At 36.7% G+C, this 239,593-nt stretch overlaps 1 protein-coding gene and 2 long non-coding RNA genes across 3 annotated transcripts, besides 12 other annotated features; all 3 read right to left on the bottom strand.

Annotated features, from left to right (window-relative positions):
- Positions 28,834 to 29,034: a silencer, noted in NCBI's record as "peak4974 fragment used in MPRA reporter construct". NCBI's record gives its function as "represses an SCP1 promoter by STARR-seq MPRAs in K562 erythroleukemia cells {active_cell/tissue: K562}" and the evidence as "EXISTENCE:reporter gene assay evidence [ECO:0000049][PMID:32103011]".
- PYDC2-AS1 (PYDC2 antisense RNA 1) lies at positions 55,024 to 219,856 on the bottom strand. Its single transcript, NR_120606.1, has 7 exons — positions 219,776 to 219,856; positions 99,269 to 99,329; positions 87,996 to 88,118; positions 85,626 to 85,702; positions 75,556 to 75,780; positions 71,906 to 72,066; positions 55,024 to 55,477 (listed from the first exon to the last, which is right to left on the bottom strand). It is a non-coding gene; the product is annotated as a PYDC2 antisense RNA 1 (long non-coding RNA).
- Positions 70,750 to 70,919: an enhancer, noted in NCBI's record as "experimental_67329 CRE fragment used in MPRA reporter constructs". NCBI's record gives its function as "activates a minimal promoter by MPRAs in K562 erythroleukemia cells, with activity observed for both the introgressed and non-introgressed 3:191292335 variant alleles {active_cell/tissue: K562}" and the evidence as "EXISTENCE:reporter gene assay evidence [ECO:0000049][PMID:34662402]".
- Positions 71,828 to 71,997: an enhancer, noted in NCBI's record as "experimental_67312 CRE fragment used in MPRA reporter constructs". NCBI's record gives its function as "activates a minimal promoter by MPRAs in K562 erythroleukemia cells, with activity observed for the non-introgressed 3:191291257 variant allele {active_cell/tissue: K562}" and the evidence as "EXISTENCE:reporter gene assay evidence [ECO:0000049][PMID:34662402]".
- Positions 73,254 to 73,423: an enhancer, noted in NCBI's record as "experimental_67266 CRE fragment used in MPRA reporter constructs". NCBI's record gives its function as "activates a minimal promoter by MPRAs in K562 erythroleukemia cells, with activity observed for the introgressed 3:191289831 variant allele {active_cell/tissue: K562}" and the evidence as "EXISTENCE:reporter gene assay evidence [ECO:0000049][PMID:34662402]".
- Positions 74,548 to 74,717: an enhancer, noted in NCBI's record as "experimental_67247 CRE fragment used in MPRA reporter constructs". NCBI's record gives its function as "activates a minimal promoter by MPRAs in K562 erythroleukemia cells, with activity observed for both the introgressed and non-introgressed 3:191288537 variant alleles {active_cell/tissue: K562}" and the evidence as "EXISTENCE:reporter gene assay evidence [ECO:0000049][PMID:34662402]".
- Positions 76,652 to 76,821: an enhancer, noted in NCBI's record as "experimental_67240 CRE fragment used in MPRA reporter constructs". NCBI's record gives its function as "activates a minimal promoter by MPRAs in K562 erythroleukemia cells, with activity observed for both the introgressed and non-introgressed 3:191286433 variant alleles {active_cell/tissue: K562}" and the evidence as "EXISTENCE:reporter gene assay evidence [ECO:0000049][PMID:34662402]".
- Positions 82,941 to 83,110: an enhancer, noted in NCBI's record as "experimental_67229 CRE fragment used in MPRA reporter constructs". NCBI's record gives its function as "activates a minimal promoter by MPRAs in K562 erythroleukemia cells, with activity observed for the introgressed 3:191280144 variant allele {active_cell/tissue: K562}" and the evidence as "EXISTENCE:reporter gene assay evidence [ECO:0000049][PMID:34662402]".
- Positions 137,177 to 137,346: an enhancer, noted in NCBI's record as "experimental_67118 CRE fragment used in MPRA reporter constructs". NCBI's record gives its function as "activates a minimal promoter by MPRAs in K562 erythroleukemia cells, with activity observed for both the introgressed and non-introgressed 3:191225908 or rs73193787 variant alleles {active_cell/tissue: K562}" and the evidence as "EXISTENCE:reporter gene assay evidence [ECO:0000049][PMID:34662402]".
- Position 137,261: a transcriptional cis regulatory region, noted in NCBI's record as "Neanderthal adaptively introgressed variant 3:191225908 (GRCh37/hg19 assembly coordinates) or rs73193787 in the experimental_67118 CRE". NCBI's record gives its function as "modulates activity of the experimental_67118 enhancer by MPRAs in K562 erythroleukemia cells {active_cell/tissue: K562}" and the evidence as "EXISTENCE:reporter gene assay evidence [ECO:0000049][PMID:34662402]".
- LOC124909472 (uncharacterized) lies at positions 137,604 to 140,554 on the bottom strand. Its single transcript, XR_007096215.1, has 2 exons — positions 139,963 to 140,554; positions 137,604 to 137,788 (listed from the first exon to the last, which is right to left on the bottom strand). It is a non-coding gene; the product is annotated as an uncharacterized LOC124909472 (long non-coding RNA).
- Positions 144,974 to 145,527: an enhancer, noted in NCBI's record as "H3K27ac-H3K4me1 hESC enhancer chr3:191217642-191218195 (GRCh37/hg19 assembly coordinates)". NCBI's record gives its function as "activates a minimal SCP1, AML or CMV promoter by ChIP-STARR-seq in naive H9 embryonic stem cells {active_cell/tissue: H9 hESC(naive)}" and the evidence as "EXISTENCE:reporter gene assay evidence [ECO:0000049][PMID:30033119]".
- Positions 145,528 to 146,082: an enhancer, noted in NCBI's record as "H3K27ac-H3K4me1 hESC enhancer chr3:191217087-191217641 (GRCh37/hg19 assembly coordinates)". NCBI's record gives its function as "activates a minimal SCP1, AML or CMV promoter by ChIP-STARR-seq in naive H9 embryonic stem cells {active_cell/tissue: H9 hESC(naive)}" and the evidence as "EXISTENCE:reporter gene assay evidence [ECO:0000049][PMID:30033119]".
- Positions 152,426 to 152,595: an enhancer, noted in NCBI's record as "experimental_67093 CRE fragment used in MPRA reporter constructs". NCBI's record gives its function as "activates a minimal promoter by MPRAs in K562 erythroleukemia cells, with activity observed for both the introgressed and non-introgressed 3:191210659 variant alleles {active_cell/tissue: K562}" and the evidence as "EXISTENCE:reporter gene assay evidence [ECO:0000049][PMID:34662402]".
- Positions 183,924 to 184,217, bottom strand: PYDC2 (pyrin domain containing 2). Its single transcript, NM_001083308.1, has one exon. The coding sequence runs from the start codon at positions 184,215 to 184,217 to the stop codon at positions 183,924 to 183,926; it is 294 nt and encodes a 97-aa protein (NP_001076777.1).
- Positions 219,857 to 239,593: the final 19,737 nt, after the last annotated feature.

The following is a 239,593-nucleotide window of genomic DNA, read 5'->3' as shown; positions in this document are numbered from 1 at the left end:
ACCATGCTCTTTTGGTTATTGTAGCCTTATAGTATAGTTTAGGGTGGGTTTGCTCTTGTTTTTCTAGTTCCTCTAGGTATGATGTTAGGTTTGAGATTTTTCTGACTTTTTGATATGGTCATTTAACACTATAAACATTCCTCTTAATACTGCTTTAGCCATGTCCCAGAGATTCTGGTATTTTGTATCTTTGTTTTCATAATTTTAAAATATTTCTGGATTCCTGCCTTAATTTCATTGTTTACCCAAATGTCATGCAGGATGAGATTGTTTAATTTACAAGTAATTGTATGGTTTTGAGAGATCATCTTGGTATTGATTTCTATTTTTATTGTACTGTATTTTGAGAATTGAGAATATAGTTGTTATGATTTCAAATTTTCTTAATTTGTTGAGAATTGCTTTAGAGCTTAGTGTGTAGTTAATTTTAGAGCATGTGCCATATGCAGATGAGAATATGTATTCTGATGTTATTGGGTGAAGTTTTCTGTAGATGTCTGTTAGGTCCATTTGGTCTGGTGTCAAGTTTAGTTCCTGGATATTTTGTTAGTAAGCTGCTTTGATGCTGTGTGCAATAACGTCTCCCACTATTACTGTGTGATTATGTAAGTGTCTTTGTAAGTCTCTAAGAACCTGTTTTATGAGTGTGGGTGCTGCAGTGTTGGGCATATCTACATTTAGAATTCTTAAGTCTTCTTGTTAAATTAAACCATTTATTATTATGTAATACCCTTCTTTGTTCTTTTCGGTCATTGTTGGTTTAACGCTTATTTTGTCTGAAATAAGAATAACAACTACTGCTCTTTTTTGTTTGCTCTTTGCTTAATAGATTTTTCTCCATCCCTTTACCTTGAGCCTATGGGTGTCCTTGCATGTGAGGTGGGTCTTTTGAAGGCAGCATACAATTGAGTCTTGTTTCTTTTACCAACTTGCCACTCTGTGTCTTTTAAGTATGGCATTTAGCCCATTTATATTCAAGGTTAACATTGATATTAGTGGATTTGATCCTGTCATTGTGTTGTTAGCTGGTTGTTATGTGGACCTGATTGTGTAATTGCTTTATAGTGTAAATGTTCTATGTACTTCAGTATGTTTTTGTGGTGGCCGGTTATGGTCATTCATTTCCATGTTTAGTACTCCCTTAAAGACATCTTGTAAGGAAGGTCTGGTGGTAATGAATTCCTTTTGCATATCTTTGTCTAAAAAGAATCTTATTTCTCCTTTGCTTTGGAAGCTTAGTTTGGCTGTATATAAAATTACTGGGGAGATTTTTTCTTTAAGGATGACGAATATAGGTCCACCATCTCTTCTGGCCTGTAGGGTTTTTCTGGAAGATCTGAAGTTAGCTTGTTGGGTTTCCCTTTGTGGGTGACCTACTCCTCTCTAGCTCCATTTAATATTTTTTTCTCTTGCATTGACCTTGAAGAATCTGAGACTATGGATGGTCATCTTGTATAGTGTCTTGCAGAGTTCTCTGAATTTCCTCAATTTTGAATGTCAACATCAACATCTCTAAAGAGGTTGAGAAAATTTTCAGGGACAATTGTGTGACTGAGTTAATTCAAATAACGGGTCTTTGAGCTCTGAGATGCTTTCTTCAGCTTGATCTATTCTGATATTAATACTTCCAATTATGTTATGGAATTCCTATAGTAAATTTTTAGCTCTATCAGATCAGTTCAGTTTTTTCTTAAAATGGCTATTTTGTCTTTCATCACTTGAACCATTTTACTGGATGCCTTAGACACTTTGGAATGGGTTTAACTTTCTCCTGAATCTCGATGATCTTCATTGTCATCCATACTCACTGAGAATCTGTCATTTCAGCCATTTCATTCTGGCTAAGAACCATTATTGGGCAGCTGTGTAGTCATTTGGAGGTAAGGAGAGGCTCTGGCTTTTAGAGTTGTTGGAGTTCTTGTGCTGGTTATTTCTTATGTGTGTGGGCTGATGTTCCTTTAAATGTGCTGTAATTTGAGTATCCTCAGCTGGCTTCATTTCTGGATGCTTTCAGAGGGCTAAGGCTTTGTGCAGGGTCTTTATTCATGACTGAAATGCTTGTCCTTGGTTTCACAGGTGGGTATATTAGTAAAGTATTTTGGGGGTTGACATTTGGGCTGTGATCCAGTAGACGGTGCTTAAGTGTAATGGCCAGTAGATAGGCTCATACTCAGCCATGTGGCTTCTCTGTATTTCTGATCATTTGCAGCCATGCTCCCTTTCAATGCTCTGAGTGTGTGGACTCCTCTCTCACTTGAGTGCTGGTTACAGATCTCAGCTTGGCACTCCTGAACTGGGCACTGTAGCCTAGGGGTGATCTCAGGCTTTCTGTTCCCTCTCTAACTTGAAGGACAGCAGAGCTGGGGACCTTGGCAGTGGCAATGGCAGAAGGCCTTTCATTTGTCTCTTGGGGCTCCACCCCAGAGAAAGGCAGAGCTTCTGCCATTTGGAACAACCAGCTGGGGATGGGGCAGCTACACTGTGAGCCCAAGCCAAGAGGTCCTGCCTCAGAAAAAAAGGGTTGGTGTGGGTGGAGGACCAGCAGGGAAGAAAGTCTGACCTCTTCTCTAGGGTGGCTATGCCATGTGGGAGGTGCAAGTAAAGCACTCGGGTTCTTTGTTCCTTCTTTAGGCTGGTGGCGGCAAGAGCAGTACTGCCCAGTACTGCTGCAGTGTCAGTGGCAAAGGGGCTATCATTTGCCTTTAAGAACTCCACCCCAGAGTGACAGAGAGCTGTTGCCAATGGGAATGTTCAACTAGGGGGAGAGTTGCTGTGCTCTGGGTCCAATGGGCATGGCGGCAAGGGCCTATCTGTTGAAGGGTAGAAGGTGGGGGCTCACAGGCAAGAGAGACTGCTCCTCTCTGTATGGTGGCCGTAGCATGCTGGAGGTGCCAGCAAAGTGATGAGGATCTTTATTCTTTTCCAAGCCCAATGGCCAGAAAGGGCGGTACCACCACATAGGCGATGGCAGAGAGTCTGTGGGTTGTCTCCGGAATTTCCTCCGCAAAGAAGCACAGAGCCGTCACTGACTGAAATGATCAGGCGGAGGCAGGGCAACTGTGCGGGGGACCCAGGTCAGGAGGCCTTGCCTAGCGAGGAAAGCAGAGTCAGGGACCCATGTGGATAACAATTTGGTTGCTTTTCTACAAGGCAGCTGTGGTGTGCCAGAGGCCCACAATAGTTCTTGGGGTCTCTGCTCCCTGCCTAGCCTGAGGACAGCAGGGGCATGGGCTGCAGAAGCGGCAAAAGCTGTGGGTCTGTCAGTCACCTCTGGGTGTTCCATCCTAGAGAAATGCAGAGCTGTGGCCCAAGCGCTCAGTCAGAGAAGGGGTGGCTGCACTGGGGTCCCAGGCTTGTGGGCTTTGCCTGATGGATTGTAGTGGGGGTGAGGCCAGTAGTCTGACCACTCCTCAGCACCATGGACGGGGCTTCTATTCTGGGGGCATGCAAGAGAGCCTGGCCTCCCTTGGTGAAGCTACAACAGCTAGTGCCAGTGTGCTCAGGAGTCCAAAGCCCTTGGGCTTCATGTGAGCCTGAGTGGTGGCTCTGGTCAGGCCCCAGGCAGCTCTCTGTGTTAGTTTGGAGGCCCCAGAGGGATGGATCAGGGGAGATCACCAGTTCTCAGAATTGCAAAGCTCTATGGCAAAAGTGTAGGACCCCAGGCACTCTTGTCCACTCACCATTTCCTTGTGGTGGGGAGCCTCCCTTGCTTTCATGCCAGTCCTGAGTGGGCAGCTGTCCTGTCTCACTCTTCTCTGCTCTCCATGGGTCATGGTGCTTCCTTGATGAATACCAACCAACGTGTCTTCCTGGATAATCCAGTTGAAGAGCTAGTGTTTACTGCCCACTGTATCTCCTCTCCATGAGAGTAGCATACACCAGCTGCTTCTAGTCAGCCATCTTGGCATCTCCCTCTCCTATATATTTATATAATATATATAATAATATTTACTGTGTCTAGTCCAAGTGTGGTGGTGTTTCCAACTGATTAGTCACAACAAGTTACAGATTTCTTTGTTCCTTCTCCACTCTCAATGCTTCACTTGATATTATATATATATATATGCACACACATATATATATTGTTCATCATATATAAAGTTCATCACATATAATGTTCATCATATATTATATATATATATAAAATGCTCATCAAGTGAAGCAGTGAGAGTGGAGAAGGAACAAAGAAATCTGTAACTGGTTGTGACTAATCAGTTGTAAACACGACTGCATTTGGAGGAGACACAGTAAATATTATTGAAATCAAATGTAAAACATTGTATTTTTAGCACTCTTTTATTTCAGCCATTAGTTGACTACAGCGTTCATTTCTCCTCTTCCCTCATTCAGTTTTAAACATTTGTTAAAATAATGTGGGATTTAAAATTCTTTGGTAAATTTTTTGTCTGTAAGCTGCACATGTGCACACCATTGTTATTAGCGATTACACCATCCCTATCTTGGTCTCTTAAATTTGCTTTGTTAGTTATTTGGAGTGCATTTTCTGGTTTGTTTAAGAAGGACATGCAATTGTCATTTTTTTCCGGTGAATACATTTTTCAGAGTCTTTCTGTTTCCTTAATTCAGAAAGAACTACTTGGCAGCATATGAAAAATCTAGGATGACAATAGTTTTCCTCAAAACTGATTATTTCTCCTAGATGTTATTAATATTGCTGAAAATCAGAGGATATACTTATACATTTCTAATTTCATTCTTTTAAAATTATCAATGTATATAGAATTTTTACGTATTGGCATAAATAGCTTTCCCATTGTTTAACCTTCAAGATATTACTATTTTTTGATCTGCATTGTCAGATCTTAGGTCAAAGAAACTACTCTTCTGCTATTGTTTTCAATTCGTTTATTTCAGACTTTCATTCAAAAATTACCAAAATCTGTGCATTAGTTTTCCAAAATAAAATTTCTACAATTGTGATCTTCTTTTTCATAATTTTAATATTACTTTTTCAGGATATTCTGAAATCCCCAAATTTGCCCTTCATGTTATTGATACATATGCCCTCAGAATAAATTTTGATTTTTTTTACCATGTCCAATACTAGCTTATTTCTTTTACTACATTTTACTTTCTTTTCAATCCCTTTCCTATGTCATCTATTTATCTTTTGTATAACATTGAGTTGCCCTTTTAGTTCAGACCATTTTTTATGTCTGTTTCTAATTCATGGAGTTATATATCCTAGTGCTATATTCTGAAAACCGCAATGAGATACCATCTTACGCCAGTTTGAATGGTGATTATTAAAGGGTCAAGAAACAACAGATGCTGGTGAAGCTGTGGAGAGATAGGAACACCTTTTTTGTTTGTTTGTTTGTTTTGAGAGGGAGTCTCCCTCTGTCGCCCAGGCTGGAGTGCAGTGGCGCAATCTCAGCTCACTGCAAGGTTCGCCTCCCGGGTTCACACCATTCTTCTGCCTCAGCCTCCCGAGTAGCTGGGACTACAGGCACCTGCCACCATGCCTGGCTAATTTTTTGTATTTTTAGTAGAGATGGGGTTTCACAGTGTGAACGAGGATGATCTGGAACTCCTGACCTCATGATCCACCCGCCACGGCCTCCCAAAGTGCTGGGATTACAGGTGTGAGCCACCATGCCCGGCCAGGAATGCTTTTACACTGTTGGTGGAAATGTAAATTAGCTCAACCCTTGTGGAAGACAGTGGGGCAATTCCTCAAAGACCTAGAACCAGAAATACCATTTGACCCAGCAATCCCATTACTGGGTATATACCCAAAGGAATGTAAATCATTCTATTATAAAGGTACATGCACACATATTGTAGCACTATTCACAATAGCAAAGACATGGAATCAACACAAATGTCCATCAGTGATAGACTGGTAGACTGGATAAAGAAAATATGGTACATATACACCTTGGAATACTACGCAGTCATAAAAAGGAATTAGATCATGTCCTTTGCAGGGACATGGATGTAGTTGGAAGCCATTATCCTCAGCAAACTATTGCAGGAACAGAAAAACAAACACTGCATCTTTTCACTCTTAAATGGGAGCTGAACAATGAGAACACATGGACACAAGGAGGGGATCAACACACACTGGGGCCTGTTGCGGGGACAGGGGAAGGGAGAGCATCAGTGAAAAATAACTAATTCATGCTGGGCTTACTACCTAGGTGATGGGTTGATAGGTGCAGCAAACCACTATGGCACACGTTTATCTATGCAACAAACCTGCATATTCTGCACATGTACCCCAGAACTAAAGTAAAATAAAATAAATTTTGTTCAGCTTATAAATTATTTTCAGAGGAATTCTGTAATTGTGAATCTTCATTTTTCTTGTTCTGTAGTTTTTAATTGGCCCCTTTAAAAAAATCTTTATGTATCCTCAGATAATATGGAATCTGTACAGATGTTCTATTTTTAAACAAATGGGGTAGTGGATTGCTTTTGTCTCATTCTCGATCTATTGATATGGCTGCTAAATGCAATTTACAGATCTCCAATGGAGAACAGATTAAAATGTACACCTCCAAGTTTCCATCAGCCTTCTATCCAGGTTATGTCTGCTCTTCGGTAGTACCATCTTCCTCTTGTCTTCACAGAATGACTTTCTAGTACTCTGGAACAGCCCTAATTCCTAGTGGCTATTCCTGCCAGGGCTCTTTCTGTTTCTGCCTTTCCCTATAGTGCTTGTTCAATACCCAATAAATATTCCACAAATATATAATTTAATTGTCTACTGTGTGCCAAGTATTCCGCTTGGTGCCAACATATAGTGGTGATCAAAATAAACACAGAGTACGTCATGTCCATAACCCCATAAAGAATATTGATCAAAGGGGGATGCAATCAAATAACTACATATAGAAACATAAACACAACTAATAAGGCTCTGATGAATGCCATGTAATCATTAATTCATTTAGTCAATGAATATTCACTAAATGCCTTCTTAAAGATAACCACTATTCCGGGTTTCGTGGCTAGATTACTGAAGAAACACAAATTTCCTGCTCCCATTATAAGTGTTTTCTTTTTAGACTAGCTGATTGTTAAGATAAAACATAAAAAGTTATCTGATCTACTTTAGTCCTTAGCAAAGCCTTCTCTAAGGATATGACTTTTGTACCTAGATGTGAAGAATCAAATCAGTCAAACCATCAATCTGTTAAAAGTGAGTAGGGTAAAAGGAAGAATATTCCAGGCAGGAAAACAACAAATGCAAAGGTCCTGAGGAAGGTTGGAGCAGAAAGCTATGTAGCAATATTTTTTTTATTCTGAGTTGAAATATCTATTAATTATTTTGTCTCAGATTAAATAATTAGTTTCCTATCAACCTTTGTTTTCTGTATTATAAAAAGTTATTTATAAATTTTTCAGTAAAAAATTGAGCAAAATCTATTAAGGTTCTTCTAGCCAGATGACATTTTAAGCCACAGATACTAAGCCCCTTTTGTAATAGCAATTTTAGTTTCTTCACACTGTTTCTTATCTCATGTGGTTCTCTCTTCTGCCTCTCAGCCAGCTGCCTTTTTATCTCAGTCTGTTTTCTCAAATTGTTGTTTTATCTCATCTTTGAACTCATTTCATAGATTCTATGTTTATTGAATTATATTGGCAGCAAAACCAGAAGCTGTGTTAAATTGATTTGTTTCCTAATGTAAATCTACAAATAAATGTTCTTCTTCTATCTCCCTTTAGTATTACATGTCTCATTCTTTCAGATTGCAGAATTTTTTCATAAATGCCTATCAGTTGTACCAGTTCAATCAATCTCTAACTATTTAGAAAAACAAATAATTCAACCTGGAATTGAATTATTGAGGACCAGAGAATCTGATTCTCTTGGAATCTGAGTTTTAGTCTAGCCCTAGATCCCATACCATGAGCTAAAGTAAAACAAGCAAACAAGGGGATCCACATACCCCTCTGTTGAAATGGATACACACACATACACACACACACATATACACACAAACACACACAGAAAAGATTTTATTTATGTATATCTGTCAAGTGGTTATAACAACTCTAGGCACTTAAAATTTCACTTCATTTGATGTTGCATGTATAAGCCACATCAAACCATTTTTAACAAAAACAAAACAACAAATAGTATGTATAAACGCAGATAACAAAGTATGTGCGCATAATGTATCTATATGGGAACAAGTTTCATTCTTGTCCATCTACCAAACCTAGAAAGATAATTTTCAAGTCATCCAAATACGATGATCAACTCTCAAAAAGTAGGTATTAAGATGAGTAATCTTATTTCCCAGGTACCTCAAATACCAAATCTTTTTTTTTTCTTTTCTTTTTTTTTTATTTGAGACGGAGTCCTGCTCTGTCGCCCAGGCTGGAGTGCAGTGGTGTGATCTCAGCTCACTGCAAGCTCTGCCTCCCGGGTTCACGCCATTCTCCTGCCTCAGCCTCCCGAGTAGCTGTGACTACAGGCGCCCACGACCACGCCGGGCTAATTTTTTTTTTTTTTGTATTTTTAGTAGAGACGGGGTTTCACCGTGTTAGCCAGGATGGTCTCAATCGCCTGACTTCATGATCCGCCCGCCTAGGCCTCCCAAAGTGCTGGGATTACAGGCGTGAGCCACAGCGCCCGGCCACCAAATCTTGAATACCAAAATATAACCTTTTAGTCACTGAAAAGTTAATTTCCCACATATATTTGGCTTCTCTCAATTTCAAATAATTGTGATTAATGTGAATCAATTTCCAAAAATTGATAGCTTTTGATGGAGCCCATAGACAAACTATCTGCACTTGTAAAATTAAAAGTAAAACTCTGGGCCATCATGACCTCAGAGAAGAATTGCTCCTGAGAGGAAAACCAGACTTGTTCTCCTTATCATTCTTTTAGCTATAATATCTCTAACCAGAGCCAGCTTAAGCATTGCTAAAATCTGCAGCGTTACTAAAATCTGCAGCTCCCGACACATTGACAACCCTTTAACTCCCAAATATCTTTCTCTTTAAAATCACCATGGTGCTCAAAATGCCACTTTTCAAAACTAATTGATTTTTCTCCCAAGAAATCTCCATTAAAAAAAAAAGAATAGATCTGGGAACTACGTTCCTACTTTAAACCAATCTCAGTTAATAACGGGAGCACATGCACTCAGTAATTCCAATGAGTAATAAGATGCTTAACTCAAAATAATCGTCACTTATCATAGAGTTTTAGGAATGGTGTAGTAATATTTTAATATATGTCTAAAAATGTTTGTTGAATGAATTTTAGGAGAAGCAGTACTTTGGTTCCAGGCCAAAGATATTCAGGCAGAAGGAACAGAATCAATAATTCTCACACATAAGCAGCTTTTGTTCAAGTAGATAAAATAGATGAATTTCTAAATAATCATATTAAGATAGTAAAAACTTATTTTAATAAGTTATATTCTGGTGGTTCCTACCTTTAGATATTGAATATTAATGTATAGGTGATAAACAAGCCCTGTTTTCAGTCATGGAAGAAGTAATATTAGGAAGGGATCTGATTTCTTATAATTGAATTATGTTCCCATGAAAGTTAAAAGTATACTATTTACAGATGCCTGTAAATTTTTATATTACATTTTTCACTGTCATATTCCATTCGATGTATCTTTTATGTCAATGACATTCCACTCTACAATGTAATAAAATTGCTATGAAAATATTAAGTAATCACATTTATCTATTTTATGACTAAATATACTATAAATTAGATTTCATTAAAATTCTCCCTTTTAGGTCCTTAAAAATATGAATATTTTGTTGCTATAAGAATGATTAATTTGGTTTGGGTGTTTATAAGAATATTCTTATGCACAAATAAAAGACTTCAGGTTTATATTCATTGCATTCTTTCCTTTAAACATTTACAAAAATATAAACTTGGCTTTACAAATCTTTTAATTAATAGAAGTCTAAATTTAAAACTGTATACTTTTCATTTTCATAATCGAAATATTGAGAACAAAAAAATGTGGTATCTTGTTCTATTTCACAAAGTTTGCATTAAAAAGGGAAAATATAAGAATGCAGCATCTTATTTTGTTTAACGAGCACATGATATGTTCAATGAACTCTGCTGATATTCTAAGTCACAAAACTGGGAGTAAGGGACTAAAAGAAAGATGAGGGGATTTCATCAGAGGAAAGAATCTCTCTTCATCACAGCTGTCAGCCTAGGTGATCTTTTGAATTCTATTTAGTAATTCCCTTCTGAAACACCATCACTCCAAATCACTTCAGTAATATTTCTCACCAAGCTGTTATGCCTTGACGAGATTCTCCTGCAGTGTGAAGGCATCTTGCTGCTACACTACCTGGGGCTGCCACTTCTTTGTCATACTTCAAAGCTGCAGTGAGGAGGGTTTGCTTGGATGGCTGCCCAGGAAACCAAATAGGAATTATGCTTTTTTCTCTCTGAATCACATTTCTGCTTGACCCTTAAAGTTGGGCTGTTTTGTGGGTGGGGGAAATACAAAGTCTAAATTTCTAATTACTTGCACAGATACATAAGAGATTTTAGTCTTTAGTACATCATCAATAAGATGTAAAAAGTAGCTTTCATATTAGATTCCATAGGCAATAACTACTGGATTACTGCTCAGTTTCCTGAAACTTAATAAGTAATCAATATGGCCAACACTTTCATCACTGCTTATCTGCCACTAACAACTATACAATATTAATATTTTCTCATTTTAATAAAATACTCATATTACTTGGTACTATTATCTTGATTGGGCTTGCTTACCACAATCAGCTTTGGAAAACCAAAACAATTAGCCGTAATCCAATAGAATAAACACAGAGGGACACTTTATTAGAGCATGTAGATGCATACAGTTAGGACAGAATGGCTAGTTAAACAAATGAACAAGCAAAACAATAAACTGCATACTGAAATGCTAAAATTGTACATTACTGATACATATTGCCCTTATGCTAAACATATGTACAACCACCATTACTGGTAGTTAAGAATGCATGCTTAATGTGTCTGTGTGTGTACATGTCAGTATTTCTATACTCCCTAACACTTAACTCTGCCTAGCATTACATCTTGCATGATCCAGTGTTTCAGCTCATTACTTTCGTAGGCAGAGGAAGACATGGAGCTTAAACATTTTCACAAAGATCATCATCAGATGAAATTTTTCAATTATGGCAAAATAACCTAAGGAAGAAAAATAGGACTGGGTTAACTTATTATTATTTTTATTAGCAGTGTGTAAGAAAAGCAGGGAAAATCTTTGTATGGGTTATTAATACACAAGGTACACCAATGGTGAACCTTTGATGGAACAAATAAATATTGTATTTTCAGTTTCATAATCACTTCAAATAGAAAATGCTTCTGGCTATAAAGGTCTGCTCAGCTCTGACAGCTCCAGTCCTTCTTAGTAGATATTACTTTCTCTATCATAAGACCTAGAACATTAGCTTCATAAAAAAGAGTAGTGTCCACCAGCCTGACTGGGGATTTATCCACGCTGCCTTGTTGCGCTCTACCTTGTTAGGAATCCGTTAGTCTTCCGTTAGAAACGAAAAGTCTGTGAAAGTTGACCCAGCTGTCTTAGCAGTAGAGGTACCAGAAATCTTTTGATGAATGTCACTCATTTAATGGATCCATAACCCTAAAATTTGGTGATTTTCTCCCATTAAATTTGAACTGGAACCAAGATCTCCCCAACTAATACTATTTCATTTATACCTTGCAGCACTGTCCAGAAAAATTTTTGAGTTGGGAATAGAGATCTAACACATTGTGATTCTGATAACCATAGATTTAAAATCTTAAATCCTGGGAGATTCTAAGAGTCAGGAGTGCTATGATATGGTGAAATGAACAGGGAAATAAGATCCAACCAAAAGTCTCAGCTTCTCCGCTTCTTTATGGCAGATCATTTTATCATTTTCTAAATTTGTTTCCCCACCTATATAATAGAAATAAAAATCTGTGTTTTACAATCCTCCAGGATTGTTGAAAGGAATAAATAAAGTAATCACATAAAGACATTTTGCACATCTATGAAACACTGTCTAAGTATGATGAACTGTTGCCTTGCAGGAAACACTACAAACTATTAGTGGCTGTTTTATTAGCAGATTTTTTTCTCTGCATAAAAATAAATCATCTTCATTTAAAAAAAAAAAAAAAAAAAAAAAAAGGAAGGGCCGGAGCGATGGCTTACGCCAGTAATCCCAGCACTTTGGGAGGCGGGCGGATCACGAGGTCAGGAGATCGAGACCATCCTGGCTAATATGGTGAAACCCTGTCTCCACCAAAAATACAAAAAATTAGCCGGGCGTGGTGGTGGGTGCCTGTAGTCCCAGCTACTTGGGAGGCTGAGGCAGGAGAATGGCGTGAACCCGGGAGGCGGAGCTTGCAGTGAGCTGAGATCGCGCCACGGGACTCCAGCCTGGGCGACAGAGTGAGAAAACAAAAGGAAAAAACTACCTATTGTAAATAAACTTGATTCACCACCATCCTTTCAAATTCATGATGCTCAAGGGTAATTGTAAAATGATAATACTCTGTTTATCTGCATTAATGTTCTTTTCATTCTGCTGTGCTACAGTGCCTGTTAATACGGTTGATGTATCAATTAACTTTCAGCCCAAGGCTTATTTTTTTGAAAATATTATTAAAAAGAAAAGATCCTTTTTCAAGCTTAATCATGAGGAAATGTCTAATGATTCAGTACAGCCATTATAAAGTGACAGCCATGTGAAGATCTGGACCATTAGAAGTAACAGCACAAAGAAAGTCCCCAAGGGCATATAATTTATGTCTTTAATTAAAATAAATTTCTAAAGAACTAGAAAAATAGTTCTCCTAACTATTTTTCATGAAAAAATCCTGATGTTTCTGTTATCTCATGAGATAAAATTTATTATCTATAAAATAACTAATATCTGTATTTTAATAGGATTTGTTTCCATGAATAATTTTTAAGTATCTCATCCTTTACTGAAATATAGACTATGGTATTCTGATATTCAATTTCTGAAGAAAATGAACACTTTCTTTTTTTTTTTTTTTTTTGAGACGGATTCTCGTTTTGTCCCCAGGCTGGAGTGCAATGGCGCAATATCAGCTAACTATAACCTCCACCTCCCAGTTCAAGTGATTCTCCTGCCTCAGCCTCCCAAGTAGCTGGGACTACAGGTGTGTGCCACAATGCCCAGCTAATTTTTTTTATTTTTTATTTTTTTAGTAGAGACAGGATTTCTTTGTGTTGACCAGGAGGGTCTCGATCTCCTGACCTCGTGATCTGCCTGCCTCGGCCTCCCAAAGTGCTGGGATTACAGGATCAAACCACCACACCTGGCCAAAAATGAAGACTTTCTAAGGAAAAAGGGGAATCAGGGAAAATGAGCCTTGTGAACAGTAGCAGAGCTGATTCTTATCCTGACATACCACCAGCTTGCTATGGGACCTTGAGAAGTACCTTATTTCTGGGTATTAATTGCCTCATTTGTAAAATGGGCATCTTAAAATGCATGATTCTAAGTTAAATGAGTTCTAAAGCGAGTTAAAGTTCTAAGTTCTACTTCAAGTCTTTTATGATTCTAAAGTATTTGTGGAAAAGTATGCAAAAAACAAAATTATTCTGCATATATTGTATGAAGTGCAGAAGAAACACTTTTTTCTTCCTCTTTTAGACAACTATCCTGTGGTTTCAGTGGTTTCTTTTCAACTGTCAGCATTTAAGTATGAAGATTAATAGTTGCATTATTTTTATGTGTAAGAGCTAATAGCCTCTTAATTGTTTTTAATGGAACATTTTAGAAGCGCTCTATGTTTTCTACATTGTAGTATATATTTCACCATAAGACCTCTGATTTAACACAGTGCAGCGCCAGCCAGAAAAAAAGAGATTACTTTTAAAATACTGAACTATTTAAATCAAGCAAATGTGTAATTATTTCACCATGTATTAGGTTGGTACAAACGTAGTTCCAAAAACTGCAAGTAGGTTTGCACCAGCCTAACAACTTTGACTCAACTGTGGATAACATTCAGACTGCAGTTGATAGACTTGTGTTCTTCCCAAAGGGACAGTTTCATACCAGGACTGGGTAAGACTTTTCTAAGTAGGTAGGCCAAAATACTGCTACCTTATTTTTAGTGAATAGCCTGTAATGTGGAAAGAAAGGCACTAAAATCTACTGAAAATTCAAGATGATCAGAGAAGATTGGCAAAAATGTCATTTATTTTATGCATTTCTAAACATAAGTAGCCTCTCTGAAAGAGCCACAGCATCAGTAAGGGCCAGAAAGCATAATAGAGAGAACTGGGAAAGCTTTAGTTAACCATAATGAGGATTGTGTTGGGAATAGAATAGAACTGAAAATTAGGTTGCCTCATTTCCATCCCTTTTTCATTTATGCAAAGAGTTGTATGGAAAATCACCTCCTTTATTAAAGTTGTTTTCTCAACTGGTAAGAAAAATATTGACTTCCTTCCTACATCTTATCCCATAGTCTTACCACCAGAATCTACTCTCCAGCAAGCATTTAGCATCTCAGGAAACAACACAACCATGTACAATTACCAGGCACGACAAGGCCCTATGTCCTGTGACCCTCTATCACCTCCTTGCTATCCACCTGCCTATGCCGTGCATTTGTTATTCCAACCTCAGCAACATCATTTCCATTTCTTGAACATCCCAATCCGACTCTAATCTCAAAGCTTTATCGCTTGTTCTTTTTGCTTAGAACACTCTTCCCTAGTAGAAAACATCACTGCCATCTTCTTCTTATTTTGGTTTTAATTCAAATATCCCTTTTTAAAATTTTATTTATTTATTTATTTGAGACGGAGTCTCGCTCTGCCGCCCAGGCTGGAGTGCAGTGGCGCGATCTCAGCTCACTGCAAGCTCCGCCTCCCGGGTTCTCGCCATTCTCCTGCCTCAGTCTCCCAAGTAGCTGGGACTACGAGCGCCCACCACCACGCACGGCTTACTTTTTGTATTTTTAGTAGAGACAGGGTTTCACCGTGTTAGCCAGGATGGTCTCGATCTCCTGACCTCGTGATCTGCCCTCCTCGGCCTCCCAAAGTGCTGGGATTACAGGCGTGAGCCACCGTGCCCGTTCTCAAATATCCCTTATTAAAGAAGCTTTTTTAGCCTAATTTAGCTACTTCTTCAGGATTAAAAATTACATGCAATTATTTATTTTAAAAATCTATCTAATATCCCTCTGCACTCAAAAAGTATAAACCCCACAGGAACCAGAACTTTCCCTATCTTGTTCACTACCGGATCTCAATATCAAAGAACACTGCCCAACACACAGTAGAAAATCAATAAATATTTTTGATTGACTAAGGAAGATGAGCTGAGTAACCTGTAAGGTTTTATCTGGATCTGATATTTTGTAAATGCTTGATATTTATGTAAAAAGGGGAAATCATGTAAATGGCAATGCTTTTTCTACACATATCCACTCCTTGAGGCGTCATTCAGGTCTCCAATTCTATAATTGTGAAAACTTGCAATTGTTCCTTGGTTGTCTTTTTTTTTTTTTTTTTTTTTTTAGACATAGTCTCGCTCTGTCGCCCAGGCTGGAGTGCAGTGGTGCAATCTCGGCTCACTGCAACCTCTGCCTCCTGGATTCAAACCGATTCTCCTGCCTCAGCCTCCCAAGTAGCTGGGACTACAGGCGCCTGCCACACGCCCGGCTAATTTTTTGTATTTTTAGTAGAGATGGGGTTTCACCATGTTAGCCGGGATGGTCTCGATCTCCTGACCTCGTGATCCGCCTGCCTCAGCCTCCCAAAATGCTGGGATTACAGGCATGAGCCACCGCGCCCGGCTGGTTGTCTTTTTTACTTTCATCATGCTTACTCCATTTTATTGCTGTTTTAATAATGAATCCAACAAATACTGTAGTAGAAATTGCAGGAATACCAAGAGGAAGAAAGACCATAAAAAGATAAAATGAGGATGGGAATCACTTCCTTTCTGAAGAAGGGAAGGACATCAGAAAAGAAAGTAGAATTCCAGACCACAATAAGGTAGCAGCCACTGGTGAAAGGACTTAAGAGAGTTGATATAATTCTATTAAGCCTACAATTGCTATGCCTTGGAAGACCAGAGGAAACTAAGTATGGCTGCTAGCTTTCACAAGGTAAAACTGAATCCAAAACAGTCCAGGGAAGCTAAAAGGCAGAAGTAAAATTGACTATTTGACTGGAATAGAGCTTCAGGATGCATTCTATCTCCCTCCAAGTCACATCTCAAAACATAGTGTGCTGAAGAAATATATAAATCCTAAGCCGTGATTCTAGTGCATCTCAGAATGTTATATGCCATACAGGAAAAATAAATAAAATGATTTAGGTGAACAGGTTCACAGCCAAAGTTTACCCTGGAGCATCACTCTCCATATGCAAACTACATAATTAAAATTGATGTTTGTGACTATCCTGTTCATCAAAGGATTATATCATTAAGTGAACACATTCAGAAGTTTAGAAAAAGGGGACAACACTGCCTGGCAACATCTCAGGGAACAGTTTCCTGGAAGGAATTATGAAATATGACAGCACTTAGTAAGCTACCTCGTTAAAGAAATCTTAAAGAGAATGCAAGTCACAAGGCTGCCAGCAGATCCACAGACAGATCATCAAACACTAATCATAGAGGGTTTTCCTGAGAAAAGAACAAAATAACAGTTTACTGAGGAGTGAAAAGAAATGTGGGTCACATCTTATCCTTTAGGCTTACGGTTCCATTTTAAGCTTGAGAGCTTTCATGTTCCCACTCACTGTCAAAATGTTCTATGCTTTGTATAGAAACATCTTTGTCATCCAGAAGCTTATATCTTTATAACCCATTAGAGGTCCAGAAACAATTACAATGCTGAATGCTTATATATTTCTCATATGAACTAGCAGTTTCTGAGAGGTAACTATGTACAGATACTCTTTTAAGTAATATACACATATTAACCTATTTAATTCTTTAAAAAAACTTCTATGTAGGAATATTATTTTTCCCACATTGTGGATGAGAACACTTAAGCTCAAAATGTGAATTACCTATTCTTTACAAAGCTCTCTAAGGCTTTCCGCTTAACTCTTTAACACTTGTCAGCGTTTCTAGCTCATTTTTATACAAGAATATGACAATATTTTCCCATAATCCTTACAATATTCCTATGAGGGAACCAAAGTGGGTTTGATGCAGGACAGGTAAGACCCAAGACTGGGGCTTAGTCTGGGAGAGTTCTTGGATTCACCCAGGAAAGAATTCAAGGGCAAGCAGTGGTGTTAGTCAGCAACTTTTATTGAAGTAGCAGTGCTCAGCAGCAGCAGAGGTATCGTTCCTTGTGGAGTAGGACTACCCCATAAGCAGTGTGCCCAAAGTAGCTCAGGGGCGGTTCTGCACTCATATTTATACCCACTTTTAATTACATACAAATTAAGGGGTGGATTATGCAAAACTTTTTAGAAAAAGGGTGGTAACTTCTGGGTTGTTGCCAGGGAAAGGGGCAGCAACTTCCAGATGTTGCCATGTCAATGGTAAACTGCTATGGCACTGACGGGTGTGTCTTATGGAAAGGTGCTTTCGCCTCTCTCCCGTTTCAGCTAGTCTTCAATGTGGTTCAGAGTCTGAGCCTCACCTCTGGAGTTGAGTCCCATCTCTTACCTTGGGTGTATTCCCATTTCACAGCTGAGAAAATAAATTCATAGACTGGAGAACAATATTTCTCCCTCCTCCCCCAGGCATAGTTACTGGTATAGCTAGAAATCATAAGTTTTAACTGAATAGTTTAAATTTTCTTTTTTCACTACATTCAGTTATAACATCTAGAAACCTGCTTTTCCTATTAAGAAAGTCAGCTAGGTCAATGTCATGGAATTCAGTGAGGAAAACTAATAGAGTGTGATTGTAAAATCCCAGAGAATTGCTGAACGATGCAGTCTGCAGTGCTTTCCCTTCCTGGCATGCATTATAGAAATAAATAAATCAGAGAGGCATCCTGTGTTTGCGGAGGGGAGAGAGAGAGAGGCAGAAGTGGTGATCCATTATGCATTGTTTCCCAGAGTGGGACACGGATGAGCCAGCAGTGCCAGAGCCGGAACGTAAATATTCATGAGGATGTGGGTGGCTACCCAGAATAGGTCGCACTCCAGGGAAAGCCATCCCACATCTTCTTGTCACAAGATGCGCTATGCAGTCACAGAGAATATAACACCCTCCGAAGGGGAAAACCCTGGGTCCTCTTAGAACAGTCTTTGGGAGCTTCTACTCAGGAATAGTAGCAAAGTCTGGGAGAGATGGTCTGATGGAATCTGCAAAGAAATTTCCTTTGCAGAAAGCTGGAGAGATGATGGAATTAGTGTTTCACACGGGCTTTATGCCTATGATGCTCATCATTTGCTTTGCCTCTAAATCTGCTACGGCTCTTGCAAAACAGCTTCAGTAATAGAGCCAATGTTCATGACAGTTTCTCAACCATAACAGTAGAAAATACATTCTGTGATTATTGTGATCTTATTATTTTAAAAAAGAAATTACGTCTCTAAAATAATGCACTTGGGTCCAAATAACAATATTTATGATTTCATGAGAAAAAAACATAATTATTTTATAGGAACTCAGAGAATTCCAATTTTCTCAAATAAGGTTGAGTGAGCTTAAATAAACACATATTCTAAGACATGCGAGTAAGGAAGAAGATTACAAAATAATCCTGTAATATACTATTAATAGCTGTCCAAAGGCATATTAAATGTCTTACATTTGTTTTTACATTTGCTGTGTACAACAAACAGTTTTAAAATCATTTAAATCTAAACGAAAGAAAGAGAAAGAGAAAAGGCCATAGAGAGAAAAAAAGAGAGGGAGAGAGAAATAGGCAGAGGGAAGGGAAGGGAGAGAAGAAAATACAATTTTTTTCACCAAACAATACTACTATTATTATGTGTAATGCATGCTGATATTTTCTATTCTATTCCATTTTGTTCTATTTGATTCTATTTCCTAAAATATGATTCATGACACCTTAAATTGACCACATGACCCACCATTCAGTACCTTTACATCTCAGTAAAGAGATGTGAAAAACTCTCTCATCTAAAATGATTAAATTGCTGAATCACATATTAAACATATGTGTATATTTCTTTATGTGATATATATTCCTGGAAAAGTAGCAAGTGCCAAAGTTTGCCTCCACTTTAAATACCTCTGTGTAACTATGGAGAATTGAGATTTTATTTATGCAACTTTTCGGTGTGTGGATATCAGGAAATAAAGCTATGTGCCAGAAAAGGGTATCATGTAATAGGAAATGCCCATTAGATAAGACCCCAAGAAGTTATAAGCAAAATATAGTGGTGACTGAGAACTAAGCAATGGAGCTCAGTAAAGCAAAGCCAGACATATTCATCAGTTACTAGAACAAAGAAATCTTCCTTGAAAAGTCAGAATCATAGACAATGCTCAATCAGTATTCCAGTCTGAATTTGGGTACTAACATAGATACATAAGCCTCTAAAAGATGATTTAAAGTGTTTTAGGTTTTTAATTGCTCTCTCCTCACAAGCAACCGGCAAATGCAACTGTAATTCTTAACTTCAATCTATGACTCAAATCATTTCCACAGAAAAAATTCCTAGGTAAATAAACAGCTCAAGAGTCAAGAATTACAAAATATAATACAAAGAAACAAGCCACTATAGGTGAAAACAGAAAAACAAACAAATAATACACAGTTGAAATAAACTCAAAAGATCCTAAAATACTGACTTTTTTTTCTCACATAACGTGGGAGACAGAATTAGCTAACTAAAAGTTATATCCAAAGAGATGGGATCCAGCATGCGGCCAGAGAGTAAAAAAATTGCATAGAAATCATGATAAATTAAGAGCTATGGAGGTTAGAGTAAGGGAATCTAATGAATATAATCAGAATTTCAGAAAAAAAGATGAATGAAAGAATGGGAAAGAGGCAAAGTTGAAAGAATTAATGGCTGATTATTTTCCACTGATGAAAAACACTGATAGATCCAAGAACCCCAAGAAAGATATATAAAATGAAACCCACACCTAAACACAGCAAAGTAAAATTATACATACATAAAAATATATACATACACATAATGGCAATAATTGGTTATATAATTGGTTGTATAAAATTATAGTTATATTGTTTAATTTTGAGGAAAAGCAGGCTAAAACCAAAATTCTTAGTAATGGCAGAATGTAAATTGGAAAAGGGTAATCGGACTTGCAGTTTCCTTGGGCATTTAATATTTACAAGGACTGGCTTTATATTTGCTAAATCTAATAGATACATGGAAAGGACTGAAATAATTTTTAAGATAATAAGCAGGAAGTGAAATTTCTAAAAATAGACAAGGATTCAAGCATTTCAAGCAAGAAAGAAGGTAGAAAAAGAATTAAAAGTAAGACATGTAAGAATAGTATGTGGAAATTTGGTATAAATTAATCCAGATATATGAGAATTATTATACATTTAAACCGGTTTGTGGTGGATTAACTATTGCTGCAAATTCTTTATTACTCTCCTTTTGAAAGGTAGCATTTATTTCCTTTCTTATTAAATCTGGGCTGGCTCTGAGGCTGCTTAATTAATAGAATACAGTGGAAATGACACTGGGAAATTTCCAAGCTTAGCCTTTAAGAGGACTGTCAGCTTTCACCTTCTCCTCCTTGGACTATTCACAATTGGAATGCTCCCAGGCATAGCCCAGCAACTGCATGGAGAGGCCCCATATAGGCACAGTGGTTGAGAGGCTCAAAAAACTCCTGCCTGACAATCATGTTACAAAGCCATTTTGGATATTACAGCCCAGTGGTGTCCCCAAGTGATCGTGTAAAATCAATGCCATGTGGAGCAGAAGAGCTGCCTAGCTGAGCCCAGTAAACCTAGGGAATCATAAAAGATGATAAAATGTTAACTCATTAGATTTCAGCATGATTTGTTTCACATCACAGATAATTGAAATAGGACCAAAATCTCCAATTATTATACCAAGATTATAACATTGAAGTAATAAAAGCAATTCCAAAAATAGACAATATTTTAAAAACAAGTTTAAAACTATACACTCTTCTTAACACTTATTTGTATAATTCATTCCACACAGCACCTCTATGGTGTAAAGGTGTTATTATCCTGTTTTACCAATGAGAAAAACAAGAACTGAAAACTTGTTTAACTTGTCCAAGATCACCTGGATCATAGTTTCAAAGCAACATTTGAAAGCCAGGGCCCATAATTCTAGATCCTGAGCTTAACTTCTATGTATGCTACATCTTTACACTTATTGAGCACTTAATATGTCTCAGCCTGTGTTCTCAATTATTTACAGTCTTTTTTAAGATGCATATTATGTTCATTTATTTATTTTTATATACTTTAAGTTCTGGGATACATGTGCAGAACATGCAGGCTTGTTACATAGGTATACACGTGCCATGGTGCTTTGCCACACCCATCAACCCATCATCTACATTAGGTATTTCTCCTAATGCTATCCTTCCTCTATCCCAAAACCCCCTGACAGGCCCCGGTGTGTGATGTTCCCCTCCATGTGTCCATGTGTTCTCATTGTTCAACTCCCACTTATAAGTGAGAAAATGCAGTGTTTGCTCTTCTGTTCCTGTGTTAGTTTGCTGAGAATTATGGTTTCCAGCTTCATCCATGTCCTTGCAAAGGACACAAATTCATCTTTTTTTATGGCTGCATAGTATTCCATGGTGTATATATGCCACATTTTCTTTATCCAGTCTATCATTGATGGGCATTTGGGTTGGTTCCAAGTCTTTGCTATTGTGAATAATGCCACAATAAACATACGTGTGCATGTGTCTTTATAGTAGAATGATTTATAATCCTTTGGGTGTATACCCAGTAATAAGATTGCTGGGTCAAATGGTATTTCTGGTTCCAGATCCTTGAGGAATCGCCATACTGTCTTCCACAATGGTTTAACTAATTTACACTCCTACCAACAGTGTAAAAGCATTCCTATTTCTCCACATCCTCTCCAGCATGTGTTGTTTCCTGACTTTGTAATGATCGCCATTCTAACTGGAGTGAAATGGTATCTCATTGTGGTTTTGATCTGCATTTCTCTAATGACCAGTGATAATGAGGTTTTTTTTTCATATGTTTGTTGGCTGCATGCAGAAAACTGAAACTGGACCCCTTCCTTACACCTTATACAAAAATTAACTCAAGATGGATTAAAGACTTAAATGTAAGACCTAAAACCATAAAAACCCTAGAAGAAAACCTAGGCAATACCGTTCAGGACATAGGCATGGGCAAGGACTTCATGACTAAAATAACAAAAGCAATGGCAACAAAACCCAAAATTGACAAATGAGCTCTAATTAAACTAAAGAGCTTCTGCACAGCAAAAGAAACTATCTTTCGAGTGAATAGGCAACCTACAGAATGGGAGAACATTTTTGTAATCTATCCACCTGACAAAGGGCTAATATCCAGAATCCACAAGGAACTTAAACAAATTTACAGGAAATAAACAAACAACCCCATCAAAGAGTGGGCAAAGGGTATGAAGAGACACTTCTCAAAAGAAGATATTTACACTCTTAGTCACACAACTGACCACCTTTTTTAAAACAATGAAAATTTAAACATAGAAAAATATATATTATGCCAATGCTACTCAAAAGCATGCTGGAGTAGCCTTAATAATGTCTACCAAAATAGACTGTAAAAACAATTACTAGAGATGAAGTAAATCATTTGAAATGATAAAAGTTTCAATAAATCAGGAAAATATAATAATTCTAAATTTATGCTCACCTAATAACACAGACTGTAAATATAACAGTAATTTAGAGGTTATACTGAGAAATTTTAAAACCCAACATTACAGTATTTTAACATTAGTTATTTCAATAATTTATACCTTAAACAGAGAGTAATTCAGTAAAGCAACAGATTGGAAGAGTACAATTAAAGAAATTAAATTTTGCATAATTCACATATCTAGAATATTACACTAAAATTAGAAATTATGCATTATTTTCATGCCTATATTAAATATAATAAAGATTGGTCAAATTTGGTGTTAGCTAGCAAATTCCAAGAAGTTGGTGGATTTCAGATAATCTTTTTTTTTTTTACCACAATGCAATTAAGACAGAAATCAATAGCATAAACATAACTAGAGAAAAACTGCATGCATTTATCCAGTCTTATTCATGAGCAGGGAAGCAAAATCCTTTATAAAAATGAGCAGACTGAACCCAACAATGTACTGAAAAGTTAATTCATTAAGACCAATCTAGATTAATCACAACAATAGAAAATTGATTACACATACTATGTCATTCTACTAGGTTAATGTAACCATTATATATATAAGCTTAAGAAAATGACAAATTCTCTTAATCATCTGTCTTCTGAGCTGTAAAATGGTGATAATGATCCCTGTTTTATCTCTTTCTAAGATGATAAAGATGAGCAAATGAAAATAGGTTTAATGGTTGTAAATTTGGTTTGTAAACTAAAACACACTAGTATTCATGTAAGTTATTTTACTATGTGCAAAAATTGTTACTAAGATTTCCTTTTTTCTTTTCAACCCCTGTTACATAGTTAATGAGCTATATAGAACAGCACTGTCTATATAAGGAGCTTAGTGTGTTCTTAAGATGAAATTGTTTTGAACGGTGCTACATTTACCCTTGTTGTCCATATCTCATTGTGTCTGAGTGTACATGTACAAGAGTTTATCTGGATTTTACACCTAAAACTTAAATATTTGTGTCAAAAGTTGCCACATTTAAAATATACTAAGAAATTCCCAACTCTTTCCTGAAGTGTTTGTACCTATATATATTCCCATTAGTAACCAGTGAGTGTTCTTGTCATACTACATCATCAAAATTGAAGATATCACCCAGCTTCTCAGTTGTTACTTTGATGGATTTGAAATGGTTTCTTATTGAGGTTTTACTTTGTATTTCCTTATTCACCAATAAGGTTAAGTATATTTCCTTTTTTAATTGGTCATTTATTTTCTGTTCTATGAAATGCCTCAATGTCTTCTTCCCATTTTATTTATAATCATTTATTATTAAAGAAAGGTGCACTCTCTGCACTCAAAAAGTATAAACCCCATAGGAACTAGAACAGCCGAGTTCTGGTTCCTATGGGTTTTATACTTTTTGAATGCAAAGAGACACTAGACAGATTTTTAAAATAAATAATTGCATGTAACTTTTAATCCTGAAGAAGTAGTTAAATTAGGCTAAAAAAGCTTTTTTAATAAGAAATATTTGAGGCCGGGCACGGTGGCTCACGCCTGTAATCCCAGCACTTCGGGAGACCGAGGCCGGCGGATCACGAGGTCAGGAGATTGAGACCATCCTGGCTAACACGGTGAAACCCCGTTTCTACTAAAAATACAAAAAAATTAGCCAGGCATGGTGGTGGGCGCCTGTAGTCCCAGTTACTTGGGAGCCTGAGGCAGGAGAATAGCGTGAACCCAGGAGCGGAGGTTGCAGTGAGCCCAGATCACACCACTGCACTCCAGCCTGGGCGACAGAGCGAGACTCCATCTCAAAAAAATAAAAAAAAAAGTAAATTAAAAAAAAGAAAGGTACAAAATAATAATTAAACAATATGCCTAAGATACGAAGAATGACAATACAATAGGCACCCCTATACTTTAAACAAATTGTCCCTGAATTTGCCATGTGTCCTGTATATCCTTCCTGATCCCATTCTCTTTCCTCACCCAGAAATGTAACCACAACACTAAATTGTGTCCTTTGGTTTTTGTTTTTAGCTTTTCACTCTTCTGTATTTTTTAAATTTTGTTTTACTATATATATGTGAATAATAAACTTTTCTCCCCATCTGCATGCTTAATAACACTCTTATTTTCTGTTAGCATTAGCTGGACTAGTCAGAATTACTCAGGAGAGTGATTAAACAGCATTAAATAAAATGCTGCTGTTACTTACCCTTCAGTCAATTACATAGATCTGCCGATGTGAGCAGCTGCTTAATTGCAAATCATTGCCAACAATTCAATCCCCAGCTCTTTTGACTTTCAATTTGGGGGTTATGTTTGAACTGAGTAGGTGTTTTATTCTTTCTCCCCTTTGTATTTAATGTGACGTTAACCTTCACATCTGTCTTTTGATTGGCATACACTCAGGACTTAGATACATCTGAACAATCAATATTGAAGGGCGTATATATTCTCTTCATGTTTTTCTAATACTAAGGTTGAATATATGTTCTCCAAAACAACACGCAATATTGGTTTATTAATTTCTATAATTTATGTACAAATTTTCATGAAATACATATTTTATTGTTTATAGAATGTTACTATTTAATAGGTATAAAGGCAGCGTATTTATTTGAAATTTTGCTTTTTATTATATTACTACCACAATCTATTACGTTTTCACTTAGTGGACATTTTAAAAATGTAGCTGGCCGGGCGCGGTGGCTCACGCCTGTAATCCCAGCACTTTGGGAAGCCGAGCCAGGGGGATCACTTGAGGTCAGGAGATCGAGACCAGCCTGGCCAATAAGGTGAAACCCTGTCTCTACTAAAAATACAAAAACTAGCCGAGCGTGGTGGCGGGCTCCTGTAATCCCAGCTACTTGGGAGGCTGAGGCAGGAGAATCGCTTGAACCTGGGAGGTAGAGATGGCAGTGAGCCAAGATCGTGCCATTGCACTCCAGCCGGGAGCAATTGAGACGGAGCAAGACTTCGTCTCAAAAAATAATAATAAAAATAAAAATAAATAAAAAAATAAATAAAAATGACAAAAAATAAATAAAAATAAAAATGTAGCTATAAATGTTTTTAAAAAGTGATACACAAGACCTTTACGGGCATGTGAGTCACTACAGAGCCTCATGCTTTTCATTGTTACTGAACAAATCTCTAAATTATGACTTTCATTATGAACTCTCATTTATACTCGTCAAAATTTGGTGATATTTTTGTGGATAAATTATTGGATATGTTCTTGTTTGTAATTTATTAGAGGTTTTATATATATATATATATATATATATATATATATATATATATATACACACACACACATACATCACAATCTATTCTACCTGTTTGTTAACTTTCTTTTCATATTTGAATTTTTATCCTATAATTGGAACAAATTTGGAACAATCAGAAAATAACTTTAATCTTTCCCCCTTCTACTAATCACATCCACTCTATGGGTTGTAGTATTTCCTCATCCTTTGGTTTCCTGTGATCATTCTATGACTGTACTTTCATTATTCTATGATAATCCTGGCTACACTGAGAAAAATTTTTGAATTTTCTAAAATTTTTTTCTAGTCACTTCTACACACAAAATAATCTAAATCATGGAATGCAAATGACTATTCTTTTTTTTTTTTTTTTTTTTTTCTGAGACGGAGTCTTGCTCTGCCGCCCGGGCTGGAGTGCAGTGGCGCGATCTCAGCTCACTGCAAGCTCCGCCTCCCGGGTTCACGCCATTCTCCTGCCTCAGTTTCCCGAGTATCTGGGACTACAGGCGCCCGCCACCACACCCGGCCAATTTTTTGTATTTTTAGTAGAGACGGGGTTTCACTGTGTTAGCCAGGATGGTCTCGATCTCCTGACCTCGTGATCCGCCCACCTCGGTCTCCCAAAGTGCTGGGATTACAGGCGTGAGCCACTGCGCCCGGCGCCAATGACCATTCTTGGAAGTTCTAGATCCACTGTGGCAGAGTAAGCTCCTTAAAAACACAGCTAACACATCTGGAAAAAATTACAAAATTGACCAATTGAGGATATGCAAAAATAAACAAAAACAGGTGTACTGTCGAATAACAAAATTTGAAGAAATGACTTGATGAGGAGGATTTCCTGTTTTGTTTCACGATGTTTTTGTTTGTTTGTTTTTAAGTGGAATCTCACTGTCACCCAGGCTGGGGTGTAATGGCGCCATCTCGGCTCACTGCAACCTCCGCCTCCCGGGTTTAAGCGATTCTCCTGCCTCAGCCTCCTGAGTAGCTGGGATTATAGGCGCCCGCTACCACGTCCAGCTAATTTTTGAATTTTTAATAGGGACGGGGTTTCACCATGTCGGCCAGGCTGGTCTCAAACTCCTGACCTCAGGTGATCCACCCACCTCAGCCTCCCAAAGTGCTGGGATTACAGGCATGATCCACTGCGCCCGGCCTCACGATGCCCTGAATTTCCAAATTCAGGGCAAAGCCTCATCTCATGGCTTTGCCCTGAATTTGAGGACCCTTCCCAGAACTGTGTAGGGGCACTGGAGGCTAAAACTCAGATAGAAACCTGACAACTTCCTAGCCAGAGGAAACAGAGAAAGGAGTTTTCCTGAGCCAGAGACTGGGAGGAGAATGCCAAAAGGAAGATTTTTTTTTTTTCACGACAATTTGATTTGTAATTGTGTTATTTTAAAGAGGAATTTCACATACTTTGAGATGTGGAAGCTTGAAATTTGAGTAACATACTTATTTTGAAGTTTCCTGTGTACGTCTGCTGGGACCTTATTTATTTCATTCATGCAATAGTTATGCTCAATTCTCAGCTTGAGATTTCTGTAACTATGTGCATACCACACATTTAGACTTCACTCTCACATATGTTAGAGGTTGTGTGCCACTGGTGATGATGATTCTTTTTCCATCCAAGGTTACCCCCCACTTTCTCTGTCTCTCTTTTCCTCTCTCCCCCTTCTCAAATATTTTGCTTTCCTCCATTCTCTCTTTCCCTGATTCCAAGCTTTATTTATTTTATGTGATAATTTAGTACCTACTTCTTTAATGCATGTGTTATCTCTCCTAGTGGGAAATAAATGATTTGTGTTTTTATTGTTGAGTTGTAATCATTCTTTATATATTCTGGATACAAGTTCCTTATTTGATATAGGATTTACAAATATCTTTGCCTTTTCTGTGGACTGTCTTTTCCTTTTTTTGATGGTATCGTCTGAAGCATAAATGTTTACAATTTGGTGTAGCTCAATTTATCTTGTTTTAAAAAAACTCATTTGCACTTTGGAGTCATTTCTAAGAAGTCATTACCTAATACAGGGTCACAAAAATTTACTCCTATGTTTTCTTCAAAGAATTTTAGCTTTTACATCTAGGTATATGATCCATTTTAAGTTCATTTTTGTATATTGTGTGAGATAAGGGTCTAACTTCATTCTTTCACAAATAGATGTCCTGTCGTCCCAGCACACTATTTGTTGAAAAGACTGTTTTCTCTCCCTATTGAACTGTCTTGGCACCCTTGTAAAAAAAGTGATTCTGCATGAATGTATGGCTCAATATTTCTGAACTTTGTTTCTGAACTTTAAATTATATTCCATTGGTCCATATATTTGTCTTTATGTCAGTACCACATAGTGTCAACTACTGTAGCTTTGTAGTAAGTTTTGAAACCAGAAAGCATAAATATCTACTTTTATTCTTCAATATTCAAGATTGTTTTGACTATTCTGGGTCCACTGCATTTCCTTATGAGATGAGAGGTTAGTGCCTTTTCAGGCCTTTCCTGAACAGATGAACAACTCTGCTCATTAATGTGGCCTTCTAGAGTCTAAAGAACATGGCATAGATTTTGAAAGGACCGCAAGGACATCTCTTTCCTCAGTTTTTTCTTTCAATGTTTTCAGTCAGCCCCTTGTTAGCCCGAGCTAGCAGCACCACCTCAGGCTGCTGCAATGTTAAAATCTTGCTACTGATTGTTTCTGAAAAATTGGCTGGAAATAGGGCTGCTCACTCAGAGTGAGTTCTGAACCAGGTCAAATAAGGAAAAGCTCTAGAATGAAGCTTTTCAGTGAGCTGCCTGAGAGGTCAAATAGCGACATTTCCTTCTCTGTGGGCGAGGCTTTTGGGAAGCTTCAAATCTGTTCTTCCACCTCCAGTGGCTGCTTGGCTGCTGGATTCACAGCCATGCTGTTTATTTTCAAGGCTGCTATGGAGCTGGGGAGAGGATATGGAATTAGGGCAAGTTAAAATGTCACAAAGCTCGATGTTATTACCGAGATCCAGCTGTTTTTCTAAATAACACTCTTTGGATTGTTTCAAGTCTTTGGTTAATTTTCAGAGTTCCGAAGAAGTTTATTTTGTTAGTGCTTTCATTGCTTTTATGGAGAAGCAGATTTCCTAAGGTCTTCATTCCATCATTTCAGAAAAGCTTCTATCCCTGGTAATAGAACTTAAAATCCTCATACCCAGGTAGCTGGGTCTATATTTAATCTCGATTCCTTATGGGCTCTTTCCCATAGAAATTAGCATTTCTACTTGCTAATCTTATACCTGTGCATTTGGACATTTTCTTTTTATTGTTATTATACTTTAAGTTCTGGGATACATGTGCAGAACATGCAGGTTTGTTACATAGGTATACACATGCCACAGTGTTTTGCTACACACAGCAACCCATCGTCTTCATCAGGTATTTCTCCTAATGCTATCTCTCCCCTAGGACCCCCAACACCCAACAGGCCCCAGTGTGTGATGTTCCCTCCCTGTGCCCATGTGTTTTCACTGTTCAACTTCCACTTTTGAGTGAGAAGATGCAGTGTTTGCGCTTCTGTTCCTGTGTTAGTTTGCTGAGAATTATGGTGTCCAGCTTCATGTCCCTGAAAAGGACAAGAACTCATCCTTTTTTATGGCTGCATAGTATTCCATGGTGCATATGTGCCACATTTTCTTTATCCAGTCTATCCTTGATGGGCATTTGGGTTGGTTCCAAGTCTTTGCTATTGTGAATAGTGCTGCAATAAACATTAAGTGTGCATGTGTCTTTACAGTAGAATGATTTATAATCCTTTGGGTGTATACCCAGTAATGGGCTTGCTGGGTCAAATGGTATTTCTGGTTCTAGATCCTTGAGGAATTGCCACACTGTCTTCCACAATGGTTGAACTAACTTACACTAACCAACAGTGTAAAAGCATTCTTATTTCTCCACATCCTCTACAGCATCTGTTGTTTCCTGACTTTTTAATGATCACCATTCTAACTGGCATGAGATGGTATCTCATTGTGGTTTTGATTTGCATTTCTCTAACGACCAGTGATGATGAGCTTTTGTTCATATGTTTGTTGGCCACATAAATGTCTTCTTTTCAGAAGTGTCTGTTCATATCATTTGCCCACTTTTTGATGGGATTGTTTGTTTTTTTCTTGTAAATTTGTTTAAGTTCCTTGTAGATTCTGGATATTAGCCCTTTGTCAGATGGGTAGATTGCAAAAATTTTCTCCCATTCTCTAGGTTGCGTGTTCACTCTGATGATAGTTTCCTTTGCTGTGCAGAAGCTCTTTAGTTTAATTAGATCCCATTTATTTTGGCTTTTGTTGTCATTGCTCTTGGTGGTTTAGTCATGAAGTCTTTGCCCATGCCTATGTCCTGAATGTATTGCCTAGGTTTTCTTCTAGGGTTTTTATGGTTTTAGGTCTTACGTTTAAGTCTTTAATCCATCTTGAGTTAATTTTTGTATAAGGTGTAACGAAGGGGTCCAGTTTCAGTTTTCTGCATATGGCTAGCCAGTTTTCCCAACACCATTTATTAAATAGGGAATTATCTCTCCATTGCTTGTTTTTGTCAGGTTTTTTAAAGATCAAATGGTTGTTGATGTGTGGTGTTATTTCTGAGGCCTTTGTTCTGTTCCATTGGTCTATATATCTGTTTTGGTATCAGTATCATGTTCTTTTGGTTATGCTCTTTTGGTTACTCTAGCCTTGTTTTATAGTTTGAAGTCAGGTAGTGTGCTGCCTCCAGCTTTGTTTTTTTTGCTTAGGATGAAGGGATCAACATAACAAGAAGAGCTAACTATCCTAAATACATATGCATCCAATACAGGAGCACCAGATTCATAAAGCAAGTCCTTAGAGACCTATAAAGAGACTTAGACTCCCACACAATAATAGTGGGAGACTTTAACACCCCACTGTCAATATTAGACAGATTAATGAGACAGAAAATTAACAAGGATATTCAAGACTTGAACTCAGCTCTGGACCTAGCAGACCTAATAGACATCCACAGAGCTCTACACCATAAATCAACAGAATATACATTCTTCTCAGCATCACATTGCACTTATTCTAAAATTGACCACATAATTGGAAGTAAAACACTCCTCAGCAAATGCAAAAGAACAGAAATCATAACAAACAGTCTCCCAGACTACAGTGCAATCAAACTAGAACTCAGGATTGAGAAACTCACTCACAACAGCACAACTACATGGAAACTGAACAACTTGCTCCTGAATGACTACTGGGTAAATAACGAAATGAAAGCAGAAGTAAATAAGTTCTTTGAAACCAATGAGAACAAAGACACAACATACCAGAATCTCTGGGACACAGCTAAAGCAGTGTTTAGATGGAAATTTACAGCACTAAATTCCCACAGGAGAAAGCAGGAAAGATCTAAAATCGACACCCTAACATCACAATTAAAAGAATTAGAGAAGCAAAAGCAAACAAATTCAAAAGTTAGCAGGAGATTTCCTTTTGTTTGTGTCAAGGTGAAAAATATTTTTTAATGTGTACATCTCTGTATTTGAGATGGAACTGGATACATTTTTACATAACATGTATCCACAATTTTAAATAAAATAGTGAAAACACTTTTTTAAGTGATGGTAAGAATTTGGTAAAGTGAGATGAGTTAAAGATCAAGAAAAAAATGTAATGTTTACAAAGTAATGGGAAGAGATGGGATCTGTAGTAAAGGTGATAGCATAACTCTTAATCACGTAAAAGGCCAACTCTTCTAAAATAGAGAGAAATAAGAATACAAATGGTAGAATACCAGAAAGTCAAATGTTGGTGGGAGGAGCAGTTAAGTAAATTTTTGTCTTATGTCATATTTTCTATGTGAATAAAAGGCAGACTTTTTTTTTCTCAGAAAAACGTTAAAAATGATAAAATATGTTCTTGGCAAAATGGATACGTGTTAAAAGAACAAATGTGGAAGATGGAGGGAGAGACCTAAGGATTCAGAGAATAATTTCTGTCATCTTTGGGAACTTGGTATAGTAGAGATCATAAATCGGTAGTAGCAATAATGTGCAGCACTGTGTGATTTAATATAACACTGGAGTTCCAGTAACTGCAGCTACAGCCCTGTGGAATCATTTTCATTTTCATAAATACATCATGTTCTTTCATTCCTTCATTCCTCGTTCAATACCACTCTGCAGTTCTTCATAATATAGGGCATCTTATCTCACTTATTCTCTCATGTGCATCTCTCCAAGGGAAACATGTGACTTATCTGATTAATGAATTGAATAAAGAGTCACGGCTTATGCATGGCACAACTTTGTTCTATCTATGTCTCAGATCACCTTTCATGCACATAACCCTACTCTGAGCAGGTACGCTCATGGGGAGACATCTTCCCTGACTTCTGTGGAAGAAACAGTTCTCTGACTGTGATGGGTTTGGATATATCAGTTCATTTAGTATAGCTTGATAGTTAAAAATTCCATTTTTATATCTGATGCAGGTTTTATTATCTAAAAAATCTATTCATTTGAATCTTTACATTATGAATAAAGTTGATTCATTTCTATTTATTTTATATGCTACTATCATCCTCAAATGCTAGAGACTTCTTTAATAGAAATTCTAACATCATTGATCATCTCTGTAGCTTGTCTGTTGTTGTAAGCTACATTTTAACCACCTGGAGTGCAACAAATATAATGGTCACTATTGAATACCTAGTACTTAACCAAGTGAGAAGACATAGTAGGTTCACTGTAATTGTTGATTGGAGAAGAGGGCAATTTCCTTATGACAAAAGAAAGAGAATGTAGACATTTTGGAGACAGACCTCCCACTTTGTAATTTTTTAAAAAATAGATTATCTGTAAGAAACTGCTGAACAAAGCAGTATACTTTGAAAACAAGCTTAAAGAAAAAAGACAAATACAGCACGAATAATAGATAGATATAATTTCTTTCCATGACTCTACAGAAAACATAAATGTCAGAGTCTGAAGAGCCCTTAAAAATTCCAGTTTTTTTTTTTTTTTTTTTTTTTTTTTTTTTTTTGAGACGGAGTCTTGCTCTGTCGCCCAGGCTGGAGTGCAATGGTGTTGCCTCGGCTCACTGCAACCTCTTCCTCCTGGGTTCAAGCGATTCTCCTCCTGCCTCAGCGTCCCGGGTAGCTGGGATTACAGGCACCCGCCACCATGCCTGGCTAATTTTTGTATTTTTAGTAGACATGGGGTTTCACCATGTTGGCCAGGATGGGTCTCAATCTCTTGACCTCGTGATCCGCCCGCCTTGGCCTCCCAAAGTGCTGAGATTACAGGCGTTAGCCACCACACCGGGCCTTCAGTTTTAAAAATAAGTAAGGAATAACTACATACTTCTATGCTGTGATCTCTAGGATATATTGAAAGTGAATAAACAAAGGTGGAGAAAATTTGTATAATACGCTAATGTTTATGTAAGAAGTCAGAAATATGAATATACATAAGCATAGGCTTTTAGTAACAATATATGTAATAAGTACTTAGAAGGTAAACATGTAATAATTAGCCTCCAATTATAACTTATAAAGGTGAAATTTTCCTTACCTTTTATAATAGATATATCCTTTGGGCATTTTTTTCAAGTTCATACCTTCCTTTAAAAAACACTTGAAAACATCACCTTTTCTGATCACTTTATTATCTGCAATGAATGTGTGATGTTCTCTTCAAAGAATGCAGGTGTTTGCATGTGAGATACGATACTTGTGTTACTAGGGTGACAGTCTGCTTCTTGGTAATGGAAAATGTAATTTTAGAGCAAAAAGATGTGCATATAGACCAGCTACAAAGTCTATTTGAAAAATAAAATGGCTTGTTCCAATATTGAATGAAACACAGGCAAACCAGGAAATGTGAACTCTCAGACTCACATTTTTTCAGCTAATCTCTACCTCTGAGGGAGCTTCTCCTACCTCCTTACCCATGTTCCTAATATTCTCTTGCATTTTCCTTCATTCCTCAATTAAGCTTCCTCCTTTATTTGCTTAAGGTGTGAATAATTGTTTGCAGCTTCTAAAGTGTAACACTTCCTTAAAAATAATTCACTTTTATTCTAAAAAGGTAAAAGAGAACTTCACCCCTTTCCATTCTAGGACTTTCCATGAGACACTGACGTGACAGTACTTAAATGCTCTTTCCTCAAGCCAGACACTTAATTCATTGGCCTCATGATATTATTACATGAATGTAACTATCTCAAAATCATTCATTCTGAGTTGGGATTATAAATTCTGAAATCCAGAAAATAATTCCCAGAGACACATAAAAATTAAGTCAAAAATTAAATCAACTGTCTTAGTATTTTATATTTATTATTAATGACTTATCTAACTAAGGGCAAACAGTACTCCCAAAATTCAGTTCTATCTCTTTAAAGTGAGATAGAACAATAAGATTCCATCTGAGAGCCAAATCAAGAACACAATCCCATTTAAAATAGCCACATACAAAAAATAAAATGCCTATAAATACATCGAATCAAGGAGGTGAAAGTTCTCTTCAAGGAAAACTACAGAACATTGTTGAAAGAAGTCATAGATGACACAAACAAATGGGAAAACATTCTAAGCTCATTGATTGGAAGAATGAATATTGTTAAAATGGTCATACTGCTCAATCTACAAGTTCAATGCTATTCCTATCAAACTACTGTCATTTTTCACAGAACTAGAAAAAAAAACTGTTCTAAAATTCATGTGGAACCAAAAAAGAGCCCAATTAGCCAAAGCAATCCTAAGCAAAAAGAAGAAAGCTGGGGGCATCACATTAACCAACTTCAAAATATACTACAATGCTACAGTAACTAAAACAGCATAGTACTGGCACAAACACAGTTACATAGACCAATGGAACAGGTTTGAGAGCTGAGAAATAAAGTAACACACCTACAGCCATCTGGTCTTCAACAAAGTTGACAAAAATAAGTAGTGCAGAAAGGATTCCCTATTCAATAAATGGTGCTGGGATAGCTGACTAGCTGTGTGCAGAAGAATTAAACTGTACTATTACATTTCACCATATAGAAAAACCAAATCAAGATGGATTGAAGATTTACATGTAAGGTCACAAACTATAACAATCTTAGAAGAAAACTAGGAAACACCATTGTCCTTTGCAGCAACATGGATGGACCTGGGTGTCATTATCCTAAGCAAACTAACACAGGAAAAGAAAATCAAATGCTTCTTGCTCTCTCTTATAAGTGGGAGCTAAATTTTGAGTGCACATGGACAAAAAGAAGGGAACAGTAGACACTGGGACCTACTTGAGAGTGGAGGGTGGGAGGAGGGTGAGGATCAAAAAACTGTATCAGGTACTATGTTTATTACCTGGGTAATGAAATAATCATGGCACCAAACCCCCATGACATGTATTTTAACTATATTACAAACCTGCACATGTAATACTGAAACTGGAATAAAAGTTAAAAAAAAGAAAGAAAAGAAAGCCAGATAAACTCACTGGCTTTACCACTAATGTTGGATATTCTGTATTTGACACATTTCATGTCCTATTGTAAATACATATTTTCTTTAGCATCATCATTGCAAAAGGAATCGGCATTCTCATTCCTGACTGTTGAGGAATGATTATGATATAATAAAGTTTGACTGTATAACTAGTGGGCATAAAACCATATTGTTTCTCCTGCTGAGCTCTTACAAACAGCCAATTTAATTGCATAAATCAAAATTGGCAAAAATTTAAAAATGTTAAAAGTGTTTATCAAATGACTGCTAAGTTACCTGTTTTGCTATCTGCCAGGAGGTCTAGATGAAAGATTTGATTTCTTGTCAAGGAAAAGTGCTATGCTTCCACTGATTATAAAGTCTTTTGTAGATAATAGACATTAATTTTTAAAATCAGATAAAGACATATGATTAGAAAATGTGATTTAAAAAAAACTATGAAGAAAAACTACAAGGAGCTTAGATAATGTATAACAGAGTTTCTACTCCAATGTAAAGATAAATTTGAGAAAATTTTCCCTGAGGAAAGTGTATGTGAAATGAGACCAGAAGCATATAAGAGTAAAGTAGATGAAGAGCAGAGCAAAGACACCAAACTTGTAAGTGGGAAGAATGGCATGCATGGAAAACGGGGGATGGTAAAGGACTTGGTGTCCACAGGAGTGAGAAGAGGGCTTATTGGCTGGAACTAGGGGTGGAGGCTAGGTCTTGCAAGGCCTTTAGGCAAGATGAGGAATTTGGATTATATTCCATTCTATGCCGACTGTAATTAGGAATAGATAGAAAAGGTGGGAAATGTTTCAGGCAAAGGGATTGGCCTGTACAAAGGTCCAGGGTCACCACAAAGCATGACCTGGATGTGAAACTGCACAGTGCACAAAATTGGAGGGACAGGAGTTAAATGGGAAAAGATGAAGCTAGGTGGTAAGAGAAAGCCGGATCATGTAGAGCTTTTAGTCCATGTTAAAGAGTCAGAGTTTTAACTCGTAGACAATGGAAAGACTAGAGAATTTCAGCATGATCTGTCATGTTAATGTCATCATATCTCATGCATTTTAGATGTTACCTGATGCAGTGTGCACTGCACATTACAGAAGGAAGAGAGCTGAGGTAAGTGGGCTGAACAAGTTAGTAAGATAATGCAGGAATCTAGGTACGTTTTTTAAAGACACAATATTTACTGAGCATTGTTACACGAAATATAGAAACACCGAAGGATTGCCTTTTAATGGGTACATAACATTCATTAAAATACTATATTTGAAATGAAACCAAAAGTTGGTTTTTTGAAAAGATAAACAAATTTAACAAAACTTTAGCTAGACTAAGAAAAAAAGAGAAGATTTAATGAAATTGTAATAGAAAGAATAGACACTACAATTGATATCACAGAAACACAAAGGTTTATAAGAGATTACTATCAAAAATTATAAGCCAACAGGTTGGACAACATAGAAGAAATGGATAAATTCTTAGAAATACATAACAAGACTATAAGATCACAAACTATAGGAATCCAGGAAGAAAATCTATGAAACACCATTGTTCTTAGCAACAACACTGATGGTACTGGAGGTCATTATCCTAAGCAAAGTAATGCAGGAACAGAAAACCAAATAGAAAATCTGTACCCCTCCCATCCTTTCCATGGGAGCCCCCTAAGTCCCTTGTATCATTCTTAGGTTTTCGAATTCTAAAGTAACCGAATTCAATTTCTGCGTTGAAATTTTGCTGCATTGAGTCATCAGAACTTTCTCAAACTAACATCACACCTTTTAAATTATTTGATCTTTTAAATATATTTTAAAATTAGGTAGGACAAATCACATTTTAATGCTTTTTATTCAAAAAAGACATTTTTGTAAAGAGTAAATTACCAAATACTAAAACAGAAAATAACTGGGAAAGAGATCAAGTGCATATTATGTAAATGAAAATTTGAGTGAGATGAGTGAGAGAACTTAAATTATCTAAGAAAGTGGATGTGATTACCACATTGTGTGACCTTATAATCAAATTTCTCCATCTCCTACCTCATTTTATTTATTTTTTAAATAATTACAACTTTTATTTTATATTCAGGGGGTACCTGTGCAGGTTTTCTACATGAGCATATTGTGTGATGCTGAGGTTTGGTATATAAATGATTCCATCACCCAGGTAGTGAGAATAGTATCCAATAGATAGTTTTTCAACCCTTGCTCCCCAATCCTTCACCCCTCTAGTAGTTCCCAGTGTCTATTGTTGTCATCTTTACGTCCATGAGTACCCAATGTTTAGCTTCCGCTTATGAGTGAGAACATGTGACATTTGTTTTTCTGTCCCTGTGTTAATTCGCTTAGGATAATGGCCTCCAGCTCCATCCGTATTGCTGCATAGGACAAGATTTTGTTCTCTTTTATGACTGCATAGTATTTTATGGTGTATATGTACCACATTTTCTTTATCCAGTCTGCTGCAGATGGGCATCTAGGCTGATTCCATGTCTTTGTTAGTGTGAACAGCACAGCAATAAACATGCACATGTATGCGTCTTTATGATAAAATGGTATCTATTCCTTTATATACCCGATAATGGGATTGTTGGGTCAAATGGTAGTTCTGTTTTAAGTTCTTTGAGAAATCACCAAATTGCTTTCCACAGTGGCTGGACTAATTTACATTCCCACCAGCAGTGTATAAGGGTTCCCTTTCCTGTGCAACCTCGCCAGCATCTGTTATTTTTTGACCTTTTAATAATAGCCATTCTCATTGGTGTGACATGATATCTCATAGTGGTTTTAATTTACATTTTTCTGATGATTAGTGATGTTGAGCATTTTTTATATGCTTGCTGGTCACATGTATGTCTTCTTTTGAAACGCGACTGTTCATGTCCTTTGCCCACTTTTTAATGGGGCTGTTAGATTTTGCTTGTTAATTTACTTAAGTTCCTTATAGGTTCTGGTTATTAGCCCTTTGACGGATGCATAGTTTGCAAATATTTTCCCCCGTTCTGTGGATTACCTGTTTACTCTGTTGATAGTTTCTTTTGCTGCACAGACGCTCATAAGTTTAATTAGATTTGACAATTTTCGCTTGTGTTGCCATTGTTTTTGGCTTCTTTGTCATGAAATCTTTACCAGGGCCTATGTCCAGAATGGTATTGCCTGGGTTTTCTTTGAGGGTTTTTATAGTTTGGGGATTTACATTTAGGTATTTAATCTATCTTGAGTTGATATTTGTATATGGTATAAATAGGGGTCCAGTTTCAGTCTTCTGCATGTGGCTAGCCAGTTATCCCAGCACCATTTATTGAATAGGGAATCCTTTTGCCTTTGCTTGTTTTTGTTAATTTTGTCAAAGATCAGGTGGTTGTCAAAGATCAGCTTTATTTCTGGGCTCTCTATTCTGTTCCATTGGACTATGTGTTTGTTTTCATACCAGTACCACGCTATTTTAATTACTGTAGACTTCTAGTATAGTTTCAGGTTGGGTAATGTGATGCCTCCAGCTTTGTTCTTTTTGCTTAGGATTGCTTTGACTAAGCAAAGATTAGCTTTGGCTAATAGGTCTCTTTTTTGGTTCCATATGAATTTTAGAATAATGTTTTTTATAATTCTGTGAAGAATGTCATTGGTAGTTTTTCAGTGAGCTGTATTAATAACTTGCAGTTAAGGAAATAATCACCTAATGAGAAAAAAGTTCCTGTACTTTTTATCTTCTTATCACAAAAATATACAGTAGGTCAATATGCCCCAAAATTTGCACACTTGTTTTAAACAGAAACTCAGTGACAGATTAAATGAGCAATACATTTCAGCACCTTGACTGGCTCAGTATTTAGCACATCATTGGAATTCAGTTCTCATCACTTATCTTGAATCATCTTCTCTCACACAATGTAAAATGACGAAGATTTAAATAAAATAGTCCCTCTTTTCATTGTAATTGGATATAAAGTGTTGTTGGTAAGGGATTTAAGAAAGAATAATAAAAAGCATTCAGTATTTGCTTCTTTGAAAAAGCAAAAATCATGTTCAGAAAGTGATGAAAATTAGAATTTTGGTCTCCAGAGCAACTGAATACAATTTTAGCAAACAATCTTTATATGGATATCAGTTTCTGCTGTACTTTAAGGGTGATCAAATCTGTGGTCTTTTTATTGCCTACATGTAATTGTTCTCTGCTCAAGGATGTGTTGGTATATGCACAGAGCCTTACGTTTCTTTTATACAAGTGCATGTTTTCCTTTGCAATATTTTAATGGAAGTTTTGCATATTTGAATGTGAAACAAACACATTCTCCATGTAAAATGCAAACAACTATTTCATTTTCAAGGAGAGAATGGCTCTCCCTAGTATCAGTGTTGCTGAAGAGTACATCTTTTTAATTTCATACAACACAATTTGCATATTGATGTAAATCTTATAAAATATTTTGACATTTTGTATCTTTTTGGATCTTCAAAACATCCTCAAGGATTGTTACACAGGGTATATATTTCTGTTTGACTGATGAAGAATCTGAAGCCCAGAGAGACCTGATTTGCAAAAGGTTGTTCTTACAGTATTGAACATAAGGTTGAGCTGTAGTCTTATTTTCTGCTCCTGCATGGAATCTAGCATGATATATATCTTGAATTGTATTACAAATTATAAGTATGTGCATATATATTTCAAATAGCACAGACTCTCTTCCCTAAAAAGTGTGGGTCTGAGTGTGCCATATTTCAAATAGAACAAACCCTCACTTTTAAAGAGTGTGGGTCTTGGCCGGGCATGCAGGCTCACGCCTGTAATCCCAGCACTTGGGGAGGCTGAGGGGGGTGGATCACCTGAGGTTAGGAGTTTGAGACCAGCCTGGCCAACATGGTGAAATCTCATCTCTACTAAAAATATAAAAATTAGCCAGGCATGCTGGCAGGAGCCTATAATCCCAGCTACTCAGGAGGCTGGGGCAGGAGAATTGTTTGAAACCTGGAGGCAGAGGTTGCAATGAGCAGACATCACACCATTGCTCTCCAGCCTGGGCAACAGAATGAGCCTCCATCTCAAAAAAAAAAAAACAATAAAAATAAAAATAAAAATAAGTCCAGACGTGGTGGCTCATGCCTGTAATCCCAGCACTTTGGGAGGCCAAGGCAGGCGGATCACCTGAGGTTGGGAGTTCAAGACCAGCCTGAGCAACATGGAGAAACCCCATCTCTCCTAAAAATACAAAAATTAGCCGGGCATGGTGGCACACGCCTGTAATCCCAGCTACCTGGGAGGCTGAGGCAGTAGAATCGCTTGAACCTGGGAGGTAGAGCTTGCAGTGAGCCAAGATTGCGCCATTGCACTCCAGTCTGGGCAACAGAGCAAGACTCTGTCTCAAAATAAATAAATAAATAAACAAATAAATAAAAATAAAAGAGTGTGGGGCTTTAAAAATCTTGCTTTCAATTGAATCTTGCTCTCTACTGAAATATAAGCAGGGAAATGGTGGTTTTGTGGTTAGAACACTTCTCTTCTTTATACCTTTTTAAAAAGCGAAATGTTTATTTCTCATTCCACTGACAGGTTTCATCTGTGCTTTACTCTAGTCTGTGGATGTGTTTTATCTCTGACCTTAGAGTTTTTGTATTCTGAGATCTATACAAAAAGTGCATCTCCCATGTGGGCCCTGTACATTCTTATGACCAAAGACTGAGGGGCAAGAGAGCAGGTAGGAACTTGAAATGCCTTTAAGAGCTTTGATTATCTGTGGAATACACCATGTTTACTAGTAATCTTAACCAAAGCATGTTACGAGGCTATACTTCATGTCAGTGTATGGTAGATGTAAATTCCTCCCATAGGCCAGGCACAGTGGCTCATGCCTGTAATCCCAGCACTTTGGGAGGCCAAGGCAGGCGGATCACCTGAGGTCAGGAGTTTGAGACAAGCTTGGCCAACATGGTGAAACCCCGTCTCTATTGAATATACAAAAATTAGCCAGGTGCAGTGGCAGGCACCTGTAATTCCAGCTACCTGGGAGGCTGAGGCAGGAGAATCACTTCAGCCTGGGAGGCGGAGGTTGCAGTGAGCCGAGATCTTGCCACTGCACTCCAGCCTGGGCGACAGAGCCAGATTCCGTTTCAAAAAAAAAAAAGTTCCTCCCATAGGTGCCATTAACAAGTAACACAGCGATTAATGAGCAAGTATAAACCTCTCACAGAGAAGGAGAAGTTAATAGTTGTGAAAAATAATGTGACCTACCAAAGACTTCTCTCTTGATCACAAGTATTTCCATCTCTCTTCTGTGCATAAAATATTCTATTTCTTTCCCCAATGAATATACTGCAAAATTTTACCAATACCCCAAATCCCATTACAGCTCCTCTTAATCAGAGACCTATGTGCTAAAAAGACAAATTTTGCATCCCCACACACACTAATATACAGACCGTTTTGACATGTGGAAAATGGGAAGCATCAAGAATAACTTGACTATAAAAGTTCTTAATTTCTTTTGGGCAAATATTAGGCAATTTCTTACCCTAAAGATTGGTAATGTGTATTGATGGAACCCAAGTTCCACTTCCCATAACAGGCTCCAATTCATTATTCTCTATGAATCTTTATTTAATCTTCTGAGTGTACCTTTCTTTTCCATTATCCTTTTCTGAATTTGAAGAGAGCAGTGCAGAACATGGCTTCCTTGGGAACTGAGAAGTTTCCTCAGCCTCCTTTACTCCTATAGATATTTGGGAAACCAATAATTGTTTCACATTCAAACAGTCACAATCTCTTTTAATTTAGGATACCCCTGCATGTGTATATTATATATTTTATATAAACTATAAAATATTTTTATGTAGGTATACATTGAAATACAATATGTAAGTGTGTAACAATATATATTTAATGCAGTCAACTACATTTGTTATTATCTTCCCCTACAATACTTTTTAAATTCTGCATTTCTCTATACTGAAGAGAGCACTTTTAATCTCTTCTTCTTGAGCCTTTGGGTCCAACTAAAAAGATTCACTGGGGTCAATGTTAATTCATGCAGACATTTTAACAAAATAAACCAGAGCCACATCCTTAATTCTGGTTTATGCCTTGAGACTGAGTGTGATTCTTTGTGTAGTTTCTCAGTTTTTTCTTTTACATATTGGACAGGAGGAGTTGCAGCTCTCAGCCCTGAAAGTTTGAGAATTTCTGGATTCTTTACTTTTCCTTATTGCCCTGCTTGCTTGTGGGTCAAGCACATACAGTGGTACTTGTCTTGTAGTACTTGCTTGATGTGACTAATAAACAAAAACTCAGAAAATGTTGCTTCTCAAAATCTATCCCTTAGATCTCACAAGTTTATTAGGTACATTGCTTGCCTTTCAGGTTCTTAAAACCTTTGGTATTTTAAGGTTTACACATTTAACCAAATGTTTACCAATGCATGATATCTAGTGCCATTTTTCCATTCTCCAATAAAATGTCATCACTGGCATGTTACACATTTCTAATGATATAGCTTAGGTATTTTGTTAGGGCAGCATCTATTTCTGATACTACTTTTTGCATAGCAATTAGTTTTGCTGTATAAAAAATAGCACTAAAACTTCAGTAGTTCACAGTAATTAACTTTCTTATTCATGTTACATGTAGGCTGACTCTGGTTGCTATGGTTTTATTTATTGCTGCTCCATATGAGTTTTCCTACTGGAAAATAGTCTTTAGGAGCAGCATCTATATAGAACGTACTCATTCTCATGTCAGAGAGGAAGAGGAAGAGGTATGATAGCATTTTTAAGCAGAAATGAATTTCTCAGTTCTATGATTTGGATATGTCTCCCAGAATGTTGGAAATGTACACATATGTTGGATACTTAATACCCTGTGTAACAGTGTTAAAAGGTGGAGTCTTTAAAAGATGATTAGGCTCTTCTCTCTTAAAGGGATTAATGCTGTTATTGCTGGAGGGAGTTTGTTATTGCAAATGTGGGCTTCTGATAAAAGGATATGTTTGGCCCCATTTCTTTCTGTCTTGCACACTTACTCTTCTTGTGATGCCTTCCTCCATTACATGACCTTCCATGTCATGCTCCTGCACTTTCCAGCCTCAAGAACTGTGAGAAATAATTTATTTTCTTTATAAATTACCCGGTCTGTGGTATTCTGTTATAACAGCAGAAAATAGAGTAAGACAGTTTCCAGGATAGGGTGCCAGGTTTGTTTTGTTGGCAATCTTGTTTTGCTGTAAAAGAAGTCCTTGTGGCATTACTCTGAGTGTTCTTCTGCTGAGAGAAGCTCTACAATAGTGCCTATGTGCTTTGTTTTGCTGATATTCATCAAATCTTAGATTTGTCGGAGTTAGTAGATCTGCAGAGATTAAGTAGGCAACATTATTATTATACAAATGAGTACATCAAAGGGTAAAGAGGTAAAGGGCTTTCAAAGAGTAAGAGTAATGCCATGAATTAGTATCTAAACAAGGGATAGAATTTGGCTCCTCTCACTATTAGTATAGAGTTTTGTCTCCTATTCCACCTTATGCTTCTTCAGAAGAAATATAAACTTATTTAGTGAAACTATTGTTTTTTTCTTCTCTTTCTTTTTTTTAATTTTATTTTATTATTATTACACTTTAAGTTTTAGGGTACATGTGCACAATGTGCAGGTTTGTTACATATGTATACATGTGCCATGTTGGTGTGCTGCACCCATTAACTCGTCATTTAGCATTAGGTATATCTCCTAATGCTGTCCCTCCCCACTCCCCCCACCCCACAACAGTCCACAGAGTGTGATGTTCCCCTTCCTGTGTCCATGTGTTCTCATCGTTCAATTCCCACCTATGAGTGAGAACATGCGGTGTTTGGTTTTTTGTCCTTGCAACAGTTTACTGAGAATGATGATTTCCAATTTCATCCATGTCCCTACAAAGGACAGGAACTCATCATTTTTTATGGCTGCATAGTATTCCATGGTGTATATGTGCCACATTTTCTTAATGCAGTCTATTGTTGTTGGACATTTGGGTTGGTTCCAAGTCTTTGCTATTGTGAATAGTGCCGCAATAAACATACGTGTGCATATGTCTTTATAGCAGCATGATTTATAATCCTTTGGGTATATACCCAGTAATGGGATGGCTGGGTCAAAAGGGAATTTCTAGTTCTAGATCCCTGAGGAATCACCACACTGACTTCCACAATGGTTGAACTAGTTTACAGTCCCACCAACAGTGTAAAAGTGTTCCTATTTCTCCACATCCTCTCGAAACTATTGCTTTTTATTGTTATTGCTGTTTGTGTTGTTAATACATAGAATGAGCAACTCCATCTCCTCTTCTTCAATCTCATGCTTACACATAAGTATCTGTCAGCTTAGCCTAAGTTACACAGCATGTCTGTGCCAGTTAATTTAGGCTATGTTATAATAACAAATGATCTCACAATCTCCGACTTAACACAACAAAGACTTATTTCTCGGTCATATTCACATGCATTGGAGAGTGTTTGTGGCTTCGCTCCATGTTGATTGTTCTTCCAAAATGAAGGATAAAAAGAAGATTCTATCTGAGACATAATTGCTTCATGGCAATAAGAAAGTAAGATGGTAGGGCCATGAAATAGCTGTAATTTGTTTTGCTGGGAGGTCACCCAGATAACTTCTGCCCATGTATTATTGCTGTATTAGTCCATTTTCACACTACCATACAGAACTACCTGAGACTGGGTAATTTATAAGGAAAAGAGGTTTAATTGGCTCACAGTTCTGCATGGCTGGGGAGGCCTCGGGAAACTTACAATCATGGTTGAAGGTGAAGGGGAAGCAAGGCATATCTTACATGGTGGCAGGAGAGAGCGAGCTATGAGGGAACTTCCCCATACCTTTAAACCATCAGCTCTCATGAGAACTCACTCACTATCACAAGAATAGCATGGGGGAAACTGCCCCCATCCAATCACCTTTCACCAGGTCCCTTCTCTGACATGTGGGGATTACAGCTGGCCATGAGATTTGAGTGGGGACGCAGAGCCAAACCACAATTGGCTAAGCCTGATGTCAGTGTAATGGATTCAGTAGTCCTTCTATAGGTAAGGATTCAGAGCAGAAGGGAGGGCAGCCAATATTTTCACTGTAGTACAATGTGCATGTACACACAATAGCTCAGAGGAAATGATGTGTCCATCTTCATTATTTCATCGGAACAATAGATTTAAAAGAATGTTTGATCAAAAAGGGCTGAAAATATGTAGAAAATGGAGTTTTTATTGGCTTTATCATGATATGTGTATGAGGATTTCTGCTTGAAGCATAGAGGAGTGAGCTCCTAATAAATTAATCTTCCCACAAATAAGAGCTATTGACTCTCAAAAAAGAACTACCTGAAGGCACTGGACACTGGAGATGGAAGCTGAGCAAGAATTTTTTGAAACGGAATTGAAACTTGGAGCCTGTAACCAGTGTGGGAATTGAAATTTGGAGTGTGTACGTTATTTTTTAACTGCTCTACACAGAAGGCAATCACAGCAGTGGTATTGGGCATGAGGTGGCTCTAGGTCTGATAGAAAATAATTCATCCTCTTCTTGGCAGAGGAATCAAGGAAGAGAGTTAAAATACAAAAATAGCTTCTGAAAAGGAAGAATCCAGAGAAGAAGAAACCTAACACCTAAAATGTTGATATCTGATGAATGCGTGAATAAGCAAGCTGAAAGCAATCAGGAGTTAAGATTTAAAGAACTAAACTGTACTCTGAGCCACTGCCATCACAGATATATAGTCTTTAATCTGAGTTTAAGTCATTTTTCTGCTAAACAAAAGCATCAACACTTTTTAAAGTGATATGAAAAAAGCCAGAGCCTAGATTTTTATTCATAATTACATTCATAATGTCCACAATTCAATCCGAAAACCGCTTCATATACAAAGATCCAGGAAACAATGACCCATTTTTAAGGGGAAAAATGACCAAATGTTGAAATTATCAGACACTAACTTTAAACAGAGTTATAACTATGCTCAATCAGGTAAAGAAAGATACACGTGGAAGGAATTAAAAAATTAGAAAATACCAGCATACTTGTAGAAAACATAAAAAGGCATAAAAGTAATTTTAAAATTGATAAAAACACAAAACCTGAAATACAAATTTCCTGTGTAGGCCAAATTTTTAAAATAAAGGTGTCAAAAGAATCTAAGTAAAACCAAATATAAATCAATAGAAATCATACAATTTGAAAAAGAGACAAAAAGTTTATGCAAAAATACAAACTGGGCCAGGCACGGTGGCTCATGCCTGTAATCCCAGCAGTATGGGAGGCCGAGGCGGGCAGATCACGAGGTCAGGAGTTCAAGACCGGCCTGGCCAACATGGTGAAAACCCATCTCTACTAAAAATACAAAAATTAGCTGGGCATGGTGGTATGTGCTTGTAATCCCAGCTATTTGGGAGGCTGAGGCAGGAGAATCGCTTGAACCCAGGAGGCGGAGGTTGCAGTGAGCCAAGACTGCACCACTGCACTCCAGCCTGGTGACAGAGGAGACTCCATCTCAAAAAAAAAAAAAAAAAAAAAAAAGGAAAAGTACAAACTGAGCCCCAGAGAACGGTGGAACATTTCAAAAGGTCTAACACCTTAATTAGGTAATTGGAGTCCTAGAAACAAAGGAAAAATTTGAGACAAAAAATATTTGAAGAAATGATGACCAAAACTTTCCAAATCTGGTGAAAGGCCTATATTTATAGATTACTAAAGGTCAGCAAACTCCAAATAGGACACAGTTGAAAGAAGCATCTACACAGGTATAGGTACCTCCTAGTAAAACGGCTGAAAGACAAAAGGAACAAGAAAATCTTAAAAACATCCAGAAATTAATACTTTACATATGGTAGAACAATCGTTCAAATGATGGTGGATATGACATCAGAAACCATTAAGGACAGATGACAGTAAAGCAACATATTTAAAATGCTGAAAGAAAAAGAAAATAATGGTTAACCTAGAATTTTATATTTAGTGAAAACAGAACAAAGTTAAAATAAAGACATTTTCAGACAAAGTAAAACTATGGGAAATACAAATAAAATTATTCAGGCTTGAAGAGGGAATTGATACAGAAAAATTCATATCTTAGGAATGAATAAAGTTTAAATGAATAAAGATAAAAGATACTGACTGTATGGTTAAATATAAACTAACAATTTTCTTATAACTTTTAAATATAGAGGATTAAAACAAATTTAATTGCATATTATATACTTTCAGCAAAGACACAGAAAATAAAATTTTAAGAATTTAATATACTTTTACCCCCCAAAAAAATTATGAAATGCTTACATAAAAACTTAACAAAATATTCACAGGACTTTTACACTATAAAATAGAGAATAAAAGAAATTAACAAAAACCTAAATAAATGGAGGAATATTACTCATTCATGCATTGGAACAATCAATATTATTAAAATGTAAATTCTCTTCAAAGTGACCTATGAATTCCATGCAATCTCAACAAAATGTCTAGAAAGTTCTCTTAGAGGAAGTGACAAGTTGATTTTAAAATGTACGTGGAAATAAAAATGATGTAGAATAGTAAAATCAATGTTACACAAAAGAAAACGTAGAAAAAATACACTACCAGACTTCAGAAATTACAATAACACTGTAGTAATCACAACAATATTATATGGGCATAAGCATAGATATGTATATTGCTAGAGCAGAATAGAGTATCCAGAAATAGACCCAAACATATATGATGAAAAGATTTTTGACAAAAATGCCAAGGCAATTCAATAGGGGAAAAAGTACTTTCCAAAACATGCCACTGGAAGAGGTGCAATGACTCACATCTGTAATTCTAGTGCTTTGAGAGGTCAAGGCAGGGGCATCGCCAGACTGCACAACATAAGAAGACCCCATCTCTACAAAAAATAAAAGAAATTAGCTGGGCATGGTGGCACACACCTGTAATACTAGGTATTCAGGAGGCTGAGGCAGGAGGATCTTCTGAGCTGAGCAATTTGAGGTTCTGGAGTTATGATCGCACCACTGCACTCCAACTTGGGTGACAGAGCAAGAATCTGTCTCTAAAATGAAATAAAAAAGGCACTGGAACAATGTGATATCAGTAAAAAAATAAAAATATCAATTTTAATTCACATAAAATTACTCTAAATGGATTATTCACTTAAATATAAAAGGTGAAACCATATAACTACTACTTAAAAACAAAGCTAAACTAATCTTGGAGACTTAGGGATACGCAAGCATTTCTTAAATCAAACACCTAAGGAAAAATCATAGGAGAAAATTTCACAATTGGGCTTTATAAAATTTTAACACTTTTGCTCTTCAAGAAACTATTAAGAAAATACAAAGAGAGAGAAAATACTCAGAACACACATATTTTATAAAGAACTGTGCCTAGAGTATATCAACAACTCTTATATCTTAAAAGTAAGAAGACAACCCAACTTTTTAATGTTCAAAATATTTGAATAGGCATTTACAAGAGAAAATATATGAATAGCCAATAAATACAGTAAAAAATACCCAACATCATTAGTCATCAGGGAACTGCAACTAAAACGCAATGAACTGCTACTAACCACCCATAAAATGGAAGAAAAATTAAAAAGACTTAATAAGGTATTATTAATCAATAAAGTACAAAGTAAATGTACACATTCAATGGGAAACTAATCAGCAATTCAAAGGAATAAACTACTGATACATACAACAATATACATGAATTTCAAAATATTTTGCTGAGATAAAGATGCTAGAGACAAAAGATGATCATATGATATTATTCTTATTATAAAACATGGAAACTAATCTATAGTAACAAAAATCTAGTAGATTTTTGCTTGCAGTTGAGGGTCAACGGAAGAACTGACTGCAAAGATACAGTAAGGATCTTTGAGAAATGATGAAAAATGTTACTTTTATATTGTGATGGTGGTTTTATGGGTGTATACAGCTGTCAAACTCATTGATTTTACATCTTAAATAAATGAAGTTTCTTGCATAGGCTTTTTTCTCAAGAAATTTGGTATATTTTCATATACCACTGATTTTTGCTTTGCTTTGCTACCATAAAATCTAACAGTAATATTGTTTGTTCTTGCCAATGATAGTCTAGCATACTGCAGATCAGCCATTCTTCTGAGACAACTATAAAACATGAAAATAATATTTAAAAGGATTTATGGGAAGGTATTCAACATCTTCTAAGGCCATCGTCTGACTTGGCAGGCCAAGATGTCAGAGAAAAATCTAGAGAGGTAAAAGCAATATTCAGTACACTGATGCTTTTTCTTGGTGAATTTGAAGATTCACAAGCTACATCTAAGAGGCTAAGAAGACAAGGAAAATTTCTGGCATCCTAATGGAAGCCACTGAAAACAATGCACACATGAACCCCCAAGTAGGTGGGTCTCTGGTGAATGCCCTTGGTTTGCCTGTGGTCCAGGACAATTTCCATGTATACATGCAGCAAAGATAACAGTATTGAGAAAGAAACAATAATTCTTCTTGGAGAGAAAATACATACGATATATAATAATGATGCTAAGCTTTGGAAATAAGTTGTATGTTTTTCACTGAAAGAGCGGAATGGGTCTTTTTAAGCAGAAATCTTTTAACATCTAGTCCTTCAAAAGGTTTCTGAGAGAGCTTTCTTTTCTCAGTAAACAGCAGGGGGAAAAGACAAGGGAAATTCAACGAGGTACAGAAGAGGTTCTATGCTTTTCTCAGAATACGTAATTAATGCTTTTGCTTCCTCAGTTTCTTTCCCATAGTCAATCTATATTCTTCCAAAAATAGAGTAAGTCCCAAAGACTGTCCTTCTCACTGTTTAATAGCTGTCAGGAAGAAATTTAAATACCAGGAGGATGAGAACCCCTCTTTTAGACCTCTGTCTCCAATATCGTTCTTCAAAATGAACTAATTTTCTGACAAATATTGTGCAAGAAAAATGTCATTAGCTGGCTTTAACCAACCTCTGTGCTGACCTTGGGGTCAAAAAAAAATCATGTTTTTATCGTTTTTGTGCTTATGCGAGACTGTGACCAGTTACTTCACCTCTGAACTTTTGATTCTGACAATGCCATCAGACTAGGATATCATGTCATTGAATTACATGCTTACAATGGCAGAAGAAACATTATAAATGGCAATCTATTTACTATATACCACACTGCCTTTAATAAAAGTAACATATATTCTGCCTACTCTTTGGATAGTCTCATGCCTCTTATTGGTGAGTAAGCCTATATAATTGTTGCCTGTATCACAATAATTTCTGTGAACCTTAAAACACTGCTAACATTTTCTTGTATTAAACATTAGGAACAGGTCCAGAGGGAACTGTGCCTCATTATTTTTCTTTGAACATTTCTTTCTTTCTTAAACTGCCTCATTAAATTAGTCATTTTCTTCCCTGGATGTAAAAGTAGCTGACACAAAAGGGCCACATTTATGGTATAGTGATGAGTTTTACAGAATCAATTTTTAATTTTAAAATGACTAAATTGGAAGGGAGATGAAGCATGCAATTAAAACAAATTAAAATTGATAATGATTATCTGTAGAAAAAATTGTGTCCTGGTTTTTTCCAGTATTCCATACCCCTTACAAAACTAATTCCATTCCCTTCAAATTTACTTGTTATAGGTAGATTTTTTTTGTTGTTTTTAATACTCTCCTGTAACAGAAAAGTTGAATTCCTTGGCAAAAATCGATTGTGTGATATGAATTTTGAGCCATAGGTTATGGTTTATTTTTAATTGCAAATTTCCAGAATTTTGTTAAATTTTTTTACAAGTAATTTCTAAGTGATAGTCACAAACACATGTGAACACACATATCCACACACAAGAATCCACAAACAACAAATGCATCTTGTAAGGTGTGGTGAAAATTTGTGATTGTTACTTTTTAATGTTTTCAACTCTATTCAGGTTGTAATTCAAATTTGCTCATACCAAAATCCTGAGCTAGTTTTAGTACTCTTTTTTCTCAGTTCTTATATTTAATCTAACATAATTGTTGACATTATCCTTAAAATCTATCCAATCTGACTATTGTTCATTATCCCAATTTCTGTCACTCTAGTCTAAGCCACTAGTATTATCTACTTTGATCCCTGTCATGCCTATCATTCCTGTCTCTGCTTTTATTATGCTAAATTGCATACCACACGCAAGAGCTAAAATGATCCATTTAAAACATAAATCATGTCATGTTGCTTTCCTACATAGACTTCAATGACATTTCACTGAACTTAGAATAAGGTGCAAACAATTATCATGGTCTATGAGGGACTATATAGTCAGACAACTACTCAAAACATTGCCTTTCTCTCCTTCCACTCTTCTCTCATTCATTTGACTTCATTAGTACTGGACATGTTGGTATTCCTTGGAAATAACAGTTCTGTCCTGGCTCGGGCCCTTTTGTGCTTGGTGTTTCCTCATCCTGGAGTATCCTTTGCCCACACCTTGGTCTGAATTGCTGCCTTTCTTCATTAAGGGTTCTGCCCAAATATCTCAACAGAGAGAGTGTCCCTTAATGATCCTATTTAAAGTGGCATGAGACAAGTAGAAAGTAGTCTATTTTGTTTAAAATGCTACAAAATGTTGAAACTTGGTATTTTGGGGAAAAATCGCTGAAGATTTTTGCATGGTACTTTTTCTCATCAGCTAGAAAAGTGGGAGAAAATAATGTATCTTCACAGAGTGCGGCAAAAATCTGAGGAAATATCTGCAGGATAATGGCTCCGTAACTACATAACACAGTAAAGATATACAATTCTGTTTTATTGGTGATGGTAAATAATTGGGGGCAATATTTTTCGGACAGTGCTGATATGGCAAAACCATATATGCAGCACCTATATTTGTATGATGCTTTGGATTGTAGGGTTTCACAAATATTTGCATAGTTTTCTTCAAAATCATCCTGTGACAGTAAAAAAATAGTACTACCTGTATTATCATCATTTGTATATGAGAAACTGAGGCCCAAAATAGTGAAATGGCTTGTATTCACAGCCTACAAGTGTTAGATTTTGTACCTTATGCCAACTTTTATAACTACAAATTTAGTATTTTTTCATAACACTATATAACAGAAGATCTAAATGCCAGAGAAAAATATATAAACCCAAATAGTCCATCTAATTAGATCCATGTTGATGAATTATCTATTAATTATCTATTAATTTTGATTAATTATCTATTACTGTGTTGATACAAATACTGAACCATTTCTGCTTATGCAAGAAAAGATACTTTTTCTATTGCTACAGTTATAAAAGCAAAAAAGAAATTACAAAATGGTTGGAGAGAGTTAACAGTAGTCTTTGAGTTCCTGAGTTTGTCACCACAAATGGAAAGCTTTCATAGACCTTAAAATTAACTTCCTCCATTGCCAAATGACCAGCTGCACAAGACAGTCTACAGATCTTCATTAATTGGATTAAACAAGCTTGCTATGTTTTTCTTTCTAGCAACATGAGCTATATGAAAATCTCTAAAGATAATGCCCTTCTTGACAAGATTTATTCCTGACGAGCTGTCAAAGCAGCATAAAGCCAAGGCTCCAGTGAATGAATATAAAGGAAGATTGCCACCCTATGTACAATATCCAAGAAGGAGATTTCTCCAGGTCATAGATCCTGGAACTGTATGTTTAAGAGTTTTTTAATCTATTAGAATTCTAGGTATGAGAGGCATTGTGTGGCTACTCAAACCTTATTTTACAATTACAGAGGGAGCACCACCCTTTAATTATGATGGCTCTAGACTATCACTTTCATGACCACTGCTTCAAACTTTAACGTGTTATCATCAGAGAAATCGGCACAGAACACAAAGTTTTCAGTTTAAAAATGTATGTCATTGTTTATTGTTTAAAATTTATTAATTGCTACTATTTTCAATGCTCTGTGTTAAATTCCACGGAAGACACAGAGATAATTATTGATTTTCTGCCCTATCATGATTATTGTCTAGAGGATGGATGAGCTGTTTATGCAGAGACCAGGGGATGAAGAAGAAAGTAATAATTTCTATAAAAGAATACTAAGTTTTGGAGTTTGGGAAAATGCTTATTCTTATCATGGAGTCTGGGTTTCAGAGCTGGGTAGTTAAATTATTTATTCTATTCTTCTCATTTTAGATACGAGGAAATCTAAGCCCTGCTTGGAAAAATAATTTTTTTAGTTCATATTGCTACTCAGTAACAGATTCAGGAGCAAAATAAGCTATCTGAGTTCCCAGTCTTCTGATATTTATAGGAATGGATGCACACTATAGTTAATAATAATAGTTAGCCTTGGAGCTCAGAATTGAACACCTGGATGTATTTTATACCAGGCAGCCAACGGGTTGCCACATTCACCATTTCGAATCCTGGCCAGCTTCTCACACCATATCCAACTATGACTTTTCCAGTGGGAGCTCTTCAGGGAAATGGGCCAGGGTTTTAAGAAAAGAAACAAACAAACAAACAAAAAAACAAAAAACAATTCTAGCCTTCAACAATCTGTACAACATCTAACTTTTAAATTGCTCAAAATTCTGACTCATCACAACTCTATCTACAGCCTTTAACACCAGTGCCTTCAATTACTGTCATTGACACAATATCCCGACTAGTCTTCATCCAGAACCCAGGTTCATACTGCCTTATTGGACAGTGACACCTTAATATCTAAATGACATATCTAAATGGAAATAAAACTATAATAAAATGGGAAATCTCTAAAGCTGAGGTCATTACCTCTGTTGTTTTGGTATATTTCTCGTGTTCTATGCTCTCTCTCTCCATGCGATTAAACCTGCAATATTTTAAAATAATTTGTCAATTGTGTTTCCCCATTCATAAGTCCTTTTCTATCCTTGTCTCCTGCTCTGTAAAAGCTTCCCTGGCTTTTCTTTTCTCTGTGCTCTACCACTTACTAGAGTTGACAAATTTCTTAAAATCCCTGGGTGTTAGCGTTTGCAATTGTAAAAGAAGGATGGTCATTTCAGTTACCTTAAAAAAGATTATTATGCTGGGATCATGGGGGTTATTGGATGACTTTCTGCTTATTTATTTTTTGTTATTTTCTACATTTTCTATAAAGAGAATTATTTACTTTAATAATAGCCAAATAAATGCACAAAATTCAAGCAAAAAAAATCATAAGAATTTTTTGTGCCACTTTTGTGTTTTTATTTGAAAATGATATTTTCCTGTTTTAAATTCAAACAGTAACAACTAGTTATACAATGAAAAGTCCCTCCATCTGTGGCAAAAACTGATAATTATTGAGCAAAATTTATTGCCTCTTACCCCTGGCCCGCAACCAAATTGCCACATTGTCAGACTCACTGGCACTTAGGTGTGACCACGTGATAGTTTCCTAGCCAACAAGTAAAAGTAGTAATGTGTAACCTCCAAACCTCCAAGCCTTCCCATAAAAATCTCCATCTGCAATCCTCCATGCTGTTTCTCCTTCTTCCAAATGAATTTTACTATCTATGAGAACTTTAGAAGCCAGTGGGAAAAAATATTACAAAGTTGGTCATCCTGGGTTGCTGAACAACTGTATGATATAAGACACCCTCACCCTCATCATTACAATTAATGCAGAATCTCAGTGAAGTGATATGTGAGCAAAAAAAAAAAAGACTTCTATTGCATTTGAGCCATTATGTAATTTGGACTGTATATGTTACAGCAGTAAGCCAATTTTAAATATATCTGACTTCCCAAATTAACCACTTATAACAATCAGAATAGACTAGGTTTATTTGGTGATAAACAAAACCCAAAATTCACAAAAGTTTAAAACAGTAAAAGTTTATTTCTTGTTTCTGCAAACTTCTTGATAGCCCTGGTGACTCTCAGGCAGTTGTCCTTGTATATGAGTCAGCCATCCAAGCTGCTTTTATCTCGTGGCTCTACATTTTCAACACAAGACCTTGTGCATTAACACTGCAAGGAAAGAGAGAGATGGCAGAATTTAAAAAGGGCTCTTCATTTTTGTCAGCTCAAAAGTCAGTCCCACTCATTTTATTTGCCAGATCTAGTTTCCTGGCTTCAGTTAACTGCAAGAAGTATGGAAACTATAATCTTCTGTATGTCCAAGGAGAGAAGAACTAGCTATTAGTGAACTCAGTCAAGTCCACTACACAACTGTTATCTATTTCTAGAGAAATGAGGGTCTACTATACAGACAGTGTTTGAACTTTTGCTTTTTCATTTAGCGTATTTTGCAGATTAATATACAAATTATTCCTTTCTAATGTCAGAATTTATTCAACATGTCCCTCATTGTCAGAAATTTGACTTATTTCCAGACATTTTCTATTGCAAACAGTATTGCTGTGAACATTATTTGAGTACATACTAGAATATATATGAGATAAATTCCTAAAAATAAAATTTCTAGGTCATATTTGCATTTCTAATTTTGATATATATTTTTATGATACATCTTATATATAATTTTATCCAACGAGTTTGCATGAATTTACATCGTTGCCAATGACTTAGGAAGTTGTTTCCTTTCAAGTTTGCAATGACAATATATTATCAAAATCATGTGAGGGTATTAGGTGTAATCTGCATAGTAGCCTATTACATACAGTCATGCATTATTTAACAATAGGGGTGTCTTCTGCAAAATGTGCCATTAGGTGATTTCCTCATTATGTGAGCATCACAGAGGGTACTCACACAAACGTAGATAGTATAGTCTACTACGCAACTAGGCTAGATGGCATGGCCTAGAGGCTACAAAACTGTATAGCACATTACTGTGCTGAATACTATAGGCAGCTGTTGCACAATGTAAGCATCTGTGTATCTAATCATAGAGAATGAACAGTAAAAATAGTGTTATAATCTTATTGGCCTGTATATGTCACCTGTCTTGACTGAAACATCATTATGTGGTACATGACTATATTTATATTTAACTGAGTAAACCTTACTGAACATTGATTTTGTTTCTAATATTCAAATTACATAAAATATTACACACAAGTATGTACCCACATTTTAATTATTTTATTAGATTTTCCTTTTAGAAGTGGAATTACTGTATCTACAAGTGTGAACTATTTTAATTTTCTTGACATTTTATCAAATTGCTTTACAAAAAGGTTTTACCAATTTACACTTCCTCCAGTGTTAAGTGAAGGCCCATCTCACTTCACCTCCACCAATGTTAGGTTTTATCATTTTTTAATCTTTGTAAACTTGTAAGCTGCATAAGGGAAATACTGGAAATTGGCAATGCCACCTCTGTAACAACTAACTTATGGGACATTAGCAAGGCAAATTCCATTATCATGAATATTCTAAGGGGTACTTTTTTTAGTGTTGCATCTTTTTACAATTTAGCATCTTTTGGGAGGTAGAGTCACTATTCCCCAGTGGCATGTGGTTCTTGTGAACATTTCAATCATGTTACCTTGCTACAGGAATTCCCTATTCCCCTGTTGCCAACAAATACCCTAAGATGTGCCAATTCAAGACCTTCCTTAATATTAATCTATAGAACCTGGAATAAATAAGCTGTTACCCCTTTAAGGGAAGGGGCAGTGTTGCTAAACTGAGAGGAAATAATACTGGAATGGCCAGGGGCCGTATCTTATTTAAAATATGAAGAATGAAACTAAGCACAGATAAGAAAAGAGAGATAATATTTTAGCAATTCTGAGTGCATAATTCCTGCCCTAGGTGCTTCGTTTTTCTGTATCTCTTGCTTTCAACTTTAAGCTACTATTTTCTTGCCAGCCAGTGAGCTTCTTTTGTATAAACTAATTTGAGCTGAGTTCTTGCCTTTTGCAACTGAAATAATTCCTACTAATACACACACTAAAGCAGTACCTTTACATACTTCTCTACTTTGCATTCTGATAACCAGAATCTTAGTCATCATAGACAATGTAAATCTTATGAAATTTCATAAAGAAAGCAGTATTAGATCCACAAGTGCCTCCCAAATATTCAAAGAAAGATATTTTTCAGGACTTGATATAATTTTAATATTACTGTATTGACTTGATTACAATGTATTATTATAAACTGGAGATCCTTTTCTTGATATATAATAGATGAGTCCAAATCCTATTAGCTTCCAACCCTGCTGAGTACCTGTTACAGAATTTTACTCTTTGGTGTCCCTTGAAATAGGAGTCAAAAGGCTATGTTGTGGAGTAAGCACTGGACTAAGAGGCAGGTGCTTGCATCTGGACATCTAGCGAGTCTTTAAAGCTGAGCTAATCTAGAGTAGCTAGTTTAACAACATTGAATAGATTGTTTTAGTTCCTAGTTTTACAACATTGAATAGATTGTTTTAGTTCAGTTTCCTCACTTATAATAACCTCATTTGAATGACTGCTAGAATCCCTCCTTGTTCTAACATTCTAATGAATATCAATTTAATAGTAAATTTAACTGAAAGTAGCAAGTCTGATCTTAATCCAGTCCAGTTTATGTTGAATAAATAAAACATTGCTTTCATTTATTCTCCTGTTTACATGAAAATGAACTAGACACTTTAGAAATCTTCTGCTTTTATTTCTTTTATATAGTCACAATGACTTAGGTGTTTCTGAATAGCCTAGATCAATTAAAGCATTATATATCATTTGACATTTCAAAATCATTAGTAAAAATGTTACATTTCTGGCTGATTGATTATTCTGTGATTATACCAGGTCTATAAAAAATGTTTCTAGTTGTATTAATAAATAATTATATTTGTAGGTTTATTATAAGAACTGTAGTTCTGAAACTCATGATTTTTCTGAATGGCAGTTAAATAGATATGGACATCTTTTTAGAAAATAATTAAATCAAAGTTTCCTTTGGGCATGCAGTTGCTTGGCCTTTATATGGATTTTTAAGTTAGCATGCTAAAACTGTGCGGTTCTCTTTCTTTTCTTTATTTTTTATCAAGTCAAGAACCCATGAAATGAAATGATGTTACAGTACAAACTACATTTAGCAAATAGAATGGAGAGTAACAGCTCCAATTTTCTACTGTTTTTTTTCTGCCACATTAACATAATTCCATTAAGAATATCTACAGAGAATTTCTGGTGTGCAAGACCATACATCAGATATTGCAGAAGATAAAAGAAATGAAACAGAAGTAACTCTATTCTAAGGTGAATGCCTTCTCCAGCAAAATGAATAAAATGCACACATACAAAAAATTTATCATCATTACATATTTATTGAGCATCTTTTGTCTCCAGGAAACTTACATTTTAATGAGAGACATACATAAAATAACTTTAAATAGTGCTATGAAGAAAGTAAAACATGACAATAAAATAGACAGTAACTGGGAAGTTACTTTACGTTAGATGATCAGAGAGCTTTTTGCAGCGGTAGAATATAAACTAAGACCTGGATAACAAGAAAAAGCCAATCAGAAAGATCTGAAGAAAGTATTTCAGGATAAGTGAATAGTTCAAGGCCTTAAGGCATTAATGTAACATATATAATATATTACTAATAAAGGAGGGTTATGCTGAGGCGCCCTAGGACAAGCGGCCATGAGAATTCACAGGCGTAAGAACATATGTAAAAGTAGATACAGAAGGTTTGTGAGAAACAAATTAAATGAGCCTCAAATTTGAGCAGGTTTCATTAAATGGACATGTCAAGGTCAAGGAAGAGAACCCAAGATACAAGAAAAAACATAAACTAGGAATTTCTAACACACAGTTATAGTCTTAGATTATGTAGTGAGGTTTAACATTTACCAAAACGAAAGAGTAGCATCAGGAGGCCTTTAGTGGACTTTTCCAAAAACATCACGAAAAAACAGATACTGGCTTCTTTTAGAATCTCAGAGCAAGTACTTCCCCATAATATCCAAGATATTAATACTTTAGGAAATAAATCTGATTTTAATTATTAAAACTTGAAATTACATATTTTATTCTCTTGTCCTGTGTGATTTTTTAAATATTCACTTACAAAAATCCTTCTCTCAGAATTTTCTAGGGAATAGTTGTGATTATTTGAGAATTATTCATGAAAGGATTTGTATAATTCAGAGCTAAAAGAAACTTTAAAGCTCACCTAACCCAAACTCTAAATTTACAGATGGAGAGATCCAGAGAAGTAAATCTTGACCATTAATAATTGAAGAGATATCAAGACTTGAACCTAATTCTGCATTGATTCCTAATCCAATACTTTTTTATTGTTTCCTTATTTTTAATTATGGGCATAATTACTTGCATAAACATATAACAGTAAAATTATATATATGGTGTAAAACATAATATGTGTCTGTGTACAATGTGTGTGTGCAGGATAATTAAATCAAGCTATTTAACATATATATTACCTCACATATTTAACATTGTTTATGGTGTGAAGGTTGTTGGTCAAAGGACACAAAATTAGTCAAAGGGTACAAAGTTTCAGTGATGCAAGACAAATAAGTCCTGGAGATTTACTGTACAATATAGTGCCTGTAGTTTATTTTACATTGTATACTTACCAATTTGCTAAAGGGTGTATCTTCTGTTATCCCTTCTGTGACAGAAATGTAACAATAAATAAAGAGGGCAGGAGGAAACATTGGGAGGTAATGGGTATGTTTATGGCATATATTGTGATGATTTCCTGGGTGTACACTTATCTCCAAAATCTTCAAGTCATATAGATTAAATGGGTATAACGTTTTTGTACAGTCAATCATATCTCAATAAAGTAATTTTTAAAATAGCTGAGAAAACTCAGGGAACTAAAACACAGTAAGATATGAAGTATACCAGATATAATTTGTTTAAATGAAAATTTTAAATATCACATATTTGGATGCCTTTAATATTTTACAACTACAGATGATCCAAGTTATTTTTCTTTAAATAATGTCCCAATCCTTCACTTGCATTCAGGTATGATTTCTAAAGAGGTCAAAAGAAAGGGTGGAATTTGTAAGATTTCTTGACAGAAGATATCAATCTATCTGAAATATCATACTCTCCTATCAATCACTCAGCATTTTTGAAAGTTAGCCTTCTTTTTATCTAAAACCACAATGTAAAAATTTGTTGATGCAACTTCTGAATATTTCATACCAAATCCCTAAGTATTGTTTAGGAATTAGAGAAGAAACTTTAAGACCCTTGTATTTATCTTTACTAGATTAAGGATGATTACAGGCCAGGTGCGGTGGCTCATACCTGTAATCCCAGCACTTTGGGAGGCTGAGGCAGGGGGATCACCTGAGGTCAGGAGTTTGAGACCAGCCTGCCCAACATGGCAAAACCCTGTCTCTACTAAAAATACAAAAAATTAGCCAGGTATGGTGGCACATGTCTGTAATCCCAGCTACTCAGGAGGCTGAGGCAGGAGAATCACTTGAACTCGGAAGGTGAAGGTTTCAGTCAGCCGAGATCACGCCATTGCACTCCAGCCTGGGCAACAAGAGTGAAACTCCATCTCACCAGCATGGCACATGTATACATATGTAACTAACCTGCACATTGTGCACATGTACCCTAAAACTTAAAGTATAATAATAATAAAATAAAGAAAAAGAAAAGAAAACACAATGGTTTTAATTAACTTTTAAATATAATAATATTTACATGAAAGAACAGCAGATGTATTCTCAAAAAAGCTTAACTGTTTTTTAAAAAATTCTCTCTTTAATGCTATTTGCATATGAAACTTGTACTCAGCTGCCTAATTTTTATCTTATTAAATGCAAAATAGATCTATAACATCCTACTAGACTAAAACTCAAATGGACACACCACATATACATACTTTTTAAAAACTCAATGTAAGTTGCCTTACAATTTGCAGTTTGTGTGTGAATCATCTCATTCATCACTTAACAATCAGTTACTTTTGGATAGAATGCCTAAGCCCAACAGTGACAATGACATCAGAATTCAATTTAATGAGAATGGTGGCTATTTCTGAGTGAAACGGAGAAAAGTGAGAACAAGAACAACATGACCAGTTCCTAAGAATGCATATAACTTCCAATTATGCAGGCTAATGGATTTTTAAAGATTGTCCTAGATCTTTCCTTTAATCCCATTGATTTGATTTTCCATATCTCTCTCCGTTCTCTGTCAGACTCATTTTTGTTGTGAGCACTGTCATACAGCACTCAAAGCCAAAAATGTTTTCTAGCGAGTTGGGCTAGGCTTGGGTTGGCACTGCTTGCTCAAATATAAAAAACAAATGAAAAGATGAGAGGTATATTAGTGAAGTGCAATAGCACCAAATGGGAAAAGGATACTCTTGTTGAATATGAAGGAGACACTTAAATTATCTAACATTCAATTGGCACAACTGTAAAATTAGAATATTAGATTTAACCTTTATCCTCTAATATTGTTTTGATCTTTTTTTTTTTTTTTTTTTTTTTTTGAGATGGAGTCTCGTTCTGTCGCCCAGGCTGGAGTGCAGTGGCGCGATCTCGGCTCACTGCAAGCTCCGCCTCCCGGGTTCACGCCATTCTCCTGCCTCAGCCTCCCAAGTAGCTGGGACTACAGGCACCCACCACCACGCCCGGCTAATTTTTTGTATTTTTAGTAGAGACGGGGTTTCACCCTGGTCTCGATCTCCTGACCTCGTGATCTGCCCCCCTCGGCCTCCCAAAGTGCTGGGATTACAAGCGTGAGCCACCGCGCCCGGCCTATTGTTTTGATCTTATTACTACTGTATAAACTTTTAGAATTAGATGATCTCTAAGTTAACTTTAGAGATCACCCAGAGTAGTCCATACATTATTTGAGTTGGATAAAAACCTTTGTGCATTTATTTCTATGCAGTGGCTCCTTAGAAGTTTCTGCCAAATCACGGGTGGATCACGAGGTCAGGAAATCGAGACCATCCTGGCTAACATGGTGAAACCTTGTCTCTACTAAAAAATACAAAAAATTAGCCGGGCGTGGTGGCGGGCGCCTGTAGCCCCAGCTACTTGGGAGGCTGAGGCAGGAGAATGGCGTGAACCCAGGAGGAAGAGGTTGCAGTGAGCCGAGATCGCACCACTGCACTCCAGCCTGGGCAACAGAGCGAGACTGTCTCAAAAAAAAAATAAAAAATAAAAGATCCAGATAGCTCAGGTGAGGTCTTGCGGGGAAAAGTCTCCTACAACTATTCTATTCAGGCCACAGATTTTCTCTTAACTTTGTTCTTAATCTTTTAGATAGATATAGGGCCTTGACATTCTGTAAGTTTCCCGGCTCTTGTTATTGGGAGAAAGATGTCCTTATAAATCTCTCCCAGATAAATGCGGAAGGTTAAGCTGTCAGAACTAGAAATTGTGTACTGCAAGTGATTTCTTGTATGACATTAGGTAAACTTCTTCACTTTTCTTGTTCTCATCTATTTTTTTTTTGGTTTTTTTATGTAGTGAATGGCAATTACACTTATGTTTTCTGTTCTTTCATAGAACATACGACTGGGACAACATGAGAGAAACAGCTTTGTGGGTTTCTACATACTACAATACTGTGATTATTAAAAAGGAAAATGCAATACAAACAGTAGAAAGAACAAGTAGAACCTAAATGGTCTTCAACAGGGGTGCTAAAAAATTTGACTGCAGTAATTGTACAGGGTTTAGCTGAGCGTAACGTGACTGATTATCAGCTTTAACACAAAACATTTTCAGGCTTTTCTTAGTTGATGTGACTGTATCAAGGTGAGCACCTCCAATGTCAGCTCACAAAAGTTTTCACTGGCTGGGTGCAGTCACTCACACCTGTAATCTCAGCACTTTGGGAGGCTGAGGCAGGCAGATGACCTGAGGTCAGGAGTTCGAGACAAGCCTGGCCAACATGGTGAAAACCTGTCTCTACTAAAAAAATTTAAAAATTAGTTGGGGGAGGTGACAGGCACCTGTAATCCCAGCTACTAGAGAGGCTGAGGCAGGAGAATCGCTTGAACCCGGGAGGCGGAGGTTGCAGTGAGCCGAGATTGCGCCATTGCACCCTAGCCTAGGTGACAAGAACGAGACTCTGCATCAAAACAAACAAACAAAAAATATAGTTTTCATTTAGCATACATAGTGATTGTTTCTGCCTCAGGAATCATCATGTTCCAGGAAAATAAATAAGCCAGGTCTAGATATATCCTAAGAAATTTTGATAAGAAATAAGTAGCATCCTTAGTTCTGCTATGAAGATATTATTAATCTTATACTATATTTAATGAATAAAGTTATATATGAAGCTTTTGTGCCCTAGCATTTGTAGCATTGGTTGTGTTAATAATCAGGATAATTATTAGTGATAATTCTCAAGATAATATGCCAGGAACATTTCTAATTTTTTTAGTTTACTTTGAAACTAAAGTTGAATAAAGGACAAAATGGCCATTGTCACTGTGAAGAAACTTAATAATGGTTTTCTCCATCTGTAAAACATACTAACTTGCATTTTATTGTACTAATTTCTTTAATAATTATATAAAAATTATATAATTTACATTTATATGATAGCACATAATATCTGACTTTGGTTGGTTAAAACAACCTATCCAAAGTCAGATATTACGTGCCATTGTATAAATGTTTTTATCTAACTGTTACTATTTGTGTTGGTTATCATTAAATACCACATACAGAGTATGCTCAACAACTTAAAAACTAAACATAGAAAAATACAAGGACTTCCATTATTTTGCAATATGGCAAACTAAATATTAATTGAATCACTTCCCATAACCATACAACTAATTTTGATGAATAAAATGCGAAAACAACAAAAATCCTATGTACAGAATAGGCGAGAATTCTGTGAGTATTGGAGCTTGCATTAACCTGGAGTCAACTGTCCATCACTGATAGCCAAAAGCCTCTATTATAATCAGTGAACTGCACTGGAGAGAGGAGGTCAGTGACTATGGTGCTAGCAGAATGGTAGCTCAGTTAAGAGAAATTCAGAGAAAAATAAGACTTCTGAACAATCATAAGTCAAAGTAGGTTAAAACCTGACTGGAGAGAGTTAGCAGAGATGTGTTCACCTGTCTCTGATTCCAAGCAGAGCTAATCAAAAAATAAAATGTCTACTATGAAAATTCTTTAAGTATTATTTTGTTTATAATTGACACACGGTAATTGTACATATTTATGTGGTACAGCTTGATGTTTCATTGCATGTATACATTGTATAATAAAGATATTTAGCATATCTGTCATTTTAATTTATCATTTCTTTGTGGTGATAATATTTAAAATCCTCTCTTCTAGTTACCTTGAAATATACAATACACTATTAGTTATACTCACTCTACTGTGTAATAGAACACCATAACTTATTCTTCCTGACTAACTGCAACTCTGTACACACTGAGCAACCGCTCCCTCTTCCCCCCAACCCTCTATCTCTGATAAACTCTATTCTAACACTTTGTTTTGTTTTGTTTTGTTTTTTGAGACAGAGTCTTGCTCAGTCACCCAAGCTGGAGTGCAATGGTGCGATCTCAACTCACTGCAACCTCCCTGTCCCGGGTTCAAGTGATTCTCCTGCCTTAGCCTCCCAAGTAGCTGGGATTTCAGGCATGCGACACCAGGCCCACCTAATTTTTGTATTCTTAGTAGAGACGGGGTGTCATCATGTTGGCCAGGCTGATCTCCAACTGCTGACCTCAGGTGATCCACCCGCTTCAGCCTCCCAAAGTGCTGGAATTGCAGGAGTGAGCCACTGTGCCTGGCCTCTACTGTCTACACTTCTATGACAGTAACATTTTTAGATTCCATATATGAGTAATTTCATGCAGTGTTTTTGTCTATCCGGGCCTGGGTTATTTCGTTTAACATAATGCCCTCCAGTTTCATTCATGTTGCTGCGAATTTCTTTGAGAATTCTTAACAGCAAGGTTGCATGTATGAGTTTGGGGACAGATTTACCATCACCTTTGGGATAAAAATCTCCAAGTTGAAAATTTCATTTAAAGTGGTTCCAGGTTGGTATTACCCTCAGACTCCTAGAAAAGGTTAAAAAAAATCCAGAAGAATGTGTATTTTCAAAACAAGTCTCAAAAGAATTCACATAAAATTCTAAGTTATATGATAAGCCTAAAATTAATATATATATAAATAAGAGGAAAATATTTAAACATGTCTCTCCATATGAATTAGCAGAAACATAATGAAATGTTAAACCCATAAAGTCTGCAAGTATTAGAATTTCAAACAAGAATATAATGTTGATATGTTGAATATTATTTTTTTAAAAAAATGCTTTGAAAAATAAGGCCAAGTAAATCTGAAAAATAATAAAATGTAAAATGCAGACATTAATAACAGGGTTTAGAAACTCAATGCACAAAAAATACAGTACAGTAGAAACATTAGAAGACGTATCCTCCATGAGTAAAATGGTGAATAGTAGTAAAGTAATTAAACCAACTGCAGAACAGAAACTACATGAAAAATAGGAGAGATTGTAAGATATATTGAATAAGGTAAGAAGATTTAACATAATCTATTTTTAGAGTACCTTATGCTTTAGGAGGCTTAGGAGGGAGAATTGCTTGAGGCCAGGAGTGTGAAACCAGCCTGAGAAATATAGAGAGACCCTGTGTCTGCAAAAATAAAAATTAAAAAATTAGCAACACATGGCACACACCTACATTTCCAGCTACTCAAGAAGCCGAGGCTGGAGGATCGCTTGAGCCCAGAAATTTGAGGTTGCAGTGGCTGTGACTGCATCACTGCACCATTCCAGCCTGGGTGACAGAGCAAGGCCCTGTCTTTGGAAAAGAAAAAAAAGGTGGAGGGAGTGGGGAGAAGAAGCAATAATTAAAAAACATAGCAGAGAGTTTGATGACTGACAGAAAAAAATCATGCCTCAAATTGGTTACATAAATAATTCAAAAAGTAGATATTTTTTAAAAATCCAAATTAGAATATAGTAAAATACCAAAGACAAAATTAAAAGCAGTCAGTGACAAAATGTAGACTAACTGTAAAAGGTCTATAATTAGATATTGGCAACACTAAAATTCAGAAGATAATGTGATTATATCATTACCGTGATTAGCTAAAAATATTTAAAAAGTAATCTTGGAAAATCTATACCCAGTGAAATTATCTTTCAGTAATGAGGATAAAATAAAAGTATTTTTAGGCACACACAAAGTAAAAACATATTCTATCAATAAACTCTAAAAGAACTTCTAGAGAAATTCTTTATTTTAAAAAAGTAATTCCAAAGGAAGGTCAAAGGTTCGAGAAAAAATACTGAATGAAGAAAATATTATATCAGTCAAACTTAAGGCAGAAATTAATTATATTAAACAACAGTAACAGTATGCAGTTTAAAAATTAATTAACATATATATAAATCATGACCAGAAAAGTAAAATAGTGTCAAGTGAGAGGAATTCTTATACGGATAAACTGAATATAATTCTTGTTGTTAGCTTTAGAATTTATTAAAATGTATATATTAATTTAAAAAATTATAGAAAAACTACTAAAATATAGATTTGATATAAACTCTAAACCAGTAGGTGGAAAAATTACAATGACTGAAAAAAAAGAGAAAGAAAAAATACCCTCACATGGACAGACAGAATTTATAAACAAATCATAATCAATGTAGGGCTAAAGTAAATATTGTATTAAAATAAAAATAAAAATTGTCAGACTGTATTTTAAGAATATATTTTTTAAAAGTATTTCTATACAGAAGAGAAAAAACACATGAGGCAAATTCAAGCAAAATAAATATATTGGATGTGTCTATATTAATATCAGATAAAAGGTACTTTAAATCAAACTACCAATAAACAGAGTAATCAGATATTGAGAAAAGATTCAATTCACCAGAAAGATCATAAAGTTGAATGAAACTAACAACAAAGTTTTGAAACTTATAAAAAAGAAAATTTATGGAATCCCAAGAAAACGAAAAATTTATCATCATGAGAGGTTTTAACATATCTCTGTCAGATATTAATGAAAAAATAAGAGATTAAATTAATAAGTGGAGGATTTGAAAAATTCAGTAGAATTTTCTGTGTCTTTTTTCCCCCACTCCCTCTAGAAATCCAGTTACGATGATTGTAACGGAATAAATGGAATGAACCTATCACCTGAAAACAATGGGAGACATTACCTATAGTGAATGAGGTAATTTAACGAATTTATGGAAGACAGAATGCGAAAGTGATAGGACAGATAGAATCACAGAAGTAACAGACTAAACTATACATAAGGGAAAATGTAATGGGAGAAAGGAGATCATTTTCCAGACAGAAACCCAGAGATGCCCAAGCATAAAAGTTCACAGGTACAGAGAAAGTCCAACAGAAAACAGGAAGTTAATTTAAAGACTCCCTAAAAAACCTGTCTCTGACTTAAAAAAAAATATTAAAAGTCTTTCATTATAGTTTTGCAACTATAAATGTTCTCCATTATTAATTTAGAAACAGTTAACCTAAAAAAGATATGCAGAAAAAGCATACTGTGAACAACATAGTTAATGATAATTTTTAAAAAGTATTTCATGAAAATAGAAAAAAAGAAAAGATACTGCTCATAAAATTATAGCTCATACAACTGTCTTTTACCCTTTTGCTAGCTAGATATGCTGAGGCATAAAATTACAAATCCACATTTCCTTGCAACTACTTATGTGAATGTAAAATGGAATCTGTAAATTCTTTTTTCTGTGTCTTTAAAGTACTACTGCAGCCGGTGGCATCTTCTTGATCAGTTGTGGTTTTAGAAATAGTACTCCTATGTGGAGGCAGTTTTGCCTTGTTCTGAGTGGCAGGCCTGAAGGCCTAACCTGCAACCTAGACCGGCAGTCCTTTTAGTGATTTTCTGACTTGCCATATCCTTTAATCAAATTCCTTCCTTCTTAAAGTACTTGTAGAATTTTCTGTTCACTATAGTTATTCTTGACTGATAAAGGTATCCACTATTACTGCTTCTCACTAACTTTTTTTATTTGAATATCTTAGCCAATACAATAAGATCAGAAAAAAGAAATAAAACATATGAGTAACAGAAAGGAAGTAAACTATTATTAGGTGCAAATAATATGATTGTGTATATCTATGTCCCTTAAATCAAGCTTGTTCATTGGGTGGTATAAAATCCTCATTCTCACTGAATGTTGTCAGTAAGGTCAATTACTGTAAAAGCAGGGCATATTAATGACCCCATTTTAGTGGTATACTTGCCTACCTGTCCTTGTAGTAGGATCACTGCAACTCAGCAGAAATATGATTTAGAGTGCTCAGAGTATTTTGATAAAAATACTTTGTTGCCAATATGGTGAAACCCTATCTCTGCTAAAAAATACAAGAATTAGCTGGGCATGGTGGCAGGCACCTGTAATCCCAGCTACTCGGGAGGCTGAGGCAGGAGAATCACTTGAACCTAGAAGGCAGAGGTTGCAGTGAGCTGAGATGGCGCCACTACACTCCAGCCTGGGCAACAGAGTGAGACTCCATCTTAAAAAACAAAACCTAATAAACAACAACAACAACAAAACAACACATTGTTTTTAATTGTCTAAACTTTTTTTTTTTTTTTTTTTTTGAGATGGAGTCTTGCTCAGTCGTGAAGCGATTCTCCTGCCTCAGCCTCCCGAGTAGCTGGGATTACAGGCACCCGCCGCCACGTCCAGCTAATTTTTGTATTTTTGGTAGAGATGGATTTTCATCATGTTGGCCAGGCTGGTCACGAACTCCTAACCTCAAGCGATCCACCCGCCTCAGCCTCCCAAAGTGCTGGGACTACAGACCTAAGACAATGCTACTGGAGGGTCTGAATATTTTTATAAAAATTAGTCTTGGTACACCATTTTGGATTTTTTTTTCTCTCAACATTTTGAAAATGTTATTCTATGTTTGGGTTTCCATTGTTGCTATTAAGAAGTCAGCTAGCAATCTATTATTTGTTAATAGCAATCTTTTTTTTCTCTCATCAGACTTTTAAGAACATTGCCTTTTTCGATTCCTCAGGGATCTAGAACTAGAAATACCATTTGACCCAGCCATCCCATTACTGGGTATATACCCAAAGGACTATAAATCATGCTACTGTAAAGACACATGCACACGTATGTTTATTGCGGCATTATTCACAATAGCAAAGACTTGGAACCAACCCAAATGTCCAACGATAGACTGGATTAAGAAAATGTGGCACATATACACCATGGAATACTATGCAGCCATAAAAAATGATGAGTTCATGTCCTTTGTAGGGACATGGATGAAACTGGAAATCATCATTCTCAGTAAACTATCGCAAGGACAAAAAACCAAACACCGCATATTCTCACTCATAGGTGGGAATTGAACAATGAGAACACATGGACACAGGAAGGGGAACATCACACTCTGGGGACTGTTGTGGGGTGGGGGGAGAGGGGAGGGATAGCATTAGGAGATATACCTAATGCAAAATGACGAGTTAATGGGTGCAGCACACCAGCATGGCACATGTATACATATGTAACTAACCTGCACATTGTGCACATGTACCCTAAAACTTAAAGTATAATAATAATAATAATAAAAGAACATTGCCTTTTTAATTATTTAGTTTTATTACAATGTGACGATAGGAATTATTTTTTATGTATCCTACTATGATTCATTTGGTTTCCTGAGTCAAATGATTGTGTTTTGTAAAAATTTATGGCAAATTTTTTAGGCATCATTTGTTCAAATATAGCTGTCTTCATTTCTTCAATTTTTAAAATTCAGGTAATTCAATTATGCTAGATTTTCTTATTCTCTTCTTTATGTTTCCTAATGTTTCATGCTTTCTATTTCTTTGTTTTTCTGTTATATAGTCTGATTAAGTTCTTGAATATATTTTCCAGTACATTCTTTCCTCAGTTGAATTAAAACTACTGATAATTCCACATATTGAATTATTTAAATTATTTTATTATTTTTCACTTTCAGAAATCTTATTTAGTATTTTTTCAAAGACATTTTGTCATTTTCATTGTCATATATTACTTCATGATTTCAAACTGCGTTAAATTTGATTTTATGTCTATCAATTATTGAAGATGTTTTCTCTTTCTATCCAATGTCAAGTTGAGACAGAAATTCCTCATATCTATTCTGGATATGAGATTTGTCCCTTGTCCTCTGTACTTCTTGAGGTCATTAAAATCTAAGCTCAGCTTTCTTTGGTTTGGCAAACACCCTCAGGTAACAACCTGCTTCAGTTCTCTGCTTATAACTCTGAGTTTCTACTTTCAATTATTTTTTGGCATCTAAAAATTTCTATCTTTCTTGCAAGATTGTCTGTGTTTTGAGAGGAATGGGTTTGTAAGAGTATTTTATCAGCAATTGCAATTGATTTCAACGAGTTTGTTCGGTTATCAAGTCTATCATACCATCTGAATCAATAATTGATTTTTTCTTGTTTATTACTTCTTTCCCCAAATGGAATGAGGTAGAAGGAAAGTCTGGTACTTGGCCTGTCTTAATCAGCATTATATCTTGTGCATATAAAACAGTTTCTGATATGTATTAATATTTATTGAGTAAATACAAATTATAAGTATTTCCAGTTCATTTATTTTAATATTTATTTACATTATATGATTTCAATAAAATATAGAAAATTATTAACAATTACTATAACCTCTAAGTGTATTTATAATACTTTTATGCATTTCCTCATTTTTCAACTGTGAGTATGCATTAGTCTTTAGTAAGAAGATATTTTTTAAGAATTAAATATGTCATATGATAAATATATTTTAAAATTGCTAACTACCCAAAGAAAAAAGTTACAGGTAATAAAACTACAAGTTAACAGTAGCTATCTATGGGTGGTAATGTATAGGTTGTTCGTTTTTTAAAATTTATTCCATCTTTAAAATGTTCTACAATTAAATTAAACAATTTTGTTCAATAAACAAAATGTTTAATTCCATAGACATTCTATATGGCCTAGAGGCAATTATTTTCTTTAAAATCCTATGTAAAATTTAAACATCTATTTTTAAACTAAAATATATTAATTGATTAATATATGTCTGACTAATGCTAAGTACCTTATATATATTGCATCCATTTTTACAAACCAATAAAATATTTTATGCATAATGAAATTAAATACAGTTAAGGAACTTTCCAGGGACATACATGTACGTAAAAAATTGTAATAGCAGATAAATGACAACTGCCAGGTAAGACATAGAGCTGAAACCCTTAGACAGTCTGTGACTTTTATGGAATGTCAAAGCCATGTCTTTAAATATCGCCCTAAACTTCCTCACCCCCTCTGAAGAAGTAGTGTTCCTATCTATAAAACATCAATGAAATTTCATTAAAGAAGCAGTACTCTGGCTGTATTAGTTTGCTAGGGCTGTTATAACAAAATAACACAGACTGGGCAGCATAAGCAACAGAAATTTATTTTCTTACAGTTCTGGAGATTAGAAGTCTGAGTCCAGGGTGTAAGAAGGGTTGGTTTCTTCTGAGGCCTGTCTCCTTGGCTTGTAGATGGCCACCTTCTTGCTGTATCCTCACATGGTATTTATTCGGCGATCATGCACCACGGCTGTCTCCCCATTTGTCACTCTCCTCTAATAAGGACATAAGTCATAGTGAATTAGGACCTACCGGAATCACCTCATTTTAACTTAGTTACATGTGTAAAGATCCTGTCTCCAAATACAGTCATATTTTGAGATACTGGGGGCTAGGACTTCAACATATAAATATTTAGAGTAAGATATTTCAGCCTAACACTGCCATACTGAAGTAAGTGGACAAAAATGTAGTTCTATGTTAATAATAGCACTCTATAATAACTTGAAGCTAAAAAAGACAAAATCCTTGCAAATCTGTAGAATACAGTCTTTGATTAATAGATATGGATATTTTTGGCTTGATTATGTTGGCATTTTCCCAATATATGGTTATAATTTGTTGTCATGAATATTTGTGGTAATTTAGTAGTTAAATTCAATAAGGAGCTATTGTGTTCCAGGTACCATGGGACATTTCTAATAAGAATCTTTGATGCAACACTAAAGAGGCTTACAATATTACTAGTGTGGGAAGAGGGACCAGAAAAGACGTATATTAAATATTGTAATAGCAGAGAAAGCATTCAATAAACGGCAGCTGTCAAGTAAATGATATAGGAGAGATACACAGCACATTGGATTTTAAAAAGAATTGATTTCATTTTAGGGGCAATATAATATTGGTGTGCTTATTATTTTAATTGTGTGGTGGTTTGGACCCTTTTTCTCTCTGATTTAAGCATATGAGGTAAACGTCAACATAACTTTTGGGAAGATGATGGTTTTGTTCAGACATTATTAAAATCTATTTGAAAACATTTAATGTTTTGGTGGTATCTGATCATGTGACAAAGAAGGAGATGCTTTATAAATTAATCTTATAGAACAGAGTAACATTTCCCTTAGTATCTCTTAAAAAAACTAAACAAGAAGGAAAATGATTTCAGTCACATAAATAATATATCAATTCAAAAAATTCAAGGGTAAGATATTATGGTTTTTAGAGATACAAAAAAGCAACAAAAGCTAGATAACTAAAGTAAGTGCAAGACACGATATAAAAATAGGAAGGATTATGAATTAGTATTTTAAACAAGGGAAATATTGTCTTTCAAAATTTGTCTCAAATGGTGTGCTTGACAATGTCTTAATCGCATAAATATCATACTAGTGCAACGCTAAAGCAATCGAAGATGCCAATAAATTCTAAATCTCAGGGAAATTTCTGAGAAGCTGCCAGTGGAACTCTCATAATACGTGTAATCTATTTCAGATTTAGTCGGTTGATAGAAATCAACTGATATAGAGAGGTCTATTTTATTATACCTATATGTCTGCTTTCCTACTTTATGTCCTCCTTTGATTAATGCTATTGTGATTTTTATGCTTTAGAACAAAACAGAAGAAATCGATGTTTTTTTTGTACTTTAAAAGCAGTGGTTCTTAAATTGAGTAAAAGTCCCCTTTAGGAATTTAACAAAAGCTTAGACTTTTAGAAATATTTATTCATTGACTTATTCCTTCAATACACATGTTGAATTCCTATTATGTGTTAGGTATTATTTGAAGCATTATGAATACAGCAACAAATTGAAAAGACAAGATATCTTATAGTAATAGGAACAAAGCCAGTCAAAAATAAAATAAAAAGGTTATTGCAGGTTATGATAATGTAATGAAAGAAATAAGCAAGTTAATCAGACATGGAGACTAATTGTAGGATAACTGTTGTAGCTAGTGTTTCAAGGAAGGCATCTCTGAGAATTTTATCTTTGAGCTGAAACCTGAAAGGTGAGGAGAACTCCAGGCAGAGGGAAGAACAGCTTCAAGCACCCGAGGGTGAGAAGGACTGGATATATTCAAGAAACAGAAAAGACAGCTGCAGTCACACCATAATGAGTAGAAGAAAAAGTACAAGTATGGAGCTTAAGTAGGGAGCACAGTGTTTCAAGTCTTGAAGACAGCAGTAAGTAACCTGGGGCTCAACTGAAGCTTAATGAGGTGCTTCTGACAGTGTATAGGCATAATCCTATTAATATTTCAAAAAGATAATTCTCTTTGTTGTGTGGAGGGTCAATAGAAGAAGCAAGAAGATCATTAAGTAAATGATTTTAACCCATCAGACATGGGAGGATTGTAGCTGGGGGTTAAGGTGGTGGCTATAAAAATAAATATAACTGGAAAGATTTAGAATGGCAGAGATAACCAGGGGATTTTCTGGATTAAATTTGGAAGATGAGACAAAGGAGTGATCAAGATAATGTCTAGTTTTTAGTCTGTAGCAAATATGTGATAGTGATGGTACTTCCATATATAAAGATAAAACAACCTGGTAGAAAAGAGAATCAGGAATTTCTATTTTGCATTTATTGAGACATATAGATACATAATAATATCTATGTACAAAAAACCCTCAATAAGTCTACAAAACAACTGCTAGAACTAATGAATGAGTCTAACAAGGTTACAGGATAAAGGGTTAATATTAAAAATGTTTTCTACTTGTATATGTTGGCAGTAAATAACTAGAAAACAGTATTTGCTCAAAATCCATTCATGATAGCACTAAAATTCATAAAATACTTAGATAAATACAATAGAATAAACAAAGATCTCACACTAAATATTATAAATATTCTTGTGAGAAATTGAAGGTCTAAATAAATGGGATGATATATTACATTCAAGGATTGAAAGTCTCAATATTGTTAAATGTCAATTACTCAAAAATTATCTATGCTTTCCATGCAGTTCCAATAAAAATCCCATAGGTTTTTTTTGGCAAACTCTACAAGCTGATTCTACAATTTATATGGAAGTTCAAATAACTTAGCATTACCTCGCTAAGCACTTTCTTTAAAAGAAGAACAAAGTTAGAATAATTACCATACTTGATTTCAAGACAAAATAAAGCTTACAGAAATCAAGACACTTTAGGAGTGGCAAAAGTTTAAAGACATAGAGGGATGAGACAAAGTCACAAGTTCAGAAATAGACCCACACATATTTAGTTAATTGATTTTTTTTACAAAGGCACTAAGACAATTCAATAATGAAAGAAAATACTTCTCAATAAATGTGGCTGGAACAATTAAATTTCTAAATGGAAGTAAGATAAGAGATTCGTATCTCATGCCATACACTGGAAATGGATTACAGACTTAGATGTAAATCCTAAAATTATAAAATTTCTAGAGAGGTTAAGAAACGTTTTCTTAGAACACGAATATTATTAACCACTATAAAAACATTAATAAATTGTTTAATCACAATTTGTTCTCCTTGGAAGCACGGTTAATAAAATCAAAAGGCAACCCACAGACTGCGAGATAATATTCACAACACATATGCCAGATGATATAAAGAACCCTTAAAATTCAAAAATGAAAACTGGAAACACTGTATAAGAGGTTCTGTCAATCGAAATATGGAAAGTAAAAGCAATAAAACATACAAAGTTAGGAAATAAGAAGTAAAACTCTCCCTTACGGAGACAAAATTTTGCATATGTAAAACATAAACCCAATAAGTTTACATACTCACCAACGCTTGATTTTTTTCGGTCTTCAATCCTTGCCATTCTGAAAATGTATAGCGCCATTCATTATGGCTTTAATTTGCATTTCACTGATGACTAATGGTGTTCAGAATCCTTTCAAGTGCTTAGCGGCCATTTGTATGTCTTCTTTTCTGATGTGTCTGTTCAAATCTTTTGCCCTCTAATATACTGCTAGTGAGAATTACAGACACTTGTAAAGGTGGGGGTCACTGTAGAAAGAGAAAGTGTTTGAAGCATCCAGTGTTTTTTTTTCACAAAACAAAAACAACAAAATTAAAACAGGTTAAGAAAAAAGAAATTCCTTTATATCCCAGCTCAAATATAATCTTTGTTTTCATTTCTTTGCTACTCATCTTTTTCACAAAATTAGAAAGTACATTCCCTGTTCTATCTTTTGAACACCTACTATGTGTCATCATCTTGCTAACCAACATAGTTAAAAGCAGTAGCCAAGACAGCAGGTCCTGGTTGTTTTGGGACTTAGAATCTGTATGTTTTCAAAATACATAGTTGATATTTCTATTAGAGCATATTTACGGTATTTTACGCTTAGCATTTTTCTGTCTTCCCCATGAGGTTGCTAGTTGATTACTGAAAGGTTATATGTTAACTTGTTTTATTCCACAACACCCAGCATAGTTCTTTGCACACACACTAGGTACAGGGAAAGAAGGAGGAAGGGAGGGAGGGAAGAGGAAAGAGGAAAATGATAATCCATTTCATTTACTCTTTTACTTATTTGAATACTTCTCAGAATCTGAGATAAACAATGTTTCTATAAGATTACGAAGCCAGCACAGTTTAAAGAAAAATAAATCTCCCAAAAAGCTAATGTTGGACATTGAGTTCATATTGAGGTATAATTATCCAGTTAATTTGACATTTATCTGGAAGACTGGCTACCGAGCTGAAAGCCAGTTTAGACAATATTAGCAGCTATTTCATGGAGATTTTCACAAGTGCTGGTTTGTGCCTGCATGTGTGAAATTCCTGCTGTGAAGTTGACTTCAGGACCAGATTTCAAGATCAATCTGTTCCATGTGCAACATCCCAGCTGGAGTACTGTCTTCTGAAGCCAATCTTTCAGCCAAGTGCTTAAGTGAAGGACTAGGTTGAAGAATCTAGGTTGAACGCCTGACTTAGTCACCTCTCAGCCTCCAAAACCGGAGCTAGCAACATGGACTGCGTGTGGATTCCATACCATGGTTACACACAAAACCCAACCCCTGAGTCTGCCTTGTGACCCCTTCTTAATATTCCCAGAAATATTCTCTTTCGAGGTGATAGAGTTTGCATATTTGTCCTCTCAAAATCTCATGTTGAAATTTGATCTCAGAATTAGAGGTGGGGCCAATGAGAGGTGTTTGAGTCATGGGGCACATCCCTTAAGAATGGCTTGGTGCCGAGATCATGAGTTCTTGTCTTATTGGTTCCCTCGAGATCTGATTGTTAAAAATAGCTTGGCACCTTTCTCCTCCTGCCTCTTTCTCACGCTCCATCTCTTATCACGTGACACGCAGGCTCCGCATTTTTTGGACCATGATTGGAAGCTTCCTGCAGTCCTCACCAGAAGCAGATGCTGGCACCATGTTTCTTGTACAGGCTGTGGAAGCATAAGCCAAATATACCTCTTTTATTTATAAATTACCAGCCTTAGGTATTCCTTTATGGTAAGGCAAAATGGACTAAGACATTTGGTGTTCTGGAATTAATAAGAGAGAGAGGATCTGCTTGCAGCACATTCCTGACCACTGATATTTGAGTGCTTTACAGTGTTGCCTCACAATTAAAGTCATAATTGAAACAGAAAGAACCAGGTAGCCACAGCTTCAGAAATCACAAAATACAGACAAAATACTACTACTAATAAAAATAACAACCATAATTTTTTCTACTTTATAATGTTCTAATCATATATATATAAATATAAATTCGTAAGATAAAAGTGCTGCTAGGAGAGCAGAGGAGCACTTAAGTCACAGTAGTGCAGCAATTCAGAGCTAGAACAATCCTTTTTTCCCGAGTTTAACTTCATTTTAAAGATGAAGAAAGGAGCTTGAATGAGATTACAAATTTTATTGTATTATATAAATCATTTAAAACACTACCTTTACTACAGAAACATTAACAGTGATTTCACCAGTAAAAGGGACAGGCTAAACTAGTTCTGCAAGAGAGGTTAACCTGGGTTATACTTTTTTTTTTCTCTAAAACCTTTGCCATTACTGTTTCCTCTGCCTGGAAATACATTTTTTTTTAGATACGTACCTAGCTTAATACCTCACCTCTTTTATGTTCCTGCTCAACAAATGTCACTTTGCTGGTAGGACTTCTCTAATCATCTATTCCAAAATTGCAACCCCTGTCACTTTCTATTCCTTTTCTCCATTTTACTCACTTGATAATGCTTATCACATCCTAATATCATACTTTGCATGTATTTCCTTACCTGTTTATTTCCTATTTCCTCCTCTAGTATGTAAGTGTCGATGGCAGGAACTTTGTCTTCCTGGTGCCTTCTAACAGTGCCTGGCATGGATTAAGCACTTAGTAATTGCATGGGGGATTGATGGATAGATGAGTTTTCTCAGGAGCTCATGAAAGTCAAGCTCCTTCTTGTACTCCATCACTATCTCCATATTGCCCCATGCAAACACACACACACACACACACACACACACACAGCACCTACACTAACACACATGCACATGCAACCACCACACATAACACAAGAATTTTTGTCTTTACCAAATTCAGCAAGCTCTAAGCCGCAAGATCTCCACTAGGTTCTGCTCATTTGGGTGCAGTATGTTAAGGAAGGAAAATGGGCTCACGATTTGGTCATAGCCTTCAAAGAACCTATTGTCTGGTTATAATGAATTGGAGAAAAGTTCATCCGACACATTGACTGTTTACGATGTTTGAGGACACAGAAATATAAACTATTATATTTTGCCTTATGGCACCTTGAGTGTCTGGAAAGCTTTCAGGAAAAGGGAAATGAGCAGCATCCCAACCAGTAGACAAAGATGTATAAAGGCATTCCACATAACAGAATCTGCAAAAAATGACATAAAGGGATGAGAATGCAAGGCATGTACAGAAACAATGTCCAACTTTCTAAAGGACTGAATACATTAGGGGCAAGTTCACTGAATGAACATGTTGGTTCCAGTTTGTGGCATGATTTGAATGCCATTGGTAAACTTTTGGAATTTATTCTCTTGGTGATGGGAAGCTATTTATGGTTTTGCTTGGGGGAGAAACATTAAACAGCGATCTTAAAATGTTTGTTTACTATCAGGCATCATGCTAAAATGTAATATGCATAACCTTGCTTAAACCTTGCAATAAGTCAGAGAATAAGATTGTAAAATTGAGGAAACAGATTTTCAAAAAAGATAAATAAGATGAAAAGGTAAAACAGCTTGAAAGTACAAGAAATAGTTTAAAAACAGCTTCATCCATGTCCCTACAAAGGACATGAACTCATCATTTTTTATGGCTGCATAGTATTCCATGCTGTATATGTGCCACATTTTCTTAATCCAGTCTATCATTGTTGGACATTTGGGTTGGTTCCAAATCTTTGCTATTGTGAATAGTGCCACAATAAACATACGTATCCTAATTTTGGGTTCCAGGTTTACTCCAGTCCACCTGCCTGATTAAATCTGCTATTTAAAACATTTCTTTGGAACCATTATTTATGAGATACTTTAGTGAAACAAAAAATCCAGTTATCGAGTTCATATAGGAATTTTCTGCAAAAAAAGAAAAAAAAACATGAAATAACGAGGGCCTGAACTAGAACACGGGATGGAAATAAAAGGACAGATGGGATAGGTTGTGTGAAGTTATTACAGAGACCACTGGACAACTGGGCATTTTCCCTCTGGGCTTGTTTAATTTTGAAGAAGAAAATAAATACTAAATTTCATTTTATTATTATTAATTTATATGGTCAACTAACTTAAGGGAAGAAAAATTAAAATAGCAGTAGAATATAAAACCAAGTGCCAATAAAGGCTTTTAAAAGAATGGATACTATCATATATTTTCTTCTTTCTTTTCTAAAAATAAACGAGAAATAAAAGCTTTCAATGTTTTTAGGTTTTTGAATCCACCCACTTACACCTGTTCAGAAACATCTGTTTTCCTATAAAATGGAAACCAGAAAAAATCAAAAGGCCAGCTAGTAATAATATATGGTGAAGAGAAAAAACTTCTTTCTTAGTTTATTTAGTTTTTTTGTGTGTTTGTTTTTGATTTTTAGGATATATCTTTAAAACTAAACTGCACATGATTGATTAGGTATCAATATGGGGATCTCCCCCATTATGCTTTGGATTCCTGGCACTCTCTTACTTGTTAATGTCGTTAGCACATCACTTATTTTCATATGGTTTTAGAGATACGTGGTTATTCTGGGTATTTCATGGTGTTAATTTACTAAGATTTGGATATATAGAGAATAAATTCCATTATCTTAGAATACAGCTAAAACTCATGGCATCTTTTATTTTGGAACTGCAATGACCCTAAGCACATCTAAATTAATTATAATCTAGCACAACAATGAATCTTAGCAAGGTACTGTCTGGCTAAGAAGATGATACATCTGACTTGAGAAATAAATAAGGAGACAAGCCATACTTAAAATAGGGAAGAGACTATCCCAGACAAAGTTAACAATAAGGGAGAAGATTCTGAAACTAAACCAAGCCTGGAATTTTCAATGGATAGAATAAAGTCCAGTGTGTCTGAAGCCAGAGAAGATGAGAGAAACAATGAAAGAGGAGCTGGAAACGACGGCAGAAACAAGATCAGGCTTGCTTTGGAGGTCATGAAGAAAATATTCCATTTACAATGGGAATTCATTGGAGTGTTTTAATTGAGAGTAACAGATCCAATTTACATTTTAAAAAGTTTACACTGATGTCTCTAGATGATGAAAGTAGGAGTTCAGGGATTGAAGCAAGGACATCAGTTAAACAACTTTAACAATTCCAGATAAGAAACAATTGAAATCTTGGGCCGGAGCATTGGAGATGATAGAAAGTGTTCATAGCTGGGATACAGAGTAGAAGAATAACAGATTTGGGTATAAATGAGCACGGAGTTTATGTCACTGAATTTACATTCAATTAGTCTACGTTGTGTAGAATTTATTTTTTAAATCGTGAAGAATAATCGGTGATATTTTTAACAATGATTAAATGAATGAAGCTAAAAACTGGAATTTCTCTATTTGGTACACATTGGTTTTTAGAACCAGGCTATTAAGCCATTTAATTTAATTTTTTGAGACAGGGTCTTACTCTGTCGCCCAGCCTGGAGTGCAGTGGCACAATCACGGCTCACTGCAGCCTTGATTTCCCAGGCTCAGGTGATTCTCCCACCTCAGCTGGGACTACAAATGTGTGCCACCACGCCCAGCTAATTTTTATATTATTTGTAGGGACAGAGTTTTGCCATGTTGCCCAGGCTGGAATAAAGCCATTTTAATTCATAAAAGGACACTGACAATATTCCATTTATACCAAACACAATTGTTTATTCACATGATTTATTTTTTATAAAACTTCTGAATATCTTACTGTGTCATTTATCTGCTCTTAAACTCATTGAATTATGTTATTTTAGCAGAGGTTTTATTTAAGGAACGTGTCACATACAAAAATTTCAAGAAAAATAGATAATTACGCAAAGAAATGTTTAAGAGTTAATTTTCGATGTACATGAGTTTAGGTTTTCCTGTACATTAGTAAAATGTAACTGAACCATTTGATAGTAAACATGGCCAATACTTCCAAGCCTAATTTCAACTAGAGAAATGCCTGTTTGGTTGGAATTGTGTGAACCGTTTACATTTTCTGCTGACGTATGTTCAAATTCAAGTGGTGTTTGTGTAATGAGATAGTCCACCTTAAGCACTAATAATGGTTTGCTACACGATCATCATCATAACAATGTTGTAATTTATCACACCTGCCATTGACGAACTCTTAAGAATTTCACAAACAGCCCCTCGTTAATCTACTCACTTAGCTCCTTTCCCCTTGAAAGCTTCTAAGCAATTTAAGAAATTATGCAGCAACTATGGGAAAGAGATTTTGGAACACTCAGTGAAAAAGACAGGACTGAAACAGGGTTTCAGGGTTGCAAAGATGTAAATTCCATGTGAAACAATCTGGAGAACTGACACAATTATATATATATATATATATATATATATATATATATATATAATCAATTTCTGTTTTTTTTTAAATGGGAAACACTCTAAAATATTTAGATCAAGTTCTTCATTTTAAAAATTGCGCTTCTCTGTCCAGTTTCTTACTCATCTGTTTTCCCTGGCAGTTTGGAGCTTACTGAAGACCTGGGGGTCTGTCACGCTAAAACAAATTACGTATTGCACCAGTACTACATAATTATAGCTAAAGATTCTTTCCCATGACACTAAATTTGATGCCATGTTCATGTACAATATACTTGGTATTCTAAAAAATTCTGAAATATTATTTATACTGTTTAATAATAAAGCATAAAGTATACTCTGAATATCTTAAACAGGTATATGTTCTTGATTGGCATAAAATGTTAGACTAGTTAGAATGTTAGTAATTGTTCTTTAATTTTATCATCTCTTTATAGATCTATTTATATCATTAGATTATTGATTTTATAAGCACTTACAGAAGACCCTCATTTGATAGCTGTTATATAATTTCCCCAAAATGCTAAACCTTAAGCAAATATATTTTATAGATAATAAATAACTTTGAAAAATATTCTGCTGACAAAATGAGTTAACATTCACCTGAATTTAAGGAATTGAAAAGTTTTAGAAAGATAATAAAGAGATAATTTATATTTACAAAGATTAATTCCCACGACAAGAAGATATTTCACTTTACAAAAACATTCACATTAGGATTTGTATAGACATCACTTTAGATATCCCTGTGTAAACTGTATATTTTATGTTAAAATATTATTTAAAGCTCATACGATGGAAAACTGTTTATACTGGGAAAATACTTAGGTTCTTAAAAGGTAATAGGTTTGGATGTAGTTGAGAAGCTGCAAAGTTTCATGAGAATGTAGTAGCAAGCAGACACACCCAATTAATTATGTAAATGTTAAATCAAGCATTCATCTATAGGTGAAATAGATCTAGTCAAGATAAAATTTCTTCTTAATTAGAAAATGGCAGTCATATTTGCAAGTGGCATATATAGATATAAATCTCCTTCTGAATAAATGGAATCAGGGCACCTAATTGGATTGAAAAATAATGTCACTTAAACCTGTCTCAGCTTAAGCACAAAACATGCCTTCCTTATTTTTAATGAAAATCAGAATTACCTGCAGAAGAAAGACTAAAAAATGACTCAAAACGTAGTAATTATTGGTTCTGGCTAGAGACCTGGGGATGTTTGATCCCAGTGAATTTTAATTGTAGAAGGAATATTACAACAAACACCTATGTAGACACTGTCTCTCTTGAAATTCAGCCACTTTATCATTTTGTTATCAAAAAATAATTTTTAAGTGATAAATAATAAATAGGTGGGGTTGAAGCCTCTCATGCTCATCTTGCATTCCATGACCCATCAGAAAAGATACTAAATATGCTTAATTTTGCATTTTTCAATACCATTCATGGTTGCATATATTTACGTCCTATATTTGCCTTTATTGAGTTGGAACATTATTATTTTGTATGATTTAGACTTTACATAAGTGCTACATCCTATACGTAGTTTTCTGCAACTTGCTTTTTGCCATGATCTTACATTCTTTAATATTTATCTTTGTTGATATGTGTAAATATAGTTGATTCATTTGAAGTACCCTGTAGTATATCGCATTATGGGTATATTATAATTTATTCATCTATTCACTTAATGAACATTCAGATTTTCTTCTATCATAATATAGCAATGTTCTCTTCTGTTTATGTCTTTTTAATCACATGCATGTTTCTCTGAAAATTGTTTTCACATCTTTAAATTTACTGGATATTATCAAATTGATCTAATTGTATTTACTATTATCTGCTCCATCAAAGAATAATCATTAGTGGTTTCATTCTAACTGTACATATTATTGCCAGGTGTTTAATTTTTGTATCATATTGTTGATGTATTATTTTATAAAATATAAATGATCCTATTTCCTAGGAAGCATGAGCATCTTTCAGTGTTACCTGACCATTTGTCTCCATTTTGTGCTGCTATAACAGAACACCACAGACTGGGTAATTTATAACAAACAAACAGAAATTTACTGGCTCATGTTTTTGGAGGCTGGAAAATCAAAGATCGAGGGGCTGGAATCTGGTGAGGGTCTTCTTGCTGCATCATCCCATGGCAGAAGAGCAAAGAAAGGGCAAGAATGAAAGAGAGAGAGAGAGAGAGAGAGACAAAAGGGTGCCAAATCTGTCTTTTTATGAAAAACCCAATACCAAGATAAGAATTCCATTCTCATGATAATGACAATCCATTCATAAGGGCAGAGCTGATATGGTTTGGCTGTGTCCCCACCCAAATCTCATCTTGAATTGTAATACCCATAATCCCCATGTGTTAAGGGAGGGACCCAGTGGGAGGTGATTGGATCATGGGGGCAGTTTTCCCCATGCTGTTCTCATGATGGTGAGTGAGTTCTCACTATCTTCTCTTGATGGTTTTATAAGTGTTTGAAAGTTCTTGATGGTTTTGTAAGTGTTTGACAGTTCCTCTTACACACACTCTTCTCTCTTTCCTAACAATGTTCCTGCTTCCCCTTCCTCCATGATTGTAAGTTTCCTGAGGCCTCCCCAGCCATGTGGAGCTGTGAGTCAATTAAACCTCTTTCCTTTATAAATTACCCAGTCTTGGGTATTTCTTTATAACAGTGTGAAAACAGACTAATACACAAAAGCCTTCATAGCCTTATCACCACTTAAATGTCCCATCTCCCAACAATGCTGCATTGGGGAATCAAGCTTCTAGCACATAAACTTTGGGGGACACATTCAAACCATAACACCACTTATTTATCCTCTGATATGAACCTTACCCATTTGCTTTGAGATTGTTTTTAAATCTTAAAGATGTTTTAGTTAAGGATATGAATAATCATATCACAAAGACAGATAATTAAATAGTCAAGTATCATGTCAAAAAATGTTCATTCTAAAGAATGATCCAGGATATAAAACCCATATTCTTGGTATTTGGTATGAGTATCTGTTTGGGTTTATTCCCAATTACATACATTATTGTTAAATTTTTATCTTTTACTTAATCTAAAGGAAATTATTTCCTGTTTACTGAGCAGAAGCATCATTTAATTTTCATAAAGCCCTAAAAGTTAAGAATAATTAATACCACATTTCATTGACTTAAACCTGGAAAAGTCCCTCAACTGGCTCAAATTCACCCAGCCAGAAATGAAAAATGTCAGGTTTGAAACTGAGGGGTATGGTTCTATGCTGTTATTTGTTTAACCACTCCACTATCCTTTCTCTCTAAATGAACTGTGGCAAAGGTTTTCTTCTTTTCTAATCCTAGTATCTCTTATTTCTTTATCTTTTCCTTTCAGACTTTTAAGAAGATGAAATGATGCTAACAGAAGCTCTGGTATTAAGAATATTAAGAAATTTTTATCTATTCCTACCTTTAAATGAAACACAATTAACATATCAGTTTTAGGAATAACATTTGTTTTTAAATTGATAGAGTAGCTCTATAGCATAGTGATTAAAGAGAGTAGGACTAGAGCTAAGATACCTAAAATGCTAATCCAAGTGATATGGTTTGGCTGTGTCCCCACCCAAATCTCACCTTGAATTGTAATAATCCCCACATGTCAAGGGCAGGACCAGGTGGAGATAACTGAATCATGGGGGCGGTTTTCCCCATAATGTTTTCCTGGTAGTGAATAAGTCTCACAAGATCTGATGGTTTTATCAATGGAAGTTCCCCTGGACAAGCTCTCTTGTCTGCCACAATAGGAGCAGATATGATAGGAAGAATCAGGCTATTACCCAGGCACTTACCCACCCTCCATCCATTGACAAGAATAAGGTTTTCATTTCCACATTGTGTGTTCTAACCTCGGTTTTATTAGCTCCCCCTGTAAAATAAAGGGGATGAAGTAGATAATTTATGGATCTTTCTAAAACAACATGTAGATTGCAATTGATAAATGAAAGAGGTAGAATAACAAGTCAGAAAAGAGTTTTCTAATCAAATACTGATTCTGAATCAACTGACTCCCCCTAAGAAAAAACAAATAATATTTGCTCTTCTACACTGTATACAACATAAATTTCAAAGTAAAATCTTGAAAAATAAAGCCTTAAAATTTTAGAGGAAAACATTTTGTATTACCTTAGTATAGCAAAATAAATTTAAAAACAGGGATTGGAAAGTACAAAACTTAAAGAAAAAGATAATCAGATTTGACTATCTTAAAATTAAATGTATGAAATACTAAAATATCAATATATAAACTTTAAAGTACAATTAAAATATATAAAATGTTAATACATAAATTTAGTAATAGCTATCCATAATATATATATAAATTATATAGATAAATACACAACAAAGTGAAAAAAATGTCAGTGATGAGCGGAATATACAAGTATCAGTAAGTTAAAGACAAAAAAATAAATGCAGAATAGGAGATTTTTGGTAGACTTTAAAAGACAACTAGAATTTTCCACATAAAAATTATTTTAGGCCAGGCACATTGGCTCATGCCTATAAATCCTAGCACTTTGGGAGGCTGAGGCAGGAGGATCTCTTGAGCACAGGAGTTTGAGACCAGCCTGGGCAACATGGTGAAACCCCATCTCTTAAAAAAAAAAAAAGAGCCAGGCATGGTGGTGCACGCCCATAGTCCTGGCTGCTTGGGAGGCTGAGGTGAGATGATCACCTGAGCCCAGAAGGTTGAGGCTGCAGTAAGCCATGATCATACCACTGCACTCTAGCCTGGGCAATGGAGTGAGACCTTGTCTCAAAATTATACGTATGTTCTTTAAAATTCAAAGATGATAAGCAGTTACTCTGTTTCATTTCCTTCTGGGGTAATAAAAACATATTAGAACTAGATAGAGGTGGTTGTTGGACAATATTGTGAGTGTACTAGATGCCACTGAACTGTTAACTTTAAAACAGTTAATTTTTTGTTATATAACTTTTACCTTAATAAAATCGAAGACATTAGATAAAAAGAATCTTGTTAATTTGATCACAGAACTTAAAATTAAGTTATGGTTCTCTTAAATTAAATTATATAAAAACAGAACAATTTGATATGTTTAAATATAGAATGCGGTTATTTTGATGTACTAAATATGGAATAAAAAGTTATGATTCTAAATTCCTGACACTATGAAGGACAAAAAAAGTTAGAACACATCCTCTTTGCCAGATGTCTAGCACAGTAAGCCAAGGTGTTGCTTGATAAAATATTTTGCACACTGCAGAAAATGTTTTTGACTTTCACTGAGACTTATCAAACTGGCTTATTCATTCTCTGATGGCTGCATGTTCAAGGTGCAAAAAATATTCCCATTTTCTCTTCTTTTAATTCTTTCTCTTTCCTTTTAACATCAATTTACCAATTAACAATTCCTAAGCCACAGATAACTACACAGATATTCCCATTATCTCATTTCCGCTTCCTCCAGAGGATTAGCTGACATAGGAGTAAATCTGAGATCAGATTGTTCAGGATGAACTTCATTTAGAGAATTGGTCTGGGAGTAGAAAAACACAATGGTTAGAACACGCTCTCAAGGTGCCAGACTCCCTGGCTTTAAGTCATAGCTGGTAATTGATGTGGATTCCCTACATCAACTATGTGACCTTGGAGAGGTGACTTAAATTCCATGCACGTCAGTTGCCTGACTTGTAAAATAAAAATGAGGATAGTAATAGTACCTACCTCCAAGCCTATTTTTTTTAAAAAAAGAGTTAACATAGAACATTTAGAACAGTTTCTGTCACATGGTAAGAGCACAGTAAATTTTAGCTATTGTTATGATCATCATTAGTAGCACAGCTTGAAAGCAAAGTTTGTTTCCCATTAGGGCATCAAATCCTGCTCCTATGGAGTCTAATGGTTTTTGAATTATGAATCAATGAGTATTCAAGAGAAGAAACTGCAGCACTAGGAGTCACACACCAACACTCACTCTTTGATTGACTGTAAATATTTGATGGTATACAATTGTGGGAGCTGATTAAAAACACATGTAAGGCTGCTGTCCTTGTGTCTGGTACTGAGGCTGAGTTCAGAAAGGGAAATGAAGCAACAATAATATGCTTGTTACATCCGGCGGTGGGGGTGGGGTGGTTATACAGGGGTCCTAGGCACTGTTGCAACTTGCTCACATTGTCACTGGTAGCTGACTTACCTTGTTAGTGTGAGGCAGTAGACAGGCCAACTGTTACTGAGGTTTCAACCAGATTCTTTTTTAGTTACTTTGATTTTTGTCACAAGTGCCATTTACCATTCGGATGAAGGACTCCAGCATTTCCTGCAGGATAACCAAATCATTCCAGTTGGAGGCTTGGACATATTGAAAGATCAATGTGAGTCTCAGTTCATCAGGGATCCAGACATTGATTATGGGTTTGTCCTCACTCTCACCGCTTTATACCCATCTTACATATCTGACTGCCTGTTGAGTCAGTAGACCTTTCAAAATTCATGCAGAACTCCTTTTGTTCCAAGTTTCTTCCAGTAACTTGGAACTCTTCAGTGAAGGGAATTCTTAGAAACGTAGCCCCAGATTTGCTATTGAGAGAATAGAAACCCATCACAGTCCACCCCTTTTTAAGCTAGCTTCCAATTACACGTCTTTTAGCCATACTGAACTTCTAAATAAAGACAGTAGCAAACCCACACTTTCACCTAACATAATGCAACTATCCCTCACAAAACCAAAAACATGCTAGCCCTCTCCCCAAAAGAGTATACAAATTTTCTTCAACTATTTTGGACTGATGTTCATTTCTCTTCTAGTTGAGTCACATTCCCCTTTTGATATTCTGAAATGTAAGTACTAAAATATGAAACTGACTGCTATTAATACACTGTATTGTAGACAGTAAGGAAATGGGAGAAGTGAGGATAAAAAATTGCTACTATATACACAAATCTATTCATATCAAAGTAAGGAAAGTTTTGCATGACCAATGCAGTGTTCATTTCTACAACTGGTCATATCAACTTAATTAGGATTTATAACTACCTTTTTCCACCAGTCATTCTATAACCCCTTTACCCTCAGCAAATACCTCAGCTGTTTATGGTTTCTTGCTGTGTAGGATGTCCCACATCATCATTCTTCAAGGATCTGGACCATTATCAGGTCTGCTTACTTCAGGCCATTGTAATTTTTTTTAATTGACTTTAATCTTGGGATATGTGAGTACTGGGAGGCATTCCATGGGATCTCCCTAGATTATTACAGAAACATTTTCCCCATGATTTTGTATTATATTTTCTATATGTATTATATTAAATACATACGTGTTTGTATTTACATATATATCAAATAGGGTATTTAGTATAGATGTTTGACCTAATGCCATTGTGTGAGCTGTTTATTTAGTCTCTGTGAAGCTGGTATATACAACCTGAATTCTACAGACCAGTAAGCATAAAAGGGAAGATGGGTATGAAGTTGGTAAAAGCTAAGACAAACTGGAACCCACAAACACAAGGTGGAACCCCTGAGGACAGAGAGGAACCCACATCAGTCTTTACCATCTCTAAGCCTCCAACTTTGATGCTGCAAGTGTTCTGCAAGACATGCTGATGCCTTTCAACAAGGAGCTAAAAATGTGCCTCCTTGGAAGTCAGATAAGTCAAATGAGGTTTCAGATGAGCTACATTAACTAAGAATTATGCATGGGAGGCAATTCTGGAAAACACACTTTTAGCCTACCTAAATTGGTACAATATGGTACCACAATATACTCCAATCCAGGCAAGAAAACAAACAAACAAACAAACACTCTGTATTAGAATGCAAGAGGTTTCTAATCTTCTAGAATTCATCCCCAGTGGTGCTTTTGTTTTGTTTCATTTTTTCAAAATCAGCGATTAAGTTCTTTTGTTAAAAATGAGAAACACTCTCCTAGAAGTTAATGTTCTACATTCTAGACTTGGTTTTGTAACTCAATAAGTTTGTGACATTCAGGAGTTTACTTTTCTAAACTAAGACTTTGCCTCCCCACCTATAATTGGAACAAATAACCCAGCCTCTTCTTATTCACTGATTTGTTGATATAAACAAATCAAATAATGGATGTTGAAATGTTCTGTAGCTTACAAAAAGTAATATACAAACTACGAATAGAATGATTAAATTTGTTTTTGCTTTTGTGAACAACAAAGACAAATGATGTCATCAACTACAGAGAATATAATTGATCTCAATTCCTTATGTGGCCTCAGCCCAGGTCCTTAATGACAGTTTTTTCAGCATTTCAACAAGCTGCCTGCTTTATGTGTGAGGCATTTTCTTTCCATGTGGCCAGCAGCAGGAAATGAAATCCATTACAGCCCCATGTAGGTGGTTAATTTCTCTGAATTGTCATTTAGCTAGATCTTCAGTATCTTCCTAATGATCTCCCTAGTGCAATGCAGTGCAAATCTTCCATGTTACTTGTCATCAAAGCAGCTGTTTTCAAAGATGCTATTTGCTTTTATTTTATGGATTAGTATCCTTTTTTACTTTAATGAAAAACACATTATTACACACAGGGCACTTGGCCAAGCACTGGAGATGAAGTTTGGGGAGGGGGTGATTTTTTTTTTTTTTGAGACGGAGTCTCACTCTGTCACCTAGGCTGGAGTGCAATGGCATGATCTCAGCACACTGTAACCTCTAACTCCCGGGTTCAAGCAATTCTCCTGCCTCAGCCTCCCAAGCAGCTGGGATTACAGGTGTGTGCCACCAGGTTCAGCTAATTTTTGTATTTTTTTTTTTTTTTTTTTAGTAGAGATGTGGTTTCGCCATGTTGGCCACGCTGGTCTCGAACTCCTGACCTCAAGTGATCCACCCACCTTGGCCTCCCAAAGTGCTGGGATTACAGGTGTGAGCCACTGCACCTGGCCACAAATCATTTTTCTACCTATAAAAAACTCCACCTACTCTAAAAGAAAGACCACAAATAAGATGAGAGAGAGAAATTTCTATTGGAGTCAAAAGAATGGGAGTTTGTTTCAATTGAGGGCAATTAGAATATATCTTAAAGGAAGATACACTGGAACCAGGCCTCAAAGAATATTCCAGATTTCCTTAAGTAGACAGGGGTATGTGCATTTCAGAGGTACGGCAGAGGGAAAAATAGAGAGAAAAGATTATGTCTGTAAGAAAAAGTTGTCATGAGCCTGGTGAGTATAAAGTTGAATAACATAAGAAAATGATTTGTGTATGTCCCAGATAGCAAAGGCCACCTAATCAGTTGGAACTTACCCCAGGAGCAAAAGTGAGCTATGTGAATGGGCTAGTGATACAATCAGAGAAGTGCTTAGAGGGTTGCTCTGTTTTTCTACCTATAAAATAAAATCTGGACTAAGAGACCAAAGTCTTGGAAAATACTTGGCTTATTTATGTATTAGTGCCTGTATGGGGAAAAGATTCCATGAGGATAGAGATTTGGTTGAAAAAAAGAAAGGATATGAAATGCAGGCAACAAAAAATAAAGACATTGTGTTGTATCAAATCTCTGTCACTTAAAATTATTACCTTCTCTCCTTTGAAGCAAGTCATTTTTTCTTCACACACAAAAATATACGGTGGCAGGATTATCTAACACAGCAACATATTTTGAAGTAATACTACTGGAAAAAATCTTATAGACAATCATGGGAGAATTAGGATTCTGCAAATTCCCTAATGACCCTTCTCCCCATCATTTCAGCTCTAAAAGATTTGGAGGATCACTTTGGGATACAGATGTAATAATTGAATGCTGCTGTGCTCAGGGAAAGGCTTCAGATTCTCCATGGGTGAGTTGGGCCATCAGCTCGCTGCTACAGTCAGCAGTAAACATGGCGGCATATTTGAAAGTGGAATAATTCACATTCCTTCCCTAAAACACAACATACGAAGACATACTCACTGATGTGCATCATCGACTTTTCTAACATCAGGTGAATGCAGCACAAGAGCTGGCCAAAGGCCAGCTGCCATTTTACCCCCATCACTTGCTTCTTCCATCACGTTTATCTTTTTAATTTTGCAAATATCCATGCTATATTAATTATATATGCTTCCATAATTTTGCACATGCCACGTTTTTCTCTTTGCCTCGAGTACTGTAATCCTTCCCTCATCCTGTCTGAACAAGTATTTTTCTTACTCAGAAATTCAAGAAAAAATATCACTTTATCTCTCTAACTTTAAATGTTTTGAGAAATATTTAATTATTCACTCTCTTATCTGTTAAAATTGTACCATGTGCATACCTCTAGTGTTACATTTAATCACACACTGAATTATCTCAGTTCATATATAGTATATCCCTCAGCATGTATATACTGTTCCATAGCCTGCATTTTATCCAATAACCTATATCTAGCCATATTTTATTGCTCTATCCTTGATTATCCTTCACCATAACTTTCTTACCTACTTCTAGCTTATATTATTTTATACTGTATGAGGTTTTATAGATTACCTAAGTCATATCTGGTGCAAGACGAGGTATATATAAATGCATAAATGTGTGAATAAACAAAGTAATAATCTCTCCTCTCCTACTGGCCTATTCAATCCTTGATGCATCCACTGCCTTTGGGTGACCTTCGATGTTTCTGAAGGTGGCAGAATAAATAGCATACAGCAAGGGCTCACTCGAGTTTGGTTAAGAAGCAAACTTTTTGAGAGCTACTTCTTAATACTTTTAAACAAGTGAATTAGCATTTCCATCATAACTGATACTTTTGCTGAAAGAAGATGTGCATGCTTTTAAGTGTGAATAAAATGTTATTCTTGTTATGTGGATTAGGAAGATTTTTTTCAAGTGTCTTTCTCAGTGGCATCTACAGATCAACTTTAGGCATTCTATATGACAAGTATATTATAGATCTACATGCTAAAGACAAAGGGTAAAAAACATTCAGAGTCATTTTATGTTAATGTAAACTGACCGCCTCCTGCTTTACTCACTTACCTACATCCTGCTGATCTCATGGCTTCACCTTTTTGACATTAAAAGAGAGGGGAAAAAAACTAAATTTCTTTACATTGAAATACATAGAACACTGACGTTAGATAAAGGGTGATTTTTTTTAACTGGCTGCTTGGCTTATCTAGGTTTTATTGTTAGCTTTTTATAACTGGTTCCTTGTGCAAATGTATTTGATGGACTAAACAGTATATACTTGTACAAATGTGCATGGGAACTTTAAGAATGGTGGTAGATTAGATATTCATCATAGTTCTCCTTGAAGAGGTCCTTCACGTCCCTTGTAAGTTGGATTCCTAAGTATTTTATTCTCTTTGAAGCAATTGTGAATGGGAGTTCACTCATGATTTGGCTCTCTGTTTGTCTGTTATTGGTGTATAAGAATGCTTGTGATTTTTGTACATTGATTTTGTATCCTGAGACTTTGCTGACGTTGCTTATCAGCTTAAGGAGATTTTGGGCTGAGACAATGGGGTTTTCTAGATATACAATCATGTCGTCTGCAAACAGGTACAATTTGACCTCTTCAGGGAGAACTACAAACCACTGCTCAATGAAATAAAAGACGATACAAACAAATGGAAGAACATTCCATGCTCATGGGTAGGAAGAATCAATATCGTGAAAATGGCCATACTGCCCAAGGTAATTTATAGATTCAATGCCATCCCCATCAAGCTACCAATGACTTTCTTCACAGAATTGGAAAAAACTACTTTAAAGTTCATATGGAACCAAAAAAGAGCCTGCATCGCCAAGTCAATCCTCAGCCAAAAGAACAAAGCCAGAGGCATCACGCCACCTGACTTCAAACTATACTACAAGGCTACAGTAACCAAAACAGCATGGTACTGGTACCAAAACAGAGATATAGATCAATGGAACAGAATAGAGCCCTCAGAAATAACGCCACATATCTACAACTATCTGATCTTTGACAAACCTGAGAAAAACAAGCAATGGGGAAAGGATTCCCTATTTAATAAATGGTGCTGGGAAAACTGGCTAGCCATATGTAGAAAGCTGAAACTGGATCCCTTCCTTACACCTTATACAAAAATTAATTCAAGATGGATTAAAGACTTAAACGTTAGACCTAAAACCATAAAAACCCTAGAAGAAAACCTAGGCATTACCATTGAGGACATAGGCATGGGCAAGGACTTCATGTCTAAAACACCAAAAGCAATGGCAACAAAAGACAAAATTGACAAATGGGATCTAATTAAACTAAAGAGCTTCTGCACAGCAAAATAAACTACCATCAGAGTGAACAGGCAACCTACAAAATGGGAGAAAATTTTCACAACCTACTCATCTGACAAAGGGCTAATATCCAGAATCTACAATGAACTCAAACAAATTTACAAGAAAAAAACAAACAACCCCATCAAAAAGTGGGCAAAGGATATGAACAGACACTTCTCGAAAGAAATCATTTATGCAGCCAACAGACACATGAAAAAATGCTCATCATCACTGGCCATCAGAGAAATGCAAATCAAAACCACAATGAGACACCATCTGACACCAGTTAGAATGGCAATCATTAAAAAGTCAGGAAACAACAGGTGCTGGAGAGGATGTGGAGAAATAGGAACACTTTTACACTGTTGGTGGGACTGTAAACTAGTTCAACCATTGTGGAAGTCAGTGTGGCGATTCCTCAGGGATCTAGAACTAGAAATACCATTTGACCCAGCCATCCCATTACTGGGTATATACCCAAAGGACTATAAATCATGCTGCTATAAAGACACATGCACACATATGTTTATTGTGGCACTATTCACAATAGCAAAGACTTGGAACCAACCCAAATGTCCAACAATGATAGACTGGATTAAGAAAATGTGGCACATATACAGCATGGAATACTATGCAGCCATAAAAAATGATGAGTTCATGTCCTTTGTAGGGACATGGATGAAATTGGAAATCATCATTCTCAGTAAACTATCTCAAGGACAAAAAACCAAACACTGCATGTTCTCACTCATAGATGGGAATTGAACAATGAGAACACATGGACACAGGAAGGGGAACATCACACTCTGGGGACTGTTGTGGGGTGGGGGGAGGGGGGAGGGATAGCATTAGGAGATATACCTAATGCAAAATGACGAGTTAATGGGTGCAGCACACCAGCATGGCACAGTTAATGGATGCAGCGCACCAGCATGGCATATGTTAACCTGCACATTGTGCACAAGTACCCTAAAACTTAAAGTATAATAATAATAATAAAAAGAAAAAAAAGATATTCATCATAATGGTTTAGTCACATTGTGCATAACTTTAAAATAAAATATTTTATAATAACAGTTAAAATAAAATAATTTTAATAGTCTAGTGAAGTTGGTAATCTACAAATGAACATGTAATAGATATGTAACAATATGATAAAAAATAAGTTAATGCAAGGGAATGGAGTGAGCTGTTGTGCTGCTGTAGATTTGTTAGTCAAGAAAAAGAGATCTCCCTGAAGAGGTAACACAGGAATAGGGGAACATCTGGGAGGCAGGCTTTCCTGGCAATGGGAAGGGCACTTTTAGAATGCTGGACCAAAGATTCTCTACAATCTATCTCAACTCAGTTGAATGGCAAAAATTGTCAAGAGTTGGTTGACAATATAGATAGCCTTCTCAACTTGTCAGAATCTCAATGTTCCTGAAAGAAATTCCTTTTTACTAGTTTGTTGTAGTTGTTATTGTTATTGTTTCTGTTAAATTAAAAGTCCCCAATGAGATATTTGTTGAGATCAGTAATTTTATATTGTTTCTACGAGATTTGAAAATAGTACATGCTTCTTTTTCGAAATCTTGTTTACTTAGTCAGTTGGCATCATTTTGAATGAGAACACAGATTAAAGTAAAAGTGTAAATAGAATGACATAACAAAGTATGAAAGAATCAAATGCAATAGGATGAAAAAGTTAGTGTTAGCCCCAAGCACTGATTACTGAAAGCTTTTAATGAGCAAATGTTTAAATGAGAAGTGAAACCAGTGAGTGAAAGTCAGACTATGAGCTATATATCAGAATCAAGCCCCTCTGCCTGCCTCCAGACTCTGGCAAGCCTCATCTGTAACAATTGATTCTAAAGGGGTCAGTGCTGAATAAGGATTTACTGTTTTTGATGATGACTGTGAGGTTAAAGTAATGGAGAAATTGAAAGTCGCTTGCTTAATGGAAAAATATGTAGAATTGCAACTTAAAAAAAAAACTGCCACCAAATTAGGACAAACTGGAATCAAAATCATTTCAGAGATTGATGACATGTCATTACAGGCTTGAAATATACATCCTATTCCTTTAAATTCATATTTTTATCAACCACTTAGGCCAGTGACATAATAAAATCTATTAACCTCAGTTATTTTGTCCTCTAAGTAACACTGGATAGTGCAAGAACAATTTTAAAATTGAATGGATTTCTTTCTGCATTATAAGATATGCTGTTTGACCTTTCATGTTTTTAACAGAAATGCTTAGTTATTCTAAAAGTGGTTTGATACACTATTATGTTGGCCATAAAATATTTCTTTCTGTAATGTCTCTTTTGTCCTTTATTTCATATTAGCATCTATTTTATTCTTTTAGTTCAATGCCTGAGATCATTTCGATGGAGAAAAACTTCTAGACCATTTGTAAATTGAAATATTACACCCAGGACAAATGCATTGATAAGAAAAACATTTAAAAGCTTGAAACATCTTTTTATTGATCTTTCCTAGGCTCCAGATACAGATATAAATAATAAGAGAGATAAGAAGGAAAAGATTTTGAGCCAGAGGGAAAACCTTGCTGAAGGCCCAGTGAGTACAGAGGACAGTGAGAAGAGAGTCCTGGCAGGCACAGCTCAGCTTCAAGGGAAGAGGAAGAGAGTGAGAAGGCGAGAGTGGGCAAGGGGCAGGCAGCAGGGGCTGCTGTCCTTTTGAACACTCTGAGCCTTCTGTATATGTCTTACCAACTTAATAATGTCATGGTCAAATAAATTGATATGGTTTGGCTGTGTCCCCGCCCAAATCATATCTGGAATTGTACCTCCCACAATTCCCACATGTTGTGGGAGAAACCTGGTGGGAGGTGATTGAATCATGGGGGTGGGTCTTTCCCATGCTATTCTTGTGATAGTGAATGAGTCTCATGAGATCTGATGTTTTTAAAAATGAGAGGTTTCCCTGCACAAGCTCTCTCTTTGCCTGCTGCCATCCATGTAAGATATGACTTGCTCCTCCTTGCTTTCCACCATGATTGTGAGGCCTCCTTAGCCATGTGGAACCGTAAGTCCATTAAACCTCTCTTTTTTTTTTTTCAAGTCTCAGGTATGTCTTTATCAGCAGCATGAAAACAGACTAATATAGAAAATTGGTACCAGCAGAGTGGGGTGCTGCTGAGAAGATACCCAAAAATGTGGAAATGACTTTGGAACTGGTTAACAGGCAGAGGGTGGAACAGTTTAGAGGGTTCAGAAGAAAACAGGAAAATGTGGGACAGTTTGGAACTCCTTAGAGACTTGTTGAATGGCTTTGACCAATATGCTGATAATGATATGAACAATAAGGTCCAGGTTGAGGTGGTCTCAGATGGAGATGAGGAACTTGTTGGGAACTGGAGCAAATGTGGCACTTGCTATGTTTTAGCAAAGTGACTGGTGGCATTTTGCCCCTGCCCTAGAGATTTGTGGAACTTTGAACTTGAGAGAGATGATTTAGGGTATCTGGTGGGAGAAATTTCTAATCCGCAAAGCATTCAAGACATGACTTGGATGCTGTTAAAAGCATTCAGTTTTAAAAGGGAAACAACATAAAAGTTTGGAAAATTTGCAGCCTCACAATATGGTAGAAAAGAAAACCCCATTTTCTGAGGAGAAATTCAAGCCACTTTTCTGGCTGCAGAAATTTCCATAAGTAACAAGGAGCTGAATGTTAAACTCCAAACAATGGGGAAAAGGTCTCCAGGGCATGTCAGAGGTTTTCATGGCAGCCCCTCCCACCACAGGCCTAGAGCCTTAGGAATTAAAAATGGTTTTGTGGGCCAGGCCCAGGGTCCCTGTTGTGTGTGCAGTCTAGGGACTTGATGCCCTGCATCCCAGCTGCTCCAGTTGTGACAAAAGGGGGCCAAAGTGCAGTTCAGGCTATGGCTTCAAAGAGCATAAGCCCCAAGCCTTGGCAGCTTCCACGTGGTGTCAAGCCTGCCAGTGCATAGAAGTCAAGAATTGAGGTTTGGCAAACTTCTCCTAGATTTCAGAGGATCTATAGAAATGCCTGGATGTCCAGGCAAGAGTTTGCTACAGGGGTGGGGCTCTCATGGAGAATCTCTGCTAGGCAGTGTGGAGTGGAAATGTGGGATCAGAGCCCCCCACACAGAGTCCCTACTGGGGCACTGTCTAGTGGAACTGTGAGAAGAGGGCCACCGTCTTCCAGACTCCAGAATGGTGGATCCACCAACAGCTTGCACTGTGCGCCTGGAAAAGCCGCAGACACTCAACACCATCTCATGAAAGTGGCTGGGAGGGAAGCTGTACCCTGCAAAGCTACAAGGGTGGAGCTGCCCAAGACCATGGGATCCCACCTCTTGCATCAGTGTGACCTGGATGTGACACATGAAGTCAAAGGAGATCATTCTAGAGCTTTAAGATTTGACTGTCCTGCTGGACTTCAGACTTGCATGGGGCCTGTAGCCCCTTTTTGTGGCCACTATCTCCCATTTGGAATGGCTGTATTTACCCAATGCCTGTACTGCCATTGTATCTAGGAATTAACTAACTTGCTTTTGATTTTATAGGCTCATAGGCAGAAGGGACTCGCCTTATATCAGATGAGACATTGAACTGTGGACTTTTGAGTTAATGCTGAAATGAGTTAAGACTTTGGGGGACTGTTGGGAAGGCAAGAATGGTTTTGAAATTTGAGGACATGAGATTTGGGAGGGGCCAGGGCCAGAATGACACGGTTTGGTTGTCCCCACCCATATCTCATCTTGAATTCTATCTCCCACAATTCCCACATGTCATGGGAGAAACCTAGTGGGAGGTGATTGAATCATGGAAGCGGGTCTTTCCCGTGCTATTCTTGTGATAGTGAATGAGTCTCATGAGATCTGATGTTTTTAAAAATGAGAGTTTTCCCTGCACAAGCTCTCTCTTTGCCTGCTGCCATCCATGTAAGATATGACTTGCTCCTCCTTGCCTTCCGCCATGATTGTGAGGCCATGGCAGAAGGCCATGTGGAACTGTAAGTCCATTAAACCTCTTTTTCTTCCTAGCCTTGGGTATGTCTTTATCAGTAGTGTGAAAACAGACTAATACATAAGTGGATAATGGAAAATATGGTATATGTAAGGTGTCATGTTACTCAGCCTCACAAAAGAAGGAGATTCGGCCATGTGCAACAACATGGATAGACCCTGAGGACATTATGCTACGTAAAATAAGCTAAACTTTAAAACTACAGTAAAATACTGTATGATCTTACCTACATGTGGAATCTGAAATAGTCAAACTCATAGAAGCAGAGACTGGAATAGTGATTGCCAGGGCCTGGGGGAAAGAGAAAAACGGGCAGGCGACAGTTAAAGGGTACAAAGTGTCACTTATGCAAGATACATTCTGAAGATCTATTCTACAGCATAATGCCTATAGCTAATGTTATGTTAATAATATGCTTACAAGTTTCTGAAAAGGTAGATTTTATGTTAAGTGTTCTTAACACACACACACAAACAAATAATAACAGAAAGGGTAACAAGGAACTCTGGGAGATTATGGATATATCTAAGGCCTCAGGATGGTGATGGTTTTATGCATGTACACATATCCCCAAGCTCACTGTGTTGTATACATTAAAGATGTACAGCTTTTTACCTGTCAATCATACCTCAATAAAGTGGGTAAATAAATTATTTTTATTAAAAAATAATGGTCATGGCATTATATTACCTTGAAATATAATTTTAAGTGTTTATTTTATGGGAAAATGAAGAATTTTGCTCTATCACCTCTGTACCTACAATAAAAGTTACTTCTGAAAGCAGGAGATCAAGTTATGGGCCTTGAAAGCTATCAAATGTTATAAGAAGGAGGGAAATCAGTTTCCAACTGGTTCAAGAAACAAATGACAAAGCCCTGAACTAAGGCAAAGATGAAGGAGAAGAAAAAAGTAAGACTGAAAAACCTTGGGTACATGTAGATAAAAGCTTTAGAAAAAGCATCAGAAACTGAAGGTTCTACTAGGAGCAGGAAGGTCACATGTATCATGAGGATGGCCTGGTGAACACATATCTCATCAAAACCTTCAGCTGATGGTTCCATTCAGAGACAGGGCAAAAGAAGTCAGAAGACTAAGCTTTATTTAAAAACTCCCGATTTGTATAATGTTGACATTTTTTAATTCAAATCCATTTAAAATATAAGGTAGCCAAGTTGAAATGGACCTGATGGTCACATCTGACTGTTTTTGACTTCTGAGTTAAAGCCATATGAAAACAACTGAATTGCAAAGCTCTGCATAACTGTGAACTGACGGCTAACATGAGCTGTGCAGGTTAACATAAAGATAACTCAGGAAAATTCTTGAAAAAATTCCAGTATTTGGACTGACTGGCAGATAAAATTGTGTCCAATTAATTGGGTACATTAGATTAAGTCAATTCATAACACTTACTTTGAAGGACTTTTTTATATGTGGAAAGATGTTCATAGTGGTTTTATACATATGAACACATAAATAAATTATATATCGTTATTTATGTGCAAATACAGCCAGCATTAAAGCTCATAATAGAACTAAATCATGTGTATATGTGTGTGTGTATGTGTGTGTATAGTGTATTTGTTATTAGGAGCATTGAATCAAAAGTCAGAATGCCTGTAATGGATTAACAATTACACATTTAACAGCTATGGAATCCAAGTTATTTCACTTTTTAAATCGTGGATGTACTCAATGAGGAGCAATAACCCCTATTACTGCCTAGCAGAATTACTGCAATAAGGATCAAGTTATATTACTGGTTAAAGTGTTTCATCAAATATCATAATGTTTTAAATAAGCCTCAACATTTAGAAAATTCACTCTTTTATTATTCAAATAATTTATTCTTGAAAAAAGTGGAAATATAAGACCTATAATAGCTGGCAAAACTAACCAGCCTTATAGCAACAAACCACGGCAGATAGGACATTGCTATACAACCTAACCTTACCAACTTGTCAATGTGAAAGTTAACCGGCTGTGTTTGTTCACAATATATATCAGTATCATTTGCTTAATGAAAGAAGTAAACTAAAAGAATTCACTGATACGGGCTTGGAACAGTTTCTTTTTAATGTGATTCCGAAAGAACATCCTGCAAATCAGCTATCCTTTATGTGGGATTCTTAAACATAAAATACAGCCTGCAGTGATGCAATATTACATAATTATCCTAGTTGAATAACCTCCTTCTAAAAGCACAGTAAGGAGAAACTCAGCATGAATTTATATGATACTCATTATTCAATGGTGTCAACTCTATGGTCAGCCATCTCCAGAATTTCTCTCTGTCATAACAGAGAGAGAGCTCCGTTAGCCTTGGGCATCATGGGAATTTGTCCCTCCACTTCTCACAGTTCATTGGATGGGACACCATAATAACACTTAAAATTTTATCCACGGCTGTATAACTAATCATTATTGATATAGGATCAGACCTCTGTATTTGCAATTTTCATGCTTTCACAACAACAAGGATTAAAATGGAATTACCAGTTGGGGAATGTCAAGAAAACTGGATATTTAATTCCGTTAAGACTATATCTTTAAACTGTCACGTGAGCTTGGATAATTTAACTCCTCACTTTAGTTTCCTTACCTATAAAATTAGAAAGTTAGACTAGGTGATCTCTAAGTCTCTAACAAATTATAATATCTTACTATTTATGTGGTTTATTAAATAATTCCATTTGGAATTGAAGAACAAAAGCTGACATCAAGTGTGTATCAGAGTTAGGTATATAGTAAACAATGAACAATTATTATTGTTCTACTTTGGCTCATTGTTTTCTTCCAAATATTCTCAAATGATCACTGCTTAAATAATTTTACACCATGTCTTAGGTAAGATGTCATTAAAAGTTTAAATGTACTCAGTCATTTTTCTTGATTGAGAAGGGGAAAAATAGTGCACATATTTTTGTCTTTCATTTAGTCCAGATAGGTTTGTGTATTCATTTCAGGAAAAAAAACAACCTTCAAAACCTGCAATGCATGTGTGAAAGTGTATCTCTTAGAACTACTTAAGGAAGTTTTCAGATGGCAAATATCCTTGCAATGCCCATGTAGAAATGGCTAACCTCTGTAGAACTGGCCTAAGAATATCAAAAACTGCAGAGTCAGGTAATAACTTGTGATGATCAACTGAAGTGATGTGATTTTTTATTTCATGTGGAACTTCTTCATAAACAATGTCTTAGAGGAAGGCATTGCTTAAAAATAACAAACACCCAGCCAGGCACGGTGGCTCACTCCTGTAATCCCAGCACTTTGGGAGGCTGAGGCAGGTGGATCACCTGAGGTCAGGAGTTCAAGACCAGCCTGGCCAAACCGGTGAAACGCCATCTCAACTAAAAATACAAAAAAATTAGCTGGACGTGGTGGCATGCGCCTGTAATCCCAGCCACTTCAGGAGACTGAGGCAGGAGAATCACTTGAACCGGGGAGGCGGAGGTTGCAGTGAGCCGAGATCACATCACTGCACTCCAGCCTGGGCAACAAGAGTGAAAAAACGTCTCAAACAAAACAAAACAAAACAAAAACACCTTATTTGTATATATTTCACCTTATATGTATATATTTAACCATGTATATATTTCCATAAGGAGGAGAATAGACAGCTTGTCAAACAACTTCATAATACATTATTATTCTATAAAACTAAAATTTATAGCCACGTTGTTCTACATCCTTCAAAAATAGTTAAGAAATTAAGTTTAAAATCCTACTTATGTGATGGTTAAGATTGTGTATCGGCTACAATTATTGATTGAATATATTTTACCTTTTTAAAAAAGTCTGGTGGTTGGAGGAGTATGAAATGTAAGACAGGTCCTGTCCCCTTCACGTGCCTGGGAAGACACAGCATTGCACATGCAAGTGTACTCACATATACATTTACACACACACACACACACACACACAGTCAGAGAACTACAAAGTGCTCAACTGTATGAAATGATCCATGCAGTAAGAAGTTAGAAAAGGAAAATACTGAAAGATAGTCACCAAGGAAATCTCCTAAAAAACTGGTAGGACTTGAACTAGAGCATGAAAGATGGCTAGGATTTGGAAAGGCAGAAAAGAGAGTGGAAGGAAATTCTCAGGAAATACAAGAAGGCTATGCCTTGACCACCTGGGGACCAGCCTTCACAAGGAGTTAGGCAGGAGAGGAACCATCAGAAAAATCGTTTCTAAAGTTTTAAAGATAAAATATAGTAATGCCATGAAAGATGAACTAACTCCGAAAAACAGGTAGGGGCCAGGAGAGCAGTTAGGAGGCTCTTAAAAAAATTGCACTGCAAAGTGAAGAGGGTCCAAAATGAGACTAGAGAAAATTGGCAAAACATAGCATTTAAGTGCAGAAGTGCTACATGGAGTAAAGTAGCAGTTTACGTACAAAGGTACATACCTATATTCCAAGGCATGTGCCTCATGACTGAGGGAAAAGAAGCATTATAAAGAGAAATAAAGTCTTCAGGAAAAAGAACCAAATTGGGATAGATGTTGAGATAGAAGAAATGAAGGAATTATAAGCTAAAAGTTTGAATCTTAATGTAGCAAATATAGAAATGGGGTATAGAATTAAATTTGGATATGATGAATGTATTTGGAAACTATCAATGTGGAACCATGAAAGTAGATATAGTCTATCTGAAAATAAATATAATGGTGGTTTGTAATACTTTTAAAGTTGCAGACATTTGGAGAATACAATGAAAATTATAAATTTTCTCCCAAAGTAAAATAAATGTTTATACTGACATTTACATAATTTTGTACATATTTTCAGAAAGTATGTGGGCCCCATTTACCTTATCTAAATCCCAGGATGGCAAGGCTTATTTTGAATAACCAAAAGCATGAGGAAATGACAGTTGAAAAAAAGATAATATCTACTATGTATTTGGTGTTTATTATATGTCAGAATTGTTTTAATATCTTACACATGCCATTTTTATATTTATTTTGATCTGCATAATAATCAATGAGGTAGGAATTCTTTTCTTCTTTTGCAGAAAAAATTCACAAATAGCAGAAAGAAAATAAGTGAATTGATTGTTCCTATATCTTGCCTTTAAACATGTTCGGCCTTGTTAGAAATTATTATGATATTCCTTAAAATGGTAAGAAAGATTTTATTCAAGACTATTGCAATAGAGAAGAGACTATTGAAACACAGCAAAGAGAAGACACTATTGAAACACAGCAAAGAGATTGAACTCAGCTCCAAATACAGTAAACACCACTGGAGATATAGAGCCAACAAGCATAATGAAAAGTCAAGGATAAAAAATTACTAAGAAAAACTTGATCAAATATCAAGGGCAGGGGGGGATTCTTGTTAAGGCAGGACAATGTAATCAAATATCTAGAGTGGGAGGATTCTTAATAACAAGACTCTGCTAAAACTGGGTACAGAAGGTCAACAGCGGGTCCCAAATATGAGGCATAGTCAAAAAGAGATGGCTCAGAGAAGCTTGACTAAAGTTTGGAGGGAGACTTTGTTACCCTCTTTACTTTGCATTCATCTATTAAAAATATTTATTGAGTTCTAATTATATGACAAGCACTGTGTTCAGTGTCCTGAGATCAATTATACAGGTCTGTCCCTGTACTTTTGGAGTTTGGATAATTGCTACTCCTTCTTTATGTTTCAGCTCAGAGATCCACTCCCTTGTAAAGACCTCCCTGAGTTCACTTCATCTTGAGCTACGTCTGCCATCATAGGCTTACCTCTATAGGCTGTAACTTCCTATTTACTTGTCTATGTAACCTTTTATACTACAAGTTCTATGAGATTATGGGCTATGACATCCTTGTTCACTCATCCCCAGTAAACTAGCACTAACACTGCCCAAGTAGTAACTCAGTAAATATTTGACAAAATTTCTAGAATAGAGATAATAAAAGAAGCCAACAAGTGATGCCAAATGCTAGTCAAGAAAGAAGCCAAGGATGCATCATTTCTTAGATACAAGGAATTTAGAAAAAGCCAAATGAGTAAGGAATTGAAAAGATGCTATCAAAAGGAGGACTCTAAGAGCCTTTTGAGCTACCCAAGATTTAATGTTCTCAGTGGGCCAAACAGCAAACAGTATGAGATTTCAGCTACAATTCATTAGAGCACAGAATATGGACTTGATCCTGTGGCAAATGACTCTTGACCCTGGAAGAAACTACAATACTTCTAGCTGATAGAAGCTCCCACAGGTCAGTTTAAGTCATGGTTTAGTACATTTCTTTCTGTGGACCTCATTTTTCCAATTAGCGAAATGTGGGCCTGGGGGTCGGGGGGCAAAGAGTGGGATGCCTCAATACACAGGGCAATACATATGAATGATAATTCTAAGAGGCTGTGACTCCATGGCCTACAAGTGTGTTTTTGAGACAGTAGATGGTTATCAAAGAAGTTCATTAAAGAGATGATGACATATGGGTCATGGTAAATAGGCCGTCTAATTAATGGTATATCATATTTCTCTTTGTTCAGTCAATTCCAGGCACAACTATTATTTCTTATTTTTAACTGAATATCAAATTATAAAAGAGCTTTGAATCAGACAGTAAGAATAGTTTTTTTTTTTTTTACTGAACAGCAGTGGACCCTGAAGATCAGAGTGGACTATGAAGATGAACTGCCTGGACTTCAGTCTGAGCTCTGTCATCTGTTAATTAAGTGGCTATAGGCAAGTACTTAAACTTTCTATACTCCAATTTCCTCATGAGATAAATGGGAATGACAATATCCTTCTCATGCAGTTTTTATAAATATCACAAACACATTCCTGTGAAGGGCGAGTGTTACCTGGGACATAATAAAATTTCCACAATTGCAGGCCGGGCGCAGTGGCTCACGCCTATAATTCCAGCACTTTGGGAGGCCAAGGCAGGTGGATCATGAGGTCAGGAGTTTGAGATCAGCCTGGCCGATATGATGAAACCTCATGTCTACTTAAAAAAATACAGAAATTAGCCAGGCATGGTGGCATGTGCCTGTAGTCCCAGCTACTCGGGAGGCTGAGGCAGGAGAATTGCTGGGACCTGGGGAAAAAAAAAAAAAAAAAGCTCCACAATTGGTTGACATTACTAAAGATGAAGAAAACCAAAATGGTTGCATAATAAGTGTCACACACAATGTCAGGCCTTTTTACATAAATTATATTGTCCGATTCCAGCTATTACAAAAATTATAGATCAGAAGTCTAACATTCAAGCCTTTTCTCATATCTCTACGTCTGAGTATATCAATGAATCAAGTCATCTGAATATGTGAGACTGTACTTGGTATCACCCCAATTCTGGGTATCATATGAATCTTATGATTAGTACTATGAGAAAAAGACCAGGTTAAAAACAAAAGAAATTCAGAAGTCTGTTCATCACGAATCTGTATGGTGTTTGCCATGTTTTGTTTTATCTCTAAATTCAATACCATGGGTGACTTTTTTATACCTAATTAACCTAGTTGAAATGACAACTCAGTACACAATCATATTATGAAGATCAAGAACATGCTTTTATTCCACTTAGTATCTCTGAGAGACCAGAATGATATCTCAATGTTAAACAGTTTTAATGTTTGCTATTAATAATTCTGATTCCCGATGGATTTCCTATTTAGTCTAAGTTCATAAACAACTAAAGACTTCTATTTCTAACCTATCTATTCAGCACAAATAGCACAAATTTAATCTTGTTAACCCATGTCTGCATAATGACTTTCACTTTTTACTAATAATGACACAATGATAATTTATACCCCTACAAATGAAACCATCTTGAGTGGTATAAAAAATAAAGTAAGGCTGGATCAGGATGGAAATCTTTTTCAACTTTTCTCCCATCTCTGGTTTCCTCCCAAATGATCATTTCATGTTAAGGATTGTTCATCAAATCTCAAACAAACAGAGTTCTAAGTACCAGTATCAAGCACCTGCACACTTGAGAGCAATGATTACAGGGGGAAAAAGAGGATTGAACACCATCAGTGTTATTTATCATCACTCCTAAGGTACTGAATATAATGTTGCTTTAATTGTTGACATTTGTATTGCACATTTAAGCTTACAACAAAATAATGATATATATTATGTCCTTACACAACCCTGTACATAGTTGCCATTTTTCCCCATTTGATATGCCATGAAACTGAGATGCACAAAAGTGTGTCAATAATAGAATGAGGGCCAAATCTTCTGAGTTCCCTCCCATCTCACCACTATCCCCGCTGCCGGATCATGTTCTCCTAATTCAAATACCACTTTCTTTTCACTAGTCTACAGTGATTTTATAGTTATTTTCTGGGTTTCTAGGGAGAATATCTGTAGCTGCATATTCACCATGCAGACCTGTAAGGGATTGCTGAACTCAAGTGCACTGACTTTCAACAAAATAACAGGATCCTCTCTTCACAAGTATTTATTTTTGAACACCATTTATTTCAGAAAAAAAATTTACTTTATTTCTTCACTTCTAAACCAAAGGCACTAAACAGCTGCCCTTGTTCGCACTGATACTGCAGGATTTGTATCCTGATGAGCTACATACAGGTTGTTAAATTTCAGTAATTTGACAATGGAATAGGATGTGCACCTGGCTCTCAAACAGCTTTAAAGGCTTAGACTTCCTCTGAAATGATCTCTTCAGCCAGGACAGAAGAATTTTTTTAAAAAATCTGAAATCGCTCCAGGTAAGTAATTCTAAACTCTGCTGCACATTAGAATCATCTGGGGAGTTTTTGAAACATGCCTGCACCCAGGTTCCTCCCCTAGAGAGTCTTATTTAATTGATCTGCCATGCTGTCTGAGCAGTTGTATTTTTAAAACTTCCCTGAGTGATTCTAATGTGCATTCAGGGTTGAGAAACACCAACTGAAGACATAACCCAGAGCAGTGCTCTCAGCACTGGCCATGCATTGGAATGTTGCGGGGAGAGGGGGGCAGCTTTTTAAAATACTGATACCAATACCCAATTAAATCAGAATCTAAATAGGCTCCAGGCGCTGGTGACTTTTAAAGCTCTGTGATTCTGACATGCAGTCAAGTTTGGAAATCATTTATCTAAAAATAATTACAATTTAGTATGTGGTCTACAAATGAGCAAAACCAATCAATCAAGCAAACAACAACAAAAAACAACTAGAATCTGAAAACTTGCTAGAATTGAAGAGTTTCAGACTCCACTCCAGAGGTACTGAGTCAGAATCTGCCTTTGACCAAGGATTCCAGGTACTGAGCATGCACAATAAAGTATGAGAAGCTCTGTTCTGGACTGCTTTTCTAAAGACCTGAGAACAGTATTAACTTCCATTTCTTCTTCTCATTTGATACTTCTCTCAAGTTCAGATGAGTATGTTCTACTGATTGGGACCATTGGGATAAATTGCTACCATGTGTTCCTAATTGCTACACAGCACAAACATGATTAATTATAGCTAATTACCACTAATTAGCTATCTACTAAGCTAACTGCTGAGCCTGGAATTCAAGACCCTTCAGAATCTAAACAGATTTCTTTCTTGCCTTTTCCCATTTATTCCCACCCTACACTCTACCCAAATATAGACTGCTCTGTTCCACATATGATCCACACCTTCTAGCCTCTTTACCTATATATCCATCTCTCCCTAAAATGCTTTCCTTCCGTGTTCAAGTGTATCAGCTAAAGTTCAGTTAATGCTATTGTACTGTGACGATTTCTAATTCAACCCCATATCCAGCTGGTAATAATTTGTCCTAGCACAGAATACTCAGAGCCTCCTATCTATACCTCTCCTGTGGCCCACTAAACAACCTTCTTCATGTTTTCTAGACTTATTTTATATCCTCGATCAGATGGTAAGTTATGTTAGAAGAGGATTCATGCTGATACAGTTTGGAGGTGTGTCCCCACCCAAATCTCATATTGAAATCTAATCCCCAGTGTTGGAGGTGGGGCTTCGTGGGAGGTGATTGGATCATGGGTGTGGATTTCCCATGAATGGTTTAGCACCATCCTCCTTGGAACTGTCCTCACGTGAATGAGTGAGTTCTCTTGACAGCTGGTCATTTAAAAGTGTGTAGCATCTCCCCTCTCTCTCTCTTGCTCCTGCTCTGGCCAGGTGACATGTCTGTCCCCCACTTCACCTTCGATGATGATTGTCAGTTTTCTGAGGCCTTCACAGAAGCTGAGCAGATGCCCCACCATGATTCCTGTACAGCCTGCAGATTGGTGAGCCAATTAAGCCTCTTTACTCTGTAAATTACCCAGTCTCAGGTATTTCTTAATAACAATGCAAGAATGGACTAATATACATGGGCAATTCACTTCTGTACTATTCACACAACCCTTCTCGGAGCTGTGTGTATAGGATGTAATTTTTTTTGTCTTTCTTCTCACAATTTCTTATGCTTAACCAGTTCAAGTCAGTATTCTTAGTATAGTCAGTATGTTTATACTGTCCGCTCTGAATAGATTTAGATCAGATTTTCACAAACAGTAGTCTTTGCAGAATGTGAATTATGAATCTCTAAAGAAGATATTGTATGGAGAAGTTTGGAAACTTTCTATGTCCAAGAAGCTTTTTTAATGAGCTTCTTACAGGTATCATTTTCTCTGCATGTCACACTTTAGGATATTTTTAATAATAGGGAGTGATAAGTCATCCAAGATAAATTTAGGACGATTCAGGCTTTCAATGGCTACCTAGATAAATCATCAACATTTCTTCCTTTTCAATGGGAACACAAGAATCCTATGCAAAAGAGACAGAACACCACAATGGTATTCTCAGGCTGGATAGGTGAAAATCTAGAACCAAACATCATCATAAAAAGAAAACAACAACAACAAAAAAAAAACACCGTGCTGTTATTGCTAAGGAAACTCCTGTTTTATAGGTTGACTAACTAGGGATCTTTAATATACTATCAGTTATGTCTGAGAAATAAGGAAGCACCTATTAAGTTTAAACTATTCTAGGAAAACTTGCATTCGTGATGGTCTTGGATGTAATGTATTCTATTATTCTTCCTTGAAAAATATGAAATAAAATGGGGTGAGCAAGTAGAAAAGTACTTTTATTGTCTCCTAAAGTCTTAGAAGCATTTATAATTTTGAGAAACAACAAAGAAATCCACAGAATCCACTGTAACAGATGGTTCTAATTAGCATGTTAGAATTCATTGAAAACTATGTCAAAGTTGATTGGCTATTTGTGAAAATATTTCTGACCAATTGTTCTTAAACTATTTCCATAAATATATTGGGACATTTTATATCACTTTATTAATATTGAGAGATCCAAAAGAATAAGACATGGTCATGTAGACACTATTTTCTTATTATATCCCAGCAATGTCAGTTTTCTGTCAAAGTCAATGATAAAGCATCCCTCTGTTTCCTACTGGATGACTTTAGAATGGAATGGAGGAGAAAAGTAATCTTTATAGCTAAAGACTTAAAAGAAGATGGCAGGTATATTTATTTCACGCATTTGTGACATGTATTTATCTCTGTTGACTCCATAATTCCAATCTCTATGACTACATCCTTCATTTTCTGCTTCCTACCAAAGGACAAAAATATATTTCTAGAGTATTTCTTATTGATGGTTCCAGAAATATATGAACTAGAATTTTAGGATCCTTGGTACAGAAAAGTTTCATGACTTACTTTATGTTTTTTCAAATGTTGTTTAAATATTGGTTACAGTGTTTGAACAATCTCACCTTTAACACAACTTTCCCCAGCCAGAAGTTTTATTTTTAAATTGTTTTAAATTTGCATAAATGTCTTTGCCAATTAAATTGTCAGATAATTTGACAACATTTTTGCTATCATTTAGACCCGTGATTTCTCAGTGTAGCTATATGCTGAAATTACCTGGACACTTATAAAAATAGTGATGCCTGGGGCCCACTTTCAGAGATGCATATGTCATTCATCTTGTATGTGGCCTGGGGATCAGCATTTTTTAAATATTTCTACATAATTCTAAGATGCAGACAAGGTTGGAAAACAAAAATTTTGACCAAACTTTTCAACGATGGGTTTTAATAACAGTTTTAAACTTAGATGTACTACTGGCATGAATCCTAGTCTGCACTTTTCCATTTTATTTCAGATTTTTCTTGTTGGAAACTCTCCAAGTTCATGAAATCCTTCTGAAAATGAGACTTTAAATCTGGACACAGATGACCTATTTAATGAGGCATTGATAAATAATAGTAAGTGACATGCAAAAGCCCCTTCCAGGAAGAGAAGGAAACAGAAATGCCCAGTTACCACCATCCAGAGATACTAGTCCCATTACCTCTCATAGCCATCTAAAATGTTGACCATTTGTTCCCATCCACTATGAATATAGCTACACTTTTCCTTCATTATTTTTAGACACTCCAACTCTTCTTATACTAAGATTGAATACACATTTTCTACTTTCTTGCTTTTTGTATTTCTATGGAAGTCATAAAAAAAGATTTTGGATAGCTAAGTGATAGCTATCTAAAGGCATGAATTTGCAAATCAAATTATAAAACCTGTTTAGAAGTCTAATGCATAAAAACTAATATATAAAAATGTAAATTAAGGCAAAAATCAATTAGCTCAATGTGACATTCATGTGGCTTCTCTTTCTGGACTCCATGTTCTCTCCAGGGAAACATTGACTATATTATATGCAATAAGGAAAATAGCCAAGGTGGATGGCCCCATAACACATAGTTACAGCTGCCAGAAAATAACTCTCAATTGTTGAAAAACAGCTCAAAAGGTGAAAAAAAAATTTATCTTGGATAGGCTCAATACCAAAAAGGGGACATAATTATGAACTATAGTATTTACTGGTACCTAGATATATTCTCCACTCACATGCTTAATTATTCCCTCTTTCAAACTGTAGAGATGCTCTTTTGAACTGTCCTCAGCCTACTTGTCATGCCCAAGCCCAAGGTCTTTTGGTGGGTAACAGTAGTTGCTAAAGAAGTTAGAGTTTGGTTAGCTCTCATCAACAACCTTGTTACCAAGTTATAAAGAGAGCAAATCTCAGACAAATTTGCCTACACAGTGACATTTATTAATTAAACATTTATTAGCAAGTTAGCACAATATAAATTATGCAATCTGTATTAGGGCTTAAAAAAATACAGCCTTCTCATTCTTTCAGTGATTAAAATGCTATAGTACAAGAAAAATTCACTGGATAGAGCCATATCAAGATTCCAGTAGCAGGATTCTGTTGCCCTTAGAGTTGTTACCCCTACAGTTTTCACTGGGCTTGCAGAAATCAGAGTTTCCAGCTAACTACTAGATCTTTGGGGGTTTCTTTGGTTAAGAATGGTGGCCTTGGGCCGGGCGCAGTGGCTCACGCCTGTAATTGCAGCACTTTGGGAGGCCAAGGCGGGTTGATCGCCTGAGCTCAGGGGTTTGAGACCAGCCTGACCAACAGGCAGTGGTACCCTGTCTCTACTAAAATTACAAAAATTAGCTGGGTGTGGTGGTGGGTGCCTGTAATCCCAGCTACTTGGGAGGCTGAGGCAGGAGAATTGCTTGAACCCAGGAGGTGGAGGTTGCACTGAGCCGATATTGTGCCATTGCACTCCAGCCCGGGCAACAACAGAGACTCCGACTCAAAAAAAAAAAAAAAATAGTGGTCCTGCTAGATTCTTAGATACTGTTCATGCGTGGGTCTGAAGTGTCTCTTAAGTATACCTGACAATCAATTTCTTTTAGAACACTATAATTTTACCAATATAGGACTCCTTCTAACATTCATCTACTAATCATGTTAACTAAGAGTACACCAAATTCACCAGGAAAACCCATTTCTGGCATTCAGCATGAAAACTAGCAAAACTTTGGTTGTAGCCCAAGGTCTACATAGCTGCCTATGGAGGAGAGGCTTACTGATGAGAATGATTGCTGTCCCTTGTGTGTCCTTGATTAGGATTCGAGATGTAAGTGGGGACTGCTTAATTACAAAAATATTTATTTGCTGTTTATATATCTATATAAACAAATTAATACATATTATCTCTATATAATCATATTGTCTTTAAATGGCTACTCATTATAACAAAGCTGCTCTGACTCTGTTCTGGAAGTTGTTTCCTCATTATTTTTTACATGTCTGCTTCCCTTATAGAATGAAAAACTCCTTGAATTCAGAAATTTGTTGTATATTTGTCACCTCCACCTCCACATTTTTAGCATGATACTTCACACAAAATATGTTTAATAAGTATTTTGAATAAACTATTTTCTGTAAATTTGAATTCTTGTTCTATGTTTAACATTTTTCCTCTCAACACATCATATTCTTTGAAATTATATCTTGAGATTTGTATCTGAAACAAAGGGTATCTAGGGAGAATTGCTTATTTTGTTTGAAAAAGAAAGGAATCTAGGCAAAAATAGCTGTGTGGCCATTAGACTTCAGAAATTAAATTATCACTCTTTGTCATTTTTAGGGGGGAAAAAAAAAAGAACTGCAAATGGCCTCACATGACTCAACAACTCAGGAGAGAACACATTTTCCAAACCAAGCCCATACAGTTGTCATCACTAATAAACAGCCCCACAGTAATCTCGAATTCCAGCATTAATTTTGTGAGAGAGAAGATAAATTGCAAAGGTGCAATCTTCATTACTCATCGTCCTTGCTGGGGTTTCCATCTTTTTTGCTCCAGTTTCTTCCTCACAGGCACGCTGGAAGATAGATGTTGAACAGTTTGCCAGATTCATTTTGAGAAATCACGGATTGGGAGATTAAAACTGACATTTATCTTTGCTTCTATAATGGCTGAATTTTGAGATACCTAAGCATTAAAATACTTTAAGAGTGAGTAACTCTTAAAAGCTCCTGACAATTCGTGAGGCTAATTCTATCTCCCATGGTTTTACCCATAATCTGAACTTGGCAGATTTTTCTCTCAGCAGAGAGCCTGTTCCCCACAAACAATATAGATGGCTACAATGAGTAGATGATTAAATTCCTCTCCATGATCATCAGAGCTTATCTGTGGGCCAGGATTATTACACCAGAGAATGAAGACCCTTGTTCTTAATGCTGCAGCTACTGCAGTCTCCAGATGCACTCACTGCATCTAAGAAATTGGAGCCATTTTTTTCAGAGCTGAATTTCAAAGTCACCTTCTCAGGAGATGTACATTGTTTAGTTGTCCCCAAAGAAGAATACACCTAAAACAGTAAGAAATATCATTTTCTGGCTCAGTTCTTGTATTGTTCTATCTTTCCAAGCATCTTGCAATTAGTTACCAGGTGTGTCCTTGAAGGTAGAATGAGGCCGAGTTTCCATTGTGACTAAGTAAATAGACATCTTCAACGCTAAAGAAGTTAACAAATTTTGCTAAAATTCTGAATTTTTCTGAAATTTCTTTATTATTGCTCTGAACTAAATAGAAATACTACTGCTCAGTTATATAGAGGGAACAATACATATGCCTGGATGTGAGTCTCTGGTGAATTATCTCATTGTCTGATTTACCTTCCATGACACTCTTCCATCTGTTGACTTAAATACTGTAAAAAAAAAAAAAAAGGGTATTGTGTAAGACACCAAGAGAGACAAATGTGTAAACTAAATAGGTTTTTCTTTTGGGAAAATGAACATAAACAAGAGATGACTGATTTAAGCAATTATAATGACAGGTAGAAAATATATAAAAATGAAAATAGGTATTGTAAAAATTTGGAATTATCCAGTGTGTTAACTATATAGAAAACAACCTCAGATATGATTATAAGAATAAAAATTGTAAAAGAAAAGAAATGTTATTGGATAATCAAAACACTAAAAAGATAATAGAAAGAAATTAAGGAACTGAAAATTCTCCTCACTTAGGTCAAATAAAGTTGATCTCTGAAAAATAGAAATTATTAAAACTTCTTTCAACTACTGAGTCATGGCACATGTTCATGATTTGCATCAGTTGTGGAGTATATTACAAATAATTTGGGTACAGTAATACCTAAAGCGTGAGAGGTTTTTTTTTTTTAATGGTGTGTCTTTCCTTTATAAATTGGAACAGATATAAAGCTCCCTTTTAATAACTTCAGTCACACTCTCTTGCCTTTCCGTTTACTATCTTATATGGGAGACAAAGTTAGAGCAACTCTTAGGTGTTGCACAACCTCATCTATCAGATGTACCAGAGCAAAACGCAAGAAGCAAACAAACCAATGAACCAACAGGAAAGGTCGAGAACTTCTCCATAATCGATATTCACTCAGACAGAGAGACTAGCCTTGATAGAGGGTAATTAACAAGTGCTTTATCTATATAACATGTGCTTATAATTCAGGAATCTACTCTCTACAGCAACCATGTTGGTATTATTTCTTAACTTCTCTGACTTTATAGGGCAGAAATAGATTAATATGAAGAAGTTCACTCTACAGAGGCTGAAATTTAATAAAAGAGATGATAAAAGTTTATGCTGCTACAATTTACTGAGCATTTATTCTTTTTCAGATTTGTGCTAAACACTTTACATATATTATCTCACATAGTCCTCATAAGAACATAAGAGTTTGGTATGATTGTCTCTATTTTAATAATGACAAACATGAGGCTTTAAGAATTTAAGAAAACTAATCTGTTATGTAAATATTGGTCAGAGAATTGGAATTTCATACCAAATCAATCTAATATCAAAGTCAACGATTATTATTTTATATTGCCTCAAATAACAATAATGGAAGTCAGAAGATGATAAGTGCCATAAGAAGATAGTAAATTAAGAACTGTTAGATTAGGAGAAGAGAGAGAGAGAGGCTTCTCTGAGATAGAAACGTAGAAAAAGCCTTAAAATTCAAGTAGTATATAAGAAAATTGTAAAGTTGTCCCGCAATATACTCAGGGGATTTGTTCCAGGACTACCTACATAGACTCAAGTCTGCACGCACTCAAAGCCCCACAGTCAGCCCTCCGGAACCTGTGCGAATGAAAAGTTGGTCTTCCATAGGCATGGATTTTGCATCCCTAGAATATAGTATTTTGGATCCATATTTGATTGGAAAAACCAATTAGTGGAACTATGCAGTTCAAACCTGTGATGGTTAATATTGAGTGTCAACTTGATTGACTTGAAGGATGCAAAGTATTTTTCCTGGGTGTGTCTGTGAGGGTGTCGCCACAGGAGATTAACATTTGAGTCAGTGAACTGGGAGATGCAAACCCACTCTCAATCTGGGTGGGTACCATCTAATCAGCTGCCAGTGCAGCTAGGATAAAAGCATGCGAGGAACGTGGAAGGACTAGACTGGATAAGCCTTCTGGCCTCCATCTCTCTCCCGTGCTCGATGCTTCCTGCCCTCAAACATCAGACTTCTAGTTCTTCAGCTTTTGGACTCTTGAATCTACACCAGTGGTTTGACAGGGGCTCTCAGGCCTTTGGCCACAGACAAGGCTACACTGTCAGCTTCCCTACTTTTGAGGTTTTTGGGACTCAGACTGGCTTCCTTGCTCCACAGCTTGCAGATGGCCCACAGCTTGCAGATGGCCTGCATTGTGGGGCTTCACGTTGTGATCCTGTGAGTCAATACTCCTTAAAAAACTCCCTTTTATATATACATCTAACCTATTAGTCCTGTTCCTCTAGGGAACCCTGAGTAATACAAAACCCATATTGTTCAAGGGTCAACTGTATTAGTCATGATTCTCCAGAGAAACAGAACAAATAGGAGATTATCTATCTATCATCTATCTATCATCTATCTATCATCTATCTATCTATCTATCTATCTATCTATCTATCTATCTATCTATCTGCTTGTCTGTCTATACACACATACACAGAGAGAGAGAGAGACACACACACACACACACACACGCACACACACACACACAGATTGATTAACTGATTTATTAGAAGGAACTGATTTATGTGATGATAGTGGCTGAAAGGTTCCACCATCTGCCATCTGCAAGCTAGATATCCAGGAAAGCCAGTATAGTTTCAGGCTGAGTCCAGAGGCCTGAGGACCAGGACTGCTGATGGTGTAAGTCTCAGTCTGAGGGCAAGAGGAGATATCCCAGTTCAGTAGTCAGACTGAGAGAGTAAATAATTCCTTCCTCCATCTTTCTGTTCTATCTAGGCCCTCAAAGGATTGATGACACCCACTCATGTTGGTGAGGGTGAGCTGCTGTACAGTCATCTGATTCAGATGCTGATCTCATCTGAAATACCCTCACAGACACACCCAGAAATAATATTTAACCAAATATCTAGGAACCCCATTGACCAGTCCAGTTAGCAAAATGAACCATCACAGAGAAGAATCAAACTAGCATAAAGGCATAATTCAGTCCCTGTGTCTTAAGGGGTTTTGTTCAATCCCTTTGGCCTCTCCCTTGAGCCAGGCAAGTTACCAATTGAATTATGAGTAGGGCACTGCCTTTGGGACTTACACACATTTACCGAGAAGATACAAACTCAACAGAGGACTTGCTACCCCCTCATTTTCTCCAAGAACTGCAAAAATCTGCAAATTTTGTCTGAAACTCAGGAAATCATTTATAATGAGTTATTTTCCTACTCCAGGGCTTGAAGGAACACTATATTTGCATTATTGATTGAACTGTAATTTAAATTGCCTCTGTTCTAAGGTAGCTTGTGAGTTGAACATTATTTTTAAAGAATGTCTTGGAAAACAGCCGTAATGTCCAGGTCTCATTAGCATGATCAAATAATAAGACAGTGAATGTGGCCTCACCCATCTTCAGGCTATAATCTGGTTTGCTGTGGGTTGATGGCATAGGGATAGATACAGCTCCCAAACCTGTGTTCTTTATTAGGGCACCTGGGTAGCCTCAGATCCACATCAAGAATCTTAGAGCTTCTCCAAGCCTGAAGCAATTCCAAAACTCTTATGTTTTTAACAGTTTTCTTTTATACAGAGATTACTATTCATTTAATGATCAAAGTAAAACCCAATCCTGTTTTCCTTTCATTCTTAGTTGCCAGAGGGCAAAGCCATTTTAAAGTTTATTTATTGCATAAACACAATAATTACATGAAGAAAAACCTACCATAATTTTATGACTTGGATTTTGTCAATCATGGCAGAAGCATTTTCCACGTCAATACATATTCTTCATAATTAACATTTAATTAATAAGAAATAATTATTGAGTCACTTGTTGCACATAAATTTTTTTTTAATTTTTGTCAAAGTGAAATAGAATATTCAATTTTATAACCATTGTATCCCAGGATTTTTGAATAATTATTGTTGTGTTCTTTTTCTCTATATGATTTCTAAAATCTGCATTGCTATCTATTTATGTTATTTATATGTGCTATTTTAAGTATTCTCAAATTATTCCTGAAAGTATGAGAGATGTACCTAATTAGATGAGATAAGCAAATGAACACATCCTAAAGATTACATACTTGGAATTTGTTCTAGGTGAGGGACGAGGGAGGTAGCAGGCAAAAATGGAGAGGGGATCAGCATTTTCACTCTGAAGTCTTCATCTCATTGGTGTTACATCTCTCACTCTCATTTTATCCTGGTGACAAGTCTTGGCTTTCAGAATATAGCGCAAAGGACAACAGCTTTTAAAAGGGTTATTTTCTAATCATGAAATTTCCATCAGTTTACTTCACAGAGAAATACTTTTAAGGACTTTCTTCAGCCACTGAAATGTGGTTAAAATTATGTCCTAGTTATCTTTCTGGCATTTTGGAGCAGGCTGGGAAAGTTTCCAGAGTCATGACATCTTCCGGGCATTTCTCAAACTACAATTCTCAGGTCTATTCTGCTCTGGGTCCCATCACATTGAGGACCCATCCCCACCACAAGATGAAGTACATGTTTACTCTATTGAGTCCTAGAATTTCCATCGGTTCTATATTATAGCTTTTATTTCTCCACTATTATGTCCTATCTTTCATTTATTATGATTGCATTTTCCTGTATCTCATTAAGCATAGTGTATTAATTGCCTTGAAGTATTTATCTGCTTATTCTAACATTTGGGCCATCTTAGGTTTAGCCTCCATTGATTATTTATTCTCTTAAAAATGGGTCAGACTTATTCTTCAAAAGAATGATAATATTCTTCTATGGTGATTACTTGGTTGGACATAAACTGCAAACTTTGTCTCCTAAACAGTAGCTCAACTTAACCCAGTTTTTGTTTTCTGTAGTGTTTTCTTTTGTCTCAACAGGGCTTATAGTCTTCCCACACATGTGTGATTCAGAGGTTAACCAGAAATTTGAGCGAAGTTTATATACTGAGTTAGAGGTCCTCCTCTCTGTCTTTATATTTTCTGGGATTCTATGCTCACTATCCGGATTCGTAAATATGCTAATCCCTATCCTCTGATTGTTCAGGTCAGAAAGTCTGAAGTTATTGGAGTTGTAGTCTTTACATGTGGCACTGCCTTCAGGCTAAAATACTAGAACACACATTCTGTGAATGCCCCTTTCTCCAACTTTCAGTTCCCCTCATGTACACTCTCCAGATCTCTTACGTAGTTACTTTTCGTATTTTGCCCAGAGTATATAGTTGTTATCTATGGGAAAGGAAGTCTGGTATGAGCTCATTTGGCCATTAGAAGAAGCAGAATCTTGCCTTATAGATTTCTTTAAAACAGACAAAGGAAATAAATTTGAATACCCCAAAAGAGTCAAAACTGAACCAATCACATGAAGATCCCTCAATTTATGCTCAACTTGGGCCTGAGGAATTTCTTTATGAATGAAGAGCAAACTCCTTCAAGGAAACCTCATGATCTTTCAGGAGGCACCTACCTGTAGCCTGACCATGCCAAGAGTTCTAGAACAATACTAATACAGACCTCATACACACAAGCCTGGACTTTGCAATTGCTTTCTAAATTTTCCCTTACAGCTTATCACTCCTTTCAATCTAGGCTGAACATTAGTTTTGAGCATATCTCTACTCAAACATTTTAATTGGTTATTGTTCACCTAATTAATTAATTCTAAACTTCTTTATCTGATTCTTTTTTTCACTTTTCACATTATAACTGGTAAGTTTTAAAAAATATACACAACATGGACTGGGAAAATCAGTGCATAACTCCACATTCTATAATATATGTGAGCTCAGAGAAGTAATTTCTATAATGAAGCAGTGAAGTCATCTAAGCTGGTTCGAGTCCAAGCTTTATGCTTAGTAGTTGTGTAAGTATGGATAAGTTTTTTAACCTCTGTAGCTCAGTTTCCTACCAGTAAAGTGCATTTAATACAATGCAACTTCATAGGGTTGTTTTACAGATTAACTAAGAGAACACTTGAAGGCATCTTAAGATAGTGCCTGCCACATGATGCCCCAGTAACTGTTAGCTAGTATCATTATCTGTGTCTTGGTTGCATTCTCCATAAAATGTGGGACATAATTATATTTGAAAGATTAATGGTTCGCATGCAATGAACGTTAAAACATTTAAAACACTGTTCCAGTATGAAGGCATAGAACTCAGCTTTAGCTGTACAGACCTACTTGTCACTCCTTGCTCTGTATAATATGCAGTTTATACCTTCCCACATCAAGATGATTTTCATGTGTGAAAAGACCATCTTACATTTCTGTCTGTTGAAAGTCTTGCCTTTCTTTATGGCTAAGCAAACATACACCAACCCACCCTAAAATCATGTATGATCTCATCCAACTAATGATCTATTCTTCCTCTACCCTTCCAAAGAGGCACATCTTATGTTTCTTATGTAGATTTTCAATTCATGCCATATTCTTTCCTCTGGACTGTGGACTACTTAACAATAGTAACTGCAATTTATATATCATTGCATCTGTAGCAATACCTATACATAGTGTCAATAAATATCTGTTGAATTGAATTAAAACACAGTACTCAAAAATTACATGAGCACTGGGAGGCTGAGGCAGGAGAATAGTTTGAGTTTAGGAGTTCAAGACTAGCCTGGACAACAAAGTGAGACTTTGTCTCTAGCAAAAATTTAAAAATTAGCCAGGCATGGTGGTGTGCACTTGTAGTCCTAGCTACTCAGGAAGCTGAGGCTGTCTGGAGGATTACTTGAGCCCAGGAGGTCCCATTACAATGTGGGCCCATCCCCATCACAAAATGAAGCTCACGTTTACCTTATTTAGTCCCAGAATTTCCACTGTTTTTTTTTTTTTTTTTTTTTTTTGGATGGAGTTTCACTGTTGTCGCCAAGGCTGGAGTGCTGTGACATGATCTTGGCTCACTGCAACCTTCGCCTCACAGGTTCAAGCGATTCTCCTGCCTCAGCCTCCCAAGTAGCTGGGATTACAAGCTCCCGCCACCATGCCCAGCTAATTTTTCTATTTTTAGTAGAGACGGGGTTTTGCCATGTTGGCCAAGCTTGTCTCAAACTCCTGACCTCAGGTGATCCACCCGCCTCGGCCTCCCAAAGTACTAGGATTACAGCTGTGAGCCACCATCCCACCCCACTGGTTCTATTTTATAACTTCTATTTATCAAGGCTGCAGTGAGCCATGTTGCACCACTGCACTCCAGCCTGGGTGACAGAGCAAGACCCTGTCTCAGAAAAATAATAATAATAAATTATATTAGCAAATAAAAACTTAAATTTTAAAAATGCCCATGTTTATACCAGGAAAAATAAATTCAATAAATTGTCATGTTTCTTAAGTGATAACCCAAATTAATAATATCTTTTAAAATGAGAAACTTTCTCTTTGGGGCATATTTTAGAACTTCAGTTGACAGGCAGTTGAATTTCATGGTATAAGTAATGACGTTATTTCAAATTCCAAGGTCCAACCACATGGCCCCTTTGGCTCAATGCAATTCACAGTTAGCAAAAACTGCTTAGTGCTGGATTTCACACCTGGTCTCCTGGGGCAGGATGGAAGTGCAGTAAATAATACTGAAAAAGATCATAAAGATGCATAAGAACCATCTGTGCACAGTGGTATAAATGACAAACCGAAGCATTTCATCTGTCATCCGCAAAGTTAACCTACTACCTAGGGGACTAAGACATAAATAGAAACAGACTCTCTTTCTGCTGGTCTGACAGAAGCTTTGCCTTTCCATCTAACCGAAAGCAAACGCAAAGTGTGCAGGCAAATAAACCCCGCCCCATTACCGAGTGCTTGTTCTTGCTGCGGCGGTGTGATTCTATAAGGCTACCCTTTCAAGCTGTTTTTCTGAGATCCATCTGGAATTGTTTACACAAGGGCAAATCTTATTTATTTACTTCAAAACATCACTACTTGTCCTCTACCTAGCCTACATACTGCTCAGTAGATACATAAAAGGATAATGATACATAAATGCTCCAGGTATATAAAAGGAGACTGCTTTGGTGGGTTGAGAAAAAGAAAATACAGTTTGTATTTTTTTGAAATCCTCAAATGTTAAACTAGAGGTACTCTGAGAGATTGTATATCTCTTTCCTTTTGTTTTATAACTATGAAAGTAGGAGTCTATGCCACAATGATGCCAAAAGTACAAAACAATGAAAGCCCCACAGTGTGGAATATGTTGCCTGGCTCTCCATTCCACCTGCTGCCGATTGGTGGCCGTACATGTCTCAATCTTGGCTTTGTCCTCTGTTAAATAAGCGATGGTTTTAAGTTTTCAAAGGCCATTCTAGCTCTGATTCCTTAAGTCAAATCACCTACAAGTTTTCTCAAGATTATTTAGGTTGTTTACAGAATTCATTTCCTTGGAATTATAGGATTGAAGTTCTCATTTTCCTGTCAATTGTTGGCTAGAAAAAGCTCTCAGTTCGTCAGAGGATAAAATGGATCAATTCATGGAGATCAACTTCAGTAGCATCCAGCACCTAGCCAGTGCTCGGTAATTTCTTATGAACAATGATGATGCCTTTGTACCAACCACCTTATTGGTCTCCTTGATAAGTTTTTATAGTTTGAAAACTGCCTAAATTATGTTCTTAAAAAAGTAATGAACATTGTATTTAGTCTCTTCCAATTCTCAATCAGATTAATTATTATCTTTAATATTGTATGACCTGGTACTTCCATTATAATGTTGAGTTTAAGCAGCTATCATAGAAACCTTGTCTTTTTCCTGACTTTAATAATAGTCCTTCTAATACTTATCCTTTAATGTAGTTTTGTAAGGATTTCATAGATATATTTTATCAAGTTAAAAAAGTTTCTTTCTGTTTTTATTTTATATTATCTCAAGAAAATAAATCACCAGTTTTCCCTCTTTCCTCTCTGATACTATGTCTATAAGATCTATTTCTTGAAATTTAAAAGAAAGTCATTTATAAAATTATCTAGACTTTGCATCTTTTTTCTGGGATGTTATGATAGTATAATTTTGATTACCAATGGGATTTTTAGTATTTTCTTGGCTTATTCCCTTTTTCAACTTTTTCTTGAGTCAATGTTTAAATTATTTTCTCTAGAAGTAATTTTACAGATAAAGTAAAAATAGCCCATATAGTTTCTGCATATTCTCTTGGGACCCTCACTCAGAAAGTTTTGAGCTGCTATTCAAAAAGAAACAGCAACCTTGAGGTCACCATGAAGAGACCACATGAAGAGACCACCTAAAGACTGATGCTTGAGGAAGTACAGATCTTCCAGCACACAGATGTTGGAGTCCTCCCAGCTGTGGTAGGCAGAATTCTAGGACAGCCCCAAAGATTCTCACTCCCTGGAGTAGATGCCCTCTGTACCTCCACCACTACCACCACCACTTGAGTACTGGTGGGACTATGAATATGATGACTTAACTCCTAGCATTAGATTCTGTTATATGACAAAGGTCAAGGGATTCTACACATGTCAGTAAGGTCCTAAATCAGTTAACTCTGAGTTAGCCAAGGGGGAGATTATCTTGCCTAAGCTTGACCTAATCAGGTAAACCCTTAAAAGGAAGAGGACCCTTCCTTAAAAAAGTGGTTGTAAGGATGCCAGAGTCTACTGCCGACTTGGAAGGAGCACACTGTCCTGTTGTAGAGCAGGCAATGTGGCAAGGTAAATTGTGCTCTCCAAGATCTGAGAACAACCTGTAGCTCAAAACCAGCAAAAAAGAGAGGAGAGCCCTGGAATAGCAAGGCACTGAATTCTGACAATGACTGTTGAGCTTGAAAGAGAACTTTGATCCTCAGATAAAACCCCAGCTCTGGCCAGCATTTTAACTGCAACTTTGTGGAAACTCTGAGCAGTGAACCCAGTTTGTAGTTGCATTTTTATTTATCTTATTTTTATTTTTACTTTTTTTTTGGCTGTTGTTATAAATTGAAACTTCGTGACTCATGTCTTTCTTCAGTTCTAAATAATTATCTGCCAATATCGCATTCTCTCTTCAAATATTGCTTCATTGGCATTCCTTCCATTTTCTTCTTCTAGAACTTTTATTAGACATAAATTGAATCCTCTCAATCTATCATCTGTCACTTTTTTAATGTCTTTTTATTATTTGTATTTAGTTTTATTTTGAATGAACTTATTAGTGCCATAATAAATAATTAGAACTAAATAATATGTTTATTTTAAAGTCTGTAAAACTGGCCAAGTATGGTGGCTCACGCCCATAATCCCAGCACTTTGGGAGGCCAAGGATGCAGGATCTCTTTAGCCCAGGAGTTCAAGACCAACCTGGGCAACATGGCGAAACCTCATCTCTACAAAAAATAAAAAAATTAGCTGAGTGTGGTGGCACATGCCTATGGTCTCAGCTACTCGGGAGGCTGAGGTGGGAGGATCCCATGAGCACAGGAGGTCGGGGCTGCAGTGAGCCATGATTGCACCATTGCACTCCAGCCTGGGTGACAGAGTGAGACCCTGTCTCAAAAAAGAAAAAGAAAGCCTTTTTAAAATTGCTAAAAAAACGAATACCTTGTAGAGTGAATTAATGATCTAATGGTTGATTTTCTTGGTTGTATTTCTTACCATTAAATACCTCCATGCATTAGAATTAGGAATTTCAGATTCCTTTTAAGGGAGAAGTTTCTACTTTCCATTTGCCCTCACCTCTCACTGTCTTGTAGTGTCCACTGAGATCTTCTAACCCATCAATCTAGAGCCACATTTATAATAAGACTCCCCAGGTCTAACCCTGCAACAATATAGGAACCCTGCAGACCCAGTCATTCAGCCAGCAAGTGATTTGATTCAGTTCTTATTCTCAAGACTATGTCTTATTCTTCCTTCACCTCTCAAGTTCAAGACTCCATAGAAACTGTGGCCCTGGCTGCAATATATAACTGTTACATTCAGACTCCTCAGATAAAAAAGAATGTCACAATCTATTTCTGAAACTGAGTAACAAGACTAGCTCCAAGCACCCAACTTCCATGGAACTCTCTTATTACTTGTAACCCTGCAAGAGCGAAGCCTTCAGTTACTATTTGCTTTTCAACCCAGACCACAGAATTCATTATAGCTCTTTTACTCCTAACGACTTTGTATGCCTCTTTGTGTCTCACCCACTAAGATATTCATGTTATTTTTATTACTCTGGCTATGTCTTATTGCCTTATTTGCTTTATCTTGATCTATCCATCTAGTATATTAAAATCTGTTGCTAAGTATTTGGAACCAAGGGGGCTTGCAAAATGAACTTACTATACCTTCTGACCCAAAGATACCATGATTTTTACACAATCAAGAAATCATTTAGGAAGGAGTTTTATTGTTTGTCCGTGTATACTTTTTGGTAACTTTGTTTCCAAAGCTATCAGCAAATACAGTGTTTATTTTGCTCCATATAGTTTTCATTTTGACAATTCTATGTATCACTCCTAAGATTTCTATTTGGCCCATCCACAAATGTATTTCTTAAGTCTATTCTCTTTGAAATCTTAATCTTAATTTCTAGATTATCTTTTTTTATTCTCTTCTTTGTCAAAATTTAAACATACTTAAAGTTTCCATCAGATAAGTCCATATTCTCTGCTACCTGCAGAGTAGTTTACCTATCTGTTATATCCACTGGCTGTTTCTCACAACTGTGTACGTGGTGGAATTTGTGCCTTTAATAATATTTTTAGTAGTCATTCTCTTCCACCCTGAAATATAGTTCTCTAGTGGTATTTACTCATGCCTATGGGGCTCACTGGTTGCATAGCAATTTTGAGTTTTCAATGTTTATGTTTCTTTGTTATCAACATTGAATAGCGAGTGAAATTCATACTCTATATCTTCATTCAGCAAAAACTGAAGGTTTCAAACATGCTCCCCACCCCAAATAACTATTTTTATACCCAAAGATGGGGCAGGTAACTATATCCTTAGCCTATTTGGCTAAGTTTTTCTATGATGACGATGATGACGATGATGATGGTCATGATGATGATGATGATGATGATCTTGCAGATTCCCGGTTTGTGAAGGAAGCCTACTTAGAAAGTCACTAGCCAGTATCATCCTGATCTCTTCGTGGACTTTAACATGCTAGGAGCCATGATGGCTTTGTTCTTGTGTTATATCTGAAATAAGATTACTACTCCTACTCACTATGGAGCTATGCGTTCATCTTCGGCACTTGAAAATTTCCCTTCCTTTCTTGGCTCACAGTGTTATTTTGAACAGAAGCATAATATTTGATTTGTATTGCTCATAAGTAGGCAAGGTGGAAAGGAGTTAAATAAGTGAAAGATAACTTTTTAACATTTAAAGCTGTGTAATAGTGAAAGAAATCTAGAATAGTAATGAGTTCCCATTACTATATGTGGCAAATCATAGAATAGAGGACTCTCTACTAGGGGTGACTGGAGCAATTTCTTTTGTGTAGTAAGTGTGACAAGGCTACTTAAACTCTTAAGGTTCACGGTGTAAAGATGTAAGTGTTATAGTAAGACATTTTATAAAGCTACATAATGTATCCTCAGAGCCTCAGCTTTCCCACCTAAAAGCTGGGTGACTTGAGGCAAGTCACTTTCCTTTTAAGGGTTACAGTTTTATCATCTGTAAAACTAGATATGGATAAAATTACGCCTAAGTTTTAAAATTCTTAATGAGTTCATTTCTAGTTTATTTGTATCACTTTCCTTCAGTTAGCCATATATATATATGTATGTAACAGAAGTCTGACTCTTGAACTGCTGACTGAAACACTTTTATGATTTTTCATGCCCGTAAAGTACATTAAAGTGCTGGGAGAAATGCATTTCTCTGACCATGGGATTATATGTCACACTCATTTGATGCTAATATAAATTCAGAACCCCTACATACCTCCCCAGCTTGAAAGTTTAGGCTGCTGTTAAACTGTTGGGCATAAAAGCAGATGTTTTCTGATACTAATGATCAGCTGATATTGTCAAGAATACACAAAACTGGTGGCTAAAAGGAAAATGTTGTTATGGGGAAACCACTTAAGCACATCTCTATCACAATGAATTCTATTATCTGTTTTTTTCTCTGCCGTCTCAAGTAGACTGAAAGCTTCCTGAAGATAGTAGTTGCTATGTGCATATCCCTAAACCTGATACAATAAAAATAATAGTTTTGTGGCATGATCCTGAGCTGCTTACATGTATTATCTTATTTAAGATAGTATTGTAAATATTATTAGGATTGTCTAACAATCACCTTTTAAGAAAGACACAAATATTATCCCAATTTAAGAGATGAGATAATCAAAAAAAGAGAAGCTGAATAATTTATTCAAGTAATTTAAGTGATAGAGAAAAAATTCTTATTTTATTTTGCCTGAGTCTAAAGCCTACAACACTATTTTTTATAGTATTTTATAGTAATTAGGATATAGTTACTTATATTTATTAGCCTATTAAGTGTACTATCATTTACATTGAAATGGGCATAGATCCCTTTAGAATTTCATTCAATTTAATACAAAAAATAATTTTGAGCACCTGCCAGAAGGCAGCTATTTTGCTACGCAATTCAGAAGGTACAGAAAGAAGTAGAAGACAATTTCTGCCTATATAGTTCAGAGTTTAGAAGAAAATATAAGATTGAACACAAATTACCTTATTACAAGTCAGAGAGATTAAGGGCTGTGAATAAAGCACGAAGTGCTTTGAGGATTCAAATAAAGGACAGACAACAGTCTTACCATAAGAGACTCCACAGAGAGGATGACATTTGAGAAGAGTCTTGAAGACAGATAAGATTTTGATAAGAAAATAGTAATATTTTGATTAGAAGAAATATTATGAGGGCGAGGAATGAAGATGGCATAAGTCACAATGAGGCAAAAGTGTGTAAGTAATAGGTCAAGGACAGGGTGTCTGCACCAAAGTTAGTGGATGGTAAGGCTTTACAAAGGTAGCTAGGACATTCAGCTTTTATTTTTCTCCCCCTTCCCCTATGCAGAACTTTACTGGTGACCATTACTCTTCAGGCGGAAATACTAAACAATGTCAGATGAATTTCTAATTCTAATTGTACCATATCCAGAATTCAGATGTTATCTTTGTCCAAGAATTATTTGTCATGTCCATTGACAAAGCACATTGTCAGAAATTTTTATTGTTTTCTGAATTACTGAAAAGGAAGAAAGATTCTACACTCATCCACGTACTGTATTTTCTCGTAGACCCACAGACCTATAGAAATAGGGGAGACCTCAAGAATCATAGACATTTGAGGTGCAAAGGTACTTTGAATGTCTTCCAGTGAGTTCCTTTTCCTCGTCTTCCAGGAATTCTTTCTATGTCTGAACTAAATGACTACCTAATCTATTCTTATATCTCTCCAGAGGAAGAAAGTTTCGAAGGCATCTCTAGGTTATATGTTTCTTTGTTTTCAAGTATGAAAATGGTCCTATTGCCCCAATTTGGAGTCATGCATTAGTGCTTCCCTCTACCAAGAAATGTCAAGCGACACCAAAGATGTCAAGAAGGATGGATGGCAACCTTGTGATTCTGTGAAAAATAGAGCATGTTATTTGGAATGTTAGTAGATAGGAAGTGTGAACGAGAACTTGAGGCCTAAATCTCAAGAAATTTTCTTCTTTTTATGATGGTGGGGCTAAGTTATTCAATTTATTAGTGCATGAGTTTTCCCAGTCCCCAAAATGGAAAGACTAGTTTCATATTATAAAATTCTTTGAGATGCTTCCATAGCTTAAGGCAATAACAAAAATAAAAGTTGTATAGCAACAAACTATAATTTATACTTATAAAATTCTGCCATTTTATGTGAATCACAATTTATGGGTTTAGTTCTCACTCTTTGCTTACTTTTCGTTACCTAACTGGAATCTAAATTCCATGAGGGTGAATCCATAGCTCACAGAAGTCTATCTCCTCCCAGCTTTCCACACAAGCTTTGGTCTCTCCTCGCTAAAAAAATATAATAAGTTACTTTTTTTGCATTTTATCTTGCCAGAATTACCATTTAGAAAGCTTTTATTAAATTTGTATTTTATATGCATTTTCTTTTTTTATATAATTCACAATGGTTGCATCATTACTTGGCTATAAGAATCATGATTTAATTATAGAATAAATATCAGGAATTTTGTCTGCTTGCAAATAATTCATAAACAAAAGATTGTATTCCCAAGATTATTTAGAAATTCACTGGAATCTACGGTGAAAATAATTATATTAGGACTCGATACATACACACACAGACACACACACACACGCAAGCAATTTATTCCTTACAATTAAATAATGTCTCCTTGAAAACAGGTTGTATAATAAACCAGTGAAAGGCAACGAGTTAATCTGAAATATTACAAGCACAGCAAATAAAACTGATTTGTAATGTTTAGGCCACATGTATTTTCCAGGACACCAAAGGATTCTGGCACTTGAAATCACTTTCCCCTTTTCACCTGCTTATGAGATTATGCATAGTTGCATTAAATTGTTTTTAAGTTAGAAAAGGAAATTAAAAATATACAAATTCCCCTCATTTGTGTGCCCTACAACTATTTCCCTAGTGAAAAAATGCTGCTGAATATATAACGAAGCCCCTGCTTAGCACTCAGACACTCAAGTCAAATCCCAGAAGACATCCATTCCGGCATACCTAACCTGCCTCCTTTGAAGGAATTAATCATGGATGACCCAAGAAAATGTCTTAAGTAGCAAATTCCTATGAACAGTTTCTTTACTGAACTAAAGTCAGAAGAGTGAGCCCAAGGTGTTTAAGCTGCTTGTTTTGTGTTTATCGAGAAGGCTGTCCTTTTTTTAAATGTTTGCCTTTGGATTTACTCTATCTTCACATTATTGGTAACCACAGAATTATTGCTTACATATAGAAAGCTACTTTTATCCAGAATTCTAAATAACTGTATGATTATAAACATAAGACACATTAGTCTGGAAATGTCACAAGCTCTTGCGGCACCAACTCTCCTCCCTCTATCCTAGATAATGGTTGGAAGTGGGCCAGATACACAGGAAACTTCAATCAGTCCAGAGGCGATCACTTCATTTAAGAAAGTGCATTTTAATGAATATTTTGTCAGGATGTCCAAAGGGCCAGCAACACACCAGTGTTGTGTGAACATCCTCTCCATTTACACAGGGTGTACCCCAAGTAATCGAAGGAATCCTCTGGGGAGAAACTCCCAAAAATTCCGTAGCAGGGCCTTTCAGCCCCTGTGCTCAGGCCCGCTCCCACACCACTGTGGAGTGTACTTACATTTTCAATAAAACCCTTAATTTCTTAAAAAAAAAATAGGGAGTAAGCTTTCAAATAATGGCCTTTTATTTTACAAGGCCAAAAATATTCTGAGAAATCTCCACCCTGGACATGTTGTAACATCCAATGACATCCAATGAAAGAAACTTCACTGAATTACATGGCTGCTAAAACACATGGACATTTTTTCTGTAATTTGATCTGCAATTAACAACACAACTCAGTATTGTCAACAGTGATTATCTCCACGTGGTAGGAACAAAGATGAACTTTATTTTCCTCTTTGTACTTTTTTTGTATTTTAAAGTTCTCTAGAACAAAAAAAGAGATGAGACAATTATTATTTTGATGGACTATAGCATGTAGTGGGGAGGAGCGCAGACAGCAGAGCCAGACCACCTAGTTCTAATTTTTCCGTGTAAGCACTTACCAGCTGTGTGACCTTAGGCAAGTGATTTATCCTCAGTGGGCAGCAGCTTTTTCATTCACAAAGCTGAGATGATGATAATAAGAGTAACTACCTTACACAAGTCTGTCATGAGGATTCAATAAGTTAAAATAAGTAAAGCAATTAAAATAATGCTGGCATAAAGTGAGCACTTTATAAATGGTAATAATTATTTTTAAAGCACATTTTCAATAACAATGCTGTTTGTTTACAGTGTGTGGCAGTAATGTCTTTTAGCTCGATGGTGCACTTCAGACCTGGATCAAAACAAACCTCTCCAATTTTGATAATAGATGAAATTATTGTTTCAATTGTCAATGTTGATCTACATATTTCTAAGGAAAGAACAATGTGAGCACTAGACACAGGATTTGAAGTAGAGTCTTCAAACTAATTTGAGCTACCCAAAGGTGAATAGGGCAGCAACTGGGATGAGGAGACCTCATCGTTAGTGTCAGTCCTTTTACTAACTGCGTGTGACTTCAGGCGCATTAGTTGCTTTCTCTGAGCTTTCTCACCTCCATCGGCACTATTGTCTCTTTCTTTTCCCTCTTATTTATCTCTTCTCCTCTTATCAGAAAGATGGAGAGAAAAGTACTGACCTGCTGAGTAAACAATAAGCAGTAAAATATTAAAAATAGTATTTTCATGCAAAATATTTTAGAGCCTTGCACTATAAGAGCTGATCCTCAGAACACATCTGTGATGGGCATAATACCTCTCCCCTACCTTAAAAGTTAAATAACTGATGCATTGGAAGTCTAAATTGAGATGTCATATAGCTCTCATCGAAATCAGAGTGCAAAGGAGAGCAATTGAGCCTCTGTTAAGTGGATATGAAAGTGTGTTGCTCTCTCTCCGCAAGGGAATTTAAATGACTCATTGTCTTTGCCTAATAGTCTAGCACTATATATTTCCACTCCATCATTTCTCCCCTTTTCTAGGTAAGGGGAATGTCTAATAATCAATAACAAAAGACAATTGTACCAAGTTTGTTAACTTTGATGATGAAATACACATTAATAAAAGGCATCTTACCCTTGAATCCAGTAAGAGAGGTTAATGGGTACATCAAAGACCAAATTACAAAAGTCGAACATGGCAAATTCCATATAACCTTCAAGACTGTAGAAATCCTAAATGACTTTAATAAGAAGAAATGACTTTTGCTTCAATTTACATAAACTCAAAATGACTTTGGTTCATTGGTACCATCTCCTAAAATCGTGCTTCTCAAAGGATCTACAGTGAAATAATGAATTCCCACAAAACGAAAGGAAAGAAAACAAAAACATATAAAAACCGCATCATCACTTGTGTTTCCACACTGGAAAGCCATGCTATAGAATGCCAGAGATTCAAGGAATTTAAGTTCTTTATTTCCAACCAAGTTATTTTACACATATGGACCCCAAGAATCACAATATAAAAGGATTTACCCAAGGTCATACAACTCAACTTGAATAGACTCGGAACAAAAACTCAGATGTTTAGATTTCTGTGTAGGAGTTTTGGAGATGTTTCTTGTATCATCCATGTGGGTGGTTTTGTTCTGTATTTCCTCATTCTTACTGTTAGAGAGGTTGATGCTAAAAGATAATCTTTTCTGTCTTTCCTCTTGTAAAAATTTTCTACCTTAGATAAAATCAAATTCCTAACTTACTGACAAAATACTCTTTTCTCAAGTTGCCTATCTTAACCTTCATTGTGATCACTTACTAATGTTGGTTCATCTTCCTTTGTACTTTCAAATAACTTCTAAAGTGGAATAGCTAGATAAGAAAAAAGTGGAGGAAAATATTATTTTAATGTTGCAGAATACAGCCATTTCTTATCTATTACCTCTTCAATTATGCATATAAGTTAATACCAATATCCACAATAATTCTATCTATAGAAAAATAAAATTATAAAAACATGACTGTACCCTCAGAAGATAAGTCCTTTTTCTGAACTATATTACTATTCTTTCCTGTTTCCTTGTTTGGTTATTCTTCTGATATTCAGGTCTTAACTTTAATTTAGAAAATAAATGTGGAACAATCCTTTCATGCCATAGACCAAGGGCATGTCATTTAATCATTGAAACACTAGTGTGGTCATCATCACCTGACAATTCTAGTTGATCTAAAATGCAGAATGCTTACAATATTTATATTCTAAGGAAAATAGATTGGGACATCTATTTTTAATCCCAGAGATTCTATTAACTCCTGATGACTCTGTGGCCTATGCATGACTATAATATTCTTAATATTGTAACAACCCAAAATAAAACTATATTCCCTCAATATAAAAATTATGCTGTTGTCAACTGTTTTCTTAGTTCATTCAGGCTGCAATAACAAAATACCGTAAGCTGGGTGCTTATAAACAACAGAAATTCATTACCCACAGTTCTGGAAACTGGTAAGTCCCAGGTCAGGGCACTGGCAGATTCAGCATCTGTCAAGGGCCAATCATTCTCTGCTTCATGGATGCCCATCTTCTCTGCGTGTTCTTACATGGGGAAATAGGGCAAGGGAACTCTCTGAGGCCTCTTTTGTAAGGGCATTGATTCCATTCTTGAGGGTGCCACCCTCACGACCTAATCACCTCCCAAAGGGCCCACCTGCAAATTCCATCACACTGGGGGTTAGGTTTCAACATAGAAATTTTAGGGGGACAAACATTCAGTCAATAGCACCTGTTAAGTCAGCACATGTTTCTAAAACCTACTGAATAATGTGTTCAACGTGGGAGGACAATGGTGAATCTGATCCTGTGTATTTTTTTCAATTCTTTAGATCAAGAAGTCAGAAATTTTTTGAGAAAGGGTTCCTTTTCTGTCTGCAGATAATGTGCATGTCTATGAGGAAAGCAGGAGGGACCCACTGCTATCAGTTCGATCCTCCTCCTTTGAGAATCCTGAAGAAAACACAGTGAGGGAAGAAAGGAGAATAATGGTAGGGATAGCACAAGGAAATTCTGTGTAAGATGTACAGAGAAATCAATGTGAAACCGCTTCCCCAAATTATTTCTTCCCATAAGAAAATATTTGTATATCTTAGAGAAGTTGATACTTGACTGTTAGGCTGACACTGGGTCCCTAGTATAAAATTAGAATCCTAATAATTTCCAGCAGATTATACTTATTTATGATCACTAAATGCCATATCCAAAACAGAACCTCTCATTTAAATTTCAAGCTTTAGAAATAAATGGAAGAAATGTGTGGGCTGTTCATCCATTTTCTGAACATTAGCCCTCCTATTATTTTAGGTGCAGCATGTTTTAAGCTACGGTTCAATTCTCTATATTGCATCTTCAATTTACTTCCATTTATACCATATTAACAATTTTCAAACTAACCAGGCAGAAATACACTGAACTGTAGCCCCAGAAATAGGTGAAATGAAATCGATGTTACTAAATCTGCATGTAGTGATTATAGATGGAAATATTACATCATTGCCATGACAGTGCCATGATGCCTTTGATTTTTTTTTTCATGGAATAACAAAATATGCATTTAATAGGTATGTCTAATTGTCTTTCATTCTGGGTTTTGCTCGCCAACATAGTAACATGCTTTTTGCTAAATGTTATAGTATTGGAGTTCCTCTGCCTCCAGCTGCCATTAACACATTTTGTATTCATGCTTTGCGTAAATTCTGGAAAATGTTTTCAGTTAAGCTTCCTAACCATGCATTTAATTTATATTTAATGAGACAGGAGAAGGTAAAGTTAATGTGAATTGATTAAACTTAAAATAGATATATTGGTGTTTATTAATCTACCAGTAGGTAATATTATGATCACCTTCTGAAGTTAAACCATCATCAGTAAACCCCTTTTCTAGTTGAAGTTAAAGGTAAATGGAAGCATTAACAGATTAAGATGAGTCAAGGACTGGCTCTTTCCTACAATTAAAGATACAAATATCCCAATTTCCTTAAGCAATTTATAGCAGCTTATGAAATGGTGCTTAGAGCTCTTTTAGTCCTTCCAATAAATGTGGAACTTTCTTCTACAGCCAAACCAGTAAATGGTTGTACTCAGCCACCTTGATGCAATGTGGGCCAATGTGAATCTGACCTAAAGGTCTATATGTTAGATCTTTAAGCATTTAAGACAGCTCTCAGGTCCCTCATAAAACTTTTTTTTTTTTTTTTTTTTTTTGAGATGGAGTCTCACTCTGTTGCCAGGCTGGAATGCAGTGGCGAGATGTTGGCTCACTGCAAACTCCACCTCAGGTTCAAGCAATTCTCCTGCCTCAGCCTCCTGAGTAGCTGGGACTACAGGCGCATGCCACCATGCCCAGCTAATTTTTGTGTTTTTAGTAGAGATGGGGTTTCACCATGTTGGCCAGGATGGTCTCCATCTCCTCACCTCATGATCCACCCACCTCAGCCTCAAAAAGTGCTGGGATTACAGGCGTGAGCCACCACGGCCAGCCAAAAATATGACAAATCAATCCTAGGTACTTGAATAATATTCATATTACTGCACACCCTTCTAAACTGACTGCCTCTATATATCAGTTTCTTTCTTAAATTAGGAATTTAGTGTTCATACATGGTAGAAGCAGTCTATACTTTCATAACTTTGCACTATATCCCAGAGCTTCCCACACACTTATTCTCCCCAAATTCCAATAATAGGAACTATGATTAAATGTTCTGGCATTTTGGTAAATGCCCTATCAAACCATCAGTCTGACTTTTAATAACTCTGATTTCTTTTAGGTGCAAGGATTAGGCAATGCTTTCTGACATGGTAGACTTTTGGTGGAACTAGTTATCAGCCAAAAGACTGCTCATGGGAAGATAGCCTTATGGCAATACCATCTTGACATTTCAAGAAAGGGTCCTTTTGAGATAAAATTCAGGAAAAAAAAATGCCACATGAAATAGAAGTCTATCTAAAAAAAAAAATCCTTACTGAAAAGCAACGGTACCTACAACTGTAAATTGTCAGGCATATAGTGATGAAGGAGACACAATATGTTGTGAACCCTCCTAAGAGGCTTGGTTCATATCATTATTTCTGTAAATGTTCTCATGACCACACCCTAACTAAGGAACACCCAATATTCAAACTCAAGGCTGTGGCTTTAAAGCCTGTGCACTTTTCATCATACCCAGCTTCCTTCATACCAAGACCTCCCGGAAGGGGAGAAAAGGCAATTAATTCTACTGCCAGCCAAGGAATTTTCTCATTCTATTTACCATTTGAGTTAAGGTATGAACTAGCCCTTTAATCTGGGGCATGAGGACATATCATAAAGACTGATCAAAGTCTATTCTAAATTATTCACTGAGCAGAGTGTTTCAGGACAGAATGGGACACCAGGAAGTTACCAGGGGACTTTTATTTTTGTGGACCTATTATTTTACCCTCAAATTAGCATCGCCTTATAAATTCTGTATTTCTGTGGATATCACCATCCTTCCCCTTCCATTCTAAATATTAGAAATTGAGGAGCCTGGATTCATGGCCTCCGAATGGCAACTGGTCCACCTGAGCCACGCTCCTTCACATGCCTCATTCAGCTCCACAGTATTACCCGATAAAACATTCCATCTGGTGTCACTCTGTCTGTTCCGGATTCTCCATTTTCAGGATATGCTGCCTAGTTTACTAAGTTAATCTGTTTAGCCTGTGCCTCCAAACATGTCTACTACCTACGCATAAGCTTCTGGATCCCCCCAATACCTATAAGATAGTCATTTGCTTGTCATTTAAAGAGCTGTATAATATTTCTCATTTCTATTTTTCTAGTTTCATTTCACATAATCCTGCATTTATACCACACATGGCAGCCAAACTGACCTATTTGATTTTCCACACATACGCTGAATTTTCTTAGCTCTAGACCATTACCTTAAGACGATGACTTTCCTAATACAGGATTATCCTATTTTACTTCAGCTGATCATTGAAGACTGACCACCAATGAATCTGCAGTCCTGAAGCCTGTTCTTGCTTGCAATATCACCATATTGAGATTTTAACCATCTTTAAGTTCCTTCTAAGATGTCACTTAAAATATTCTTATTATAGTATGTCTCTCTCTCTCTCTCTCTCACACACACACACACACACAGAGAGACACACACACACACAGACTTGCCCTGCATATCCCTTCTAGATTCAATTATTCATCTTTCATTCATAGTATGGGGTTTTAATAACAACAAGTACCTTGTAAGTGTTGCTTGAAATAAAGTAACATAAAGCACCCCTTATAAGAGATTGAAAAGTTGTCCCAATGTTTGCATACCAATATACTTAGGAGTGAGTACTACAGTACTTTTCTATAATCATAAAACTGCCTGACTTCATTTAATGTAAGGTCAGAAATAGAGGCCAGCTTGGTGCGACAAGTACTTTCACATAATCCTCATTCCCACTCCACCATACACCGAGGAAACTTTATTTTTTTTCCAAGTCACAGATGGCATAAGAGAGAAAATGGAAGAACAGCTGGGAGTTTCACAAAGGTACCTTCGGCTCTCTCAGAAGCTCAGTTCAAACTGTCCCCATAGCCAGAACAAAGCAGTGAAAGAAGCAAAATTGCCCAATATTAAAATGCTTTATTTCACTTGAATTCCCTCGAATTGCTGCTATCCTCTGTTTAGCTTTAACTTAGGTGACCTGGCAGGTACAATTGCAGTGTGTGGCCTCCTTGAATAACAGCAACAAAGGCATAGTCCTTGAGAGCTGCCAACAGTGGTGGTGTATAGGTGTCGCTGGCCAGCCTGAGCATAGTTAGGAAGAAAAAAAAAATACAAAGACTGGGATGAAAGGATGAAGTCAGAAATATAAGACAGAGCAACTCAGTGGTGAAATGGAACACCACAGGCTCACTCCTCTGCAAAAGAGTCTTATTTGTAAAATGGTCAAAACTCCTTCAAAATTTAGTAGATGTCCTATTTGAGCAGATGTTATAGTTTACATTTCAATCAGAAGATAATAAAATAATGAATCTGTACCAGATTTGGGGATTGGGTGAATAATTCATTATGTGTAATTCTAGGTTAATATACAAACCTGGACTTTTTCTCTTCTTGAAAACTCTATCTGGAGCTTCATTCTTCAAAATGTAACCTCCTACTTAACACCTTCACCCAATCCTCCTAGGAAAATGTATTTATTTATAAAATAAACATCAAGAGCTTACTATGTACCAGGCAATATTTTAAATACTGTGGATACAACTATCAATGAAAGAGGCACAGTCTGTGACCTCATCGAACATTTATTTTAGTAACGGGAGCAGGGGCCAGTGAGTAAAATGAGGAGAGGAAAGGAATACATAGATAAATATAAATAAGCCCAATGTTTTGGAGAACGTGAAATGGCCTAAAGAGTATAAAGTGATGTGATAGAGAAGAACTGCCAGCTGTGTGGATGGGGTGCTGTAATTAAGGTCATCAGGGAAGGGTTCTCTGAAAAAGAGATATTTGAATTGTTATCTAAAGGCAAAAATAGTCAAATAAGAGGGAGAGAGATAAGGGGAAAAGAGAGGAAGAGAAGAGAGAAACTATGAACCCAGAGCATTCTAAGTGAATGGCCCATAATGCTAGAATATTTCTGGTCCAAAATGTACTAAGGTACAGAGGCCCTAACATGGTTTGGCTGTGACCCCTACCCAAATCTCATCATGAACTGTAGCTCCCGTAATCCCCATAGGTCATGGGAGGGACCCGGTGGGAGGTAATTGAATCATGGGGGTGGGTCTTTCCCGTGCTGTTCTCGTGGTAGTGAATAACTCTCAAAAGATCTGATGGTTTTATAAATGGGAGTTTCCCTGCACAAGCACTCTCTCTTGCTCACCACCAGAGAAGACCCTTTCCTCTTCCTTTGTTTTCCACCATGATTGTGAGGCCTCCCCAGCCATGTGGAACTGTGAGCCAATTAAACCTCTTTCTTTTATAAATTATCCAGTCTCAGGTATGTCTTTATTAGCAGCGTGAGAACACACTAATACAGGCCCTAAAGTGGAAATTAATTGGAATAAGCTTGCTTTATTTGCCAAGTGCAAAGAAAGCCACGGTGGTTGGAGCATAGTGAACAAAGTGAAAAGTGCTCAATATGGAAAGGTGGAATAGTCGGCAGAGGTCAGTGGTTGTAAGGTATTTTTGGCCCTGAAAGGAGGATTGAATTTGATTCTAAGTTCAGTAATAGAAAGGATTACTTTTGAAGACTTTACACAGAGGATTGACATGTTCTAATCTGCATTTTAAAAGAATGAGTCCTACTTCTGTGAGGTAAATGGACAGTGTAAAGCAAGACCAAAGAAGAGACAGAAGAAGGGAAGTGTAATAGTTCAGGTGTGAGCTGCTGGTGGCTTTGAGTCAGAATAGAAGCAATGTTACCTTCATTATCCTCCTCTTGTACTGAGTGAACCTATACTACAGAATTATCACACTGAAGGATATTCTAATTTATATGTGTCTGCCACCTGTACTAGACAATAAACAGCTTGAAGATTGAGGGTGTATTTTATTCATCTTCCTAGCCCCCATCATTCAGGGTACAGTGCAGAGCTGACCCTTAATAAATGTTTGTAGCACAGATCATAGCAAAATGGTCTTTTCCTGTGATCCTGAAAAGTACCATTGATGTATACATGTATACATTGATGTATCATAGTCAAGAACCTATGATACCAACCTTGGTCCACTACTTATAGCTCTTCATCTTGTGTAGATTATTTGACCACAACATTCCCCTAGCCTCAGTTTATTCACCTTTCAAGCTCACGGTCCTATTAATAGCAAACTAGAAATAAATGAGCAAGGGCCTTGTAAAATTACATTGCAAAGTCTCATTGATTGCAAAGCATTATTATCAGTTCTGTTTCCTCTTCTTAAATATTAGCTTTTTATATTAGAAAGAAAGATTTTTTTCTCTTCAAGTTAGAACTCACCAGATGTCTCTTTGAAAATCTTAGGAAATGTACTGGTGATTTGGGAATGCAGAATAATCCTTTAATTCTCCCAGCCTTCTGTTGTTGTAGGTGGTTTAGAAGTCACAGATAATTCCCACTTCTTATAAATTTTCCAACCATCCTAATTCTTCTCTCATGCAGAAGACTGGGTTCTATTCATGAATCAAAAGCTGACACATAAATAAATATGTGGTATAAAGGCAGTGTGGTGTAGAGAAAAGATCACAGCACTTACAGTCAAAGGCCTGAAGTTTTTGGTTTTATCACCTTCTAATGTGGTTTGCAGCATGAATTAGGCATATCACTTACCATGTCTTGTGTCTAAACGTTCCGTCATATTGAGGAGACAAGAAAAAGTGTGTTTGGATTTCCTACAATATCCAATTCTCTTGTTCTCCAACATTAGTTGGTGTCTGACAATTCAATTCAATTCTGACATCAACTACCCCGAATTAACACAGATCCCACAAGTTAAGGGTTCCGTCCTGCAAGCCTGCCTCCACTTCTGCCAGTCACAACAAGGTCTTTAGGCTACCTGCACTTCTGCCTAACAACTATAAATTTGGAGGTTCTTCACAATCCCCCTTCAGGCTCCATAATTTACTAGAATGATTTATAGAACTCAGGAAGTCACTATACTTACGATTACTGTTTTATTATAAAGGAAACAATTCAGAAACAGTCAAATGGAAGAAGTGTGTAGGGCAAGATACTGGGGGGAGGGGGCATACAGAGCTTCTGTGCCTTCTCTGGGTACACCACTCCCCCAGTACATGGACATGTTCAGCAACACAGAAGCTCCCTTAGTAAAGAGTGTGTGTGTGTGTGTATGTGTGTGTGTGTGTAGAGATAAGGTCTTGCTGTGTGCCCAGGCTGGAATGCAGTGACTATTCATAGGCAAGATCATGATGCACTACAAACTCAAATTTCTGTGCTCAAACAATTTTTCTGCCTCAGCCTCTCAAGTAGCTGTGACTACAGGAATGTGCCACTGCACCTGGCTATGTTTCAAAGTTTTTATAAAAGTTTCATTACATAGATATAATCGATGAAAGCATTAGTTATTAAATTCTCCAGCTCTTCTCCCCTCCATGAGGTTGGAGACAGGGCTAATAGTTCTAATTCTTTAACCAGGTGGATGGTTTTTCTTCTGGCAACTAGCCTGCATCCTGAAGCTACCTAGGTGCACAGCAAGTGTTACCACGTTGGCATAAAATCAGGAATGGTCAAAAGGGGCTCATTATGAAAAACAAAATTCCAACGGTTGGTTGTAGGTGGTTTGTGTCAGGAACCAGGGACAAAGACCAAATATATATACTTTTTTTTTTTTTTGAGACGGAGTCTCGCTCTGTCGCCCAGGCCGGACTGCGGACTGCAGTGGCGCAATCTCGGCTCACTGCAAGCTCCGCTTCCCGGGTTCACGCCATTCTCCTGCCTCAGCCTCCCGAGTAGCTGGGACTACAGGCGCCCGCCACCGCGCCCGGCTAATTTTTTTGTATTTTTTTTTAGTAGAGACGGGGTTTCACCTTGTTAACCAGGATGGTCTCGATCTCCTGACCTCATGATCCACCCGCCTCGGCCTCCCAAAGTGCTGGGATTACAGGCGTGAGCCACCGCGCCCGGCCTATATACTTTTATTGTACCACAAATGGCAATCAATTAGGTTATTTCTAATTTTTCTTCCAGTTCTAAATATTCTGCCATTGGTTAATTTTTATTTGTACTCCACTTCCTAAAGTCAGTTCTGTACTATTGAGCACAAAACCACATGGGTATAGAAGCACGTGGATTATATGAATCTTAACACAATAGTAGGATAAAAATGGTTAACTCTTCATTCCTTACCAGCATCACAAAAGGAAAAGATTCTCAATGCTAATAAAATTTCCCAAGATTAAGAAGAAAGAAAGAGACATTTAAACAAAAATAACAATTTGAGAGGTGGAGGAAGAAAATAATTTAATGCAATAATCTCATTAATTCTGACTTCCTTCTAGATTTCATCATACCTTAAAACTGTACATAATAGCAAATTTTTTTCTACAAACTATTCAAGTAAATAGGATAAACTACTTTCTGAGAGGATTGCTTAAAATCAGGTAAGATAGTGAAGTTAAACATCAAAAATATATAAACACATTCATGAACAAAAATCGAAATAATGATAAGCCACTCACGCCAATTTACCCAGTCATCAAAGCACAAATTATAAAATTCCAAATTTAAAAATAAAGTTAAAAAGAAAGAGAAATGAGGAAAAAAACTAGCCTTAGTTGCTATAAATCAAGCACAATGAGAATTTCCTGCTCTTGCGTTTTGGTCCCATTATTATTTTCGTGAGAACTGTAACTGGAGATTTGTCCCTTTGGGATACGTAAGCGACTATGGTAAGGGTTTTGCTCTCCACCTTCAGATCAAAGTAGATGCCATGTTTTTCTCCAGATGACTTCCTGTACATTCTCTCTTCTCTCATGGCCAAATAACAAATGATCAGAAAGTTACTAACAAATGCTTTACTGTTAACTGGCAAGAGGGTACGGTAAGCTAAACTTCAAATTATTCCAAAAGTAACAAAGGTTATTTTCAGCCAGTCAAGGGAAGTCACATTTACAGCACCACCTTGTGAAAGAATAAGGAACTTGCTTGCCAAGGTAAGGAGCAAGAAGCGAACCTTTCTGAACTCATTAAAGGAAATTTTTCAAACGCTTAACTTCCTTTCCATTATCTATTAGTTACTTCACAATATATGTGTATGTACATGGACAACTCAATTTGGAAAATTTTTCTACTTATTTTCAATATTTTTCTCTCAGCGCAATTATTTCACTATTAATTATCAGAGCCATATAAAATAAAGGCAGTATGTACTGTGCCTAAAGAAATATGGTTTTATATTCAAGCAAAATGTATTCCTTTTCTGTATCCCCGTCTTCTCTTCCTTGAACCTCTTTTCTTATAACTCCATAGATATCAAGACTCTCCTTTTTTTAATAAATGGAAAAAAGGCCAGGGAATTCATGTCTAATAGTTTATCATAGCAGGGTATAAATCAAAGCAACATAAATACTGTGTGTATTATCTAGTATTCCAATCAATATTTGTTCTACAAATTAAAAATGGAAAATGCATGGATACTGTGCTGCTTATTATTGAGTCGGTTTTCTGAATTTTTGGATTAAGATTCCCAAATAGTTTACTCCTTAAATTGTGCAAACTGCCATTCTAGATGTTTTCTTTTTCTATTTATTTGCAATGTGTAAAATTACGTGGCCCAGTGGTTCCAGATTTTCGTGTGCATAAGAAGTAACTAGAGTATTTGTCACTTGTTACCAAACCCTATTCCCAGGCTTTGATTCCAGAGAACTGAAGTGGGAGCCCTCTAATCTGCATTTCAACCAGTTCGCAGATGATTCTAAAGTGGGTGACCCACGGCCACACTTTGAGGAATAACGTTCTGATTCTAAACTATCTCATTTTGCCATTTGAATTTGTTGGCCTCTTGTGGGATTCCTAATTTGTGTGTAACTTCTCCCATTTAATCAGTTAATTTTCCTCTTCTACCATGTTTTCCATGTAATGTTTTGTCCTTGGATCTACTTCTATTCTATTTTTATATTATTCAATCTTCTGAATTTCTTTTTCTGTCAGACACTGAAAACTAAATCTATATTATACTCCATAGTAATGTTCCCTCCACTATATAGCAGACAATCTAGGTGTTTTAAAACTAAATAACCTTACAGCAATTTACTCGTTTTTAACTAATGTGCAATTCTGTTCAGGCTGCCTTTCCTACAACACTTAGGATTTCTGAGTGCTAACACCTCTCCAGTCCTATTCTATGACCTCCAACCTCCTAAATCTAATTATCTCCAACTTTAAAAATCTGCCTGAGTAAAATCCGTAAGCAGAAAGAACAGGCACAGCTGTACTCTAAGCACAGCTCTATTTACTACAATTCTTTTAACTTTTCTAATTAAAGTTTCTACAGTTAGGCATTTAGAGTATTTGCAGTAATTTTGTTTTCACTGCACTGAAGGTAGGTCATTAGCCTCCACAATTTGAAGAAAAAAATAGGCAGGGAAAAAACATATATATACATATATATATATTTTTTATATATAGGCACACACACATATACGCACACACATAATATGTATGTATACATTGTATATATAGTGTATGCATTTCAAATGTATGTAAACCTATAACAAACACATATGCATATAAATAATAGAAAGCCACATGGTGTGGTAGAGAGAACTCTTTACAGTGGCTATTGAGCAACACCTTGATTCCGCCATTAGCTTTTGCAACATTCTCTTCCTTCTTTGGGCTCTGTCCTCATATTCCAAATCGGGTTTGAATTTGATAGTTAAGAGGGGTCTAAGATTCCTTCCAGATCAAGTGTCATGGGAATCGTAAGGTCACAGAGTAGTCAAGTTGCTCACTTTCTAAATGATCAAATAGGCACCGTTTTAAGCTAGAAAGTGATTTGTACATAGGAGAGATTGTACCATAATTCCTCTTTCAGCCCATTTCTAGTCTGCATTGACAGCTTCTGTTCTGGCAAAGGAAAGTGGGAACTAAGGCAATTGCTTATCTTAATATTCACATAGCCTAGGCCTATTCCTTTCATCTCCCACACTCTTCATTCTAGCCTGAGTTTCAAGGTCCCTGAAATTCTGTGTTTCCAAAGCTCATCTAGTTCATAGACATTATTGTCATCTCTTGGTTTCATAGCAGTCACCACTCTCTCCTCCATTGCTAACAGAAAGGTCCTTTCTCCCACCTTCAAAAACCCAGCTTGGAACCTTTCACAAAAGCATATTGTGTAAACCTAGAACTGAACTTCCAAAAGTTAATAAGATGGCTAAAAAAAAATTCACCTCTGCTGCTTACATTCTCTGAGACCTTGAACAAGCTTTTTAATTGTATTGGGCCTCTACAAATGAGGATTATAACACCCACCTCACGAAATTGGTGTTGGCATCAAAGACGATGAGGTCTAAAAAATCTATCCCAGACCTGACCCGTTGCAAATGGCTGGAAACCATTAACGCCTCATCTTTCCAAGGAATGTATGAGAGATTAATTCCTTTTTACATCATTTAAAGTCTGTAAAACTATAATGTTATTGTCATTATTTGAGAAACAAAGTTCGGTGCTGTGCAAAGAACACATAGAAAACTGCCCACGCACATCCTGCCACTGTCATTTAGAAAAGAGTTTTAATTCCGCAAAAAAAATAAACAGGAGCAATGAAGCTATGCAGCTGTACCTGATTTCTACCTGATTTCTGCCATTATATGTGAGTAAATCTCTTGCCCTTTGTGGATGTCGAGGACCCCATCTGTGAACTGCCGAGACGGAGCTGTGTGACCTCTTAAGTGTCCTTCCTGTTCAGAGATTGCAGCGATACAGTCAGAAAGAGGCTCTGCCATCACAGCTCGGCACCCCGGGCAGGCAGGCAGGCGCTGTGCCAGAATGACTCCCTCCTCGCCTGGGAAGGGTTTCCCTCGGCTGCAGCAGCAGCTCCAAGGAGGCTGCAGGCAAGCGGGGGCGGCACTCCCACGCAGCTCCTCAGAGACAAGGCAAGTGCTGCCTTCCAACCATCAATAATGCAGTATTTTGTCCGCAATAAATTCCCTCCAAAATTAATGAAACAGCCCTTTTAAATTCTCCCGTCACTGCCTCATACAGCAGAAGCTGGGCTAGGCTTCCTGCTCTCTAAATAAATACAGAAGCCGTATAAAGTGTCTGGAGGCAATATCTAGCTTGCTGGGACACAATCTAATCTTTTCAGCCGCGTACAGAAACAAGGAAAAACAAAGAAACCCAGCACCAATGTGTTTGATCTTTATTGCAAAAGGCACTCACTCTATCATACACACAAGAGCCCACACACCTGGGCAAAAGTTTATGGGCATCCATCGTCTCAGTCACTTCCACTTTGCTGTTTTCTGCAATGTGACCTAGAGGATACCCGTAAGGAGGATTAGAGGTGAACTTAACTCCAGATATTATCTAGGAACTCCCCCTTCTTTTTACAGGTGAAGAAACTAAAATCCAGAGAAAGAAACGAACAAAGAGCTGCAATCTACAGCCTAGGGTCCTAGTAGCCTGAATCGGCTCTTCTCCATTTTTAATGTGCGTAAGATTCAGTAGGTCTCAGGTGAGACCCTATAGAGTGTTCATTTCTAAGAAGCTCCCAGGTCCTGCTGCCGGTGGCGTTCCATGAAGCATGATTTTAGTATCATGTATCTAGAAAATCATGAGCCCCACTGAGGCGAAGCCAGTTATTTTTTTACTGTGTTCCCTGCACCTGACAACATCAATCCAGTAGGTATTTAATAAAAGTTTGTCAAATAATTACTTAGTACACCTAAGAGGCAGCATTGCATTGTGGCTGGAAACATGGACCCTGGAGCCATTCTGCCTAGGTTCACATCCTGACAACGGCATCAACAAATTGTGTGCCTTGGGCAAGTCATTTAGCTGCTCTGTCCCTCAGTTTTCTCAATCATAAAATTGCATCGCTAATAGTATAATGTCTTACAGGTTGCTGTGAGGGAGGGAAATGAGCTAATATAAATAAAGCACTTAGAATAGTATCTGGAGAGTGAGAAAACATAAATATGACTTACTTATGGTCACATAGCTATTTAGAGATCTGGGCAATTTATATTTTTTAACATTTTAGTTCAGTATCACCATTCATATCTTTTAAAATTTTAGTTCAGGATCATCAAGCAATACCTGGCAGAAGAACATTCTATTTATTTAGTTATGAAGGATGGCATTTCTACCCTACAAACCTTTAGAGATATAAAATGTAAGTGTAAATCACATAAAAAGACATTATATAATTGAAGGTAGCTGATAAATGAACATACACATGTAAGCCAATCAGAAACTAAGCTCAAGCCTTATAGAGCTGAGTTCAAATTCCAGGTCATTCACATCTAAACAGCGCACAGGTAAACCATTTATTCTCTCAAAATGACAACTGGCATATAAATAAAATGGAGAAATATCTAACTTAGAAAAATGGTATATAGAATAAATGAGATAATGTGTAAACTCAAAATGACAATTGGCATATAAATAAAATGGAGAAATATCTAACTTAGTATAATGATATATATAGAATAAATGAGATAACGTGTATCAGGTATATAATGCTGTTTTGCACATGGAGCTCAAGAAATAATAGCTAGTAATGGTGGTAGTAGTAAAGCCACAAAACATTTACAAGAAGTATAGATTGGAATAAAGCAACTATCTGTTCCACAGGTATGCAGACTGGCAGATTATTCATGCTTTCTCAGCTTTGATGATATAATACCATAGTTTGTCTCCAAAACTATAGAAAGGTATAAAATGCAACATGAGTTAGAGGCTATTTCAGGCCAGAAGAAAGCCTGATGGAAATATGGTGAGGCACCAGAAAAGGACATTCCTAGACCCAAAAGTTCTGGGTGGAACCAGACACCAGAGAGAAATGGTGGATTATCACATTACTTTATGGACCTTAAAGACAGTATATTGGAATTCTTTCATTTAAACTTGGGAAAATTGAGACATAGAGAGATTGTTTTTCCTCTGATAACAGTTTAAACATGAAATAAGCCAGTAACCTGAAACATCAGTACAACCTGAATCCATACCCACCATCAAACAGCAATTCCACCAACCCGTGCCCAAAAGTTCAAAAAAACCATATGAAGAAAAACTTCTGGAATCAACTTTGACGTGTTAAGAGTTTAGAAGTCATCAATGAGAAAAAGCTGGACAAACTTAAACGATTACTTTGCTTGGACTTATCAGAGAACTGAGAGTGAACAATTGATTTAAGGACTTCCCATAAAGCTGCAGTAGTGAAGCCAACGTGGTATACTGGCAAAAGAATAGACATTTAGTTTGATGGAACTGAATAGAGGAACTAAAAATAGACCCACGCATGTATAGTCAACTGATTTTGAAAAAGGTACAAATGAAATTCAATAAAGAAAAATAGTCCTTTCAACAAATAGTGGTGGAACAGTTGGATATATACATATGCAAAGAGAGAGAGAGGGAGACAACGTAGACACAGAGCTAATACATCACACAAAAATTAACTCAGTATAGTTCATAGGCCAAAATGCAAAATGTAACACAATAGATCTTTTAATAGGAAAAATGTAGATGACCTTGAGTTTAATGATGAGATTTTAGGTACAATACCAACTAAACATTGTGATCCATGAAAGAAAAACGTGTCAATTTCAATTTTATTACAATTTAAAAATTCTGCTTTGTGAAAGATATTGTTGAGACTGAAAATACATGACACAGACTTGGACAAAATATTTACAAAACACATATCTGATAAAGGTCTTGTATCCAGAACATACAAAGAACTCTTAGAACTCAACAGTGAGATAGCAAACAACGCAAAGAAATAAGCAGAAGCTCTGAACAGACACCTCACCAAAGAAGACATACACAGCTCTGAGTCTAGGTTCTGTCTCTCACTCTCTTTGCATTTGTATATATCCAATTGTTCTACCATTATTTGTTGAAAGAACTATTTTTTCTTTATTGAATTGCAGTTGTGCCTTTTTTGAAATCCGTTGACTATATACATGTGGGTCTATTTTTAGTTCCTCTATTCATTTCCATCATAGAAGATACACACATGTTAAGTAAGAACATGAAAAGATGCACAAATCATTTGTCCTCAGGGAAATACAAATTAAAACAGTAAATAGATTTCACCATAATCCTATTAGAATAACTAATACCTAAAAAATAACAATACCAATTGCTGGAAAGGATGCAAAGCAACAGGAACTCTCATTCATTGCTGATAGAAATTCAAAGTGGTACGGCCCCATTGGAAGACAGCTTGGCAGTGTCTCACAAAGCTAAATATACTCTTACCATATCAGTCAGCAATTGCACACCTATATATTTACCCAACTGATCTGAAGCCTTATACCCATAGTAGCTTTATTCATAATATTCCAAAACTGGAAGCAAACAAGATGTCCTTCAAAAGGTGACATGATAAACAAGATGTGGTATATCCATACAATGGAATACTATTCAGTGTTAACAATAAAGGACCTATCAAGCCATACATAAACATAGATGAATCTTAATCTATATTTCTAAGTGAAAGAAGCCAGTCTGAAAAGACTACATTCTGTATGATTCTAATTATGTGACATACTGGGAAAAGCAAAGCTATAGAGATAAACAGATCAGTGGTTGGCAGTGACTCAGGGGGAAGTTGGAGGACTGAATAGGTGAAGGACAGGAGACTTTTTTAAAGTGGTGAAGCTCTTCTGGATTATACTATAATGATGGTTGGCAGGTGTTTGGGTGGCACGGAAGAACTGATAGGTGAAGCGCAAGAAATTTTAAGGTAAAAATATTCTGCATGAAACTAATGGTGGTTACATGGTGGTTTCATGGCACTATGCATTTGTGATAACTCATAGAAATTTACAGTACAAAGAGTGAACCTTCATGTATGCAATTAAGAAAAAACATTTATGAGGCTGAAGAGTCCCAGGATAGAGTGTAGAGTATGACTAAAAGCTAACTGTGTTACAAATTTATGAAATAACCTCACTGGTGGGGACAAGGGAGAAAGCACTGACCTAACCAACTTTGGAATGAGTGAAATTAAGATTGAAGTCAAAAGGAACTGTATATAAGCACTGTGCTGTAACTCAAAAGTTATTTTCCACATGGGTTAGGCTAACAATTCTCAAACTACTATACTTATGTACTGCAATTAAACAATTAAATAAATGGATGACAGATGGTGGGAGCAAGGTGTCTCATTTTTGTAGTGGGATAACCAAGATTAGGAGGCCAATTCATGTGGTAATGGATTAGAATTGGAGACATCAGTATAAACTCATGTTTAACTTAACATATGCATAGATGATTACAAATAGTAATATTTATAATCATGTGCAATGTGTTAGTATACATGTATATATTTCTTTGCTGTGTCAGCTGACAGGGCCTGAAATCAATGATATCCCAGTAACAGTTAGTAAAACTAGCACCTAGATCTTGGTTTCTAGTACCATTTTTCAGTAAGTGACACCAAGACTTTCTGAGAAATGGTTGATTCTAGGACGAGGAAAGGAAATATACGAGATAGGCTTGGAGCCTCCAGTATTGCCATAAAATAAAAAAGTGATCAATAAAACCACATGATAATGGGGAAATGTCATATGGACACAAGAACCAATTAAAAGAGCACCCAATGATTACTGCTGCAACAATTAGAACAACAACATAAATAAAGTAATATTAAATCATATTCCAAATATCTATAAGTTCATAGTGACATAATGATTGAAAAAATAAATAAATTGAAGATAATGAACAAATCTTTTGTGCAGAAGAATTCCAAACAATTTACGTAAATAATTTGATTTGAAGGTGAAGCATAACCCCCATTCCTTAAATATGGGTTGCACGTAGTGACTTCCTTCCAAAGAATGTATGGAAACCCAGAGTAACTGCACAGTGGGGAAATCTGATAAACACTACTTTGACTAGGTATTGAAGCTTGACATAAACAGTGATAATGCAGTGATAGTATATATCCTTGATATAATGTGATCGGAATAGCGTTTGAACTCTGCGGTCTTCCTCCCAACAACCTATAACTCCAGTCTAATCATAAGAAAAACATCAGTCAAATACCAATTGAGAAACATTTTATAAAATACCTGACCACTAATTCTCAAAACTATTAAAGCCATAAAAACAAAGAAAGTCAGAGATATTGTCTTAGCCAAGAGGGACCTAAGAAATTAAGACCAAAAAAAATGTAGTATGTTATGCTGGATGAGGTTCTGCCATACAAAAAATAAATTAGGTAAAAACTAAGAAAATCTGAATAAAGTATACATTTTAGTTAATAATAAAATATCAATGGTGGTTAATTAATTATGACAAATGCACTATATCAATGTGATGTTAACAATAGAGGGCAGTGGATGTGGGATATATGGGAGCTCTCTGTAGTATCTTACAATGATTCTGTAAACCTTAAATTTTCTAAAATAATAAGGTTATGAGAGATAATCTAAGGTTCTCTTGAATATCTGTGAAAATGCAAATGCTTCCTAGAAGGAGCTTTCTTTTATCTCTTATCAGTCACTTCACTTTAGTACGCAGAGAAGAGTATGATCAAATTCTGCTATGAAATTTGTAGAAAAGAGATAAAAGAGATCGATGGCTCTTGAATCTAAATAGGTAAAAAGAAGTAGGTTGTTTGTGAGTGGTAGTGTAAGAAGGTAGATAAAAGAATATTTTTTAAGTTTATGTTCTTGTAATAGAAAAGATAGATACTGCTAAATGCCAAGATGCTCTGGGATAGAGCAGAAAAAGCAGAATGATCCTTTCTGTATTATTTAGGTCAAGTCATTTGCTAGCTTTGGGTGTGTTTTCCCATACACTTAGTAAAGAAATTGAATTGTTACTCCTACAGGATCATTCAGTCATTCATCACCTTCTATGATGCCATGAATATGGTTTTAGCATGGGCTAACTGGCAGATTAACAAAGAAGCAGAAAGTTTTAGTTAAATTAATTCATTTTTACTTTTATAAGTGTCAAATTCATAGTCAAAGAAAATCACCTACTGCATATTTTTGTATGACACATTATTATCTATGTAAAAAAATAAAGGAACCAAATGAAATTTAGTGCCATCTCATTCATCTTTTGGTAATGAAAACTTTGCCTTTTAAATAGAAAATTTGCATTTGACCAGAAAGAGGGAATAAAAACTTGGCTTATTCCTTTGGCTTGGTTACACTTCACAAAAACAGACTCTTAACATAATAATATCTGTATGTCACAGATGCCAGCAATTATTTATAGCATAAAAGAATAGAAGCATATGTCTATTTAGATAAAGCACATAAAAAGTACAGTCTCTACTTCCTACTACTGATTGCCTCTTCATGAAATCTCTCAGATGTCACATCATCAAACTCATGTTGCATTGCCAAAATTCCATAAAAAGATACCCAATTTAAAAAATTGGCTCCTTTTAGATAAAAATAATGACACCAAAGTTAATGGTACAGGGATGTTTTACTTAGTGTGGAAAGCATAATTAATGAAGGAATATATAAACTAACAAAAATATTTCAATAATAAAAATAATTATTTCAATCCATATACAGTTATTTTAGAGAAGTAGGATGCCTATTCAGAATTTAACCTATAATAAACAAAATGAACAAAAAAAGAAAAATAAACACCATTTATAGCAATTTCATTTCCAATTTTTGTGACATTTGATGTTTTCACAGTAAGAGTCATTGTAACTGATGACAGAACACTTTGCACCTTTGACTGCTGCAACCAAAATAGATCTTGGAGATCATCAGTGCAACCATTACATTTTGCAATTGAGAAGCTGAAACATGAACTAGCTAACCAGGACAAAAATTCCATACCATGAGATTCCCACTTCATTGCTGCTTTACCTATAGAACCAAACACAGTAGTCAGTGGTGTACTGGAGCAGACTCATCCTGGCTTATGGGAGCCAATTTTTAAATATTCAGGAAGTCTATGAGTCACGTATTAAACCACTGGAAACCTGAAATTGGCAACAGTGGGAGTATTTATTCCACAGAAATAGGCAAATACTACATATATGGATTTTCTTTATTTATTCCTTTCTTTCTTTCTTCTTTTCTTCCTTTTTTTTCTTCAGGGATTTGTTTTCCCAACACACCACTGGTCCCAGCCCTCAAGTTGCAATTATATACAGTAGTTGCCAGTTTCATGTAAAAATAAACTTTATACTAAAGATAGGAATGTTGATATTTTTAAGTTTATACTTAACATTTCTAGAAAAATGGTATATTGTACTCATTTGGGAAAAACTTAGAAATAATATTCTATATTTCTAAAGATGTGAACATATGTGAAATTTATATTGTATGTCTGACAGAGAATGTCAATCCACAGTACAGGAAATTGTCCTTACCAAATTAGAAATAGGCATAGCTATTTCACAAAAGCAGAGTTATTTTTATGGTAATCTTACAGGCATATGATGATTAGTTAACTGGATCAAAAAAAATAATAGGCATAACCTGGGGAAGAGCATGAATAGGGTGGGAGGTGGTAAGAATCCAAAGGAAAAGTAAAATAAAGGGAACAGATTCCCAAAGAAGCTTCAACCTGGTAACAGGAGTTCTCACTCCCACTGGCCGGCTGCTTTAAGTTCTTTGTGTCAACTTGTTGCTGTGGCTTTGTGAAAAACAAAATGTTGAGTCAATTCTTACTTGTATGACCTAACTTCTTAAAGAAACTGCTAATAGTTAAAGAAATGTTATGAAGGCTAAACCATATTAAGTTCTGTCCGAACATTCTTTACAGCTCGGGTGATAAAAATGAAATATTCCATTTTGATTAAGTATAATCTGAGACATTTAGGATATATTAAAATTACAAAAACCAATTAGCAGTTTGACATACAGGGTTGCAGTAGGATTTCTAATCTCAGAACTTTTGACATTTGGGATGGGATCATTCTTTGCTTCTTTGGGATGTGCGTGCGTGTGTGTGTGTGTGTGTGTGTGTGTGTGTGTGTGTGTGAGAGAGAGAGAGAGAGAGAGAGAGAGATTAGGAGGTGGAAAGCAGCCTGTGCCTTGTAGGATATTTAGCCTATCACTGGCCTCTACCCGCTTGAAGCCAGTAGCCACCCCCAACTCCAGTGGGCAAATCAAAAGTGATTTTCAACATTGCCAAACATTTCCTAGGGGACAAAATTGTTCCAGGTTTAGAATCACCCAATCAACAGTATAGAAAGAAGGTATGAACTCAAGAAACAGGTTTGGAAATCATGTTTTTAGTAATTGCTAAAGCCTGTTTAATGGTATCTAAATAAGGGTGAAGATCTCCCAGGAAACACGTATAAAGTAGAAAAAAATTAAGGATCCAAAATCAGTGGATAAGGTACAACTCTTTCTATTAGAAATAACAGTTACCCAACTTGAAGTAAAGAAATAAGATAATTTATTGGACCTCAAGAAATGAGATCCTGAGTAAGATTTAAAAAGCAAAAAAAAAAAAAAAAAAAAAAGTGTTGAGCCCATGAAGATGAAAGGACTGGCGTTAAGTGAATAAAGAAGCCCTGAAAGAAACAGTGTAACAAAAGCCAAGAAATTCTTTATCTTCTCTACCCTACTCTTACCCTGAGCCTCCCAGTCTTTGAGACTCAGTTCAACTCTCTTGTTTCCTTTGAAATCATTACTAATTCTCAGTCATTACCAGCATTCCTGTCTCTGGTTCCTTTTCTTGGAGATTATGCCAAATAAACTTGCAATGAAGTGTATTCTTTTAATATCATTTGTTGCTGCTTTGTAATTTTTTTATTAGAATCTATTTGTTCATATCACATGGATTTACATATGCAGCTATAAGAGGTAAATATAAGCATATTTTCTCAAAGATTCATTATAAGAAATTTTCTTTGAATGAATGAAAGTTAGACACATGCAGTTTTGTAAGCACACATTGAGAATATATTTTTAAAACATGTTTCTTTTTTCCATTGGGCCCTATAAGGCCAAGAGAGAAATCCAGCAAGAAAAGGCAATAAAATGTAACCATCCTTTTTTTTTTTTTTTTTTTTTTTGAGACGGAGTTTTGCTTTTGTCGCCCAGGCTAGGGTGCAATGGTGCGATCTCGGCTCACTGCAACACTGCAACCTCTGCCTCACGGGTTCAGGCAGTTCTCCTGCCTCAGCTTCCCGAGTAGCTAGGATCACAGGCACGCGCCACCACGCCCGGCTAATTTTTGTATTTTTAGTAGAGACGGGGTTTCACCATGCTGGCCAGGCTGGTCTCAAAATTCCAACCTCAGGTAATCTGCCCTTCTTGGCCTCCCAAAGTGCTGGGATTACAGGCGTGAGCCACTACGACCAGCCAAGTATACTTTCTTTAAGATGCATCCTAAACTGTTTTCTTTCAGTGAATGGAAGAGTTTGATAGAAAAACACCTTTATTAGTAAACATAGAGAATATGTCATTACAATATGTTTTTTTCTCTATTGGTTCATATTGCAAGGGTTTACATATGCACTTATAAAGGGCAAATTTCTTAAAAGTTCATAATAAGGGCTGGGCCCGGTGGCTCATGCCTGTAATCCCAGCACTTTGGGAGGCCGAGGCAGGCGGATCATGAGGTCAGGAGATTGAGACCATCCTGGCTAACACGGTGAAACCCCGTCTGTACTAAAAATACAAAAAATTAGCTGGGCATGGTGGTGGGCGCCTGTAGTCCTGGCTACTTGGGAGGCTGAGGCAGGAGAACGGCTTGAACCCGGGAGGTAGAGCTTGCAGTGAGCCGAGATTGAGCCATTGCACTCCAGCCTGGGCGACAGAGCGAGACTCCACCTCAAAAAAAAAAAAAAAATTCATAACAAGCTGTTTTCTTTCAGTGAATGGAGGGCTTTGATAGAAAAACACCTTTGCAAGCACATATTAACAATATGTTATTAGAGCATGTTTCTTTCCTTATTGGGCCTCACAAGGTCAAGTAGAGAAATTCAACAATAAAAGGCAAATGTAAGCATTTTTTTTATTGTCAAAATTCAGAAAGTATCATATAAATTCAGTTGGAATAGTGTCTTCTAGTGCTTATCTTTCTATTTTTTTTTATAGATTCGGGGGGCACATGTGCAGATTTTTTACATGGATATATTGCATAATGATGATGTTTGGCATTGTAGTTTGCCCATAACCCAAATAGTGAACATTGTACACTATTTAAGTCCTCACCCCCATTCCCTCCTTCTCCTCTTTTGGAGTCCCCAGAATGTATTATTTTGCTCTATATGTCCATGTGAACCCATTATTTAGCTTTCACTTATAAGTGAAATCATGCAGCATTTTATTTTCTGTTTCCCAGTCATTTCACTTACTACCTCCATTCATGCTGTTGCAAAAGACATGATTTCATCCTTTTGTATGGCTACTTAGTATTCCATGGTGTATACATACCACATTTTCTTTATCCAACCACCCATTGATGGACACAGGTTGATTCCATGACTTTGCTATTGTGAATAGTTCTGCGATAAATATATGATTGCAGGTATCTTTTTAATTTCTTCTTTTAACTTTTGTCAGTACATAGTAGGCATACATATTTATGAGGTACATGAGATATTTTGATACAGGCATTCAATGTGTAATAATCACATCAGGATAAATGGCTTAGCAATCACCTCAAGCATTTATCCTTCCTTTGTGTTACAAATAATCCAATTATACTCTTTTAGTTATTTTTAAATATACAGTAAATTATTGTTGATTGCAGTCACCATGCTGTGCTATCAAATACTAGATTTTATTCATTATATCTAACTACATTTTTGTATGCATTAACCATCTCCAATTGTCGCCCAACACCTCACTACTGTTCCCAGCCCCTGATAACCATTGTTCTACTCTGAATCTCCAGGAGTTCAATTGTTTTTAATTTTTAGCTCCCACAAATATGTGAGAACATGTGAAGATTTTCTTTCAGTGCCTGGCTTATTTCACTTAACATAATAACCTCCAGTTCTATCAGTGTTGTCAATAGATAACATCTCATTTGCAAATGAGAGGATCTCATTCTTTTTAATGGTTGAATAGTACTTCGTTGTCTATATTACCACATTTTCTTTATCCATCCCTCTGTTGATGGATACTTAGGTTGACTGCAAATCTTGGCTACTCTGAATAGTGCTACAGCAAACATGGGAGTGCAGATATTTCTTCAATACACTGACTTCTCTCTCTTTTTTTTTTTTTTTTTTTTTTTTGGTATATACCTAGGAGTGGAATTGCTGGATCATATGGCAGTTCTATTTTCATTTCCTTAAGGAACCTCCAAACTGTATTCCACAGTGGCCGTACTAATTTACATTCCCACCAGCAGTGTACAAGGGTTCCCTTTCCTCTACATCTTCGCCAGCATTTGTTCTTGCCCATCTTTTAGATAAAAGCTGTTTTAACTGCAGTGAGACACTATCTCATTGTGGTTTTAATATACATTTCTCTGATGATCAATGATGTTGAGCACTTTTTAATATACCAGTTTGTTATTTGCATGTCTTTTGAAAAATGTCTATTCAGATCTTTTGCACATTTTAAAATCAGATTATTAGATTTCTTCCCACAGAGTTAAGCTCTTCATATATATTCCGTTTATTAGTTCCTTGTAAGATGAATAGTTTGCAGATATTTTCTCCCATTCTGTGAGTTCCCTCTTCACTTTGTTTATTGTTTCCTTTACTGTGCAGAAATTTTTTAACTTAAGGTTTTCCTATTTGTCCATTTTTGCTTTGGTTGCCTGTGCTTGTGGGGTATGACTCAAGAAATTTTTGCTCAGATCCATGTCCTAGAGAGTTTCCCCCAATGTTTTCTTGTAGTAGTTTCATAGTTTGAAGTCTTAGATTTAAGTCTTTGAACAATTTTTGATTTGTGTATATGGTGAGAGATAGGGGTCTAGTTTCATTCTTCAGCATATGTATATTCAGTTTTCCCAGCACCATTTATTAAAGAGACTGTCTTTTCCCCAGTTTATATTCTTCATACTTTTGTCAAAAATGAGTTCACTGTAGGTGTCTGTATTTGTTTTTGGTTTCTCTGTTCTGTTCCACTGGTCTGTATGTGTCTGTTTTTATGCCAGTACCATGCTATTTGGGTTACTATAGCTCTGTAGTATAATTTGAAGTCAGGTAATGTGATTCCTCCAGCTTTGCTCTTTGTGCTCAGGAGAGCTTTGGTTATTCAGCATCTTTTCTAGTTCCATATAAATTTTAGGATTGCTTTTTCTATTTCTGTGAAGGATGTCATTGTTATTTTGATAAGGATTGCATCGAATCTGTAGATTCCTTTAGAAGTATGGACATTTAAAAATATTGATTCTTCCAATCCATGAACATTGAATATCCTTCCATTTTTGTTTCCTCTTCAATTTTTTTCATCAACATTTTACAGTTTTCATTGCAGAGATCTTTCACTCCTTCGGTTATGTTAATTCCTAGGTATTTTATTTTTTCGATAGGTATTATAAATGGAGTTATTTTCTCAATTTCTATTTCAGATTGTTTGCTGCTGGCATGTATAAATACTACTGATTTTCTTATGTTATTTTGTATCCTGAAATTTTACTGTTTATCAGTTCCAGTGGTTTTTTGGTGGGGTCTTTAGGTTTTTTTCAAATATAAAAGATTATGTCACCTGCAAGCCAGAATAACTTGACTTCTTCTTTTCCAATTTCGATGCCTTTTATTTATTTCTCCTGTCTGGTTGCTTTAGCTAGGCCTTCCAATAATACGTTGAATAACAGTGGTAAAAGTGGACATCATTTTACACTGTTCCACCTCATGTTCCAAATCTTAGAGGAAAAGCTTGCAGTTTTTCTGCATTCAGTATGATAGTATCTGTGAGTCTGTTGTATATGGCTTTTATTTTATTGAGTAATGGTCCATTTACACAGTTTTTAGAGTGTTTTTATCATGAAGGGATTGTGAATTTTATCAAATGCTTTTTCAGCATCAGTTGAACTAACCATAATGTTTTTGTCCTTTATTCTCTTGACATGATGTATCACATTGATTGATTTGTATATGTTGCTTCCCTGAGATAAATCCCACTTGGTTATAACGAACGATCTTTTTAATGTGATGTTCAGTTCAGTTTGCTAATATTTTGCTGAGAATTTTTGCATAAATGTTCATTGGGATATTGGCCTGAAGTTTTTTGTCTGTTTATTTGTTGCTGTTGCTGTTGTTGTAATGTGTCTTTGCATGGCTTGGTATCAGGGTAATACTAGCCTGGTAGAATGAGTTTGGAGATATTTATTTCTCCTCTTGTTTTTTGAATAGTTTCAGTAGGATTGGTATTAAATCTTCATTAAATGTTTGGTAAAATTCAGCTGTGAAGCCATCAGGCCTTTGGCTTTTCTTTGCTGGAATACTTTTTATTACTGCTTAATTCTCATTACTACTTATTTCTCTGTTGATTTTTTTGATGTCTTTATGATTCAATCTTGGTAGGTTGTATGTGTCTAGAACTTTATCCATTTCTTCTAGATTTTGCATTTTATTGGCATATACTTGCTCAGAGTAGCCTCTAACAATTCTTTGAATTTCTGTGGTATCAGTTGTAATGTCTCCTTTCTCATCTCTGATATTATTTATTTGGGTCTTATCTCTTTTTTTCTTAGTCTGACTAAAGGTTTGTCACTTTTGTTTGTCTTTTCAAGAAAAAACAACTTTTCATTGTTCTGATTTTTTGAATTTTGTTTCAATTTTATATATCTATCCTTGGGTTATTATTTTTTTCTTCTACTAATTTTGGTTTTGGTTTTCTCTTGTTTTTCTAATTCTTTAAGATGTATTATTAGTTGTTTATTTGTAGCACTTTCTCTACTTTATTGATGTAAGTGCTTATAGCTATAAACTTTCCTCCTAGTACTGCTTCTACTATACCCCATAGGTTTTGGTATGTTGTGTTTTCATTATCATTTGTTTCAAGAAATATTTGATTTCCTTCTTAATTTCTTCATTGACCCACTGGTCTTTGAGGAGTATATTACACAATTTCTGTTTTTTTTTATGGTTTCCAAAATCCCTCTTGTAATTAATTTAAATTTTATTCCATTTAATGGAATAATTAAAATTTATTCCATTGTAGAGAGAAGATACTCGATATACTTTCAATTTTTTGAGCTTTTGAAGACTTGTTTTGTGGCCTATATGGTCTACCCTTGAGAATGATTCATGTGCTTAGGAGTAAAATGTGTATTGTGCAGCTGTTGAATGAAATGTTCTATTAGGGACATTTGGTCTACAGTGCCTTTTCAGTCCAAAGCATCTTTATTTATTTTGTCTGAATTATCTCTTCAATCCTGAAAGTTTGATGTTGAACTCTCCAGCTATTATTATATTGGGATCAAGCTCTCCCTTTAGCTCTAATAATAGTTGCTTTATAAATCTGGGTGCTCCAGTGCTAGGTGCATTTATATTTACAATAACTTATACCTTCTTGCTGAATTCACTCCATTATTATATAATAACTTCTTTGTGTCTTCCCTTTATCTTCAGTCTGTCTTGATAGGTGAGGTGTGTTTCTTTTAGGCTACAGAGTCTGAGGCTTTTTTTTTTTTTTAATCCATTCAGCCACTCTATGTCTTCTGAATAGATAGTCTATTTACATTCAATGTTATCATTTATAATTAAGGACTTACTTCTGCTATTTTGTTTTTTGTTTCCAGTTGTTTTGTGGTCTTGTCTTCCTTTTTTTCTTCCTCCTGTCTTCTTTTTAGTGAAGGTGATTTTCTCTAGTGGTATGTTTTAATTTCTTGCTTTTTCTTTTTTGTGAATCATTGTATGTTTTTTGATTTAAGGTTACCATGAGGTTTGCAAATAATATCTTATAACCTATTACTTTAAACTGATGACAACTTAACACTAATTGCATAATTATCTGGATTGCCCAGGCAGAGATTCTTGTCCTTTTCCCTTACTTTCTTTCAAACAAACAGAGTTTCTTTCTCTCTCTGTGCTGAGTCACCTGGAGCTGTGGGAGAAGTAAAACAGCACTGTTGTGGCCACCACCACTGGAACTGCTCTGGATCAATCCAGAAAGCAGCATGCTACTGGGTCTCCTCAAAGGCCTGTGGTAGCCACTGCGTGGCTACGCCCTATGTTTGATCAATGCCCTAAGGCTGTACAATCACCAGGTGGGGAAGCCAGATAGGGTGTGTTGTTTCCTTCAGGACAGAAAGTTTTCTCCAGCCTTGGGTAAGTCCAGAGAGTCCATGTGGGACCCAAGGCTGGAGTCAGAAGCTCTAGGAATCTCCATGGTGCGCTCTTCTACTCTGGCTGATCTGGCACATAAGCAACAAAACAAAGTCCTTCTTATTCTCCTTTCCGCTTTCCACAAGCAGAGGAGTCTCTCCCCGTGGTCAACACTGCCTCAGGCCCACAGCAAATACCACCAATGTATTAGTCCATTTTCACACTGCTGACAAAGACATATCCGAGACTGGGAAGAAAAAGAGGTTTCTTGGACTTACAGTTCCACATGGCTGGAGAGGCCTCAGAATCATGGTGGGAGGTGAAAGGCACTTCTTACATGGCAGTGGCAAGAGAAAATGAGGAAGTGGCAAAAGCAGAAACCCCTGATAAAACCATCAGATCTTGTGAGACTTATTCACTACCACAAGAGCAGTATGGGGGAAACTGCCCATGATTCAAATTGTCTCCCACCAGCTCCCTCCCACAACATGTGGAAATTATAGGAGTACAATTCAAGATGAGACTTGGGTAGGAACACTGAGCCAAACCATATCATTCCACTCCTGGCCCCTCCAAATCTCATGTCTTCACATTTCAAAACCAATCACGCTTTCCCAACAGTCCCCCAAAGTCTTAACTCACTTCAGCATTAACCCAAAAGTCCACAGTCCAAAGTCTCATCTGAGACAAGGCAGGTCCCTTCCACCTACATGCCTGTAAAATCAAAAGCAAGCTAGTTACTTCCTAGATACAATGGGGTTACAGGTATCGGGTAAATACCGTCATTCCAAATGGGGGAAATTGGCCAAAACAAAGAGGATACAGGGCCCATGCAAGTCTGAAATCCAGTAGGGCAGTCAAATTCTAAAGCTACAAAATGATCTCCTTTGACTCCATGTCTCATATCCAGATCACGCTGATGCAAGAGAGGTAGGTTCCCATAATCTTGGGCAGCTCCACCCCTGTGGCTTTGCAGAGTATAGCCTCCCTCCTGGCTGTTTTCACAAGCTGGCATTGAGTGTCTGTGGCTTTTCCAGGCACACAGTGCAAGCTGTCAGTGGATCTACCATTCTGGGGTCTGGAGGACAGTGGCCCTCTTCTCACAGCTCCACCAGGCAGTGCCTCAGTAGGGACTCTGTGTGGGGGCTCTGACCCCACATTTCCCTCCCACACTGCCCTAGCAGAGGTTCTCCATGAAAGCCCCACCCCTGCAGCAAACTTCTGCCTGGGCATCCAGTTGTTTCCATACACCCTCTGAAATCTAGGTGGAGGTTCTCAAACCTCAATTCTTGACTTCTGTGCACCCTCACGCTCAACACTATGTGGAAGCTGCCAAGGTTTGGGGCTTACATCCCCTGAAACCATGGGTGGAGCTGTACCTTGGCCCCTTTTAGCAATGGCTGGGGCAGCTGGGATGCAGGGCACAAAGTCCCTGGGCTGCACACAGCATGGGGACCCTGGGCCCAGCCCACAAAATCATTTTTTCCTCCTAAGCTTCCAGGTCTGTGATGGGAGGGGCTGTCATGAAGACCTATGACATGCCCTGGAGACATTTTTCCAATTGTTTTGGGGATTAACATTCAGCTCCTTGTTACTTATGCAAATTTCTGCAGCTGGCTTGAATTTCTCCTCAGAAAATGGGATTTTCTTTTCCATCACATTGTCAGGCTACACATTTTCCAAACTTTTATGCTGTTTCCCTTTTAAAATGTCATGCTTTTAACAGCACCCAAGCCACCTTTTGAATGCTTTGCCACTTAGAAATTTCTTCTGCCAGATACACTAAATCATCTCTCTCACGTTCAAAGTTCCACAAATCTCTAGGGTGGGGGCAAAATGCAACCAGTCTCTTTGCTAAAACATAACAAGAGTCACCTTTGCTCTGATTCCCAACAAGTTCCTCATCTCCATCTGAGACCACCTCAGCCTGGACCTTATTGTTCTTACCACTATCAGCATTTTTGTCAAAGCCAATCAACAAGTCTTTAGGAGGTTCCAAACTTTCCCACATTTTTATGTCTTCTGAGCCCTCCAAACTGCTCCAACCTCTGCCTAATACCCAGTTCCAAAGTGGTTTCCACCTATTCAGGTATCTTTTCAGCAACACCCTGCTCTACTGGTACCAATTTACTGTATTAGTCCATTTTCACACTGCTGATAAAGACAAACCTGAGACTAGGGAGAAGGAGGTTTAATTGGACTTACAGTTCCACATGGCTGGGAGGCCTCAGAATCATGGCAGGAGGCAAAAGGCACTTCTTACATCGCAGCCACAAGAGAAAATGAAGATGCAAAAGTGGAAACCCCTGACAAACCCGTGAGACTTATTCACTCCCATGAGAACAGTATGAAGGAAACAAAGCCCACCCCCAAGATTCAAGTTCTCTCCCACTGGGTCCCTCCAATAACACGTGTGAATTATGGGAGTACAATTCAAAATGAGATTTTGGTGAGGACACAGAGCTGAACCATATCAGCCAGCCTACCACCAACATTCACTCAAGGCCCAAGTGGTCTTCAGTCAGCTTTTTGTAAATGCTGCCAGGTCTGGGGCTTTATCTACAGGGCAGTGGGCTCCCCTGTGACATAACACAGGTCCAGAAATGCCATCCAAGAGGCAAAGTATAGAATTGTGGACCCCAAGACCCCATTTGGTGCTCTATCCCACTGTGGCCAAGCTGATACCTAAGCTGCAAGACGAAGTCCCTTTTACTCTTCTATCACTTTTTCTCAAGCAAAAGGAGTCTCTTCCCATAGCCAGCATAGCTGGGAATGCACTAGGTCACACCTGAAGCGAGCACATCTCTGAATCTCACCCATGGCCCACAGTGAGTACTGCCTGGCTACCACTGCTGATTATTCAGGGCCCAAGGGCTCTTTAGTCAGCGGATGATGAATCCTGCCAGGGCTCAGTCTTTCCCTTCAAGGCAGCAGGTTCCCTTCTGGCCCAGGCTACATCTAGAAATGTCATCTAGGAGCGGGGTCCTGAAATCGGACCCTCACAATTCTGCTGGTGTTCTGTCCTACTCTGGCTAAGCCAGTATTCAAGTTGTAAAACAAAGACCTTTTTACTCTTCCCCCTCCTCTTCTCATGAGAAGGGAAGGAGTCTTTCCTGGAGCTGCAAGTTGTGCTGCCTGGAGTTGAGGAGGTGTGGTGCAAGCAATCCCTTGGCCGACCAAGCTGGTATCTCACTAGGTCACTTGCCCCTCAAGTCTGCTGGCTCTGAGCCCAGCACAGTACCAGGACATGCCCAGGAATTGCAGTCCCTGTGCCCTAGACCGCTTTTAAAGTTTATTTAGAATCCCAGAGCACTTTAGGCAACAATGGTGAGGCTTGCCACAACTCAGGTTCTGACTATGGGATGGGCACTTCCCTTCTGGCTGGGTCTAAATAATCCCTCCATGGGCTCCAGCTGAGTTCTGCCTGGTGTTGCTTTCCACTGCGACAGGGCAGCCCTGATTTCTAGAGCAAAATCCCTTTATCACTGTGCTCTTCCTCTCCCAAGTGCACAGATTCTTTCTCTGTGACATGTGGCTGCTGCTGGGGAATGGAAGAGGGGTGACACTGGCAACTCAAGATTGTCTCTCCTATCCTCTTTAGTGTCTCCTTCAGTGATATCATGTTAAAACCAGGTTCTGTGATTACTCACCTGATTTATGGTTCTTATGAAGGTGATTTTGTGTGTGCGTGTGACTAGTTGTTCAGTTTAATATTCCTGCAGTCAGGATGATTAGTGAAGGCTTCTATTTGGACATCTTGCTCTGCCTCCTCTTTCTGCAGGTGTCTTTTTGATACAATGATTTCTTTTCCTTTGGGTGGGTACCCAATAGTGGGATTGATGATGGGTGTGTACCCAATAGTGAGATTGATGATTTAATGATAGTTCTATTTTTAGTTCCTTGAGAAGTCTCCATCCAGTTTTCCACAGAGGTTGTACCAATTTACATTCCCACCAACAATGCATGAGCATTTCCTTTTCTCCATATCCTCACCAACAGCTGTTTTTTGTTTTTTGACATTTTAATAATAGCTATTCTGACTGGTGTGAGACGGTACTTCGTTGTGGTTTGAACTTGCATTTCTCTGATGATTAGTGATGTTGAGCACTTTGTGTGGTCACTTGTATGTCTTCTTAGTGATTATACCCAATAAACTTGCAAATAAGTGTATTCTTTTAGTATTATTTGTTGCTTTGTTGTATATTTTATACTTCTTTTTCTAACTAGATTTTAATTTCCTCAAGAATAAGAACCTGTCATGCTGTAGTAGCCCTCTAGAGCCTTTTACTGGGCTCAGTGTAGTCAGAAAGTAAATAGATATTTCAGTATTAACTGTTGACTAGTTCCTTCTATTGCCATTTTTGAAGAGCATCATTTTAGTTGACATTAGTGAGTGATTACAGTGAAGCACATATAAGAAAGACAAAGATGCCACATATCAGCCCCAAGTCACTCTCTAACAATGCCCATTTCCATCATTGAGCAATGTGCTAATTACTACTCTTCTAAAAGGGAGGTAAATCTAATTTCTTTTTTTCTTCCATAAATCAAATTTAATTTCCTACTTTAATGTTCGAAGACATGCTTATAATTGTTTTCCTCTAACCTACTCTGTGTTTCCAATAAAAACGTGGTATGTTACTTAGAAAGAGAGTACTAAATGAGGAAGGAAGAGACTTTTTTTCTAGTCTTTCATTACCACTCAATTTTACTGTGAAATTGCATGGAAATATTGCTCTCTCTGGTCCTCAGTTTCCCATTGTATAAAACAAGGTGGTTTGATGTGTAATTTTTTCCAGTCTTAACTGCATAAAATTTAGTGATTTAGTCAAGTAAGTTATTCTGCTTAATGTTTGACTACAGCCTCTGAGAAGTCAAATGCATTGCGGAAGATAACAATACATACGTATATATTTTGATGATTAGAAAAAACTAATTTAGTAAAAGCACCAAATAAGTATGCGGCTTTATAGTAAGTTAGAGCAATCAACGACATCGTCTCCCTTTTTTCCTGCAAACAAATCTAGTTCATCTTGGCAATAAGATAGATGTGGATAGACCTATGAATACTATTGCAACTAATTCTGCTTCCAGGTACCTTGAGAGAATGCTGAGGTTAGCAAGACAGTGAGGTGGGCAATACATTGCTTTTTGAATAAATGGATATATTTCACCTTCTATCACAAAACTGCCTACTAAGTGAGTCCCTTGAGCATAACTCAGCATCTATGAAATGTTATGTAATCTTTGCATTTTATCACTTTAATTTCAATAATTCTCCATATTTTACTTCTTTTACAGACAGCCAAGCTTTGTCATCATAATGCCCTGTTAAAAAATCAGCCCTTCCTCTCAGATGGTTACCTATTAGATGTGTCTTTTGCTATAAACAGGAACACCTTGCACGTATACTTTATGCCACCTTTCAAATGAGAAAGGAAAAGAGAATTTCTAGAATTTTCATTGTGCTGGATTCCTAGAAATTAGAGTGTGAATAATGGCCACTGAGTTTCATGTGCAAGTTATTTATATTTTTAAGGTATGTATAAATGTCTGAAAGCCTCACATTCATAAAATGCAGAAACACTTTCATGCATTTCCAACTATTTAATGTGTAATAACAATATAAAAAATTTAAAAATGGAAATTTCTCTAGTCTAATGCCATCTGTTTATAAATTTTTTTGTGGGTAGCATTTCCTTTCATCCTTTGCTCATGAGCAGACATAATTTACGAAGCCGAAGTCAGTGTAGAGATATAATTTTACCTTTGGCTTTTCTACATTGCATATTAGGAAACTTTTTTTATTCTGCCTCATAGTCATTACAATGTGAAATGGCAGCTTAACATTCTGTTTCTCATGCTCAAACTCAAGCCAAATGGTACTCTTACACCATTTCTTGTATACGGGCCATGATTTTTGGCCTCAGAACCTTTGCATGTGTCGTTTCTGAGTCTTACAATCTAGGCCCATCTCCACATTCCAAATTCTACTCATTTTTGAAGTTTAAGTTCTACAAGTAAGACTTCAGTGAATGTTTTCTGATGGCCTTTTTTGTACCCTATAAATAAATATAAATATTATTTATTAATTAGAAATAAGAGGGGCTGGGTGCAGTGGCTCTTGCCTATAATCCCAGCACTTTGGGAGGCCGAGGCGGGTGAATCACCCAGCCTGGCCAACATGGCGAAACCCCGTCTCTACTAAAAATACAAAAAATAGCCAGGCATGGTGGTGGGTGCCTGTAATCCCAGCTTCTCAGGAGGCTGAGGCAGGAGAATCACTTGAACCCAGGAGGCGGAGGTGGCAGTGAGCCGAGATCGCGCCATTGCATTCCAGCCTGGGCAAAAGAGAGAGACTCTATCTCAAAAACAAAAAACAAAAACAAAAACAAACAAACAAAAAAACCAAGGAAATAAGAGAAAGGAAGAAAGAATAAACCCAGTTTAAGTTTCCCATTTTTTAAAATTTTATTCTAGTGTTCTCCTCTTCTACCATACTGATTACCACCCTCACATAAATACAATCAATAAGTATTGAAAAAATCCAGATAATGACTTATAATAACAAAAATTAATTTATTTTTAAAATCCTCAACAATAACAATAGGTTTGTTAATAAATCCATAAGTTGTGTTGATTCACCTGGTATCAGGGATAGGGAATTTGAACTGTCATCTCAGGAGAAAATTCTGCCTAGGACAGAAGGTTGTTATTTTTCAGGACCATAACCTATACCCTTCTCTAAGTGTTCTTGAAAGAAGTCAAAACACTGAAGATACATTTGACCCTAGAGTAGACCAAGCCAGATAACTGTATTAATGAGGTGAGTAAATATTACATTTATCACTGCTGCTTAGTAAACAAGGGATACAAAGGCTTGTCTGAGCTCCAGATTTTGGGGAGCAGGTATCTGAAGAAGAGTATTTCTAAAATTTGATTATTCTGTAGAAGAAAAGCCAACAGTCCTATAACCCGTTAGGTTTCACATGTGATTTTCACATCTCTCCACTTCACTCTTACAACACCTAGTAAGAAAGAAGGGGTTTCTTATTCCCAATTTACAGATTAGAAAAAATGAGGCTCAGATAACCTTAGAGAGACTTGTACAACAGCTTTGCAAACAGAGTTCTTCCTCTGACCAAATTCTCACACTTTTTCCCACAATGTAATATTGCTCTAGAAAAATGTCTTCATATAATTGAAATTTAAAGTGTTTATATTTATCAAGGATCTATATAAAATACAACACACACACACACACACACGCATATATATATATATACAAAATTTTAACTAGTTTTTTTTCCTCTACTCTGTCTCTCCCAATTATGTCCTCAGGGAAATCTCATGAAAAAGCTGCTCATCTTTCATATAACACCCACCCCTTCTTCCCATATTCTAAACCAATTTTCTTTTTCTGGGGACAGTAAAATCTGTTGGGCACAACAACTTCCAGTGAGTGCTATACTTTCTTCCAGGTGTGAATTACTTTCAGTGAGAGCTATAGCTCTTTCTAGGCACTGCCACTTTTGCTTGGTCCACGTCTGCTTCTTGAGATCCCCGTATCCATTGCATAAAATAGCTGTTTCCACTACATTCTGCCATGTTCCAGCCACCTTTGTACACTATGTTCACTAACCCCACAGTCTCCACTAGGCCCTGTAAGCCAGTATCATTGAATGTTTTTGTTCAAGTCCTGAAAATTTCACTGGATAGAGTTATGTAATTATTTCTCTTACCCTTTTTATATTTTATTCAGTTAGCAGTATGTCAAATTATCAAAGCAATAATACCCTATACCTTAACTAACCTACAGAAATTTCACTGAAAATAATTATCTTATTTATTACTTATTTGCTTCCTCTCTCAGAGCCAGGAACAAGTTTATGACAGACCTCTTTGCTGTGACAATTAAAACCTCATTGATCAAACAGTCCTGACTCATTCCTTATCTCTCCTCTTAGACATTTTCTCCAAACTCCTCAGTTTCCCAGGCACATATCTGAAAGCCTTACCCCCTCATGGTTTACATATTAATTGATCTAAACTATGGCATTACAATGAACAATTAATGGGCTGTAAAAAAAGAGAATTCACTTGGCCTCGACTTGCAGAAAATTCTCTTTAAAGTGACACAAATTTAATGCTTTAAGATTACATTTCCTTTTTTCTACAGATCAAATTTCACTAGTTGGTTCTGCAGTAAATACTATTTGCCTAATCTTAATAATGTAAACATTGCTGAATTGTATTTTCTCAAGTTGTAAGCAAAGCACAGAAGTATCCAATCTGGGCTGGGCACAGTGGCTCACGCCTGTAATCCCAGCACTTTAGGAGGCCAAGGCGGGTGGATCACCTGAGGTCAGGAGTTCGGGACCAGCCTGGTAAACACAAAGTGAAACCCCATCTCTACTAAAAAGTACAAAAATTAGCTGGGCATGGTGGCACATGCCTGTAGTCCCAGCTACTTGGGAAGGTGAGGCAGGAGAATCGCCTGAACCCAGGAGGTGGAGGTCGCAGTGAGCCGAGATCACGCCATTGCACTCCAGCCTGAGTGACAGAGCAAGACTCCATCTCTTAAAAAAAAGTCTCAAATCTATAAACCATGGAAATGTTAAAATTTTTAAAATGATAAAACTCTTATGAACTAGGATATAGGAGAGAAGGAGAGATAGGAGTAAGTTTGTATTATACAAGAGCAAACACTACATCTTTTGTTTTTGGAATCATCTACTACTGCTGAACACTGATGGATCAAGAATTTGAGAAAATTATGTTTATTTCTCAAACTTATGGGCAATGGAGTGAGCAGTTGTAGGTACACACCAGAAAAACGCAAATCAGAGAACGTAAAGTAAGTCACCTCTTGCAGTGGATCTGCAATGAGGAGGTGGAGTGGGAGACTTACTATTGATTTTATGCTCTGCCTGCCATCTTATGAGAATATTTTAGGGATCAAGTCCTTACGTTTGCTTTAATAGACTTTAATAACTTCTTTTTAATTTTCTTATGGAATTCACCTATTCTAAGTGATGCCCTTGAACTACAGGTTAAGGAGCATCAGCCTATTTTCACACAGAGCAGGGATCCCCAGAAGTTTCTCTCACTCCGTGTCTCTGACAGGCAAGAAACCAAGAAAGATCAGCCACTTGTTCTCATGACGATGCCTAAAGATCAGAAACTAAACCTTTTTTTTTCTTTTTTTTTAGACGCAGTCTCACTCTGTCACCTAGGCTGGAGTGCGGTGGTGCAATCTCAGCTCACTGCAACCTCCGCCTCCCGGGTTCAAGAGATTCTCCTGCTTTAGCCTTCCGAGTAGCTTGGGTGCACGGCACCACATCCAGCTAATTTTGGTATTTTTAGCAGATACAGGGTTTCACCATGTTGGTCACGTTGGTCTTGAACTCCTGACCTCAGGTGATCCACTGTCTCTCAAAGTGCTGGGATTACAGACGTCAGCCACCGTGCCCAGCTTAAACCCTTATCTTACCCTGACTTCTCTACCATCACCTCCTCTTTCTCCTTACCCATGCTATTTGCCAGAGCTCAAAACCAGGTCCAGTGATGGCCTCTTGTGATTCCTAAGCAGTACAGTTACTCAGTTAATTATAAACACACTTTCATAAAATGCGTAGCTAAATCCGATGCTCTCCACAAAGAAAATTTTGTAATGCAGCTAAGTAGAAACACGACACAAGCTTGGTGAAGAAACATGGAAATGCCACATATGAAGAAAGAGTGCTGCCTTCAGTCATTTTCTGGTGACTGGTGACTGTGCTGTCTGACAACTTACCTATGCTCTGCTTCATCACTTGGGGGAATGCCGTGCACCTGTCCAGCCCTTTGGAGCCACTATATTCATGTTAATAAAAAGTATACAAAAGAAAATTTACTCTCTTCCAAAATTATAAGGCAAGTGTTTGTTAACTAACCAGTAGCCATACAATTTTTATATCATAACATCTAGGAAGCCCTAAAAAAAAGCATTTGTTGACAGAGAAACTATAAATACATGATCAAAAATGGTCAACTGAATCACCATAGAAATGAAGGGCTTTTTTCCTAAGATCACACAAAATGAGTATGGAAAGAAAAGCTATGAGTTACTTGTGCATCAAACCTTTACCATCCTCTTTGAAGGTAGAACTATAAAAATATTTTTTCTGTATCCAAATTACAATCCATATGTGATGACTATTAAAAATAGGATGTTTTATGTATCACAAATACTGTCATCAGCTGTTTTTTTTAAGTCTGTAATGAATGTTATTTTTCCTTGTGGAAAGAATTTTCTAAATTATCTGGATCATCTCAAGCTTATAAAGTGGCAAACTGTTCTTGTCCTTCATGTCTTTCATCCTCTGAAGTAATTCTCTAAGCAGTTAGAAAGCATTTGGGCACACTGCTGATTTGCAGCCTGCCAAGATTTTTTTTTATATGACCATAAACACTAAATTTTGGATGGCCTATATCGTGCATGGTACTGATTCTAAGATAGCAAGGGATTAAGTGAATTTCAAAACTTCAGCTCACCAGAAGAAACCCAGAGATTTTATCTACCCATGTGTTTAAACTGCACAGTCATTAAAAAAAAAATGGTACTGTAGCTCCAAGCCTGGACGTGATCCCTGATCATCTTTGACATTTTCAAAAACAGAAAATTATTTGGCTTTATTTTAAATGTCACCCCTCTGCAGGTGAGGAATGTATTCATTTAAGAGAGTGCAGGAGGGAACAAACTGTGCTGATGCTTACTGTCTACAGAACGTTTAATAGATTCGACCACATTCTTGTGAAATAGAATTTGGGTATTTGCTGAATCATATAGAGGCAATGATCAAAAGGAAAGCTCTTACTTACTCTTCAGAAGCAGTGGGGTGTAGAGGGAAGTTTCCTGGTTTAAGAGGTAGAATGTAGGATTTGAGTCCCAACTTCATCAGTCACTAGCTCTGAGTCTTTGGACAAGTAAACTACTACCATAGGCCTCTGTTCCCACTTCTGTAAAAGGAAAGTTAGCACTAGCTCTTTGGTCACTTCAAAAGCCTTTTATTTCTCAGAAAGTCAGGAATGCCTTATTCTCAGTCTCCCCATTTGTAAAATAGGGCAAAAATTTCATGCCCTATAATCTCTTAAGCTATTAGAATATAGATGTGAACCCACTTTCAAAATAAAAAGCTACTAACTTTAAGATGTTAGTTTTATTTATCCATATATTTCAAAACAATAATATATTGTTATATATTATATATATATAATATATAGTCTCTAAAAATAGAGACTATTGCCTCTATTTTTCTGAAATATTTATCATTTTATTCTAACCGAGTAATAAATTAAGAAATTTGGCTATACCCTAATTTGTTTGAATTGGTTGGGCTATTTCTTATTTATTCACTCTATGGACATCTTATCTCTCAGGAACTGATACAGATTTTTTTTTCTGGACAAGAACATGAATAGGTGAGTCTTTGGACCAGTCACCCTCTAGTCTATATTGAAAGCCTGCAGTATAGCCAATGATATAAAGGGAAAATGGCCAGATACAATTACAGTCATCAGAGTCAATACCTTTTCTTTTCCCTTTGGAGTAGTATCATACTATTGTCATCCAAGAAATGCAGTGACATTTCATTTCCAGAGGAAAGAAACCTCACAGCAATTCTGAAGCAATTTCATGCTTTCTTATGTAGAGCTCTTCATTGTACTGTCCTTCTTCCATTGTTTATGGTTATAAATTTGAGACTATCTAAAAGGACTTCTAGACTGACTATTATTTGTGAAGATATCTCCCCTGTCATTCCTTTAGCTGCACAAAATCCTTCCCTACAATCTCTACTGCTACCCTTATCAAACTGAATTTGTCACTATTCACTTTCTTGCCCTTTACTTTCCTACTTCTGCTCATGCTGTTCCTCCAGTTGGGCATCCTTTCCCCTAGTCGAACGTGGCAAAATCTCCATCCTTCAGAGTCTACTGAAATGCCAACTACTGATACAGACTTGCTTGACATTCTTGAAGGCTTGAATGTTTCCATCTCCTGGAATCCCCTAGCCTTATTTCCATATCTCGTTCAAGATACTTATCACATGTGCTCTTATTGTTTATCTACCATTCTTCTCTGCCTTTTTGGATCAAAGTCCTTTGAAGGGGGGGATGTGATCATCCCAGTGTTTCCCAAAGGACTCATATGTAATAATTAATGTTAATGTTACATGAGTGGGTACAGATTATTATATTTAAATGCTACCCATGGTCTCAGGCTACTAGTAAAACCAAGGACTCATTACATGAACAACTGAATCTTGTTAGTTTTCAGTCCCCAATCTCTAAAGGAAATTCAGTCCCCAGTGGACAGAGTCCTTTTCACCTAAATATTCATCTCTGTGCTAGCTGTCATGCCTTCCTTCTTTGCATGTCCATATCTTAGCCATCTTTAAAAAGCCAGACTAAGTGCTCCTCAAGATGCCATCCCTAAATCATAGGATTTCATTTTACCCTTCTTTGAACTTCGATTAGCACTTTGTATGACTTATTTCCCCAACAATAGAGTTAACTTCACCTCCACTACCACCACCAACTCTTCTTCCCTAACCCCGGGCCACGCTTTCACCTCTCCAAATCCTACAAACACACACACAATATCTAGCCTCTCTGAGGGCAAAAACCAAGTGTATTTAATCTCTACAGTTCTTATATTACCTAATACGCTAACAAGTATACAGTGGTGTATCACTAAACATTTTCAAAAGCACACCAATTGTAGAGGTCAAATTCAATGGACTTCCAGAGTTTGCTTTTTAATTGCTCTATCATGATGGTGCAGTCTGGTATTATTTGACAAAAATAGCGATAAAGCATAGGGGCTCCAGTATTCTGACCCAGACCCTTATTAGATGTGTAGTTATATCTTAGTTTCAATAATCTCAACAGTAGAATGTAAATACAGTCAGCCCTCCATATTCATGGGTTCCACATCCGTAGATTCAATCAATGACAGATAAAACATATTTGAAATAAAAAAGGATTGTGTTTGTCCTGAACATACACAGACTTTTTCCTTGTTATTATTCCTCAAACAATACCATATAAAAATCACTTATATAGTATTCACATTGTATTAGATATTATAAGTAATCTAGAGATAATTTAAAGTACCCAGAGTATGTGTGTAAGTTATATACAAATGTTATACTATTTTATAGAAACGACTTGAGTATCGTGGATTTTGGTATTTGTGGGGGCTCCTGGAACCAATCCCCTTATGGGTACACAGAAAGGACTGTCATAGTCAAAGCTGGCTACATAATCTGCAGAGCTGGTGGAAAATGCAAATACAGGGACCCGGGAATAAAGGAAGAACTGGTCAGTCTCCTCTTCCCAAAGGCTTTCCACTCAACCCATTATGAGTGGGTGAAGTATTGCATCCTAAAAGAATTAAGACACTGGAATGAATTTTGTATCTGGATTAGAGGAGGGTAAGAGGCTCTTTCTAACTTATCTGCCCAATGCTCTATGGGCAGAGAGTAATGGTAGAATGTTGACCCTGAAGCAACCAGGCTACCTCCCTGGACAAAAGGTGGTAGTGGACATAAAGGAAAGGGCAGGGCGCCTAGAACCTGTCTCAGGGAGGTGAGGTGATGGGAAGCAGGATAGTACATGTGCCCAGGGTCTAATCTCACACACACGCTCCTTTGTCCTATCAGACTTAGCTTACAAAACACAAATTCAAATATAAAATTATTAAGACTTTCAAGACAGCAAACAGCTGTAGAACATTAAACCCCAAGTGCAGGGTCTCCTGAGTATAGGGCTTTGTGCAACTGCAGTGGTTGCAGGCCCATGAAGCCACACTAAAAATAGTAACAAATTTCTTGCATTGATGGAAAGCCTACATTTGCATGCACTGAATAGCAAAAAGACAAAGTTTTAAGATTTAATTTGCTGTTTATACAGAAACATTGGAAATGAGAGTATGAATATGGAGCTAGCTACAATATGAACATTCCCCTTTTTTTCTTTCTGGAACCCCTATTCCAAAAAAAAAAAAAATAGAAGAAGAAAGAAAGAAAAGAAGAATACAAGAAAGAAAGTGAACAATAAGCAAATTCCATTTTTTGCTTAACTAGGAGATTTAAAAATCCACAAATTCAGATCTATAGTCTAAAGCATCTAAAACTGACTTCAGCCCCATGGGACACAGTGGCACAGGGAACAGTGGTGCATTATAGAGAGGGCAAGTTTCCAGAAGGATGAAAAGCAGCAGCAAGTCAGAACAAAATGTGCATTCCCTGGAGGTCAAGAGCCTTTGGGAAAGGAAATTTGGAGAGCTGAGTGTTTTGAGAAGAGATAAGATGAAATAGCCTAAGATTGGAAAAAACCTACACATGGGGTAAAATGGCAGGAAAAAAAGTCAAAATGTGAGTTAAGCCTTTATAAATTCAGAAAGATCCACAAAAATACAGCTTCTGCTGGTGAGAGGATCAGCTGTGTCCCTTCGACAAGAACTGTGTTCCTTTGTTGAATTAACCAACAAGAGACCTGGGGAACCTGGAACAGGAAGAAGTCCTTCTAAGCCCAGATTGGTTGAGAGAAATTGAGGAGGCATATCTTCACAAAGAAACAAATAGTGGAGCTCTGTTTGAAGAAAACAGGTGGTACTGGTTGCAGCAGAGGAGAGAGTGTTTGAGAGAAAAATCCTGGAAGACTACAATACACTTGCTTCTCAATTACTCCTTCCCAGACCTTTGCAGGAAACACAAAAGGAATATTTAACATATTCAACCGAATATTATAAGATGATCTGACACAGCCTTGATAAAAGAAACTATTAGATGGTAAAAAGAAATTTGAAGAAAAAAAAAGGAAACTATAAGAAAGGAAGGTGAAAACAGAGAAACATAACTTACTGTCAGAAAAAGAAGATGTACCAGAAGTATACTGTCATGTAATATATGAAAATTATAACCAAAAATGTAATATTAAGTTTAAAATTTAATAAAGCAATCATGGCTACAGAAAATAATCACAAAATTGAAATACAGGAATTCAGGGAAAGAGGTGACATACAGGTGGAGGTAAAATATGAGCTGACAAGTCACAAGAAGCACAAAGGAGAATGGATATTGTGAAAAATTTAGTAAAATAATTCAGAATATAAATAAATTTAAATAAAGGCATTGAATTAAAACATTTAGTGAAAAACGATAGACATGGAACGGAATGAACATGGAATAAAGAAACTAAGTAGAGTGAAAATGACAGCTATAGAAGTTTGGCAAAGCAGATCAAATATAAACATAAAGTAATTTCTGAAGAAAAAAGTGATAAAAAGAGAAAATATTTAACAATATAACTGAAGGAAATTTTTTCTGATATAAGAAGACTTAAATTTACATTTTGAAAGAGAATATCATGTGGCAGGGAGAAGTAACTCAGATCAGTCAACATAGAGCTTTTTCCAAAAAAGTTACTAGACTTTAAACAAATTATCATTTTTGGGCAGTCAGGAAAAAGTTCAAGTCATAATAAAATGAAAAAACCTGTTAGCCTCAGATTACTCCACGGCAACATTCAATGGCAGAAGATGATGAAAAAATCTATTATTTAAGGAAATAAGCTACAACCTAAGGAATTTCTATCAAGCCAACCTGAATTCCAAGTATAAAAGAGACAGATTAACAGCTGATCCCAGGAGCCTTTCTGAGAGAAAACAAAAAAAGCAACTGGAAGACAAACTTTAGCCAATAAATAGATAACTAGGGCAATGTAAAATGAGTGGCAATAAAAGAAGCTACTTGATTGTAAAACAAAGACATTTTTGAAAATATTAGGAGTAGATGGCAAGATAGAATATAAATAACATAAATGCTGATGATCTAGAAAAAAATACAATTAATATAAATGAGAGGAGGAAGGTGGAAATGAAGCTAGAAGTTAGAATAAAGCTGGAAGATGGCCAGTAGTAACTGGGACCAAAAGATAATATCTAAGGGTCAAGTAAAGTAATAGAATAGGCATATTTTACACTACAAAGATAAATATTAAGGAAGTAAATTGTGTTGACTGAAATTGGGTGAGAGGAGAAACCACACAAACTTTAGCAGATACTTTGTGGGGACTTAGAGAACTATTAAAATTTAAGAACTATTAAGAATTGGATCAAATCACACTAAAATAGAAGAGTTTCATTTACTTCTTGAAATCCAAAAGAGATCAATATTGAAAATCTAAATAACATAATCAAAAAGGCATCTGATTGATATATCTTAAATTATGTGCCTTGATGATAAAGAATAAATACTTAGTTATCCTTAGTTTTTCAGGTCAGATTCAAGAAAACTCATGAGACAAACAAAAAATGTCAACAAATTCTCCAAACTGAAAACAATACTGAAGATATTTTCTAATATCAGTATAATAATACTGGAAAATAACAAGAAACAAAATAATTCTTCTTTAAAGCATCAGCTGATATGGTTTGGTAACCAAACCTCATCTCGAGTTGTAATCCCCATAATACTTCATGGGAGGGACACAGTGGGAGGTAATTGAATCATGGGGGTGGTTTCCTTCATGCTGTTCTCATGATAGTGAGTTCTCAAGAGATCTGATGGTTTTATGTGTGTGGCATTTCCCCCGCTGGCACTCATTCTCTCTCCTGCTGCCCTGTGAAGAGGTGCCTTCTTCCATGACTGTAAGTTTCCTGAGGCCTCCCCAGACATGACGAACTGTGAGTCAGTTAAACCTCTTATCTTTATAAATTACCCAGTCTCAGGTATTTCTTCATAGCTGCATGAGAATGGACTAATACACCAGTGATATGGTCTGGCTCTGTCCCCACCCAAAACTTATCTTGAATTGCAATCCGAATTATAATCTCCACGTATTGGGGGAGGGACCTTGTGGAAGCTGATTAAATCTAGATATACAATCATGTCATCTACAAACAGGGACAATTTGACTTCCTCTTTTCCTAATTGAATACCCTTTATTTCCTTCTCCTGCCTAATTGCCTTGGCCAGAACTTCCAACACCGTGTTGAATAGGAGTGGTGAGAGAGGGCATCCCTGTCTTGTGCCAGTTTTCAAAGGGAATGCTTCCAGTTTTTGCCCATTCAGTATGATATTGGCTGTGGGTTTGTCATAGATAGCTCTTATTATTTTGAGATACATCCCATCAATACCTAATTTATTGAGAGTTTTTAGCATGAAGGGTTGTTGAATTTTGTCAAAGGCCTTTTCTGCGTCTATTGAGATAATCATGTGGTTTTTGTCTTTGGTTCTGTTTATATGCTGGATTACATTTATTGATTTGCATATATTGAACCAGCCTTGCATCCCAGGGATGAAGCCCACTTGATCATGGTGGATAAGCTTTTTGATGTGCTGCTGGATTTGGTTTGCCAGTATTTTACTGAGGAATTTTGCATCAATGTTCATCAAGGATATTGGTCTAAAATTCTCTTTTTTGGTTGTGTCTCTGCCTGGCTTTGGTATCAGGATGACATGATTGTATATCTAGAAAACCCCCTTGTCTCAGCCCAAAATCTCCTTAAGCTGATAAGCAACTTTAGCAAAGTCTCAGGACACAAAATCAATGTACAAAAATCAAAAGCATTCTTATACACCAATAACAGACAAACGGAGAGCCAAATCATGAGTGAACTCCCATTCACAATTGCTTCAAAGAGAATAAAATACTTAGGAATCCAACTTACAAGGGACGTGAAGGACCTCTTGAAGGAGAACTACAAACCACTGCTCAATGAAATAAAAGACGATACAAACAAATGGAAGAACATTCCACGCTCATGGGTAGGAAAAATCAATATCGTGAAAATGGCCATACTGCCCAAGGTAATTTATAGATTCAATGCCATCCCCATCAAGCTACCAATGACTTTCTTCACAGAATTGGAAAAAACTACTTTAAAGTTCATATGGAACCAAAAAAGAGCCCGCATTGTCAAGTTAATCCTAAGCCAAAAGAACAAAGCTGGAGGCATCACACTACCTGACTTCAAACTATACTACAAGACTACAGGAACCAAAACAGCATGGTACTGGTACCAAAACAGAGATGTAGATCAATGGAACAGAATAGAGCCCTGAGAAATAACGCCACCTATCTACACCTATCTGATCTTTGACAAACCTGAGAAAAACAAGCAATGGGGAAAGGATTTCCTATTTAATAAATGGTGCTGGGAAAACTGGCTAGCCATATGTAGAAAGCTGAAACTGGATCCCTTCCTTACACCTTATACAAAAATTAATTCAAGATGGATTAAAGACTTAAACGTTAGACCTAAAACCATAAAAACCCTAGAAGAAAACCTAGGCATTACCATTCAGGACATAGGCATGGGCAAGGACTTCATGTCTGAAACACCAAAAGCAATGGCAACAAAAGACAAAATTGACAAATGGGATCTAATTAAACTAAAGAGCTTCTGCACAGCAAAGGAAACTACCATCAGAGTGAATAGGCAACCTACAAAATGGGAGAAAATTTTTGCAACCTACTCATCTGACAAAGGGCTAATATCCAGAATCTACAATGAACTCAAACAAATTTACAGGAAAAAAACAAACAACCCCATCAAAAAGTGGGCAAAGGATATGAACAGACACTTCTCAAAAGAAGACATTTATGCAGCCAAAAGACACATGAAAAAATGCTCATCATCACTGGCCATCAGAGAAATGCAAATCAAAACCACAATGAGATACCATCTCACACCAGTTAGAATGGCAGTCATTAAAAAGTCAGGAAACAACAGATGCTGGAGAGGGTGTGGAGAAATAGGAACACTTTGACACTGTTGGTGGGACTGTAAACTAGTTCAACCATTGTGGAAGTCAGTGTGGCGATTCCTCAGGGATCTAGAACTAGAAATACCATTTGACCCAGCCATCCCATTACTGGGTATATACCCAAAGGACTATAAATCATGCTGCTATAAAGACACACGGACAAGTATGTTTATTGCAGCACTATTCACAATAGCAAAGACTTGGAACCAACCCAAATGTCCAACAATGATAGACTGGATTAAGAAAATGTGGCACATATACACCATGGAATACTATGCAGCCATAAAAAATGATGAGTTCATATCCTTTGTAGGGACATGGATGAAATTGGAAATCATCATTCTCAGTAAACTATCGCAAGGACAAAAAACCAAACACCGCATGTTCTCACTCATAGATGGGAATTGAACAATGAGAACACATGGACACAGCAAGGGGAACATCACACTCGGGACTGTTGTGGGGTGGGGGTAGGGGGGAGGGATAGCATTAGGAGATATACGTAATGCAAAATGGTGAGTTAATGGGTGCAGCACACCAGCATGGCACATGTATACATATGTAACTAACCTGCATATACTGCACATGTACCCTAAAACTTAAAGTATAATAATAATTAAAAAAAAAAAAGAAAAAAAATTCATGGGGATGGTTTCCAAATGCTGTTCTCATGATAGGGAGTGAGTTCTCAAAAGATCTGATGGTTTTATAAGGGATTTCCTCCCCCTTCATGCTGCACTTCTCTCTCCTGCCTCCCTGCAAAGAAGGACATGTTTGCTTCCCCTTCCACCATGATTGTAAGCTTCCTGAGGCCTCCCCAGCATGTGGAACTGTGAGTCAACTAAACCTCTTTCCTTTATAAATTACCCATTCTCAGATATGTCCTTATAGCAACATGAGAGCAGATTAATACAACCAGCATATTAAAAATATAACAGATAGGGTTTATTCCCTAATTGCAAAGATGCTTAATTCTCAGTGATTATAATATTATATTAATAAATCTAAGGAGAAATATTATTGGAGCTAATTTAAAATCTGTTCATAAAAAATACTAAATAAAAGATGAACTGATGGATAATAATATAAGTAAATGTACAACCGTAATCATGAGACATATATTTCAGCACAAAGCATAATGCTTTAAAGTGACACATTAAGAATTTGCACTAAACTCAGGACAAAGCAAATACTTGCTAGAGTCATTTTTACTTAATATTACACTAACCAACACTAAGAAGAAAAAGGAATTATAAGTAAGTCTAAAAATTGAAAATGAAGACATTGATGAAATTTGTAAATGGGATAATCATATTCCTTGAACATTTAAGCAACTAAAGTCAGAGAATTTAGTAATATAGCAAGGTATCAAATTATAAATCAAAAATCAGGCCGGGCAAGGTGGCTTGCACCTGTAATCTCAGCACTTTGGGAAGCCAAAGCTGGTAGATCACATGAAGTCAGGAGTTCGAGACAAATCTGGCCAATATAGTGAAACCCTATCTCTTCTAAAAATACAAAAATTAGCCAGGCATGGTGGCATATGCCCGTAGTCCCAGCTACTCGGGAGGCTGAGGCAGGAGAATCACTTGAATCTGGGAGGTGAAGGTTGCAGTAAGCTGTGATCACGCTACTGCACTCCAGCCTGGGCAACAGAGTGAGACTTCATCTCAAAAAAAAAAAAAAATCAAAATAATGCATATATACAGAAAATAAGCTAGAGGATAAAGTGAGGGAAAATACCTTTAAGACAGCAGCAAAATAAAGATAAAAATTTTTTGGAAAAACTTAAGTGTTTACATTTTATATAAGAGAAGTTTTAGAACACTGCTGAATGTCTCAAAAGAAGAAGTGAACAAATTAAAAGACGTCCCTTCTTATTGAATAGAAAAAAATCAACACTAGAAGGATGTAAATTTCCATCAAGTTTTTAATAATGTAAGGCAATATTAAAAAAATAACTAACATGCCTTTGTTTTTGAATTTTTGTGATGATGGTTTCTTATTTTGTTGTTTGTATATTTTTGTTTGTGCAATGAAACTAGAAAACTAATTTTGAAGTTCATAAATAAAACTAAACCAGCAAGGCTAGGCAGAAAAATCTCTTAAAAAGAAAAGCAATAAAGTAAAGAGCCTCTTTGCTGACAGATATTAAAACATATTACAGATGCTCCTCAACTTACAATAGGGTTATGTCCTGATAAATCCATCAAAAGTCAAAATATCATTAGTATAAAATGTGTTTAATACCTCAATAAGCCCACTGGAAAATAAAAGAAATCATACGTTGAAACATATTTAAGTCAGGAAACATCTGCATATAGCTTCTATATTTAAAGCATCTTGATATTGGTGCATGAAGAGACAGACCAATGATACACGTAGAAAGTCAAGAAATAATTAGCCAGGTGTGGTTGTGCACGCCTGTAATCCCAGCTACTTGGAAGGCTGAGGCAGGAGAATCACTTGAAACTGGGTGGTGGAGTTTGCAGTGAACCAGCATCATGCACTGCACTCCAGCCTGGGCAACAGAGCAAGACTCCGTCTAAAAGAAAGAAAGAAGAAAGAGAGAGAGAAAGGAAGAGAGAGAGACAGAGAGAGAGGGAGGGAGAGAGAGAGAGAGAGAGGGAGGGAGGGAGGGAGAGAGAGAGAAAAAGAAAGAAAGAAGAAAGAAAGAAAGAAAGAAAGAAAGAAAGAAAGAAAGAAAGAAAGAGAAAGAGAGAAAGAAAGAAAAAGAAAAAAGAGGGAGGGAGGGAGGGGAGAAAGCCAGATATATTAGGAAGTTTACTTTGTACATTTCAAATCTGTAGGGAAAAGATGAGATTGCAATAAAGGTTCTGGTATCCTTGGCTGGCTGCCTGAAAAGAAGAATGCTGGATACATACTTCATACCTTTGTTGGGAAAAAGTGGCTAAATAGATTACAGATTTAAAGGCAAATATTAAAATGTAACCATGAATGAATCAGGAGTAAAGATAGGAGAATTATTTTATTCCCTTGGACTAGGAAAGATCTTTCTATGAGTCTCATCTGGAAGCCATAAAAGTAGTGATAGATTAATGCATATACATAAAATTGTAGTCTTCTGCTGTGGGGAAAATCATAAGCAAAGTCAAAAAGAAAAGAAATTGCAACTCATATCCAGATAGTACTAATCTCTCAGACATAAAAGGAGTTCCTGGAATCAATGAGAAAAAGACAAAACAAAACAAAAATGGAATAAAAAAGGAAAATTGTCAAGAGTATGAATAAATAGTTCATTGAATGGAAATATTAACGGTCTTTAAACATATGAAAAGATGGTAAACATTCATTGTCTCATTTTTTGCATTTTTAACATTTATTGAGATATAATTCACATATCACACAACTCATTTAAAGAATACAATTAAATGTTTTTAGCTTATTCACAGATATGTACCATCATCACCATAGTTGATTTCAGAATATTCTCATCACCTCGAAAAGCAATCTTAAATGTTTTAGCTATTACTCCCTATTCCCCTCTACTCACCAACTCTCCTTCCCAGTCCTAAGCAACCTGTTATCTACTTCTGACTCTATAAATTTGGCCATTCTGAACTTTCCTATGAATGGAATCATATCATATGTGATGTGACCATATAATATTTTGTCTTTTATGACAGGCTTCTTTCATTTAGCATAGTGTTTTCAATGTTCATTCATGTTTAAGCATGTGATCAATACTTCATTTTTGTCGAATAATATTTCATTAGCTGCATATGCCACAATTTGTTTATTCATTTGTCCATTCACAGACATTAGGTTGTTTCCACCTTTTGGCTATTGTATACAATGACACTATAAACATTTGTGTTTATGTTTTTATTTCTCTTGATCATGTACTTATAAATATAATATTAGATCATATGAGAACTCTGTTTATCATTTGAGAAATTGCCATCCTGTTTTCCAAAGTGGCTGCACAATTTCACATTTCCATAAGCAGTATATGAGGATTCTAGTTTCTCCACATCTGTGCCAATACTTGTTATTATCTTTCTATTCTAGCCAGCCTAGTGGATATGAAGTGGTATCTCATCATAGTTTTGATTTGCATTTCCCTGAATACTAAAGTTGTCAGGCATCTTTTCTTTTAATGTTTGTGAATTATTTCACCTTTATTTATCTCAAAATACTGGTGATATAGATATTTCATATATAACAAGGTTAAGCAACATGTGCATGTAAAATGGAGGCAGAACCAAGGCTAAAGCAACATCTAGCTCAGCCATCAACTCACTATCCCTGAGGGGTTAAGGTGGGGGCATCACACAGTGTTCATCAGCTCTCCCAGACAGATGCGTTTGATTCATCTTTTCAAAGACCTGGATGGCTGCCATCCCTGCCCAGTAGCTGCAGGAGTGGCTGGTGAAGATTTCTACCAGTTGCTTCCCATTAGCCTTGTCTACCTCTGTCTGGGGGACGGTCTGTAGCTCCTTTCCCAGGGAGATTGTTCTGATCAGAGACTTGAACTTGCTCAACTCATCCTGGCTGAGCTGCTCCAGAAGAGCCTGCAGGTTGAAGTCCAGCTCTGCAGAAGATGCCATCTTGTCCTATGTGGGAGCTCTCCCAACGCCTGGCCCTATGCTCTGGTTCTCACATTTTTTCATATACTAATAAGTATATATTTTTATATCTTTTTAGAAGAAATATCAGTTCAGATTTTTGCTCATTATAAAATTGCGTTATTGTCTTTTTATTGCTGAGTTGTAAGAGTTCTTTATATAGTCTAGGGACAGGTCCTTCATTAGATACGCGATACGCAAATTTTTGCTCCCATTCTGTGAGTTGTCTTATCAGTTTAATGATGGTGTCCTTTAAGGTACAAATGTTTTTCATTTTGATGAAATCAAATTTATCTATTTTTTTCTTATTTTTTATGCTTTTGATGTCATGTCTAAGAATCTTTTGCCAAGTCTCAGGTCATAAAGATGTACCCCTATCATTTACTATAAGAATATTACAGCTTTAACTCTTACATTTGGGTATTTGATATATTTTGAGTTAATTTTTGTATGTGGCATGAAATAGAGGTCCAACTTTATTCTTCTGCATGTAGAAATCTACTTGCCTAAGCATCATTTGTTGAAAAGTCTATTCTTTCCCCATTGTACGGTCTTGAAACCCTTGTTGAAAGTCAGTTGACCACAGATGTACGGGCTTATTTTTGGACTCTCAGTTCTGTTTTATTGAGCAATGTGCCTATCCTTATGCCAGTACCACATTATCTTAATTACCATTAAGATGCTAAGTCATGAAATGAGGAAATACTAAATAAATTACTAAGTCATGAAATAAGGAAAGGTGAATTGTCTTTGTTTGCTCTTATTTTTCAATATCATCTTGGCTGTACTGGGTCTATGCGATACTACTTGAATTTTCTAACTAGTTTGCCCATTTCTACATAAAGTAAGCTGAGGTTCTGACAGGGATTGTATTGAATCTGTAGATCAGTTTGGGGAGTAGTGCCATCTTAACAATGTAAATTAAGCCTTCCAATCTATAAACACGAGATGCTTTCCACTTATTTAGCTCTTTAATTTCTCTCAATAATGTCTTGTAATTTTCAGAGCATAAGTTTTACTTCTTTGTTAAAATTTATTTCTAGGTATTTTATTCTTTTTGATATGATTCTAAAAGGAATTGTTTTAATTTCAGTTTTGGACTGTTCATTACAAGTGTGTAGAAGAAAAACTGATTTTTATGTATGATCTTGTATCCTGAAACCTGGATGAACTCATTTAATAGTTCTAACAGGTTTCGAGTGAATTTTTTAGGATTTCCTATATACAAGATTATGTTATCTGCTAATACAGACACTTTCACTTCCATTCCAATCCAGTTGCCTTTCTTATCTTGTCTAGTTGCTAGGGCTAGCACCACTAATGTAATGTTGTATGGTCATGCTAAGAGCAGATAGCATTGAGATGGTCCTGATTTTAGGACAAAAATCATTTTTCCATTAAATATAATTTTGGCTATGAGTTTTCATAGATAACTTTTATCAGATTGAGGAAGCTCCCTTCTATTTTCCAGTTGGGAGTATTTTTATCATGAAAGGAAGTTGGGTTTTGTCCAGTGCTTTTTCTGTGTTTATTGAGATAATCATGTAATTTTTGTTTTTATTCTACTGATATGATGAATTATATTAATTGATTTTCATATGTTCAAACCAACCTTGCCGTCCTGGGATAAATCCCACTTGGTCATTGTGTATAATTCTTTTTATAGGTCACTGTATTCAATTTGCTTGTATTTTTTGGAGTGCATGTTTCAGATTGAGTATAAATTTATATGAACCCTAGAGAAGGCAGTCCTGAAAAATATAAACGACAAGAGCATTTGCTCTTTGACCTGGCTTTTCCACCTCTAGTATTTGTCTTACAGGTGTGTCTGCTTGCATAGCATTATTTGTAAGAACAAAATACTCACTTAATGTCCTCAATAGATTCTTGGAAACTGCAACTTTGAATGAAATGATGTATAACAAAAACAATTTTATCATAGGCTAACTCATACAAGCAAGAGTTAAATTCCTATGGCATGCTGGTCACAAAAACATCACCGAAGTTCTAAATAAAAACCAAAACACTTCTAATATTAAACATAGAAATAAATGTGAGCCCTACATGCATTTTAAACAGATTAATAAAAATGAGTAAGATGATTTTTTATCCACTTATTCCAATTCAGGGTTGTGAGTGGCCTGAGGTTATGCGGCAGCTCAGGGTGCCAGGTGGAAACCAATCTTGAACAGGACGCCATCCTATCACAGGGTACACTCACGCAGACTGCGAGCATTTAGACACACCAATTAACCTAACATCTTTGGGATGTGGGAGGAAAGTAGAGTACAGAGAAAATCCATGCAGACATGGGTAGAACATGCTAACATGCAAAGTCCATATAGACAGTGGCCCCTGTTTGGAATTTTTTTTTCCTCATCAATGTTACACAAAATGATGTTGAAAAAAATGTTATTTGAGGATCTGTTGTATCTGTTGTATTTAGCAAGAGGCTAAATACAGGATGAGGAGTGGCTTACATAGTGATACATAAAAATGTCCATGATATATTCAGTTTAAAAAAAGGCACATGCTGGCTGGGTGCGGTGGCTTACACCTATAATCCCAGCACTTTGGGAGGCCGAGGCAGGCAGATCACCTGAGGTTGGGAGTTCGAGACCAGCCTGACCAACGTGGAGAAACCCCATCTCTACTAAAAATACAAAATTAGCTGGGCGTGGTGGTGCATGCCTGTAATCCCAGCTAATCGGGAGGCTGAGGCAGGAGTATCGCTTGAACCTGGGAGATGGAGGTTGCGGTGAGCCAGGATCACACCATTGCACTCCAGCCTGGGCAACAAGAGCAAAACTCCATCTCAAGAAAAAAACAAAAGAAAACAAGGCACATGTAACTCCTGTGAGAGAAATGGGAGGTGGGATATAAATTATATTTGTTTGAATTTTCATAAGGAAACTCTGGAAAGATATTTTAAAAATCAGTAAAAGTAGAAATTAGTACAGAACATGGTAGACACAGATGGGAATGGAAGGGAGGTGTTCACAGTGCTCGTTTGATAGTTATACATTTTGAACCACACAAATGTATTACTTGCATTAAATAATTCATATTTCAAAAAGAATCAAAACATAGAATTTTTACTAAGATAAAGTCATTGGGCAGGAAGCAGCTCTTGGTGTCATCAAGTTCAAACCTTTTTTGGTGGGCGACCAAGTCTCACTCTGTTGCCCAGGCTAGAGCGCAGTGGCACGATCTCAGCTCACTGCAAACTTCGCCTCCCAGATTCAAGCGATTCTCCTGCCTCGGCCTCCCAAGTAGCTGGGATTACAGGCACCTGCCACCACACCTGGATAATTTTTTGTATTTTTAGTAGAGATGGGGTTTAACCATGTTGATCAGGCTGGTCTCAAACTCCTGACCTCAGGTGGTCCACCCATCTCAGCCTCCCAAAGTCCTGGGATTACAGGCATGAGCCACCACGCCTGGCCAAGTTCAAATCTTTGAAGCGAATCTTTGAATTGAGAAACAAAGGTCAAGCTAGGAAAGAGGATTTACCTCAGGATACATGGCAAGTTCTTGGCAGAATTGGGATAAAGATTCACATGTTCCAATTCAAAATCAGGTCTCTTCCCACTTCTGCATATCTGCTTTTCACGTTAGGAAATCCTGTATTTGGCTTTTACTGTGTATTATGGGAAGGGAGCATCATGCTTAAAACTAATATACTCAGAGTCCTTTCTTCCCAGTCGTACCCTGGTTCGCCTGGAATATGTGTCCTACTTGGTAGCAGCCTCCACATTATTCTAATGAAGACACAGCAGTTCTACATGCCAGAAACCCTTTATTAAAAATTCACAAAAGTAGACCACAAATGTTCACATTCTGCAATGCTTTCTTCTTGCAACCACTTTAATGTTTTTCTCTCTTCTATGAGTATTTCTTTAGAAATACTCTCTGTGCATCTGTCCACCGTGATGGTACCACGAGCACTATAATCTGATTTATATTGTCAGTCACTTTGCAAAAATAGCCTATTGCTCCAGAGATAATGGGGATGGTGTCGAAGTTACTGATTACTAAATCAGAGATAACTATAGAGAACAAGACTTCATTCAGGCAAGTTAAAGCACTTTCTACATATGTTCCTTAATATATTGGCCATAGATCCTTCCCAAAATGTATTAAATGGGCATAATTTTTTATGCCTAGTCTCTCTTTGTGAATCTCCCCTCCCACCCATTCTCCCTCACCAAGTTTCAAAAATTACTTGCTGACTCCACCAGCTATTGTATTGGGCATGTGATTCAGATGTGACCAAAGAGAATATTCTACCCCCCTAATCAAAGTGTTTGGATCAGAGATCGGCACACAACTCAGGCTGGGACAATGAAAATGCATGGAACTTTGCTGGCACTATCAGGAAAAGCCTCACTTTCTGTGGGGTTTACTAAACTGAATGAGTACAAGTCTAGAGCTTCCAGTAGTCAACTCTGCTCCCACACCCAAAAAGACCAAATGAAAATCAACGGAAATCAAAGTCCAGGAGAAAGGCTGTCAAAGACCGTGGTTAAGCCCCTGAATCTAGTTACTCTTTGGTGGCTATTTAGGTTAGATTTGAGTTATTATTAACTATGAGATGTTGGTATATTTTCTCAGCTATAATGCTCTCCCAATTATATAGTGTATTTTTTATTCTATCCAATATAATATTCATGAAAATTGAAAGTTATTTATTTTGAGATGGAGTCTCACTCTGTCGCCCAGGCTGGAGTGCAGTGGCGTGATCTCGGCTCACTGCAAGCTCCGCCTATCAGGTTCACGCCATTCTCCTGCCTCAGCCTCCCGAGTAGCTGGGACTACAGGCACCCGCCACCACGCCCGGCTAATGTTTTGTATTTTTAGTAGAGACGGGGTTTCACCGTGTTAGCTAGGATCGTCTCCATCTCCTGACCTCGTGATCCGCCTGCCTCAGCCTGAAAGTTTATATTAAGTAAGCAGATATTTAGCATGGTATATTCCCTACTTTAATCCTAAATTCTCTGAAGCACTTAGAAGTTTTTCAATAGATGAATAGTATTCTACAGGAAAAAAAAAAAAAGTGAGCACTGGAAATAACAATGCTTATAATCCTTCCTACAAGTTATAAAGCACTGTCATAATGCTACCTTCACCCTCTTACCCCCATAACAAGCTTTTCAGGGGGACAGTGTGTTATAATTGCATTTTGAAAATGAACAAAGCAAAGTTTCAAAAGCCATAATTTATCCAAAATCACAGAGCTAAGGAAAGAAGGAATTGAATACAATCATCTCACATTTTTGTGTGCGTTTCCATTATGCCACAGGGACTTAGATAAGGACAAACAAAATGTGACTGTTAAACGGAAGCATTCAATCTAAATTGTAACTTTCATTTTCACTTGGGGCTATGAAATCATATGGCTTTCCCCTTTTACCTTAATCTTTCTGTTCCACTTTCCCTCTACCAGTCCTGTCCAGGAAAATCTGTGCTCACATTATACAGAGATACTGATTTTGCTCACTAATTTAAAAAACATAATTTTCAAAAAGTATTATTTGTAAAGAGTACAAGAGAAAACCTTTTTGTTCACAAAAAAATAAGTAAACAATCCTTACAGAGTGGCTTCAGGCTGCTTAAGATAATTTAATTTGACTAAAAAAAAACTGCAGTGTTGACACATTTGTAAGCCCTGGGAAATTATGCAAGACTATGCTGGATAAAGATGAAGAAAGTTATAAGCAAGAATAAGGCAGAGCCTTATACTGGAGAGGAAAAGGGGGATAGCATAGTAGATAGGGCGACATAGTGTGTTTCTCAGGATTTAGAATTAAAAACTACAGCATTTTTTTTTTTTATTTATAGAAAAAAATCTGCTTTGCTCAAAACATACCTGAGCTGGGAGTCAGGGTTGGAAGATGTGCAACCAAGAGTGAGATTCAGGGACTGTTGACGCAGACCACACTGTTTCTGCCAATGGAGACATGTACTGAAGCTGCATGGCGTCCTGGATGCCAAAATTTCTAACATCTCTGTCCCCCAAAGCCATACTCTTCAGCCATCAGGCTTGCCTGATCAAGCTCCCATGAGGGTGATTGCTTCCTCACATTCTCTCTTGTGAATCAAAGTTTTCTAAGGATGTTTCTGGCTGGGAATATCCAGGTCACATGCCTCTCTCCCTGCTCCAAAATAGGCTGGGAGGACAAATTTCTGGATTCTGCATTGAGAGTAGGGACACAATAAAATTGAGGGAAATCTTCAAACATAGAAAAGATGTTAAAAAGCTTCTGACATTGTCTAAGCTTACGCCTGTTTACCAGATACATTAGAGGAAATACAAAGGAGTATGAAGGTTTTATTAGGAATATTACTTTTTTAAATAGGGAAGAGTCTTCTGCTGGAAGAAGCAGCAGAGAGAGTTGGAGATAATGGCTTTTGAGAAAGACTATTTTAAGAAGACATGAGGCAGAAAAGGCATACTCCAAGCTCCCCATTATTCTAATCCTTCACAGTAGGCTCACACTTCCCTTAGCTCTCTACTTCATGGGTAGCCCAGAGTAACTTATAATTATGCAGTAAATATGATTTTAGAAGCTTTCAAGTCAGTTTTACAGAAAAAAAGCAATAGTAAAATATTACATTGTCCTACCATGGCCTCAAACATCAAACTCACAGACATCAATCTCTCAACTGAATCCAATTATACTGAAATCATTTCAAATATACAGAATAAAACTTCAAAAATGTAAGATAAACATCTAAAAATGATGAGGCAAGTGATGCCTGTTCAAATTCCACCTCTTGAAGAAATTCCCCCAAAGTGCTGGATAATTAGAACCCTGAGCTTGGCACAAAGCTGGTTCTAAAGGAAATCTTTTATTCTTGCTTTAAACATATGACAAGCATAGCATCCTTCTACCAAAGGAGGATCATGTTCCCTAATTAGAATGTCCACCAGGGAGGTAATGACACCATGCCATAGGACACAATCCCTGGGCAGCACTCACATATTCCAGCCTATGCCTTCACAAGGAAATAACAAACGTCCAGGGGACTGTTCACCCAGCCACCTCCCAGTGTATATTGAACTTTTTCTATTTTCAATTAAGAGAGACAATAGGAAAATAGTCTTTACTCCTGCTTTCTAGATGTCAAATATCATCTATACAATTATTTTATCTTATAAAATTTATTCCATTAAAAATACTACCAGCTATTATTATTTACAGTGGAATACTATGTAGGTTATGATTATGTCTGAAGAGGAATGCATGATACTAAATACCTTTAATATTATATCAGTTCTATTTCTGAATGCATGAAAAAAGACTATGGAAGGATATGTCAAATTTTAACAATGGTGAGATTTAGGTGTTTAGATTTTCTTTCGGTTTTGGTTTTTAATTTAATTTTTACTTTCTGTTCATTTATACCTTTCTCAATGTTTTAAATAAGCTATAAAGCATATATATACAAAGCATTTATAATCAGAAAAATAATAATGAAGACTTATTAGACTGTCAAAGTCACAATTACTGGAGTGCAATGTAACATGTGTGATAACTTATCATATCTTGAATATAAAAAATCCAAAGAAAATTATTTTCTAAATAATAATTATTAAATTAACCACTTGGGATGTTGAACTTTCTAAACTGAACTCCTTCCTTGCTGAAAAAGAAATAGCAGGAAAAATAAGTACTAGTTCACTTCATCTCAATTGCTCAAATCAACATCATGAACATCTGCTATAGATACCCGGGGGCCTAACGTTGTTTACTTCAACACGTAATGACTTTAGACTGCTTTATTTTTTAATAAAGTAGTCTTTTCAGCTCTTTTATATACATATTGTCTGTTCATTTGCATTATTGAGGTTGTGTAGCTTTGATCATCATTCTCTAATGCCGGCAATGCCTTCTCTTGCGTTCGCTCTCTCCTTATTGGTAGAAAAGTGAGTGGAAAGGGCATACATTTTGGCATCACGAAGGCTACATTTGAATTCAGATGTATGCAGGTACTAATGTTCAGCATCTTAACCTCACTTAGAATCTCAGTTTCCTTATCTGTAAAGTGGGTATGAAGATAATAATAGTACCCAATATAGTTGTAAAACAAAATATGGTTGTTAAATTAGTTTGGACATGCGAAAGCAGTTTTCAAATTGTAAAGCAATACACAAATAATTTTAATCTTTGCAATACTAAAGTTCTTCCTTTTGATCAGCTATGGCTTTAAGAACCAGATAAATATATTAAGCGGTATAACTAAGAGCAAAAGTAAAATACAGTAAATGAGCTTTAAATGTTGTCAGGGGTCTGAATGGAACCAAAAATGGGAAGTTTCATCTAGTCAAAGACATGTATTTCTCCACAGCTTTAACATTTCTAAAACTGGAACATGTTGAGATGATGTCACCAAGATGGCAGAGTAGAAGGTAACCCACTCATATGCCTCCACAGCAACAAGAATTCTGTACCTATTTACAGTCAAAACTCTCTCTTCAGGAGCCTCAGGATTCAAGTAGGAATTTGTGAAACCTCATTGAAGCCTAGGACTTATTAGGGTTGTTTTTAAGCATGCAGACCAACACCCAGGTGGCTGATCTGCCCCACCAAGCTTGTTTCTGGGTTCACTGCCAAGTCTCTCAAGGAGTTTGGCTAAAGCTCCATTTGTTCTTGAGCCTGGAACCAAAACTATCTGCCAAGAGGTCCAGAAGGAATCTTGCACACTCTCACCTGCCCACTGACATTGGTCTCAGCAGTGAACCTGACAGTAACCCTGTGGTGCTGCTCCATCCTTCCTCAGCTGACCTTACAGCTCAGAGATGCTCACACAAGGACCCAGAGGGAGACTCACCCATATCCCCCAGCCTGGGAGTCTAAGCCTCACAGATGGGCATGCCAACCTCTATCCCACAGCAGGTCCCAAGGGGACCCAGTCTCAGCTTTGGCCTCTCTCACTGTAGTTGGGGAACTATCCCATCTGTGCTGAGACCTGCTGGGAAAAACTTACCTGTCTGAGCCAGTGAGACCAGGATTTTAAGCCTCCTTCCCACAGCAGATCCCAAGGTGGTCCAGTCTCAGCTCCAGCACCTCTTGCAGAAGTCAAGGAACTATCTTATCTATTCAAGAACTTGCTGAGTGACATACACTCCTCTGAGTCAAGACTAGGCTCTCCAGCATCTGTCCCACAACAAATACCAACGGGACTCACTGTAAGCTTCAGTCCCTCTTGTTGCATTCAGAAAACTACATCATCTATACAGAGATCTGCTGGGAGATGCATGCCCATCTGACTCAATGTAACATGCATATTACCCTCCATTCCACAGCAGATCCTGAGGGGGCCCTGTCTCATCTCTGGTCCCTCCTGTTGCAGTCAAGGAACTACCCCAACTTGGGCAAGGACCCGCTGAGTGACACTCACCTGTCTAGGTCAATGAGACAGGCCCACCAGCAGATCCTGAAGGAGCCCAGGCTCAACTCTAGACACTTTCACTACAGTCAGGGACTCATCCACTTGTGCATATGCCTGCTATGAAGAACATTCACCTGGGCCACTGGGGACAATCTTCTGAACTCAAACTCCTGGCCAACATTCCCAGACAGCCTTAATAGTCTCCTTAGATCTTCCCCAAGTCTATCCTTGCCAAAAAGCCATATTAATCTTAGACCTTTTTGCAAGACTCACAGCAAGCCTGGGCTTAGACCATCCTCTAGTGCCACGATGACTGTAGTGATCACAGGCTGAAGGAACAAAAAGTTAGTCAGCTTAGAATTACTGAAAGGCTTTCTGAAGAACGGCAGGTACAAACAAAACCAGACTGTGAAGACTAAAATAAATACCTAATCCTTCAATGTAAAGACATTGTCAGACATCAGCAAGTGTCAGGAACATTCAAGGAAAATATAACACTACAAAGTGGACAAAATAAGGTGCCAGAGACTGACCCTAAAGTGATGGAGATATGTGATCATTCAAGCAAATAATTCAAAATAGTTGTTTCAGGAACCTCAGCAAACTTCAAGAAAACACAGAATCAATTAAGAAATCTGTCAGAGGAATTTAACAGAAATTGAAATAGTAATTTTAAAAATTGAACGAATATTGGTGCTTAAGAGTATAATAAATGAAATGAAAAATGCAATAGATATCAACAGCAGAATTGATCAAATAGAAGAAAGAATCAGCATGCTCCAAGATGGACTATTGAAAATATACAACCAGAAGAGAAAAAAATAATAGTACTCAGGAGGCTGAGGAGGGAAGATAGCTTGAGCCAGGGAGGTCAAGGCTACGTTGAGCTATGATCATGCCACTGCACTGCAGCCTGGGTGACAGAGCGAGACAAACAACAACGACAACAACAACAACAACAAAAACCTGTTAGAAAAATAATTACTCTTTCTGTACTTTATACAAATAATCAGGCCAAGTATAATGAATTGAATTGTTCTTACCATAATTTGTCTTCAGTAAAAATAGAAGATTGGAGAGAGAAAAATTGTTTCAATAACTATGGTATGCCTGTTATTAAATTCTAGTCTCATCAGTTGTTTTTGAGTTTTTTTCTGTAATTTAGACTGGCTCTGCTTATTTTTGTGAATCAACCAGTGATCTCTGATTGCAGCTCAAAAGAAACAAGAGAGATGGGTAATGTGAAAATCTGGATCAATATTCTAATTCTGGGCAGATATTGGAACTGGCTAGCAACTCTGTATTAGCTTGGTTCCAATAATTACCCTGTTCACAGAAAGCCTTCTTATTTAGTTTACTTGGGATAATTTTAATTATTTTGCTTTAATGTTGTGGAATATATTGCTGTCGTACTCTTGGTGTACAAATGCAGGAAACGCTTACTCGATGTTTTCTTTTCTTTTTTTTTTTTTTGAGATGGAGTCTCACTCTGTCGCTAGGCTGGAGTGCAGTGGCGCGATCTCGGCTCACTGCAACCTCCACCTCCCAGGTTCAAGCAATTATCCTGCCTCAGCCTCCTGAGTAGCTGGGACTACAGGCACGTGCCACCATGCCCAGCTAATTTTTGTATTTTTAGGAGAAACGGGGTTTCACCTTGTTGGCCAGGATGGTCTCAATCTCTTGACCTCGTGATCCACCGGCCTTTGCCTCCTAAATTGCTTGGGATTACAGGTGTGAGCCACCATGCCCGGCCTCAATGTTTTCTTAAACAGTTATTAATCTTCCAGATAACATCTTTTGTCAGAACTCAAGAATTATGAGTGGCCCTCAACATACTGATGCTTTCTGACTGAGCTGCTCTCTACCCTGAATACAAGAAATCCTGGTAGTTAGGCAGGAACACCACCCCTATTCAGCCTAAAGAAGTTACAGAAGAGGGATCTTTGTCTTTCTACAACTTTTAGGATTAAGGGTTCCCTTGTAAAAGGGAGGAGGGAAACATCAGAGGCGTTGGAACCAGAGCAACTTCGTCTTGAATAGAGGCTGCGTAAAATAAAGCTGAGACCTACTGGGCTGCGTTCCCAGGAGGTTAAGGCATTCTAAGTCACAGGATGACACAGGATGTCAGCACAAGGTACAGGTCACAAAGACCTTGCTGATAAAACAGGTTATGGTAAAGAAGGTGGCCAAAACCTATCAAAACCAAGATGGTGATGAGAGTGACCTCTGGGCATCCTCATTGCCTGTTATAAGCTAATTTTAATGTATTAGGATGTTAAAAGACACTCCCACCAGCAGCATGACAGTTTACAAATGCCATGGCAACATCAGGAATTTACCCTATATGGTCTAAAAAGGGGAGGAACCCTCAATTCCAGGAATTGCCCACCCCTTTCCCGGAAAACTCATTAATAATCCATCCCTTGTTTAGCATATAATCAAGAAATGACTGTAAAAGTGGCCAGCCAGCAGCCCTCAGGGCTGCTTGGCCTACAGAGTAGTCATTCTTTATACCTTTACCTTATTAATAAACTTACTTTCACTTAAAAAAAAAAGTTTTTGAAAAAAGTGAAAATGGAAACACAACATACTAAAACCTGTGGTATAAAACAAAAGCAGTAGTAACAGGGAAGATTTTAGCAATAAATCCTTATATCAAAAAAATGGAAAAATTTTAAATAAACAACCAATTGGTAAACCTCAAGGAACTATAAAAGCAAAAACAAACCAAACCCAAAATTCATAGAAGAAAAGCAATAATAAAGATCAGAGTAGGGTCGACCACAGTGGCTCATGCCTGTAATCCCAGCACTTTGGGAGGCCAAGGCAGGCAGATCACTTGAAGCCAGGAGTTCAAGACCAGCCTGGCCAACATGGTGAAATCCCGTGTCTACTGAAAAATACAAAAATTAGCTGGGCGTAGTGGCACACGCCTGTAATCCCAGCTACTCAGGAGGCTGAGGTAGGAGAATCGCTTGAACCTGGGAAGCAGCAGTGAGCTGAGAACGTGCCACCGTACTCCAGCTTAGGCAACAAAGTAAGACTCCGTCTCAAAAAAAAAAAGAAAGAAAAAAATATCAGAAAAGAAATGAATAAAAGAGGCTAAAAAATATACAAAAGATCAACAAAACAAAGGTTGTTTTTTTGAAAAGATAAACAAAATTGATAAAACTATAGTTAGACCAGCAAAGGAAACAGTTAGAAAACACAAATAAATGAAATCAGAAGTGAAAAAAAAAAACATTAAAACTGTCACCACAGAAATACAAAGGATCATTACAGACTACTATGAACAACTTTACAGCAACAAATTGGAAACCCTCGAAGAAATGGACAAATTCCTGAATACATACAACCTACCAAGATTGAACCATGAAGAAATAGAAAACCTGGACAGACCAATAATGAGCAACAAGATTAAAGAAGTAATAAAAATGACCCCATCAAAGAAAGGCACAGGACCTGATGGATTCACTGCTGAATCTTAGCAAACATTTGAAGAAGAACTAATACCAATTCTATTCGAACTATCTCCCAAAATTGTAGAAGAGAGAATACTTCCAAACTCATTATACGAGGACACCAAAGGTGTCAAAGGAAACCAGACAAAGACACAACAACAAAAAAGAAAACAACAGACCAATATCCCTGATTAGCATAGATACAAAAATCCTCAACAAAATACTAGCAAATAAAATTTAACAACACATTAAAAATATCATTCACCACAATCAAGTGGGATTTTTCCCAGGAATGTAAGAATGGTTCAACATATGCAAATCAATCAATGTGTTACATTGCATCAACAGAATGAAGGACAAAAAAATGATCGTTTCAATAGATGCTGAAAAAGCATTCGATAAAATTCAAACATCACTTTATGATTTAAAAAAATCTCAAGAAATGGAAAAATATTACATGCTAATGGATTAAAATAATTAATATTGTTAAAAATGTCTATGCTGCCCAAAGCAATCTACAGATTCAATGCATTCCCTAACAAAATACCAATGATGTTCTCCATAGATATAAAAAAAATCCTAAAATTCATATGGAACTACAAAAGACACTGAATAGCTAAAGCAATCATAAGCAAAAAGAACAAAGCTGGAGGCATCTCACTACCAGATTTCAAACTGTACTACAAAGCTATACTAACCAAAACAATATGGTACTATTTATGGTATTGACGTAAAAACAGACACATAAATCAATGGAACAGAATAGAGAACCCAGAAGTAAATCCACACATTTACAGCCAACTCTTTTTGGCAAAGTTGACAAGAAGGTATATTTGAGAAAAGACAGTCTCTTCCTGCTGGGAAAAATACATCTCTATAGGCAAAATAATGAAACTAGATTCCCAACTTTCACTATATAGAAAAATCAACTCAAAGTGGATTAAAGACTTAAATTTAAGCCCGGAAACTATGAAACTACTAGAAGAAAACCTTGGGGGAAACATCATAGCACATTGGTCTGTGCAAAGATTTTTTGGGTAAGACCTCAAAAGCACAGGTAAGAAAAGCGGAAATAGACAAATGAGATTACATTAAACTAAAAAGCTTCTGCAAAACAAAGAATATGGAATGGAAGAAATTTTTTGCAAACTATCCATCTGATAGGGAATTAATAAGCAAAATACATAAGTAATTTAAACAACTCAATAGCAAAATCATAATAGTCTGATTAAAAATGGGCCATTTCTCAAAAGAAAACATACAAACAGCCAATAAGTATATGAAAAATGTGCAACATCATTCATCATCCGGTGAATGCATATCGAAGTCACAATGAGATATTATTTTACCCCAGTTAGAATAGCTGTCGTCAAAAAGACAAAAAATAACAAATGCTGGTGAGGATATGGAGAAAGGGAAATGCTTGTACACCGTTGGTAGGAACGTAAAGTAATATAGCCATTATGGAAAACAAACCTCAAAAAATAAAAATAGAACTACCACATGATCCTGCAATCCCACTGCTGTGAATATATCCAAAAGAAAGGAAAGAGTATATTGAAGAGGTATCTGCACTACCATGTTTGTTGCAGCACTATTCATAACAGCGAAGCTATGGGATCAACTTAAGTGTCCATCAACAGATGAGTGGAAAAAGAAAATTTGGTATATATACACAATAAAATACTATTCAGTCATAAAAAAAGAATAAAATCCTGTCGTTTACAATGTGGATGGAGTTCTAGCTCATTACATAAGGGGAAATAAGCCAGGCACAGAAAGACAAATATCATGTTGTCCCACTCATATGCAAGAGCTAAAAAAGTGGAATTCTTGGACTGCAATGGTGGTTACCGAGACCGAGAAGAAAAGAGTAAGATGAAGAGAAGTTGCCTAATATGTACAAAAATACCATTAGGTAAAAAAATAATAATAATCAGTCCTAGTATTTGATAGTACAATAGGAAAATTATAGTTAACAATAATTTATTGTATATTTCAAAATAGCTATGAGAAGAATTGTAATTTTCCCAACACAAAGAGAAAAAGATAAATGTTTGAGGAGGTGTATATCAAAATTACCCTGATTTTATCATTACACATTGTAAATTCATATATCAAAATATCACATGTGCCCTTTTAAAAACATGATATATCAATTAAAAAGTACAATAAAATAAAACTGGGATGTGTCTAAAGCTGGTGGTGTCTTATAATTGCTGTGGCCTGGTGGCAGTTGTAATGTCATTGCCTGCCCGAATGCAAATATCAAAAGCATCATCCTCAAAACTTGCAAAATGGGTATCCGCAGCTTGGAATAAAGTCCCAGATTAATGAGTGAAGCATTATTTGAAATAATGCTGTGACATCGATTTTCCTAATGGTACAAAGGGTGATATTGTGAGAAATGGCATGGATATGGATGGCTGTGAGTCCAAACATGAACCAGAAGAGTCAGACTCTGAATGGGGAGGAGCTTCCAGAAAATGTAAACAATTATTTTGTTTGTGTTCATTTTTAAGGTATCCATAAAATGGACATATAATTCTACAAACTGTCAAAAATGACTTATAAAGCTCTGCCAGTATGTATAAAATAAAATGCAAATTTATGTGAAAGCATTATCTTTTTATTGGCAGCATTTTTCTCTCTTAATTGTTTGTATAAACACTAATGATATTTCTGACAATCAGTGGCATCTCAGAAACAATGAAATAGCTAAATGTCTAGTTGGTTTTGTTTGTTTTGTTGTCTTTTTTTAAAATCATGTTATCCTGAATATTTCAGCATACTCTCCTAACAATAGAGGCATTCCCCTATAAAATTGTGATACCATTTTCACATCTCAAAAGCTGAGCAATATTTCCATAATGTCATCCAACCTCCAGTCCATACTCAAATGCTCCAATTGTCCAAAAATGTCTTTTGTATGTTTAAACCAATATTCAGTCGAGTCTTATGCATGGTACCTGACTAAAATTGTTCTTATTATTAGCACTGGATATTACCTACTCAGTAGGGACAAATTTATTTTCCCCATCCCCCCGAATCTTTTAAGGCATTTTGTTTCATCTTGTTTATTATCTTATGGAACTCATTTAAGGTAAGGAATATTTAGCAGCCTTATTACAAAAAAACCCTGCTCATTTGGCATCTGTGTCTCCTTTTACTGAGTTTTTTTTTTAAATCTTTCTGAGGTAAAATTAAATAAAAGGCCATTTTCAAACAACTTGGGTTTGCAGCAGAACCAGTTGTTCTGAATACACTAACTCAATTCCTCTGTGGGGTAATGTACTTACGTACAGCAGAGGCCCCAGATACCTGAACATGGGTCGCCTTTTGAAAGTTCGGTATGCTGTTCTCTGAGTGTTAGGGGTTTGGTTAATTTTGAGTAACCTCTTTATTTTGATGAAATATCCAATCTTCCTGTTGCCACTTTGAAAATAGCTCCCTCCACATTTCCTTTAGATTGGAGTTGCTGCTTTGAACATAATGTTCATATCTCTGGAAAGAACAGCATCTCTCGATGAATAAAAATATTCCTCTTCAAAAAAGAACTTGCTGTTCCATTATTATATAAAATGTTTCAGTGCTGGTGTGAAAAGAATGTATAGACTTGTGGGTAGTGTATAGACTAAAAAACAAAACAAATTGAGTGCTCCAGATAGTAGGAAGTGAACACTGCATATTCTTATTATGCTTCTCATTTATCTTAGAGCAAAATAAAATGAGAATTTTTGGGGGAAAATGGACTTTAAAAACCATACAATCTCATACCTAATATAAAGTACAATAATGTGTAATTGAAATTCTCTGGCAACCCTAGCTAAAAGTGAGTTGTATGTTTCTATTTTAAGTTTTTCAGAATGAATTTTTTTTTGCTTCTAGTTCTAAGCAGGGCTTTCTGTAAGACGTCTAAAGAGTAGAGTTGCATATGAGTAAAGTTTTACTGCTTACAAATTTTTTTTACAAAAGAATGATAAGTATCTGAGGTGATAATTTTGTTAATTTGCCCAATTAATCATTTCACCTTGTACACATATATCAAAACATCACATTGAACCCCATAAATGTATGCAACTATTATTTGTACATTAAAAATAAAATCAAGAAAGAAAAATATATATTCCTTTTTCAGCTGCTATGAACAATAAACTAAGCCAGAAGCATGCAATAGCGGGTGATGTCTGATCATTGATTTAATACGACAGCTCTATTATGTGGATTTACTTAACTAGTTTCACAATGGATAAGTCTTAATTTCCACACAATGACATGTTATTAAAGATAATAACAAGCTCTGTTAACAAACATCTCCCCTTTCTTCTGTTTCTACTATACTCCTAAATGGAAAAAAAAAATTCAAAAATGTGATCTTGAAATAGAAGCTTTCTAGATTATATGTCTAAGAGTCATTACCACTGCCCAAGCATGGAGCATCTCAGTGAACAAGGCAGGTCAAGGCCATTTCTATTTTTTTCAGGCTTGCAGTTGCAGAATTTTAAAAATGCCAAAATATAGCTACAAACTAATATATGTTAAAGGTTTACACTTAACAAATTATTGTGCTCTAGAAAATTCAATCATGGTACATGTGACCTATCTTGGAGACAATTTCAAAAATATATTTTTGAAGCCCAACATTATGAAACACCCTAGGTTCTCAACTTCCAGTCTCTTAGAAGCTGAGCTAATCATACATTCACTTCATTAAATACACAGAGTTTTGATACCTCTATAATCTTCACCTCCTGTAAACTATTTGTTGTAGTTCTCTGGTCACGTTTGTATGTAAACACGTGCCATGGTAAAGTACCAAACACTGACACCTACAGCAATAAAAAACAATTGAAAAAATGTGTCAGAATATCATGCTACACAACTTTTGATAGGGAAAATAGTTTTCTATGTTAAGGGTAGCATTTTAATTCCACAGAGACCATGAGAAAGTATGTGCAAATAAATTAGAGTTTAAAAATCCACAAAAATATTGATATCTCATCAGTTTATTCATTTACAAAGAAAATTTCTCTTATTTCAGAAGGAATAATCATCACTCAGTTCCCTGATTTTTAGCCATCTCTGTCCATCGATAAATATAGATATATTTCCACTCATTCTTATCATCTCTCTCCAGTCTCACAAGAAGGTTTATCTTATATCAAGTCTCAACATCATCCTTTAACCTGTGCTTTAAATCGTACCCTCTTCTTCCTGAGAGACCTCACAACATCCTCTTCTGGTACCTTCGACAGCTCCCTTACTGCTTTCTTTCCCTTCATATATAAATAAACATAAATCTCTCTCTCATTATTAAAAAAAAAAATTTTAATTTCAGGGTCTCCCAGCCATCATCTAATTGTCCTGATTTCCCCTTAACTAAATTCTTTACAGGTAATCTACACTTTCTCCTTCCCTTTCTGCTCTCATCCTACAGCTATAAAATTTCTATCCCTATCTTTCCAGGGAAATTTTTCTCACAAGGTTAAGCAGTTACTCCATTATTTCTAATAAAATGAACACGTCAGCCTTGATTTTACTTTAAATCTATTAAATATGTAGATGTCTGGACCAAGTTTTCTTGAAATTGTCTCCTGTAGGGCTTCCATAATGTAATTCTTGCCTGTTTTTCCTTCAATATCTGTGGTAATTTTTCAACCTCCTTCATAGATTCAATTTCTTTTGGTTACACCTGAAGTGATAGTATTTCTCAGAGTTCCATCTTTGTTCTTCTTTTGATTTCATTGTATTCTGTTTCCCTGGGTGGCACCATCCGCTCTTATAATTTCAAATAAACTGTACTGATAAAGCACAGATCTATGTTTCCAACCTCGATGGCTAAATGCCCTTTATGCTTTTCTGTCTACTTATTTCAGGGCCACAAAATCACTCAATGCCTTACCACCAAATCTCCTCCCTTTTCAATGAGTGGAACCACCGCCTTTCCTAACCCAGAACACAGAAATTATGCTTGATTCTTCCCATTCCCTTGTTTTTCACAAATCACTGAGGCCTGATGAGGCTACCCACGAAAGGTCTCTTTGTTCTACCAGATGCTCTTTACCTGCAATTCCTGATGCTTCCGAACCTTGCCACTTATATTAATAGCTTAGCTCTTCTCCCTGCCCCCAGATTGTTTGCCTTCAATATTTTCACCACAAAACTAACAGGATGATCCTTCTAAACTGCAGAGCCACTCAAGCTATTTCCCATTTCCTCCCATGCTTAAAACAGGTCATTGAATTCCCACAGTCTTCAAAATAAAATATCAACTTGGCCCTCCACAGTCTGTCACTGCCGATTTCTGCAGCTTCATCTTACCAAATTTGCCTTGCAGCCCACATTTTAGTCATACTGAAACGCATATACTGAATACTGACATTTCAATCATATTGAAATGAATGTTTTGAATGAATTTCTGGAAAAAATGCTCTTTAAACATTTGCACTTCTGCACATCCTCCTCATTTGACTCAGCTTGAACATCACCCAGGAAGCAGTGCCTGTTTTCTCTTAAGGGACTGAGAAAATTCTCCTTCTGTGTATTCTCATACAATCTCATTGAACTAATCTCAGCTACAAGATCATTTTATTATTTTATATAGTCAAATATGTGTTCCCTAGGCAGCTAGGTTCAGTGTTCCTTGAGGTTGTGCAGTATATTTTCTTCTTCCTACCCCCACTGTCTTTTGCAATGTCTGCCACATATTTGTACTCTATCAATGTTGAATGAATGAATTCAAGCACTACTTACTAGTAATCTTTTGCAGTTAGTAATGTGATAAAGCATGTACATTATCTAATTTAAACTTAAAAGTGTTTCACTTTGTATAGATGCATAGAGAGATGTAGAAACAGAAAGCAAATCACGAATTTCTAAGTTGATCTTTTTATTGTAGACACTAACATCGTTGTCCGTAATTTTACATGTGTGCCCACACAAATACATAATGTTTCTCATTCTGTAGAAATACAAAATACTCCCTTAGGGAGCATCAGGCAAGCTAAATTATTTTACATACTTCTGTGAATGAGAAAGACTGTTATTATAATTAGGCACATGTAACTAGAACATGCTAGACCAAAAAAGTCTTATGTAAGAAAAAGGTATTCTATTGATATTTTTGAGATTATAATTCTCTTTAAATACTATTCTTTTAAAAAGAAACAATATGTAGAGGGCTCATTAAAATATTATTTTATTTTTTTGAACTTTTATTTTAGGTTCAGGGGTACATGTGCAGGTGTGCTATATAGGTAAATTGCATGTCACACGGGTTCAGTGTACAAATTACTTTGTCACTCAGGTAATAAGCATAGTACCTAATAGGTAGTTTTTTGATCCTCGCCCTCTCCCACCCTCCACACCCAAGTGGGCCCCAGTGTCTGTTGTCCCCTTCTGTGTGTCCATGTGTGCTCAATGTGTAGCTTCCACTTATGAGTGGGAACGTGCAGTCTGTGTTTTTCTGTTCCAGAATTAGTTTGCTAAGGATAATGGCCTCCAGCTCTATCCATTTTCCTGCAAAGGACATGATCTCATTTTTCACGGCTGCATAGTATTCCATGGTGTATACGTACTACATTTTCTTTATCCTGTTTCCCATTGATGGGCATATAGGTTGATTCCATGTCTTTGCTATTGTGAGTAGTGTGCTGCATTGAACAGACACATGCACATGTCTTTATGATAGAATGATTTACATTCCCTTGGGCATATATCCAGTAATGGGATTGCAGGGTCGAATGGTAATGTTTTAAGTTCTTTGAGAAATTGCCAAACTGCTTTCTACAATGGCTGAACTAGTTTATATTCCCACCAGCACCACATAAGTCTTCCCTTCTTTCACAACCTCTCCAGCATCTGTTATTGTTCTGACTTTTTAGTAACAGCCATTCTGACTGGTGTGAGATGGTATCTCATTGCGGTTTTGATTGGCATTTCTGTAATTATCAGTGACATTGACCTTTTTGTCACATGATTGTTGGCTGCTGGTATGTCTTCTTTTGAAAAGTGTCTGCTCATCTCCTTTGCCTACTTTTTAATGTGGTTGTTTGCTTTTTTTCTTGTAAATTTGTATAAGTTCCTTATAGATGCTGGATATTCGACCTTTGTTGGGCACATAGTTTGCAAAAATTTTGTCTCATTCTGTAGGTTGTCTGTTTACTCTGTTCATAGTTTCTTTTGTTGGGCAGAAGCTCTTTAGTATAATTAGGTCCGATTTGTCAATTTTCAGTTTTGTTGCAATTGCTTTTGGCATCTTTGTCATGACGTCTTTGCCGGGTCTCACGTCCAGAATGATATTCCCTAGGTTATCTTCCAGGGATTTTATAGTAAACCATTATTTTAAGTAATCAAATGCATCTTTGAGACTTCAAAGATTATTAAAAATGATATAGCTCAACCTCTTCATATATTACAGGAAAGGAAATTGAGACTCAGAGGGGGAAAAACAGCTTGCATAAAATTGTACAGCTTGTAAATGGAAAAGTCAAAAGATGTTGGAACATTAAAAATTAAGTATGGCTCATTCCTTTAGTGTAAATGATAGGTTTAATTTAAAATATTGTGGCCTCTAGGTTTTTTCTCTGCAGTTTTAAAGCCTCACATTTTTAAAACCAAAATGAAAAGAGTAGTGATTCTATGTAGTACCCACTCATGATTGACTATTTTATTTGAGTGTAATGGGTGCTGCAGGGGCAGTTTACATGTCATCTGCTTTCAGCATTAAGCTCCTGACAAGCAGAATCCCAGGAAATACAACTTATGTACCATTAATCCATCAGGGTCTCTTAATAAAGTACAAACCTAAAGGTAGGTAAGGCCAACCAGCACTTAATCACTCTGAGGAGAACTAAACCACAAAAAGTAATGTCTGGAAAAACAAAGCTTTTTTCCAATTCTACCACTCTCGGGCTCTTTACTCCTTGCAATATAGAGATACTACATCTGACACACAGAATCTGGGTCAAGAAATGATTTTTTAAGTGACAGAATTGTCTGTAGTAAGATCATTTCCACTCCTACTGTATTATAGTTCTTTTCACTGGTGCTAATTCAATACATACAATGCAAATTAACTTTAGATCTCACTTTTGATTTTTTTAAATGAGGTATTATATAATGAACAATAATTAAGGCATTTTAGGTAAATTTTACTGACTCGGGTCACTAAGTACTCTTTCTTGTTTCCCTGAAATGTTTTATATTCTAGAAAATATTTGATGTTCATGTTTAAATATGATCTTATAATCTACGTATTCTTATTCATAATGATAATGAAAACAACTTCTACAACTTAAATAATGTGGCACATAGTTCACAAAGTGCTTTCATATAGATTTCACACAATCTCCACAATCCTATAGTACTTTCATTTTTTTATTTCACAGAGTTGTAGTAAGCTCAGGGATATTACATTAATTTGGAAGTTCACAATATTATTATCTGGTAGATCCTGAAGTTGATCTCATATTTTTGGACACCAAGTTTAGTGTTCTTTCCACTACTTAATTCTGTAATGTTGGTGAGGACATAATATTAGAAACGGAGTAATGCAGTTTTTTTTTTCCCCAACAAAGTTATTCAAAGTATATCAATTTTGGCTTCTAAGTGAATTTTCTTTCTTAAAATACCTTTCTATTCTAAGAAAAAAGTTTCCAAATTTTGGAGTCACTAAAAAATAAACACCAGTATTAGATAAAGGATAAATAAACTGAAAAGAAAGAAGAGAGAAGAAAGGAAGGAAGGAAGGAACAAAGGAGGGAATGAAAAGGAAAGAAGGAGAGAGGGAGGGAGGGAGGGAGGGAGGGAGGGAGGGAGGGAAGGAAGGAAGAAAGGAAGGAAGGAAGGAAGGAGGGGAGGGGAGGGAAGAGAAGGGAAAGGAAGGGAAGGTAATAAAGAGGAAAGATGGTGGAAGGAAAAGGAAGCAAAGGAAAGAAAAAGAAGAGAGGGGAAGGGAAACATCAGGCATTTCATTACCAAGAACAATTGTGCATTAGATATTTGAACAGTCCACCTTTCAAACTCTCTACCTCTTCTTAGCAAACCCTATGAAAATGCATTTGTGTATAAATATGTATGGTTTTCTGGGTCGAAGAATATAAAGCTTTCATCCATAATAGTCCATGGTACTATTATCAAAGGAGAACATTATCTGAAATAAGGAATTATTTGTGTGGGAGATGTAGAAAATGATAGAGCAAAATCTTCTAGGAGTAAAGAAGAAGCAACTGATTAAAACTAACAGAATCTGGAGGAGGGGGTTATGAAACTCATGGCATTTGAACTGGATCTTGAAAGACAGATTGAATTTCAATAGGAAGGGGGAAAAATAGGGCATTTCATGCTAACAGAAAGGCAGGAGCAAAAACACAAAATAAAAATGAATATCTTGGAAAGCAGATGTTTCAACAACTGTTGAATGGTTCAGGTGAGTGGGAGTGCTTAACAAGCGGCACTGATCAGAAAGCAAGTCAATTTTTGACCCCATTCCTGGCTTCCCAGTTTGTAGTTTCTCTTTGTTCTTATATATAAAGGATAGGCCATAGTTCTATTCCATTACAGAAGGACTGCAATAACTGCTTGCTAAATTAATCTATGCACACTTCCTGCCTCACTGTAATAAACTATTTGGTAATTTCTTCCACTAAAGAAATCAAATTATTTTCTTGTAAGTATATAGGAAGAGCATTCCTCAAAGAATATTATGCAAAAAAGGATAATGCTTGCCTTTTTGTTATTGTAGATTCTAAATATAAGCCTTTTTAACAAGCTGAGTTAACATCCCAATCTAGCCTATTCTTGTTTCTCTTTGCATGTGTTTTACTTATTCATCCACCTGAAATATTTCCAATTTGTAAAATTCAAGAAAACTGGGTTAATAAAACATGTGTGTCAAGAGTATATTTATTTTATCTCTAAATTTATTTTTTCACTACTATCTCAGTCCAGCACTAAAATCTGTAAAGAAGGAATTGACTATTATGTGGAAGTAACTTTAGAAACAAGGTTCATTGATTACGTGAGCTCTAAATTCCTTCTCTAAAAATTCTGCTATATATGTTCTCAAATTATTTTCTCTTTAGAGGAAAATAACTTGTTACATACTTTGGTTCTTTATAAATTGATTTAATATGTTTGCTACATTATTAGATGGTTTGTAGTTGCAACTTATATGGAAATTAAGTTCTAAAATCAGCACAGAAGGTGAAAATCCCATATTATGAATTACCAAATGCTAATTTAAAATATTTGCTACCAAAGTTACAGAGAAACAAATGGAAAGTCGTGAATTATAGAATAAAAATGCATTGAGTTGAAAATTACTAATTCAAAGTGCCACTTGATGAAACTTTATTACATATTTAATTGCAGGAACCTGCACCGATGATAGTATATAAATAGAGAGAAAGTAAACTAACAAATTATACTCTTTGTGTCAAAAATTATTGAGATTGTGCTGATTCATTATGCAGTTTTTCTTACCTCTAAACTCATTCTATACTCTGTGATGTTGGGGCTCAAAACATGGCAAACAACAATTCCCAGTTTGGGAACTGAATTTCTGCCAGTAGGCAGCATAATAGAGTAATAGTGGGAGATGGGAGGAGAGGGACAAGGAGTTCTTTCCTGCCTTACTCCTTTCCCCTGCAGCTGCGCTGGCAGTGACACCTGGTCAAGCCTGCAACTTCTTTCTGCAGTCACTAAACCAGCCACATAGGTCTTTGTCCCAGGCTCTTCCTGTACCTATGATTCTAGGTCACCAGTATTCCCCTTCTGCTCTTTCAGCTCATCAATATCTGTGTAATGGTATCCCAAAGCAAATCTACTCTACTTTAAATAACTAATATGGTTTCCATTTTCCCATTAGGACTCTGACTTACACTATATTTCCAAATGAATACTAGTCTGATGCTCTAACATCTTCTATAATAACCACAAAATAAGGATGAAGAGAAGATTCAGAAAAAGCCAAAGATGGTGTTCCACCCTTTGGAACCAAAAAAAATAGTACAGACACAAATAAGTACCGAATCCAGTGAAGAAAAATGTATTCTCTGAAGTTATCCAAGGCAAAACAGAATTCTCTAGACATCAATCACTCAGAAAAGAGGAACTGAAAGAAGAGCAATTTTATAAGAGAACTTTCCACTAAAAAACTAGGCCAAAAAAGCAGGGGTGGGGTTGGCAAGGAGGTGAAGAACAATTTTATCTTCTTCACTTTGAGAGCTTCGACATGATTTTATGCTTTTCAGCTTCAAAAATTGCCTTGTTCATAAAAGTTTCATGGGTAATTTAGGTATTTTCTGCAAAAAATACAGAATATATTATGAGTTTCTGAGTTCAGAAGTTTTCTCCATTAGCAACCAATTTCTGATTCCTCTCAAAAAGGCAACTCAGATATTTTGGTCCCTTTCAGCTACTCACATTCTCATTCAAGCGGATAACTAAATGAAAATAGAGCACCATCATTTTAATGTACCTCGGGGATAAAGACCATGTTATTTCAAAAGTTAAATATTTTAGTTCCAGAAACCATCATGGCACTTACATTTCTTTTAGAATAAAGGAAATAAATATCTCTACTTGGCCACCCATTAAGGTATACTTGGGCCACAATTTTATGGCAACTCCCAGCATAAGCCATTGACAAGTGAATTGTAACACAGTTGTCCTCAAGATGCCAATAATCACAGTCACATTGAAACCTCGCTGAGTACTGCTGACACAAGTAACACATAACCAATTAAAAGTAGCCAAGGACCAACAGGATCTGGGAAATAGGGAGACATGTATATCCTACAGATGTTAGAAACAAGCTGAGCTTTCCTCCTCATCTGTAAGTGTGCAGACAGACCAATTAGTTCATTATATTGATATATTTAGAGGCAGATTATCCCAGGAAAACAGTTTGGCTCCTGCTCATTCTGGTTTTTGTTTTCAAATACAATAATGTCACTTCATATTTTTAGAAGAAGGTACAAATCTTTTTCACATCTCTTATCTAACTTGATCCACACAGAAGCAATACTCTGAGCTGACAAGCAAATACATGCATACATGCTCACGGAGGTGGAGCATCAGGCATGATCACACAGATGTGCAATAGGGAGTCAGTACTAAGCAGTCAGAATCATCAGAAAGCTGGGAAATGGGGTCATCAATATTCTCAAACAAAAATGGTATACTCAGGACTTAAGTTCTAATTTTTCAAGGGAAAAATAAGTTTTACTACAGATGTCAGAGGATAAATAATTTCAGCCAGACCCAAGCAAGATTTTTGTCTTATATTCACAAAGAAATAAAACCAAGTTACTAAGTTACATACACTCCTTTGGAGCTAAAGTCTTTCTCGCAAAGTAGAAAGTCCAAAGAATGAGAATTATGATTTGACATGACCTGAAACTATCATTGGATTACCCACATATAACAGATGTTGATGGCATTCTAGAAGCTAAAAAGCAATATAAACTAAAGCAGAATTACAGGAGAAAAGACTCAACTATCTGCTGTGTAATATTAGGTAAAGTAATTTATCATACTGTAAATTTCTTCTTCAGCAAAATGAAAATAATATTTCCTCTCTGTATTATTTTAAAATTTTAAATAATCTTAACAGCCAGTGTTCCCCTGCTAAAAACTCAGCCCAGAAGTACCCCAATGAGAGAAGAGAATCAAACAACAATTCCACAAGAATGTTACTGCTAAAATAAAATTACACAGACACCTGCTTCACCTTGAGCGAAGTCTGGGCCATAAAAGTTTAAAAACCACAGAGGTTGCCAAAAGACTCCACACAGAGAGGACCATTCTGCAAGAAGACTGAGCATGGTTTATGCATTGAGGTAGAACTCAGGCCTCATCCATTTTGCATTACTCCTTTGGAGAGTGAATGTAAAAGATTTCAGGCCATAAATAATTTACCTAAACACCCACAGATCTCCTAAGTATTAGGGCTGTTCTTTTAAATAGGCCAAAACCTGTGAAAATTTGCCAGAGACAGCCAGCCATGCCCAGAAGCAAAAGCCGGCCAGCAATGGAATTGCAGCAGCATTCCAGGACTAATCTCATTCCTGGAAATGGGATTTTCTCATGCTCTTCCCACAGAGCCTGGAGGGCCTCAGAACCTCACCTTGGGTCTTCCTAATGGCTTCTAGAACAGACCTAATCTTGCTAGTGTCTAGCTTCAGAAATCTAGTTTTCCAGAACCTCATTCACACAATTCCAACTGTTTCTTCTGACCTTAGAGGGTTCAATTTAACTCTTTCTTCCTACCACAGTAGAAGGAAGGAACACAGACATTATTCTCAGAGACAGGATCTCGAGAATTTATGGTTCCCCCAAAATGTCCAGTGGCTGTCAGAAGGAGCCTCCTTTTCTTTAAGAAAATTCCAGTGTTTTTAATTGTGAGCACTTGCCTTCACTCGAAGCCCCCAAACCCTAAGATGATTCCTGGCATTAAGAGGATTTAGGGGCCAGGCCAGGTGCAGTAGTTCACACCTATAATCCCAGCATTTTGGGATACCAAGGCCGGCAGATCACTTGAGGCCAGGAGTTCGAGACCAGCTTGGCCAACATGGTGAAACCCGTCCCTACTAAAAATACAAAAAAAAAAAAAAAATAGCCGGTGTGGTGGCAGGTGTCTGTAATCCCAGCTACTCGGGAGGCTGAGGCAGGAGAATCACTTGAACTGGGAACCAGGAGGTGGAGGTTGCAGTGAGCTGAGATTGTGACACTGCACTCCAGCCAGGGTAAGACAGCCAGACTCTGTCTAAAAAAAGAAAAAGACTTTGGGCTATAGAATTAGGTATGGTATCCCCAATGTCCCCAAAATCTGTTCAGCTACTTAGCAGTACATCAGGCCATCTCTGAAATGCTCCAAAGTTACAAAATTCTCAATCATTTGTGAATTCTGATGGAGCCCAGAATTGTTTCTGAAGCTCACAGTAGGTGTAGGAACACCCAGTGATTAACCCTAGGTCCTTCTCTGAAGGCCAGGTTGTCCAGAAACCCCATGAGTTTCCTCCTTCATCACATAAGGGTGTGTGCACCCTGAAGGCAGAATCAGCACCTGAGCTACTTCCAGGTCAGTGACGGTGTCCAGGCTGCCCCCTAGAGCTGATTGGTTGTGCCCTGATTGCCCCCAGAAATCTTTTACCTTATCTTCTCATGGGAAAAAAAATCCCAGGAAGACCATAGCCCTAACTGCCACTGGAAGCACTGGAATCCAAGATAGAGATCTCAAAGATTTCTTTAGCTTTTCTGGAGTAAGTAGGGGCTGTCACATGGCCTCAGCTTAGAAGAAAGGCCAGCAGTCATTAGCCAGTATTCCTATTGAGTTTATACATGACTGTGAAGATCTAAAGGTTGGCACAAGGATTCACAGATCAACTCTGGGTGAGGTTAATGCTATCAAGAATTAGCCCTAAACCTGCAATTATAGATTGTAATCTGGCCATATTCAGAGACCCTCAATTCTGAGATCTCTAGAAACTTGTCCTAGTACTTCTCTAGGATAGGCAAAAAAGCCCTGTATATAGCAACTCTTAGGCTTGAGAAATTAATTATAGTGAAACAGAAGGCTTCTAGGTGAACTTGGCCAGCTTCTTGGGAAATGTTGACTTTATGTGAAAAAACACCGTATGTCTGAATATCTCTCTCAGTATCAGGTACCTGATGTCAGAGGTTTTTACCACAAAAACAAACAATAACAACAAAATCTTACAGTTACCCAAAAACCCTATTATCCCCACAGTGAGACATCCAAAGAAGAAATGGCTCTGCAAGGCATACACAGAGGGCTGAATGTTTGTGTCCCTCAAAATTCATATGTTAAAATCCTAGTTCCAACATGATATATTTAGAGGAGGGGCCTTTAAGAATAATTAGGTCATGAGAGCGGAGCCCTCTTAAGTAGGATTAGTGCCCTTACAAAAGGGACCCTCTCACCCTCTTTCTGCCATGTGAGCCTACCATGAGAAGTCAACAGTCTACAAACGGGAGGAGGGCCCTCGCCAGAACTCAACAATGCTGGCACCTTGATCCTGGCCTTCTAGCCTCCAGAACTGTAAGAAATCAATTTCTGTTGTTATAAGCTACGCAGTCCATGGTTATAGCAGCACGAGCTGACTAAGATAACACAGACCATCCCTCACAGTACAAAGGGCCTTCACTGAGTAAGACCCAAATGTCTTCCAAGGACCTGGGAATCCTGAGCCATCTTGCAGTCAGTCTCACAAAGGTTATTGTTACCTTTGTGTCAGATTTGTTACTTCCTTAACAAAGGTCTGCAAGACCAACTACTTTTTCTTACCTTTACTCAAAAGTAAAGTATGTTTGCTATAACAATTCAAAAGGAAATATAGGTGTTTATAAAGTAAAACTAGGTTTCTCCCTTCTCCACTTTCTCTGGGGAAATCTGATATGTATTTGTTATATTCTTTTCTATGATATATATATTATATATAAAATATCACATATAACGAATATATAGGATATTATGTTTTTAACATAAATTATATCATAAACACACACACATATTGAAGTGTTTCCATGTTCGTTTCACTTTGTCTTTTTAAATCAATGCGTCAGTAGCCATTTTCCACCTTATCTTTCTCCACCATCGCTCTTAGTTAATAATTTTCCTTTTCATCAATAAGTTAGGTAATCATGAGGGAACTTTCACAAAAACCCTCCTACCAACAACTATGTTCAGATTCTCTGCCTTCTCTCCTATTCCTATGGCTGCCAGGACACTGCCTTCTCCTGGTTTTCTTCCTTTACAATGGGTCACTCATTCTCAGTCTTGATTCTGGTTCCACTTCATATTCCCAAGCTCTGAAGTGTAGAGTGTCCCAGGATTCATCCTTAGACCTCTTATTTTCTCAAGAGACAATCAGTCTCTAGTGATCTGATCCAGTTCTGTGGGTTTCAATGCCATATCTACACTGATGCTTCCAAATCTCCATATGAAACCTCTTTCCTAAACTTCAGAGGAATGTGTCTATTTGTCCACATCAAATCTCCACTTGGAGGTCTAACAGTTCTCTCAAACTCACCACGTCTGATCTCCACTGCCCCCTCTCTCCAGTTGTTACTGTTGTTTTCATCATAGTAGCATTACAGTAAGTTTTACTATGTGGTAATGCAGGAATTCTTCCATTGTTATGTGTCAATATTTTCTTCAGGTTCTATTGAATAATTGTACAAGTGCTCACACTGGGCTTACAAAGATATAATTTTGAGCAAGTCACCTTCCCCTCTCTAAGACTCATTTGGAAAATCAGGTCAATAGTTTTCAGTGCACTTTCCTTGGTGTTCCTGGAGATTACTCTTACTTTAATTCAAGCTCTATTACATTTCATCCAGATTCCCGGGTAGGTAGGGGTGTGTGTGTGTGTGTGTGTGTGTGTGTGTGTGTGTGTGTGTGTAAAGGTTTATGGTCATGTACTTTGCCATACAGGTAGATGTAGATGTCCCCACATCTCTCAAGTAATTTGTCTATAAAATAAGAGGGTTCAGCTGATTTTGCCCCTTATTGTCTTCCCTAGAGCAGTGACAAGGGTATCACTTAGGCGATTAATAGAAATGCAGAACCCAGGCCCTCCTCCCAGACCTACAGGTGATTTACTTGTCCATTCAGCACTGAAGTAGGCAGTGTTCCCTTATACTCCTGCAGCTCTGGCATTACAGGAGAAACCAAAAATTAAGTTATCATAATTCTGGTTTTCTTATTTTTTTTTCTAAACATTAGACTGAATTAAATTGGAAACATTCTCCAAGGTTTAAGAATTCCCTAAAGAATTTGAAAGAGGGTGAGGAAAAAAGCAGTAAAAAGGTATTCTTGCAATTGACCTGGCCTGTGATAAATACTGAGGTCTTTTTCTCTCCTCACTTGTATGTGACAAAGATTCTTTCCTTGGCCAAACTCTACTCAGGTTCCTATAAGCAATTTTCCAACAAGTCCTGACCTTTAGACTTCTGACATCATCTCTGCACGGTCCAATTTTAGCACAAATCTGGCTAAGTCAGTTAAGTGAAAGTCCTCCACCTTCGATATCTAATCAAATCCCTCACTTCCCATACTGGATGTCTTATCACACTGGCTTGCCTTCAGCAAGGGTCCTACTAAGTACATTTAGCCGGAATACCACCTCGATCCTTGATGTTTCCTCTTAGCAATTTTTCATCGAGCGACCCTCACTCTGCTCCTTGGCTATAAATTCCTACTTTTCCTTTTTACATTCGGTGTCAAGCTCAATCTCTCTTCCCAATGCAAGACCCAATTTCAGTGGTCCTTACACTTATCTTGATAGTCATCCTCCCACAAGGCTTTAATAAAGTCTTTCTTACTGTCTTTAATAAGCATTAGAATAATTTTTTCTTTAACACATAATTATATTTGTTTTTCATCTGTTTGGGGCTTGTTTTTTTTTGTTCATTTGTTTTTTCTTTTTGCTTTTTTTTTTCCTCTCATTTTTTTCTCTATTCCATTAATTCTGAAAATGTCCACTACCCTGCTCAAACATCTTTAGCTAAGTCTTGCTTTCCTACTTCAACCTGTTCAGGTACACATTATCTATTCCATGTAAGGTTTTCTTCTAAGACTTTATCTGAAAATAAGTTCTCTGGTTTTAAAAATATAAAACAAGAATTTTTTCATCTCTAACATTTTCATATTTTAGCATTAGTTATAAAATAAAAGATAAATTACATAAGAAAAAATATAAATAGCTGACAAGTATATTTAAAAGATTAATCTTTCTAGTAATCAAGAAAATGTGTCTTAAAACAAGACAGGATTTTTAAGCTATCAAGTTGACATGGATTATAGATAATACCCAGCGTTATGCCGCATACATGTGTTTCTCAGAGTTTGAGTATACAACGTTATTCACACTCTGAAAAAAGAAACATATATCACAAATATTTTTAAATGCAGTCTTTAATCTTTTCATCATATTTGTAGGAGTTTATCATAAGAAAACATTTAAGAATGTACACAAATATTTAGCTAGAGGGATAGTTATCAAAGTGTTGTCTTTATTAGGGGAGTAAGAAAAAAACTGGAAAGCTATAAATATCAAATAAATGTAAATTAACTTCAGCTGTTTATGGTAAAATTGTAGTGGAACAACACTTAGAGGGAATGGTATTTACAATATATCAATTTTAAAGGGTGTGTTTCAAAATAATATGAATCCCATTTTAGTAAAATAAATATGTACATGTGAGTGTCCATGTACATCTGCGTGTGTGTGTGTGTGTTGCTTGAGAAAAACATAAATGAGTTACCTTTTGCACTGGAATTACAAAGTTTCTAATTTAGATTCAGTATTTGTGGTTTTTAAGTAGGGAAAAAAATAAGAAAAAAAGTATTATTAATTTCCAAAAGTACAGAGTCTTTCTCCCAAGACTGATGATGGAAGAGGACAAAGTCAAACCCTAAGAAAGAGTTTAGCTTTCCTTTTTCAATTTTCTGTTCTTCATTGTTTTTAGGTGAAAACTACTAATTAGCAAATCACCTTTTGATAAGCAATGAGTGTCCTGGTGTGGCCAAAATGCAATTATTTAGGCAACGAATTAGTCACTGAACAAACATATAACTACTTTTGTCCCTTAAATAGAAATAACATATAGGGTGTTTATCTCTTTAGGTTTTCTCTGTACCTGACTTCTGTTCTCTTTGGCACTTAATAATACTTTTGCCAGTGGGTTCATGACAAAGGTATATATATTTATCCAAACCACTCAGTGTGTCCATTTCTAGCAGCTACAGTAAAAATTCAAGTGTTAAAGTAGATGACAACTATTGACTAATGGTTGAGGAAAAAGCAATATTTTTTTCAATTGTTTATCTCTGTCAACAACTAAGAAAAACAAAATATTAGAGAAATCATTTAATTGCTGATTAAGCAATGTTAAAATAGACACTAATATTTTGCAAAGTAAGATGCAAATACATTACTTGTAATTTTAATTTCAAAACAAAATGAAATAAAGTTTAACAAATAATTTGCGTGAATAATTTTATTTTCTAATTTTTAAAAAGTCATTTGAATAAATTATGAAAAAACAGATAAGCAAAAGAAAATATAAGTTAAAATCATCCATCATCCCACTGCCAAAGGACAACTATCCTTAACATTTGTATATTTACCGTTTAGTGTATTTTCTATACTAAAATAGATAGGTGTATATAACATATATAACTTGAATCATAGTAAGCCTATTGTTTCATAAGATTCATTCCATTAAAAAATAAGTCAATAAGCTATTTTGTGGATTACTATCTTATAACAGAAATGTAATGGCAGCAGGATGATCCACATGACAAGCTGATAAAAATTTATTTTTTTTCCGCTTTTTATTTTGAAATTTTAGACTCAGAATAGTTGTAGTAATAGCACAAAGAAATCCTAAAAGTCTTAAATTTCTGAATGTTAACATGTTACTGCATGTGTTCAGCATTCCCATGCATACTTTCTCTCTTTCCCTCTCATATGACTCCTTCTCTCCACAGACTATGTATACATGTGTACATAAATACATATATATACGTATAATACTTTCTAAAGAGAAAGCTGCAAACAGAATTACGCTCTAAACACTTGAGTGTAATTTTCTAAAATGAAGGATGTTCTTTTACATAAACATTACAATTAATAAAATTAGTAAAATTACTTGACATTGATGCAATACTTCTTGTGATACACAGATCAAAGTTACAGAATAAATTCAAATTTCTCCCATTTTTTCTATAATGCCTTTTATAGACCAGGAATGTTCTTTTTCTTATCCAGAGCACAAGCAAGGATAACACATTGCATTAGTAAATTGGGTCAGAGCCAAATCATAGTGGACATTAAGATGTAGGTCTATTAAGAAGTTTCTACTTAATCTTATAAGAATAGAAGACATTGGAAGTTTTAAGCTCAGATTATCAGATTTTGTTTTGTTTTGTTTTTTAAAGGCATTTCTGTTGGCATCACAGAAAATGATTTGGAAGAACAAGACTGTTTAATACATTTCTGGAACAGTGAGACACAAGAGGACAAGGCACAGACCATACAGATGGAGAGGAGGGGAAAATAAGAGATGAATGAAAATGAAGTGTGCAAAGGCAAAGCCTGTGCTCCTCCATTCCAAAGCAGGAATTAAATGGTTTAAGTTTGTGATGGCAGACCATCTCCTACCACTGCTATTCACTTATAAGGAAGAGGACAAGAAAATGTCCTGCCTTCAACTTATGTTTGCAAAGAATGTTTTAAGATTGAGTTTGTAATGCATTGTGTATTTCTCAGTGAAAAGGGATAGTCCAGTTTAACAACTGTCCATTTCACATTTAGCAATCTGTTTACACCATCACAGCCCCCTATTATACGCCAAACTACGAAAGGCCTTGAATGTCAGCCCCCAAAGGTCTTACTTTCTCTAATAGCCAGCCTAAGGTTAGAGATCACTCTTACTTTTGCACTTAAATAAATGGATGGTGCTAAACTTCTGTCATTTAACAAGCTAAATTAAAGAATAATTAACAGCCTTAACAGTTAAAATAAAAATATGCATAAGATGTTTTACAATCCTATAAAACCTAATGAAATATATTATTCAATTAAAAACTTTCACCTGAGAACTTAGGTTCTTAGGTTTATCATACAATTCAATCTGCACATCTTCTGGGAATTGAGTTAAAAATGCAGATTTTGATTCCATGGGTCTGGGGTGGAGTCTAAGATTCGGCATTTTAACATGCTGCCAGGGTTTGTCCATGATGCTAGTTCCCAGACCACACTCTGAATAACAAGAATGTAGCAATCATTGATTGAGTCTCACTGGATAATAGATTTTTACTTGGAGAGGGAGGTGGCACAAGCAGGCTGGAAAGAGTACAAGGGTGGGAGTCAAGGATAAATAGTTCAAGAACTATCTCTGCCATTAATAAACTGGGTGACATGAGGCAGATCCTATGATCATTTGGGGCCTCAGTTTCCTCGATGTATATATCTGCAATGGAATAGTGAATTGGTTTTCTAGGACATAAAGATATGTTTTTAGCAAACATTTAACAAAATTCAAACCTTAATGAGCAGACATGCTATGGCTGGTTTAGTTGCAGTAAATGTATTTATTTAAAAATGTTCAATGTTTTCCTGCTGAGAGTGCATCTGAAATAGTTACCATCTGATTATAAAGAAAATGGAAAACTAAATTTCAAGAGAAAATGACCTCTTCTCTTCATAAAGTTGAAGGCTAAATGAAAGAACAAACAAAGACTGTGGCCGAGGAACCATAAATCAGGAGATTAAAATATTCCTTCTATATACAGAAATAAATAACCTACTTTTCTTCCTTAGGCATGGCTTTTAGCAAAATACACTGTTTTTGAATTTGAAATGAAACAGTTTTTCATTTCATTTAAACATGTGGCTCTCAACCGATGGGAGACAAAAGACAATTAAGTATAGTCTATTGCTTGCAGAAGCATTCAGATTAGTAGGGGCAGTGTTCCCAAGAAATCAATGGGGTCTAATCAGAACACCCAAAATCCAAAAGTATACACCTTGTACAAAACATTATTTCTTCATAATCTGTAAGTCGTTGTATTAGTCTGTTTTCACACTGCTGATAAAGACATACCCGAGACTGGGCAGTTTACAAAAGAAACAGGTTTATTGGACTTACAGTTCCATGTGGCTAAGGAGGCCTCACAATCATGGAGGAAAGTGAAAGGTACATCTCACATGGCGACAGACGAGAAGAAAGCGTCTGCAGGGAAGCTCCCATTTTTAAAACCATCAGATCTCGTGAGACTTATTCACTATCACGAGAACAGCACGGGACCCGCCCGATGATTCAATCACCTCCCACCAGGTTCCTCCGGCAACATGTGGGAATTGTGGGAGTTACAATTCAAAATGCTATTTGAGTGGAGACACAGCCAAACCATATCAGTAGTAAACTAGATAGAATGGATTTTTAAAAAGTGAAGAAAGAGAAAAAGAGAGGGAAGGAAGGAGAGAGAGCTGTATTATTTAACTTGGCAGAGACTTATAGTGAGCACATTCATTCACTTGTCACAATCTTTGGGATCAGCTGTGTTTTTGAAGCAGCCCAGTATCCAGGGGTCACCTTTTGCCAGCTGCCTGGGTCCTGTTGCTTTTGATCACTTTCTCTGGCAGATGTGATGTGATTCTATTTGCCAGCTCGCTCCTTTGACTTTGCTAACTCAGTGCACACTGCTCTCATCTCACTAGCAGGGCTGCCTCTGGGTGAAAGCACTTACTCCTGCCAAAGGCGATCTCCCCTTGGAAGGGCAAGCCCCTGTCATCACCTGACAGCCCAGACTCCCACGGCAGATGCAGCTCTCCCTCTGGTCCTGGTGTCAGATTCAAAGGCCTGACAAGCTTCCATCAGCAAAAGCTCTCTTTTAATTGCTATAGATCAAAAAGTGCTGAACATGTCCATCAAAATAGAGTAGAACAGGATAGAGGAAGAGAGGAAAGATTAGGCATTTACCAAGATAACCCAGGGTTTCTTCATGCCACCTGGTCCCATCTGATTAATGAGGGGGTCATTTTCCCACCAATACCATAAACAAAAAGCAACCAATTTCATTGTCTGTATCAATATACGGACATGTATTTTCTGCCATGTATTTTCTATTTCCTATAATTTGTCCCTACAGTTACCTCATATTTCCATTAGGGGACACCCGCCAACACACACCCACACCTACAAGAGAGAAAGAGAGAGAGCCCTTAACCGCATTTCTTTTTTTAATTTTACATACTTGTTATTCCTTTGTTCTTTCCTATTGCATTCTATCGACATGGCAAAAAACTTGATTTTCATAGCTGGAAATGGGCTTCACTAAACAGAGTCTAATAGTTGAGTAAACTAAGGCCAAGAGAATTGATCTGACTTCTGCAAGGCTACACAGAAGCTTTACCTACTACCCCACTTTCTATTTAATGTACCCTTCTATTTCATGACTATGCTAGCTATATTTAAATAACTTGATCTAAAAGCTCCAGAGGCAATCACACGTGCTCGTTGGAAACCAAGCCCACTATGCCACATTGGCCCTGCCACTCAATAGCTTCCTTCTCTGTACAGTGAGACGTGCAGCCTTCCCTACCTCGCAGAGGAGTTGTGAGCATTGCAACTACTGTCTTGGTAATGCTATTCAGTCCAAACACACAGTGAGTTCTAATTTATCGACTATTTCTTTTTTTTTTGTTAACTTTCATGTTAAGTTCAGGGGAACATGTGCAGGTTTGTTACGTAGATAAATTTGTGTCATGGGAGTTTGTTGAACAGATTATTTCATTACTCAGGTATTAAGCCTAGTACCCATTAGTTATTTGTTCTGATCCAGTCCCTCCTCCCACCCTCTACCCTCTGAAAGGCTCAGTGTATGTTTTTCCCCTGTGTTTGCCCATATGTTCTCATCATTTAGCTCACACATGCAATATTTGGTTTTCTGTTCCTGCGTTAGTTTGCTAAGGATAATGGCCTCCAGCTCCATCCATATTCCTGTAAATGATATGATCTCATTCTTTTTTATGACTGCGTAGTATTCCATGGTGTGTATGTACCACATTTTCTTTATCCAGTCTATCACTGATGGGCATTTAAGCTGATTCCATTTCTTTGCTATTGTAAATAGTGCTGCAATGAACATATGTGTGCATGTGTCTTTAGAATAGAACAAATTCTATATTCCTTTGGGTATATACTGAGCAATGGGATTCTTGGGTCAAATGGCATTTCTGTTTTTAGGTCTTTTAGGAATTGCCACACTGTCTTCTACAAGGGTTCAACTAATTTATATTCCCCCCAACAGTGTATAAGCATTCCTTTTTCTCTGCAGCCTCACCAGCATCTGTTCCTTTTTGACTTTTTCACAGTCATCATTCTGGCTAGTGTGAGATGGTATCTTATTGTGGTTTTGATTTGTATTTCTCTAATGTTCAGTGATTTTGAGCTTTTTTTCAGATGATTGTTAGCCGTATGTATGTCTTCTTTTGAAAAGTGTCTGTTCATGTCCTTTGCCTGCTTTTTAATGGGGTAGTTATTTTTTCCTTGTAAATGTCAGTTCCTTAGAGATGGTGGATATGAGACCTTTATTGAATGCATAGTTTGCAAAAATTTTCTCCCATTCTGTAGGTTGTCTGCTCACTCTGTTTATAGTTTATATTTTCCTTTGCTGTGCAGAAGTTCTTTAATTCTATTTGTCAATTTTTGCTTTTGTTGCAATTGCTTTTGGCATCTTTGTCATGAAATCTTTGCCTGTTCCTATGTCCTGAATGGTATTACCTAGGCTGTCTTCCACGGTTTTTATAGTTTGCTGTTTTATATTTAAGTCTTTAAAACATCTTGAGTTAATTTTTGTATGTGGCATAAAGAAGAGATCCAGTTTCAATCTTCTGCATATGGCTAGCCAGTTATCCCAGCACCATTTATTGAATAGGGAATCCTTTCCCCATTGCTTCTTTTTGTAGCCTCGACTATTTCTTAAGTAGAAATTAGTATTCAGAAGAAGTAAAACATGTATAGTTTACTCAACTTATTTAATGCATCTTAATAAGTTAGAGACCAGCGATCTCCAAAAATTGAGGTTTTCGTGATTTTTTTTTTTTTTGGTGGATCAACAGATTGACAAATGTTATTTTCCCAAGTAAACAAGTTTCTAAAATTCTCGCTATCACATTTGTCCTATAAACTAAAAAAAACTTAAATTCAAAGTAGAATAAAGGGCATAATTTGAAAATCAAAAATAATCCTTCCCCAAAACAAATAATACTTTTGATTCTGATGTGAAAATGCTGTCATGGACCAGTGTAACAAGCACTAGAGTTTGCAAGCCCTGTGTTTTTATCTCATCTCTAATAACAAAGAGGCATGTTGCCAGAGACTGCATGTAGCCCTCCTTCTTCCCATCTTCCCATATGTGCCAGGAAGAGGCAAAGCTCAGGGGCTTTGACTGAGAAGACATTTTTCCAGGACTCTAAATGAAGCAGCTACCAGTAACTGAAAACTTATCCAGTCTTCATCAAATCTGCACATAAATTCGATTTGCCAAAGTCAGTATCCAAAAAAAAAAAAAAAAATTCATCAAACACAGACAATAAGCGAACCTAACAAAATGAATGCTGGAAAAAGAGCAAGCTCTGCCCTTTATTGTAAAACTCACCTGTACTTCTGGTGATGTTCATAAAAACGGTGTATGAGAAAATAGACTGAAAGCTTAATAAAAGATCGATGTGGGCTGTGACTGCATGAACGGTGTTCAAATTTAGGAAGCAATAGCTTGAACTCAGTTTTGTAGCATTCAGACCATGCCTGGAGGTGAGATTTCAGCAGGGACAAAGACAGACTAAAATAGGCAAGAGGAGACAATCAGAAGTGCAAAGGCCCTGGGCTGTATCATAAAAAGATACTGATGACCCCAGGGATGTCTATGTCAGAGTAGTAAAATTTCAGGAGCAACAGTCACTGTTTTCAGAAGGCTGAAGAGCTGTCATGCAGAAGAGAAAATAGAACTGCCAGAGCCACACGAAGGTCAAAATGATTGGAAACGAAGTAAAATAGACTTATACAGCAGAAAGAAAAAAATCTAACTCTTACAGTTGCTCCCCTCTCCCCAGCCCCCCCAAAATGGAGTGATTTTCTTGAGCAGTGTTGAGTTCCTTATACTGGGAAGTAAGGAATGTCCACACCAAGGAGTTATACCAGAAAGTCTAACAAAAATAAAAAAGATGGTGCTATACATTCCAGCTAAGAGCTGGAAATCTGATAATTCTACTGTATAATCTTGAACATCTCCCAGCTACTTTCTCAGTCTTGCTTTGTCCACAAGTGAGGCTATTATATATAATAAACTCAGAGCATCTTTGCAGTTTGAATATGCTCTGGCTTTTATCAATAAACCTATCTGGGTTTTTTCCTTACCTTTGATTATGCAGCTATCATTTATTGACTATTTTCCTTGAAAAGGGCACTGTAAAATGTTGAAGTATGGTATATTATTATTCCCATTTTAAAGATAGAGAAGCTAAGTTTCAGAGCCCATACATAATTTTCCCAAACCACACAGCTGGCAAGTCAAGGACGTAATTCTAAATCCAAATCTGTCTAAAGCTCTTAAACCACATGGTGCATGGACTGAAAACATTTAAAATTTATTATCTTGAAAGGATTCTCATTTTGTCCTAGCAGCATTGCCAAATCCTATGCCTATAAATTTACACAAATTCCTGATTACCCAAGGATTAACTTGGAGATCAGCATCATGAAATTGTTGCCCTTCCCCGATCTGTTTTCTTTGATATTAATACAAGCTTCCATGATAATTCCTCTTTTCATGTCCTGGGACTCACTGCCCATAAAAATGATACTTCCAACAGCGTAGGATTATGGGTCTTTGTGTTCTCAACCATAGTTGCCTCTCTTTGCACTCCACTTCAGTTATTTACTATATGGGCTCAAGACCTATACCATATCTAAAATATTTTCTTTCTGACTATAACAATTCATCCTTTACACTAATCCCCTTATTTCATGACCCGTGAACTCTGATCTTGTGGTGATCTGATGGAAAACTTTTCCCTACTCTCCAAGAATGTTACTTCTTGCCCCCCTGGCCTCACCCAAAGATCTCATAGTGCTTTACCTTAACCTCTTTCTCTCCTCTGGCTCTAGGCCTCCCTGTTACACATGCCCATCTGAACCCCAACAATGCATCACTCTCAACCATTCACCTCTTCTGCTTCTACATATGGGTTGCCGATGTGGCTGCTGAAACCAAGCAACCATGAAGATTGATGCCACAATAAATGAGCACAGTCCAATCACAGCTGTTTTCTCAATCTACAGTGCTCAGCAATTCCTAGTCAGTCCCCTCTATCATTTAGCTCAGCTCTTCTTCTAAACTGTCACCATTCTCCACAAGCTTCTAAATCTCACTGTTCTATTGTAGAACATAACTTGTCGTCATATTTCACGTTCCTCAAACTTCCTTGCCTCCTCGTTCTCAACACAGGAAATTCCCTTCTACTACACAGAAGGAAAAAAAGAAATCAAAAATAGAAATTCCATTCACTTTCTACTAGCACATCCTATGTGCATCTGCATTCTCTTTTCCCTCATCTTCATATTATATATGACCTATGTATACTCTAATATGATGCACAGGCATACCACTGAGAGATTGCAGATTGAGTTCCAGACCACTGCAATAAAACAAATATCACAAATATTCCGGTTTCCCAGTGCACATAAAAGTTGTGTTTACACTCTAACATAGTTTAAGTGTGCAATAGCATTATACCTTAATTTAAAAATATTTTATTGCTAAAAACTGCTAAAGATCCTTCAGACCATTGCAAACTTTTTGCAGATGGATGGTCTTGCCTTGATGTTGATGGCTGCTGACAGATCAGGGTGGTGGTTGCTAAAAGGTTGGGGTGGCTGTGGCAATTTCTTAAAATTAGACAACAATGAAATTTGCTGCATCAACTGACTTATTTTCATGAAAGATTTCTCTGTAGCATGGGATGTTATTTGATAGAGTTTCATCCACAATATAACTTTAAAAATTGGAGTCAGTGCTCTCAAACCATGCTGTTGCTTTACCTGCTAAGTTTATATAATGTTTTAAATATTTTGTTTTCATTTTAACAATGTTCACAGCATCTTCACCAGGAGTAGATTCCATCTTAAGAAACCACTTTCTTTGCTCATCCAGAAGAAGCAACTTCTTATCCACTCAAGTTTGATCATCAGATTGCAACAATTAAGTCACGTATTCAGGCACCATCCCAATTATTGTTATCTTGCTATTTCAATCACATTTGCATTTATTTTCTCCACAGGAGTCTTGAACCTCTCCAAGTCATTCATGAGGATTAGAATCAACTTCTTCTGAATTCCTGTTAATGTTGATATTTTAACCTCTTCCCATGAATCATGAATGCTTTTAATGGCATCGCAAATGTTGAATCCCTTCCAGAAGTTTTTCAATTTACTTTGCCCAGATCCAACAGAGGAATGACAATCTATGGCAGCTATGGCCTCACAATGTGAAATTTTTAAATAATCAGACTTGAAAGTTCAAATTATTCCTTGGTCTACGGGCTGTAGAATGGATGTTATGTTAGCAGGCATGAAAACAACATTAATATCCTTGTATATCTCTATCAAAGCTCTAGGGTGACTAGGTGCATCATCAATGAGCAATAATATTTTAAAAGGAATTTTTTTTTCTGAGCAGTTGGTCTCAACAGTGGGCTTAAAATATTCAGCAAACCATGCTGTAAGTAGATGTGCTGTCATCCACGTTACATTTTTCCATTCATAGAGCACAGATAGAGTAAATTAAGCAGAAGTCTTAAGGATTCTCAGACTTTTGGAAGGGTGAGCACTGACTTCAACTGAAAATCACCAGCTGCATTAGCTTCTAAAAAGAGAGTCAGCCTGTCCTTTGAAGCTTTAAGCCAGGCATTAACTTCACTCTAGCTTTGACAGCCCTAGATGACATCTTCTTCCAATACAAGGCTGATTCATCCACATTGAAAACCTGTTGTTTGGTATAGCCACCTTCATCGATCATCTTTGCTAGATCTTCTGGACAATTTGCTACAGCTTCTACATCAGCACTTGCTGCTTCATCTTGTGCTTTTATGGAGGTGGCTTCTTTCCTCAAACTTCATGAACCAACCTCTGCTAGCTTCAAACTTTCCTTCTGCAGCTTTCTCACCTCTCTCATAGTTCAAAGAATTGAAGAGCATTAGGGCCTTCTTCTAGAGTAGGCTTGGCTAAAGGAGACTTGTGGCTGGTTTCATCTTCTATCCAGAGAACTGAAACTTTCTCCATATAAGCAATAAGGCTCTTTCACTTTATCACTCGTGTATTCACTGGAGTAGCACTTTTAATTTCCTTCAAAACCTTTACATTCACAACTTGGCTGGTTGGTGCAAGAAGCCTAGCTTTCAGCCTGTCTCAACTTTTGACATATGTTCCTCACTGAACTTCAATCATTTCTAGCATTAGATTGAAAGTGTGAGGTGCACAACTCTACCTTTCACTTGGACACTTGGAGGCCACTGTAGGGTTATTAAATAGCCTCATTTCAATATTGTTGTATCTCAGGGAATACTGAGGCCCGAGGTGAGGGAGAGAAATAGGGGAATGGCTATTGGTAGAGCCGTCAGAACACAAACAGTATTTATCTACTAAATTAACCATCTTATTTGGGCATAGTTTATGATGCCCCAAAACAATTACAATAGTAACATAAGGATCACTGATTGCAAATCACCATAACAGATATAACAATAATGAAGTTTGAAATACTGTTAGGAAAATGGTGGTGAGATTTGCTCAATGCAGGGTTTCCACAAACCTTCAATTTATAAAAAAAAAACACAGTATCTTTGAAACACAATGAGATATGTCTATAAAAGGCCAGTTTCTTATATATGCACATATAGGTGTATATTAGGCAAGTTTCTCATATATGTAAGGGCAATTTCTTATATATACACATTTAGGTCTGTGTTTTATATATAAAACATATATGAATATATGTCTCTGGCTCCTCTATCAGGAATTTTATTGTCAATAATGCACTTTCTATTATTTTTCTTTCTTTTTTTTTTTTTTTTTTGAGGCAGAGTCTGGCTCTGTAACCCAGGCTGGAGTGCAGTGACATGACCACGGTTCACTGCAGCGTTGACCTCCCAGGCTCAAGTGATCCTCCCGCCTCAGCCAGCCGAGTACCTGGGACTGCAGACACGCACCACCACGACTGGCTACTTTTTGCAATAATGCACTTTCTTTTCTATTTTCTTCAAACTCTTCTCTTAAAGTCTACTTGTCAATATTCTCAGATTTTCTACAATTAGCATCTACTAGTAGTATCTTTGAAACACAATGAGATATGTTTACTCATTGATAAAGTACTGCTTTTGTAAAGGTAGGATTTTTTTTTTTTCTAACTGAATTGGTGCCTTGGTTTTCACATTCAGCCAATCCAGTAGATAGTCTCAGTCTGGGAGTGCTTCAAGGTTAATACTGTCTTGCCATCTCCAGGTGCCCTCTGCTGGCACAATGAGAGTACAACATGTAAAGAAACAGTTCAGTCTGGTGAAGGTGAGACACCACTTCACACTTACCAATTACTGGGAAGTTTATAAAATGCCATCACTTTGGGAGGCCGAGGCGGGCGGATTATCTGAGGTCAGGAGTTTGTGACCAGGCTGGCCAACATGCTGAAACCCCATCTCTACTAAAACTACACACGCGCACACACACACACACACACACACACACACACATTAGCCAGGTGTGGTGGCGCATGCCTGTAATCCCAGTTACTCAGTAGGCTGAGGCAGGAGAATCGCTGGAACCTGCAGTGAGCCGAGATCTCGTCATTGCATTCAAGCCTGGGCGACAAGAGCGAAACTCCGTCTCAAAAAAAAAAAAAAAAAAACTTTCACTTCCATAACTGTATAACACTAGTTAACATGTTTAAATGTTGTTCATTTGAGCTGACATAGATAACAAGTGGACTGTCCAATATGGTAGTCACTAGTCGCCTGTGACTCATGAGCACTTGAAAAGTTCCTAGTTCAAATTGAAAGGCCGATAAATATACACCACATTTGAAGCGTTTTAGTGGCAAAAACAAAAGTAAAATATATAATAATGTATTGATTACATGCTAAGATAATATTTTAGATGTATTAAATAAAATTTTCGCAACTCATAATTTTCTACCTTTTAAAATATGGTTACTAGAGAATTGTAAATCACATATATGTCTTGCACTGTATTTGTACTTTACAATATGCTACAGATAGTACATTCTAAAGTGATAGTATCAGGCAGAAATTTCAAAGTAGGTGATAAAAAATGATTAGATGACACCTGAAATTCTCATGTAGATTGACGGTATAAAATCACTGGAAAATAAAAATCTGAGAAAGATTTTATCAATTTTTTTTGTGTTTTGAGACGGAGTCTTGCACTGTCACCTGGGCTGGAGTGCAGTGGCGCTATCTTGGCTCACTGCAATCTCGGCCTCCTGGTTCAAGCGATTCTTCTGCCTCAGCCTCCCGAGTAGCTGGGACTACAGGTGCCTGCCACCACGCCTGGCTAATTTGGTGTATTTTTAGTAGAGACAGGGTTTCACCATGTTGGCCAGGCTGATCTCAAACTCCTGACCTCAGGTGAGCCACCCGCCTCGGCCTCCCAAAGTGCTAGGATTAGAGGCGTGAGCCACCCGTGCCCAGCCGATTTCATCAATTTTTGGATCAATTTTGGAGAATCACTGATGTGTTCAGTGCCGAAAACCACCATCTGTCCTCAGAGTGGGGAGAGGGTAGGAAGTGCCTACGCCTTAATTCAGGCTTATTGAGGGGCATCAACCGGACCACTGTGAGAGCCTGCCAAGAGGCCAGTCACATGGCCTGTGGGAGCAAAATACGGGGGCTGCGACTAGGGGAGTAATATGGTTTGGATCTGCATTCCCACTCAAATCTCATATTGAATTGTATTCCTCAGTGTTGGAGGGGGGGCCCGGTGGGAGGTGACTAGATCTTGGGGGTGGATTTGTCATGAATGGTTTAGTACCGTACTGTTGGTACTGTCCTGGCAATAGTGAGTGATTCTCCCCAGATCTGGTCGTTGAAAAGTGTGTGACACTTCCCCTCTCGCTCTCTTGCTCTTGCTTTCACCACGTGATGTGGCTTCTTCCTCTTTGCCTTCCTACATGATTATAAACTTCCTGAGGCCTCCCCAGAAGCAGCTGTCACCATGTTTCCTGCACAGCCCATAGAACCATGAGCCAATTAATCCTCTGTTTTTTTGTTTTTGTTTTGAGACGGAGTCTCACTCTGTCACCCAGGCTGGAGTGCAGTGGTGCCATCTCAGCTCACTGCAACCTCCCTGTCCCAGGTTCAAGCGATTCTCCTGCCTCAACCTCCCAAGTAGTTGGGACTATAGGCAGGCGCCACCATGCCTGGCTAATTTTTTGTATTTTTAGTAGAAATGGGCTAGGCTGGCTAGGCTGGTCTCAAACTCCTGACCTCAGGTGATCTGTCTGCCTCGGCCTCCCAAAGTGCTGGAATTACAGGTGTGAGCCACTGCCACCAGACTAAACCTCTCTGTTCTTTATAAATTACCCGGTCTGAGGTATCTCTTTATAACAATGTGAGAATGGCCTAATACAGGGAGTAACTGCATTTTCAAACTTTGTCAGCATGCAGAATGCTTCTTCCTCCAGGACAGGTGTGGGCTTTTTGTGTTCTTTACAGCTATGTGTGTGGTTTAGCTTCTCAAAGAGGGCCACCTAGAGGGTAATAGGATGACAGTAGGTAGGAATTAGAGATGGACCATTGAATGCTGAGTGGAAAAGATTCTGGGAATTCAAAATGAATGATCCCCAGTGATGGGGGAGGAGAGGAGAGGGTACATATAGACATGCCATTTGACACTCATAGACAGACATGCCATTTGACACTCACAGTCCTGGTGAGGCTGTCCCTTTTCTCCATCCCCTTCCTTAGCAAAAACTACAAAGAAAAATAAGGGACCTTCTTTGCAAATCTCTGAACCCAAACATGTCTGCAAACATAAACTATTAATAACTGATAGGTTAAAAACACTAGCTATTTTTAGATGATCTCCTCTGATCCTGATTTTGCCCTTGACCCCTCCTAATACTCATTAATTGATTCATCAGATCTTGAGTAAGGCTCTGCTCAGTAAATTGGAATTCCAAGAACGTCAGAGTTGGAGAAGGCCTGAGGAGTCCTCTTTTCTTTCCATCCACAGAGTTATCCATGATTTTTGAGCTCTATGTGTCAGGCACTACAGTAGGCAACAGGGACAAGAGGTTGTATTCGGTGAGAAATCAAAATCTCCAGTGTAGCCCCATGCTACCTTGGGGAAATTCTCACACTAAAAAGATTTTGTTTGTATCTACTCACAGAACTATAAAACAGCCTGTGTGTTTGGAGAAAGTGAGTTTGGAATGGTTGGAGCACAATATGGGAGATAACTTGCAACTTCCTGAGCAGCCCAATCTAGATAAGCTTTGACTGTTACAAAAGTTCATTTGTCCAGTTTTTCAAAATATTCCAGGTGAGGAGAAGTTACTTTTACAAAATGTTTCTATTTTTCTCCAGTAATATTCTTTTATTTTTATTTATTGTTATTATTATTTTTGAGATGGAGCTTGACTCTTGTCACCCCGGCTGGAGTGCAATGGTGCGATGTCAGCTCACTGCAACCTCTGCCTCCCGGGTTCAAGTGATTCTTCTGCCTCAGCCTCCCAAGTAGCTGGGATTACAAGCATGCACCACCACTCCCAGCAAAATTTTTTTTTGTTTGTTTGAGACAGAGTCTCGCTCTGTTGCCCAGGCTGAAGTGCAGTGGTGCGATCTCGGCTCACTGTAAGCTCCGCCTCCTGGGTTCACGACATTCTCTTGCCTCAGCCTCCTGAGTACCTGGGACTACAGGTGCCTGCCACTACACCCCGGTAATTTTTTGTATTTTTAGTAGAGACGGGGTTTCACCGAGTTAGCCAGGATGGTCTCGATCTCCCTCGTGATCCACCCACCTCGGCCTCCCAAGGTGCTGGGATTACAGGCGTGAGCCACCGCGCTTGGCAATTTTTTATATTTTTAGTAGAGACGAGGTTTCACCATGTTGGCCAGGCTGGTCTCGAACTCCTGACCTCAAGTGATCTGTTGGCCTCTGCCTCCCAAAGTGCTGTGATTACAGGCATAAGCCACTGCTCCTGGCCGTAATATTCTTCATTAAAGATTACCTTTTCTGATATTTACCACGGCTTTCTTTTGGTTAGTTTCCATGACCATCTTTTTTTAATCCTTTACTTTCATTCTTTGTCATATATTTTAAATATTTCTTATATTTCTTATAAAGCTGCATATAGTTTTACCAGCCTGACAATCTTGTCTTTCAATTGGAACATTTAGTTCACAAACATTTGGGTTTGAGTCTACCATCTAACTACTATTTCTTCCATTTTTTCTTAAGTTCTTTTCAAACCAATTATATTTTATTATTTCATTTCCTTCACCATTAACTTGAGAGTGCAGGACAGTTGTCCAGATGGCCTTGGACCAATCCAGTTCTCTCCTTTTTCTTGCTTGTCATTCTCAAGAATAACTGTAGAATGTGGTGGAAATGCAGCATCCTGAGATATGGGGGGCTGGGGCAGAAGAGCCTGGGCTCTGTTTCAGTCTCCCCAGAGAAACAGGATGTCTTTCAGTGCTTTAGCACTGAATCACAGTGAAACACAATGCCTCTGGGTATAAAACTCTGGTTGGGCTTCTTTCCAGGTTCCCTCAGCTGTGCTGCAAGTTAGACCCACACAGATGAGACTCCATCTGTCCAAGGCAGTTTTCCTGATCTTTGGGGGACTGGCTTGTGAAGAATCCTAGGCTACTGTTGTCCTTTGCTGCCTATCGATAAGTAATAAACCACTTCATGTAACTTGTGTATGAGTGTGTTCTGTCTCACCAGACTCAGATAAGGTGAAGAGTGCAGAGTGAATCTGCTTCACAGGTAGTTTTATATTCTTTTACTACTCTTTTTATAGTTATAATAATGATTACATCAATCACACCTGACATATTAAAGTCTACTACTATGTTACTTCTTCCAAGATAGTAAAGACACTATGCCTTGCTAGCCACAATGTTTTCTTAGACAGAAAGAATAAAAATAATCCGGGAATTTGTTAAAAATGAAAAATAGTTAATGCATGCTGGGCTTAATACCTAGGTAATGGGTTGATAGGTGGAACAAACCACTTTGGCACACGTTTACCTGTGTAACAAACCTGCACATCCTTCACATGTACCCCAGAACTAAAAATAAAAATTTAACTTTTCGTAAAGGATAAAAAAGACACATATTAAGTGCAATGTACACTGCTTGGGTGAAAGATACACCAAACTCTCAGAATTCACCACTAAAGAACTTATGCATGTAACCAACAACCACCTGTACCCCCAAAACTATTGAAATTTTTAGAAGAAATAGGAAAAATATGCAAAATCTCCATCCCCACCCCAGATCTATTAATCAGAATCTAACTTTTTACTTTTTCATAATTTATATATCATTTTCATGTATTTTAATTTAAATTTTTAACCCATGTGATATTGTTTAAACAGTCAATATTCATTTATATTTACCAATATACACTTATTTATACTTATTCCTTTCTGTATTTCTGACCTTGCCATTGTGTGCCCACTGTTTCTAGGCCTTTTCAATGGACAAAGACGGTTGAAAAATTTTTTTTAATATGTGGATGTGTCTATTGAGAGACAGAGAGATGAGAGAGAGACAGAGAGGGAGGGAGGGGGGAGAGGGAGAGAGAGAGAGAGAGAGGGAGATACATAAGGTCATTTGAAATAGTTCATTTCTGTATGAGCATTAACCAGCTGGATACAATTAAGTTAACGTCTTTCATTTTACATTAATAAAGTTTGCTTTGTATTTGTAAAATTTTGTTTCATGATTATTTGAAATACCTAATTCTCACATCAAATCTACAAAATAAGGAATATTCCATTATATCTAGATTCTACATCTCCAACGCACATATATTTTCTCCCTTCCTATAGCAAACTCAAAAATTTTGTTACTCCATTTTCCATAATATAAGCAAATATGCACACACAATGGCATGATCTCCCAAACTCCTTTTTCCAGATACATGATGAGAAACTTTCATGTTTTCTCCACCTTTCTTTTCTCATTTAAAAATGTATCCTGTAGATCACTTTATGGCTGAGATCTTCTTCATCTGACAGCTAACCAGTACTCCACAATGTATTAATAACAATTATTTCATTAAAAGTATTAAGATAAATTTTCTAACAATCTACAAGATAAGTCAATTTCCTTAAGAAATTAGCAAAAGGACCAAGTAGGCAGTCTCAAACCCCTTGGTCCCCACCAATCCCAACCACACACACACAAATCAAAAAACAAGCAGAAACTTTCAGAATCAACATTGTCAGAACTCTGGAAAACAATCAAAGGCTTACAGCCACCTAGTGAACATGGAATCAAGGAAAAGCTAATTTATAAATGGTTGAAAAGCTTTCTGGTATTTTACTTGCTCATGCCCCACACTCTCCTGGCTCAGCAACACTCTTGAAGAAAGCAGCCCACATTCCCAGTATGGGATCCTGTTCCCTAATACCAGAGGAAGTATAGCAGACCTTATATGCAAATTATCATACAGGTCTGTTCTAACCTGACAGGGTGATCTGAAAGAGTCATGCAAGGTGCTTATCTTAGTTGGTCTAACTGGAAAAATCACCAAGGCCAGAAACGTAGTGGGCCTTATTTGAAAACACTGCAAAGTGGATGAGCAACCCACTGACATCTAAGGCAGGAGATTAAAGTTGAGACATACAACAAACAGACCAAGGCTTAAGAGAGAAACCTGGGAAGAGAGTTTCTTAGCAATCAAAGTTACCTGTATTTATGGGGGAATTTAGAATGCCATACATATGCCAAGGGCAAGAACCATGCTCAAAAAAGACCTCAAAAGATCTTAAGTTTCACCTTGGATGAATCTCTCGTCTCAGTGAAAATCAGGCTAAGTGTTCAAGAAGGGAAGGGTCCTAGAAAAGAGCCAATCTGCAAAGCCTGAAAGAGGTACTTGTTTGCCCCCAACACTGGCTCCACCTCTGATGTTCAAGGAAATCTCTGTCAAACATGAGATTAAAAAAAAAAAAACTAAAGAACTATATATGACAAGCAATATAGACTCTGCCAAAATAGTTTGGAAATGTCACTAGACAATGGACTACTACAACCTTCAACAATAAATATAGAAAGAAAATGCAAACCCCAGGGAAGGGTGAGCATCTGATTTCCAGGGTTATCATATTCAAATGTCCAGTTTTCAACAACAAAAATCACAAGTTATATAAAGAAACAGAAAAATATGGCCTACTTAAAGGAACAAAATAAATGAACAGATGCTATCCCTGAGAAAGCCCAGGTAGTGGGCTTACTAGACAAAGACTTTAAAACAATTGTCTTAAATATGATGAAAGATATGAATATACACACCCAAGAATCTCAACAAATCCCAGCTAAGATAAACTCAGACACCCACGTTGAGGCACATTATAATCAAACTCTCAAAAATCAAAAAATATTGAAAGCAGCAAGATGAAGCAACTCCTCTTGTACAAGGGAGCCGCATTAGGATAAACAGCCAATTCCCCCGTCAGAAACTATGAAAACTAAAAGCATGTGGAATGACATATTTAAAGTGCTGAATGAAAAAGACTGACAACCAAAATTTCTATATCAGGCAAAAATAAGGGAGAAATTAGGCCATTCCAAGGTAAACAAAAACTGAGGGAGTCTGTTACCACTAGACATGTCTTGAAAGAAATACTAAGGTAGACCTTCAGGCTGAAATGAAAGGACACTGGTAATAACTCAAAACTGTGTGAAGAGACAAAGGGCTCTGATAAATGTAACTACATGAGTGAATGTAAAATCCAGCACTATGGTATTCTTAATTTATAACTCTACTTTTTGTGTCCTACAGCAGCATTCCCAAACCTTTTTGGCATCAGGGACTGGTTTTGTGGAAGGCAATTTTTCCATGGACCAGGGATGGGGATGATTTTAGGTGAAACTGCTCCACCCCAGATCATCAGGCATTAGATTCTCATAAAGAGCATACAACCTAGATCCCTCGCATGCCCAGTTCGCAATAGGGTTCATGCTCATAAGAATCTAATGCCACCACTGATCTGACAGGAGGTGAAGCTCAGGAGGTAATGCTCACTCGCCTACCACTCACCTCTTGCTGTGTGGCCCAATTCCAAATGGGCCATGGACCAGTACCAAGGGTTGAGGATCCCTGCTGTACATTATTTAAAAAACAAAAGCATAAAAATAATTATAGATCTATGCTATTGGGCATAAAATGTATAAAGATATAATATGTCACAACAGCAACATAAAGAGAACAAAGTTTTTTTATTATTATACTTTAAGTTCTAGGGTACATGTGCACAATGTGCAGGTTTGTTACGTATGTACACATGTGCCATGTTGGTGTTCTGCACCCATTAACTCGTCATTTACATTAGGTATTTCTCCTAATGCTATCCCTCCCCCTCCCCACACCCCACGATAGGCCCTGGTGTGTGAAGTTCCCCACCCTGTGTCCAAGTGTAAAGGGAACAAAGTTTTTGTATGCTATTGAAGTTGATGTCAATTCAAACTAGACTGTTACAAATTTATTATGATAAATGTAATCCCCATTGTAGTCACCAAGACAATATTTAAAAAAATAAAAGAAACTGAAAAAGGAAGCAAAACAATTCATTTAAAAATATCAACTAAACACAAAAGAAAATAATAATAGAGAAAATGAGGAACAGAAAAAAGGATTTATCCATTTGGAAGACAGATATCAAACAAGCAGAAGTCCTTCTTTAACAAAAGTTACTTCAATTGTCAATGGATTAAAATTCATTAATGAAAAGGCAGTGGTTGGCAGAATGGATTTTTAAAAAATTATTCAATTATATTCTGTCTACAAGAGACCCACTTTAAATCTAAAGACACAAATAGGTTAAAGTGAAAGGAAGGAAAAGAATATTCCATGCTAATGGTAACCAAAAGAGACCTGGGGTAGCTATACTAGTACCAGGCAAAACTGACTTTATGTCTAAAAAAAATTACAAAAAATAAAGACATTCTATATTGATAAAAAAGTAAATTCATCAAGAAACTACAAAAATTATAAATATATATGCACCAAACATAGCTTCAAAATATATAAAGCAAACACTGACAGAATTGAAGGGAAAAATAATTTTACAATAATAGTTGAAGGCTCCAATACACCACTTTTATTAATGAGAACATCTAAACAGTTGGCCAATAAAGTAGTAGAGGATTTGAATAACACTATAAACCCATTAAACCTAACAAACATATATAGAACACTCCACCCATCAACAGCAGAACACACATTCTTCTCAAGTGCATATGGAACATTGTCCAGAATAGACTATGTTGGGCCAAAAAGTAACTCTTAATAAATTTAATAAAGTCAAAATCAAAGTATCTTCTTTGATCACAATTTAATGAAATTGGAAGTCAATGTAATGAATATGGAAAAACTACAAATGTGTGAAAATTAACACATCCCTCTAAAACCAATGAGATAAAGAAAAAAAATCAAAAGGTAAACTAGGAAATACTTAGAAAGTAATAAAGATAAACACACACACACACACACACATACACACAATACCAAAATTTAGAGGATGAAGCACAGGCAATACTCAGAAGGAACCTTATAACTGCATATACCCATATAAAGAGAAAAATCTCCAACCATTAATCTAACTTTATACTTTGAGGAAACAGGAAAAAACTAGCAGGAAGGGGGAAAGAATGAAGATCAGAGTAGAGATAAATGAAATAGAGAATAGAAAAACAACAAAATCAACAAAACCAAAAGTTGTTTATTTGAAAAGATAAATGAAATTATAAGCCTTTAGTTAAGACTGACAAAAAGCAAAGCAGCAAATAACTAAAATTAGAAATAAGAGTAGAAACATTACTATCAATCTTACAAAAATAAAAAGGATTATCCCAAATTTACAAAAATAAAAAAGATTATAATAATATGAACAATTGTATACCCATAAGTTAGATAACCTAGATGAAAAGAACCAATTCCTAGAAACACAAATTGCCTAAACCAACTCAAGAAGAAATGAATAATCCCAACAGACCTGTAGTAAGAAATTGAATCAGTAATTAAAACACTCCCAGTATGGGCGCGATGGCTCATGCCTGTAATCTCAACACTTTGGGAGGCCAAGGCAGGTGGATCACGAGGTCAGGAGATCGAGACTATCCTGGCTAACACAGTGAAACCCCATCTCTACTAAAAATACAAAAAATTAGCCGGGCATGGTGGCACGCGCCTGTCGTCCCAGCTGCTCGGGAGGCTGAGGCAGGAGAATCGCTTGAACCCGGGAGGCAAAGGTTGCAGTGAGCTGAGATAGTGCCACTGCACTCCAGCATAAGTGACAGAGCGAGATTCCATCTCAAAAAAAAAAAATTTAAAAAATTTAAAAAGCATAGGACCACATGGATTTGCTGGTCAACTCTCTAAATAAATAAATAAGAATGGAAAATAATCCTTCCCAAACTCCTCCAAAAAATAGAATAGGAGGCAGCAATTCCTAACTCATTCTAAGAGGTAAGCATTGCCCTCTCATGCCCACTTTCACTGCTGTTACTCAATATTGTACTGTAAATTCTAGGCAGAAAAAGTAGACGTAAAAAAGATATAAAAGGCTGACATAGTTTGGATATTTGTATCCTCCAAATCTCATGTTGAAGCATTATCTCCAGTGTTGGAGGTGGGGCTGGTGGGAGGTGTTTGTGTCACAGAGGCAGATCCCTCATGAAAGGCTTGGTGCTCTCCCCATAGTAATATATTCACATGAGATATGGTTGTTAAAAAGAGTCTGGGAACTTCTCCCTCTTTCTTGCTCCCTCTCTTGTCATATGACATGTCTGCTTTTCCTTCACTTTCCACCATGATTGGGAGCTTCCTGAGGCCTTCACCAGAAGCAGATGCTGGTGACATATTTCTTGTACAGTCTACAGAACCATGATCCAAATAAACCTCTTTTCTTTATAAATTACCCAGCCTCAACTATTGCCTTATAGAAATACAAAATTGACTAATCAGAAAATTGGTACCAAGGAGTGGGGCATTGTGATAACAACGCCTGCAAATGTGGAAGCAGCTTTAAAGCTGGGTAGTAGGCACAGGTTGGAATAGTTTGGAGGGCTCAGAAGATGACAGGAAGACAAAGAAAGTTTGGAACTTCTTAGAGTCTGTTTAAATGATTGTAACCAAAATGCTAATAGAAATATGGAGAGTGAATGCTGGACTGATGAAGTCTCAGATGGAAATGAGGAACTTACTGGGAACTGGAGCAAAGATTGCTCTTGTAATGCCCTAGCAATGAACATCGCTGCATTTGCCAATGCCCTATGACTTTGCAGAAGACTGAACTTGAGTGATGACTTAGGGTATCTGGTGGAAGAATTTCTAAGCAGCAAAGCATGCAAGATTTGGTGTGCTAGCTTCTCATGGCCAGTGATCAGATATGGGAGCACAGAAAGAACTTACAGTTGGAACTTATCATTAAAAGGGAAGTAGAGCATAACAATTTGGGTAATCTATACCCTGGCCATGTGGTAGAGAAGGAAAGAGCATTTCCAGGTGAGGAATTTGAGCAAGCAACCATTGCTAGAGATATTAGCATGAATAAATGGGAGTCATGTCCTAATAGCCAAGACGATTTTAAAAAAGGTCTCAAGGCATTACAGAAATATCTGAGGTGGCCCTTCGCATCACAGGCCCAGAGGCCTAGGAGC

The sequence above is a fragment of the Homo sapiens genome, chromosome 3, assembly GCF_000001405.40.
Source record: "Homo sapiens chromosome 3, GRCh38.p14 Primary Assembly".
Classification (NCBI taxonomy): domain Eukaryota; kingdom Metazoa; phylum Chordata; class Mammalia; order Primates; family Hominidae; genus Homo; species Homo sapiens.
This window is presented reverse-complemented; position numbering and strand designations above follow the sequence as displayed.

Coding starts and splice junctions, on each gene's coding strand:
- PYDC2 (NM_001083308.1), bottom strand. CDS start 184,217: ATGGCATCTTCTGCAGAGCTGGACTTCAACCTGCAGGCTCTTCTGGAG.